The 251,919-nt window shown below is 49.2% G+C and overlaps 2 protein-coding genes across 3 annotated transcripts; one reads left to right on the top strand and one right to left on the bottom strand.

The window, feature by feature from the left end:
• Positions 1–14,823: 14,823 nt before the first annotated feature.
• On the top strand, positions 14,824–15,844 carry DNAJB8 (DnaJ heat shock protein family (Hsp40) member B8). The gene has a single exon (XM_084765912.1). It carries the CDS (start codon positions 15,062–15,064, stop codon positions 15,749–15,751), a length of 690 nt encoding a protein of 229 aa, XP_084622038.1. The 5' UTR covers positions 14,824–15,061; the 3' UTR covers positions 15,752–15,844.
• Positions 15,845–52,949: 37,105 nt separating this feature from the next.
• Positions 52,950–248,722, bottom strand: EEFSEC (eukaryotic elongation factor, selenocysteine-tRNA specific). 2 transcript variants are annotated; one of them, XM_084765619.1, is made up of 7 exons: positions 248,393–248,721; positions 168,035–168,242; positions 151,805–151,901; positions 148,643–148,807; positions 90,135–90,794; positions 77,299–77,455; positions 52,950–53,490 (listed from the first exon to the last, which is right to left on the bottom strand). In XM_084765619.1, the coding sequence occupies exons 1-7, from the start codon at positions 248,664–248,666 to the stop codon at positions 53,300–53,302; spliced, it is 1,752 nt and encodes a 583-aa protein (XP_084621745.1). In that variant the 5' UTR covers positions 248,667–248,721; the 3' UTR covers positions 52,950–53,299. The 2 variants fall into 2 exon arrangements, with proteins under 2 accessions (XP_084621745.1, XP_084621746.1); XM_084765620.1 differs by lacking the exon at positions 90,135–90,794 and having other exon boundaries at positions 248,393–248,722.
• Between the last annotated feature and the right edge of the window lie 3,197 nt (positions 248,723–251,919).

Below are 251,919 nucleotides of genomic sequence, written 5' to 3'. Positions count from 1 at the left end.
TGTAAATACATCCCTTTTTCTGCTAAACCCTTGACCCCCTCCCCTTCTAAGATAAATAAGAAAATATGAAAAAAAAAAAAACCAAACTGCATAAGCTTAACTCGCTGATAAGCGGTTTTATTTTTAAACTTGTTTTGGGTCCAGTCAATTGTACGTTGCCACAGAAGCCCAAACCCCACTATGAAAAAGAATAAAACCTGCAAACCAGGCCTGAGCCTCACAGTTCTTGATTGGTTCTTGGATCCCACGGCCCTAGCAGGAGACTGGGGACAAGGGGACCTTACGCTCTTGGTTGCTGGGGGACATGGGGCAGGCAGTGGCCCTGCGATCCTGGGCTTCTGTTCTGCTTGTGGCTGGTTGGACCCTTTAAGGTACAGCTGTACATAAAATGTGTCCCAAGCTTCCATTCTGTGTGCAGGTGGCGGTGGTGGTGCAGCAGCAGCCAGCAAGGGCCCCCTCCCCCGCCCCCCCTCCCCCCACACCCCACACCCTGCACCCCACACCCCGAACCCGGGCAGACAATTGTGCTGACTAGTCACCCAAGTGCAATATCGGGGTCCAATTGCTGCAGAGCACCCTAACCTGAAGTAACTTATTTTGTGCTAGTACCCGCATAAGAAAAAGAAATTGGCAGTATTTTCTGTTTTCATGTTTTTGGCTTGTTTTATTTTGGATTAGTGACCTAAGTTATTGTTAACTATGTACAACATTTAAATATTGTCTGTAAAAATTGTATGCTACCCTCCTATTCCTTTAAAGTGAATACTGTTAAAAATAATAAAATACTTTTTGTGAATGCTGCAGCCTTGTCCACTGGGTCCCTGGGATCCTTCGCATCCCTGGTGTGGTTTTGAGTCGTCAGGTGATCTTGTTTTTGCTGTCTCTGTCAGAGAAGTCCTCATTTGGGGCCCAGGCAGAGGTAGATGGGGATGGCAGGGACCTTGAACAGCCTGTTCCCTTCTGAGAGCCCAGCAAGGTCCCTGGGTGGGCTTTTTAGAGAACCAATATCTGACCTGGTCCCACTCAGGTCTCCTCAGGTGTGGTCAGCTCTGGTTTCTAGGACAGCAGATTGTCAAATCTGTTTATTGACAAACTTGGTCAGCCTATCACAGATTTCTGTCTCTGACCAGTGATCCAGGACAGCCACAGATACCAATATTTCTAACCAATACATCTGCCTTGGTGCCCTGAGAGAAACTGCTAACCAATCACCTAGTATGTATCTGGTCAGTGACGTGTCTGGTCACTGGCCTGTGCACAATGGGGCCACCAGTCATCCCTGGCAGTGATGTTGGCAATTGTCACTCATCACATGACTAGAATCTGTCTCTCATCAAGGTTTCCTATGACTAGCATGTGGTTCCCAGGAGCAGGCAGTCACTGGTGTCTTGGGCCACCAGGCCACCAATGGTATCATCAGTGATTTTTCTTTTGGAGTGGGGTGAGTTGTGGGGCTTCTATATTGCTTGGGCACTATGGCTCCTTCCACCTTACTGCCTGAGAAGCTGACATGTGGCCATTATGACTGGTCATTCAGTGTCTCTTTAACAATAATAACCTTGGTCATTTGCCTCCATCACTAACTACCCATGTGTCCACTTACCACACCCTCTCACTGTCGCATCTTCCCTGATGCTGTCTTGAACTCTGGTACCAATGCGCCTGAGGGCTCACTTCCAGTCACCATGATCCTGTTACCAGTATCAAAGTCTGATCCTAGCACCCCCCCCCATTCTCCCAAATCCCTTATGTCCCACACTCCTGACCCTGTGTCTCCTTAACTAGTCCCTGGGTAATATGCAGTAATTGGTGTATCAGGTTACTGAATTCTAGGGTCACTAGAGCTGTTGATGCCAAGATCCCATAAAGTTCTGATCACCAGTATCTTTTCCACCCTCATCTGTCAAGTACCCAAGAATCTCATGATCCTAGTAACCCCCATCCTGAGTCACCCACATCCCTGACCAGTGGCTGACAACAGGTCCGGTCAACCACAGTCTTGCCTGAGACCTCTGAGCTGACTCCTGGTCATCACAGTGTCCACACCTTCTTGGATGATGCCTTCTCTCATTGATTTAAGTCGCTGGTCATGTGTCCCAGATCAGTGGCTTCTCTCAGCCCTAATCATCTCTGGTCACTTGGGTCTCTTGATTGGGGTCCCCACTGACTACTGTTGATGTCAACCTTCTTGCTGCTCAACAGCACGAACATCCATCCGGACATGGAGGTTTTCTCCTGAGTCAGACTGCTTGGCCATCACACCCAGTGAAAAGCCAGACTTCTAGCAAGGACCTTGTCCAAAGTGCCACCGTCCATCAGGGTGTAGTGAGGCAGCATCTCCCGGGGCTTTGGCATGTTACTGCTACCCTGTTCTCACCCTCCCCTGCAGAATAGACATCTGAGCCAGACAGGAGCCAAGCTGAAGCTTAGTTGGGCTGCTGTGCCTCCCCCACAGGACCACCACACTGGCCTGGCCTCCTGCTACAGCCACAGTGAAGGCAGGAGCAGCATCCTGTCTTGTCCCTAGGTTTCAACAGGGTTGTGTGTTTGATAGGGGATGGATTCAGGAATGGGTTACGCATGTATGTGTGTGCGCACGTGTGTGTGTGTGTGTGTGTGTGTGTGTGTGTGCGCGCGCGCGCGCGCTGTTAGCAACCACCTTTTGCCACACACTGCAACAGGCCTTGGAAGCCTCATCTGTGAGAACAAACAGGAACCCTTTTACAGGAGGTAATAATGTTCCAGGCATGAGGTGTCATGATGTTTCTTGGCTCAGGGCAAACTCATCTGGCCCGAAGTTCAGAATGGCCTGTGTAGACCAGGGGCTCTCATGTGGGCCGTGACTCCTTTGGGAGTCCAATGCCAGATATTCTGCATAGATATCTACACTACGATTCATAACAGTAGCAACATTACAGCTATGAAGTAGCAACAAAAGTAATTTTATGGTTGGTGGGGGGTCACCGCCACATGAGGGACTGTATTGAAGGGTCGCAGCGCTGGGAAGGTTGAGAACCACTGCCCCAGAATCTGGAGTTTAAGCCTAAGAACCAGGAGTCACAGCCTTAGGCTCAAAAACTGTAGGGATCTAAAGCTCAAACACCGAGTCTAGAGCATCTGAGATGAGTTCAGAGCCTGAAAGCCTCAAATCCAGAACCACAGTCAGCCGGGGCGTGGTGGCACACACCTTTAATCCCAGCACTCAGGAGGCAGAGGCGGGTGGATCTTTGTGGGTTCGAGGCGAGCCTGGTCTATAAAGTGAGTTCAGGACAGCCAAGGCTACACAGAGAAACCCTGTCTTGAACCACGCCCCAAACAAAGGAAAAAACAAAAAACAAACAAACCCAGAACCACAGAGTCCCAGAGCCAGGTTTGTCAAATCCAGAGCTTTCTCTGAGCTCCTGAGCTCGTAACTTAGAATTTAGCGAGACCCCTCAAGTGAGGACTGCAGCCCAGATGTCAGAATCCAGACACCTCCCCCCCATAAGGCCCGGAGCCTGGGACCTGCAATGCAGAGCTCCCACGTCCAAGACCTATAGCTTTTCAGAGGACCCAAAGGCCAGGATCCAAGCCCAGAGCTCAGCATGAGCTTACAAGAGGCCATATTGCCCTGGCTTACTTCCTTTCTCCTGTTAGCCTGTAGTTTTGCAGCATCCGTGCCAGGCAGAGTCTCCGGTGCTGGGAGACAGGCCAGGAGGAAGCCAGCAGGTGAGTGGCTTCCCTCTGCACCCCCTCAAGAATGCCAGTGCATTCCTGGGATAAGTGTTCCTATAATGGACCTTGAATAGGTCCATTCTCCATGCATTCTTGCTGCTGAACTTCGGGGCTACCTGTGGGGAGGGATCACCGGGCCAATGTGAGAGATGCTGGTTGCATGAGGGGGTTAAGGACCACAACGTCACAGCTCCAGCTACCTGGGAGCCTCTGCTCATGGGGCTCCTGGTCCCAATGTGTATTCCCTCCTCCGTACAATGAGTAGCCCCTCACCCCACCCCCTACCACTTAGTCATTACCTGGTAAACAATTCGGATTTTGTGGGCAAGAGCACCCAGGCAGACTAGGAGGCACAAGCAGCTGCCTTGAGCAAGGTAACCACTGTCCTTATGATCCCACAGGGCCGGCTCCAGTGCAGCCAGGGTGGGGCAGGTCTTTGTTCTGTTTGTTGGCACCCAGGTTGGGCTGGCCAGCTCAGGCCCTCCCTCCCTTCCTCTTCTGGGATACTTCCAAGCCTGGCTTCTTACTCCTATTTTTTCATGGTAGAAGCCAAACCCCTTATGTGACCTTTAGGGACCAGCTTTTGTCCTTCTCAGCTCCCTCTTGCTTCCTGGTGACTTGTCACTGGAGGAGGGAAGGGAGTGAGTCTCCTGATCCATCCTAGGGCCTCAGAAGTGGACACGGCCCCAGGGAGAAAGTTGGGAGGAATGCTTGCCATTCTCCACAGGACAAGGCGAGCTCACCCGAGGCAGGGGAGATGACCCTACCATGGAGCCATTCCCAAGGTGGGTGGATCCCTCAATGAGTTTATGAGACAAAACAATTTGATTTCTTTAAAGACAAAAAAAAAAAAAATTCCAAACTTCATCTGGAGAAACAGGCAAGTCAACAAAATGACGCTTAAGGGAAAATGGAGTGCGTGCATGGGGAGAGGGTTGTATATGTGTATGTGAGTGAAATGCTGTTCAAGATTCCACTGCCAAGATCTCTCAAACCTCTGCTTTGGAGGTGTGGACCAGCAGATCCCTAGGGACCCAGGTGAGCCTCAGTACACACCACGATTTACAAGGAAGTGGTGATTCTTGCCAGCCAATGGTCAGCTTTGGGCTGAACAATGGCACCTGAAACACGCACTAGTTTTGGATGAGAAGGTTCACGTAAAAATACTCAGAGTCTGGCCCACTTCCACCCATGTCACTCTGAGTGAAGGACAGCTGCTCTCAGAATGCCCAGACCCATCTCCAGTAGGGTCACTAGGTCCTATGCCTACCTGGATCTTGGGGACATTTTTTGTTTCTTTTTTCGAGACAGATTTTCTCTGTGTGAAGTCTTCATTGTCCTGGACTCGCTTGTCGACCAGGCTGGCCTTGAACTCACAGAGCTCTGCCTGCCTCTGCTTCCTGAGTACTGGGATTAAAGGTGTGTGCCACCACCTCCCGGCGGGACATTCTTAACCACACATATCATATACTTGAGGTTTTCATTGTTTGTTGTTGTTTGTCTTAAGATTGGATCTTTGTCTTATGTTTCCAGTGCTGGGGGTGGAACTCAAGGCCTCACGAGTGTCAGGCAAGCTACACCCAAGCCCTAAAGATTTAATCTTGAGACCAATCATTACAGCCCACCCAGCTGGATGGCCCAGTTTGGTTCCTCCACAGGTAAACTGTCAGCAGGACACTGGCAACAAACAAAGGTTTTCTTCTACATCAGGGAGGGGGAAGCAAAATAATAAAAATGGCGTAGTGCTGTCAAAGGTAGTTGTTCCAAGATTAAGGACATTCCAAGGCTGTCTACATACCTTTGGGCCAAAGATTTTCAAGACAGCCTTGATAAACCTGAGAGCATTCACACTCAAAACAAAGACAGGGAAAAGCCCAAAGCAATACTCACTACAGCAGAAATTACTATTTTAAAGAAAAAAGTCAGGGGGGGCTGGAGCCATGATGCCTCAGAAGTAAAGAGCTTCTTTCTCAGCTCCATAGCACGGTGGCTCACAGCTGTCTGTAACTCCAGCTGTCGGAGTCTGATGCCCTCCTCAAGCCTCCTCAGGCACGGTAGATGTGTGAACATATATATGCAGGCGAACGCACATGGATAAAGGAAACGTTTTTTAAAAAGCAGGGGGCCCGGCGAGAGGAGACACCCCAAAGGAAAGGAGCAAGGGCCCACCCAAGCTGGCTTCTGCATGCCACACTCACAGCAGCACACGCTGTGGCTAAAAGGTGACAGCTCTGCAGGGAGCCATCAAAAATGTGAGATAAGCTGAGGCTATCCCAGTAGCTCTCAGAAGTAAGGCAGTAGTAACACATGCTACTGACTGGACGCGATGCCGAGATAAAGAAGCCAGCCACAGGACAGTGTGGCGACCCTGAGCCTGAGGGGCTCCAAAGAAACATGGTGGGCATCAAGAGCCGAGGGGAGGGCAGTGCTGGGTGGGGGCAAGCTTTGGTTGGGGGAAGATGAGAACCTTCTGAAGATTTACATTTTTTAAAGATGGGGTCTCATGTAGCCCAGGCTGGCCCTTGGAATTCCTGATCCTCCTGTCTCTGCGCACCACACCTGTTGGGAAGTTCTGGACCTGGCTGGTAGGGTCAGTTTTGAGGCACTGTAAATGAGTTTCACTACACTGAGCTGTAGTTGCCGTGACAACCCATGGGAAGAATCTTCCTTAAATGTTAAGCGGTAACATCTATGGGATGGGAATTTTCCTTCTATCTCCCAAATGTTCCGTAAGATAGCTAAATAACTTCAAGGATAGAAAGATTACTGCTGAAAACTAATTATTAATGTTTAAAAATGTTTGCAGAATGGGAAAAAAGATTGCAAAATATGTCAAGACAAGGAATACAAAATAATGGTACAGCCAGGTGTGGTGGCACACATAGTTAATCCCAGCACTAGGGAGGCAGAGGCAGGTGGATCTCTGTGAGTTTGAGGCCAGCCTGGTCTACAGAGTGAGTTTCAGACCAGACAGGGTTACATGGTCAGATTGGTCTCAAGAAACAACTAGAGTAAAGAATAAAATAACTCACTCACTTCAAAAAGAGAACATGAAGAAGGGTACGTGTAAGTCACCCCAGACAGACAAGCACAGCAGACAGTCTTTTGTTTTGTTTTGTGTTTTGAGACAGGGTTTCTCTGTGTAGCCCTGGCTGTCCCTGGACTTGCTTTGTAGACCAGTCTGGCCTCGAACTCAGAGGTCTACCTGCCTCTGCTTCCCTGAGTGCTGGGATTAAAGGCGTGCGCCACCACGCCCAGCTCAGGAAGCAGTCTTACACCTGTGGAAACTGAGTGAAGTGTCTGTGAGCCCACTGCCCCACCCCCACCCCAACCTTAGCAATGGCTCCTAAGGGGGCATCATGATGGCCATGTAGAAACAACCCCCCTGCAGCATGACTGTCCATCCCTGGAAGTGACCAGAGTCCCCAATGGTCCGTGGTCCTGCCGCAGCTTTGAAAGTCATTTAAATAACAGAGAACTGTGAGCCTTATCCCTGGCTGTCCAGGTTCATCTCTTCCAGAAGAATCTCCCTATAACTCTTGAAAATGTCCCCCATATTGAGGTACCTTAGCTGACTTCTTCTTTGGAGGCTCTCAGGGTCTCTCCGGTACCTTACAATGTCACTCAGGGTTGCACGGGTCTCGGGGAGTAGGGGGTCAGGGTTTGGGGGGGTGTACAGACAAGACTTGCCTCTTCCTTGCTGTATACCCTTGAACAAATGGTTTAGCCTCTCAGTAAAAGACAGAGCCTAACGCATCTGCTGTAAGGGCAACAGGAGGCAGGCACAGGGTCCTCTGAGAGGCTATGCAGCAAGGAGAGGTCCTTCTAATGCCCTTCTGGTGGCTCTGGGCAAGCATCTTATTCCAGGTTCTCTTCCCTCGGGACCAAATGCTGGGATGGTCCTCGGTATCCAGTAAAGCACGTCTGTATCTTTCCATTCCTGCCCTCACCACCGTTCACAAAGCTGGGGAAACTGAGGCCAATGGGAAAAGGGGGGAGGTAGCTCAATTCTTGGACAGAATGGGATGGCTGTGGTGGGGTTGTTCCCTGGAGAGGGTAGAGGCCCCAGCCAGCTGCTGACCCAGCCCATCTGTCCTTCCAGGCCCACACCCAGCACACACTGGGACTCCCCAGGGGACCCTGGGAAAAAGGCGGCTTCCCCCTCTCCCTACCTCCCCTCAGTGTGGGTGGGCGGTGCTACTCTGGGCTAAGCAATAGCTGCAGGCTGTGAGACAGGCTCTAACTCTGAAAGGATGCTGGTACAGCAACCCCCCCTCCAAGAAGGGAGGATCAGGGGCCTTATCCCCCCTACACACACACACACACACACACACACACACACACACACACACACACACACACACCTGTCCCAGCCCATTCACTTTTCAGGTATTCCTCTGAGTATCTGCTCTGCTCCGCTCCACTCTCACAGGTAAGATCACCACAGGGTTTTTGTTAACCTTCTAAAGAAATATTTCAGACATCCCAAAACATAGAAGATGATATAACCATTGCAGTCATTGGTACATTTCATGACACACTTACCAACTTGATTGTTTTTTGTTTTTCAAGACAGGGTTTCTCTGTGTAGCCTTGGCTGCCCTGAACTTGCTTTGATGAGCAGCCTGGCCTCGAACTCACAGCGATCCGCCTGCCTCTGCCTCCCGAGTGCTGGGATTAAAGGCGTGCGCCACCACGCCCAGCATGCTTACCAACTTGAAACTGTGCACATTTGTACTTCATGGTTTCTATTGCCAGGAGCCTGTGTAGCCAGCCGGGTCTCCAGCAGGCTTCTCTGCTCTCCCTAGATCTTAAGGCAATCCCTGGCTGGTGCTCACTGGAAGCTTGGGCTCTGCTGGGCAGGAATTCCTGCTGGGTCCCTTAGCCTCAGCCCTGCTCACTTCCCACAGCTGTGGGGCTTCGTGCAGCACAGACATCTGTGTCGCCACCTCAGTGGAGTCTTACGTAAGCAGTAGTGATCCCCAACAGTGACACCCACCCTCTGGTGCTTGGCAGTGGGAGCTGGGAGAATGGGGGCACCCTAGCTACCAGGGTTCCCTTTTCCGCAGACCCTTTAGGGGTGGGATGGGGTGGGGCGAGGGCGGGCGCAGCGCCTCCTCATTGATGCGTTTTAGGCTTCCTCAGTAAGACAGACTTTCATCTTTCTGCCTGTTTTCACATTTGACAGATGCGGTAGAGATCTCTGCTCAACTGCAGAGGATGGATCCCAAGAACCGTGGGTCCCAGAAACCGTGACTAATACCTGACCCTGGAGGTGATATGTCCTTCCTATGATAAAGTTCAGTTTATAAGCAAGGCTCGGTAAAAGATTAACAACAGTAATTATGGAACATAGCAACCGCACAATAAAATCGACATCACCATCCTCTCTTTAGCCATTCTTAAAAGGGATGCGCGTATCTGAACACAAGCAAGGCCCTGATGGCAGCTAAGTGACTGACAGGTGGGTAGCACACACACTGTGGCTACACTGGATGAAGGATACTTTATGTTCTGGGTAGAGTGGGAGTAGGGGGACACTGATTATAAAGCTACTCAGAATGCTGCATAGTTTGAAATCTATGATTTGTTAAAATATCAGGTAAGGGGGTAATTGTAGCATCATAAACGGAAAAAAAAACCTTTTTTTTTTTTTACCATCGCACAAGATATTTAGTCACATTAATATATAAGGTTCTGGTTCATTCATTTTTGTTGCAGTATAATAGTGCACAGTATAAAGTTAATGTGGTAAAATTGCTCATTTTCCTTAAGATGCTTAAATGAGCAAGCTGGAGAGATGGTGTAGTGGTTAGGAGCATTGATTGGAGCTGAGCGTGGTGATGCATGCCTGTAATCCCAGCACTGTGGAAGCCAGAGACCAGCAGATCTCTGTGAGTTCGAGGCCAGCCTCGTCTACAAAGACAGCCATGGCTACAGCTCTGATAGAAGACCCAGGTTTGGATTTCCAGCGCTGACATGTTAGTTCAAAACCATCTCTAACCCCAGCCCTAGGGAATCTGATGCCCTCTTCCAGCCTCTATGGTCACTATACTCATGGGGTGCACAGATATCCATGCAGGCAAAATATTCCATGCACATAAATAAAATCAATTTTTTAAAAAGGGCTTAAGTGATCTGTTCTATTTACTCCTGTACACAAAGCAACAAGGACTCCTGATGCCCCTACACTCATGTGAAACTTTCTCTGGGGTCAGAGCCTAGAGGGTTACTGAGTCAAGGGTCTTCATACACTTGAATCTGTAATTCAAAATATTCCCACTAGCAGTTCTGTGTCTTATTAACCAGCAGAGAATGGGGCCCCCGGTGCTTAGTTACAACAACACCGGTAATGTTTGTACATATTTGCTACTTGGGTCTCACATTCAGTATGACTGTTGCAGCGAGTCCTCCTAGAACCTACGACTGACACACCCTCCTCCTGCTCCCAGCCTTTCCAAGGCCTCCCATCTCAACACTCAAGCTTAGCCTGGCCCTGAGCCTTGCTCTAGGCCTCTGTGCCCCGTCGTGTCTTTGGGGACCTGCCCTCCCCCCTCTCCTGGAGCCACTTGTACATCCAGTCTTCGATTCACTGAGACACGAGCCAGTTCCAGGTCCCATGAGTAGTCAGACTATCCACAGTGAAGAAAGCACTGCCCGGGGCACAGAAAGGCAGTGCAGCACGGCGTTTAACAGCTGACCAGTTCTCAGCCTTGGCACTGCTAAACATCAGGGCTGAGTCACTGTGTGGAGGGCGGCGTGGCTACCTGGAGCAGGGATGCCTGCAGCAGCCCTTCCCAGTCACTGCCAGACACCTCTGGGAGAGGAGTTATTGTCTCCATTTTACAGGCAAAAACGAGGTGAAACGCGGTCACAGCAAAGTTAAGTGACTTCCCCAAGAACACACAGCTGTCAAGTGGCAGAGCTGGGATTTGAACCCAGGTCCTCTCACTTGGCAGTCTGTACCCTTACTCACTGTATAATCTTAGCCTTCAGTCTGTCTGCTCATTCTTTCATCTATCCATCCCCGTCCCCATCACTCACCTGTCACTGCCCATCCATCCATCCCTGTCACCCATCCAATCCATTCCTGTCACCCATCCATCCTGAAGGAAATGCAGTTGGCCACCTCAGGCTCTGAGAGAAGAGGGGGGCCCACAGCTGCCCATCTGGTGGGGTGGATGGGTGGGTGGGCTGCGCCCCCCCTGGGCACAGGCTGGAGGGAATTAGGCAAGTTCCTGCCAGGACCATCTAATTAGGAATTCTGGCGATAAGCAGATAGCATCGGGGGTGATTAGAATCCTTTTAAAAAGCCACTCCATTAATTAGAGAGACAGAGGGGCCTCTGGCTGCCTAATCAGCCTCCATCAGCTTGCCTGGGGAGGGCTTTCTGGGGCCGCTCCCTCGCTGTGTGACCTTGGGTGTGCCCTGCCCTCTCTGGGCCATGCTTCTCTACTGAGCTGGGCTCTGCTGAGAGCACCTCGTTATCTGAGGTCCTTTCTCTCCCCAGAGTCCTTTCTGAGACTACGGACTTGAGACATCAGATACTGACTCCCCAGAGAGGAGAAGGAAGAAGGGGTCTCCCCATCCCACTAGCGAACGAGGAGACATATTTACAGGATGGAAGCGACTAACAGTTGAGGAGTCAGGAGCACAGGGCCTGGCTAATGTTCGTGCTTGCTCCTCATGCTCTGCCCCTCAGATGCTGTGCTCCTCCGTCTTGGACCACCAAACACTTGAGGTTTTAGGACCTCATTGGATGTTAGTTTGAAACTTTTTGTAGAAGTCACCTCAGCATGCTGCCACCAAGTGGCTGTCCAGTCCTAAGTTGTGTCTCCATGGCCCACCTGTGGGGTCTCCATTGTCAAGGTTTCTTTGGCCCTGAGAGGCTAGGATCTGTCCTGGATGTGCCAAGGCCCTACGTAAGTGCGAGCATTCTCTGTCCTGTGCAATCGCTGGGCAGTGACGGAGTTTCCATGTTGTCTCACAAGGGCAGATAGACTGCATCTGGATGAGGAAGGCAAGGAAGCTGATCTAGATAGCAGAAGGTTCCTCCTGGGAGACAAACAGGACAGCACCAGAGATGCCAGCAAGACAAGAGAAGTGCCTGGTCAGGGCTGGGGGAGTGATAGGATTTCATCCTGAATGCCTTGAACTTAACACTACTGCCCTGATGACATCGTTATGGGGACCTCAGACTTCACTAATACCTACCTGTGTGTCAGCATCACCATAAACACCCTGTCACGCTTTCCTTCTCCTCAATTCCAGTTAGCATCAGTGATACCCTCTCATACTACCATGCACCTCTATTACAACCACTGTCTCTACCTCCTCAGTTGCCATAGATACCCTATGACATCATCCCCATGTCCGTCATTATCGCCACTGACTGTGTCACCATCATTGCTTTCCCCATGATCACTACCTTCACCATCAACACTACCTCTACTATTTTGACTGAGATTCACCACCACATCTTCTATAACCTTCATCATTACCATAATCACGGCCATCATTACTTTCTTCACCATTACCATCACTACCACCTTTGCCACCACCTCCATTATCTTGCCAATCATCACCATCACCAATACCACCAATGCCATTGACATCACCATCGCTGCCACTGCCATTGCATCACCATCACCACCACTGCCATTGCATCACCATCACCACCACTGCCATTGCATCACCATCACCACCACTGCCATTGCATCACCATCACCACCACTGCCATTGCATCACCGTCACCACCACTGCCATTGGCATCACCATCACCACCACTGCCATTGCATCACCGTCACCACCACTGCCATTGGCATCACCATCACCACCACTGCCATTGCATCACCATCACCACCACTGTCATCACCATCACCACCACTGCCATTGGCATCACCATCATCGCCACTGCCATTACATCACCGTCACCACCACTGCCATTGGCATCACCATCACCACCACTGTCATCACCATCACCACCACTGCCATTGGCATCACCATCACCACCACTGCCATTGCATCACCGTCACCACCACTGCCATTGGCATCACCATCACCACCACTGCCATTGGCATCACCATCACCACCACTGTCATCACCGTCACCACCACTGCCATTGGCATCACCGTCACCACCACTGCCATTGGCATCACCATCACCACCACTGCCATTGCATCACCGTCACCACCACTGCCATTGCATCACCATCACCACCACTGCCATTGGCATCACCATCACCACCACTGCCATTGGCATCACCATCACCACCACTGCCATTGCATCACCGTCACCACCACTGCCATTGGCATCACCATCACCACCACTGTCATCACCATCACCACCACTGCCATTGGCATCACCGCCACTGCCATTGCATCACTGTCACCGCCACTTCAGTCATCACCTTCCCCATCATTTTCACCCGTATGCTTATCACCATCATGACCTCCTCCATCAGCACCACCATCGCTGCCACCTTTACTACCACCTCCATCCCCACCATCCCCATTATCTCTATCACTACTACCCCCTCCTCCATCACCACCACCTCCTCCTCCATCCTCACAGCACCATCTCCAACATTACTTCCTCGTCACTGTCACCCACCACCCACTGCAGCTGCCTAGAGCTTGCTGTAGAGTTGCTTGCTCCTTCCCTCTACCTAGCAGTCTCATGACTCTTGAGCAGTTGCCTTAAGACTTGCATAACTGTCCAAAAGGAGGGTCTTTCCCATGCAGCAGACCCCAGCCTTCACTGACAGGTGGGCGAGGGCTGCCCGCTACATACCAACAGAGGATTGCAGTGTCCCCCCGAGCCTCACATGCCCGGTTCCTTTCTTCAGGAGTCTCACTGGTAAGGCCTGGGAGGCTGAGGCCCAGCAGCCCCTGCAGGGCAGGCAGATGAGGAAGTCACATATTGAGTATGTGACTGAGTGTGTCGCTGCACCTTAGCAAGCTGAACCACACGTGGCTTCCACTCCTTGCCAGCTTCATAGGAGTGTCACAATCACCATGACCATCCCCACAGCCTCTGACACCTCTAGCAGGACCACCACCACCTGCTGCTTCTCCTGTATTCCTTCACAAGCATGGCTATTATCATCCTTACCACAACAGAGGCGGAGGGGGGTGGTGGTGTGCAGCTGCCTTCACTTGAAGCCACCAGCCTGGTGTGGAGGATGGAGCCTATCCTGCTCCTAGTGGGATAAATGTGACTGATGGTGACAGTTACCTGAGGTGTTTCCAGAATCTGTTGTCCTTCCTGGCCTATGGGACCCAAGAGAACAGCTATAGCCCCTGCAAGGTGTCTGTAGCTGAGAGCCCAGGAGTACTGGGGAACGAAAGAACGAGAAGAAGGATAACAGAGCAGGGAGAAGTCAACATGGGTACTTCAGATGGGGCCCAACAGCACAGCATGAGCCAAGAACCACAGACCTTTTCAGGGCTGCTGTGACAGAGGGGCCAGTGGTTCTGCAGAGACCTCGTCCATTGGCGCCCTGCTGTGCGATGCTTCCCGTGGTGCAGGTGTTCCTCAGAGCTGTGTCCCTCAGGGTCTAGCCACCCGCCCTCTTCACACTGCCAACTCAGAGTACGTCTTCTCCTTGCTCCCACTACACCTCAATGGCCCCAGGGTCCAAGCTTCAGTCATTTAACAAATCTTTGCTGGTCTCACACCGTGGGCTGGCTCTGCCCTAGCTGCTGACAAACATGCCTACCTCCCTGATGTCTCCGAGAATCTAGAGGTAATAGGCAGAAAGGTAATAGACTTCTGGCCCTATCAACCCCAAGTTACGTGGAGCCTCCTCAGCCCATCACAGGAAGCTCTGCTTCTCTCGTTGACCACTGCCCTCTAACTTTGGTGTCACTGACCTGATCCCACAGCTAATCCTGCTTCTCCTCTTTGGCTCCTAGGGTGTCCAGCAAACAGCTTCTGTGTAGCCAAACTCACACTCCAGGCCTAGCACAACGATTGGCCTCACCCGCAGCCCTGTGACGTGCAGAGCTTGGCTGAGGGGGTGGGGGCATCTTGCTACCCAGTGCTTATGTCACAAAGGGCCCTGGCCCTAGCTTAGAAAGAGCCACTTGGGTCTGGCCCAAGAGCGGCACTGTCCCTACCCCCCACCCCCGACCCCCGACCCCTCTCAGTGGAGGTTCCATCTGTCCCTGAGAACTGGGAGGATGGAAAGCTAAGTTTTCGCCACCCAGAGTCAGCAGATTCCAGCAAGGCCCCCACCCCCTCCACCCCCACCCCCAAGGGAGGACCCCAGCCATTTGCCTCAACCCTCCTCAGCCCTCCTTAACCCCATCCAGTCCCCCCGCCTCCACCCCTCCCAACCCTTGCCATGGCCAACTACTATGAAGTGCTGGGTGTGCAATCAAACGCCTCCGCTGAGGACATCAAGAAGGCCTACCGAAAGCTGGCTTTGCGTTGGCACCCCGACAAGAACCCGGACAACAAGGAGGAGGCTGAGAAGAAGTTCAAGCAGGTTTCTGAAGCCTACGAGGTCTTGTCAGACCCTAAGAAGCGTTCTGTGTACGACCGGGCAGGCTGTGAAGGCTGGAGAGCTGGTGGCGGTGCCAGTGTCCCCCACAGCAGTCCCTTCGGTGCTGGCTATTCCTTCCGAAATCCTGAGGATATCTTTAGAGAGTTCTTTGGGGGACTGGATCCTTTCTCCTTCGATTTCTGGGACAACCCATTCAATGACCGTGGCCGGTCCCATGGTTTCCGTGGGGCCTTTTTTTCAGGCTTGGGGGAGTTCCCAGGATTCATGGAGGCTTTCTCATCCTTTGATACCCTGGGCCACGGTGGGGGCAGCCGTACCACCTGTTCATCCACGTCCTTCAGTAGCTCTGGTTCGGGCTCAGGGTTCAAGTCAGTGATGTCATCCACTGAGATGGTGAATGGCCGCAAGGTGACCACCAAGCGCATCATTGACAATGGCCAGGAACGTGTGGAGGTGGAAGAAGATGGAAAGCTCCGGTCAGTAAAGGTCAACGGCAAAGAGAAGCTCATGCGTGTGGACAGCAAGTGACAGCCACTCAGCTCAGCCCTGGGCCAGACACGACCATCACTGGGGGGGGGGGGCACAGTAGTCGCACGTTAGCCGTTAATAAACGTACCAAGTGAGTTCATACAGACTCCTTTCCCATCCTTCGTGGTGGAGCTGTGCCCCTGTAGACCCACTGTGGGGCCGCCACAACTCCACAGACTCAGGAGCTTTGTGGCCTCCATGCCCAGCACCAGCCATTTCCCACAGGAAGGAAGCCCAGGACCAGGTCTTTGGGTGGCCAGTAATCCCTGTCATCAGCACCATTCTGTCACCTTCATGTCCTGCCTTACCTGCTGGTCCCTCGTCCCTGCTCTAGGACCCCCACTGTCCTCACAGGCTTCCCTGCTCAATCCCCACTCTTCCTTACTCATTAACTGAGCAGCAGCCGTCTCAGACTCAGGTCCGCGTGTCTTTCTTTTCCTGCCCCTGTTTGCCAACCTTCCTGGCTCTGACCATGAAATCCTCTGGCTTCATCTCCACCACAGAGCCCTCCCCTTCCCCCGTGGCCTAATCTCAGCACCCTCCCTGGCCTCGGCACCCCATCCTAACCCTGGGGCTCTCCAACATGCTTCTCTGCAAATACTTCAGGACCCTTGCATGGGCAGCAGGCGCTGTCCCTGTCTCCACCACAATTATGCTCATGTTTGTTCCTGGGAACCATTGGATGGGGGGGTGGGGTGGGGTGGGGACAGCCGTGTCACAAGCTGAGAGATGGGCAGGGGGATTCAGGGCCAAGTCACCTGGAAAGACGACCTGAAGAATCAACAGCTCAAGAAACCATTCTGGGTGGTGGGGACAGCGTGTGACAGCGGCCTGGCGCGGGAGCAGGCTGCCCTGCTGGAAGAACAGGAAGAGAAAGACATGGCAAGTGGAGCTGAGCAACTTCATGGAACGCGCCCCTGACTCCACAGATGCAAGAGGAAAAATGAGGTAGAGGGAAGGGTTACATAACGGACAAGCAACTGAGCCAGAGTTCCATCTGAGGTGGGAGGTGGGAGGGACTTGCCTTTAAACAGTGTCCACGGTGGTTATTGCTGAAGCGAGGGCAAAGGCTGGTGTGTACCGGCCGGCGCTCGCTTCCAGCACCAATCATGGAGGTCTCCAGGGTTCCAGGTTCACGCTAGCTAGTGACAGAGCTGTAGCTCCCAGATTGGGGAACAGGCCCTGCTGGCCGACTGGATGAGGATCTGAGCCGACATTTGTAAACCCCAGGATCGGAAAGGGTCCAGCCCATGGAGTGGAGTGAAAGATGAAATACAAAGTCCCAGCGGGCAGTGGGCCGCGGGTAGCGGGCCATGGGCTTTAAGGCAGCCTAGTTAACTGAGAGGCCCTAGGGGGAACTTGTCCCCCCCCTTTCTCCACACAATACTAGGAGGAAGTCTACATGGGTAGGGGTGCAGGCCACTGTGAGGTGAGTCCAGGAACCTTCTTCCGGTTCCAGGAGCCAGGTATCACCCCAAGATTGCTGGGACCAGCCAAGTGCTGCAAGTGTGATGGCCAGAAAGTGTTGACCCTGAGGCCTGGCCAGGGCTCCAGCTCAGAGGTCCTGAGCCAGCCGGCAGCTGGAGGCAGTTAACCACGTTACTGGTTAGGGCAAAGGAGCTGGGGCACACAGAAGGCAGAGCCTAAGGTCCCAGCCCTGCTTAGGGGACTAACTTTATCAAAGTCCCAATGGCACTAACCACCTGACCTCTGCCCCTGTTGACCTGCTAATGTCCCCAATCACTGGCCAGCTACGGCTGCCTCAAGTGGGTCTGCTTAGGGCAGACAGCTGCTTGGCAAACCCAATTATAGCTTAGCATCCTCCAACAGCCTCACACTCCAGTGGGGTGTCCAGAGTATATCGGGCGCTTGCCAGACTCAGGGATTCCAGTGTCCTAAGAATCTGGGTGCCAGGGATCACTGGCTGGCCCCTTCCTGAGTCTCAACCCTGTGTCCTCTCTCTTCCCAGCACAGACACAGTATGGCATTCCCACCTGTCCCTCAGGGCTGCTTCAGGTCCTCAATCCCGAGTCCCAGCATCAGCATCTTTGCTTATTTTTGCAGATGGGAGACCTAAGGCCCTGCAGGCTGTGGGACTTGCTGGGAGATCACAAGGTAGAGGGATGCCCCAGGGAATGAAGATAGAATACTAAACGAGCTCAAGGCCCTTTGTTCTCCCCCTACTGCTGCTTGGTGACACACTGTCCTCTCTGCTGGGCCACACTTCCTGGCGGCCGTGGGCAGCATCCACTCTGCTTCTTCTGTGGGGATCCCATCTTAAGGTGGGAGTCTTCTCCCAGTTCACTAAGTTTCTCCTGAAGAGCCAGCTTCCTGTCACCTCCCAGGTGGTTTGAACAAGCCTCGCTGGACAGGGCATTCTGCTCAGGACAAATGTCTTCTAGAGTGGGGACTGGCTGCATATGCCCCCTCCTGTGTCTTACCTCTCTGAAAGGGGCTCACTTGGAGACTAGCCAAGCACAGACCATGGCCACCCTCTGCTTTGGTACACCAGGGTCTGGGGACAATGTGTAATTTTACCCTGCTGTCCCCTGTTGCTGCCAAGACAGCTACCTGGATGTCTATTCTTTCCTCGGACTCTGTTTATTCTCGCCCCATAGCCAGAGGAGTTTGTAAAAGCCTAAACGTAAAATTCAAAAGCACTGATCCCAGCGTGGTGGTGCACGCCTTTAATCCCTGCACTCGGGGAGACAGAGGCAGGCGGATGGCTGTGAGTTCGAGGCCAGCCTGGTCTACAAAGTGAGTCCAGGACAGCCAAGGCTACACAGAGAAACCCTGTCTCCAGAAACCAAACAGGATGGAGGAGGGGAAACAACCACCGACACCAACACCTACACCACACAGCCACAACAACAACCCAAGAGCATTGTGAGGTGCTGAGACTAGGAAGCCACCGCCCCGATGGCGGCCTGTGCGACCATGTGTCATCCACTCCATAACCTCTGGCTTCCCCCCTTTGCTCTGTTCCAGCCTCACAGGCCTCCTCTTTGCCTTTATTAGCACCAGCCCGGCCCTGCCTCAGGACATTTGCACAGGCTGGGCCCAGCCTCACAGCCTCTCTCCTCACCACATCCCCCACCTCAGTGCTCCATTCTGCTTCTGTAAAGCGTACCCTGTTTGCACTCTCAACCCTAATTCATCCATCCAGCGTTTTCAGTCTCCTGGGCCCTTTCAAGCTGGACAAGCTACTTTCTCTGCTCTCTACTTCCAGACTGCCATGTTCTGCAGAGGCCCTGATGGTCCAAAAAGGCCTAACCCTGCTGGGGAGAATACATAACACAGATTCGGTATTGCAGAGTTTGTTACACACAGGATACCATGGCCTAGGCAGTGAGGCCCGAGGTCTACAACCTCTGCTCTGGGCAGCTGGTCTCCCTGTGTCCCGAGGCCTGGTTAGGTAATCTTTCAGAGGCTTAAGGTCCATGTGGGCCAAAGGGCATCAGGCCTGCCTGTTGCTCCCAAGCTTCCCACTGACCTAAGCAATAAACATGGGCTATCAGCCTGTTTTATAGATGGAGAGACTGAGGGTACAGGGGCAAGAGACCTGGCCAAAGTCACCTGACCATACTATGAGCTGGTCTGCCCCCCCTGGTCCCCTCCCCTGAGCAGGCGGGGTGGGTGGGGCACAGGCAGCCTCCCCTCCCTCTGGCCCTTGATGTTATCACAGCTGATTTAATTTCAAAGACGGATTGAGCCATGGTGGGAGGGAGGACCACTATCGCAGGGCCATCTGCCCTGTTGTCATGGGGATGGGTTCCCTGGATTGTGCGGGACCCAGATAAGGGAGTAGTGGGCTGAGGGGGTGTGAGTGGTGAGGCTGCAGAGACTGAGTAGTGAGAGGGAGAAGAGACGGAGGGAGGCGTAGGGAGAGGGAGGGCCCTGTAGAACGGAGAACTGAGCAGGATTCAAGGGAAGCCAAAGGTTGCCAGGCAGGTGACTGGGGACCAGTATACTCGCTCACCCACATCTTACCCCACAGGCTGTCTGAAGCCAGTCTACCATGGGCCCAGAGATGCTCCTGCTGGTCCAGAGACTCCTCTCTGTCAACTGGGGCAGGGTGGTAGGTGGTGCCAGACACCCCCAGTCTAGCCTGCCTGCTGTGACAGGATGACATGCCCCTGGCAGCTCGGCTCAGCTGGGAGTCTAGCTGATACCCTCCAGAAGCTTCTAGCACACCATCAAAACATGTAAAGGCAAGAGAGACTGTATTTTGTCAATGGAGGGACGGTGCTGAATGCCAAACAGCCCTGTGCAAGAAAGAACCTCTCACTCTCACCATGCAGGACGGGGCGGTCAGACCTCTCCCAGAAAAGACCTAAGCAGACAGACCCAGCACTTGTGATGCCCGGCGGGTCACCTCTGAGGGCACTGCAAGGGAAAGTGTGAATAGGAGACTGAAACCTCAGGTGTGCTCTTGAACCAAAGGCCTAGAATAGTCTGCCTCAACATATGCTGGAGTGCGGGCCGTTCCATCTCTCCCCTCTGTTACATTAATTGTGGAAAAGTACATGCAACATAAAATTTGCCACTTCCACCGTTTTTTTCAAAGTGCAGGTCAGTGGCTTAAAACCTGTCTAGGGACCTGCTGATGCTCCCACCACCCAACTCCGAGGTATTTCCATCCCCCGCTCCCCACCCCCAAAACTGACACTGTCTCCATTAGACACCAGTCTGTCTCCTCCCTGGGCCCTGGCACCCATCGTCCCACGTCCTGTCTGAACCTGGGTGGAACCCTGCCCATTGTTCTGGTTACCAGGAGGACTGGCCTCGCCCTCCCTCTTCTCTCCAGTCATGGCCCATAGAGGATCATGAGTTTCAGTGGCCAGGGAAAACTGACCCCTCCCCAGGCTGAGCAGAGTTGGAACTGGTCCCCGTTAATGGTGGGGCGGTGTCACGGCCCCTCCCATGTTTGGTGGTTCCTGAGTTGAAGCCATGGTGAGGCTGGAATGTCCCCTGCTCATACTCCTGGCAACATCAAAGCACACAAAAGAGCATAAAGTAGAAAAGGGGCGGCGGCCGCCCCACTCTGTGCACCAGAGGCTGTGCTGGGGGCGCCTGGCTAAGTAACGGAAAGCTCGCGGACACCTGTGACTTTTCTTTTATAAACTTTTTCCCTTTTCGATTTCTAAAAAGTCTTTTGAGCTAGTGGCTTGCTATGTTGCCTGGCCCGGTCCTGAGCTTGCTCAGGTGATCCTTCTGCCTCAGCCAGCCTCCTGAGAAGCCAGGAAGAGAAGGGAGACCTGATCTGGAGGTGGCCAGATTCTCAGCTCCAGAGCATTTGGGAACCCAGGCTGTGAACCTTCAGGTTGCTTCTGCGACTCAGAGTGACAAGTGTGGTGCTTGCAGTGTCACAGACCTTTCCTGTCTGCCCTGTCGTCAGCCTGGCTCTCCTGAGCTGGCAGCCAGCACCCTTGAATCTCTGCGACAGTCCCTCTCGCCTCCCTCTCATAGAGCCCTGGGGATGGCACCGAGGGTTCACTCAGATCACTGGAAGCCATTTCCCTACCTTCATCCAATCTGCTCTTGAGAGTGTCCTGTGAGAAGGACCAGGGCAGGGATATCTGTGTGGGGTATCTTTCTCTCCTCACCGGACCACACAGATGAGCTGGTGGACCGACCAGTTTATCACCATCTTTTCCAATGGCTCCATGGCCAGGGGGCCCATTTTCCAGGTGACACAGAGAAGGAAGGCTGAATGCCTGACCTAGGGCAGGACCTGGGCAAGTACAGGTCTCCTGAGTGGATCTAAGGGTACCAGGGTGGGTCCTGTTGGGGTGCAGAGCACAGGAGAGGCCAGAAGGTGGTGGCTGGGAGCAGGGCTGGAGGGAGGTCCTATGTGGAGTGGGCCTGGCAGCATCGCTCAGGCAGGAGGGTGTCCTGGACCAGGCTGACACCAGCAGGCCGTATATCCCTTACTGCTAAAGACCACAGGCTTGCCTCTTCCCTCATGGTCCCTGTTCCTACATCTCTGTTTTCTCCCTCCCTGGCTCTGGGAACACTCCAATGATCACTCTTAAGACCCTTATCTCAGGATCTTGGTCATAGCAGTAAACCCGGCAAGGGTGTGTGTGTGTGTGTGTGTGTGTGTGTGTGTGTGTGTGTGTGTGTGTGTGTGTGTGTGTGTGTGTGTGTATGTTGTATGATAAGACAGTGAAGATCAGCCACCCTAGGGAAGTATCTGCTATATGTAGGTGCAGACTGTCCCTGGGGTCCTCCGTATGCCATAGATTCCACCACGGCATATTCACATCTTGAACTAGACCACGTAAGCTTAGAGTAGCCTAAGGCCACTGAGCAGCTCCCCTGACTGAGCTGCCTCCTGTGTTTCAGACTCTGGTTCCCCCTCGGCTTGTCCCTGGGACAGGTTCCACTCCACAAGTTCTGTAGCACGGGCTCCGGGCAGCGCTGGCCAAGGGCCACCTGCCCGCCGACCACACTGTGATGTCACACCCCAAAGAAGGAACCTGGCACCCGACAGGCCTCTCAAGCCCCCAGGCGCCGTGGTTACGCCTGCGGTCACCCAAGCAGCCGGTCAGGAAACCCCTGGAGTAGTTTGTAGGATCTGGGTTGGTGGCTAGTGTGCAGCCATGTTCTCTAGACACCAGAGCTGCCTGGGATCCTCTGCCAAGATCTGTGACCCGTTGCTTCCCGGCCAGACCGGCCAGAACCCCCACCCCTGGGTCATTTGGTTACCCATTTCTTCTCCTTTGGGACCGCCTACCCCAGTTCTTTGTTCTAAGCGTTCTCCACCTGCCTGGGCCCAGCCCACTCACCGAGGGCAGAGACCAAGTCCATCCTGACTCTGGCTCGCCTGGCCCAGCAGGAACCCAGAAGAGGCTTGGAGGGAAAGGGAGAAAGCTCTGCCTTGTGTCACTGGGAAGGTGTTCCTAGGTCCAGGATCCCTGTGGCCATGGGTGAGGGAGGGAATTGGCACCTCCTTGCCACAGCACTCTCCTCAGCATCTCCACAGCACTGTCCAGCCCTCTCCTCAACATCTCCACCATGGGGATCCTGGACACTCCCTGACCTCAACAGACTCTCTAGGAAAGGAAGGTCAAGCCGTTTCCTGCAAGAGACAGCACGTGTATTGCTTTAAATTGATATTTAATTAAAAAGTTAATTATTAATTAGATTTATCGGCCAATATGGTTGCTGGCTGGAAAGGGCTGGTTTATGGGCCACCCACTGCAGAGCCTTTGTGCCTGTGGCTTGTCCCAGGTGCCTGCTCACCCCACAGTTTGGCCACTGGTCTCACTGTCTATGGTCATTGTACACACTGATGTGAGATGCTTGGCTGCAGACTTCCCAGTGCCTGCAGGGCTCACCTGTCACCCAGCAGCCATCAACAGCTGTGCCTCAGCCCTCATTTTTTTTTTCTGATCATGCTGTGGGGACCATCTCTACACGTTCTGCGACTGTCATCAGCTTCTGCAAGTATTAGCTCCAACAGAGGTGTGTTGGGACCTGGCAAGAAGTCCACATGGAGGGTGGTGTATGCCTACTACGGTATCTTTGCAGGGTCACCTGGTGTATAGTCACGTCTTTTGATAAATTTAAGGCTGAGTGCTGGCTTCAAGGGCTCCCTGTCTGGCCCACCCATCAAAGTAGCCATTAGCCATTAGCCCATGACCTTGGCAGTCACTGATAACTGTGCCTAGCTCCATAGTCAGGGGCTCACAGAGGGAAGCAAATGATCCTTCCTATGTCATGATCTGGAACTTTCCTAGAAAGGATGTCCCCCAGCTGCTGTCAACTAGCCACTTTGAGGAACAATCCACAGGCAATGCAGGCTTGAGGGTCCATCTTTGCTTTTATTTAATCCCTGTGGGACTATGAGGCAGTCCCTGCTGTGTCCAGCATTGTTCAGTAGGAGGTTCTAGCCCCCTTTGGGGACATGGGCATGGCTGGCATCTGGCTATGTTTCAATTTGTTGTGCAGCTGTCTGGTACCCACGCTGCCCTCCTCTGGCACAGATGGGCACCTCCCACCCAGGAGTGCCCGTCCCTGGCACAACACAGGACCTACTCCTAGATCCTGTTGAGCGAGCATGTGACCTCTGACCTGCTCCTAATGGGATGTGGGATTTAGAGGAAGATTTGAACTCTCCACCACAGGGGAAAGGGAGGGCAGCTGGGGAACAGTGGGCTGGAGAGCTTCAAGCGCACTGAGGACAAGGGAGCTTCAGGTAAAAGGAGCATTCGTGAGAGAGGGGCATAGGCAGGGGAAAGAGTGATGGTGACAAACAGGGTGGAGGTCCAAGGGATGGAGTCTTGGGTCAAAGTGACACTCACTCTTGTGCTGCAGCTGTAGGGAGGCAACACACACACACACACACACACACACACACACACACACACGCGCACACACACACACACACACACACACGCACGCACATGCACACGCACACACAGGCACATACAAACACACACACAGTGCTTGGTCACAGGAAGATGAGGTACTTTTATAGTGACCCCCTTTTTTTCCTGCAAAGTTGGAGGTGTTGTCATCTGCAGAAGATGGAAAGCCCAGGTCTCAGGGGGAGTTTCCAAGTGTATGAGGAAGACAGAAGACCAGGCAGGCAAGGGGCATGGAGGGTTCTGGGCGATGGAGATGCAGACTGGTTAGTGCTGGGAAGTTCAGTGGAGGCTGACTTGCCCCAGGCATGGCTTCCCTCTGCAGGCCTCCATGGCTCTGGGGTCAGTGATGGCTATATTCATGTCCCTGTGTGGTCTCCACTCGTAGGGTCTTAGGCTGAGGTCTTCATCACCAGGGTATTTTGGAAATGGCAGAGCTTAGCTTTGGAGGCTGGTCCAGAAGGCATGGTGGCATTACCAAGGGACTCTGTGTCACATAGACTAGGAGAGGCCCCAAAGGGGAGGAGTCACTTTCACCAACAGCCCCAAGAAGAGAGCAGGGGATGCTGACATGGTCCAGTGGGCAAAGCTTCTGCCCCTAAGCCTGTCGATGTGAGTTTTATCCCTAGGACCCATGCAGTGGGAGGAAGGAACCAAGTTGTAGAAACAACTTGTCTTCTGGCTTCCACATGTATGTGATATGTGTGCATGTACACACACATCCATGCAGACAATAAATAAAATAATTTTTAGATGTATTTATTTTATGTTATGTGTATGCTTTGTCTACATGTATGAGTGTGCACCATGTGTGTGTGCAGTGCGTGTCACTGAGGAGACCAAATAGTCACCATGGTAGAGTTGCTGCATGCTGTCTCTCTCTTCCTCAGAAATAGAGTCCTAGGTTCTTCCACGGCACAAGGTGTCCCAAACAAGGTCACATTTGCTGTACTCCCTTGCAGCTAGGTGTAGCCAGAAACCAAGGTTAGCCAGAGAGACTGGGTTAGGACTGTGAGTCCGTGAAGGTGAGGGGGGTGCTCTGTCTGTCCTTGGCACTGGGGTCCAGGCAGCCATGGCCTCTCACTTGTGCTACACAAACACCTCCTCTTGGCTTTTTTCTATTTTCTCCTTTGTTTCTGACCTCCATGTAGCTAAGTGTGAGTCAGACTAGGGTCTTGCCCTGCTTAAAACTTTCCAATGGCTTTCCAACAAGCCAAGAAAAAGAAAAAAGCCCAAACTCCGTACCCTGCGTTTGTAGAGCTGGAAGACAGAACCCCAGGCACCTGGCTCCCATCTCTCACCTGGTCACAACTGTCCCCACGCAGAAAACCTCACGGAATCTCTAATAACGTCATCTGCTTGCCACAGGGCCCTTGTAATACTGTCCTTTCTACCAATAATGTTCTTCTGTTTGTTTTGTTTTTGAGATAGGGTTTCTCTACACGGCCCTGGCTGTCCTAGAGCTCACTATGTAGACCAGGCTGGCCTCAAAACTCATAGAGATCTGCCTGCCTCTACCTCATAAATGGTGGTATTAAAGGTGTGAGCCACCACGCCCAGCGTTAATAATGTTCTTATTTTGCCTTAATTTGCATGCCTTCATTGGGATGCAGCTAAAATATTCATTGGCCATGACCTCAGCAAGGTTAGTTTCTCTTTAGCCCTTCCTTCCCGGTGGCAACTTTGTTTACCACATGCTATACATGAAATACGTCTTCTTCCAGAGGGCCAAGGCCGCTTTGCGGATACGACCTCAGGACCAGGGGAGGGGTGTTTGTTCACTTCTGGTGTCCCAGATTAGTCGAGAAATCTATGTTTGGTCCATGATGGCTCGTCTCTAGATCTGAACTCCTGCCTCAGATGTCAAGACCCACAGCTTAGGAGACCCACGACTACCACTTAGACCCGGTCTTGCCATCTAAACCCTCCAAGAACTTGAGGTAACACTCCCCAGAGCAGTAAAACCCTTGTCAGACCCGTGTCAGCCCTCTGCTGGGAATTCCAACTGGTTTCATTGAAATCTTGTGTGACAATCTACTTAAAGTTGTTTTGTCCCACAGCTAATTGTGAACTGACAATAAACTTCCTATTTCTGCTCTGAGCTGTGTACCCTCTGCCTTTTGGAGGAGGGTGGGATGAACTGGGTTACAGACAGAAGGTAGTCTCTACTCACCACCTCAAAGGCATGGACTGAGGAGCTTCATGGGCCATTGAGAAACATGAGTCCTTGTGGGCAAGAGGGCCATATTGTCCGTGCCATCAGTGACATTATACCAGTTGGGCCAGGGAACATGGGCCTTCTGCAGGCTTTTAACACGTGTGTCATGTCTCAGGTGAACACTGTGAGGCCCTGAGGTCTAAGGCACACTGGGAATGCCTTGATGGAGGAAATGCCACGCCCCCCTCCATTCCACTTACCAGAAGGCAGAGGTCCTGGCCTTGGGGGCTGCCTAGGGTTGATACAGCAAATGTCCCCTGTGGGGGATGGGGTCAGCTGGCTTTGAGGTGGGTACCAGGCAAGTGGTGCCTTTGCAAGAAGCTCTGGCTGTGATCATACTGGAAAAGCCTGGCCGTGGGGCAGTACACACAGCCCACTGACACCACTGGCAGTCATGGGAGGAAGTGGCAGTGCCCATGTCCACAGCCCAAGGTTAGGCTGCTATTTCAGGAGCAACGCCTGAGCCTTAGGAACTTACAGAATGGGCTGCAGGTAGCCAGCAGGTCAAAGGGCACCGAGGCCATTCATCAAGTGATCAAAGGGATGCAGATCTGAACTTGAGTGGGTCTTAAGAGGTCCATGGGGGTGGGGGGGACAGCCTAGATCCCCAGGCAGCATGTGTATAGTGACCACTGTGACAGGACAGGACAGCTGTCGTTATGGGGCAGAAAGACAACTTCCAGAATCCACGGATCCCTCAGGCTTCCTGTTTAGTGACAGTGACAAGTTGGCACCTTGACTGGGACAGGTGGGGCAGCTGAGCTTGGTCCCCAGAAGCCCTGGGCTGACCACCCAGAGTGGCAACTTGCAGAACCAGAGAGAGTGGGGGATGTGAGGTATGGTTGCAGCTTAAAAGGGGGGCTGTGGCTCCTGCCATTTTTTGCCCTATCAGAAACCATCCAAGGCCAAGATTAGGCTCTGAAAACGTGGGCTGAGCCACACAGTCTGTGTGATGGAGTTGGGTGCGGAGGGCTGAGTTTTGGTGCTGCAACATCTGGGGCTGTGCTGGCCTGGGCCGGACATCCCCTCCTAGGTTGGGTAATTCCTAGGGAGTCCCAAATTACTCCCATGCACCAAATCCAGAGCCACACCCACCCTCTCCATTTCACTTCACTCACACACTCTCCATAGCCCTGTTTCCAAGTATCATTGCTTCAGGCCAGGAGAGACACCTAGGACAGCCGCAGCCCAGATTCCTAAAATTCCCTGGGCTTTCTTCAGATGGGTCCTTTTTTTTTTTTTTTTTTTTTTACTGTCCCCTCCCATAGAACCACAGTGAACACCCTTACCACACCAACCCCTCCGGTTGCCCATCTGGTTCCTTCCTGGCCTGGCATGGCACATGTGCCCCTCCTCTGAGAACCATGAGTAAACAACTGCCTTCCAGAGGCTGCTGTCCCCTGATCTCTCTCCTGTGCCCTGGCCTTATTAGCCTCACACTTTCTATTGCTGTACAGTAATTCACATGAAGGCCTGCATAGACATCTCTTGGCCCACACCAAGTGCTCTCCACCCTACTCCCACCACCAGCCACCGGCCATGGCGACCATGTGACTGGTGACAAGCTCTGCACGGAAGCCCACGGTTTTCTGGTGGCCTCCTACCCCACGCTCTACAGGCATATTGTGAAGACCTTTAAGATCTGTTTGTCACAATGCACGCTAAGGAGTCCAAGGAAAGCAGGGTGAAGCCTCTGCCTGCTGTGTCCCCTTCTAGTCCCTGTGTGGTTTGTGTCACCTCCTTCTGCCTGCTCTGCCCCTGCTGCTCAGTCCTTTCCCAGGGGTTCCTGCCCAGAGAAATTTCCAGCAAGTGAAGTCTCCAGTCCTGCTGCTTGTCCTGATAGATCAGTGACCAGAGAGAAGGCACAGCGGCCCCTGGCCCAGGGGGAAGTGATCAGTAAAGCAGTCCCGTCCTCCCGTCCTCCCGTCCTCCCGTCCTCCTGTCCTCCTGTCCTCCCGTCCTCCCGTCCTCCTGTCCTCCCGTCCTCCCACCTTGCGCTTATACCCCCATCAGGGACAGATCCAAAGTCAAGGGCCAAGGAGACACTGCAGCCCCTCAGAGGACAAGGAGGCAGATGGGGAGGGACAGGACCCCTGTGAGCATGTGGGAGAGCTCTGTCTGGATGCCAGAGATGGCAGCTACTAGCTGTCCACCTGGGTATCCATGCCGGCCACATTATTAGGGTGCTGAGTCAGGGCACTCATAAGAGAGACCCCGATCTCTTGAGCCTGGTAGGAGTGACTGGGGGTGGGGGGTGGAGGGGGAGCATATCCTATTGACGAGGGAGAGGCTACAGGCCCAAGAGTCTGGGGATACACAGCCAGCCAGGTGGCCTTCATGACTGTGTCAACAACCATGCTGCAGAGGCAGCCAAGGTGGTGCCTGATGGAATGTGGACTCTTCAACGACCTCAGCCTTTGCAGCCTCTCTCTGTCCGACTGTGCTCTGGAGCCTTGGGACCTCCACATGTTAGCACTCGGCTCAGACAGCCTTGAGCCTGCACGGTTCTCCCCTACAGGCAGGAAGAGGGGCTTGGAAGGGAAGCCCCCAAAGCTGATGACGGCAGTTTGAACAAGGTATGGGTCAACTCGGCCTCAGACAGGGACTAGCTCCAGTCTGCTCAGCATCTCTAGCCAGCCTGGTCAAGCTGCTAGGATTTATCTCCTTCACCCATCGAGGGCTACCTGGACAAACCAGTCCTACCAGAAACCAGATCTGGCTGAGGTGAGGCCCCTCCTGGGGTGAGAGACAGCCCCCACCCCTTCCCTACAGTGTGGAGCTGCCGGCCTAGGTGGAGAGCCTGGCTTGCCCCCTCGCCTATGCAGAGCAGGCTTGAGTCTAGGTGTGCCTGACACACAGGTCCAGCAGACAGAGCAGCGGTGCGCCATGCTCACCCTGAATCAGAGAGACAGCTTGGTGGCCACAGCCAGGGCTACAAGAGCAAAGGGCCAGGGAGGAGGTCTGCGCGGAATTCAGGAACCACCAGTAGTATTCCACTTGGGAGGCCTCATGTCGTCTCTAGTCAGCCCTGACAGGATTCATTTATTCTCGCTCCTTAAACATAGGAGAAAACTAAGTTCAGAAGGGTTGGGGTCAGTCGCCCAAGGCCACACAACTTGGAGTTAGCTGAGCTGGCGTAAGACTCCCATCTGGGCATCTTCTTACGCCTCCATGGTAAACGTGTTTGGCTAATGTTGTCTCTTTGCTCACTCCTGTATATTAAGGGTTTTTGTTTTTGTTTTTGATTTTTGGTTTTTCGAGACAGGGTTCCTCTGTGTAGCCTTGGCTGTCCTGGACTCGCATTGTAGACCAGGCTGGCTTCAAACTCACAGGGATCCACCTGCCTCTGCCTCCAGAGTGCTGTGCCACTGCTGCCCGGCTATTCAGTTTTTTTAAAAAAGGTCTATTTTATTATTTATGTGTCTGTGTAGAGGGGTTGGGGTACATGCAAGTGCATGCAGGTACCTGCAGAGGCCAGAAGAAGGCATCAAATTCCCTGGAGCTGGAGTAACAGGCAGTTGTGAGGAACAGGCGTCTTAGGACTTGAACTTGGGTCCTCTGAAAGAGCAGCAGATGTTCTTATAACTGCTCAATCATCTCTCTATCCCCGGCATGTTCCTTTTAAAGGCTAGTTATTAACTGAACCGACTGTGAAATACTGAACAAACTGGATGCTCCCTACCTGCGCCTGCTGGGACATTAAGGTTTTCCTTGTGGTGGGTAACAACCTAGCTGAGTTAACTTAGCATGCTGGGTCTGTTTGATGTTCTGTACTCCTGGCTCGAAGCTCTGTCATCCATTATCTGCTGGGGGGAAAGCAGTTTGCTCCATGAAAACAGGGCACAATGCCCAGGAGAGGAAGCACCCCAACAGGTGACATGACAGAACCACTCTCCCAACAGGATAGCTCAGACCTGATTGTCAGCCAGTCTCCACTGGATTGCCTGCTTTGGAGACTCCCTGCTCCTGGGGGATAGCAGGGAACAGCATAGCCCCAGTGAGAACCCCAGAACCGGACAGGATGAGGAGCCTTGGCATTTTGGCATAGGTGCTATGAACCTGAACACCCTGATCTCAGATACCCAGCAGCTGGAGACAGGCTGTGGAGGGCAGAACAGGAAGCAGTCCTCTCTACTGCCAGGACTCCCTGTAGGCTTCCCTGCCCTCAAAGCACCATGGGAAGACGCCAGCTAGACCGGGGAGAGATTAGATCCACTGGGAGAAGTCTGAGGTCTTAGTTGTGCCTGTGGGTCGGGGATCAGGACTGCTCTCCGTGTGCGCCTGCCGCCTCTGTGTGAAGCCTTGAACTGTGCACTTCGAGGCATGGTGCAGAGGTGCAGTGTGGCTGGTCACACCGGCAACAGGCGTGGAGCCCCTCAACCCCACTCCCCCCTGCAGCCTGAAGCCCCCACTCCCAGGTCAGCTGTGAGTGAAAGTCGCCCAAGTGAGCAGCCCCAAGGCAGCAGCCAGCGGGTCATCTGCATGACAAAGGCGCACAGTGGAAAGGCACGAGGGGCCTCGGTGAGCCCAGCCTAGCCAGCCGGGCAGCTGCCTGCTAAGCCTCCTCCCCGCAGCCCCGGAGATTTGGGGGGCGGGAGCGGCACGCGAGCCCAGCACTCAGCTGTGTTTGCTCCGGGGGCACCATGCGGAGCATGGGGCTGGGTGGTGGGACAATGGCCCGGATCTGACTGACCTGCAGGTGGTGAGGGGGAGGGAGAGGAGGCCCAGCACAGTGCAAAGCCCAAGCCCCCTCAGGCCACTGGGAACTTGGCCTGGAGACCCCAGCACCCCCTCCTCATGCTTGGCATTCAAAATGTTCAACAAAGGCCAAGGGCACCCACACCACAGTTGCTGGCTTCTCCGGGTGCCACCCTGCTGGAAATTTCTCATGTACCAATCACCACCTACCAGGTGGGTGGGCCCGAGGCCGTGTCCTCCAATTTCTCCAGTCTCTCTCACTTCCTGGATGCAGTTCCACAGGCCCAAGTTTGCCACCGTGTCCATTCCAACACCAGCCCCCCCATGTGCACCCAGGCCCTCTGTCCTCTAAGATAGCTGGACCCCCAGATCCCAGAACCCACTGCCTCTTCTCCAGCAGAGAGCCACTAGAGCCAGGGTTTTCAAGCTGGGGGTCATGGCCCCTTGGGGTTGTCAAATGACCCTTTCACAGGGGTCGCTTAAGACCATCAGAAAACACAGATACTTACATTATGATCCATAACAGTAGCAAAATTACAGTTATGAAGTAGCAACAAAAACAATCTTACAGTTGGGGGGAGTTATCAAACATGAGGAAGCGTATTAAAGGATGGCTGCATTAGGACGGCTGAGGACCCTTGGTCCACAGCCAGCACCAGGCATTCTCCTCTGATCGCATCTGACATTGGAGGATGGGGCCGGCATCCACAGGACCACCATCCTAGCCCGCTCTCACCTCCCTCGCCCCGGTCTGCATGCAGCTACACTGTCCCATTGTGACTCCTTAGCCCCAAGGCCCCACCTGTTTGCCTTCCCAGACTGGCTTCGCCGTGGCCCCTGGCTTGCTGAGTGTGGCTGCACACTCCCTCAGGCCCTTCTGGGCTTCTCTAAATGTCACCTCCTTGGTGAAGCCACCATCTTTATGTGACCTTCTCTTCCTTCCTAGCTGTTATCCTTGGCAGTGCTGGCTTCTGGGTGTTTCCACAATGGCGTCTGAGTAAGGCCTGTGGCATATTTCTCTCTCCCCCTGTTCTGTTACATGCACCAGAGCACACTAGTTTTCACTGGCTGTGACTGCCCAGTGGCTTGGTCTCTGGTGCACAGAGGTGTCTTGTTTATTTATTTATTTATTATTTTTATATTTTGGTTCTTCAAGACAGGGTTTCTCTGTGTAGCCTTGGCTGCCCTGGACTCACTTTGTAGACCAGGCTGGCCTCAAACTCACAGCGATCCACCTGCCTCTGTCTCCTGCATGCTGGGATTAAAGGCGTGTGGCATCACGCCCGACTTCAGAAGGTATCTTTATACTTGATATTTATTTACTTCCTATCACCCATCCCTGTGACATTAGCATAATTTTCTTCATTTGACAGCACTAAGGTGAAGAGAAAACAGGAAATTAGCCCCTGTGGCCCAGCACAGTGTGGCATGTGGGGTTTAAGTGTAGGCCCCTTCCCTCCTGTAATCTCAGCGCTCCAGAGGTGGAGGCAGGAGGATCAAAAATTGAAGGCCAGGAGCCTGAGGGTGGCTGTGCACTACACGGGACCCTTTCTCATAAAATATGCAAAACAAAAATATGGCTGCTTAGGACGTAGGACGTCGGGACTGAAAAGACAGCTCAGCGCCTTAGAAAGAGCGCGTGATGCTCCTTCGGAGGAGACCAGGTTTGGGTCTCAGGACTTGTGTCAGGTGCCTCACCACCATCTGTACCTCCAGCTCCAGGGCATCTGAAGCTTGTGGGCTGAGGAAACTGCACTCACGTGTATGTAACCCAGAAGCACGAGTGTGCACTTACACACACACACACACACACACACACACACACACACACACACACACAATTAAAAAGAAAAATACATCTAAAAAATAAAACAAAAACTAGGAAGTTTTGCACTAATCCAGGTTTCCAATTTTTCTTGCGTCTGGCCATACTTACTTTAACGTCTCTGAGCCACAGGCTGGGCCTGCCTCACTCCCACCTCCCACAGGCAGCTCCCTGACCAGCCCTGCAGGTCCCAGGCCACCCATCCTCCCTCCATGAACCTTCACCCAGCTCTTCCCCACCTGGGGTCTTTTTTTTTTTTTTGTCAGTGGGCAGTCCTTGGCTTTCCTTGCCTCTTCTTGTTACTCAGGGCTCAGCTTGGATGCAGACTCCTCAGGAGAAACCCCTTAACCGCAGAGCCACCGTTAACGGTGTGTTCAGAACCTACAGCATGGTGTGTTTGCTCCTGAACACACACTGCGTCTTGGCAGAGCCTGGTCCGGGAGGATGGGAGCCAGGTGCTTACCCCAGCAAGTCTGGGACAGCACCCGTGTACCTGCCAAGGTGTATACTCTTTGAGTGATGTAATCAGGGAGTGAAGACCTGAGCCAGATCCCAGCATGGCTTCGGGCCATCCCAGCCCCCACTCCCACCTGTGACAACCATTAGACCTTCCGTGAGCCCCTTTTCCCTCCAGGCTGTACCTTCCCGGCACAGGCCTGGGGGCCAAGTCCTTAGGGTTGGCCAAATCAAGTAAGGGCCCTGTGTGGGTCCAGATGTGGCTTCTGGAGCTCTTCCTCAGATCTGTCTGGCCAGCTGTGGAAACGGCCACCTCCTCTAGTTGCCTATGTTTAGTTCATTTATCCAATCAAGAAACGCTGAGGGTCCAAATATGTTAAGTAAACATGTTAAGCCTGTGGTCCATACTGGTGACCATGAAAGGGTCCCCCTCATACACACACATCAGGTACCAATGTGGGGTTCCATGAGGAGGCTGGCCAGCAGGAGACATGCACTAGGGGAATTAGATGACCTTCTGCTGGGGTTAGGGGGAGCATACAACATGCATAAGGACTGTACTGTTGCGAGTTGCTCTTTGAGGTAGAGTTTCTTTGCATAGCACTGGCTCCCTGGAATCAGGCTATAGACCAGGCTGGCCTCGAACTCACAAAGATTCACCTGCCTCTGCTTCCCAAGTGCTGAGACTAAAGGCGGGAGCACCACCACAACCCTGTGGTATGTTTCTTACTGTGTGGCCTTGATCTTTAATCTTCTCTAAGTCTTTTGTCCTCTCTGGTGGCATCGCCATCCCCCCAGACACGTAGACTCCCAGGGCTCACGCCTGGCCACCAGGTGCTGAGGACAAACCCTGAGCCTCTGTGTGGACTACCTGAGGGCAGCAGTGGGAAATTACGCAGGTCCCTCCGCTGTGGGAGGACTGTCACCTGCTTGTCTGGCTCAGGAATGTGTACTGTGGGCCCACCCGTGTGCATGGCGTGACTTGGGCACCCGTGTGACTGCATATGATCACATGAGTGTGGGTGTTTTGTGATCATGTTTGTGACCATGTATGCCCACACATGAGTACCTGTGAGTGCCCATGGCTGATGACAGGCTGCAACCATGTGTGTTCCTGTGTGTGATTGCCTGTGGCACTGAGGGACCATAGGTAGCTTCGTGCCTATCTGAGTGAGTGCTCAAGATTCAATTACCATGTGTGACTGTGTAAGTGCCTGTGGCTGAATGATCACATGTGGCTGTGTGTGTGTGTGCCTGTGGCTCTGAGTGACTACATGTGGCCATGTGTTTACCTGTGTCAATGCCTGTGGCTGATGACTCTGTGTGTCTCTGTCTGTGACTGTGTGAGTGTCATGTGGCTGTAAGCGTCTGGTCAAGGTGACTGGAGCCTGTCAGTGCCTCTGTTAGTGCTTGTCCATAGCTGAACGCTGTTGTGTGAGATGGAGACAGTGTGGTTGTGTGTGTGTGTGACACTTGGGGTATCGCCTAGCTGGTGCTCCCCAGGCAGGGTGGTGAGTGGAAGATGGCTGGCTGCCCCTTTAGCAACCCTAGGGGCGGGGAATGCTGGTTGTAGATGACTGCGGCTGGCCACTCTAACCCAGCAAAGAACTGTACAGTGAGGGGGAGGTAGGAGCAGTGCACCCCAGGGTAACAGCTGTCGGGACTTACCCCTAGTACCCCTAGGAGGCCTCTTCAGTCATCAGAGCCCTGGGAGCCTTTTTTTTTTTTGGCCCCCTGTTATGATACCATTTAATTCCTTTGCTACATGTCCCTCTTGCATGTCCCCTGCTGGCCAGCCTCCTCATCCAATCCCACATTGGTACCCACTGGAATGCCCATGTGGCAGCGGGAAAAACCCTCCTCTCATAGTCAACCATGTTTATGGAACATGGTTGGACCCCCTCAGTATTTGTTGACCGAATAAATGACCTAAACATGGGAAACCAGAGGAGGTGGCCGGTTCCACAGCTGGCCAAGCTAATGTGATGACTCGCCAGGAGAGGCAGGAGCTCCAAAGGACCTCTGAGGTCTTTCGAGCTACACCGAGCTGTGCCCTCCTTGTGAGGCTCTGTGATCAACTTCACATTCTAAACAGTCTCTTCTTTCTCCTAGGAGTCTACAGGCTGGGAGGGATCTGTCTTGCAGCCTCTCATTTGGACTTGCCAGATAAACTCTTGAGCTATTCCCTGAGGTCCCTGAAACAACCCCCCCCCCCACCGCCACCTCTAGAGGAGGTTGTGGTTCCCCCAGAGTGGACCAAGCAAAGGCCACTGCCTCTGGGCCAGGAGGATAATCCTGTTCCCAGGCACAGCAGAACCAGCTCAGGTGAGCCTGGGCCCTGGACAAGGCCAGAAAAAAGAGGAGCCTGGGAAATGGGGTCAGGTAGACAGAGATAGACAAATGGATGGAGAGAGTCGGAGAGGTGGAGGGGGGGGAAGGGAAGGAGAGGGAGAAGGAAGGAGAAGGAGGGAGGGAGGGAGGGAGGGAGAGAGAGAGAGAGAGAGAGAGAGAGAGAGAGAGAGAGAGAGAGAGAGAGAGAGAGAGAGGCAGAGGTTGAAACAGAGACAGACACAGAAAAAACAGGCTACAGAGACCCTCCAAAATGTGCCCACATATATCTCCCAGAGGCCCAATGGTGCCTCCTGACCTGGACTCTGAACACAGTGTTCTACCAAGCCAGGAGAGTTCCAGTGCATGCTCACGTGTGTGTGTGTGTGTGTGTGTGTGTGTGTGTGTGTGTGTGTGTGTGCATGTGTGTGTGTGTGGTGCACGTGTGTGTGTATGCGTGTGCTGTGATGTCTCTAAGAGGGTGCTGCCTAGAGCTCTCCAGTCTGTCTGTGTGCCTGGCTGTGGACACAGGCACTGGCTGCCACTAGCCTTCAGGGCTATGTTGTGGTTGCAGAATGTCCATGTCCATGCCCCATGTGTGATGCGCTGGGCATGGTGGCCCACTCGGTGGCACTCCAGGGCTGGGCCTGGGCCTCTGTAAAGACTTCATCTAAGTGTTTCTTTCAACCAGACTGTCCAGAGCCTCAGACCCTGGACCTGGAGCCAGGAGCCAGGCTGCCCAAGTAGAGAGAGGGTGGTGGTGGGGGTCTTTGTCCCTTTCTGAAGTGACAAGAGACACACAAAAGGGCTTTTAATTAAATCAAAGGAGGGGGAAATGGACCAGCCGGGCTGCTATTATGTTACCAAATGTGAAAATGAAAACTTATTTTAAAGCTCTGGTATTAATTTGAGATTATTCAGATAGTTAATTAAAAGTGCAGCATGTGTTAAATATTATTTCAACAGAGATTATCATCGGCCTCGTGTAAGGCGATCGCAGACCTGGGGAGGCCTACGCAAATGCTGGGCGCCGAGGGTGAGGCAGCCCCACGGGGTAGCTGGTGGCAGGCAGCACACGTTGGGGGACAAGGCTCTGTAGGTCACACACCTCAGGTCTTGCTCCTGCATGGCCCTATGGTTCCTGAGACAGTGGCCACAGACTTGCACCTTGCAGGCTAGCACACTTGCAGGGGTGCAAACAGGGGCCTGGGCAGGGGTGAGGTACGAACATGGGTATACGCAGGAGTGCATATAGGGATGTATATAGGGGCATGTGCAGAGACGACGTGAGCTGGGGGCTTAGTAGGGGTGTGTGCAAGGGCAAGGGACAGTAGGGTCGGCATGCTGTGACCCCCCACAGGCCAGGTGCACACAGAAGACATTTGCATCATGAGCGTTGTGTCAGGCTGCCTGTGAACGCAGGGTTCCTCCTCTGTTGGAGCTTTCTATGCACTCCTGACAGACCCCAGCTCCACTCCACACACCATGTTACCTGTATCCTTGCGCTGTTCACCTGGCCTGGGCTGATGCTGTGTGCTCCTGTGTGCTGTGGCAGCTCACGCCTGTGCTTCTGAACAGCTGGCCTTGGTGGGACGAGTCCATGGGGGGATGAAAGAGATCTCAGAGATAGATCCCTTGGGCCCAGGAAGGAGTCAGGGTGTAATTTTAAAATGCAAGGAGTTACATTTTAAACAAACAGAAAGTGGATTTTCATGTCCCTGAGTCCAGTATATTCAAAACAGTTGCAGCACCGGACAGATGAACACACACACACACACACACACACACACACACACACACACACACACACACACACTGACTCCTGCCTTTTTACTGACCTGACATGAGCCTATATTGGACCCTAGCATTTGTGATTTCACAAGGACCTGGCAGGTCCAGGACTGCTGGGAGGAGGTTAGTACCGTGACTCTCTCCTGGCTCCAGTCTCTGGGTCTTTCCTCAGAGATTTCACTGGGCCCCCAGCCCTGTGCTCAGCTCTTCTCCACTGCCCACTTAATAATCCGGAGGCTGGGCCATGCCTGCCCTCTGTTGGGGCCGAGTGGCAGGGCAGCGCAGGCACTCATTGCCCAGCAGCCAGCTGTCCCTGCTCCACAGAATCCAGAAGCTAGCTGTGACTTGTAGCCACCCGTTGTGCCCCATTTCACCAGCTCTTACCCAACAGAAGTCGGCTTTGCCAGGAGATGCTCAGAGATGGCCAGTGACCAGCACAGGGACACAAGGGGGACCACAAGGAGGGGACAAGGGAGGGAGCCCACAAGTCTGGTGCACTTCTCTGAGCCTTTTGGGGTCCAAACCCTGGTTCTGTTTTTCTTGTCCTCAGCAAATAACACTGAAGGTCAGAGTGCTCCTGCCCTGTCCGGGGCTGGTGTGAGAATTAGACAGCCTCAGGCCAGGTTCAGGGTGACAGAGCGATCTCTATAGTCATCTCCAAGAAGATTGGGGGGTGGGTGAGCATGGCGGAGTGGAGTGGTCAGCTCAGAGGTGCTGCTGTGCCTGGCTGTGTGCGACTATGTTGCAGGCAGGAGATGCAGGCCAGTGCTGGTGGAGATGCCCCTGTGCATTTTTGTACACTTGTGCCATTTTCTCAATAAGAATGATACAGACTTAATCACAAAACAGCCTTAGTGTGAGGCCATCCAACCATCCAACGGACATTCAAGCTGCCTCTCATTGTAGGTGCCTGAGGCCTCATCCCTGGAAGCCTCTTCTATGTGTGGCCCAGAACCAAATGGTGCTGTAATGAGTAGGGTGAGGTGGTATGTCCCGCCCCCTGCCCCCTCCCACCCCTCCCACCCCCACCCCGTAGCACAGATGAGGCTTAGACTGAGTTGAGATGGCCTGCTTCCATCTGCAGCCACTGCCAGCCTGAGCCCCCCAGCCTGGGTACCACAAATTCACCCCATCCCTGCCAGCTCTGGACAGTTCTAGAGAAAGAACTTCTGCCTTCTTTCAAGGTGTTCTCAAAGTGTATCAGAGCTGTAGTGTGAACCGGTTTTCTTTTTCCTTCCCTCCCTCCCTCCCTCCCTGCCTGCTTGCCCGCCTGTCTGTCTGTCTTTCATCGCTTTCCACTGATTTTATATATTTTATGAATCAGGGTCTCTCACTGAACCTGGAGCTCACTTATTCCACTAGAGTGGATGGTCAGCAAGTCCTAGGGACCCTCCCTCTCTCTCGGCCCTACCCAGCGTTTGGCATCACAGCCACACACTTTCTTGCCTGTTTATCTGGGCGCTAGGAATCAGAACACTGCTACTCATGATTTCACAGCGAACATTTTACTGACTGAGCCATTTCTCCACACCCCATTTTTGTGGTTAAATACTATTTCATTGTATAAATGGATTATATTTCATATAGCCCTCTGCCAGGGAGACCATACAGGAGTTGGTCTCCGGGAGCTGGCTGTGTACAACAGTGCTGTGATACCCACATGTGAGTTTGTATGTGGACGTATCTTCAGTTCTCTCGGGCATATACACAGGATTACAATTGTTAGGTTCTATATTAACTTATTACTATCAGTTTTAAATAAGGCCATTCTGTAGCCCAAGCTGTCTCCAGACTCACAGGACTCTGCCTGCCTCAGCCTCTCAGCCCAGGGATCATAGGTAGGCACCATGCCTCGCTCTTACTTATTTTCTCCAGTGCTGGGGAAAGAAGCCAGAGCCTTGTTATATCAGTGAACTACGCTGCAGCCCTGCTTTTTCTTTCCCAAAGCTTTATTGAGCCACCATCCTCATACCTTTAAGGCCAAAAAGATGGCTGAGAGGGCAAAGGTGCTTGCTGCTATGTCTGATGACTTGAGTGTGATCTCTGGGACCCACGTGTAAGGAGAAAATAAACACCTCTAAGTTGTCCTCTGACCTTTATATACTAATCCCATGGCATGTTGTTGAGTGTAGACTCTCTCTTTCTAAATATATATATATACACATATACATATATGCATATACACACATATGCACATACACATATATAATAAAAAAATTTCAGTGTCCAATCTCTGGGTCCTAGTGTGTTCACAGGGGTGAATACACACTGCCTCAGTAAACTCTAATACCTTTTTATCACCCTGAAAAGAAGGCCCACGCCTCCTCCCAGCACCCTGCTCCACTACCCCCAGCGAGCACTGTTTCCTTCTGCTTTCCCCTTGTTCTGGGCAGTTCACACACATGCTGTACTGTGTGGTATGTGAGGCTGTGATACTTTTAAGGTTCGCCTGTGCTGTGTGGGTTTGATTCCACTGTTGAGGTTTTCTGCCAGCTGGGCAGGCCACATTTGGCCATCCATCTGTCAGTTGGTAGACACCGGTCAATAAAGTAGGCTGCTTCCATGTGGGGGCAAGAACTCTTTGTCAAATACTTTCAGTGTTGCTCAACTGTGTTTCGCAGTACTAGGAGTGGAACAGTTATTGAGCGCCTGCTGTATGCCCCATTCACCCACATTTCTACCCAGTGGGGGCAGGATTCATTAGTAATTTCTGCGCCCAGAGACGGCAAGAAAATTGCTCCAGGCAGTCCTTATTGCATCCTTAGCCATGGTGGATGTAGAGGTGAGAGGTGGCCACTGAGTCTGGGTACTAGGGGCTGCTGGGTGCTGGGGAGACAGTAGCACAGTCCTCAGGAGGTCTGATGAGACTGAACACACAGGAAGGCCTTGGGTGATAGGACTCCATCTGGGACTCTCCCTGGGAGTGGCCAAGGGATATACAGAGGGGCATGTAGTGGAAGGTTTGGTGTCTTTAAAAAACTCAGTTATGTTATGTAAATATGTTTTTGTTTTAGTCCCAAGTGTGGGATGTGGGGCTGCTTTTAGTTTGTCCACAGCTGTTAACTATGATTGCCTCGTGCGGGTCTGGAGAGGTGTGAGATCTTTGCCAGCTGCAAATGGTTTAATTCTGCGGACTCTGAGAGGGTATAGATGCCAGAGCTCGGAGAAGAAAAGGAGTCAGAGGAGGAAGAAGGCTGCTGCTGGGTCCTTCCTGCTGCCGCCTTTGCTGATTAGCTGGGCTGCTGGATATCCTGACTACGAAGATTAGACTTGCCCCCAAGGAACTAAGTCTAATGAGGTCTACACCCCCCTCCCTTCTAACCTCCTTTCTCTCCTATCTAGTGTTGGGGGGCTGGAAGGGAGGCAGAGGTATAAGAAACCCCAGTAAAGTAGATGAAGCTGTGCTCCTATAGGGACAAGCTGGACGCAGCCCAGGCCAAGGCTCAGCAATCTCCAGTCTAATTAACAGTAAAAAAAGGAACCAAAGAGTGTGTGGGCCAGGCCCATCTCCATCCATAGTGGACAGGCCTTAAGGTTCATCTCCGGTCTGGAATGTGGCTGGTCATGCTTTCCCACATAAGCCTTTCTGTAGCTGACTCTCCACCTGAACACAGAAGGCCTGCAGCACTCCAGTCCACCTCAGACTAGAACCCTTCTGACTGTGGTGGAGGTCTTCAGGGAAACTGAGGCACCAGTTGCCCCTACAGCCTTCTGCATAGCTAGCCTGAGGGCTGGGACCTGGCTCCCTGCCCTCTGTAGCCTTGAAATTCTGGGGGGTGGGGTCAGGTTTAACTGAGATGCTGACCCAGTAGGGAAAGAGGCCCAGTGCAGCAGGGACATGGGGCCAGGTTGACTCTCAGGCACAGAGGCTGGATTAGAACTCAGCAGAGATGTCAGAGTCTGAGCTGGGCCTGTCCCTGTGCTGTGCTGACATTTCCCCCCTCATTTCTATGATAGATTTAGTACTCTTCTGGGGAAGAGCTGAAGGCAGGGCAGAAGGAAATACCACCCTTGGAGGTATGCAAGCAGAGGTCTTGGAGGCCATGGGCAGGATGGCCCCCCCCCCCCAGACTGGCCATGTGGGGTCATAAGAGGGAGTTTCAGGAGGATAGTTCTCTTCTGGACTCACAGTGTGATGGGGAGACAGGCCAGGCACAGAGGGGAGTGAGACCTGTTTCTACCACCTGGGCACTGGGTCACCCACCAGTCACCCTGCAAAGGTTAAGAGAGCCAAGCCCCTGGCTGGTTACCTCAGAAGTGTGTACAGTTGGGAACCCCTTGTACCCGTTCTTGAGCAAGATGGGTCTTGAGCAACATAAGGAGACAGGGTTGGGGTACAGACTCCTTCCAAGGCCCTGTGATGGAGTAGACACTCAGAGATGGAGGCCACGCTGAGCTGGGCTAAGGTGGTGGGAGGTGCTGGGCTGTGGTTGCCTCCTCCCCCAAAACCCCATCTTACCTCCCTTTCCAGGGCCCAGTTGGAAGGGCCGAGAGGAAGGTGAAGGAAACATGCAGAACTCTTCACTTGCTCTTGTTGCCCACTTCTTGCAGTGGAGCCTGACTCTGCTGTTGGGGGGGGGGCGCTGCTGATTCTGGTTACTCCCCAAGCCTAGTCTGCTTCCCCCAAGACCATTGGCTCAGGCCTCTTGCTCACAACCAAAGCCACCAGCTCAAACCCTCGGAGCTCTGAGCACATGGCATAGGTGGGCCTCTCCATGTGATCCTGGTACAGACAGATCTGGGAGCCTGCTCTGTGGCCCTGTCCATGAGGCCAGGTCTTGCCACCCTCCTGCAGGGCTGAGCTCCTCTCAGCAGGGGCTGTTCTCACATGTGCAGTGAGGAAGGAAATTGCAAATTAATCTTTATTTCCATCTTGGAAGAAAACCTTAATTCTCTGCATTGAAATGGTCCTCATCGAGGGAATCAATTACAGGCTTTAATTGCAGTCAGTCCAGGCAATCAGAGCGGCCTGGCCTCTCCCTGCCTTGTGGGCCTCTGACCTATCAGCTTCCTTTGTCTTTTGTTGTGTTTCTTTCACTCTTTCTCCTTTTTTCTCTCCCTTCCTCTCTCTGTGTCTCTGTCTTTCCCTTCCTCCACTGGACGCGAGGCTGCTTCCTTCCGAGGTGGGTCTGGGCACAGGAATGAGGGCCCAGGTCCAGAGCTGCAGCACAGTCAGGGGGCTGATGAAGGGCTCCAGCCAGTCATAGGAAGGAGCCAGGGCCTTACTCTACACACCAGGGTTCTCACACGTTAGACTGACCAGAATGTGTCCATCAAGAAATGGGAATTAGAGCCAGGCGTGGTGGCACACACCTTTAATCCTAGCACTTGGGAGGCAGAGGCAAGTGAATCACTGTGAGTTCAAGGCCAGCCTGGTCTACAAAGCGAGTCCAGGACAGCCAAGGCTACACAGAGAAACCCTGCCTTAAAAAAGAAAAAAGAAAGAAATGGGAAGTCGTGTGTCGACTCCACGATGACATACACCTCTGTGATGTGCAGACATCTCTGTCCCCTGAAAGGATATGTAGGTAACACTCCAGTGCAGTTTGAATTTTCCCCGCCCCCCCCTCCCTGCCATTTTAGCTTTTTTGAGTGGCAGGCCTGGCTGCCTTGCAGTGGAACATTTCTTACATGCCTTTCTTCAGGTCACTGTACCTCCTCACCAAGACATGGCATTATCAACCCTTTTTCCAACCAGTTAGACCAAAGGTTCAAAGACAGAGACTAGGAATGCAAGGGAGGTCGCAGAGGCCCAGAGATGGATAAGGACAGCCGTGGGTAAGGTGAGAGGTGACAGTGACGTCACTTGGACACAGTCTCTGGGCCTCATTCCTGGTCTTGGTGGTGACCCTGAAGCAGTAGCAACAGGCCCCACTGTTCAGGAGCTGGTGATGGCCAACCCAGAAAGGGGGTCAGTTTTTGTCTGTCCCTGGAGGCCTTTAGGCTTTGTTCAGGCCCAGGTGCACAGCCTTACACACATGTGTACATGTGTACAGCAGACACGAGCAATCATGTGCCTAGCTTTGTGGACATGGGGTGTTGTATTTGTCAACGGCCCCTCCTCTTGCAAGATACGACGTCAGTGAGAAAACTGCCAAGAGTGGCTGTGCCTCCCTGGCCACGTGTCCCTGGCAGGTGACTACACTCACGTTGCTCATTCAGCCTGTGGGCAAGGAAGCCAAGGGAGAGTGGAGGTCAGGCCGAGCCACTTCAGGCCTCTGGACCTCACTCTCTCGGTTGCTTTTTCCTTTCACCCACGGGCCCATTCTTCGCCTTCCTGTCAGCTATGGCCACCACTGTCTCTAGGTGGGCAGTCACTTGAAATCTTCTCTGTGTTGAACCAAGGGAATTTTCGCTGAGTGGGGCCAGCATGGAGGAACGGAGCTACCTGCAGATCGTATGGGCACATGGACCCCCTGATGTGTCCTAGGACTATTGAGGTGCTGTGTGAGAGGTGCATCGGCTGAACCTCCTATTGCCCTCAGAGAGCTCAGGATGCCCCGAAACTAGCAGCTAGATGGGGGCCTCTTTTCAAGGTAGGATGAGCCTGGTGGAGGGCAGGAGCCTGCAGGACGAAGTCAGGCATGGTGGCAGTAAGAGAGAACCGTTTTGAGGGGTCAGGGCTTGTATCACTGTGAGGCCCATTTGAGGTCTCTGAGAGAGGACAAGCATGAAGGCTTGGGAGCGGAGGCCCTTGCATCTTCCCACCCCTCTTTCACCCACTCACTTGTCTTCTACCATAGTGCCTGGCCCTCTGCAGCTTCCCGCAGCCCGAGCCCCTCCTTGCTTGCTTCTGGGGGTGTCCTCAGTAGCTCTCCCTAGATCCTCGTCCGATAACTTCTGAAGGGTCTATCCCAGGCACTTTGTGAGGGTCTTGGCCACTGAGATGGGAGTACAAAGTGCTAGGCAGAGTTGGCATGCTGAATAGAGCTGAAGTGCTGGGTAGAGCTAGGATTCTGGGCAAAGTTGGGGTGCTGGGTAGAGTTGAATGTTGGATAGAGTTGGAATATTGGGTAGAATTGGGGCGTTGGGTAGAGATGGGGTCTAAGGCAGTTAGATTGTTGGGCAGGACTGAGGCATTGGGTCAGGTTGGGTTCCTGGGCAGTTGGGAATAGCTGGCTCAGGTTAATGGTCTCTGGGGAGGGGCTAGTCTGGGTGGTGGGGAGGAGAGAATAAACTCAGCTGCGTTGGGCACTGGGCCTCAGTGTAGGTGGTATCTCTGCTGAGGCAGAGCTGGGAGCTGCTCTTCCCCCCACGGATCCGGAGCAAGCAGGAAGAAGTGGGTGTGGCACACTAGGGAAAGGGACACTGGGCAGCTGGGGCCGGGAGCGGTTCTTTGTGAGCACAGCAGCAAGGTGATGGGAGAGCCTAGCAAGGATCAGATATGGCTGTGGGAGTGTGCTGGCCTTGGCAGGTGAGTGGACTGCAGCCGTATCCTACAACCTTAAATGTGGGGCTAAGAAGCTTGAATTTGGCTGTTGGGGAGCAGAGAAGCAATGGAGCTGGAGTGGCACCAGGTGCCTATTGGAGGATGGGATGGGGGGCACTGGCCCCAATGGACTGGTGGGCTAGGTGGTCACAGAGATCACCAATAAGGGAGGAGGAGCTGTAGATGTGGCTGGTACTTTGAATATATAAAGTAGGGGTGCTGATCCCGCCTCAAGGTGCATCCTGCCCTTGGTGAAGGCTGGCCAAATGGTACCAGTCCTAATGGAAGCAGACTGTTTACAAGGAGGTATTCCTAGTAGGGACCCCCAAGACTCATCACCAGCCAGTTCAGTTGGTCCTTGGGTCTCAGGCACTACTGTGTGTGGCATCTGGCTAAGGCTGCTGTGGACTCTGTCCAGCAATGGGGCAGGTAGTAGAGAAAGGGACAGAGATCCCGCCCACCCCAATCCCACAGTTCATTCCACGGGAACACTGAGTGAGTGAGACAAACAGCCCGAACACAACCTCACAGTCTGACCATTAGGGAAAATGAAGCCAAGGTGCGTGAAAGGGTGAGGGACGCCTGTGGATGGCTAGGCTGCTCTTCAGAGGACCTAGGTTAGAGTCCCAGCGCCCACATGGTGGCTCACAACTTTTTGTAACTGTCTCAGGAGATCTGCTGCCCTCTTCTGTAGTCACCAGCTGTACATGTGGTACACAGACAAGCATGCAGACAAGACACCCATACACATAAATACAATTACACATATAATATTAAAACATATACTTTATGTTTTATAATACATAAGATATATAGACACACATATATGAACATATATATTTATTTTCTTTTAAGGGTGCAATGGAGCAAACAGGAACTATTAGACCAGCCCTGTATGTCCAGCTGAAGGTTGTGACTCTGTGGCAGGGTCTGGGACAGGAGGGGGACTGACTTAAGGCCTGCTCTGTGAAAGGCTAAGCAGGAGGCAGCATGGGTCATATGTGTCCCCAGGTGGGCACTCCAGCTCAGGGAGGCAGAGAGAGCAAGCATTGGGCCAGGTAGGATAGCTGAGGACCCATGGCAGGGATAAGAGCATTGGCCTAAGCTCTGATGGGTCATGGGTTTACATATGCCTCCTTTAGAACCTAGGACATGTCACTAGCCTGGTAAGATGTACACTGACCGCTGCACACACTGAGTCACATAAGAGACTGCTGGCTCCAACAGGCTCTTGTGGAGTGGGGGCCGTGGCCTTGCATTGCTGGCAGCTGGGTCTGGAGCTCAGGGCATGCTCCATTTGTATTTTCTGGGTAGATGTCACACTTCCTGCTGTGGACTGCTTCAGTGTCTGCTGCAGCTTCCTATTCGTATTCAGTAGATCTGAAGACCCAGCCAGCCAAAGATCCTGTCCCCATATTCCAGCAGGACAGTGACATGTGAGTCCTCTCTCACTGTGAGTGTGGGCTGTGAGAGGGAGTGACACCCTCATTTCATGTGAAGAGCACCAGTGAGAGTGACCTCCCCCTCCCCAGTGTAATGCAGGACAGTATATAAGGCAGGGCAGGGTCAGTGGGGACTGTCCCTCCTCAGGGTAAAGCAAGATGGTCTCAGTGAGAGGAACTGTCCCCCCTCCCCCCAGTGTGAAGCACAGTAGGTCCCAGTGAGAGGGACTGTTGCCTGGTGCTAAGTAGGATGTTCCCTATGTATACATAGGCAAGGTGACAAAGTACACGAAGATGTCACTCTATGGGAAAGATGTGGACTCTGGGCTCATTCTGAGTCCCCAGGCCACACAATCCCACAGGCCCTGTGAGGCTCACCTCTATTGTCTGAGTCTCAACTGTGCTCCTGGGTTGAAACTGAAATGGCGACCAGCAAGCACCTGGAACAGAGCCCGAACCAACCAAGTTATGCCACCAGCTTGAAGCCTCATACCTGGTGGCTGGGAAGCGGCTCCCAAGGGCCCTAACACCCACCTGCATCCTTGACCCTCACTAGACAGTGTGACCCTGGGCCTGTGACCTGGCTTTTTTTGGGGGGGCACTCAGCAAGGAGGGAGCCGAGGTGAGAACACCTTGCAGGATGTCAGGAGAGTTTGTGAGTGGGAGTATATGTCACGCCCACATCAGGCTTGTCACATGTAACAGAGGACCCTACTCCCACAGCAGCTCCAATTTCCCAGGGTCCTCTCTGTGCTGGCTACTTGTGCTTAACTGGAGGAGTGGACGGACATGGAAGAAGACTGCTTCTGCTACGGACCTTCCCTGCTGGCAGCACTGGGGCTATAGGGGGGATCCCTGGGGACCCATTTGGAAGTTGGTAACAAGCCTAGCAAGGTTTCCTTTCCTGGGTACACGCAGCAGCAGCCTGGACACCTGATGAGTGTGGATGGGCCCTGCCTGTAACCAGCAGCCTCAGCATGTCCACCCATGTGGGTGCCCCTGCCGGCCCTCCCATACCTTCCGGCCACCGGGAGATGCTTGTCTGCTTTATCAGTGGTCCCCATGACTCTGACAACTGTCTCTCTTATCGGTCGCCCACTGCCTGTCCATGCCACAGGCTCACTCTGTGGCCTCTGTGCTGTGCTGTCCTTTGGGCTACACAGAGCCTAGGATGTGGACTTTCTGCCTCCTACAGAGCCTAGCAAACCACAAATGATAGAGCCCACATCCCAGAGAGGAGACCCGGCCCATATCTGCCAGTGGGCTCTGACCTGGCTGAAGCTAGGCCTGGAGAAGGCCACACCCCCTCAGGGATGCTGGGAGAAGTGATGGGAAAGGCCAGCCAGCATAATGAGGCTTCTTTCCCTCTAGGCAAGTACCAAGAATTGGGAGATGCAACAATTACTGGCTATCGCCCAGCCATCTTCACTCACATCTGATTAGAGGCATTGCTCCATCTTTCTCTGCCTTTGCATAGCTCTGTCCGGCACCCACCCACCATCACCTGCCTCCAGTGGCGCCAGCCTGCACCTGTGAGGGAGCTGCCTGAGGCTGTCCTGCTGGTCTTTTCTGGCCCTGCTGTGTGTCTAGCCCAGGCCTCTCCCCAGCACCAAATCTGAAGGCCAGCTGGCCATTTTCTCAGGAATCCCACACGGAAGGCAATTTGCCTAGCTTGCTCCAATCAGGGCATTCACCTCTGCTGGGCCACCTACCCCTGCTGAGGCTGTCCCTTGATCCCCCCTAACCCCTCGCTTCTGTCCCAGCCCCAGCCCCGCTCATCTCAGCCCTTTCCTGGTAGTCCACAGGGAGGATGGTGACCTTCAATTCCTGATCTCTGCCTTCACCGCTAAGTGTTGGGATGACAGATGGTCACAACCTGGTTTATAGACTGTAGGGTTGTATGTATGGCGAGATACAGGGTGCAGGCAAGCTGTCACTGGCAGCCACGCTGATGGGTGGTGGCAATGGTGAGAATGGATCTCTGCATCTCTGCAGGAGGACAGACCAAGGTGCAGGGGCAGATGGGGTCACCACCTCAAGGGACACGTGGGGATGAGTCCCAACATGCAGCGGTGTTCTCTATTGGGGCTTGAGGCCAGTTGTGTCTTCCTGAATGGACTGGGGGTTGGGGTGGAGTGGCGGGGTGTACTGATGTCCTGAAGACTGAGTTTCTTTACAGGTCTGATGCATCATGGGTAGTGGTGGACATGCTGCTGCTGGTGACAATGGTGGTGGCGACAATGATGCTGAACGTAGTGATAGGGGTAACAGTGGTGAAATTAGTGCTGGAGGTTTACTTAATGATAGAGGTCAGGGCTGACAGGGTGGGGACAGTTTTGTGTGGGTAGTGGGCTTAAGGGTGGGGTAGTAGTAGAAATTTGGTCTCTGTAACCTGGTATGAGCTCAACTCGTGAGGCCTCTGAGAAACCTGGCTTTTCAGGGCCTTTCCCTAGGTCTCTTCTGCTTCTCTAGACCCCTAGCTGGGGGTCCCTCTGGCTCATGAAGTAGAGCCTGGGCACTGAGGCCGGCAGGGTCCAGCCTACAGGATGCGGAATGCAGAGGGAAGGGGCTGGGAGGAGAGCCAGGAGACCCTGTTGGCCTGGGTTATCCACTGTCCTGGGGCAAGAGCTGGAACTGTGGGCTCAGGGTATGGGCAGCGCGGAGCCCAGCCTTTGAGGGACAAGAGAGACAGAGAAGGAGATAGCTGTAAAGGGCAGAGGCCGGAAGCTGGAGAGCGAGCCACACGTAAGTCTCCTGGGGCCCAGAGCCCTGCTGTAAAAAAAGGTGCCGACCACCTGCATCCCTGCCTCCGTGAGACCCCGGGAGCCCTGTGGTTTGGAGGAGGGTGGGAGCTGATGAGAACCATACAAAGGAAGAAATCCTCACCCCACAGTGCTCTCTTGGAGCTGTGCAGGTCAGGGCCAAGCAGAACCTGGGCCCAGAGGTGGTCATGTGGGAGGTGTGCCCACGGAGTGTCCCTAGAAGGGTCACCAGGCTCTAGTAGTCGTTATCTGAGGCCCCAGCTGTGGCTGCAGGAAGTCACTGTTTGGCTGCTGGTCTCCCCTCTAGGCCTATGATAACGTTGGGGGATCACAGTGTATTGAGCAACACCTACGCCTGGGCTGCAGGACCTCTGACCTACAGGCCTACGAGCTGGGCCTGAGCATGCAAGCTGAGGTGGGAGAAAGGGTACAGGCCACAGTGTAAAGGGTTAGTCTGCTTTCTAAAGTCCAGTGAGTGCAGGGCAGGTAGGTCCGTGTCCTTGTGCTGGGCCAAGACAAAGTGACCTCAATCGGGGTCCAAAGATGCACCTTTGTGGCTCTATATGACTCTGTCCCTATATCCAAGTTCCAAACCTTCCAAATACACCCTTCCCCACTGCCATCCTGAACTGTCCCCCTCCCCCCAATCCATAAACTTTCCTATGCTGGAGCCAGCCCTCCCACAGGGACCCTTTTCCCGGGCCTCTGACTAGTAGCAGAAGGGTCCCCTGGAGTCCATCCCGCTGCTGCTCTTCAGGCTTCCCCGGGCCTCCACTTTACTCCGTGTCAGCCTCACCCCAGTACCTATGCCTCCCATTACTCCCAGCAACCGTGCCTGGGGCTGGCGGAGGTCAGCTAATCAGTGGAGGAACTACTATCAGTGGTGTGGTGATTACTCTATTTTAATGAGGGTTGCTCCTGTGGGGGCTCCTGGAGAGACGAGGTGTGGGGATCCCTTAATTTGCCTTCCTCTAGCAATCTCTCAGCTAGAGCCTGCACTTCTGGCCCTTCCAAGGCATGCCCCTCATCCTCTGGCCAACTCCTACTGTCTCTTCAAGATCTTGCCTTGTGGAGCCTCTGTGGTCTCTTGGCAGAAGGGTCATGGAGGACCGGTCAAGAAAGGGCAGAGCTAGGAGGAACTGGGAATCCATGTGCAGTGTTGAGGTCACCCAGCAATGCGGAGGCTGTCCAGGTTAGGAAGCCTGGGCTGGGATCACCATCGAGCAGGAGGGAATTCCACCTGGCTGAGGGCCCTGGGCTTTGGTACTTCTGGTAGCCTCCTATGGTTAGTCTTACCATTCACTTTCCCACTCTGTGCATTGTGCATACACCAGGCCCTCCCCTCCTTTATTCCATTTCTATGCAGATGCCACATGTGTCACAGACACACGAACCTTGAGTACATGGTGTCCAGACACTGGCCCTGTCCAGAGGCCCTGTCCACAGACGAACCCAGGTGCACATGTGCCTGGCTGGGGAGGACAGAGGCTGCCCCTTCTGCCCCAGGCCCCCAGGGCTTCCCATTAACCAGCCGTTATCTATCAAAAATATATTAACCCCGAGCCTGTTTCCATCAGAGTCTCGGTTCCAGGGACGGTTCCAGATAAGCCTTATCTCTGCACTGGTGCATTAGCCCCATGCTCCAGGGCCTGCCAATCATGCTGCCCCCACCCAGCCTGCAGTGCGTCACTGGTTGAGACTTCATGTTGTGTAGGCAGGCCAGTCAGGAGGCTAGAGGGTGCCTCTTTCCTAAAGACACACCCCAGGCACTATGGCAAGGGGTTTGGGACTATTTAGTGCCCTAACTTATGGCATGGAGATCCCAAGCAGGTTCCTGTGGGCTATGGTTGCAGTGCACCTGGCCCTCTGGAGCTGTATCTTCCCTAAAACACTGACGCATGGGATGGTGTGAGGGCTGGGGATCCTGCCTATAGTTGGTCCTGGTCAGCAGTGCACAGCGCTCCCCTCCCACCGCTGCCTTTGCTGGGTCATCCCTTCTGACTGCGTACCATGGCTTTAACTCACTGACAGATGTTTGGGTTTCCACTGGTGGCGTGCCTGAGAGAGGCCTGTGCGCTCAGCTGTGTTCTCAGGCCACACTGGGCAGGCCTGCCTCATACACATTCTCAGTCTTAGAGGTTTTCTGGGGGTCACATGCTGAGCAGCCCCTCCTAGGACTTAGCCCTGGGCTCCTTTGTGTGTCTCCACTTCCCTCAATCTGAGCTCACCTGCTGGGCTTTGAGGAAAACAGTCTTCAGGAGAGATGTTGGGGTATGGACATGGGGACTCCAACCCGCGCAGAGGTCCTAGAGAAAATGGCTGAACGGGAGCTGTGAGGGCGGGGTCAGCTGCAGTGCCCCTTGTGGGTTTGCAAGCCTCCATCCTTTACTGAGGACGCATCTGTCGGCTTGTTCCCAGGCTGTAAGGAGGTAACAGCAGCTCTATGCTCAGCAGAGTCCACTGTCCTCACATCTACCCTATGGAGCAGCGGCTTCTCTCATATAACGGGGACCCCAAGGTAAAGGCTGGGGGCTTGCCAAGGTCATAAGCTCCATCCAGGGCAGACAGAGCTAATATGCCCCAACTGCAGCGACCCTGAGAGGAGTAAGCTTCACGGCCCCTGGCCAGGGGAGGTTCCTGGTCCAGGCCCTGTGCTAAGCTGAATGGCTTCCTCACCTAGTCACCCCTGCTCACCTACTCATGCACACTTAGAGGCTACCAGTCCTGGGAGGCCTCAGCCAGGTTGGCTACCTGCCCTGAGGCCTTTGCCCAAGCTTGGGCCTCCCTGGCTCTAATTGGCTGCTCTCCCTGAGGCATCCCAACAGGTGAGAAGGGTGAAGTGGGGGATGGGGTAGCTCAGCTTTAGGCAGGGCAGTCTTCTGGGTTAGGTGGGGCTAAATGAGGGCACAGGGGGCTTAGGACCAAGCAGAAGGCAGCCAACCTGAGGTGCCTATGCGGGTGGCAGCAGTGGGGAGCAACTGCAGTGTTGGTGGCTACACTCACTACATTTGTTGTCCTCTGGGTAACACACAGGCCAGGGGACTGACAGGGTAGTGGCAAGGGTACCATGGAGTCCTACAGCTGGAGGAAGCTGGTCAGGCCTGGCAGCAAAGCCCACCCCATGCTTGTCTTCAGCTATAGGTTGCCCTGACTACCGCTGCCTGGGGCCTGGCCAAGGACAGTGATGGGCAGCTGTTGCCGTTCTGGCCTCTAGGAGGCATAGGGGCTTGGCAGGCTGGCTAATGATGTATTTGATTAGGGGCCATGACTTACAGGGATTCTGTGTTCTGTAGCCTGGCTCCTTTCCTCTGTCCTCAGCACTGGGGCTTAACAGACCCAAGTCATCTGATCACAACCTGCCCCTGTTAATATTTTTAATGCCATTTTTGAAAATTAAAGCATAATGCACTGATTACTGGGATAAAGGGAGGCCTTCACTTCTGTCTGGAGGCCAAACAGGGAAACACTGGGACATCTGCTCCCCTTACAGGTGTCTGGAAAAGCTCTGATTGCCCTCATTGGTCAGTCCCACCCTCTGGCCCCATCTGCAGCTCCATGCTAAGCCTCAGGGTGCTGGGCTGGAGGTGAGCATGGAAAAGGGCCAGGTGTTCCATCCCTGGTCTAGCACCCTTGGGAGTCCATGGTTCCCAAACTAGAGGTGAGGGCCTATTGACCTCTAGTGCCAGGGTGGAGCACCAGGGTGCTAGCCCCTGTCCAGAGACCCTCACTAAATCTAGTTGCTCAGACAACTTCCATTTAAGGCCCACGATACCCAGTCACTCGGCTGGACCCAGCAGCTCTGAGTCCTAAATCCAATGCCACACAATACCTTGTGATGTCTAGTACTACCCTAGGAGATAGGCAGACTGTGCATGGACTAGGTCACATATGGGATGTTTATTTCCAGCTGTAGGGTGCCAGCTACTTGGGGCGGGGCTGCGAGTGGCTGCAGACACTCTGACTGGGGAAGCCCACAAGACCCGGGTTGCTGGTTCTGCCAAGGCCCTTTCCTAGTGGGCCTGGATGCTGTCCTGGGTGGATGCAGGGATGGAGTGGCAGACCCTTCTGGCACTGTTCCTCACTTTCCCCAGGCTTTCTCAGTGGGGCTCAACAGCAGTGTGGATGGCAGTGGGATGGGGTTGACTGTCTGCAGGATTGGGGAGGTTGAGGCACATCTTGGGGCATCTGGCTCTGTGGTCTGGCTTGCAGCTGGGCAGGTTGATTCATTCAGGGAGTCTGTACCATTCGTTTCTGGGTGTCAAAGATGTAGCGCTTGAAAGACAGGCTAAGTGTCACGGGCTGCACGGGCTCTGGCCGCTCAGGGCCCTCCTCTTGCTTGGTGGTCTCCCCTCTGCCGGCTCGGCTCCGCTTCTTGAGTGTAGGTGTCAGGATCTTCTTGGACTCAGGGGTGAGGCCACCTGCAAGGGATAAAAGTGTCACTGCCTCATAGCAGGCAAAGCTGCATCCTTGTCTCCCAGATCCATGCCCTCCCAACCCAGCATCACCCTCTCTGTCCAATTAGGTAGGGCCACTCTGCCTCCTCCCCACACCCTGTTTACTATTAGACACTTTGGGGCATCACTCTGACCTTCTGGCTTCTCGTTTGGTCCCTAAGGTGCAAATACTCTCAGGGAATACTGTTCTACCCACCTGAAAGGTCACCTTAAGTTCCTGGCCACCAGGGAGACACCCTCTTCTGCCTTCTACTAGGAGTCTGAGCCTGTAGCAGTCTTTTGCAGGCTCTTGTGTCTTCTGCCTCTGGGTGGACTCAGAGGAGGAGAGCTTCAGCAGACCAGAGGTGATCAGGGAACAGCCGGGAGGTTTAGTCAGCTCTCCATGGCCAGAAGTCTTGTGGGGGTCTCACCCAGGCTCTCACAGTGTGGGAGACACTGTCTCTACCGCCTGTCTGCAGTTGGCTTCTCTATCCTCAAGAGCTCAATTTGGGGACCCCTTCTAGTCTCACAGCGGACAGTGCCCACGGTCCTTTAGTTGTGTCGCACCCTGACAGCATCTGGCAGCTGCAGACACTGCAGTGGTTAGGCTGAGTCCAGCATCTCACATGATTGTTTATTCTTGTGCTGAGATTTACAACCAACTGTCCTGGGTTTGCAGATGAGATGCTGGGCAGAGGCTCGGGCAATGTCTGCTGGTACCTGGGGAAATCTTCTGAGATGCTTAATTCTGAAGGGCAACATCCACCTGCATGTGAGCCTCTGACAATGACAGTTTGTTTTGGTTTTGGTTTTTCTTTCTTTTTCTTTTTTTTTAAAGATTTATTTATTTATTATTATGTGTACAGTGTTCTGCCTACATGTACACCTGCAGGCCAAAAGAGGGCATCAGATTATATTACAGGTGGTTGTAAACCACCATGTGGTTGCTGGGAATTGAACTCAGGACCTTTGGAAGAGTAGGCAGCACTCTTAACCACTGAGCCATCTCTCCAGCCCCTGGTTTTGGTTTTTCAAGACAGAGTTTCTCTGTAGCTCTGGCTGTCCTAGAACTCACCCTGTACACCAGATCTGCTGGCCTTGCCTCCCAAATGCTGGGATTAAAGGCGTGTGCTACCAATGACTGGGCTATGACAATGATCTTTCGTTTTGTTTTTGTTTTTGTTTTTTGAGACAGAGTCTCTCTGTGTAGCCTTGGCTGTCCTGGACTGGCTTTGTAGACCAGACTGGCCTCAAACTCACAGCGATCCACCTGCCTCTGCTTCCCGAGTGCTGGGATTAAAGGTGTGCACCACCATGCCCGGCCCTATGACAATGATCTTGAAGAGGGCTGCCACTTCTCTAAGCACTCTGCACTGGCTCCTACTCTCTGGATTTAAAAAGTGGCGGATCCCTGGAAAACTGCACTCAGATAGGAATGGCTTGTCTCATTGTATAAAGGGTCTGGGCTTACTCTGACAGGCAGAAGTGAGACTTCGAGCCATCTTAAAACCTGAATCCCCTGGGAAAGTCAGGGACTTGAAGCTGCAAACAGGTCCTTGGAGCCAGGTTGTCCACTATCCCCTGCCAGAGTGCACCTAGGAAAAGGTGCCTTCCTGCAGCTACCTACTCTTTGGGCCCACATCTGTGGCTCTGCCTCCTCTCAGATGGTGCCTAGGTCCTGAAGTGAGAGGAGCACCCTGGGCTGGTGCCAGGCCTGCAGGTATCTGAGTCCCTAAATCAGAGCTGGGCCTTCCTTCTGCTGGCAACAGACCCTGACAAATGGTAAGGGCCTGTCTCTCTCTGGTGCCAGGAGGTCTGATCACTGAGGAGGTGCAGGGCTCCAGAGCGTCTGCGCCATGCTGGGGAGACAGGTGTGGCCCAATCAGCAGTCCATCTCATCTGTGATGGCTCTGCTTACACACAGTGCACACTGCATCAACTCAGAGCAGCCTGGTATCGGCAACGCTGTGGCCATTCAACAGCTTAGTCACCTCTGCCATCATAGGGCTCTGGGAATACCTACAGGGTCTACAAAAAACCTGTGCCAACAGTCCTGGGGCAGTGTGGCAGATACCACACTGTTTCTTTAGTGGCCCCCTTTCCTTTGGCCAGGGGGCATATGCTGGGGAGTTGGAGCTATACCTACCACAGGCACCTGGCCCAGCTCAGGCTGCAAATGTCTCTCAACTGCCCGGGGCTTTCCTTTTAAAGATACTTGGCACTGCAGGTTCAGTAGACAGCTGGGAGCAGACACACAGTCCAAGCCTGGTCCCCTGGAGACTCTGGTTTGAGAAGGACTGACAGTCAACAGGTTTGGAAGCAGATAGCCCCAGATAGCAATGAGGAACTTAAGGAAATGACCCTGTGTCCCTGGGAGGGTGGTAGTAGCAGTTTTGATGTGCTCAATGCAGGGCTCTCTGAAAACAACCGCTGGACTCATGGCCAGATGACAAGGAACACCACGATGATTAATGGCAGGCTATGTAAGCAGAGGGAATCTGTGACATAGCCAAGTTCATGAAATGTGTGTTTGGTTCTTTAGGAGAAAGGTGCTAAGTGAGTCCGGGGAGTCAACAGGCAACCAGGGCACCTGCATCTATAGGCTATCAAGCAAGAGAAGTTCCCCACCCCACCACCCCTTTCTATTGGCTCTTCCTATGTGCCCGGGCAAACACAGTGATTCCCACCAAACACCAGCTGCCTGTCCTGTATTATCTTACACCTACCTCTGCACACGCCCGGCTTTGTCAGCCCCTCAGCTAGGATGATGCACTCCTTGGGGTTCTAAGAGCATCTATTTTACTACCTTCAAGTCACTGTTTAAATGTCACCTCTCAGGCCTGCTGACTACCTGGCCACTGTACCCACCCTTTCTGGTCCTTTCTTTCTCTAGTTCTATCCTATAGCTCCATTTCTTCTGCTAGACTCCATGTTTTGGTATCTGTTGTCTTTCTCTGACCAGTCTGACCACAATGAGGTTTCTGTCCGCATTCATGTGATCTGCACTGGGGACCCTGGCTCCCAGCTGTCAGTGCTGGTGGAACCCTACTGGGATTTGTGCAAATCCCTGGTCCAAGAACCTAGAGAGCAAGCATTTAGGAACAGCCTATGAGATAGTGCCTGTAAGTCAATGTCAACCAAGAAGTCTATTCCAGGTATGCACACCAGACAAGCATTTATCACGTGGGCCCAGATGTGCAGAGGTGCCTCCATGTGAGGTACCCAGCCCTCACTGATCAGGGCTGGAGGAACTGAGGGTGGGGTCAGAGCCTGTGATTAAGGTGCTCTGATTCCCGTCTGTTTGAGCACCAGAGAACCATACATCTAGTACCAGTCAGAGCTGATCTGAGACCAAAGGGAGATGAGACAATCTCCTTGCTGTAAGTGGGACTCAATGTGCACTTAAAATCAGACTTGTGCTAGGGTTGAGGAGCTAGAGGTGGCTTATTCAGTAATGAACTTGCAAGCCTGAGGACCTGAGTTCAGATCCCCAGCAGCCAGGTAAGAAGCTGGGTAAAGTGGTGTGCACCTATAGTCTTAGCACTCAGGAGGTGAAGACAGATCCCTGGAGCTTGCTGGCCAGCTGGTCTACCTGAATTTTGTGGACTCCAGGTTCACTGAGAAACTGTCACCAAAAAAATTAGTGACAGTAACAGAGGAAGACACCCCAAACTGACCTCTGGCCTCAATACAAAAGATGTATTCTAAACTTAGTTCAAAAAATGCAGCAGGCAGAACTTTCAGAAGAGCACTATCAGCTGAGAAAAGACCAGAAGGCTACGTGCCCAACTAGCAGGGTTCACGAGGGGTAACAAGTAGTGCCTTTCTCCTATTTTACCCCCAACGGCTCTGGGTAAGCCTGGGTTAGGCACAGTGTGCCCACTTCTGTCCCAGACAAGGGACAATGTGCAGCAGTGTACCCTAGCACACAGACAAGTAGGGGATGAAGGCCCAGGTGGAGCCCTACATCCTGGTGGGTCTCAGGGCAGCTGTGATCAGGAAGCAGGCTGGCCCTCTGAGGCCAGCGGCCTTGCCTCTACCACACTCTGGCTGTGCCTGCGAAGGGCAAGGCTGAGCACGGGCAGGACTCTTATGGGCACCAAGGCCCAAGTGTCTGACACAGCTGCTTAGGCTCAGGGACTGGCCCTCCCAGCTCCTCAGCACCCCCTTCCCTCCTGGCCATTCCTGCTATCTCCTGCTCTACTCCTTTGCCACCAGAGAGAATCCTCTAAGGCCTATATGATGTGGGAACCTGGTGACACTGGCAGGATGTGTCACCCAGGGCCTGTGCCTGCCTCCTCTGCCTCTCCACTCCCCGATGCTCCTATCCCATTCTGAGCGCCAGCCACAAGGAACCAAGCAAGGATCATTTCTGTGAGCTACGTTCCTTTCTACCTGCTAAACGCAGACTCTGCCACTGCTGCCTGGAGCAGACTTCCCCTGACTTCCCCAGACTGCATGGAGTTTCCCTCAAGATCCCTACTGAGCATTAATTTTCACTGTGGTTCTGTAGTTCCTGCCTCTCAGAGGCCAGTGAATGGTGCTGCTCTTTGTGCTGGGCACGGAGCCTTCTAGGTGTCCTGGGGAACATGAATGCCATGGCGGCATCCTCATGTGGTACTCAGCACTCAACACCATCATATTCACACCTCTACATGGACCTCACGCTACCCTCATGCACCATGCCCCCACTTACCCATACAGACATCAAACATCATCTACAGCCAGCAGTGCTCACCTATACTACACATACCTGTGTCTCATGGCCCACACACGCCTCACATGCATTCACCCATATAATAAACCACACTCATACCCGCCTGCACTCACTCTAATACATGCATCTACATGCCAACCCCTCTATGCCACACACACCTGCATGCATCCCACCCAGATGAAGAGGTCAGTGGTGAGGCCTGGGAAAAACATGTCTGACCTCAAGTGGTCCAGGGAGCAGTCTGGATCAGATACCAGGCTGGGCTGGTTGTCTTCTCCTGGCAAGGTGTGTTGGGGCTGAGGTAGCCCATAATGTCCTCTGTTCAGGAGACCCACTTTCCCTAAACATCAGGAATCCTGGAGCTTGCTCTACTCTCTTTTGAGCCAAGACCCCAGGATGTAGTGGGGGTGGCAGTGACCCTGTGTGACACCAGTGCTCATGGCTTCCCATGGGGACCTCTCCCAGGGCCTGGCTGGCCTTTCTCACTGCGCGCCAGCCCCATACAAAGGCACAATGGGCTGCAGGCTGCTGGGTCTTGGCTCCGCTGGGCAATCAGGGAAGAATGTGGGAAGCGAAGTTTTTCAAGCCCAGTGCGGGTGCCGCCCGGCAGTGGCCATCAAAGGCCAGCAAATTGCCTCCAATTGCTGGCGTCGCTTTCATGTCAGGGGCCAGACTAGAAGAGGGGCCTTCACGTTGGTGGGCAGCTGGCACCCCCCAGTGGGAACGGATCCCTTGTAAGCATCTTGGGGTCAGTATCCCCTCAGGGGCTCACTGAAGCCAGAAAAGCTATCGGGGGCTGTGAAAGCAGGGCAGACACAGAATGGGGGTAGGGGTTTTCCTGGGGCAGCATCCTGGTAAGGACTGCTGGGCTGGCAGCTGGAGAGCCAGAGTCCAACTTCAACAGGCTGCAGTTGTACAAGACGGGGGTGGGGGGGGCATGGGCAACAGAAGGTCTGAGTAGAAATGATCTGCTTCTGCAAAGGCTCCTGCTGCCGCCGGCAAAGGTAAAAGGCAGCTTGGGTGGAGTTGGGCTGGCTAAGGCTAGGGCTGGCATGACAGGAGTGGGTGAGTTGGCAAGGCAGAAGAGGCCTTAATGCAGGCCTGGCAGTCACATCTGATACATAGGAGGCTTTGGTTGCACCTGACGTGCAGGGGGTCCAGATAAGGTGAGCCAAGGTATATGTCCTCCAGCTGTGTGATAAAACTGGGGTCAGAACGTGGGACTCCCGTCTGCCACAGTTGGCCTGTCATCTGTTCCTCACCTGGCTAGGGACAGGCTGCAAGAGCCGGGGAGGAAAAGCCTTGGAACTTCTGTGAAGAGTGACGGGGCCCTTCTGCCATGTGTTGGCAGGTGTGGCCCCGTGCTCGCTGTCTTGCAGGCCTGTCCTCTTGAGCTGTGGGTACCAGCTCCCTGATTTCCCTCTTTCCTTCTCTGCAATGGTCATGTATGTAAACAAAGATGCAATTTGCTTTAAAGAGATAAGGTAATTAATTAAAAAAACAAAAAACAAAAACAAAAAACCCCCAGAACTGCCTTCTGCCATCCCAGTAACAAAAGGAGTTAGGGAAGGGGGTGGCAGACAGGCCCATGTAACCACAGAACCAAGTTCCTTCTGAGGCTCTTGAGCGCACTTGATGGCTCACATACGTCTTTGATTGGGAGGAAACGGAGGCAATGGGCCCTGCATGCCCATTTTGATGTCTTAATGTTGCCTAATTCCTTCTTTAATTTATATTAAGCTTCTTAGCAACAACAATGAATTCTTCAAAAACAAAAAAAGGCCCTTTGCAGAGATATTCCCGCACCAAGTTAACTGAAGTCACAATGCAGCCGAGCTTTGGAGATTGAGGTACTTTGGAGATTGGGGTGTGTGGGGAGGAAAAACAATGCAGTATGTAAAAGCTTTTTTTTTTAAAGACAAAACCAAAATCAGTCTGATCCAGGCAGGAAATGACTTGGTCTTGAGACTCAGATGGAGGCTTAGCCATTGGAGGGGGCAGCCTAGTGGAGAGGTACTCGCTATCCTCGGGTCTTACTCAGCTTGGAGGGGAAGCTGGCCATAGAAGATCTGCATGGCCATCCTGAGGCCATGGATCCTGTGATGTTGCCTCCCCATGAGGCAACTGCAGGCCCCGAATGGCAGGTGTCATTTCATGTACAGCATGGAACCCTGGACTTTCTGGCAATCCTACCTGAAACTTCTGTGCCCACTGAGGGTTAACACGTGCTCCTGGGAGGTCCCAGGCCCTCTTCAGGGCAGGCCCTGCTGATTAGGGCGCAGTACAGCCTCTGTGTGAACTTCCCAGCCACTGCTGCAAGCCTTTCTGCCTACTCACCTCCATGCTGTCCAATCTTCTTTCAGAACAAACCCTGACCACTCTCCCAGTTCAAGCTGGCTTTACATCGTCACATGAGCTCAGATGAGGTCTGGATTCGAGGTGCCCCAGTGGCCTGCCTCCTACAGACCCTCTGTCGTGCTTTAGCTGCCTCAGCTCCAGTCCCTGCAGAACTCCCTCAGTGGGGTATGGCAACTGCTCTGGTGTCTCCTGCCTAGACTTTCAGTAAGAGGTGTGTTGTACCCCAGTAGTCCTCTCCCTGGGGTCAAGGCACTGACTCTTCCTCAGAGACTCCAGGAAGGGCCTCCTTGGTCCTTTCAGCTTGTCTGGACCCAGAAGAAGGGTCCCCTGTTCTGTTCCTGGGGTGACTCACCTTTCCTAGGAGTCAGAGCTTCTTGCTAGCCTGATGGACTTCTAATAGGCCCCTCATGGCCACACAGCCCCTAAGCCCACCTATGCTGGTGACAATGAGTATGCCTTCTGCTTGCAGCCATGCAGGTGTGGGGGGCAGTACTGGAAAACTAGAGTTCTCCCAAGTCTGCTGGTCACATCCACCCAGACTCAGAATCTTGGATCTATTGGCTTCCTCCCCTCGTGCTCAATCGGGGTTGCCAGGTGAATGGGGTGAGAGGGTAGTGGGGATGGCATATGGGCAGAACTGAGGTTTTTGGGGAGTGTGGACAGTGACAAAGATGAGTGGGGTCAGCAGGTAGTGAGAATTGCAAGGGGAGAGAGCCAAGTCCCCCCTGCTGGGCAGGGTTGCAAGAAGTGAGCTGGCATCTGAGTGCCTTCTCTTCCTCCTGTTCAGTGGGACTGAAGGACGCCAGTCTGTTACATCTGCTACTGCCACTGCCAGCATCCACTCATGGCCCGTCACCTAGCCACAGCCACACAGGTATCCCACCAAGGAGTCACAACCCAGGCAGGTGAGGGCTCACAGCTCTGGTCACATCCAGGGCTATGCTTATGAAGTACCACGGCAGCCTGGTGCTCAAGGCAGGCCACACCTTTTACTGCTTGCTCTCCAGGAACTGTCATCAGGGAGGGTCAGGCTCCAAGACATCTCTTTAGAGACTTCTGGGGATTAGGTCTCTGTAGTCTGGGTCACCATGGAAAAATGTTGGTTGGATGGATCTGCTGGGTGTCCCCCGCAGGCAAAATGGTCTGGGAATTAGCTAAATACTATATGAGGGATCTTGAAGGAAGACCATCTCACATAAGGCCAGCCTGGCCACAGAAAGCTTTGCTGGTGCCCCACTATCAAGACATCTCTGGGCTAGTCAGAAAAAAGATGTTCACTGCATGGTAGCTATGTTCCACAGACAGTCAGACCTCAAAGGCAACCACCTCCAGACCATCATATGCCAGAAAACTGAGGGGCAGAACACTCAGTAGCCTGCCCAGGGCGTCCTCACTTAGGTTCATGTGTTCACCCACCCGGCATACTTCTTCCCACCTTCCCTCCTTTGTGCTCTGGGGCAATGATGGCTGTGCTGTGGTCTGCTCTAATGTCCAGGGACTGAGGACACTGTATTTTCCTGGTGGGTGGGAAAGACTGTGGCAGGGCAGCCCTGAAGCCAGAGGGGTTGGGGGCAGGTTCCTGTGGCTTCCCATGAAGTGGCGTCCCCCACCACTCAGAGGGCAGAATTTTAATGTCCCCACCCCTCCACATGTACACTCTTTAACATAGTTAATCTTCAATTAAAATACCTAGAGCAGAAACTAAGATAACTGGTTTAAAAGGTACAGCTATTGACAATAAAAGTCGTCTTCATATTGCTTTTTCTTAGAAAAAAACCCCACATATTAAAAACATCATTTTTATGACTTGGGGGAAAAAGCCATAGAGAATAATGAGAGTGGACAAAGGCTCAGGAACAGTCATTTTCCAGGGCCCATATGTGGCACCCTGATTACCGTATCAGCTCCGCTGCCAGAGCAGAGGGGGAAGCAAGCGCAGGTGACCGATATACCACTGTCCTCTGTGGCTGACAGACGAAGGGCAGGGGTGGCATGGCAGCACAGGTCCCTATCCATGTTCCTGAACCTGCAGGCTCTGACAGCGTATCCCTCAGTCACTTGCCTGCATCTCAGGGTGTCCAAGCGCACAGATGATGCTCTGCATCTGAGCTGATTTGCTATACTATGTGTAGCCCCTAGGGAAGATCTCAGGCCTGGCCTGTAGCTAAAAGCAGCATGCCACACTGAAACACTGGCACTCCAGCCTGCCTTCCTAATATATCGGCCAAGGCTAGGCCTCTTCATACTGAGACCACATGGGTCCTCGTGTCCAGAGCAGGGTCTGGAGGGCAGTAGCTCTCAATGACCATGCCTTGTTTCCCCCCTTCCCCAGGCCCCTTTGTTCCAACCCTCCCACCTTCATAGTAGCTATCTCTTGGATCACTATTGCCTGCTGCCTGCCTGGGCGGCAACACAGTGGCTGATGGTTTAAAGTGGCTCTTGTCTGCTGTGTGTGACGTTTTCCAAAATACTGACTTTGCTCTGACTCAGCCTGAGATTTGTCCCTGTGGCTCCGATGTGCGGTTCATTGTAGCTAGTGGAGTTACACATATGGGGACCCAAGCAGGCCTCTGATTTGGAATATCTTCCACAATGTGTCTCTTTGGAAGCTCAGAGGAGCTTAAGGGCCACAGATGGCTGAGCCCCTCGCTGGGGACCTGAGTTGTGGTGGTGTGCTCTGTGGCATCTTAAGTGCAAGGGTTCCAGTCTAGCACAGTACCAAAAGAACAGCCACTGTCAAGAGCTAGATTCTATCCTGGTCCTTCAAGGCTTGGCCAGTGCTATGAGAAGACACCTATCACTGAGGGGCCATGGTCTCTAGGATCAGCTGCCTGGTCTGTGAAATCAGGCCCTTCCGCTCATAGCTACAGAACTGCAGACAGACTGCGGTGCTAGCAAGGCCCTGGGAGAGCGGCAGGCAGTAGCTGTGCATCCAACAATAAACAATGCCTCCTCTTTCTGATCAGTACGCAGGAACCTTCCCTGCAGGTGTCAAGTGCTTAGGGCTGAAGACCTGAGGGGCCAGAGGAATCAGGGACAGGAGACAGCCTACTCTGCACAGAGGTAGGTCTGCTACTTCCTTCTCCAGCAACATCTCCTATCATTCAGTGTACAGAGAGTGAACCTGGGGCAGCCCTGGGCGTCCCCAGGCCTGGGTGTGCCAGGCCTTACCTCCGCTTTCCTCCAACGCCTTGTGGGGATCCAAGGATGGTGACTGGTGTACTGGGTAAGGTTAGGCAGAACATTGTGGCATGCACACTTGCCTACCATCACACAGTACGGAAGTGGGGTGAGAGGGTAGCTTTTGTCATGGGACGTGGTTTCCTCTGCTGATAAAATGTGCCACCTCTACTGTAGCCCCCGTTATAGTGGTCAGGCTTGAGGCCCCTCCCTTTCCTGGGACACATTGTTTAGGAGTAGAGCCACAGGCACAGGCTCCTCAGATAAGTGACCCCCAGTACTGCCTCCACCTCTGTACATGTTCTACAGATGCCACCTGGCCCAGAGTGACTCCTTTACTCAACAGTTCTCCAAATCCCAAAGAGCACTGTCTCCATCATAACCATGGGTTGACAGGACTATATCTGAGGATACTGCCCAGCACATGATTAGCCTACTCTTAATAGACATGAATTTGTGTCCTCATGGCCTGGGTCTACGGCAGAAACCTTATGTGTCCTGTGCTAGTACCCTGTGTCTCTGCTAGTACTGGCTACCTCTCTGCAGGTTCTGAAGAGTAACTTGGCCCCACCCTTCACTGCCTGCTCTTGCCAGAAGTGGGACACAGGCCCACTCTAGGCCACATTATGAAGACAGCAGGGGGTGGGTTCTGGGGATTAACGTGACACTTCTCCCACCCCATCAGTCTGGGCGCATCCATGAAATCACTGTGTCTAATGGAAACCAAACCCTCTCAGTTTTCCAGTAACTTGTGACCAGGACACCAGCCTGCCCAACAGTGTGGTATTAGAGACAGCTAGCACTGGTCCCCACGATCCTCCTCCAGTCCCTTCTGGAACTGAAGAGAAGGGTGCCAAGGCAGGCAGTGGCTAGCCTATGAGGGCTATGCCCAGATGACACACACTATCAGTGGTCCTGTCCCCCGCCCTTGCCATTGAGTAAACTGAGGAGAAACCAGAGCTTGTCTCAGCAAAGGCTGGCAAGGCCCTTAGTGGGGAGAGCTGCACCCAGCTTTTAACCCTCACTGTAGTTTTTACTCACTCCAAGGAGTTCTGCTTTTCTTTGAAAGGGGAAAGCAGACCCACAAGAACAGCCAGAACAAGGGCTATCTCTAAAGTAAACTCCTGCACACACTGTGGAGAAGTGTGAGCTGATGGGGTGAAGCCTTTGTTCCCAGAGAACCAAAGCATACAGGGAACCCTATGGCCTGCACTACTTTTCACAACGTCCATGGCCCCTACAGTCAGTTCCAGCACTGGGGGGGGGGGGTTAGGACAGCTCCTTGAAAGTCTGGTGCCCTGTACTTATTGTGCTGTGACATACTACAAGGCAGTCTGTATGGACAGTGGTGAGCTGAGCTTCTACAAGTTGGCCATGGGGTTACCTGTCCCTGAAGGCACTTGTGCCTGCCTCAGCTGACATCAGGGTTCCAACACAGTTGCCCACATATCCAAGGGAGATGTGGGTTTGGTGCCTGAGGGTCTGGAGGGAACACGCAATTGTGGCCAGTGAACCCTGCTTCTTGAGAAACACCTCTCCATGTGGAAATCTCCGACTCTGAATTATGATTGCAAGGCTGGCTGTCAGGGTGTAGCTCACTTGTTGCACCTTCCTTTCACTGGGGACAAGATATGAACCCCTCATCACCTGTCATACTCAAAGTTCAGCACGTCCCACTTTGCAGCAGCACTGTTTCTGCAATACACCTTGTGGCTCCCTCCATTCTTCAAGAAAGCCTTCTTCAGATCAATTCACTTCAGAGCGCCATGTGTTACTGTGAGTGGAAACCTGCCCTTTTGTCAAAGAGCACACCCAGTGATATACAGTGATATACTGTGATGTTGTGAGTCTGAGTGTTATGTGAGGTCTAGGAGGTCACAAGCAGGACAAGCATCCACTTAGGGATGTCGGTGTCTGCTCCTCCTCAGCACCAGTCCACTCAGGCCTATCTGGTACTGTGCTGCCTGCAGTGCCACAGGCTCAGCCTCCTCTGCCCTTGTGTAGCAGGAATCTGTGTGACCTCAAAGGCCATGGCTGGCTGTGGGAGGTCTGTTTTGTTTAAGCTGTCTGGGAGGTGGGAATGTGGCTCACAGTTTCCAAAGTGACCGTGTGTAAGAAATCAGAGTGGACCAGACTTGCTATGCTCATGCCTGTGGAGCTGTCCCACATCCCTGGATGCCATGCACTCTATAGCTGTAAGTAGATCTGGATATCACAGGCCAACTTTGGCCCGTGTGTACATGTGCTTTAGAAATAGTGAGCCTGTATTCCCAGGGCAACACCTGTTCCCTGCTTTCTATGGTGGCCCCCAGGAAAGCAACTTTCCTATGCTCCCTGCCTGCCTGGTGGCCAGCTCAGTTACCTACAGAGCTGCAGGTATTGTTATGGGGACAACTTCCCTTGAGATAACCGAGCGGTGGTTCCTCTGGAGTCTATAGGCATCCTGACTGCCAGTTACACCCTACGTGGCTATCTGAGGTCTTAGAGCAGGAGCAGGACTAGGCAGGGGCAGGGACAGCAGGACCATACCTTGTACCTCTTTTCTTTGTGGGCTGCGGGTTGGGAGGGTGCAAAATATCTGGGCAGGATACACTGCCCTTCCCATGCAGCAGGTGCCTTGGCCGGGCCTGTAACACTGACCCACAGGTGTCTCTTCTGTGATATGGGGCAATGCCTGCTCTGTGGTGGGCACAGGGAAAGATCAGTGAGGAAATCAGGGCACTTGGCATGGCAGGTGCTCAGGAAAGAGCAGATGAATGAGGAAGATGAAGCCGTGCTCCTTATCCCTGGACAAGAACCCTCTCCATTTTCAGTTGCATCCATGCTTTGTGTGTGCACATGCCAGGGGACAGGCTAGCATGAGAGCAGTGTTGTGTCACAAGACTGCTGTGAGGCCTAAAGGACTTGGCAATGATCAGGGCACTGTGATGGAGTCTAAGTCGCCATCTCTCTCTGTTCCCTTCCATCTTGGGTCACTCCATTCTCCTGAGTCTGAATGTCTAAAATCACCTCTGAACCCAAGCCAAATTCTTCGATAGTACACTGCCCCTCAGAGTTAGGCACTCACATAGCAGCCAGAGTGCAGGCTCCGTGCTTAGCACCAGTACCCAGCCTCTGGCAGGGGACCCTCACCGCAGCTTCATATGGGATGTTGGCCCCTACTTCGGTATACTTATCTGAGAAATGGGATAGGTAAAGCACTTACTGTACAAGGTTGTGATGAGGCTATGAGTCAACATGACAGTGTTTAGGTCAGTGTCACATAAAACAAAGTCTAAAGTATGTCAATTCATTATCCCACCAGAGCCACCAGATGCCACCCACTCCGTACTTGCCACCTGTGTCTGTTAGGTGCTGACAGGGGCCCAGATCTGGGGCCATGCACGGGGAAGACTGTCACATTTCGAAGTAGGACTGACTCATGCAAATAAGGAGGTAGAGCAGAAGGTTTCTGACAGCACAAGAGCCATCAGGGGAGAGGCAAAGAAGTGAGCGAGGAGCTCTCTGGGCTTGGTGGCCTGGGAGGACAGTCCTCACGACAGCAGATGGAGGGGGGAATGCTACAAGTAGCTTCACTGAGGACCAGGACACCTGGGTGTGCAGCAGTGGCTGTGTGAACCCCACTGGGAACCTCAGGGGAGCTTTGTGGGCCTCAAAGCAGACCCCTCTGCACTTCCTTTCGTGGCCATGCACTGGATCCCGTCTTGTTCTAGGACAAGGGTGTGGGAGGGAAGAGAGCTGGGTGAGGAGGGGCAAGGGCAAGAGTTGAACATGGGGATTTATGAGCTGCCTTTGGCGGCCTGGGGGAGGGGCTCCTTTTGCCAAAACAATATTTAATTTTTTTAAAGGCAGCTACAAAGCCAGGATTAAGCCTAGGCCCTAAAACGAGCTCATAAAATTGAAAAATATTTATCTGGAAGGGTGGCAAGTCCAATAAAAGTTTTATGAATGTCTCACAACTGCCCCGTCAGGAAGCTGGCCTCTCCCTCACCTCCTTCTTGTCAGAGGACGGCACACACAGGTGGACACACGAAGACGTGACTGAAGAAGCCGGGGCCTGGAGCCGTCTGCTCTGTGCTCCTCCTCCACCTGCGTCAGTGCCCGGCTTTAGGCAGGCAGGCTGCCTCAGCCTATTTGGCCAGGAGGCACGAGACTCTGAGGGCAGCCACAGACGGCTCTCTTGGAGTCTGAAAGGGCTACGGCAGGTAGAGACCACAGACTTTATTGTTCAGGGCACTAGGAGGAGGTTGGCTCCAGTTTTAAAGAGACCCACAGCCTAGAGCTTTCCTCGAAGCCACTGAAATAGTGGCTTCCCAAATGTGTTGTGCTCTCACCTCCCCATTTCCCACGACATCCCTCACTGCTTCTCCACTCTATCAGTTTCCCCACTGTGTCCCCCTCCTTCCTCTCTACAGCCTCTGCTTCCTACTGCTCTGATACCTTGGGTTTCATCTGGGGCCTCTGCACAGCTGCTCCTCTGAGGAGCCCCACCAGCTCCAGGGCTGGCCTCCCTGCCTCAGAAGATTTCGCGCCACCTGATCCTTCACCTCTAGAACCATCACTTCTCCCCTCCCGTGAGATGCAGCCAAAACACTTCTGCTTGTGTGTCCCTTCCCTAAGACACTGCCTGAGGGGTCATCAAAGGGTCGACTCTCACAAAGCCAAGGCTTTGTGATTCTCAGTCACTGCACTGACAAGAAGTCAAAGCTAGCAGGAAACCAGGTGGAGCACATAAGAGCCCGCTTTCTAACCAAATGCCCAGGCTTCCTGTCACCCCCACGGCACAAGCCCACCAGAAAACCCAAGCCTGCTCTGCTCAGGGAAGGCCAACCCATATGCTAGAGAAATCAGGAGAGCACAGCAGCTCTGAAAACCTCCGCCTGTATTGGTGGAACCGGTAAGAAGTGGCCAACCATGGAGCACAGTGCCCCATGGCAGGTGTGCACACTGGCTGATGTGCAGGCCTCTGTCGTCAGCAACACTGGGGACAGATCTGCTGCCAGCACCCACCCAGAGCTGCTCACAAGTGTCTCTGTGGAGTGGAGAAGAAGGGTGCCCCGGCAACCTCAGACAGGTGACATGTCTATAAACTGAGCCATTCAGAGTGTGAGGCACCCATGGTTAGACAGTGCAATGGCTGTAGGACAGAGACCCCTGAAACAGAAACAACCTGCACCCATGTCCATGAATTTGAAAATAACAAAGACAAAACCCAGAAAGTTCTAAATTCAGAATACTTTGAGTGCCTATGTGTTGCGCAGAAAGCCTCAGATTTTAGGGCATTTTTGACTCTGGATTAGGGATGCTCAGCTAGTGATGTCTCTAAATACTATAAAATCCAAAAAATGGTTGATTTAGCACTTTTGGTCTTAAGTATTTGGATAAGGGATGCTTAGCTTGTGCACTGACAGAGTCGTCAAACAGGAAAAGCATAAACCACACTGGGCACAAGACCAGCTGATGGGAGCACCTCCAGGGAGGGCTGAGCTTCAGCTTTATCTCTAATTCTTAAAAAACAAAACAAAACAAAACAACACAAACAAACAAGAAAGAAAACAAACCCCCTCCACACTAGGGTTTCCCTACGTAGCTCTGGCTGGCTTGGAACCCCTGGCTCTGTCCACTGAATGTTGGGATCACAGGCAGGGCCACTACATCTAGCTCCCTCTCCTAAGAGCAAGCAGGAGGCAGTGGGAGAGATCCAAACAAAGTTCCATCTCTGATTTGCTGGCAACAGAGCCATCTAACTCAGTGTTGTCTGGTATATGTTTCTCAGTTAAAAACAAGTTTAATTATTATTATATTATTTTAGAAAACCAAATAGCGATGAGAGCGAGGCAAGCCTACAGGAGACATAAAGTGACCAACTGCTTCTAGACTGTCCCTGCCCAGACAGGAGGTGGAGATGCTGGCCCAGCAGCGGGTACCTGGTACCTAGTGCATCTGTGTGCAGCCAGGCTGAGTGTTCCACTTATGTTCTAACTTAACAAGCACAGCCATCTCACTGTGCTCCCTACACCACACAAAGTGGCCTGAAGCTACCAATCAGTTGACCACCCCAGAGTTACCAAGCACCTGCCTCGTGCCAATCCTGAGGTGGGGCTGTGAAGGGGAGACAGTCCTTAGGAAGAAGTTATAGGAAATACAGCCACAGGAGGGCTAGGCAGTGTTCTGGGACGGGGAACTTTGAGGGGTTAATGGGTAGTGGGTTAACATCTTCCTGGGCTAGGGAGGGCTCCTGAGGGAAGTTCTAAAGCATGCCCTGTGACTTTCCTTGGTTTGTGCAAGTTCTACTAAACAGGCGCCCTGTATTCCGGGCCGCCAACTGCTGCCAGGAAAGAACTCTGAGACTGCCTCTTCCTGGGGCCCCAGAGCCATGATGGCCACCCTAAGAAGGCCCGGCATTGCCCATGGGGATGCTGGGACCTTGTGGGGAGGTTGACCAGCAGCTGGTTTCTGTCCACTGCACTGGTTTATGTTAATTGCAGATATTTTCATCGTATTGTGTTACTCCATCCATCTTTGTGAACGGGCCGTCTTGTAAAATTCTTTTAATTATGTTATTTTTTCTTGCCTATCTTCATCATCTACAATTATTTATAATATCATTGTCCTTGTTTCAAATGCTGGGAATAAACATTGTTGTAACAGTTCTTCGATGGGGTTCATATAATTTTTACAATTGCTTTGAAATGCCTCAATGGCCAAAGCTGGAGGAGGCTATTCATTTAGGGAGAGAAGACACCCCAAAGTGCTCCCTGCTCTGGATACCAGGTTGTCCTCGTCCAGGGCAGCCCTAGGCTGGGGTGGCAGCAGCTTATGGGAGTTGGGTCAGATTTCAGAGTTGTTGTCCCCACAGACGTCAGGGCAAGATCCAGAAAGGGCGCCGTCGGGGTAAGATGCCGGGGAAAGATGGATGGCTTGTTTTCATTTTTATAGGATTCTCTGAAACCTCAACTTTCACCCCTCACCCCTGTTCGGCTCGCTTCTCCCAGTGAGCTGTTTTCCTGCCTCCCTGTAGGAGTTGGCAGCTAGCTGTGGGGCAGAACCCAGTGGAATGAATAGCTGCTCAGCGGTTGCCTTGTCCTGGGTATCATGGCCGAGACCCAGCTGTCTCTCCCCAGGTTGTCTGGGGGCCTCTTGTAAGGATGTTTGGGGACACCCAGCACTTTGCATGAATTAGCATCTGGGTCTCACCCCCACATGGTCTTCTGTTCTCACCAGAAGCTTTCAGGTCTCCACAGGTAGTTAGCATGCCCCTCCACCATTAGCACCTCCATCCTGTGACACCAACTTCCTCTGCCAGGCACCCTCAGCGGAGGATAGCCCGCAGAAACAAGTTCTGGCCAGGGCAGGTCGGGTTTGATGTGCAGAAGCCCAGGAGGGTGTCTGGGGGCTCATGGGCTACCTAGACTAGGACAGGATGATCCTTTGCCCTGAGCCAAAGTATATGTGGAGTGATGGAGCTGCCACCACAGGCCCTGGCTCTGGGTTCAATGCAGAGGTGCAGGTCCTGTACAGGACCATAGGCCATATGGGCATCAGCACCCAAACCTGCAAGGGGTGAGGGGGATGTGCTTTTGCTCCGTGGTCTATGGTTTGAATTAGGAGAGACTAGCTTGCTTGTTCCAGGCTGGGAACTTCAGCCTCTGTCCGCCACCACCACTGCCGTGTGTGTGTGTGTGTGTGTGTGTGTGTGTGTGTGTGTGTGTGTGTGTGTGTGTGTGTGTGTGTGTGTAGGGGGTGGGATGGGGGTAAGATTGACTTTGGTACTCACCAAAGAAATGTAAACAAGCCTTGATTTGAGGGGATGGAGTACATAGGATAGGAAAGCTGAAATCCACTCCCTCTACCTGACTGACAGGAATATGAGATGAGGTGACCCAATGCCAGAAGCTTGCAGAAAACTTCTAAATATGTGGCGTTTTCTTTGTGAAAATTAGAACAATTTAACTTCTGGGAACCAATCCTAACAAAACACTGTTCATATTACAGCAAACTTAGGAAGATGCTCTAGCACTGTTGTTCCTATTCCAGGTGCAGGAAACACTGAGCCCCTATGGAGCCCTAGGGCTCCAGGTGCAGCCTCAGCTCAGGTGCCTAGCTACTGTTGCATTCCACCAAGGAGGGCCACCACGACAACTCACAGCACTCACTACCATGTCTAGAGTGGCGTAGGTACTCCATATGGGGTGTGGCTAGAACTGGAACCATGCAGACAAGCCTCTTTCGAAGTGAGACGATAAATGAAGAAAACTAAGCAAGGAGAATGCGAACAGAATGTCCTCCTACTGCTCTAAGCTGGCTCACAGCTGAGACAGAACGAGCTTTTAGGTTGCAGGTATAAAAATTGTTTTTGTTTTTGTTTTCTTTTCTATTTTCCCACTTGGAGATAGGCATAGGTCAAGCCCTGACCCCTGTGTGAGAAGTCCTGGCCCTGCTGAGGTGGGAAGAGGCCAGCCAGAAGCCTCTCACCAAGGCCTGAGGCCAATGAGCTCACTGGTGAGGGCCCTGGGTGCCAAGTAGTCAGTTTACCCCTGAGCTGTCACAGAAACTTCCCTGTTTCAAGATGGCCTCTGGAAAACTCTGCTGGGCCAGACGAAGGTATCAGGGCTTCCAAGAATGAGTGTATTACATTTCCCAGGGGGACCAGTATTGGGATTTGCAACAGGCGAAAGGATTGTCCTTCCAATCCCACCTGCGTAATCTGATGACGTGGCACTGACTTTGGGACAGAACAGTCTGTGCACATTGCAGGCCACATAGCCCAAAAACAACGAGGGGTCTTCTGCCCTTGCTCCTGACAGTGTACCTTCCTCATCACACCTGTGGTATGCGAAAAGTGCCAGGAGGAAGGCTGGTGAGAGGATCAAGTTGGCAAAGTGCTTGCTGCACACATGGTCTGAGGACCTGTGATCAATCCCCAGGACACATGTAAAGAAAATCCAGTGTGGTGGCACTGTGTGCTTGCAATTCCAACACTGGAAAGCTGGAATAGCTTGGGGCTTGCTGGCCTAGTGAGTTCTAGATGAGAGAGCCTGTCTTAACAAAACCAAAACCAAAACCAACAACCAAGCAACCCTAAAACCTTGAGATGAGGAGACTATGGGTAACTTCTCCAGCTTTTCAGGCTAACATAATCTGTGAGTCCTGTGAAATCTGGTTTAAGACACCTGGATCCTGGTTCCCTACAGATCTTACACAGAGAGATGAGGACTGAGTAGGTGGATCCTGAGAGGAGGGCCTGGGATTGGAGCAGCAACCTGTGCTGCAGGAAGTTGTTTCATGGATGGAAGAGCTCTTTGCCACAGTCACGCAATGGTCTATCCTCTGAACCCTAAGAGAACAGCATAGCCCTTCGTCCCAGACCTACTGGAGCTAGAGGACCTGACTCATTGTTGGACAGTGGTAGTCAAAGTCAGCTCGGAGTGGGTCCTCTTCAGATCACAAGTGCTCCCCAGGGGCCAGGTGTCAACCCAAATTTAGCTGGAGGATGACAGCAAGAATGTGGTGAATCCCGAGTCTACCCAGCCAGCACTGTGTCCTCACAGACCCCAGCCACTTGGTTCCCAGACAAAGCTTCAGATTCCTTTGCTGCAGTTCTCAGCACCAAGATGGGCTCTGCAGGCAGCCACACTGGGCCCAGCAAAGTGTCCCTCTCAGCCACGTAACTTGGTAAGGCATTTGAGCTGGACAGTTCACCTTGTCACACCTGTAGCTTCTGAGAATTGTGGGTAAAATGCTTACTCAACCTGCTGACTGTGTGACCATTTTACCTTTTGGCCTTCTCAGGCACCCCAACAGGAAGGAGCCCAAGAAACGATGAAGATGACATTTATAGGTGCAGTAGCTACTGCCAACACATCGTATATTGACTGTTTGGTATTGTCTTATAAACCCCACGTTGAGAATTCTGCTTTAGCAGGGAGGGTCCAAGACAGAAAGACAGGAACATTGTCTTATTGCCATATATAAAGTGAGTGACAGCCTCCCCAAGTGCCTGCCACAAGATGGAAAACTTGATCTCTGCAACACCTCTTGGGCAGAAACTGGTACCCAGCACCAGCAATGGCTGATACAGAGCATGTATTTTCCCTTCCCATGCAGACCTCTTCCACACTCCTGGCACATGACCTGGCAGAGGGTGACTCTAGCTAGCAATACCCGACTGAGTGCAGAGCTCTGCACAGGAAACCCATTTTTGAATGTGCCCTGGGATATCGGGTTGGGAGGCTGTGGCCAGCAATGTGCAGACTGGCAGGACAATAGCACCTAGGGAGAAGACACTGGGGGTACTGAGGGCATCCCCATTATAGAAGGATCCAGACCCCATGTCAAGATTGGTAATGTTTGGCAAAACCAGACACCAAGTACAAGTCCAAGCCTTCAGGAGTTCTTTTCACCATCTAAGGACAAGTCTCTGGGCTGGACAGAGGGTGAGCAGCAGGGAGAATCCTGGGGCCTCTACCAAGTCTGACTTCCTGTAAGACCTTGCTGGGGGACAGAAGTACCACTGCTTTAAAGCTGTTCCCAGACTAACATTTTGGACACACCAAAGTAAACAGCTACAACACATAAAGCACTCAGAACAATGTCCCACACAGCACAATGTTCAATGACTATTATGCTGTTATTAGTCAACGTCTCAAATGGTGTAGCACTGTGTCCAGTCTCTGTGACGCCTTAGCACTCTCTGTTCCTTCTATCCTGGACGATTTTCTTCCTTCCTCATCACCTCCCATTCTCCTCTGGAAGGGGAGGGTCATGTGATATCTCTCCCATGACTCCTTCCCCTAGGGCTTCTCTAAGAACCAGTTCTGAAGTCTTCTACACCAGACAGCTCCCGAGAAGGAGCTAAAACCAGCATTTGGGTTCGGGTGTCACCAAGACACAGGCCATAGCTGGAACACAGGAGGGGATGCATGCAGAAAGTTGAGGGAGCAGCAGTTCCCTGCTCCATGAGCACACGGAGGGCAGGTCATCACAAGTCGGGCTCTGTCTCATGCTGCTGGCCCAGGCTTTAGCTCTGACTTCCATCAGTATCACAGGTGCTCCTCTACACACACTCCTGTGGCTCTGATGATCTGTGATCCACTAGTGGCCATGGACCTGGCTCTTGGCCATAGGTGAGCCTGGGTCCCAGGCTCCGACTCTACCTGCTCAAGCATCCTTTTTTACCAGTACTCATCACAGGTACTGATGGCATGACAGGGTGCATCATCTGCTGTATGTACATTGGCTGGTGTGTGTTCTGGCAGTCTTGAGAAACCTTCCAAACCCCAGACTCAGTGAGGGGCCTTGCTGTGAGATGTCACACATACCATACACCTTCCCACCCAGCGTAACATGGTTAGTGGCATGCAGACATTGAGGATGTCTAACCATGGTCTGTCTTCACCCCTGTTGTAGGCTGACCAAGTGTATACACAGGGGGAGGGGGAGAAAGGGGGAGAGAAAAAGGGGAGGGAGGGAGGGAGGGAGAGAGAGAGAGAGAGAGAGAGAGAGAGAGAGAGAGAGAGAGAGAGAGAGAGAGAGCGCTAATGCCAGGCCTCTCAGCTTGAGACTGCTGCTGGAGATAGCTTTTAAAGAGACCAGTTACAATGAGATTGTTAATGTTAGTTCTAATAGCATATGACTTGTGTCTACAAACAATTAAGACAGATACACAGAGAGACGGCTATGTGAAGACACAAAGAAAAAGGACATTTGTAAACCAAGGAGAAACTAGCCTTGCCCACTCTGATCTTGGATTTCCAGCCTCCAGACTTCCAGAGCTGTGAACGGTTCAACCAGTGATGTCGTGGAACTCTTGTGGTGCCAGATGACAAGTTCACTACCCACTGTAAGCTCCATGACCACTGAGTCATCTCGGTTGTATTCACTTTGGTAGTCCTAGCGCCTGGCACAGGCTGACACGGTGGGGACACAAAAGCTCTGCAGAGCAGATGGAGAATGGCTGTGAATTCTTTGAGTGTAGATACCATGTTTTAGTAGAGATGTGTGCCCAGCTCGTATGCAGCTGGCTATACAAGACAGTGGTCTTTACCTCTGCTGTGGGTGTACCTGCTGCTTCCTAGCCTTAAACAGAGAGGCACAGAGAAACAGGTCTCTTGTGACATCTACCTTCTTTTTTTCCCCCCTGAGACGGTTTCTCTGTGAACCTTGGCTGTCCTGGACTCTCTTTGTAGACCAGGCTGGTCTCAAACGCATAGTGATCCACCTGCCTCTGCCTCCTGAGTGCTGGGATTAAAGGCGTGCGCCACCATGCCCGACTGACTGCTACCTTCTTTTGCAAGAGAGCAATGCTACAGGTGGTCCTCTGGGTCCCCTAGCTTTACCCAAGGAGTGACTAAGGAGCCTTACTTCCTGGATTGAGTCACTGATGACCTAGACAAGAAATTGCAAACCAAGGTGATGATGGCCTTGTTTACCTTATCCAAACCTCCCTTCATTTCTATTCTCATTTTCCAGCCCACGGTCCTGGAGCCACAGAGGACCATGAATCTGTGCGACATCAGAGATGGTTCCCTGTCAATATTTCAACTTTGCTCAGCTGAAAACTGCCATAATCCAAAGTGTGTAGGGGTAAAATATTGGGGATAATAGTGCATTACTACAAACAGGCCCCTCCTGTGCCATAAGGAACTATGCACAAGTCCTAGCTACAACCTGTGCACTACTTGTCCAGCCCCACAGAGTACCCCACCAGTGACTTCCTGCCCTTGCATACTCAGCACAACTCAGACATGCAGCCCTCACAACACCATCCCACCCAGACCTCTCACACTCAGCACCTCAAACACGCAGCACATCGCCACCTCACACGTCCGTCACTCCCACATTAGCACATCTCCACTCACACAGCTGTCACTCCCACAACAGCACACTCCCACCTCACGCGTCCATCACTCCCACAATAGCACATCCCCACCTCAGACTGCTGTACCTACCACACCCAGCTAATTTTCAACTCAAGCCCTCACACATCTTGAATATCCCAGCTCAAGCCTGTGTGCTTCTCTTGCACTGTGTCTAGATATTATGCTCACTCTGTTCTCTCCATGGCAACTTGCACACCCCTAGTACCAAGTATTGGTTTGATACACAGTCAGCCTCAATAAAATGCAGTTTGTATAGATGCATACATGACCCAAGGGATGACTACATGAAAGAAACACAGGATGCACTTCCAGAAGCAGCTGCACACCCTGACCCAGCCATACACATGGCTCTGAGCCTGATGGTCTCTGCAATTTGCTTGAACTGACTGGGCACTATGGTGCTGTGCCAGCCCTGGCAGGCTTGCCCTTCCCTTCCTCCTTCGAGCGCTCTGTAAGATCAATACTTACTTCACAAGGGAGCTGAGGTGTGTCCCAAATATTAAACAGTGGGATAAAATTCAACTCTGACCTCGCCCCTGTCCAGACCCCTTTCAGGACCCATGCCTGCTTCTTAGGCAGAGGCCAAGGCTAGCAGTGCTGTCCTGACTGCTCAGGCCCTTCATCTTTCCCACACTGCAGGGATGCAGCTGCACTCACCAGGGATGTGGATCTTGAACTTGCCACTCTGGCCGAAGGCGCTGTCGATGGTGCCCTGCTCCCCTGTGGACAGCTGCACCTTGAGCCCCACAAAGAGCTGGATGTTGGTCTCCTTTTTGAACAGGGAGCGTCCAATCACGCTGTAGTCATCCATTACCTGCCCCACACAGGAGAGGAGCCATTAGTAGTGCACGGTGAGAGCTGACTCTGGGGTGAACTGCTGTGGCCACCTCATACGTGATGACGTATAGAGAGGAGGGAGAAGGTCTGAACTATTGACTACAATCACCATACTCCCCTAACACAGGCACTAAGAAGGGTCAACACGCATGATCAACATGGCAGCTCATGGGCCCCATGCTAAAGCCACGAGACAAGTCTGCCAGGGTCAGAGAGCTTGAGGAGCAGAGGTGGCCTGAGTCATGCTCCCTGCATCAGCTGTCCTCTCACCTGCCTCTGCCCTCAGAAGCTTCTGTGACTCTGTGGAGTAGCAGTCCCGGCTCTAGTTCCCCACCTAGCAGAGTCCCTAAGGAGCAGCACTGACTTGCCATCCTGCCTTACCCACATGCCTTGCTTGAAGCTTTTCTCTGCTCACTGTGTTGTACTCACTCCCCTCTCTCAGCCAGCCATCTGCCCTCTACGATGCCCTGTCAGTCTAGTTCCAGGCAGGATTCCTTATTGTCCCTGGCCCCTTCCTTCAAGGCTCACATCCCTGTGGGGGACCTCAGCTGCCCCTCACCTCTTTGAGTACTCAAGCTGAGAAGAGGCACATGTGAGTGAAGTTGTTGGTTTGGGGCGGCCTGAATGGATTCTACTGTGAGCTGTTTTTTCCCACACATGTCCCTGAACCCAGCCTGGCTGTATCTATACCCACCCTGCCAGAGTCTTATCAATAAAAGCTTCGTCACAGTTGGGAGTGACATACCATCCTCTACCTGGCTGGTTCTTGTCCTCACCAACCCACTCTGCAGATGCTGCACTTAGCCACAAAGTCAGACCCTATCATAAGAAGTGCGCCTTGTGCTGGAGAGATGGCTCAGTGGATAAGAGACTGGTTGCTCTTCTAGAGGTCCTGAGTTCAATTCCCAGCAACCACATGGTGACTCACAACTATCCATAATGTGATCTGATGTCCTCTTCTGTTGTGCAGGTGTACATGTAGGAAGGATACTGTATACATAATAAACAAATAAATCTTAAAAAAAAAAAAAAGAATTGTCCTTCATTATGGAAATTGCTATGGAAAATGCACTCACAGACCTCTCAGCCATGCTTGCTGCTGATAGAAAAATGTCCTTTAGATATGCCTGTCCAGGTGGGAAATGACAGCACACAGCCTACCCACTATCAGTGTCTGGTAGCAGAGGCCTTGGAGTAATCCAAAGTCCCAGCCTGGGTGCAGAAAAAATGGTGCATGGCTCCCAGTGGCCACACTGTGACCACATAGAGGGAAAGGTATGAAGGACACAGGGTGCTGGGTGGACATGGACAGAACTGGGTACAGCAGGGACACATGGAATCAGGAGAAGCTGCTGCCGCAGGGGATGGGCATGGGGTACTGGAGAACTTTTCACTATAATTGTTCCTACGCTCTGACTTTCGAAATGAATAAATGTTCAAAATTTAAAATAAACAGGCAAGTATTTGCCTTTCACTCTCACCAGTCAAGCCTATTCAAGTACAGGACAGTTTCTTCCGGCCACTTCTAGTGGCTGTCCTCTTCCGAGGTGCACACCCTGGGCCATTGGGCTGTCTCCTGCTATGATGAAAAAACATCTCACTGCTATTAAAGATGCCTGGATCTGGCCAAGCACCCTAGATGAATTGTTTTGAAAAGTAGAAACTGTCTCATTTACCCTAAAAACCTTTTGGGAAAACATATCCTACTCTCCTTGATTCATAGCTGTAGATAAAAGGCACCACGTTTCTTCCCTCCTGGTGATTGATGAATTGGAGACAAACAATGATAAGAATTACAATCTCCACTTGTGCAGCCCCTGTAACTTGCAAGCCTCTTTCCCACTCAGCAACTCCTCCTTTCCCTCCGAGATGGCTCCGGCATGCTCCCCCTGGGCAGCCCTGCTCGTGGAGGGCGGGTCTGTCTAGCCGGCCCGAGGTAGCACTGCCAGCCTTCTGTTTACTGGCATCCAGAAGTTCCACTGATCAGATTTTATGAAAGCTGTGCCTTACTGCCTAGGCTAGACATCTCCAATTATAAGTGGCTTCATAGAAGTCCATTCCCACAACCATGGAAGGGTCACTGTGCAGAACTGGGCTCCCTGCTCAAGAGGGCAGGATCCACTACTGCTCACCTTTGCAGCCCAGCCCAGCATGACCTGCATATTTAGTTAACTGGCCTAATGGCACCAGCTTGAGCAGTCCATCCATGTCCCCATGACTGAAAGTGTTCAAGTCATGATCAGGCCTTGTTGCCATGGGCTATCATGTCTCCTCTGGGCCTCCCTACTCCTCTTCACCTTCATCCTACCTAAGGGAGAGTCCGATTTGAGGAGCAGCACACAGGGATCCATCCCAGGCTGCCAGGCCCTCCGCAAAGCCTATGTAAAACCTAAACCAGCAGTCAGCATAATGTAGCTCCCTTCCAAAATGAAGCAGTAGCTAGAGCGCTGCCCAGGATGCTGAGGCTCACTGGGGCCAAATACATCTGAGACTCAGACTCCCTTCAGCATCACTATGTCCAAGAAATAAGAAAGGTGGTCCTTGGACCAAGAGCTCATAGCTTACTTTGAAAGCATCTTTAAAAAGCAATACCAGTAGGGTACGGTGGCACATGCTTGTGATTCCAGCTCTCAGAAAGTTGAGGCATGAGGATAATAATGTGTTCAGAGAGAATCTGGGGTACTTAGAAAGCTCAAGGACAGCCCAGGCTATATACTACTAGTAAGACCCTGTCTTTGAACACAATGGAAGTTCATTACTGGAACCAAACCAGTAACATTCTATCCCTCCTTCCCATAAGGACCTGCACCATTCCCAAGTACCTAGAGTGCAGCATCAAGGCAGACACCTAGCTGATGTCTGTGGGTGTGCACGGCCAGCCAGAACAGGCCTAGATGGGATCTTGGGCCTCGGTAACCTGCAGCCTTCACTGAGTCCTTCCTGACTTTTACCTTGTCTGTTTGCCCTCAGATTACAACTTGACCTTATCCACACACTCACTTTTTAAATCAGAGAAGAGTCATTTCCCATGTGGGTCCCGCCCTCCACAGTAGTGCTCCCTACCTGTGCCACTCACATGGGGTCTTTCATTATTAACAGTCTCATTGCAGCACACCTGCCACACAATCACACACACACACTGCAATAAACACTTCTAAGTGTAGACAGGTACACACACCTGTGAGGCCTTTGCCTCCCCAGGTCCCGCGGACATGCCTCTCCCACCCTCTTCCTCTTCCCTACCCACCCAGGCTCCACTCTGCCCCGTTTCAGGTAGCCTCCCTACTCCCAGAACTGAGGTGGAACCTACATTCTAAGCTTGGCTACACTGTCTTAAACCGCAATAGCTTGTCTATTTAATCCTGAGGAGGATTAAGTCTCTCAAGGAAAAGGGTTCTTTTTTCTTTTGGTAAGCACGTGTTCAGAGATGACGGGGGAAGCACAGGCATCTATGCACGGAACTGAGGGGGAAAGAAGGGGTGGGAAGCTGGGTAGCTCTTCACTTCTTGGGGACATGTGGTAAGTCCAGGAGGACAGTACTTGTTTATGAGAGGACCCACTGCTAGCACTGGGCATGTCTCTTTTTTCACTTCTTCAGAAGACAGCAGGGCAGATTCCAGCCTAGACGCTGGCTACCCAATGCTGCAGCTTGGTGCCAGAGCTAGATTTCCAGTGAGCCTGCAGCCTGGGCTTCCTGGACAGAGCTGGGTGGCAGGCACGCTATCCTTCAGAAGAGTCCTTACTGCTCCATCTCTCACCTTTTAGTTATAAAATGTTGTAAGTCAAATGCCACAAAGATAGCAGAGCTTCCCTTTTGCCCTAAACCGGGTCCTTGCCAAAGGGCAGAGTAATTCTAGTAACATCAGGACAATGTCAAAAAGCTTCAGAGCTTTCATGTCGCAGAAGCCCCTGAAATTAGTTTGGTGCTACCTAAACAAGGCGGAGAGTGAAGGTCCAGGGCTCCACACTTGCTTCGTTCTCCTCTGGCCGGCCAGTGGTGGACAGTCAGTCCTGCAGAGCTGCTGGCATGTGTGAAGCCTTGTTCATGGACCTTCATTACCACACTATTTTTGTTTGTGTGTCTGTTTTTGAGGCAGGGCCTTTCTATGTAGCCTGGCTGTCCTGGAGCTCACTATGTAGACCAGGCTGCCTTCAAACTCAGAGACCCCAAGTGCCTCAGCCTTCTGAGTGTTGGGATTAAAGGCGAGCACCACCATGCCCAGCACCACACTACTGTTTTAAGTATCCAGTATCCAGGTTAAAGTACAGAGCCAGCAGACTTTTTGTAGCCTTCTCAGCAGAGGCTACAGGGCTCCATCTTGCTGGCTGGCTGTTCTGCTATGGCAAGAGCAGCAGCTAAAAGAATTTAAAATCCAAAGGAAGTGTCTCTGTCATTCCTACTTTCTTGTTTTATGGCTTGGCCAGAAGGTATACTAACACAAAGTAGTTTCACTGTGTCCTCCATTAACCTCTGTGCCTTCATTTCCAAGTATAGGTCAGGCTCAGGAAGGGTGGGGATGGAACAGCCCCCAGGTTCCTGTGCATTCCCTGGATCCTGGTGGCTCTGTCTTCTTAAAACTCCTACTATCACTTTACATACCTGGGCGAGTGGTCACTGCATTGTGTCAGACCTACACAGGAGACTGAGGGTGACCTAGAGTGGCATAATGAATGTGGCTACTCCTGGGGGCAGTGCTGGGGAGTAGAGGAGGCATCAATACCATTTTACCACAGGTTGTCAGGTACGTGCCCCTCCTGATACTCAGAGCCCGAGTGAGGGCTGTTCTGTCTACTCCTCACAGACCTAAGGGGTAGGGGAGATGTTACCATGGTGAATGAGTTCAGCACGGCTTTCTCTGGTGTCTGGATTCCCCTGGCTGACTCTGTAGTTCTTGGAGGCCTAGCCCAGGGGTGCTGAACAGCCTCAAGCCTGCTTGCCTTAGCTCAGGGAAAACCCTGTGAGTAGAGGAGACAGTTCCTATGGTCAGGGACTCTACCTCCCACAAGTGGTCTAGAGGAAGGAGGCAAGGAAAGAAGATGGAGCTGGCAGCATGGTAGTATCTGCAGCCCAGTGCCCTCACAGGCTACCCAGTTTAGCTGCCCATGGTGTGGCACCCTATCCACATATAGAACACATCAAAGAAGCCCAGTGGTCCAAATCACAGACTCTTGCTGTGAGAAGAGACTACAGAGGGCAGACACCAGCACACTGCAAGGAGAGCCCTGCCAGAGCAGTTGGAGGGCTTGCATTCTGAATCAATCACCAATGTCAAACTGAAGGCAATGCCTGTGGGGTTTGCTGGTGGCCCTGTTCCTGGGGACAATGCTGAACACAGGCCAGCGGTCACAATAGCTCAAGTGGGGACTTTCACTGCTTGCATGAGTAATTTGCTTCATCTACCCGCCTGTGGTTGCTGGAGGGACCAACCTCCCTTAGCAGTTACAGCTGTGCATCCAAGTCCAGCTCTTGCTGCCAGGCCAGGAGAGTCCCCATTGTCCCCAGCTTTTGAGAAGGGACTTGGCTGCTGGTGCACATAATTATGTCATTACATGTGTCTCTCTTCCAGGGCTTGGTTCCCAGGATGAGGCTTGGGAATTGCGCAAATTCTGAAGCTTCAACTAGTTCACCGTGCAGGAAGGGAAGTTACTGTGAGGAGAACTAAGCTAGGCTCCCCACTATAGAGAAGAGGGAGGGCCCTGTGCTCCCAGAAGGGAAATGGTTTTAGTCACCTGAGTTCTAACCCTGTCTCTTATAGCATCATGGCCTAAGGCAGGGACTTCTCCGAACCTCAGTACTTTCATGACATAGGTTGTTTGGATTAGGACACTGATACTGGCCAGAACACCAAGACCTGATGGCAGAATGACTATTAGAACAGACTCTGCATTAGTGAATGTCACACTGACGTGGGGGATGGAGGGACATGTGGTGATCTTCTAACATATCCAGAAACCTGCGATGCAGTGAGCAGGACTTCTGGACAGGACCCACACTCAATATTCACAGCCGGCAGGGTACCCCAGTTTCTACCTCTCCCTTCCACTCTGGACAGTATCCTGGGAGAGCAGCAGTCACAGGAGGAGGAAGCCCCTCTGCTATTGAGGTGTCACCTCTTCCAGTTCACCTGAAGTCACTGATACTGACAACCATAATGCTGTGCCCTTTGTGCATCACCAGAAAACCCTGTCCTCTTCCTCCTCCCCACCAGCTTGGCCTGGTAGAGAAGCAAGGCCCCAGGGCAACCTGTGGAATGGGGCTGTTTCTTGCCTCACTTGGTCCAGCCAATTTACCCTGCTGTGCCTCAGGCTCTGCTTCTGAAACACAAGACACAGCTCCCTGCTTCTCAAGGGATAAGACAAGGCTCCTGACACTGAAGTCTGTGAGCAACGAGCTATTTCACCACAAGCCCTGTGTAAACTTTGGGAAAATAAGTTAGCCTGCGATGGTCTCATACTCCAGAGGCTCAAAATCTGAGGCCTGGGGTGGGGCTGGGATGTGCCTCACAGCAGGCTACTGACTGGGATAGCTGCCCTACATCTCTGCTCACCACAGGCTCTCCTGCTCGTAAGGTTGCCTCCCTCAGGTCAGGCCTCCTTCCTCCCTGAGCATTCTTTACCTGTTCTGTATGTGCAGCCATCACCTGAGTCCCTCCTGGGTAAAGCATCTGCTGGGGCTAAAGAGGTCCTAAGTGATGGCTCCCTGCCAGCTGTCCTCCACAGAGAAAAGAGGAGGGGTATGTTATGGAGCACTGACTACGCCAGCCACTTGGCCCTTCTCACATGTAGTCTCAGCTCCCCACCACAGCACTCCTACATGAGTTGAGTCTGAGAAGTGACATGTCACAGCCAGCTCAGTCCTAGTTTCCAGAGCTGGCTTTTGACCATGTCCTGCTACCTCACCCTACATCTTCATCAGAACATGAATGCAGTCTTCAAAGCTGTTCATCAGTGAAGCTGGGCTCCAGCTATCAGACAAAGCCAGGAGAGAGGCTGGGTTACGGTCAGGTTAGAGCATGAGGGCCTTTGAAGTGGACCTTCTTAAGGTCTGCCTCCTGGGACCATCTGTTCAAAGGGTCCACAGCCTCTAATCTGTTGGCTGGGAGCCTGTGAGCAGGAACATGACAGAGTGAATGGCCAGGAAGCAGCTTCCTCCAGGGGTTAGGGTGCTACAGTTGCCCTGCACAGGACCCCCAGGCCTGGGCTGTCCCTGCTCAGAAAGAAGCAGGTGGTAGGCTCCCTGGGGCCCTGAGCAGGCTTAACAAACCATCAGCAGAGGAGCTAAGTAGAGCCAGGAGCCTGAGGCAGTGCTGGTCAGACTTCAAAGCTGGCCAGAGCTCCTGGTGGCGTCTGTATGTTTACACTTGGTTGGGTCCATGCCTTAGGCTCCTGAAGTCCAGCCTGAGGCCTTTCTGATTGGCGCCATGGGGCCAGACCTGCAGTAGCCAGTAAGCCTGGTTTGACCTTCCCCACTCCATAGAGGGGGCAGCTTCTTGCCACTACTCAGCCTGGGCCCAGGGATGTGTGCCATGAACAATGTGCATGTGAGCTATGGTCATGATGCACGAGGCTTAACAAGGGCCACCTTGTGGCTGGCAAAGCACCAGCACTTTCCATGTTTGTTTATCTACTTGCCACACCCTGGGGCCCACTTTAGCGCTGTGCACAGCACTGCCTGCTTCTATAAAGGTTCTAGATCTAAAGAGATTGTGTAGTAAGAGCTGGCAGTACCTTTCTCCCATGTACCATTATGTGTGTGGGCTGCCAGGTGTTGAGGACCACAGTGAGGTGGGCAGAGGTGGGTGCTGACTCTGTGACTGGCTGGGGGCTGGGTGGCCTCACTCCCCAGTGGCTCCAGCACTGCTCAGCCTTGTGTTACAGAAGCAGTTCCTAGACTGGGAACTCCCATGTCCTTCCATGTCTGACCAGTGGCTCTTTACTCAGCTGCTCACGACACAGCTCAAAGGCCCCACTCCTCTGTGCTTTCGCCATCTTAGGTGGAATTCTGTTCCTCCTTTTCTGCCTCTCAGTTTTGTCCTTGTTGGCTCACAGGGAGACCCATTTTTCTGGCCTCTGGCCTACAGCAGTTGTGTCTAAATCTGTATACACTAGTAGCTTGTTGAGGACAGGGTCCACTGGTTCTGCTCAGTTTTGACATGCCCTTAGCAACTCATACTTTCTTCCACATCTTTTTTTATTTATTTTTAATTTTATTCTATGTGCATTGGTCTGAAAGTGTCAGAATCCCTGGAACTGGAATTACAGACAGTTGTGAGCTGTCATGTGGGTGCTGGGAATTGAACCCAGGTCCTTTGGAAAAGCAGACAGTGCTCTTAACCACTGAGCCATCTCACCAGCCCCTTCTTCCACATCTTTACAAATTCACACTAGTATGTACCTAACACTTTTCTTAACATATGTCCTAAGGGAAGCTGGGGGTTCCATCTGTAAACCCACAGCCCCACCTCCCCGAATTCCTGTTGGGTTTGACTTTTAATGTGACTGGACCTAGTCTATAACTGTGCCTTTGTTACTGCATGCTACTCCTCTTGGTTTCACAGCTGTGGCTGCCCCACATCTGTTAAAGGTAACTGTCCACTCATGTGGTCTTTCTGCTTAGTCTTTCAACATCTTTTATTCTTTACTCTTGCTTCTTAGGCACAGCATGTCAGAAGAGCTTGTGTTTTAACCCAGTCTATTAGTCTGTCTTTATAGCTGGCATTTGTTTAGTAGAGTAAACACTTCTTAATTTTGTCCTCCATTTCACTGTCATCATTTATTCTTGTTTTTCTTATCTGTACTGGGTTATCAAGTTCCCTCCAGTGTTCCTTCAGTGAATAGGCACCTCTCCCAACTCTTCCATTCCATTCGCTCTCTGTGTTCAAACCTGACTCATGTTTTGGGGTTTCCTTTCCAACAGTGCACCCTTAAATGATCCCCACACTTCCCAGGTGCTGGTCTACTGTCAGATAGGCCCACCTGTGGAGCATCTCCAGGGAGCTTCCAGCCCTTCAGATTTCCCCTCCTTCTCTTCCTGAGGGACACTCCAGACACCTGTACCTCTGTAAGCCTCTACGCTATGGTCCAATTCCCGGGCTGTGGAACAAGCAGATCTGGTCAGCTTTAGCTATGCCCAGGATTCTCTCACAGGAAGATCCTGCCTCAGCAAGAGCTGTTTACCACTTAGATCAGGAACAGCAAACTGGCCAGAGGTTCAGGCTCTGCCTGGACTTGTTTTTAGATGGCTTCTGAGTTAAGAACAGCTGTCTGTCTAATAAGATGAAAAACTTTTTTGGGGGGAAAAGTTTTGAGACAGGATTTCACTGTGTAATAGTTCTGGCTGTCCTGGAACTCTTTGTAGACCAAAACTCATAGCAATCTTCCTGCCTCTACCTCCTGAGTGCTGAGATTAAAGGCATGTGCCGCCATGGCCAGTCTTGAAAAAAAAATTTAAAAGACTATTTCAAGCCAGGCGTAGTGGTGCATGCCTGTAATCCCAGTATTCGGGAGGCAGAGGCAGGCAGATTGCTGTGAGTTCAAGGCCAGCCTGGTCTACAGAGCAACTGCAGGACAGCCAAGGGTAACACAGAGAGACCCTGTCTCGAAAAAAACAAAAAACAAACAAAAAAGACTATTCCATGATACACGAAAACTAACTGAAAGTCAAATTTTAGTGTTCACTAATGAAAAGTTTTACCTGAATACAACAATATTTAGGTGCAGCCCGAAACTCTTTCTGGGACTTTTTACAGCAAGGAAGCAATAAAGACAGAGACTGAACAAGGCATTTAGAGACTTGCAACTACAGGAACACTGATGGCCAACAGCCCACCACACCTCCCACACTCACCTAGAGATTTGCTTTTTTTTTTTTTGAGACAGGGTTTCTCTATGTTAGCCTTGACTGTCCTGAACTTGCTTTATAGACCAGGCTGGCCTTGAACTCACAGCGATCCACCTGCCTCTGTCTCCAGAGGGCTGGGATTCCAGGTGTGAGCCACCATGCCCAGGTCAACCTTTCAGTTTCTATCTTGTACTCTTTGGAAGAAACTCGTGTACAATCTATGCTCGAATGGAGAATAACATTTCATCTAAATTTTGTAAACTTTTCTATGTGGTCCTGACTGGCCTGGAACTTGGTATGTAGAGCAGACTGGGCTAGAACTCACTGAGATCCTCCTGCTTCTGCCTTGCTAGTCATTTCTGTTAGCAGTGCAGACCTCTCATGTGAAAAAAAAGACAAGTGGGCTTCAAATGGCTCGCTGGGGAGGCTCCACGCAATATGGAACATCATTTCATTGAGCGCCATTGGCAAAGCCTTGTGCTTGGTATTATTTATATTAACGTAACATACCCTGACATAACATATTCCTAACTCACAGAAAAACAGTAATTAGAAAAATAAGAAAATTTAAAATAGTATGTTTCATCATTGTAGACACAAAATAATGGGAAATGAGAAATAAAATAATTAAAAATGGGGAAAGTTTCTGGGTGACTCATTTGTTAGCCAAGCAAGGAAAGCCATTTACCAAAGGTAAGTTAATTAAATTGTGTTTGATCGCACCCGCTGAAAAAAAGCATCCATAGAAAATGAGCTTATTTAAGATGGCTAGGGTTCAGGCTGGGCCCACAAAACCACTTACTCTGAGGAATGCCATGTGTTCAGGCATATCTACAGGTACCTGACCCGTGCAGCACAGCATGGCAGAGACTGTGTGCCCTGGAGTCAGCACCTCCTGGGTGCCGAGTGCTGCCTGAAGACCTCGGCTAACACTGTTTTGGACTGTGTTACTCTTTCAGCCTCAGCCTTTCCTGTGAGGATGATCTTAGGCCACCCTCTGTGTACTCGTGTACTCAGAGCTGGCATGAACGCAGGAACTTGGTAAAGCTGACTGTAAGAGATGACACCTTTATAGGAAGAAGAAAGAGAAGGTTAAAGGGTCCACACTCAGGTGGAAAGTGTCTACTCACACATGTCTGAAAGTGGGGCCTCTTTTCACTAGCAACTTAGGACATCTCAGGTGCCTGAGCCAACTGAGTGTTCATAGGACAGGGCCAGTGCACTGAGTCTGCCCAGCATTGTAGAGGCTGGTGTGAAGATCTGCCTAGGGTATTAGATTTAACCTTTGCAAGATGACCTGACCACCCAGAAATTTCTTTGGCAGAGGCACACTTAGGGATGTTTGTAGTCAGTCAGCACAGCTAAGGATGGGGGCTCAGGACTCTTTTTTTTTTTTTTTTTTTTTTTGCCTTGCAAAGACCACCTATGTGCACAAGCTCCACTCTTTTAAGCCAGCGTGTTTATCACTGCCCACTGCTGTGGACAAGAGACTCCAGCTTCTTCAGCTGCTCAGCATGGACTTCCTCTCTCCAGAGACCTTTCATGCCTTCATCCTTGGACTGGGCTATAGCAGTGGTCCCCGAATACTTTGGCTTCTAGCAGCTACAAAGGCCTATAGCTCTCTAGAATGCATATGGCTATTGTTGGATTGTCCAGCCTTCAATCTTGTAAGCCAATCCAGCAAATTCTCCTCACATATACTTTCTCCCTCCCTATCCTTCTGGGTTCAATTTCCTTAGAGAAATTGCCTAACATAGCTACCCCTCAGAACAACCTTGCTGGTCACTTGGGAACTGTGCTATTTCTGGCTTCACCTGATGAGAACCAGTTCTCAAATGTGAACGTACACGCTCCATGCCTGTGAGGTCCAGGCTGTACATTTAGATAAATGTCCCTACGCAGACCAAATAGCCATCGCGGATAGCTGGAAAAGCCTGTGGCTCTCAGGGCTGCCTATGTAGGGACCACCCTCTCTATGGGCTGATGTCCCCTGGACTAAGTATGAAAAAGTTGGTGGCATTGGGCTGCCTCAGACTAGTGGTAGGACCCAGAATAGTGTGTCTCCAGACCCCTTCTGCTATTCTCGGGAGGCCTGGGTCACTTTACTGTGCCTCCCTGCTCCTCACTAGTGCCTCCCAGTTCTCTAAGGAAGTGACAGGCCCGAGGGAGAACAATTAGACCTGGAGCCATACCAAGAAGACATTATTCTCCGATAGATGCTTTACTACAGAATAATTACACCCCATAATGCTGCTAATAAATCAAGCTAGATGACCGGTGACGCCCACTGTATCTATCACCCCATCTGCAGAAGCATCTCTGTTGTGCTGAGGTGGATGGAGCTCACCCAGGCCAAGGTCCTGAGCTGTGGCTCTGGACGGAACAGGAGAGGCAGGAAGACAGAAAGCTGTAGTGAATACTGTGGATTAGAAAGAGACAGTCCCGCGAGTGTGTGTGTGTATGCCCCAGGTGTGGACTCCACAGGGTCAGGCCTTGTACTAGCAGCTGCACAAGATGGGGAGGAGCTGCCTTCGTGCTGATCTGGTGGGGAGCCCAGCTACATCCTGGGACCACACACAGTGACCAAACTCTGTGGTATAGCCAGAGGGCCAGGCTGAAAAGACAGTGAGGCCTGGATTCCCATGCAACAAAAAGATGTGCCAGCACTTTAGGAGAGATACCACTTTATGCAGTTGCCTTGTACCCTGGCCTTAACTATCAAGCCTGAAACCTGAGGACATGCGACTCTGGTCGCAGCCCAGACTGTGGGCTACTACTGACCAGGGTGAGGAAGAGGCCCAAGGGCTGTGCTTACCCGCTCCACAAGGCCATGCTTGTGCTTCACCTTGTAAACCCGCAGTGCTGGCAGGAAGCTCTCTGTGTAGTTCTTGTCCTCCAGGCCTTGCAGCAAGACCCCGTGGAAGGCCAGCCGGCATGTGTTGCTGTGAATGTCAGCATCCAGCCTGGAGCCAATTACCAAGCAGAGTCGGGGGCAGGTGACTGGCTTCTCAAACTCTACCAGGGCCCACTGCTGCCGGGGGCAGGGACCCCCTGGGGTGTGGCCCGCTTTCCTGTCTGCCTCATCGCCATCTTCTGTGGCTGCGGGCATGGAGTCCTTGCACAAGTACTGCTCTTGGAAGAGGTATTCTCGGGAGAGGTCGAAGGAATCGAGGATGGGCTCTAGGTCAAAGTTGTCAGGAGCAGGGCTGAAAAACAGCATGCGGCCCATGACTGTCTCATGGCCCACTGTGATGTGGAACTTGGCCTTGGTCTGCAGGGGGCCCCGGAAGTAAGGGATCTTTTCCACAGAGATGAGGGCTGCATGAATGGTGTGCAGAGACTCCGGTGCACATACCAGCCCACGCTCCAATAGCTTGGGGTCAAACTGGGTGACGCAGATGCCCAGTCGGTCTCCTTGCGTGGCAGAGGTGACGGGTGTGTGGAACATCTGCATGGACTTCACTTTCTTCACCACCTGGTCAGAAGCAGAGAGCGAGCACGTGAAACTATAAGCCTTGAAGTTGGGGCTAGGGTGATTCTGCTCCTGAGCCCCGATACTCACCTAACCCCCGTCCTGGTGGAGGTCCAGGCAGATAGCACAAGGGAGGTTGGGGTTCAGTTAAATCTTTTGGGGGCAAAACCAAAACAAAACAAAACAACAACAACAAAACAAAAACAAACAAAAAAACAACCCAGCACCCTGAAGAGCCAAGGCCCAGGGTGCCAGGCTAGACCACTTTCCAAATCTCATCCCTGTTGCAGCAGAGGATCAGTGGTCACCGCAGGCCCCTCTGTCCTCTGCTTCACCTCAGCTCTACATCCTCCAGCTTCTTTTCATCAGCCATTCCAGCACGTTCTAGCCTCTCCAGGGCCTTGACTCCCAGCTCCTCAGCCTACCAGAGTGCCATGTGTTTTGAAGGCTGGGTTAGATGCCAGGAGATGGAGTCTGTGCCTGAGGGTAGGACTTGCCCCTGAGTGGCCTGCTCCTCTGCCTCTCCTCACTCGTAATGCCCCACTGCCAAGGCTGCAGGCTCTCTGCAAAGGGTCTTCCTCCAGCTAGACCACGTGCTCCCTGTACCTACTGTGCACCAGCCTCCGACCAGAGCTAGCCCTGTTTTAAAGACTCAATATCTAGAAACAGGAAAAATGATCTATACAGGACACATACCTATTTTTATTTCTTTATTTTTTGGTTTTTCGAGACAGGGTTTCTCTGTGTAGCCTCACTTGGCCTCGACCAAGTTGGCCTCGAACTCACAGTGATCCACCTGCCTCTGCCTCTCAAGTGCTGGGATTAAAGGTGGGCACCACTACGCTCGGCTATTAATGTTATTTTATATAACATAAACTAATATATAAAAATGTATGCCGATATTTACTGAAACACAATTCTATAATGTAGGTACATGAGACAGGAGAAACATGACATGGCCTGGGGCGGGGCAGGCTCTGCTTCTGCACGGGCAGGAGGAGGAGTGCTGCAGGGGCAGCCCCTGAGCTGAGGCCTAGGAAGATCCAGAGCAAGATAGCTCTAGGCAGAGGCACAGAGGACCAGGCCCAGAGATGGAGCCACTTGTGAGGCTAAGCAGTGAATAAAGAGTCAGGAGGGTGGTTCCAGGCCAGAGGTCAAGGCCTAGGCGCCATGTATGTCACATGGGACTGCCTGGAGTCACCCGAAGGGGCAATGTGATCTTATCTCAGTTTCTGAAAGGTAACACTGACTCCACACAGAGCAGACTTCTGTAGTCACAGTCTGCAAATCAGGAGCAGACACGGCAGAGCCCAAGATGTTGGGCATTCCTCCTATGATCCTCCAGTGAGGGCCATCAAATACTTGCTGCTGAACAAAGTAGAGTACACGGAACCCATCAGAAAACCCAGCGAGAGGAAGCAATGAGCCTGGAGTTTTACAATTCAGCCACAGGCATCCCTGTCACTGGGGCTGCAGGTGGGCGTCCACACTTTTTCTCCTGGACACAGGGCGAATGTTGTGCTGGTGGCACTCGGGCCCAGAGCCTTTCACCAGAGTATCAAACTCAAGTGTTTGTTTAAAGATCATTAACTCCCCACCCACAGGGTCAGAGGGCAGAGAAAGTGAGAAGCGGTGTCAAAAGCTCTAGCCAGATCAATCAAAGGGACATGCAAGCCTTCTCTGAGGTGGCCGGGGAGGCAGCGGCAATGGGGGGTGGGGTCCTGGAGACTATAAACTAGCAGAGCACCTACCCTACAGATCGCAGCAGAAAAGTGTGTCACAGCTTCACCTGGGCTTAGTCTTATGCCTTATGCCTTTCACCCCCCTTTCCCCAGCTCTCAGCAGCAGGAAGGGCCTTTAGTCAATGGAGGGTCCCTTTACATGGGTAGGCTGCCACAGTCCTCAGCCCCTCCTCAGCTAGCTGGTAAGGCCCCTGCAGCACTCCTCCTCCTGCCTGTGCAAAAGCAGAGCCTGCCCCACCGAGGCCTGTACCTGCTCTGCAGATGGCGGGGCCCCCAGTCTTCAGTGAAACTCTTCAGATAGCCCCACCAACACAGCCTTTGCACTCCATGTGCTCACCACCCCTTTCAGCTGTAAGCCACAGCTAGAAGGCTCTGGAATGAGTCCTCGCACACAGTGTTTCTTAATGTCCCTGCGCTCTGCCAGGGTTCCCCTTCTGCTTAGGTTTCCTCCTTTTGACAAGCTCTTGGTTTCTTGACCCTAGCACCCAGGGCACTCTGGGAAGGGTTTCTCTACATGCACCCGAAGCAAAGCTACACACTCTGATCCGTTCCTGCTTTACACGGCAACTGTAAGGTGGGCTTAACTCTCAAGGCAGTGAGCACCCACCTGTAAGCCGATCAACAACTGCCCCTCCAGAACTCCAGTGTCACCAGTCCTTGATTTTTATTGTGCACTTCCTATAAGCATACTGCATGCCTTGGTGCAGGGACCCACTATCCGGAGTTTGGTGTCCAGCATTCCCTCTCTTTCCCACACATGTATAACTGTGTACAGGCTTACAACTCACGCAATAGTAGTTGCTGATCACACTGCTGTGTGTGAGTAGCTGGGCTTTTTGAAGGAGTGCACGGTACATAGGTCACTGAGAAGCCCTTGTGGGGTGAGCACCTGCAGGTCAATGGCTGGGGACTGCCTGCCATAGCCTCACACTTTGCCTGAGCGGGGCTTCTGTTCACACTCTTCTGAAGTGCTTGCACAATGAGCTGCTCCTCTTAAAGGATCTGACCAGGTATCTATATGTAAGGTGGGTTCTCAAGGGCTCGGACCCCAGCGCAGGACTCCAGGGTCTCAGGAATGAGGATGCTGTCCTGCTAGTCCCTGACATACACCTCTACTGTCAGGGTGTGAGTCTCGCTGCTGGAGAGCTTTCTAGTCTGGCATTACCTGACTTCTTAGCATTTGCCTGTCAAATCTGGGGGTTTCCATTTCTGATTCAGAGCTATGGGCTATACTCTAGGTCCTACAGCCTAAGTGCCAGCACCGTGACAGCCCCACAGGCTCGCACGCACCCAGCCCACGTGAGGAGGCAGCCTGCCCTTTTGCAGCCACATCACAGCTGGTAAAGCATCTGGCTGGGATTCTAGACCCATCTAGGTTTGCCTGGAGCTTCTTCTTCCCAGGGATGGCTGGGGGCTCGCTGCCCCCACCCAGCGCCAGGCGGGCTTCCCTCACCGCATGCTCTTCTTTCAACAAGCTCATGTTCTCAGGACTGAAATAATAAAGAATGCCTTGCGAGGGCAGAAGAGCAGAGAGGCAAATAACTGAAGATCAAGATTCCAAGGGCTGAGACAGGAAATTGTGAAGCAGATAAAGATGGGGACAGGCGGCCTGCCACTACTTTGGCTCTTTCGGGCACATGGAGACAGTACCACCAGTCGTCAGTGAGTTTGCATTCCACCCAGGGAGGCTAAGAATAGAGGGCTGACCTAGACACTAGCTGAACAGAAACAGGCTTTCCTTCCATTCATTCATTTTCTAGTTTTGTGAGACTACCCACTCACTTGAGAACCACCAACCGTTCCTCACATAATACAGACTGACTGAGCTAGTGCATGTCTATCACCCAACATGTCTGCTACATATCTTCCACATGTGAGTCCAGGCCCAGGAACCTGGGCAAGAAACCAAGAGCGTTGGGTCTATTGGCTCTGCTACCTGGAAATGAGAATAACAGCTAAATATTCAACTAATGAATGTTAATTACCTAACTGTTGCCAGTGTGAAAGGGGAGGTGCAGTGAGAGAAAAGGAAGGAGGCCGCAGGAGAGCCAACCAGCATGCCTAGGAAGGGAACACAGAGCTGGGACCAGGAGGAAGAATCATGCACAGAGGACTCAGCAGTTGGGGCGGAGCAAACCTAAGGTCCCGGCAACCTGGTCCTTTGAGAAGCTGGAAGTGGGCAGACTGCTGGGGGTTGGGCTGGGGCATAATGCTGCAGACAAAGCTAAGCCACCTCTACCATGTAAGAGGGACAAACAGGTGATGAGACTGGGATGATGCCTTTGAGTTTATTTTCTGAGTCAGAGTTGTTATACAGCCCAGGCTGGCCTTGAACCCTAGGGCTTCTTGCCTTAGCCTTTTACGCACAAGGTTATAGGTGTGCTGATCATGCCTGGCTTGTGTATCTTTAAAGGAGTGCTTTGGCTACAGAGTGGGAAACAGATGGAGAAATGAAGCAGGACAAAGGGAAACTGGCCAAGGAGGATCTTCAGAGGTCGTTACACTTTTGGTGTTACTGTATTTTTGAGACGGGGTCTCATGCCCTGAACTCCTGACACTCTTGCTTCCATCTCCCAAGATTATAGGCATGTACCATCGTGTCTAGCTTCAGAACGCATGTTAGGATGAGGAAGTCGTGGGGACAAGAACAGGTTTCAGGTCTTCAGCAAAAGGCCTGTCTTGTGTTGGGTAGGGATGGAGGGTCTGAGGTCAGAAAAGGTCTCAGTAGCACACAGCCAATGGCTTAGAAGTAGACTCCTAGAGAGTGGCTAATGTTAGATGACCAAGTCCCATTCCATCCCACCCCACCCATCATCTCGAATGGCCTGGCTTCAACAAAACTTGAAAGCTCCTTAGACTTTATTGTCTCAAAATGGTAGCCCCATATTCCAGACCTCGGATGGAATGTATGCACTACTTTCCTGCTCACTGTGTTCGTAAAACTAAACCCCTGTCCCCAAGAACAACAGCCTTGCCTTCTAGATGGGCCCAGCAGAGCCTTGTCATGGTCCCCACTATGGCTGGCCCTGCTCTGGTTCTCTGGTGAGCAGTCAGAATGGCACAGAAGAAGTCACAGGCCTTGGATATTGCTGTGCTCTGGCCTCAGCTCTGCTGGGGAAGGAAGGCGCAGACTCAGGGAGGACGCGGAGGGAGGAGGAATACATCAGGCAGACAAACAGTTTTCTAAAACTCAAGTTTGTGCTTGCTAAGCACTTTGGTCCTTTCTGACTAACAAAGAGGTTTTACCATCATCTGGGTCACTTATTCTACATAAAAACCTACAAGGCAGGTCAATATTTTTACATTCAATTTTATGGATGAAGAAACAGAGGTTTGTGGTGTCTCCAAGGTCACAAGGAAAATAGACTGAGACTTGGGACAATAAACACCAAGGCTGCAAGGCAGGCCTGACACTCACAGTCTCATCTCTTAAGCAGCTGAGCAGAAACGGAAGCCCAGGGCACTGGAGCTGAGCACACACCACCATCCCTGCCAAGCTGCTGGGGTGCTGACCCACAGATGGCTACAAATTCTAAGTGACCAGCAGTATGATGTCCACATAGTGTAAGCAGACAAAGTGTGGTGATCCTATCCACCACAACTTGCTCAACCTCTTGCCAAGGCCTTCTTGCAGGTGAGGAAAGAGCTGGGAGACTTGCCCCAAAAGCCTCAGTAGTACTAGCAGCCACAGAGGCCTGCCTCCCGGCAATCTCTCAGTCTGGGCCACCTTGCTGCTGCCCTGGCAAAGGGTGCCAACACCCTCATGCAAACTAAGCCCTTGGGTGGGTTTCCCAACTGCACTGCCCCAGCACCCAGTTTGCACTGCAGATTCACTTTGCTACCTTCATGGAAGAGAGGACATGTACAGTCTGCTCCTGACACACTTTCTCCAGCCTCTCAAGTGTTTGCAAGCTAGTTTTCTGAAGGTTGTACCTGGTGCCACTATGTGGAACACTATTAGAGAGTCTTATGTAGCTCAGGCTGGCTTTGTGTATTCACTATGTGAGAACAATGACCTTGAATTTCTGATTTTCCTGCCTTACTTCCTAAGTACCAGGAGTACAAGTGTGACATCACATCTGGTTCACGTGGTGTCGAGGCTCAAACGCAGGGCCTCGTGAACACTAGGCAAGCACTCTACCAACTGAGCTGTACCTCTGTGATAGATACTCTTAGGTGTCAACCTGACTCCATCTGCAATTAACTACAATCCAAGTAGCTGGGTACATGCATGAGGGATTTTTCTTAATTAAATCATTGGAAGTAGAAAGACTCGCCTTTAATTCTGATCTTTTGAGGTGGGAAAATATTCCTTTAGTCTGGGCCACACCTTCTGGTGGCAGCCTATATAAAGGGCATGGAAGAAGGAAGCTTTGGCTCTTTGCCTGATTGCCCTTGCTGTTGCTGGCAACGTCATTCCTTCACTGGCACTAGAGCCTACTTCTTCAGGATTCCCAAATATACTGAATAGCAGCTGAGACATTCAGCTTTGTAGACTGAGCAACTACTAGATTCCTGGACCTTCCCATTGGTAGACAGTCATTGTTGGGCTACCTGGACCACAGCATGTAAGCCACAAACAAACAAACATACATATATACTTAATAGAAAATATACTTATTTAATTTATTCTATCAGTTCTGCCTCTCTGGAGAACCCTGACTAGTACACCCCTAGTTCTCTGCTGCACTCTTTTTAAGAGGGACAGTCTGCTGGTGTGCAGACAGAACTGCAGACGTGCTCATGCAACTCTCATGGCGGAGGATTGCAGCTTGCTAACTGTCACTACAGAGAGCAGGAAACTGAGGCCTGCCAAGGTTAGACACTAAACCCAGACCTAGGTGTAAGATGATGGCATACAGAGGGCTTCGAGAAAATGCAGCAGGGAGGGCCCTGGCAGCAGCACCTTGCCAGGTGAGTCCAACTTAGTGCTCCAGGCCTCCAGTGTTCTGCACAGTCCACAGGTGCTTGTGAAGCTGACAGGCTGAGCTGAACAGACTGTGACACGCAGTAGTTTCTGGAGTTGGGGTACCAGCTATGAAGACACTGCACTAACACTACCCAACTTTACTGTTAATGAGCCTGTTCCCTGGCTGAGGTCAGGACTGCAAGCTTTGCTGTGACTTAATAAAATGTAAATCGGGGCAGAAAAGAGACACACGGGCCTGACGCTAATGAGCTTACAACAGCAGGATCAGTTACTTCAATTCAAAGAGGTTCAGACTAGAGGGTAAAAATGAAATAAGCTTTTAAAGATCAGTCTAGGTTGGGCTCCATCAGACCTAACCAATTTTGTTTAATAAGGTTTCAATTTGGCTGCTCTTATTTCTCCCTCTTCTTCGAGCAAGGCTGTGTACAGATAAGACATTTTCCTCCCCCTAATGCATTTAATCGTATCACACACACACACAAAAGCAAACTTGGGGCTCTGTGTGAGGACAACACACATGAGCCTCTGGGGGCTGCCAGGGCCTCCCTGCTGGGCCAGGCTGTACTGGGGAGCAAAACGCAGGTCAGCTTGGAGCCCTCCATTCTAACCACATATTTTTAGAGAAATTAAAGCCATTCAAAACCATGGCGAATCAAGTGATGTGTTGTCACCGGTGTTCCTCTGCCACGAGCTGACTAAAATCCCAATTCTATCCTCCTCCTGACTGTCTTGCAGCTACTCCTCTCAGGAATTCACTGTGTCCTGTATACATTTCCGCCTGTGTGTGTCCCTGAGCAGTATACACACTTGTTTGTATAGGATGGCATGGCATGCCAGGTTAACCCCACTAGTGGAGAGTTAACCTTGATCAGGAGTAGAGAGTCTTTCCTCCTTCTTTGACATATTTCTGGCATCTATTTCTATCAGCGCGTGCATACACACACACACACACACACACACACACACACACACACACACACACACCATGTTTCTGTATATGCTATCTTGGTGTGTGTGGTATACATTTGAAGAGGTTTCTCTTCAGTTTCTCACTGAACTTGAAGCTCACTGATTCAGCAGCCTCAGGGAGCTGTACCCTCCCTCCAAGTGCTAGAGCTACAACCAGCTTTTATATGGGGGTCAGAACTCTGTTCTACAAGCTCTCTCTCTCTCTCTCTTTTTTTTTTTAGATTTATTTATTTATTATTACATATACAGTGCTCTGCCTGCACATACACCTGCAGGCCAGAAGAGGGCACCAGATCACATCATAGATGGTTATGAGCCACCATGTGGTTGCTGGGAATTGAAGATGGCTCAGCGGTTAAGAGCACCGACTGCTCTACAAGCTCTTTACACGCCCAGCCATCTCCCACCAAATCACTTATTCCCGCTATTAATGGTGTTCAGGAGGGTTACTAGCTTCTGCTGGCACTAAGCCTCAGCCTGCACACAGTTTCTCTAGCACCGTGGGCATGCTTCTGGTTTAATCAGGTCTCACAGACTGCTCTTGGCAGTGGCCAGCTATATTCCTACCAACAATGCAAGGAGGTCTCTTTCCTCCATACTCACTTGGGGCTGCAGGTCTGCTGTTCTTGCTAGCCTGACAGATAAGGTCATTGTTTGCTGCTGTCTTAATGGGTCATCCTATCACCAAGAACAAGCCCGTCCAGAAGGCTTCTCATTTCTCCTATTCCCAAGTGTCACAAATAAAAAGTGCTTAAAAGCAAACCAAAACAACCCACTATGAGAACAGAGTGTTACTCCTGAGCTGATTCAATCCATAAGGATGGGAAGGAAGGGGCAGGTGAGAAGTCTATGGATGGCATCCTCACGCTGCTTCATACATGGCCTCTGCAGCACAGGCCAGGGGCTTTGAGAGTTGTGGCTACTCCTCCCCCTGGCTTGGATTCTTTCTTCCAGGGTCTTCCACAGATCTAGAAGATGTGTTAGGTAGAGGGATCTAGTTTATGCAAGACTTCTATCCGACCTTAAATAAAAGGGAGGGAGCCAGGGATGCTTAGAGGATGGAGACGTTCCTGTCCCTTGTATTCTAAGATCAGAGGAACCAGTAGGTTTGTCTTCAGTCTGTCTGTGAGGCGACACCCTATCTCCAGCTTGCTCACTCAGGCTGGCTTCAGTTGCACTGGGTGCCAGGTCCTTGAACACTGGCTAATATTAGCTGGACCCACAAAAATTCCCCTTGTCTGCTTGGCTCTCTCCACCCTCCTCATCTCATATACAAATGTCCAACATACACCTCAGAAGACCCTTACGTCAGCTGAAACTTTTAGCCTGTCTATGTACTACTGCCTCCAGGGCCCTCCATGCTGGACACCAGCTCCTAAAATGAATACCTCTGCTTTGTTGGGCACTGATCCCTGACTCCTGGCATGGCATTGTTCAAGTCCATCCATGTCAACCTCACAAATTCACTCTGCCCATTAGCCCCCCAGTGGCTGTAATAAAGGGGAACCATAAAAGTGACAAGGGGCCTTCCAGGAAGCCTTCTTCCCCCTCCAAGCCACTTCTAGTATTTGTCATGCCATAAAACTTTAAACTGAATTACATCAACATTAGATTCTTCTGTCTTCCATGCAATTGTGCTTTAATTGTTTTTAGTGACTGCTGGGTTTGGAGTAAAGAATCCATACGAGGCAAGCTGAGGGGACCAGCTGTCCTCTTGGTGGCCAGAGGCCCTCTGCATAATGGAGCAGCAAGGGTGGCCACATCTGGATCCCTGAGCTTTGGCAATGAACAACATGTGGGTTTAAATCTTAGGTGGACAGGAAGGTTTCCCCAGTTCTGAGGCGACCCTACCTTCACCAAAGCCCAGCACTGAGCGCACTCACATGAGTCTTCCAGACCCCAGTTCCTCACTGCAGTACAGGCTACAAGTGGCACATCCAGGCATCAGGCACTCACATCATGCATGGTCACAACCTCAGCACCACGGTGCCTCCCAGCCCAGGTCCTGGCAGGGCTGAGCCCTCTTTCTAATCTATGCACCATCACCCCACAGCCTCCCTTAACAGAAAGGCTGCACTGCTTACCACGTTGGTGTTCATGCCTCCTGCTTTGACCTCAGTGTCTGTGGTACAAGGTGTGGAATACCAGTGGTTGGTCTCCCTGTGCAGATGGGAGCACTGGGCAGCACTGGCCTCACCTCTTCCCTGGCAGCTGTGCTCAGTAATTCACTAGGCTCAGCTGATGGAACCAATACTATACAGCTAGAGTGGAGTAGCATTTCCCAGCCCAGCCCACAGTCAGCATCCGTCTGTGGCCATAAGCAGCAAATCCAGGCAGGGGAATTCAGGCCCACTGCCTTGGTGGATCTCAGGTCAATAATGACAAGAAATGAAGCGAGAGCAGGGTGATGAAGACAGGGGAATGAATGGAAGGAGGAGCAACAGGGCCACGTGTTCCCTTCTCTGGTTAGCGGACACTGTTAGACCGCCTGAGACCAGTCAGACTCTGACTGCTATCCAAGGTGACTTGTAGGACTAGGACAGTTTCACAATCAGCCTCATGCTATTCTTTGAAGTGGGTAAAGAAAGTGTCGTTTGTCCATCAATCTCCCAATAATAGAAACACCACTTTACTGGCCAAGTGTTGGCCAGTGGAACAATGGATACCAGGCATGAACAAGGGCCGACAGCCTTACAACCCTGGAACAGCCTCTGCTTGGCAAAAATTTGAGTGTGAACCCTTTAGTTCTGAGGGATGTCTGAATGTGCTCCTGGGAACTGAACCCGGGCCTCCTCCACGTTCGGCAAGCACTCTACCACTGGGCCATACGCTCACTCCTTAGAGGTATGTCAAACAGTGATGACTCAAAACCAGGCCTCCTCACATGTTCTTTATTTCTATTTATTATAACTTTAGCCGTACAATAGAAGGGGACTCTAGGGAGACAGAGTCCCATCTGCCTTTCTCTGTGTGTCATCCTAAGGATACAGAAACAACACATAAGGGTCCTCAGAGTCACATTAACAGATTTTGGGGAAGTAAGGCCAGCATTTTTTTTTATGTGTGTGTGGCTGTTGGGGGACCACATATGGGTGTGATCAAGAGGGTCAGCACAGCTTCAGGACAAGCAAACTGGACAATGCATGAGACTATTAGGGGATATGCACAGCTGAGGTGTCCAAACTGCCAAGCTTATGTGGGCAGCAGGTAGTATGGGCACTGTGTGTGAGGAGGAGGAGTGCTCCTTAAGACCATCTGGCTACAAATCATGATGCACCCATGTATAAATCACACTGCATATCGTTACGGATAAAGCTAAGAGAAGGGTTTCCAAGGACAACTCAATAGGCTAGGGATGCCTTCAGATGGAGGGAACCACACAGGCCTGGGGCTCAGCAGATGACTAAAGGTTTTAATATTAGAAGACACTAAAAAAACTCTAGATGTAGCTGGGCATGGTGGCATACACTTTTAATCACAGTACTTGGGAGGCAGAGGCAGGTAGATCACTGTGAGTTCAAGGCCAGCCTGGTCTACAAAGCGAGTCCAGGACAGCCAAGATAACACAGAGAAACCCTGTCTCAAACCAACCAACCAACCAAAAAACCTAGCTGCTTAATTTAAAATTAGTGCTTTGAAAAGGCAGACTTTCAGTCAGCAAGGTTTACCGAATGGGCTCCAATCAACTCACTCAGTCATGACAGCCTACTTTCAACTACACCGGGAGAGGGGTAGAAGAAGAAAGCAATGGCGGTGGGTGGCAGAGTAGACAGGCATCTGGAGGAAGAACCATGCCAGACTCCCAACATGACTGAAATCACTGGGGACTAGAAGCTACCCTGCAGTCACCATGGCAGGAGGAAGGGCATATAATGAACACAGGAAGTCTGAGGCGTTACCTGCTATAGAAACAGCAGCTGTTCTTGCCAAAAGATGGAGGCCAAAGAAACAGTGCAGGTTATATATACCAGGGGAAAATGGAACCAAATGCAAGGGCAAGCAGGGTTCCATGAGTGGCTGGTTAGCTCTGGTCAGCAAAGCCAGCACAGAACACCTCAGCCAGGTCCAAGAACTGGGCACTCGACCCCGAAATGTGCAGGCTCAAATATATGTAGAGTGATGCTGCACCAATGTGTGTTGCAGCAAGGACATGCTCTTGATTTCAGTCACCAGGAGACAAAGTCCTGGCTCTCCTGACTCCATTAGGGATTGCATTGGCCCAGCCCCTCTGGAAAGTTCTTAGCATGTCTCCATTTGATGCCCAAGCATCTCTACCTCTTAGAAGTTTCCCAAAAGGAAAAAAAAAAAAAAAAAAAAAAAAAAGAAGTTTCCCAAAAGGCAAGGAGGATGGCTGCCTAAAGTTCACCTCACTGTTTATGATCACCAAGAGATGGAGACACCCAGAGACAACTAAACATGACAGCGATAAAATGTCACGTACATTAGGCAATTGTGTTAGCATGGAGAAATACTTGTTTCCCTGTAATAGTGGGCAGGCTGCTGAGGCATAAAATGTAGTTCAACAATCTCTTAATTACATGTGGAGGGTCTTTTCTGGTTTCCTTATACTTAATAACACTTTCTAAAGTAAGCATGTACAGCTTTGGTAACTGGAATAAAGGTTTTTTAAAATGCTAAGTTAAAAGAGAAACAAAGTCCATTACACCATGCTGCAGGAATGTGCTACCACTGGTGCCTGAGGAGACAGAAGCCCTTTAAGTCTTCCTCAGTCCAACACCCTGCAGGGAAGCCAGGCCCTGGTGTCACCCTCTAGTTTTCAAAGTGGCTAGAAAGGTAGATAGATGTCTTTGCCACCATTTGACAGAAGGAACCCAAAAGTCAATTATTATTCTAGAGCACTTGGTAAAAAGCAACTCACAGGGAGTCTAGCCCACTCGCACCTGGCTGCACAGACAGTGTTCACTGGACTATAGTGCTTCCGTGACAGAGGCACACAGGTTCCACTGCACATCTGGGACAAAATGGGTGCTGTTAGTGGGGCTCACAATGACAGTGTCCAGAACCAAGGAAAAAGGTGTCTCCTCCTTGCCCCCAGGACCTGCAGAGATCATGTTTGGGGTCTGCAATAGTAGCCTGGCTTAGACCTACCTTAGGTAGTCCATAGGAACTAGGAGGGATGCCCCATCCGGTCTGACGTTAGCAAATACTGACTCTTCTTTCCATCTGCCTCTTTCTAATTATAAAATGAAAGCACTGAGTCATCACCTAATAGGCAATGCCCAAGCAAGGACTGAGTTAGCAAAGGTTTCTGGGAAGGCCTTCCCAGTGGAGGAGGACAGGAAGCAGGCAATGCAAGAAACCCTTGGGGTGGAGGTCTGTGAGGTCAGCCTAGGAGACAGAATTGGTGGTGGTGCAGAGGCTGTGGTTCAGGGGAGAGCTGCCCAGGACCATTCTAGGGTAAGAGTAATAGACAGAGGCTTATGAAGGCACTGAGGAGTTAACGCTTCGTCACCTGGCTCTCCTCTCACCACTCCAGGCTGCCTCCAATGGTCTAGTCCACTCATGCTTAGAGAACAAGTGATCCTAGCACACAAGGACCCACAGGAGCATCATGCCAAAGGGAGCTCTGCCAGTGTCCACCATTACAAACAGTGCCCTCCACCCAGCCCTACTCCACTCGCCTGACCCTTGCTTCTGTCACAGTGGCTACTGCTACCCCAATTCTTGCCCTACCACTACATCATGTGCTGCTCTGGCAAGACTGCAGGACTTCATCTTCATAAAAACTCCACTTGGTGGCCTCACTACGCTCCAGAGTGTACAGATGACCAAACTGGGGTGCAGGAAGGCCAGGTGACTAACCCAAGGTCACTCAGCTCAGCAATGGTGGAATGGAGGTCCACTAGGCTGGCTCCAGTCCCCTAAGGATTCTGGCACTTAGAGAAGGTAGGATGGTGGCTTTCTCACTTGTATGTTCTAAAAGGCCCCTGAGAAAGACTGTTGTTCTAAGTCTTCTCTCTGCCTACACACCCAGAAGGTGGCTGGGGATGTTCTCTAGGCAGTAATGGTTTGGTGTAGAGGCACACATGATCGATAGCCAGGCCCTGGAGTCTGGCTTCCATAACCTGATGCTAGGTTACAATAACTACATGACATTGAACAAAAGAGTTTCCTTAAATGGAAAATGCAGCAATCCTAATAGGCAACTGTAAGATTGAGGTAATCCATGTGAAATAGTCAGTGTGGCATTCAAATACACATGTACACATGCACACAAGCTGGGAGTGATGGCTCAGTGGCTAAGAGCACTTCTGCTCTTGCAGAGTACCCAGGTTTGGTTCCTAATACCTACATGATATCTCATAACTTTTTTTAACTCCAATTCCAGGGAATCTGATGCCATCTTCTGGTCTTTAGGCACACATGTGGTACACATACATGCATGTAGATAAGCACTTATACACATATTTAAAACAAATTAAAAAATAAAAATATTACCAATCATATAGATTGTTCAATAAAGACTTCCCTAGTTGTGGTTTGCTGACCTCTGCATAGTACTTGCCCTCAGCACGGCCCTGAATATGGCATCCAGACCTAGCAGTGGGTAGACTTGCACTGCCTTGCCAGGCATTACTCAAACTGGGGGTTCTTTCAGATCAAGCAAGGATGGGTGAGAGCTGATTCTGGAGTTAGGGGTACCAGCATGGTAGGCAGCCACATCACCCCTGCAGTATGACTACCACTGTCTGTCTCTCCTATGACCTGGCACTGATGACCCAGGCCCAGAGAAGACAGGGATTCATAGGGAGCCTCTGGCTGGCTGCTGTATGATTGTTATTCCAAACTGTCTCCTAGGAGCAGAGGAGAGGCCAATCCACAGATGACTTTCAGAAGCTTAAGGGCATAAGCTCTGTGCAGTCTGTTTGGGGCAGACCGTGCAGCACACAGGCCAACGTGAGTCATGTTCTATCGCAAATAAAAATCGGCCCATGAATATACATAATCCCCAGGTAATTCTCCCAACCTCAGACCAGTAATGGAGCCACCCTCGCTCACTGAGGCATGAATATTTACCGCCCCTGGCTTTGCTGCTCTCTATCTGGGCTCAATTTTGCAAATTAAAATGAGGGCTGTGGATAGAGAGATTACAAGGGGGCCTCTGCAGGCTGCTGTGCCCGGCAAGGCAGCTGGGCAGGATGAGTTGGTTCCTAACTGCTAGCCTGGTGGCTTGCCTTGAGGGGTGGCAGCCATAGAAAAAGGCAAGACGGCCAGATGAGCCAGGGCTTCAGAAACAAGGATGGGCACATAAATGACAGTCAGCATGGACACATGACCCAGGTGAAAATGTATGAACAACTTTCAGACTTCCTTTTCTGATGACTGAGGACAGTTGCCAAGCAGCAAAAGGAGCAAGGACATTAAGCTCCAACAGATCTGATGCAGACAGTGTCTAGGCCTAAACATAAGGTGTTCCATTTCATCTCTTCAGACCTTGCTTGCTCATTCACACCACAGGACAAACATGGCCTTCTTCCCTTTGTTGGTATGATGTCCACAGGGAGTCTGCCCAGGACACATTCTCCTGGCCCACTGCATTGGCTGCTCACGTTATTCGGAAAGGGCTGGGGAATGAAGTAATATAAAAGCAATGCCTGAGTGGTGATGTTAGCATCACTGGTGACATGTAACACAGACCGCGGGAACCAATCTGTCTGAACACCCTAAACACTCAAGGCAAGGTCATGGCAGGGCTTGGCTCTTTCTCCTCTTCTTCATCTTCTTTTTAAATTTATTTTTATTGTGTATGCATTGGCATTTTTTGCCTGCATGTATGTGTGTGTGAGAGTGCCAGATCCCCTGGAACTTGAGGTACAGACATTTGAGAGCTGCATATGGGTGCCGGGACTTGAGCCTGTGACTGGTCCTCTGGAAGAGCAGCCAGTGCTCTTAACTGCTGAGCCATCTCTCCTAGGTGTAACACTCCTATCTGGATTCTGCAAGCAGAAGAGCCGAGCAGCAGCCTTCCTCTCATGTCCTGGGCACAAGGTAGGGGAAAAGAAAACAGAGCAGAGCAGAAGAGGCTGCCCTAAAATTGTGGCGGGGAGCAGCCGGCCTCCAGATCTGAATGCCCCTCTGCCTACTGTAGAACCCATTTTCCTAGAGACTAGAAGCCACAGATGGAAGAATCACTTTAGCTTTCAAGACTAAAAAGCATCTGGAATCAAGTCTGGGAAGTGTGCCTGACTAACCTTTTGAAGGGACAGTGCTTGCCACCACTGAACAGCCTATGTTCTTGGTTCTGCTGAGTCCCTTGCTAAGCATCTGACTCCCAGCAGTCCCACATTGGGAAAATAACACACAGACTTCATGTATGACCAGCATGAGGCTCACAGCTACATGGCTGCCAAGTGCTGGAGCCAGGCCAGTGCAGGTCTCCCTACTGCAGGTAGCCTCCAGTGCTCAGAGACTGTATGCCTCCAAACTGCCTGTGCTTATGGAGACCAGAAGGGCTTCACTCCACCCAGCCCTATTAGGGGCTTTGCAACACTAATATCTCCCAAATTATGGCCAGGAAGGGCCCAAGGATACAGAGAGTAGGAGTCTTGGCCAAGCAGGGTTGCAGTGCAGGGATAATGAGGAAAGCCAAAGGGGCAGTGAAACCTGGGTAAGAAGGGAGGGAAGGCCAGGCTGGTGGAAAAGGAAGCCTGCCTGCATGTGGTTTGTGTGCTGTAGCTGAATGGAACACCATCCCAAAGGCTATACAACAGGAGCTGGGCTATCCTCAACTCTAACTGATGGCTGAGATACCACCTGAGTGAGAAGTGATTAAGAGACAAAGTCAGAGTACCTACTAGGCTATGGAACAGCTCTAAGAAGAGAGCATCCTACAAGTGGGGCACCATTCCCTTCTCAGCCTGCCTCAGTATACAGAGCAGCAAACTCCAAGGGACCCTGAAGAGTGCTGCAGGGTAGAGAAAAATGTGGGGAACACAGCTAGAAGGGGGTTCTGTACCAGAGTAAGTAGGCACACCACTGCTCCCAGGCCCATAACAGAGAGCCAGAAGCCCCTGCTGTTGCCTCCAAGCTCTGTGCCAGCTCCTTAGGTCTTATGCTGCCTTGGGAGGCCTGGTACCAAAGGGTTACTGGTTGAGCTCAGAAACCCTAACCCCGCCTGACAAAACGGCTCCTATTTTTCTTTCTGCTTTCTTTAAGACCCCAGATGTGTTCTTGCACATCAAAAGAGAACAACTTATAAAGTTAAACTAAATCAAGGGCTTTTGTTCTGAGGCATCGTTGCTGAACTAATTATTCCTGTATGTTGTTTAATGAAATAGTGGTGCCATATATTAAACCAGCTAACAGGATGAGCACATGAGTTACAAGGAAGGTCGAGACTGGGATTATAAATTTAACTTTTTCTTAAGAAGAGATGAAACAAACCACTCAACTCCCTGCTGTCGTATGTCATGGGAGGGGAAAATGATGGCACCGCACGGCGCTGAGGGAGGCCTGTGCCCCAGTGAAAGGACGCTGGCGGACCAAGCAGCAGCTTGCCTGTTGGCTCTCACCCTTGGTCTTCTGCACCCAAGCTCCAGTAGGCTCCAGGCAGGCTCCTCAGCCCCCCGCATGCCATGGTCCTCAGCAGACTCACATGAGAGTTCTCTTGAGAGCCTAGATAGCTCCAAACGACACTATACACTAAAAGAAGCTGTGCAACAGAAATGCCAGGCACTCTCCATGTGGAGCAGAAGGGATGCAGCGGCAGAGCTGGCTCCTTGTCAGAAGCCAAGTCCTGCAGGGCCAGAGAGGCCAGAGTGCATGGGCACTGATACATGAAGGTTTGGTGTACAGAATGTACGTGTGCAGTGGGGCATGAGTAACACTTGTGCATCAAGCACGTCTACAAGGATACATAGCTACTTCTAACCCTTACTCCCCCTGGGTACACTCTCAGGAACTCTCAACTTAAGGTGCCTGTGCGTTAGTTTCTTACAGGAGCCATGGATTCCCACTATAACTGAAGAAAGCAACAGAGAAACAGCAGACTCTAAAATCAAGCCCACAAGCACCACTCCCCTGTGCCAGATGAGAAGTAAGATGCGACCAGAAAGACTTTCCCGGCAGTGCATAGAGAATCACAATAAAAATGCACTTCAGGTGTCAGCTGTACAACTAAATTTTATTTTGAGAATCTTAATGAAGAAAACATAAAATATACCATGTGACCAATAAAACGGCAACTGGAACAAGAGCTGTCAAAGACATGGGAACACAAAACAGTGGTGCTGAAATGTGTCAGAAATAGGATATTAACCCAGGGTGGCGCACACCTTTAATCCCAGCAGTCGGGAGGCAGAGGCAGGTAGATCTCTGTGAGTTCAAAGTTAGCGTGGCCCACAGATGTAGTTACAGGACAGCCAGAGCTACACAGAAAAACCCTGTCTCAATAAAATAAAATAAAAAGGATATAAAGTGAAAATTAAATGCAGTTAGCCCTCCTATGCAAACACCACATGACATTAACACAATGGTGAGCCCTGAATTTCTGGGTAATATTCTTCCTTACATGTCTCCGCATTTGTCCAGTAAGTAGGTGTGCACTGCTTTTTATAATCAGAAAGACTATCAACAACTAAGGAAAAACAGAGAGAGGGGGTTCAAGCTGACCCACAACTTCAGGTCCTTGGCTGTGGTAGGAGGAGGGCTAAGCTCAAGAGGCAGGCTGGCTCAGGGTCATCCTGCTAAGGGCTCTGGCGAATGTGGAGATTTCAAGACATGGAGTGTATCCACACACTGACACTGTACGAAGACCTCAGGCGAAGAGGACCCTGACAGTGATTAATTGGCTACAATACACAGTGCCAACAACAGCCTCCCTTCTTTTCTATCTCCCCCTTCCTCCCTCAGACCCAGCCCATCTGCTGTATGTACAAAACCCAGGCAGGCTGAGCATGGCTCGGCTCAGCTCACGCCCTTCTCCTGTTGAATACATTGTGTGGCCCTGAGCAAAGGCCTCATCTTCTGAGCCTCTGGTTCCTGAATCTGAGAGGATGAAGGCCTACACTGCTCACCAATATAGCCAATTTTTACTGTGGACATGAACTCAAGGAGCCCAGCACCTGGGGAGGGCTTGTCAGTCACTTCCTTCATAGAATGGTATCTGCTGGGTGTGGTAGCTGAGGCCAGTCCAGGCTACAAACTGAGATGCTGCCTCAGAAAGAACAGAGACACCAAATGCTTAGATGATGCACATGCTCTTGCCCCTATGTACCTGTATGCTCATTATTGTGTTTTCCCTCACAGCACAGGAGGCAGATGCTGGTGCTGTCAGCATTACCCTCAGAAGTCTCTTTCTGCACATCACACAGAAGTGGTACCATTGAGAAATACAACTTTACAACACATCTACTGCACATCACATGCCACCCTCTTTTGATATAAGTATGGGATCCTGATCCTGTGTGTGTGGAGTAAGTGTGTGTGTGTGTGTATGTGTGTGTGTGTGTGTGTATGTTAGGTAGTGGTGGTGGTGGTACTGAAGAGCAGGCAGTGTGCATGCTGCTGTCTCTATCTGACCTCAGCTACTGTCTTCCCAAGCTGAGCACCCATCTGGGTCTGCATAGCTCTCCAAACTCTATCAGAGCTGCAGCAGCTCTCCATCTGGGTGATCCCAACCTCAGAGAAGGTGACAATGCCCAGCATGGCAAACTGCTGGCTGTCACAGTGGCAATGAGGAAGGTGGGGAAGGTGTTAGTGTGTCACTTACATCTACTGGGTGATCCATAGTTGCAGAACTGTCAAGTCCATATGTAGCAGTGCTGAGCAGAAGAGCTCCCATCAGAGGGATAAAGAAGCGCTTTGCTTGACTAGGTGTGTTCTGTGCCTCTGACATGAGCTGAGGGGGGAGGTGCGGGGGGGGGGAGCACAGGCATTTGAGAGTATCTGGAAGCACATTTTCACTCCTACGTGGTGCTTAGGAGTGAGATATCTGTGTGCTGGTCAAATATAGGCTTGAGAGCTAAAAGTAGGGCTGCACTCTACAGACCCTGAAGTACAACACGGAGAATGACATTGGAGTACATTACCAGAGAAGAACCAGCAGTGGCTCCAGGGAAGGGCAGCAGCACCCAGTGCTCAGGAGTCTAGTCACCATGTAAACTTTGGGGTATTTTCCATCTCAAGGTATCATTTTGTTTTTTTAAACAAAAGTGAGGGGTTGAAGAGATGGCTCAGTGGTTAAGGGCGCGTCCCACTCTGCCAGAGGTCCTAAGTTCACTTGCCAGCACTGATGTCAAGTGGCTTACAACAACCTAAAACTACAGCTCTAGGAGATCTGATGTCCTTTGGCCTTTGAGGGCGCATGGGCGCGTGCGCGTGCACACAGACACACACACAGACACACAGACACACAGACACAGACACACACACACACACACACACACACACACACACACACACACACACACACGATATATGCTCACAAAGACATATACACATGCAAAAATAATAAAGATATATTTTTTAAAATGAAAACTAAAACATTTTTAAACAAAAGTGCAATATGTTCAGGAGAGAGCCTGGTACCTATGCCCCTTAATCTCACAATGCCTGGTCTTAACTAAAGATGGGGAGGCTAGCTTGCTGAAGCTTCACTAGCAGACACCAGCAACAACAGACCCCCAAAGACACATCGACCAGAGCTAACCTGACAGCAAGCCAGCTTAGGCGAGAGGCATCCTGTACCCTGTGTTCACAGTATGGTGGCAAACACCTACTGGCTACAAACACCTGAGGCTACGGTGTGGCATGGAAAGGAACAACCTGGAGCAGAGCTGAATTTGGGAGCACAGGTAACAAGAAACATAGTAGGACCCACTGCCAGGACAGTGACCTTGCATCTTCCCCATATCCAAACTTGGCTTCAACAGGGTGGTCACAGACTGCTGACCTCAGGGAGCGCTGCTGTCCCAAGAAGCAGTGACAGGTACAGCAGCTTCCCTTGCAGGAGGAGGGTCACCATGGTGTGGTGGGCTGATGAAGATGTAGCCTCTGATGAGGTACCAATAATAGAGAACATATTACCTAGATTCCAAACTGCCAGTACGCTCCAAAGTGGGCCGCCCCTGCCGCCCCCACCATGCTGGGATTTGGAAATAAGAAAGGACAGAGGCCTCCAGGGCTTCTAGCCTCAACTCAACTGTACAGTTGAGCTGTAACCCTCAGATTCCAATCAAAGGCTGTACAAACCTAAAACCAGTATTTCTCCAAACTGAGTCATCTTCCTGCAGAAGAACTTGGCAGAGAGGGTCAGGGTTTTCTACACTTAGTAGCTTATAGCACAAAAACTCTCTTCTGATATTCTTTTACAAAACAGAGAAGAGCGGAGACAGAGGCCCTGCCCAGCCTAGCCCACTGTTTCTCTGCCTGTCATCTGGCCAGATGAAGCCACACCTGCTGCAGCCTGCCTGTCATCCGCACCTCAACAAGCAGGTCAAGACATGAGGCCTGCAAGGATGGTGGCCACCCATCTCTCAACTGCTTCTCATTAGCTGGAACATTCTACTTTTCAACAACCAAGGGTGCCTCCGTCCTTCCTTGGAGAGTGAAGGTGGACCCTCTGCTGAGTGCTGGTATCTGACCGCTGCTGGGTGCTCATGTCAAACAAAGGCTCCCCTATCCTAGCATAAGCTGGTGACACACAGACAGCAGACCCTCTACTCTGAACTCTGTGTGTAGAAGTGGCCACAACTCCAGAAAAGAGATACTTGGATCAGCTATGGGTGACTGGGGGCAGCTGGGAGGACCTCTACTGTTCAAAAGCCATGGTTACCTACTGCTAATATGTGATGAGGGAGCTCTGACTTGTTCCTCTGAGAAAGAAAAGCCATCAGTACAACATCAGGGTGGGGCAGGGTCAGCACAGAAGATGGAGAAGCTCGGCTCTGGGTCTACCAGGCAGTGGGCTCTTCACTATGTCAAGTTCTGTCTCAATCCTGCTATGCGCCCTGGCATCTAGATGGCTGCAGCACTGGGAAGGCCACCTGTGGGTCCAGGGCAGAGAGGGGACCAGGCAGTCCAAATCCTGGAGTACATTGTGCCAAGTCTATACTGCTGTAAAAAGAGGGGACTTCACTGAAGAGGTCACTGGGCCACAATACGAAGCAGGGCCCATTGGCCTCAGAAGGAGGAGGACGTGAGAACTGGAAACATTTCTAATAGTGCTTTGAACGGCTGGAGACAGCAAGAGCAGACCACGGCAGGTCACAGCACTCCTGACGGCTTTTCTAAGCATGCGAATGTGCAGCTGAGCCTCTGCACCCTTTCTGTGAGGTCCTGGCAGTAGAAGAGTCCCAACCCAAGGTCACCAAAGGCAGAGCACTGTTAGAGGCTGGGAATGGAACCCAGAAACCAATTCCAGGGCCCGGGCCTTCCCATGTAAGGACAAACTGCTCATGGCTAGGTCTTCAGGTTGTGCCCTCATGGCCCAAAGACCACGCTGGGCTACACAACTTGTGTATGGAGAATCGTGAAATGAACTCACCACCTTTTCCTGAACATGCTCAGCCTCCAAACCTGGAGTCTGTCCATGTTTCACTAACTACCTGTCAAGCTCTCCCCTGCAGAAAAACAGCAGGTCCAGCATGGGGGCCAGTGAAAGAGAGGGGACAGGTGAATGTTCTGAAAGGAGCATCACTGTGTTCCCAAAGAACCATTTTTACAAACTGTAAGAAGATCATATTTCTGTAAAAATAACTAAGAAGCCACGCAATTAAAGGGACTGCATGGTTAGCCCTTCCCTAAGCACACTGCCACACTCTCAGGACGGCTTCACTCTGAGTCTGAACTTTGTTTATTTAAAACAGTTTATAGGCTTTTTTCCTGAGATGCAAACCACCTTCCGTTGACTTATTTTCACAGTTGGTTCACATTGCTATGTAGCAGCTTTCCTGAGACGCCATATTCTAAAGTCAAGTATTTTATCCAGAGGGACTTAGGAGGTGACAGTCCTGGAGGTGCAGAGCCCGGGAGATGGCACAGTCAAGAAGGTGGTAAGCCTAGGAAGTGGCAGAGCATAGCAAATAGCACAGTCTTGGAGACAGCAAGCCTAGGAGATGACAGAGACCCGGAGGTGGCAGAGCTTGGTAGGTGGCCCAGGACCTGAGCTCCAGGTTTCCACCTTGTGAACTGGCAGGTCAGTGGGTCAAATCTAACCATTTTTGAGTGAAAAGGAACAGAAGAAAAAGCAGAATGCAACCCAACACAAGTCAGGAGGCTGGGGTGCTGCTACTTTCTCATTCTGTGCGGGCTCTGCCCTGCATGCACATAGGAATGCTCAGGAATCAACTGCCAGGTGTGGGAGAGTACAGCCCCATCACTCACTATCCCAGAGGCTGGGAGCTGGGGTCTTCCTTGGCCAGGAACAGGTACTTCCCAGCTTAACAGACACAGCCCCTGCTTGTGGCAGGATGTAGGAAACTAGGAGAGCCGTGTCTTCCCCAGCTCTAATTAGAGACACAGAGGTGAGCGCTAACTTCCTAAGAACTGCAGAGCAGACAGTCCCCTCCTTCAGTTCTGATATGACTCCATTCAACTGCACAGGGTGTATGTGATTGGAAAACAACCAGTCCTCTGTTGTTTTCCATTTCCTTTTCAAATGTGTTGGGTGGATGCGTGGAGTAACCTGAAAAGGATGGCATGTGAGTAGAACCCCAGAATGCGGAGTTGGCATCTCAGGCAGTCAGGCTAGGCCAGGTAGGAGAGCCAGACAGGCGAGGCCCAGGGCAGCTGCTCTCTTGGGAAAAGCCCAAGAGGGAGAAGGCATTTCTCTGCTGGAAGCAAAGCTCTCTGCTGATCCTGATAGGTCTCACTCCTTGCAACTGACCGCGTGGGCTTTTCCACACTCTGTCGTGGGTCTCTTAAAACCTGAGCGCCGGACTCGAAACTTCACACCTGGAGATTCACAACAGCTTCTGGTTGAAACCAGCAGCTTTCCTCCAACCCGCACCTGCAATCTACAGCCCTTCACTGTAGTCATACACCTCTGTGCTCATTTCCTCTATGAATCTCAGTTTCCCTTTTGCTACAAGTGGGTTTGGAGGTTATCTGCATGGACCCAGACAGCTGATGGCTAAGGGCCCTCCTTCCTCTCCTCAGCATGTGTGTTGACCTCATCCTCTGGCAGCTCCTTGCCCTCAGTGCTGCTGCTGGTCTTTCTCTGTCACTTTGCTTGTGGTTCCCAACTCCAGCCAGGCCTCCCTCCCTTTCTTCTTGCCCTGTCCTCCAATTAACTGCCGAGTCCCACCAGGTGCTATTAGGACCACTTCTATTAGACTTGCCTCTCTCTTTATCTGTATGGCTACCACCTGGAATTCAGGGTCTCTGCAAGCCTTGGGCCAAGACAATCCCCCAGATAAGTGACAAGCTGCTACACAATCTCCCATGACCAGACTTGGCTTAGTCCTTAATGAATGCTTGTGAGAAAGTTACAGAATGAATAAACAAACGTCCCAGGTAAAGGCAGACTGCTCATGAGCTCCTGGGCACAAGCCTCCAGCTGATCATTTGCCAGAATGGCTCATCCACAACCACTGTTAGGCTAAGGCATCTTTTAAATATCCAGCTCAAGAGAGTAAAACAAAATCCACACCTCTCTGACTTTGCTAGCTCTCTACAGAGCATCCATTTTACAGCTGGGAAGACTGAAGCTCAGGCTCTGTGTGCCTGCAGACACTGAGAGGCAGGGCTGTAATTATCATGCCTTGTGCTCCAGGCTGCTGTGGCTGCCACAGGAATGATGAGGGTGGAGGCAGCAGGCCTGAATTCCCCACCTGGACTGCAACAGACTGGCTCCCTGTTAAGGGCCTTGGTTGAGGGGGCTCGTCATTAAATCCATCTGAATTCAAGTTCTTTAGCTGAAAATGTCTGAAAAATCATTGGAATCAGGACTCTAGGGAGGCTGGTCCTACTGACACCCAATGGCTTCAGTTTTCTGCAGAGAGGCTGAAATGAGTCCAGCTTTGGAAGATTGTGTGAGTGCTTGAGATCAGTTTGCAGATTGCCCAGCCCAGCTCGGCATGCAGGAGGCAGTCAAAAAAGATTGTTTTCTCCTGATAGAGCCCCCTCCTCTCTCATACACCTCAAGCCAGCCTGGCATACACAAAGCAAAGGTGGTCCTGGAAGCACTGAGGTCTGGTACTCTGAGTGAGCAAGGCACTGGGCCACTGGGCACCATAAAGGCTCGATAGACAGCCCTTCCCTGAAGCCAGCTCTAGGTCTGAACAGCAGATAACAGTTCATGAGCTCTACTTTCCCACTCTACTCCTATGCAGGCCCAGAGTGTGCCATGAACAGTTAGGGCATCAAGCTGCTTACCACATCTATCCCAGACAACAGCTCAATCTTCCACAGAGCCAGTGAGCTTGAGTACCACGTACTATGTATCATGTACTCCTAGAGTGGGAGTTACCCAGGATGCTCTGCCTCACTACTCTGGCCAGGTGTGGGCATGAGGGGAATACAGTGTAAGCACTCTTGTTATCCCTTCAACAAGGCAGGGCCAGCTGCTGTCAGTGGCAGCTCTGCTGTTAGGAGACCCAAGGCGATGTGCAAGGCTAGGCTTTCAGCCAAGGAGGCATGGCTGCACTTACACAGAGCAGGGACTCTTTTGACACTTATTAGACACTCTGTGGCTCAGACACAGCACGCTTCGGCCTAGCCTAGCTGCACATGCAGCTCAGTCATGTGTCAGGGCAGGTTTCCAGCCTGCTGTGTGGGTAACAGACAGAAGAATCTCTGTCTGTTATGAATGAAAACCCAGGGCAAGGCCCATCAGGCAGCCATGTAGCCTGTGGAAGCCAGGCCTGACTTTCTATGAGCTTCTTCCGCTGAGTCTCTCCTTCTCGTAGAAAACTTAATATATGACCACAGGGAAGAAGCCAAGAAAAGCCTTGGGCACTTCTCAGCCCCAGTGAGCCACGCCTTTTTTTTACCTGCAGCACAGTGTCTTGGCCCCAAGAGCAGGGGACTCTGGATTGGGTGTCATTTTTCTCCAAGTCTCTGGCTCCATCTACTGTCTCTGAATGTGACACAGAACTGAGGCTAAGAAACAACGTCCAAAGAGTATGCAAGAGCTGGCAGAAAGCTTGGCGGGCAGGAGCAGTAGAAGGCTGTATGTGGCCAGGCCACACTCCAGGCAGCAGAGCCGCGCCTGGTCGAGGAGGCTGGGAGGGTAGCAAGGTACTGGCCAGAAGACTGTTTGCTTGACCCTTGAGCCTACTGCAGTCTGGTTCCAATTAAGTGCAAAATAAGCCTAGTTACCAGGTTACCCTACATGCCATAGTTCACCTCAAAGCCAGAAATAGAGGGAGACCTGGAATCCACCCACAATGCTATGGCTGCTGCTAACAGAAACAACACATAAGGACTTGGGAATTAGGGAGGCCTGGGGTAAGTGTGAATCATAGCTTAGCAAATCACAGCATCAATTGTGCTACCTTGGGAAAGTCGCCTTTCTAAGTCTCAGTTTTGTCATCTATCAGAGACTAAGAATTAACTGAAAGGGCGATGTCAGGCAAATCAGGTGAGAAAACATGAAATGACGAGCTCAAGTCCTGCCTAAAACTACCCATCTCAAAGACAGGGGAAGAGCTGTGGGACTGTGAAATCCTTGTAAGGAAAGAAATCCTTATAGAACTAAGAGAAAGAGCCTAAAACCTGGAGATGAAAAGTTCCTCCTTAACCAGATCCGCAGGTAGAAGACTCAACACAGGACATCTGGGAAGCAACGATGTGTAGGATGTGCAGTGGAGAGCAACTAAGGTGGTGCTGATGGGGCTTGTTAGGAGTAGCATGTGAGATCCTCGCATGCACACCTGTAATCCCAGCACTCGGGAGGCAGAGGCAGGCGGATCTCTGTGAGTTTGAGGCCAGCCTGGTCTACAATGTGAGTCCAGGACAGCCAAGGATAAACAGAGAAACCCTGTCTTGAAAAACAGGGGGTCGGGGTGTGGAGGGGTGGGGGGTGGGGGTGGGGTGGAAGCAACAGGAAGCCCAGGGAGGCAGAGTGAAGGGGAGCTGTGGTGGCATATTCGGTCAGAACACAAATAATGGTAGGCTTGGCAATGTGTGCAAAAGGAAGCTGTTAAAGACAACAATGCACAAACACAATTTAGCATGAAAAATGCAAATAGATGCCAGGCATTCTTACATACTCCATTAACTGGAGCACTGGAGAAGGAGAGGTGGGCATACCTTTGTGATCTGAGGCCATCTTGGCTGCATAGTACAGGGAAACACATTGTTTACATATTGCAAACACACTGAAAAAGGCAACAGACAGTGGTAGTGCTTTAGTCCCTGCACCCAGGAGGCAGAGCTAAGCAGATCTCTGTGAGTTCAAGACCAGCCTGGTCTATATAGTGAGTTCCAGGACAATTTGATAAGAGAAAACCTGCCTCAAAGGGACCAAAATAAAATAGAAAAAGACAATTTTCTAGGAAAACATGTTACCAAACTGGTAGGAGCAGCCCAAATAAAGACTAGTAATATAGACAAAAAATATTAAGTTCTCAAAACACTATCCTTCCCACCAACACTAAATTCAGATGCTTCCAGAGATGAGCTCCCTTCCTCTTCTCAGGAATAGATATCTATTTAGACAGAACACAGAGGAAAGTGGGCAAGTTCTTCCTCTGAAGCTTTATTCATATGACACTATCACTTGACAGAAGTATTAACCATATATTTCAATTATGAATTCTAACTAAAAATCTTAAGTAAAATTATTCAAAATTACAATACAAATATTAAAAAGAATGACATGCAACTAAACAGCATATATTCTGGAATGCGTTACTAGAGAGCCCAGCACATTAGTAGGCCAAAAGATAATAAGCATAAATCATGCTAAATAGTACCATAAAGGCTCCTGACAAAATTCTACAGTCATTCTTGACTTTAGAAATAAGTGGATTGTTTCCTTATTTCAAGAAAAAAGTTAAGTGAGACAAGATACTAACATCTTTAATGACACAACATTAGTCTTACTAAACGTATAAACAATGAATTGCCCCATGTGCTCTGTAACCAGTAACATTGCATAATAGAAACAGTGGGAGCTAAGTATGTAAAAAAAAAAAAAAAAAAGAGTGGAGAGCACCAGGGCCTGCAAACAATACAATTACATACCAAAAGATGCTAGTGGGTCAGAAAAAAAAGAGTAATACAAACATCCCTGAAGGCTGTTGGTAGATTATAGAATTAATACTAAAACTTAACAGTTTTCTACACAAAAACAGAAATGAAAATAAAAAGATTATGTCTAGCACAAACTCAAGGAATATAGAGAAAAGGAAGAAAATGTGAAGTTGATGGGAAGACACAAAATGCTTTCTTTCACATAAAAGGCCAGATGTGAAAACAGGTATTTTTCCTTAGGAAAACTAAAGTTCATCTTAGAACTGTTCTATATTCAAAATAGTTATAACTATACCAAAATGATGTGGCAGTTTATCAGAAACATATACATGAAATAGCAACAGAGACACCAAGAGGGAAAACAAGGGAAGAGAGGCACCACCCCTTCCAGAAAACATGTCATCCAAACTAGAATAATTAAGAAGAGCAGAATGCTGGTACAGGAGGAAGTGAGCAGATCAACGCGTTCCAAGAGAGCACAAAGAGATCTGAATGCTTCCTAAGAAGTGTGACACTCAAGTGATGGGCGCAGGGAGGACCCGCAACACATGCTACCCGAACCTGACAGGAGTAAGCTTAAAATGCAACTTTCTCCTCATCAAAATAAAGGCAAAGACTATATGCAGAAGAACGGGGGAACTGGGTGGTTTCAGATGAAAGCAGAGGTGAGATTTTCACCTTAGAGGTCAGCTTGAGCAGGAGAGAGAGGAAAAGAATAAGCCAAGTCAAATGATTATCAAAAGAAGCTGGCAAAATGTTTTGGTGGATAAAGTATTTCCTGCTAAGCCTGATGATCTGAGTTATACTCCTGGCATCCACATGATGGAAAGAGAACTGACTACTGCAAATTGTCCTATGACCTCCACTTATACACACTTCATACACACACACACACACACACACACACACACACACTAAATAAATAAATAAATAAATAAATAAATAAATGTTAAAAAAACACTGAAAGAAAGAATAATACAACACATTTTGCAGGGCTAATATCTTCATTTTACAGAGTTTATGCAAATTAAAGAGACAAAAATAGCTCAGTACAAAAAAATGGACAAAGCCTATAAAGAGGTCATTTATAAATTCCATAACAAAATGTCCAGTAAATAGTATGTAAAAAGAGTCTTGTTTATAAGTTACAGAAATTCGAAGGGTAGCAAAAAAGATGGCCTCACTTCACCGGCCAAGTCAAGTAAGCCTTAAGACAACTAGTAACAACACTTCACCTGGGCTGAACTGGGGAAAGGAACTATCTTCACAGAGACTGTATGGAGGGTGTAGCTTGATGCTACTTTCTAGGAGAAAATTAGACAATATTTTTAAGAACTATGAATGTAAAGCCACAGACCATCTGACTTGCAGCCTTATCACTAAGGAGGCACACATGCTATCCTCACACAAGCCAACTAAGCTTAATAAACAGGCTGCATGTACAGCATCAACTGAAAAAAAATTAAAAAACATTCATGAATTATATATTTTATAGGGCTACATAAAACAGAGCAGTCATATAACCATGTGCTTATGGAACGTGAACAATAGTCAGACACAGTGTTGGCAACATCCTGAAGTAATGCAGAAAGTGAGCACTGTTCACATCTGTGCATGTTTGTGTAGAGAAATGTGCACATGTGAGTGCCGATGTCTGCAGAGTCCAGAAGGGGGTGTCAGATGCCCTGGAATTACAGGTGCTAACTATATGGAGTTATAGTAAGATACTATTATGTAGGTGCTGGGAACCAAACTCGGGGCCACTATAAAGCAGTACTTGCTCTTAACTACTAAGTTATCTCTCTAGCCCTCCTATCATTTTCACTGTTGTTTGTTTTGGTTCTGAGACAGGGTTTCATATTGTGGCCCAGGTTGGCCCCGGCATCACAGCAATCTTCCTGCCCCAGGCACCCAAGTCCTGGGATTATAGGTATGAGCTGCCATGCCTGGCTTGAGTATTGTTTTTAAAAGAACACACAGAGACCATGTTGCCTGCCAGAAGTCCAGATCAGTGCCTAGCCCAATTGTCATCAGAGAGGCTTCTGCAGGCAGCTAATGGGAGCAGATAGATGCAGAGACTAACAGCCAAACATTAGGTAGAGAGAGCCCAAACTGGAGATCTCCACCAGGTCCCTCCCCTCGGAGCCTGGGGAAAGAGGGAGAGGAGGGATTGTAGAGCCAGAGGGGTCAAGGAGACCAGAAGAACAAGACTCAAAAACTCAACTCAGCAGGGCTCATGGGGCTCACAGAGCAGCAGTCATGGGGCCTGCACAGGTCTGCACTTAGGGCCTCTGCACATACGTTATGGTTGTTAGCCTAGTATTTCTGTGGGACTACTGATTGGGGAGTGGGGGTGTCTCTGATCCTTTCATCTGCTCCTGGGACCCTTTTCCTTCTACACTGTTGCTTCATCCAGCCTTGCCATGAGGGTTTGTGCCTAGTTTTCCTGTATCTTGCTATGCCACATGTGCTCAGTGGACAGCCCTGGGAGGCCTGCTCTTTTCTGAAGGGAAATGGAGGAGGAATGGATCTGGGGAGAGGGGAAAAGGTGCTGGTGGTGAATGGACAACATAAACTGGGAAGGGGGGATGCTGGGAGGACTGGAGGGAAGGCAAGCAATAGTTGGGATGTATTGAAAACAAAGAAATGAATGAATGAACCAAAAGATCCCATTTCAAAAAGAGGAAATAGTGAAATTTCTCTTTCATTAGCACTCCAATAACAATGTCTACTTTTCAGGATGAATTCTAGTCAATTTCAAATTATCTCTAATAACCTAAATATGTTAAAGTACAATTAAAAATCATACCATTTCATTTCAAGTAAAAAACAAAACAAACAACAAAGCGCACACACACACACACACACACACACACACACACACACACACACACTTATATGAGTTCTGATATAAAATGCTTCAGAGAAAGCTGGTAAAACCTGCTATATCTACCAGCAATGGCTCTAAGGAACGAGTCTAGGGTGCAAGGGAAAGACTGCCTGGTCTTCATTTTGCCATTTTTGTGCTGTTTGAATTCTAACCATAATCATAATTCATCTCTATAAAAAGAAAGCCATGATTATCTGAGGAAATGAGATTTTTCAACCATTTCTCCTTTATTTTCTATATAAAAACTAATAAATGTTTGCTTATAATAAACTAAGCATGATTTTGTTAATACTCTAAGTTATTTGTGTGTGTGTGTGTGTGTGTGTGTGTGTGTGTGTGTGTGTGTGTGTGGCTCACTCTCTCTCTCCCTGCTGCCTGCCAATTCAGACATAGAGCTCTTGGTCACCTCTCCAGCCCCACGTCTGCCTGCATGCTGTCATGCTTCTCATCGATGCCAATGGACTAAACCTGGGAAGTGCAAGCCAGCCTCAATGAAATGTTTCCCTTAAGAGTTGCTGTCGTCATGGTGTCTCTTCACAGCAATAGAACCTGCTGCGACACCCAAATGGCTCTCTCTCTGACGCTTCCAATTCAGAGCCAGGCACAAAAGAATAGGCCTTGACAACCCACAGCTGTCTCCTCAGTACAGCCCAGGACCACAAGACACCCACAGTCTAGGTGGTACGGGGCTCTGCAGGGCTGGGCCAAGTACACTGACTGAGAACTGTTCAGGTACAGTTGAGGGGAAGCCAGCCCTACACAGACAATGAATCTAGAAAGTGAGGCTACACAGCCTCACAGCATCCTACAGAAACGCACTATTGTCCTGTTGCTTCAGCTTGGCCAAGTCCCTTATAAGAGGGGCACTGGCATGAAGACCACATGCACACCATGTGCTCCAGTGAGGCAACGGCACCACCTCTTGTCCTGTCAGGAAGTCACTTTTCTCATTTCTGAGCTGAGCGAAGGAACCAAGCACATACTTTTACATTTATCCCTATTCAATTTGAGTCATAATGAAACACAAAAACCCAAAGCCAACTTAAATATCCAAAAAGGAAAATAATTCATGGTTCATGTAAAACACACGGGAAAATACCAGAGCAGAGACCAATGAGAAATCTTACTTAAGAAGTGCTGGCTATCTATTTTTATACATACAAAGGAAAGATCTGGAGGAGTAAAGCTATAAATTACCAACTGTTCTGGGCAAGGTCCTAACAAGCTTTTCTGGTTTATAGCACATTAGGAGCATGTGTTGAATGCATACCTGTGTGCTTGTTGTCTGGAGCCACTACATTAGTGGTACCAACAAGGTAGTGAGGCACAATGATTGGTGGGGACCCTGCAGTCAGGTGGCGGTCACCAGATTCCTGGGAGATGGACAGGAATGAGTGTGTGTTTGTGCAGAGTGAAGGGTTGGAAGGTCCATGTGAAGGCTAGCCTCACCAAGAAAATACCTGCAGCTTGCTCTGCTGGGAAAAGGGTGGAGAATCCAGACCACAGAGGAAAGCAGGCCTATCAGGAACTCTGCAGCAGTGGACTGTGGGTAGACGCAACAGGAGAATTCAAAGATGTCAGGGCAAAGTTGGAATATGTCTTACACTGTTGGCCGCACAGAGGGTCAAGTCAGTTCAGGTTCCCCCTTTGGAGGCAGGCTATCTGATCCTGCTGAGTGTATTCTGAGGTTCCCACAGGGACTGCACTTCCCAGCTTTTGGGCATTTCCAAGGTTGGTCCATCTAGTGAGACGAACCAGCCCTCAACCAGAGGATGAAATCTTGCCTTTCTTATCCTTCCCCCACAGCAGCAGGCAGGCCAGCCTGCCTCCGGGTGCCAAGGCAAACATCATCTCTCGGACTCTCCTTTGGCTCCTCTGGACTGATGGCGTACGCTTGGGCCACGACAGTGGTGTGTGCTCCATTAGGTGTGAGGCTCGGCTGGGGCTGGGGAACACCAGAAAACTCTCTTTGCTTTCATCTTCTGCTTCCCATCAGATACTTCCTGTGAGCAGAAGGACAGATAGCTGGGGAAGGGTCAAGAGTGCCCTGGCTCTCACTTCCCAGCTGAGGCCCTCCCCTGGGAGGCAAAGGCAGGTCTGGGATGAGCTCAGGCTTCACATGCTGGGGTGCCTGTCCACACCTCTACTACCAGCTGCTGGCTCAGCCAGTTGCCTGGAACTAGCTAGTTAACAAGACTCCCACAGGAAGCAGGCATGGAACCATGTGATTTCTCTCAGGCTTGGGTTCTTGTCCATCTTCCCAGCCCAAACTCAGCCTCAAGGAAGATGAAAAAAAAAAAAAACCCACACAGAAAAGGAGCGGTGATGGTTGGAAGGCCATGTCATGCAGTTTGGAATGTTTATTTTGTAAACAAACCAATGGCAATAAATTATGCTGAACTTTTAATAAGATGCACATCATATTAGGCCTGTATTTTTGCCAAGAAAGAAAAAAAAGGTAAGGGGAAGTAGAGAGAGAAAAATGCCTTGAAGTAAAGATCACAAAAGGGGCTTCCTGTTATGAGATACGGGTGCATTTCCTTGACCAAAACCAGACTGATCAAAATGCCAAATCAAAAATCATGAAAACTATAAACAGGTGACATACTTGAACTTGCTTCCTTTCCTGCCCAGACCTCAGGCAGCAGCCAGGGGCCACCCCTGCTCTTGTGGTTGGCCGTCACCAGAGGCAGCACTGAGGGGACATGACATGCCTGTCAAGGCTGAGCAAAGAGGGATCTTGTAGTGCCTGGAACCTGCGGCTTCTTGCATCAGCCCCTTCTGTTTGCCTGAAATCTGGATTACCAGATAAACACATCTTGTGACTGAGCATGCTGTCCCAGAACTGGATGAACACCATTCATTCTGCAGGCAGCCGGCAAACTGTCCCATGCCAGCCACTAGAAGTCATAAGCAATCTTCATCCCCGGCACCACTGGACAGTCCTACCTGGTGGGCACAGCAGAGGCTGGGGGTAGGTGTGAAAAGGTGATTCCTCATCAAGACAGAAGTGACGCTGGTTCTCTGACCAGTAACAACAAATTAATAACATCTTTAAATATTAGGAAATTCGGTCACAGTTGAATACATCACCTATAAGCCCAAGAAGGAACCAAGACAAAGAATTTGAAAGGTTTAGCCAGGTGATTAAAAATAGGACATATCAGCTGGGTGTGGTTATGCACACCCTTGATCCCGGCACTCAGAAGACAGTGGCAGGCAGATCTCTGTGATCAGGCCAGCCTGGTCTACACAGAGTCCAGGACAGACAAGGATCTGTTATACAGAGAAACCCTTCCTCAGCACAGCTCTCTCCCCCAACAAAGGCATATCAATAGGAGGAAGTTAAACCAGAATTTATAGGAAAATTTGCAGTTCTAAATATATCTACCAGAAGAGCAGAAAGGCCGGTGATTAATGATATAGCTCTCACCTCAAGATACTGTATGAGAACAGCTGAACAACCCAAAGAAACCAAGGAGAAGGAAACAAGGATAAATCAATAGAATAGAAAGAAAACAAGCAGGAAAAAAAAATCAACAATCTTGATTGTTCAAAACATATCAATATTAGGAAAATTTAGATCATGACAGAGTCTGGAAAACATAAAGAATAAAAAAATATTTTTCTTATTTTTATACAAATAAGTAGATAAAACAAGTTTATACAAATATAATAATAAAACAATGGGGAAAGCTGATAAATATCCATACTTAAAAGCTAGAAATTTAGGCCTAAGCTTTCCTTGAAGGTTTCAGCTCTGGAACTTTTAGAATGGTGTCTAAATTCTGTATGACATTATGAAAAAAACAAATAAACAAAAGCCCAGCAAATTCCTAAGCCTTTCTTCACACAAAATAACAATTAACTTGGGATGACATATAACCTAAAACACAAAAAGCATAAGACATTAACTTAAAAAAGACAATTGAAGTTATCAAAATTAAAGATCTCAGATAAAAGGCAAGCTAAAGACTACAACCTGAGCTTTAGAGGGGATGTTCAATATGTGACCACAGCAGTACATGATCAAAATATGTATACCAGTTGTATATCTATAGTCAAACAGAAAATAACTAAAATATATTTTCAGTAATATCAAATAATTCTTAGAAATAAATCTAATAAATGATATTAAAAACTGTAGATCTTTACTGGAAAAAACCAACTATATCCCCAAATCAATAGAAGATATACCATGTTCATGGACTGGAATGCTCAGTAGTGAGACCAACTGCCTCTGGTGTGCCATAGACCCAGTGCCGATCGCAACACACTTAAAAAACTAAGTTAACATGGAAATTTGTATGGTGGCAGAGGGCCTGGAAGAGCCAAGATAATATGTGAGATGAACAAGGTTGAGACTACCTTATTTAAGAGTTACTCTAAAATGACAGTAATCAGCACAGCATGAGCTGGTCATTAAAACAGGCAGATCAACAGCTCTGAACAGAGTCCAGAAACACATTCACACTTAATAAGTATTTTACTTAACTTTTTCATTGTATTTATTTATGTTTGTATATGTGCATGTGAAGGTCAGAGAACAACTTGCAGAAGACAATTCTTTCCTTCTACAACTGTGGGATCCAGGGACTGAAATTAGGTCCTCAGGCTTGATAGCAAATCACCCTTACCTGCTGAGCCAACCTGGCAGCCCAGGTAATTTACTTTTAAAAACAAAAATGCCAAGGCATCAATGGGAAAAAGACAACTCTTTTCAATAAAAAATTATACAGACATATGAAAAAACAAATAAAAACAACAACAACAAAAATCCTACCCGTCAAGCCTGCCTTCACACCAAACAAAAATTAATTTGGGATGGCACACAAAAAGCACAATGCATTAGTTAAAAAAAAAAAGACAAATTGAAGTTATCACAATTAAAGATCTCAGATATCAAGAAAAAGGCAAACTTCAAAGTTGGAGTAATAATCTTTTTAACTATTATCTGACAAAGGACACGGGCCCCAAACACAAAAGAAGTCCTTCACATCAACACGAAAGAACATGATATAAAAATGCATAAAAGAATGGTATAGTCATTCACAAAAGGTCATTTACCAGCCAACACACAATGCACTAAACAGCAAGTAATATGAGTCCATTCTACCACACTGGTGGCTAGGGATACAGCTCCCTAGAGAGGAAAAGATAAAACTGTACCCACTCATGTGTGATCACAGGTCAGGAACTGGGAACTGGCCATATTCCACAGCCCCCTCAGACAGGATAGAATCCTCCAGAGAGGAAGACGACATGGTACTACAGAGAGGCAGGTGAACAGACATCCCAAAGGTGGTCAAAACGCAGGATGCACACACACAGGTTGTACTTGACTTACACCATGTGATGACTCCACATTTAAAACAGAATGCTCCCCTTTTCAAATGCAGGTTTCTAGCTCTGTCACCGGGGCAGTATAGGCTACAGGCCCTGCTCCAGCCCAGTGCACAGCTGACTGCCGTGTCCTAAGACCTTCCCAGAGAATCAGTGCGTGGCTCCTCTTCTAGGGCTCAAGTGTGCACTTGTTCCCAGGGGACTCCACCCTCTGCTGTGTCCCAGAGATGAGTGTCATCAAAGAAGACACTGATCCCATGCCCCCTGACCTGTTGGCCACTGCCAGAGAAAGGCATAACTAGTTGATTGTGACAGTACACTGGGACTCCGTCAAATTCCCGTTTGGCACCTCTGTTACTCTGAGAGAAACATGCCAGCTGTCATAGCCTTGACTTTTGTCTCTGCAACATCTGCCAAAACTACTTATTTCCTTAGAAATTCTTTTCTGGAAAAATTGTTTAAAAACCAACATTACTCAAACAACAAAAACAAACAAAAAAGACCTAAGACACAAAATAGAAGTCCAACCAAAACTGGAGACAACAGGCACACTGGTTCTGACATGAGGCAAAAGCGTGTCTGTGCCACTGCAGTGGTGTAAGGCAGAGGGAAATGGGCTGTACTCATTTTTGTGGCTGTGATAAAACACTGACTGGAACCAACTTGGGGAAGAAAAGGTTTATTTCATTTTGCAACTCTCGGTTAGAGTCCAGCACTGAGGATAGTCAGGACAGAAATACAAATCAGGAGCTTGAGGAAGAAACCACGGAGTAATGCTGCTTAGTGGCGTGTTCTCTCGCACTTACGCTCAGCTATCTTCCGTTCACAACCAGGGTCCACCTGCCCAGGAATGGCACTGCACACAGTGGGCCAGGCTCTCCGACATCAATCAGCCATCAGGAAAACAGGCCAAAGACATGCCCACAGGCTAATTTGATGGAAGCAATCCTCCACTGAGGCTCCCTCTTCCCAGATGACTTAGTTTGTGTTACGCTAAAAATTAAAACTAAGCAATATAAAGGCAGACCTGTCTTTACACAGAGACACCTTCCAAAGTCTTTGCTGGGGAACTCAAGGTAAAAAATGTATACATTACAGTGGCATTAATAGAGCAGGAATGGGGAACATAGAGACATACCTGACTGTGCACAGGCGTGTGTGTGTGTGTGTGTGTGTGTGTGTGTGTGTGTGTGTGTGTGTGTGTGTGTAATGGTGCTAGGATGGGAAACTCACTTTGCAATACATTTGGACTCTTCTCCTATCATGAGAATGTATTGTTTATTTTCCTCCCATCCCTTGCCATGGTAGGCATGGCTCTGCATAGCCCTTCCTGGAGACAGGGGCAGACTATGTATGCCTCCACTTCTGAGTTGCTTCACCAAGGTCCTTCCTGAGTGCAACTCCTTGGCATCCATACTTTAAGGTCATCTTTTACATACCAAGTTGACTCTGGGTGTTTACTCTTCTAAATGATTGAATGACAACACTCCTGCTCCCACAGCAGTGTGGCTCATGGTGTTGTGGGTGACATCATCAAACCACCTCTATCAACTTAATAGGGAGAGAGTTCTAAGGCAGCTACAGGTAAAGGGTGCAGTGACAGGAGCCAGGCTCCTTCTTTTGGAAGAAATTATCTCCAAAGAGGGAAGACCAGAGGGAGCCCCATGGGTTTTGATTAGAGCCTGGGAATCTTGCCCACTGCCATACATGCTATGTGGGAAAATATATCTTTATCTGTCATTATAGACAAGTATGTAAGGGTTTGCACCTGAGTGTATTTTCTCTCTGTTTTCTAAAAAGGCTGAGAAATAATGGTGACCTTGTATCAATGATAGTACCAGGGCCTACTTCTCGGTCTGTATGATCATTTTCCAGTAAAAAGAACCAGAGGCTTCTAGGAGAAACAACAGATTGCAGGGCTAGGACAGGAAATTACCAGATGAGCAGAGTACATGAAAGTCTGACAGTGTTCAAAATACAAACAGGGTGTGTCAATGGGGCACAGGGGCCAGACTGAGAGAGCACTCAGTGGCCAAGGATGCAATCTTTTGAGTAGCTATAACATTAAATAATAAGTCCAAATCTACAGTCCATACTGATCAAGATGCCTATCTAAATTACCAGATGGGGAGGAGAGGCACCTTCCATGGGAAAGATTCCAAATGATGCACAGTGAGATAGTCTTTCCTTAAGGAGGTGAGGCTTCCTCTTCCTACTGGACCAAGCTCTGCCCACGAAGAGGGTGGACCGTGGAGATGTACAGTGGACACTGGATTCAAACATTCACAACAGTCACAAAGGGAAGGATGAAAAAGCCTGGGGCATGTCCATCAAATAAAGAGAGGCCCAGGTTCTGGGTAACTAAGGACAGACTATGTTCCAGAGAGAAAGAGGAAGAACATTGGGAATCATGTAAAGAGACAAGGTAGCAGAAGAGGCTGGACAGGACCTGCTGGGGATGGGAGCTGAGGTCACACTTCAAGGTAAGAAAGCAGCCCTGATTTGCCAGAGTGAAGGTCCCTTGCAGCTCAAATCCAGTGGGGACCTCAGAGTGACACTGACTGCTCTTCTGTGGCAGGCCACTGGTAGAGAAGAAATAATTTGATTATTCTCCCTATCTTGGGGGTGCTGTGGCCAAGTACCACCTTGAAAGGAGGCCCAAGCTACTCTGAGACCTGAAAACAAGGACCAACTGCAACTTAGGGAGACTGTGGGCACATGCCATGGTATCTCTGTAGGAGATGGCGTGAAAGAAAGCCAGAGGTGGAGAGCTGGGATAGAGATGTTTAGGTAGAAGGGGATCACACTGTGGTCTGTGGCCCTGCCCTCTCTCTGTGGCAAACTAAAGTCCCTGAGGATTCCTGTGGAGGCCCTGAGCCCGTGGTCAGTGGAATGCTCAGCTCAGGAGCCCAGCCTCTGCACACATGGTCTACTGGATGCTTGAATTGAGAGCTCTGGGCCCAGAGTGAGCAGAAGTCTGACTGCTGCAGCTGCCTCCCTCCTCGAGGGTGGCTCACTGCTGGGCAGGTCTGAAAGTGCTAGATGCTTTCCTCAGCTCCCCATCCAGTGTCTTAGCTGTTTGTTTCTCTCACTCTCCAGTGCACTCAGAGACTCTCGTGGACTTGAATGTCTGTCAGTCAGGAATGCACCAGTGGAGGAGTCTCAGGATGATATGGCTCCTGCCTGGATCACAGGCTCTGAAGCTAGTTAGGCCAACAGTGGCTCCTAGAAGCTCAAAAGTAATGCAGTGGTGGAGGATTGCTAACCAGCCCAGAATGGAGGAAGGGCAAGAGACAACAGCCACAACTACCACCGCCTCCATCCAGCAGATTCCAACTGTAGAGACCAGAAAAAAGCTTTCAATATGTTGTTATTTTAAAAACCATTTTCATTTTTACTGTATTATTGATTGTTTTCACTTTTATATTTTTAGAGACCTTTTATGTTTTAGTTTTAAAAATCAGTCCTCCTACATTTCTAATTTCATGAGGATATTTTTCCTTAGTGCGTAATTAGGTTTAATCTCTCATTCTTTTCTAATTCTTCATTCTTTTCCTTCTGTTTTTTTTTACCTTGTCTTTTCTTTCCTTTTTTCCTTTCACTGACCATTCTATTTTATTCATTTATATCAATTTTATTGTAACTGATTTTAACTTCGGTTCACAATGTTGTTGCTATATCTTTTCTTTGGCCATTGGTATGTTAGTTGGCTTAAGTGACTTTAGCTGTATTTCTATATTTGGGTTGTCTTAGTGGGTTGCAGTTTATTTTCTCCTCCCCAGTGTTAGTACTAAGGCCTCAAGAGAAGACTGAGCACTAAGAAGATCCTCAAATGAAACAAGAAATAGCCCCAAGTCCAGTAGATATGCCTACCACAACACAGACAGCATGATGACAAGCAGCAAAGGAAACACAACTCCAAAGTCTACAACTCCTCAAAAACCACACTCAAAGACAGCAAAATGGCTGAGATGCCAGACAAAGAATTAAAAATTTTGGTTTTTAAAATGACCAGTGCCTCACTGACTGCTCTTCTAGAGGTCATGAGTTCAATTCCCAGCAACCACATGGTAGCTCATAATCATCTATGATGTAATCTGGTGTCCTCTTCTGGCAAGTAGGTGTACATGCAGGCACAGCATTGTATACATAATAATAAATAAATCTAAAATAAAATAAAATGACCAGTGCCTCAAATAGGATTCAAATAGACAGACAAATGAAGTAAAGAAGTCAATTCAAGACCTGGACAAAAAAAATCAATAAGAAAGGTCTGGAGAGATGGCTCAGCAGTTAAGACTGCTTACTGCTCTTGCAGAGGACCTGTGTTGGGTTCCCAGCACCCACATGGCAGCTCACAGCCATCTATAACTCCAATTCCAGTGGATCTAACACTCTCTTTGGCATCCTTGGGCTCTTGCACACGTGTACTGCTGAGGCATGTGCACGCAAGCATGCACAAATAAAAAATACCCTCTAAAAACAAATTTTAAAAGAAAGATGAATACAACAACTTGGACGAGAAAGTCAGAAAGAATCTGAAACAAAAGTAGAAATCAATAAATACAATAAATACAAAGTCAATGGAAAGCATCAACAACAGAGTAAACCAGGTGGAATAAAAAACATCAGCAACTGAAGATAAGGTTGAGGAGTTACCACTCTGACAGCAATACAGAGAAAAAGCATCCCAGCCACATCATCCAAGACCACTGGGACCCAGTGAAAAGTCTAAACCAAGGCTACAGACTGAAAACAGAGAACGTGATTTCAATGAAATTATAGCAGGAAACCTCTGCATCTAGGGAAAGAAATGGACACAAGGCATTCAAAACTGAACATGGCCAGAAAAGAGCCCCACACATCACACTACAGGTACAATGCCATGACAACAGAAAGAACATTAAAGCCTCAGGAGAGATGCTTGAAAAGCAAGTGACAACAAAAATGGTGCCAGGTACCACAACAGCTAAAAATTTGAAGAAATAAATGAATGGTAATTAACAGGCATATGGAACCCACACAGCAGGAAGACATGATGAACTAAGACTGCATAGCAGCACAGATGAGCTGGGAAACACGTTGGTGATAGAGAGAACAGGCTCAGAATAAGACAGAAATGTTACCACTAACAAGTAACTTTAAAATGCACAAAACAATGCCATATGCTTATGACTACAGACCTGTGGAAGAAGTATCTCTATCAAATCTCAGACAGAAAAGCATCTAACTCATAGAGCAAACTTGGGAGTTTACGGGTACTATCAAGGTCTTTTCCTAAGTACAGTTAAAAACCTCTATGAACTGTAGGACAGCTCTACACAGCCTTGGGGACAGCTGGAAAAGGGTGGGCAGTGGATGAGTGCCAAGTGTCTTGAGGCCGATGGGTGCTGGCTCCAGGGCTGGCGAGAAGCAGACTGCTGAGGGAGTGTGCTGGGGAAGCTGGGATTGAGCACAGTGGCAGGGTATCGAGGGGAAATAGGTTAAACCTCAGGAAAGGTTGCAGATTGGGAAGGAGAGAGCTATCAGGTCACTGTCCCATCCTACTGTCCCACAGTGAAAAGATGCAGGCAGTAAGAAAGCAGGGCAGAGACTGGCTCTGGCTTTCCTTTAGGCCACAGTCCTTTACAGTCCCATCCCCCACCTCCCCACAGATGTTCAAGAAGGAAGGTCTTCTCTTCCAAACCCTCTCATTGTCAGGAGTCCTGTGTCCCAGTGGGTGGCTTGGTAGCAGAAAACTGTGCCTAGCACACTAAATGCCCTAAATTTGGTTCTCAGTGCCACACACACAAAAGGGGTAAGAGGGCAAATCTTGCTCATTAAGTGCCACAAAAGCCAGTGGCATCCTAGCTACTGAGGATGGCATCACTTTCAGTCTCAACTGAGCTACCAGCAACCCTCACCTGGACTGCGCACACCCACAGTGGGGCTCCAATCAGCTACTCACACGGCCAGGGACCCTGACTCTACTTTTTTCTTATGGCAGTCCCTCAGTCTTGCCCTTGTTTCTGCTCACTAAGCCAGAGTCCACAGAGACCCTCTGTGCTCACTGTACCTGGCGGCCTGCACAAGAACCTTTTCCCCCAGGACAGCCCGCCAAGCCAGTTGGCATGGAGTCACTTAGTAAATTTCCATATTCCACATCCTGTAGTTAACACCTGACTCATCAAAGTGAGCTGAGTCATCTAAACAGACTCACATGCAGAACTCTAGGAAAAACTGTGATGCGCAAAGAAACAAGAAAAAAAGCACATTTTAGAAAAAGTCCAAGATCAGATGAAGCATCATTAGTTTTGTTAGTTTTGTTAGCTTTGTGACAGTTTACGGAGGAGGACAGATGTCCAGGATGTTTTGTTACAGAACTGTGCAGCATGCTGTGTGTAGTATGGCTGCTGTGGAGCTATTAGGGAAAAGCTGGCCCGTGGCACTTGCTTCAGTACGTTACGGTCAGCTGTAGATACTCTTCAGTAGGGCTAAAGGCTTACTTTGAAAAATCTGAAGAAAATGCTACAATGCCTCTTCCTCCTACTTAAGGGGAAAGCTGAAGTGTCCCTTGAATTGCCCACTGTGGTGCCTTTGTTGGTCTGAGACTGCATATGGATGATATGGAAGGGAAGGAGTGACAACAGCATCACACGTGTCATCAGGCTCTGCCAAACTGCTGGCCAGAGGATCAGGCCCCAGCCCTGGAGCTCAGCAGTTAGTGTTAGACACCAGGAAGCACTGCCAGGCAGGAGGTGCTGGAGGGTGCCCAGAGCAGACAAGCCACACCAGACCACACTGGCAACAGCCGCCTGTACTGGAGGCAGGACACGGAGGGAGGAGAGAGACATCTCTGTTAAGCAGTTGGACTCAGAGCAGAAATGCCTTGATTTTTCAGTTAGAGAAACAAATGAACTCTTTGACCTTGGTTCCTAGCATAGGTAACCAAACATGAGTTAACAGACCTCTGCTCTGCCCTCCTTTAGTGAGACCCAGAGCTAAACTGGTGCACTTGGTTCCCTGCAAGTCTGGCCGGGAATTGGAAAGAGGACAAGTCTAGCCACCTAGTTCCTCTGCCACCTGCATGCCTCCAGGTGCCACAGGGCCTCAGGGGACAGCAGGATACACATGAGTGTGTTCCACGTTGGGCTGCTCTGAGCAGTGCGTACGAAGCCAGGTCCACGGTGTGTGTACTGGGGGGAGATGTTTGGAAGAAACCCACTACAAGTCATCCAGCAGAAAGCACCCAGTTGTGTTCCAAAGGGCTGCCGCCTCAAGAAGGAGGCCTCGCCACAAGGCCTGGCAGCCCCATTCTTTTGCCTCTGACCTACATTTGGTCAACCCTGGTCCAACACAGAGTTCACACAGCAGCCTAAGAAGGAGGAAGCCCAGTCACAAGTGAAGGAAGCCTAGGTCTATGGCAGTGAGGGCCGCTATTCAGGCACAGCAGAGACACCTAACCCCTAAACCCCACCAGCCTATCCTAAGATGCTCTCTCCCTACCTCCCGCTTACCATCAGCCCACACTAGCACCTCGGGGTAAGCTACAAGTCTCCAATGGAGAAATGTCCTGGAGCCCATTCTCAAGTCGCTTACATTCAAGGGCTCTGGCTGACTCCCACATATCCTGCGTGTGTGTATGTGCGCGTGCCCTGGCAAGCAGCTCCAGTGCGTGTCAACATGTGGGTCTGCTTTCAATTGTGCTGGAACAATCCTACCTGATAAACAAAAACAGATCCAAAATAACCTTTGGCAAGAAGCATGTTTTTAAAAGAAGGAGAAGGTCCGAGTGAACTGGCAGGAGCAGTGCTTAGGCAAACAAGCATGGTAGAGCCAAGCACCAGCGGCACATCAAACGCTTCCCAGGGCTCCCTACAGATCTTGGCCATGGCCATGGGAGGGAGGCCTGAGCAACCCCATCCTGGCCTTCTCAGACTGGCCACCTGCTTCCCACCACTGGCTCCTAACACTTCATGTGGGCCACAAGGTCAGGTATTGAGTTGGAGCCTGAAGGCTCAAGCTCTGCTCACAGCAAGAGGGAGCAGAGGCTCTTCCAAAAATCCCTTCTTCTAGACATTTCTAGTAAGGTCTTGAGTTCTCAGGCATGTTCAATGGTCTGGGTGTCTCCTGACAGAAAGAGGTTTGGCTGGGAGCCACCAAGACTCAGTGGAACTCAGCACCTTATCACACACCCCTCAGGGCCAGAAGGTCCAAGTTGCTAAGCCATGACCCATGACCCATGACCCATGACCCATCCAGAGCACAATGCCCAGCACAAGCCACAGATACCTGACTGCCCACCTCAGAGCATAATAGCCTGTCCTTGGAACACAGCTTCAGTAAACTGAGTGAGAGATCCAAAGCAAGGGTTCTACAGCACTGACCAGGAGGAGGACTTTGGACTGCCAAGTCCTTCAGGAAGACAGAATTGAACTATTTCAAGCACTGCTCTTCAACATAGGCTTCCACAGCAAAGTTCTCCAGGAACTTCATGTGCCAAGCTAAATCCCTTTCTTTCTGGGGTTTGAGAATTTCCATGAGGCAGGTCTCTGCACACTCACATCTTCATCCGCTGTGACCCCCTGCCCCTCCCCTACATACAGTTCTGGGAATATGCTGCTTGAATTGCTGGATGGAAGTAGGAAGGAAGACCAAGGATGGCTGTGAGGGCTCGCAGGGCACAGAGCTAAGAGCTGCCAAGAATTGCTAGGGCAGCATTCTGCCCAGGAAGCACCTAGCAGCTGGAGAGATCCAGTGTGACAGTGTGACAATGTAACAGTCACTACAGGAGCGACAGAGGCTAAGTGGAAGGCACATGCACACTGAAGCAAAATCTACATGTAAAATATGGGATTTGACTTTTTACGGCCTTGATTTCTCCTTGCCTATTAAGGGGACAGGAAGTGCCTGGTTTTGGTGTCTGAGGAAGAGCAAGCAGGCTTTTGGTAAACAAGAGTGTATCACTGTCACAGCAGAGGCCAGGAGGACTAAAGTGCTGCATCTACAGAGCACTGGTACAGAAGGTGGTAGCCCCTGAAAAAAGGACAGAGCCATCTCTGTATGCACAGGAGGCCACAGGCCATAGGGCGTACACCAAAAAACAGGCCATGTGTGTTTCTCTGAGAAGGGCGCACTGGGAAAGAAGCACAGGCTGGGAGGTGCAAGGAAAAACAGCTGGAAGGGAGTGAGGAGCCATGCTCATCAACAGAGCAGGCTGCCACTTGTAGAGTAGCCCAGCACAGTGGGGCCCAGAGACTGGGCTACCTCATGGTAAGCCTCAGCTGTGCGCAGCGCCAAGTGGGTCAGGCTAGCCTGTAGACAGCACACCAAGGCACTAGGTGGTCATGGCTCCACCAGAACAGGGGGAGGCCTCACCAGAGACCTCCCCAGCAGAGAATGGTTTTCCAGGGCCTGGCTGGGTGAGGGCACAAAAGGGAGGTAATGGAGACATGGGAGAGTAGAACAAAAGTTCCTCTTTTTCTGCCTCTTTATGTTTTTTCTTTCATAAAAGCCCCACGAGAACCAGATGAATGCTGGCTCGTTGTAAAGAGTTAAAAACACCAATTACACAGACTAAAACATGAAAGCTCTTTGAGCTCCCTAAATTCCACTGTCTCTCACTCCCCCGAGATAGCCACTGCTCGCGCACTGTGCTGTCTCCTTCCAGATCTTTTCTGACGTATTTGTAGAAACTTGAGTGCACATGTAAATGGAGCCAAGTCCTATGGTGCTCTGAAACCTGCCTCTGCACCTGGCTGTGCACTTACCCCAGCTATTCAGACTCTTGACTGCAGGCCTTCGGCAAGTCTGACAAGTCTGTCTTCATCTGTCATGTGACTCCAGCGGTGGACTTTGCGCACAGGTTGACTATTGCTTTGAAGACACTGGTACGTGGTCTGTATAGGTTTTGCCTCCACAGTTAGGACCACAGAGACTGATATGGGCTATGTTTGCAGTTTGGGGGAGTGGCAGGTGTGTGTCGTAGGGGAGGAAGCAGGGCAGTATAGGCAGACAATGGTGAACACTGGGCAAATCTGGCTTCCCTTCCTGCAGTGCAGCTAAGAGTCCACACTATTTGTCCCTGCAATACTCTAGGAACAGCCCATGAAGAGGTGGCCAGCGTTTCCCAGGAGGGTAGGTGGTGGGAAAGTACCTGCTGTAGACCTCTGGCTATCTACCATGGTTTTTCCCAAGCCCAGCTAAGCAGACACCCAGAATGCTGGAAGGACTTTGGGCCATCACACGTGGGAGGAGTAGTGCTGCTGGCACCCAGTGGATAGGAGCCACGGGGGCTGCTGAAACTTCTACCTCCTAGGGTTGAGGACAGATGGCTACATGCTAAAGTTTTGGCTCAGCACCTGAAGGGTTAAGCAGTCTTGCTGCCCAGGCTGCTTGCCTGCCTGCCTGCCTGCCTGCCTGCAAGGACTGCATTAAGCCGGCCAGGAGATGGGCCTTGTTGCCTGCCCGCCAGCCTTATGGTTTGCATTAGCAGTGCTCTGCTTGGCAACGTTCCCTCTGGCAGCCTGCCTTCCCTCCCTGCCCCTCCATTCTCCGCCCCAGCTCAAAAGAAAATACCAGGATCCACATATAAAACCAGCACACTCCCCTCCTGTCTCTTACCCTAGTCTTGAATCAAACAAGCTTTTAAACTCCTGACCTTCCGCCCAGGCACCCCGGTTTGTTTCACAGCGGCAGCAGCAGAGGAGGAGGCAGGAGGCTGGGAAGCAGGGGGCTGCCCTCTCTGTTACCTGACCCTAGCAGGCGAGGGTTGCTTCTCTCAGGGGTCCCCAGAAGCACCCCTCACCTTTCAGAACGGGGATAGCTCCTGAGGCAAGAACAAGAAGTGGCCGGGAGCCTGAGATAGCAGAAGCAGCCCTAGTGGGTTCACTATGGCTATGGTTTTTTAAATGTTCCTGATCATCTCATGCTAGAAACCTGAGTGCAAGACTTGGATCCACGGACAGATACAAAGCTATCCCAAACTTCGAGCTGCAAACTCATCTGTTAGCTGCATTCTAGAGCCCACTAAGAGGGCATGGGTGGGGGGATGTCCTCAATCACCTCTATTTGTGGAAACCTAAGTCACAGCCCTGGCTATAAGCTTCACTTACTTCAGACCTTCAGGGATTATTATTAGCATGGGTACTGCTACCCAGCAGTAACCTGGGCTAGAGGTCATCTATAGCATGTCTCTCCCTCACCATTGCTAAGCTCTGACCTCCACTACGCCCTGGTAAGCCCACCTCCTCAATACTTTTAAGGACCCCTGCACTGCTATCCCATGGCCCACAACACCTTGAGCTCCTCTCAGCATGAGGCCCTGGCATTAGCCTGGAGGTCTGCAAGCCTGGCCTCAGCAGCTCAGCCTCCCCTCACAAGTCTTTGCTCTCAGACTTCAAGTGCCTGCTTCACCTCGTAGACATCTGTATATGCAGGTGAGAGGGTGACATCAGTGGTACCAATGCAGCACAGGCCAGGTTGGTCCTCAGCACCTATCCACATTTGACGTCTTCACAAATGCTGTCCTGAACAGCCAACCCAGGAAGAGGCTGTGCTATAGCTATGTGCTGACAGTTCAGGGATCCACAAGGTAGGCCCAGACTCTTGAATGACCCTTGTCCAGAGTCAGCTCATTTAAATATTCTGAAAAGGACCAAAATCCCCAAACTCTGAATGGACAGAATTTAGCTTTGAAAAGAATATGTTACAATGGAGTATCTGACCAAAACTTCAAACGAAAGCAGGCAAGTGTGGCTACTTTAATAAGGCATCTCACTTGTCTGCTCCGTGTGATTATTATAAGTTGAAGCCTGTGAACAATTATAGCAGTGTTTACAGTGCTTTTATTGTCATTTTATTTTTATTTTTAAAGAAAGAATGTAAGTATTTAGTTTAAGTGGTGCATTGATTTTACAAATACTCAGAATACACTCAACTTTCCTTTCAGGAGAAAAAACAAAAACACAGGTCCCAGCTGAGCCTCAGAGTGAAACCAGGGAGGGAAGGGCTGAGCCCGGTCTGTGCTGGTTCCCATAGGATCACAAAGTGATTGGGTCCCTTGAATCATGTAAGACTTCTAGCCTATTCTCTCTACTGCCCACTGCTACCTCAGTAAGTCACTCAGTGCCCTGCACTGAAGAAGTTAACTTCAGACATCAGCTGTGACTTGGCCTGGCTCCTGCACACAGCAGGTGCTCACAATGTGCTGAATGCACACTGTAGGCACTGAATAAAGTCATTCTTTCCTCTCACTGTGCACTACAGCCCTGCAAAGCAAACATAGTTACTGACTTCCTCTCTGCAGACAGGGACTAAGGTTAAGCCATTGGCTGCACTGGCCCCATGCAGGCTCAGGTACCAGGTCAGAGTCGCTCTGGAGCAGAGCTCCCCTAAACTACCTGATGAGACTCTCCTTAGAGCCACGGCTCCTGCGCTCCCTAACGCTGTGACACCTTTGATACAGTTCTTCATGTTGTGGTGACCCCAACCATAAAGTTACTTCTATTGCTACTTCATACCTGTACTTGTACTACTGCTATGAACTGTAATGTAAACATGTTTTCAGATGGTCTTTGACACTGCCCCCATGGGGTTGCAACCCATAGGTTGAGACTCTCTGCCTTAGATGCTCTCACTACTCAACACATCCATTCCTTGACTCTTGCTGACTAGAATTTAGGCAACTGTGATGTGACCCTGAGTTTTTACAAGCGCAGAGCCCTTTACAAGCACATGCAAAAAGTGTGGGCTTAGGGCCTGCTGGGCCTCAAATTTCAATACCAGGAAAGGACAGAAATGACACCCCTGTTGTGGGATTTGCTCTACATAGGGTAGGAGGCCTTCCTGAAGGGCAGGTGGGTCTCATGCTGTGGTCACATGTGACAAAGGGAAACTAGGGGAAAGAAGCAGAGGTGCTCAAAAGCCTGGAGACCACATGGAGCCTCCAGATCAGCTCTCTAAAGCCTACTTCCTGACTCGGCTCCCCTGCAGCCTCCTCCACTGGCCTTCCAGATTGTTCTGCCCTGTCTCTGCTCTTTGGTAGGCATAACCTACCAGGCAGCCCAGCTCTCGAGCTGTTGCTGAGAGAGCCTCGTGTGTGAATCAGCTCCCTTAGGCACCATTCACCTGTGCGCCTGACCAACCACTCCTGATGCTGGGAGGGTACGTGCCCTCCTCCTGGCTCAGCAACAGTGCACACATCTGAGGGGCAAGACTAGGTGCTTCCTACATGAAAGGCTAAGGGACACTCCATCCACTGCAGGTGCCCCATAGCCCACCTCCAGCATGATACATGGCAATGACATCTGGGGAGGGCAGCACTGTCTTCACAGAGGCAACCAGAGGAGTTACTTGGATCATACCAAGCCACATTGCTCACTGCAGCCAGAGCTGCTTCCAATACAGGAAGGTGGCCAGCACAGAGCAGATGCTGCTAGGTGCCACCCACCACTCATGCCTGTACTGGGTGCAGTCCAGCCTAGATGGCTGCTGGCCAACTCAGCATAACTGCACCAAGGCTACTTCCACCTGGTCCCAAACCCTGGCTGCCATTCACTTCCCAACAGAGAACCCATTTTAGGTGCCAAACTGTAGTCCTGCCAGCTCACATTTTCCCTGGTGACACGTCATATGCCATAGCTGAAGGAGAGCATTGTGGCCCCAAGGCTATGGTGCAAAGGTTGTGGTGAGGCCTTATCCACCAGCTCAGAATCCATCATGACCTAGCTTGAGTCAGAGCTTTCCTGGCCACCTTCCCTATCATGAGAAGGAAACAATAGTGAAAAGGACAAGTGCCTTCAGGCCCATCTTGATGCTGTCCTCATCAGGAAGGTAGCCTAGGCTGCAGAGCAATGACTGACCTATGGTCCAACAATGAGATGCATACTTTAGACCTAGACTGTGTTTCGGCAGGGCCCGATGCCCAATTATACTAACACAGCTCTCCATAAATGTCACTTCTGATCAAATCACTATCCTGACCTAGAAACAAAACCTGACTTAGTCCCACTCAAAGCCGGTACAAGACAGGGGACCTTGCCTTGTAGTAGGACACAGAGATGCAACAGTCACTTGCGAGTCTGTGAGGCTGCCCAGGCTGGTCCTCTACCAACAGACAGCTCCCATAAGAGATAGCCACTTGAAGTGACCAGACTGTCCTGCCACCTATCTGCTTAATAGGCACCCACTGGGTGAAGCTCTGCCACCAGCAGGGGAGGGCAGGAGCTGGAGCATCCTGTGGTGTTAACAATGGCAGCACCAACCTAACCTAGGTACCACGGAGGTGCATGTATGGAACCTGCTGACCCACTGCTGTGGTTTCTGTCAACTTGATACAAACCTACACTTGAGAAGAGAGACTCTCAGTTGAGGAATCACCTCCCTCAGACTGGTCTGAAGGCATGTTTGTGGGACATTTTCTTGATTGTTGATTGATGTGGGAGACCTATCCCACTGTTGATGGTGTCACCTCTGTACAGATGAGACTACATTGTATTTTAAAAGTTAGCTGTACAAGCCAGGGGAAGAAAGCCAGGAAGCCGTGTTTCTCCAAGGTTTCTGCTTCAAGCGCCTGCTCTGGCTTCCCTTAATGATGGGTAGTAACTTATAAGCCAAATAAACCCTCTCTCCCTCAAGTTGGTTTTGATCAGTGTTTTATCACAACAATAGAAAAGTAAAAGTAAACTAGAACAGCCATGCAATCCTCACACTCTTGTCTGAGGATGACGACATGTTCTCCCCATTGTACGGCAGACAAGGTGACGTGACCTGCCAGTGTAGGAAGTGCAGGACAGGCAGCATAGCTCTGCAAGCTCTGACCCTCTTATACACTGCCCCTCAGCGAAAGGGTGGTGGGTGGAAAGTGTGAACTCAGACTACAGGAGGGCAGCGGATGGCTAGACCTGCACATGTCTCCAAGTCCACCTAGGCAGAGAGCCATCAGGTATGGTAGTATCTGCTTTGGCAGTTTGGTTTTATCTGTGGTCTCAGACCTAGAAGTCCATAGATATTTAGAGGACTAGCAACAAGCCTGGGACCCAATGGGGCTGTCAAGTCTACACGGCTGGACATAACCATAGCTTGTTCTCTCTCTGCAGCCTGTCTCTCTCTATTACTGTCCTGGTAATACTGCCCTCCCTGCATTCCCCCTTACGCAGGTTCCCTTTCCCCTCTCTTCTCATCACCTTTCCTGCCACTCAACTAAACATCACTTTCAAACACGAGTGCTTCCTTCTACAAACTAACTTCATCTCCATTGTTTGGGATTAGAGATGTGTTCCACCACACCTGGACCTAAGTTTTTCTTTACCTGAAACTTGCTCTACACCAGGCTGGCCTTGCACTCAGATCTGCTTGCCTCTATTTCCTGGATTAAAGGCATGTTTTTATCCCAGCCGGATCACACAGACCTAGAAGGTCTTTGGATGTAATCTCTTGCCAGACAGCCATGTTCTGAATTAAAATTCCTTAATTTTAAGCCTTCAGGATTTCCATAGGAACAAAAAGTGCAAAATGCTGAATGTGACTTCAGATGACAGCAGAGAACCTTCCTCACTGCCACCTGCCTCCTGAGATTAATCTCCTGCCCTTACCTGTCACTGTCCATCCTCAGCCTAGCCCTGCTGAGACCACAGGATATTACAACTTCACCACAAACGTGATTCACATTCTTAAGACAGAAGGCAAGTGACAGGCCAAGGGCTCATGAACCAGTGTGTGTCCTGGATTGTTTGGTACATAAAGCTCAGACCAATACCTTAACTGCAATTCTCTAAGGACCAAACAAAAGGATTATGGGGTAGGGAGACAAGACTTGGGGTTTTATGTGAAGATGATGGCAGACACAGAAATAATAGCAATGACAGAACAGCTGGCCTTTCCTACAAACCCCTCTGCAGGCACAGTGTGCAGATCCTGTCATAGTGGACTAACCAAGGAGGAAACAATGGCTCTACGGTGTGATGTAACTGTCCCATGGAGCAGAGGAAAGACTCAAATACAGTCCATGTGTCCAGAGCCTGACCTACAGGTAGGCAGCCACCTCCCATCCTTCTGGCCAACAGCCACGCCTGTACTTTCTACTGACAGATCCCTGCTCCCTCGGAGGACTCCCCCAAAGCCATGCGGCTTACACTCCTGACAGCTGTAGAGAGGCTCCGCTTCTGTCACTCTGTGTGCTTCTGGCTGAGGAGCAGATGTCCTTGCCTGGAAGGCTTGAGATGTGGCCCCCAAAGCCCAGTCCTGAGATAGGTGGTTCCCAGAAGCCTGCAGGGCTCAGTCTCTCCTCCTAGGCCCCTCTTTCTGCCTCTGTCCTCTTCCTTGTGTCTCTCCACAGCTGGCACTTGTGATACTTATGACCGTCTGTGTCCAATTCCCTCCCTCCTCTTTCCAGTGTCTGAGGAAGGAGAACAGCTGCCTTGCCCAGCTTAGCTTCAAGCCCCAGGACTCCATTTCAACTTTCTCTCTCACTGACACAGAAGGGGAACCCTGGTCCGTCAGAGTGACCCTCTGGGATAGAGTAGCATTAGGGATTAACCATAGGAGCATGACATCTCAGGTTTGAGGGGAAAGTTGGAAGATGGATACATGACAGAGAGCAGGCCTTACACCACAGAGCTGCAGAGGGTCTCCCATATCATGAGACTGACCCAGTTTCTACCTCACTTGAGGCTACTGCACTGAGAGCAGCAGGTGATCGTGAGAGGCTCTGGGTATGACACCAAGGCTGAAGTGGCAGTCTCAGGGAAGCTTACAATCAGCCATGCTGTACTGCAGGCTTTACCCTGAGGGCCATGGGTCTAGACAGTGGTCAGAGACAGCTGGCTGAGTAAAGTCTTTCTGTCAATGCTGGGTGGAGTGAAAAAGTGGAGCAGGAGGCAGGGTGAGGTAAAGGAGTGGAGACAGTGGCCTCAGTGGGTCTGAGGAGCCTAACCCTGGGCATAGTCAGGGCTGTGTGACCACCACAAAAGGGCTGATCTGTTCAAAGGGCAGCCCCACAGGTCCTCCCTGACTGTTCCAGTTTCTACCACTGCCTTTCTCCTGCTCTGCTGCTCCACCAGCACCAGCGAGGGTCTCCAAGCTCATGTATCTGGCAGCCACAGGCACATGAGGACCTGGAGAACAGACTCCACCAACCTTCACTGACAAGGCCAACCCATGAAAGCATCAAATTCACAGGAATGAAGCCTGCCTTCTAGCATGGCTCTTCATAAGCAGAAAGCAGTTAGCAATGAAGCCAGGATATAACTTCTAGATGAAAATCAGAGAAGAAAAAAAGAGCTGCTTCCTGGACCAGGGCCAGGGGAAGGCAACACATGATGACAGCTGCTCCTCCCAGGGTACATCTCTACCTTTGCTTACTGATGAAGCATCAGGACACTGCCTCAAAGAGAAGACACAGCCCAGGAGACATTAACAGAGCCTCCAAGGAAACCCACTGTCCAATTCCAATCAAATGCCAACTGAAAACCAACTCAATTGTTTGCTCTAGGGACTTTTTCTCCTCTTAGCCATATATTTTATAGAACCCTCCCTAGGTCTAGTCCTGAGGGCAGATAGACAGACAGCTAGGAGGTCAGCATCAATGGAGACAAAGGCTCAGAGACAAATGCTGCCATAGCATGCCGAGTACCAGGTGGAGTGCTCACAGGCCCGTGTCAGGGGAGTAGCTCTCTAAGAAGAAAAGACCTGCAGAGTTTTGAGATTTCAAAGAACCTCAGGGTAAACCAGGAAAGGTAGATGGAAGCAGGTTTGGTGGTACAAGCCTTTAATCTCAGAGCTTAAGAGGCAGAGGTAGGCAGATTTCTGAGTCCAAGAATAATAGCATGGTATACATAGTGAGTTCCAGGTCATAAGGCTACATAGTGAACCCGTCCCCCAATTTTTTTTAATTTAAAAAAGTAATAGTAGAAGGAAGTAGAAGTCTGTGGAGGTGAGGAAAATGGTTCTTCCCAGATGTTATAATCTTGACCACCTTGTGACCACTTTCCAAGAGCCAAGGCAAAGTTAGAAGCAGCAATACCCTCTGGTATTGAAGGTTTTCCTGTTCCTCTCTGGGGCTACACAAGTCTGAACATGACATCCTGAAGGAATATGCTATCAGATTCTGACTCTCTACACGTTTCATAAACTGAATAAGTGTGTCTAAGTGTGCCACTAATGTGTCTCGCCATTACTCCAGCATTGGCTGGTCTCAGCTGGCCACAGCTGTCTTCAAAGCACCTCTCTTTTCTGTAAGTCCTTCAGCAGACCAGTATCTTTACAGCCAGGCCACACCATGTTTACCTCTCTGAACCCACAACAAGAGTTCAACATGTGACACCAAAAAAACAAAGATGTCAACTCAGACACTGCCACTCCTGGTGCAGAAGCCTTGCCAAGCACTGCCCCACTCCTCCCACATCCCCTACCCCTTAGCCCAGAGTAACTTGCCTGGGCCCAAAGAACTGGAAAATGCCAGTGTGGGTTTTCTGAAGACCTAGCATGCTCTTTACCACATCTGTGGCTTTGACAGTTTCTGGTATTACAACCTAGTAGCCAATCACTACCAGGACTATGACTCACCTACAATCCCCAGATCAAATCTCACCAGAGGGATACCCCAACCTGTCTTGACCAAGATAGCCACAAATCTGTGACTCTCACTGTTTGCTATTTAAACCTCCCTGGGATCTAAATGAAATTCCCCCATCCCTCATCATTTACTCCGTGTTTCCCAACATTTCCTCACTCAGCTAATCAGCCCCAGCTGGGAATGGACATGGCCGCAGAAACAGGCCAAGGTATGGCCGGGGGAATGCACTGTTTATTTGGAATGGCTGTGTCCTGCCTCCAAGGGAGTTCACGCGGTCAGACGTGTCTGCATCTATTAGTGAAATCTGATAAGGATGGCACTGTGCTTTGGAAGAAGGTCACTGTTTATGATGCCTTCATGCTTGACAGGCACTGGCCACCAATCATAGCCAGTGGAGGGGTGATAGGTCAAGAGACTGGGACTCAGGCTCTGAGGTGAGCTTCTGTATGCACTTGCAGCCTATGAGGGCCTCTATGGAGAATCCCAGCATGCCCACTAAGTTTCTGGGCATGCGTCAGATCTTACCTAAGGATAGGACATCACCAGCCCCATCCCAGACCCACTTGGCTCTGTGCTCAGAGTTGTTGTAGATAAATACAGACACACACACACACACACACACACACACACACACACACACACACATTTTTAAAGGATAGCATGCATCTGTAGGCAAGAAAAACTATCATTTTCTGAGTGTAGTATCCCAGCCCAAGAGCTTTCTTTTCCTTCCCGTTTTGTCAGTTCTGTGCTCCTTCCTGTCCAGGGATGCTCCTAGTACAACAGTCTCTGACATGTAGCGTATGGCATGTGCACTACAGGGACCTGTGCCGTTAGACAAGAGGGGTTCCACACATCCTTCCTCAACAAGTCTACCTCCATCCCAGCTCCTGAGATGCCTGACTGGGTCCACCAGACACACCCTAATGCTTCAACAAAAGGATATCCCCACAGGGTTGTGCTTTCCCAATAGTCATGTCCCAATCTCAGCAGCCTTGGCAGTCTAGACAGTCTGAGAAACTATGGAAGAACCGTACCATAACAGGTCTTCCTTGACTTGTTCTTTTCTCCTCATACCCCACTTTAAGCTGAAAAGAGAAGGCTGAATCTTCCATACCATGCTTGAAAATCTTGGCTGACTATCCAAATACATTACTTACAAGTTGCGCTTTTTCTGGGAATACAGGCATACCACAGCAAGAGAGGAGCGCCAAACAGTTGCCCACATGCCTGAGGCTATAGGTTAGGATGTGATGGGCAAGTTCCGCCTTTATAAGGGTAAAAAGGGTGTCCAGGGATCTCAGAGCATGCCTTCACTCAAGTGTCTGTCTGCCTACACAGGATAAGGATGTTGGCCTTATCTTCCCTCCAAGCCCTTGCTCTCAGCCCAGCAGCTACTGACCCTGCTATCAAAAGCTTCCTCTACTTCCTCAAATGCCCCATGGATCCCCAGATCAAAGCCCACCACCGAGAGCCCCCCGTCACACCTCTTTCCTATCTCAGCTCCTCTCTTAAGCTGCCAATGTGTCTGCTCAGGGTAGAAGGAGATAGTCAAGCTGGCCCCATAGGTCTGCCTTGCTGCACACAGGGGCTGTTCAGAAATTCAGCATCCATTTACTTTCTGTTCCAACAAAGAGTTAGCACATAGTCACAACTCTAGTTTTGTTTTTGTTAAATATGCTTTAGTTTATTTTCATAACTTTATGCTTTATTTTGCACAATCTGTACTTTTAACCCCTTGCTTTGACTCATGTGATCTTCAGAGGAAGAGAAGGGAATTTTATCTGCAATTATCCTCAGGGAAGGACAGGGCCTTGCTGCCCTGTTCTGAATGCACCATCCATGGAGTCCTCTGATTTATAAGAACTCAGGCTTCTTCTTCTTCTTTCTTTCCCCCTTCCCCCTTTCTCCTTTTCCCCCTTCCTCCTTGGGTCTCTCTCTCTCTCTCTGCTTAGGGAATTCTTCCCTCTGCCATCGACCCTCCATGTAGGATACAATACTATTCATCCCTGACCCCCCCAAAATGCTTCTTCCCTGTGCTCAACCACACTGTTCTAAACTTGAGGTGGCACAAGGTACAGGAATAGGATCGCCCTTTCTTGCTCAGGACAGGGGCTAAATTTTGGCCTGCCTTCTCAGTAACACGCTCACTTCGTGTGTCGGCGTGGCTGAAGCATGGTGCCTAGACACTGGCTGACTGCCCTGCAAGGTCCTATGCTAGCCAAGTATTCTATCAGTGAGGTCTAGTCAGGTTCCCTTCCCCACCTTTTCTTCCAGACACGGGATCATATTAAGTTCTCTGGTCTTGGCTTCTTCTTTTCTTTTCTTTTTATTTTAGCTGGAGTTACAGACCATTGTGAGCTGCCATGTGGGTGCTGGGAATTGAACCCCGGTCCTCTGGAAGAACTGCCAGTGCTCTTAACCTCTAAGCCATCTCTCCAGGCCCTGCCCTTGGCTCCTTTAGTAGCTGGATTATACGAGGGTGCCACTAGGCCCAAGTAAGTAACACCTTCTTAATAAAGCCACTAGCAAGATCATCTAGGCCATGGTACCTGGAGGAGATGGGAAGACCCTAAGCTTCCTCTCTCAAAGGGGTATCAAAGGGCTTGCAGGGCACCTTCTGCAGGCACTGAGAATACAGCGTGATCTGTACTTCTAGCAGGGCGAACGACTGTACACCAAAGCTATGTGTGATTTAAGATTCTCTCAGCTAAAGACAAGGTGCCCAGAGCTCTACAGCCAGGTTTGGTGGCTTGCACATATGCATATGCATGCACACACACATACTTCACATGTGATCTCAGCACGGAGGAGGCCAAGGAAGGAGAATCACAAATTCAAGGCTAGCCTGGGGTACCTACAAAGTATATAGAGAGAGTTCCACACATACTTGTTGCCGACATCCAGAAAGCCTGAACTCTCACCATGCACCCTAGTTTCTTGGTCATGTGCTCTCAAGCTCACCTTGCCCCTGAAGACTCAGGTTCTCTTAGGCAGCTCTTCTGTGGGCCGCCACTAGCCCGCACTATGTAGTCACTGTTGGGAGACTAGAGAGAACGGTAGTTCTAGAATCTAAGAAGGAACAGTACAAAGGCAAAGGGTTGAAAGCAGATAGTGGGCTACTTCACCCCTCAGGGAGAAGAGAAGACTTGGGAAAGGTCCAGTAGACTCTGCTGCCATGAAGACCAAGGGCCTGTCCTCTCTCCTGCTGTTACCGGGGGTCAGGGTGGAGGGCAGACAAGGGAGAGTCAGGGCAGGACTGACCTTGAGAGCAGGGATCTCCACACTGTCCCCAAGGCTGATAGTGCCTGAGAGGATGGTCCCAGTCATCACAGTGCCCTGACCCTTGATGGAGAAGCAGTGGTCCACAGACATAAGGAACGGTCCTGAGGGGTCTCTCGTTGGGATGGATATCTGGGACATCAGGAGCTGGAAAAGAAATGTTGCTATAAACACCTATAGGTGTAGGGGCTATGTCACTAGCATCCTCTAGGGCCAGCTGGCAAGCTGGCCCAGATCAGAGGACCAATGCTACAACTTAACACAGTGAGAAGAAACAGGGACTTGGAGAGACCTCCATACTGCAGTGGAAGCAGCTACTACGAGACGTCTGATCTATGGTCCTCATGCACAGTCCCTGCCTGAGCTGCAAGCTCCAAGATTCTTCATCTGGTTTCCAGGTGCCATACAGACCTTGTCTGCCATACCACACTCCAGTGCTAAGCACTCGTAGCAGGAAGACCTCTGCAGAGGTCTCTCCTGTATGGCTGAGTCTCCTCACCTATAACTGTAGTCCACCCCTACTATTTTTTTATTATTATTTCTTTTTTTTCACCCCTACTGTTAACATCTGTCTGTCTATCTCCACTCTACAAGATTATAGAGGACTTCAGAGATCTCCAGTAGCTGACACATGCTCGGGGGAAAGGCATAGAATGAAGAACAAATGGAGGAAACACTTGAGGTGAGAGAGTAGGAGGCCATCTTCCAGGGGCAGCAGCTTACGCCTGGGGTTCAAAGCCAAGGGTTGCACATGTGGAGCCTTTCTGCCCTCTACCATGCAGGCACCAACAAATGGAAACCAAAGTTGGCTCCTCCCTGAGGCTCCCACGGACTGGGTGTCCACTTTTCCTTCATGGCTGACTTTCCATATGCAAAAGTGACAACTGGCCAGCAGTCCTCAGGTCACTTATGAGTGCAAGATGCTGTCAGGGCTAGTCACTGTTTTCAAAAAAAAGCACAGAGGCCACACTGCTCTTTGTATTTTCTACTTTCTAAGAAAGAGCAGTAATAATGTGTAAGTATTCAGGTCAGAAGTAAATGTGCTCAAAGCATTGTCTTGTGATAACAATTCCTTTGCAATAATAATGGAGAGACTCTAAACAGACTTGGTCTGAGATTCACACAGAGGCTCACTCCTTAGAGGAACATACAAACATCTTTCATAGTCACATTTTTCTAGATTTTGCTTGAATTGTCCCAGGGTCCCAGATTTGTGTTCTCTGGAACTGATGAAGTAACGAGAGCCTCTCCCAGAAACACAAGCATGGTTCATACATGGCAGTCACATGTGAATTTAGCTCTGGGGTGGGGGAGGGCATATGGGTGCAGGTGATCCCAACAAACTCTGGCCACAGTTTGCGACTAAGATAAGCAGGTTCCTGCTGAGATAAGCAGGTAAGTGATTTCTGTTCTTTCTTCTGTTCCTACTCACATACAGTACGAAGTCCAGGCATTGTGTTACTGGAGGATAGAAAGTTCCAGGCCAGCTTGAGCTACTTAATGAGCTCCTGACCCACCAGAAAGGGGCAGCAGTAGCAGAACTGTCCATACCAGTGGGGGTGGGTGGGGTGATAGCGGGGAGACTGAGCCCTGCGGAAGAGGCCTCTCAAGAGGAAGTATCTTCTCCAGGAGAAGTTGACATTCCACATGTGCCTGTCATGGGTGCTTGATGTGTGGGAAGAGGGCACGTAGCAAATGAAGCCATGTGACATCTGGGGCCAGGTGAGAAATCTTGAGATCAGGTATCTCAGGAGGGATGTGCCCATACACTTGCCATGAAGTGACTGTGGCAGGTCATTTCACTTGTAGCTTTGAAAATGTTACAGATCCAGTATATAAAGAATGTTGGGGTTGGGGATTTAGCTTAGTGGTAGAGCACTTGCCTAGCAAGCGCAAGGCCCTGGGTTCAGTCCTCAGCTCTGGAAAAAAAAAAAAGAGAGAGAGAGAGAGACAAGAATGTTAAGTGTGGAGCTGGTGAGACCAATCAAGTCACTGCTATGGTAAACACATCACCCCTAGTAACTCACAGTGCCTCTGTGATGCTGCGATTACCTTCCCTGCACTGCAACTCTGTTCCCTACATGAAATGGGTTGTCTGACACAAGCAATTCTTCTCTTGTTTCAGACAGAGTCTCACTAAGCATGGTGACCTCAAACTATCCATCTCCCAGCCTTAGCTGCTAAGGATGTATACAACCATGCCTATGAACCACTTGAGCCAAGTCATAGAGCAGTAGTGGACCAACCCTAGCACACAGTCCAGCACAGAGCTCCTGTACCCAGGCTAGTGACTGAGCTCAGTGACATAAATGTATTTCCTCCTCACTGCCTTCTTCCTCCACATACCTGTCCTTACTACCTTGAACACACCCCTGTCTGCTGGCTGCCCTGGATGTTGCTGTCCTCTGCCAGGCAAGGGGAAGGACAAGGACAGTGGTCAAATCAGTGTTCACCAGGACCACCAGGGTGATGCCTGGATGGAAGTCCCATCTCTGGCAAGCTGGTGAGCACTATCACTGTGCTCTGTGTTTCTGCTATGCTCTCAGCACTCTCTGCTCAGAGAGAAGGAAAGGACGCTGGCCGCCTGGATGCCTGGGCTCCCTGTTTCTGTGCTCTGCCACCGAGCATGGAGGAACAGCCTGAGCCTCAAGCCCATAGTTCTGTAGAATGAAATGTCTATTCCTGCAGTGGAGGCTGGCAGCATGGAGGCTGTGTGCTCCAGCTGCTAGGCTCCAGGTGGAGGCAGACTGGAGGCCCCAGCAGTCTGAAGGGCAGGAATGTACCTCATGATTAGATATGCTGTACAAGACTCAGTACCACTGAGGGTGAGGAGAGAGGGGGAGAATGTCAGGCTTGGAGGACTGGTAACCTTGGTCGGCACTTCTTTGTCTGAATAGAAATGGGTGAAAGAAGAGAGGGAGCAGGATACATGGTGGGTGGGAAGAACTCAGCAGTCCCAGTGCCCAGGAGCCATATGGACATCGGTTTTGGAGTTCCTAAGGCAAGCGAGGCAGGCGAGGCAGGAGGCCCTTGGAGACCTCTTGCTAGGATTGCCTCTCCCTCCATCTCAGGCAGAGGGGAACATGGAGTGATACCCGAGCAGGGCTGGGGCAGAGGGCAGACTGGGTTTCAAGCTGACAGTACCTCAATGAGTTCTGAGATGCCCTGTGGAGCTTCTGTTTCAGGGGCCTCTGGTCCCCCAGGCTTGGCTGCCACGGGAATAATCGGCGCACCCCGGAATCTGAAATGGAACAACAAGGATCGTGACAGTCACAGAGGCTGTCAGCACAACCCGGCACAGACCTACAGAGCCACTGGCACATCACTGAGCACGCCATGTGCCTCTTCTTCACCCTTCAGGTGAGCGTGGGAAGGCGGCAACACTGCTCTGGATTGACAGGTGAAACAGGCCCTACAGAGAAAGGCTGTACCTATGGACATCAGAATCTAAGGGGTTCACCTAGGAGTTCAACCCCTCTTGAGCCTCTCCAGGAAGCAGGCTGAACTTAGAATACAAGAGGCTCTTAAACAGATCCCACAATCTGGCTCTCTGAAATTCAGGACTACTGGGGACCCCTAAAGCTGCATCTAGAAAGCCCTTCCTCTCTGAGGAGAATTTCTTACTGAAGCTGTTTTAATGAAAACAAAACTAGTAGTAGCATTGTTGGGGAAGGAGGAAAGAGAAGTTCATAATCCCCTCACTATGCTGTATTCTCTTCTGAACACAGCTTTTACATGCTTTACATCTGGCTTAGTTATGTTCTACTGCTGTAATAAGACACCCTGACAACTTATAGGAGAAAGAGTTTAATTTGAGCTTACAGTTTCAGAGGGTTAGAGTCCACGATGACAGAGCAAAGGCATGAGAGCAGGAACATCTGAGGGCTCACAGCTTGACGCATAAGCATGGAGCAGAGAGAGAAGGAGACTGGGAAGGATATGAGTCTTTTGAAAGCTCAGAGCCTGTCCCAGTGACACACTTCCTCCAGCAAGGCCACACTTGCTAATCCTTCCAAAAGAGTTCCACCACTGGAGAACAAGTACTCAAACAAATGAGCCTGTGACGGCCATTCTCATTCAAATCACCACAGACGCCATTTCCATGTTTTCAATATTTTACATAAAAATTTCATATGCTGCTGTGTGGGTGCCACCTCACACCCTGTTGTCTTATTTGCCTCCATAACGTGAAGAATTTTACACTGAACAATGACAACATCAAGAGAAATGATGGTTTAAGCATGAATGCTTTTGTCTACACCCTGGCTCACCACCATGGCTCTGTCATGCTGTGGAGGAGGACATGAAGACTGGAGAAGTAGATTGCCTCACTCTGTGACACTAGCTGTGACCCACAGAGCCAGCTTCAAACCCAGACCTTCGAGTGTGGAACTTGCTTTCTATCCCTCCTTTACAGATGCCCTCCTGGTTTCCTCTTCATCACTGTTGGTGGCATAGTAGTATGGAATCCAGAATTTACATGTTTGCCATAGAAGCTCCTCATTTATAAGTGTTCACTGCGAAAGGCATACTGGCAAAGGACAGCCGTTGGCTTTGGAGGAACGCATAGGCTATGAACCTCAGGCTGACTACACCTTGAAAGATCAACAGCCATGGTGAGCAAGTACATGTGAAAGGTCTCTTCATGGATGCAACAAGAGCATGAACAGAAACGTCCAACTTTCTCAGAATTCTTGAACAAGAGAACAAGAGAAGTGAAAAACGGCTGGGACTCTGAGAACAAGTTAAAAATAGATATTTCTAGCCTGTTTATTCCATCTACCAACTCTGTAGTGCCCTTGAAAACCACAACCATACTGAAAATCAGCATCTGCTGGACCCTGGAGTGGGCAGAATGGGTTTGAGTTCTATCACAGCACTTGGCCCAGAGAAAGATCACAATTTTCCTATCTGGTAGTCTCTTAGAAGACCCCATTAGAAAGGTGGTGTGCATCTGGCCTGTTTGGGGACTTTTAAATAGGAGAGAAAGAGTCCTAGAGACCCTGAAGACAAAGAGGCAGAGATGGGCTATGACACTTCCACAGTTGATTGAAGGGACTCTGACCTGCTGAGATCAATTTCATGGGCTGCCACCCTTCTGACAACCAGGTGCCCACTTCCCAGAGACTGCCATGACAATAAAGGTTCAGAACAAAGCAGAACCATGCAAGAATAAATCCCTAACATAGTGGGATGCATCTGACATCTGGCAGTGATGGACTGGATGCCTTGAGATGGAGACTGGGGCTTCATGGCTGTCTAAGAAGACACTGGCATGCAGCTGAAAGCAAGCTCAAGGCATCAGTAACAAATGTAAGAGGCCAAAGGAGGGTTCCCCACTCTCTACTCCCACTCCCCTTACAACCCTGTGGGAGGAGAGGAGATGGATCTAATTGAAAACATGCTCAAGATTTAGGAGGCTTTTTCTTTCCCCTTGCAGGTCTGTCAGCTCCCTCATGACATCCCAATTGTCACCAACTTTGCATGTACACACATTCAGCTCAGCCAATCAGGCCCTAGCTGGAACTATATATATATCCGAGCCAATAAGTTCTGGAGAAAGAGACTCATCAGATTATCAGAGGAGGAAGAGAACGAGACTTCAGAGCCCAGTTGCTGGCTCTGGCCAGTAGGCCAGCTCCCAGATGCTCTGTGTTCTTTGGAGAGAGAAGACTGCCTTGAAGCCTTGCCAGAGACAGATGCTGTTGAGCCTCACTGCACGAAGGCTTCTGTTCCAGGCAGGGAGACTCATTCCTGACTCAGCCTGCCAGACTCTGTGGTCCAGCTGCAGACATCTGCTCCTACAGCTGTCTAAGACTCCAACCTCTAAGATTCGCTATTCTACAGCCCAGTGACTCCAGTCTTTCAGATATGCCAGAGACCAGAGACATATCCCTGCTGCTGCTGCGGCTCCTGCTGTCAGTGATCTGCTTTCTACACACCTGCTCTGAAGGAGCTTCTCTTGATTGGCATCTGAAACCCTCAGCGAGTTCTGGCACTGTACCCCTACTGATTTCTTCAGGCTGCACCGCAAAGCCTGCTGGGGGCACAGAGCTATGATACCCACAGCCTCTTGGTGGCCATCCTGCTGCTGCTGAGGGCCCTGAAGTTTCTATTTCTTATGTAAATTTTTACTTTTCTGTTTTAGGTGTTACCCCTGTGTAGAAAATGAAGTTCTCCCAATTTCCCTTTGCTGTCTGCCCACTCCATTCTTACAATGAGGGTAGATAGAAACCCAGGATAGGAAATTGACCAGCTCATTTTCTCATTGCAAAAGCCCTTTCCCTGAGGGCATCTATTAAAAATAAAGGGAAGCAGTCAATAGCACAATGAAGTGAAAAGTAATAGTTCAGACAAACAATAAAATTATTAAAAATCGTAGCAGAAAAAAATTAAGGAATCAGATGATCATGCTTGGAAAACCTCTGACATCCTGAGAATTGAGGTCCCCTCAGGCACAGCGCTTGCATGCTCTGGAGAGACCCTAGAAGAACTTGGACCTTCATCTCTGACTTGGAGATTCTGTGCAAACAGAAAGGTAAAGCTAGGGTGTAGTTGTTAACTGCTTGCTGGAACACTGACAGCTGGCCCAACATGGATATTAAAAGCCCCTAGTCAAGGAGTATCCTATATGCAGGCAGCAAGGGAAACCTCTATCTATCATTAGTGATCACTAAGCTAACTGAGTGGAGACCTCAGGATCCTCATGAAAAAGAATATAGACTTTACACAATCTGCTCAGAAAAGTCATCAACTATAACAATGCATAGTGAAGGTGTATGTGACTTCCAAAAACTACTCCATTGTATCATACTAAATGTCTAGGTTTCATAAAAAATTAATTATATAACCAGGCATGGTGGTGCCAGTCTTTAATCCCAGCACTCAGAAGGCAGAAGCAGGAGGAGCTCTGTGAGTTTGAGACCAGCCTGGTCTAGAGAGTGATTTCCAGGGTAGCCAGGGCTACACAAAGAAACTCTGTCTCAAAAAATGAAAACAAAACAAATTTATTATATAAGAACATAATTCAGGGTTTTTTTGGGGTCATGTGTGTTTTTTGCTATGACATAATAACTGAGCCAAATAGCTTAGCTATTTACTCTGTTTTGGGGTTTCAGAGTCTATTACATAGGGGAGGGGCATGGTGGCGCAGAAGCACTCGCCTCATGACAGCCAGGAACACACAGAGAGAATGCCCATGCTTTCTTCTCCTTTTATTCCATCAAGGCCCCTCACCTACAGTTTGGTGCTGCCAACATTCAGGGGGTCTCACCCCTTAGTTCATCCTCTCTAAAAACACCATCACAGACATACCCAGAATGTTCTATGTTAGCCTCCTACACACTCATCAATCCATCAAGCTGACAACTAACATTACCCAGCACAACTGCAAAGAAGCAAGAGTCCACAGGTAAGAGAAAGGATTAATAGAAAGTAGCCCTAGGAAGCCCTCGCAGACTTTATATCAGTTTTTTTTTCCAGTGTGCTCAAATAAAAAAACCAAGTCTAAACAACTACAGGGTAAGATGACAATCTTCCACCAAATGAGAAAGAGAAAACGAAACAGTTGGTGCAGATCTCTGTAGGTCTGAGGCCAGCCGAGTCTATAGAGGGAGGGAGCTTCCGGATGGCTAGGGCTACATAGAGGACCATGTCTCAACACACACAGACCCACAGAGATGGACACAAACACAGATACAAGACAGGCACACACCCTAGTAGACATACTGTGGCAATTTCTTTCAAATCAAAACAGTTATTCTTCTGTGAAGCTTATTAAGACTTGGGAAGTTCTAAAATTAGATAGATTCCTTAAGATTTAGGAAGGAAACAATGGGAAGTGTCAGAAAGTCCCTGAAGTCAAATGCACAGGGCCCTTCCTTCCCTTAAGTAAGCTTTAAGCTTGCTGAGGAGAGCGGTCCCAAGCTGTGGAGCTGCCTGCAAGTCACATAGAATGCCCCAAGCTCCTAGCTGTCACCAAGTGTCACTCATGGGGGCACAGGCATTCAGTGATACAGCCTCCTTAAAGTTGTCTGTGCTCTTGTAGTTATGTAGGCCTAATAAATCCAGCAACTTACTAAGGTGAACTTTGGTGGTATCCTTAACTTTGGTCTGTTATCAATTCCCTGTCTGGGGTGAGTAGGTGTTTGTTTACATCACCCTAAAAGTCAACGCAAAAGTTAGAAAATAAGGGGAAAAAATTCTAGAGTTGAGAAGTACAAGAACTGAAATGAAACTCTACCTGAGGAGGTCAGCAGTGCATCTGAGCATGCAGAGGAAGGAGTCCATAGCCAAGATAGTTCTACCTGAGGAAAAGGAAGGCAGAACGCTGCAGAGGCACAGCTGCACCCCAGGCAGAGCAGCTGAAGTACAATGGTAGTTTGTAAAGCAAGGAGAATGAAATGGGAGCATCATGGATGGCAAAATAATGGTCTATACCTTCCCAAATCTGATGAAAAATATTAACCTGCACATTTAAGAAGCTGAACAAACTCCAGCCATTAACTCAAAATCTACAAGTAGACAAGTGACAGCCATGGTTAGTGATGAGGGCATTCCTACAGTTTGGAAGGGAATGATCTCACATGTGTGTAAGAGCAACAGTGGGTGGACCTAGTCTCAGATATGGATGTCATATTTAAAGTGTACAAAATATAAGTGAAAAAAGTTTATTAATACAAATCTTATATCCAACCGAAAAAATGTTTTCAAAAGTTAAGAACACAAAAGTACCACATGTCCAAGCAGTTCCACTACACATACCCACAAGAACTGAAAGCAGGACACAAACACATGTCCACGTGTGTATTGGTTACTTTTCAGTACAAACACCATGATGACAGCAACTTATAAAAGAAAGCGTTTAAATAGGCTTATGGTTTCAAAGGGTTAGAGTCCATGAAGGCGGCACCAACAGCTGAGAGCTCACATCTGGATCCTTCAATTGGGGGAGGGGATGCGGGGGAGGGGGGAAGGGAGAACTAGGGATGGTGTCCTCATTCCACAGAAATGCAAGAAACATGTAGCCTCTAGCTGTCTACAGAGCACTCTGCTCAGCAGAACCTGGGCCCAGGTTCTGAAGAGGAGACTGGAAAATACCAGCTCATGAACACGCTTGTTGGGCAAGATATACAAAAATTTCCACTCTGTCTTTTTTTTGTGTCTAGCAGTGGTTTTACATTTAAGAAAGAATATGAGTTCTTTTAAAGAAAAACAAAAATAAAAACAGGCCAGTTATGCTAAGGGGCAGACAGTTTGGGAAAGCTTATGTAGAGAATGTGGGGCAGCTGGCCTGTACAGGTCTCCCTGAGAAAGGAGGAAGAAAGAAGCAGGCTAGGACTCAGGGTTCTGTACTTGGCCAAGGCTATATGAGTGTCACTGGGCCCCACTGTTCCAACTGGCTTTGAAGGACAAGTGATGACAATTAGCAGAAGAACTGGTGACCTTACAAGGACAACCATGAAATCGGGAGCACACGGCTCTGAAGTGAGGTTTCTGAGACCACAACACTGAGCTCTAAGTGTTTTCTAGCTTCTGAATTTCCTTCTCATGACTGCATATTGTCCATTTACCCTCGTACCTCAGTTTCCTCATTAGGATACAGTAGAATCTCTGATACAATTACTTAAGGGCTGATTGAGGTACTGCAATGAAGACATCTAACCAGACACTGTGTGCATGATGCATGTTCTGCATTATCTAGGAAATAAATGCAAGATTCTGGATGTGGGAATAATCCTGGTGGTTGCCTCTATGTCTGAGGGTCATTAAGAACTTATGTCTGTAATTTGGTTTTGTTTTTGGTTTTTCAAGACAGGGTTTCTCTATGTAGCCCTGGCTGTCCTGGACTCACTGTGTAGACCAGGCTGGCCTCGAACTTACAGAGATTCACCTGCCGCTGCCTCCTGAGTAGTAGGATTACAGGCGTGCATCACCACACCTAGCTTGTTGTTGTTGTTGTTTTCTAATAAAATTGTGATGGTGTATATTTATTTTACATAGTGTTCTAGTTTCCTTTCTGTTGCTGTGATAAAATACTCTAACCAAAAGCAACTTGGAAGAAAAAAGGTTTATCTGGCTTACACTTCCAGACCACAGCCTCTCACTGATGGACATCAGGGCAGGAACTCGAAGCAGACACCATTTAGAAATGCTACTTGCTGGCGCACTTCTGGTCCCAGGCTCATGCTTAGCTGGCTTTCTTACAGAGTTGAGGGCCATCTAGCCAGGGATAGTGCCACCTAGTGTGGGCGCGGGCCCTCCTACAATAATCAAAAGGAAGGCTGAGAGAATGCTCCAGCAAATAAGAGTAAGCACTGCTCTTACAGAGGACCAAGAGTTCAGTTCCTAACACCTACATCAGGAAGCTCATAGATGCTGGCAACTTTAATTCCAGGGAAATCTAATGTCTTTTATTCACAAGCACAATCCTACATCATTTAAAAAGAAGACAATTCGCCACAGGGATGCTCACCTACCAACTTAATCTAGACAATTCCTCAACTCGGGCTTCTCCTCTCAGATGACTCTAGGTTGTGTCAAGTTGACAAGAAAGGCTAAGACACACAGTGCTAGGTCTCCTAAGCCATGTGCATTCATGCACGCCATGTAATCGGGCATATTTACCAGCCACTCTTCTTTTTCTGTTATTGCTACTCTTTCTCCCAGATGGTTTCATTTCTATTTTCATGTCTCATATATCTATATATGGTTTTATGTATCTAAATGATATCTAGGATGCACATATGAGAGAAAATACGTGCCATATATCTTTGGATCTGACTAAATTTGATGATCTCTGGTTGCATCCATTTCCCTGCAAATGATATAATTTCATTATGGCCGAACAGAACTCAACTGAGTATATATAGGCCACACCTGCTTTATCTACTCCTCTGTTGTCAGCTACTTGGCTGATTGCATAATGCAGGCAACTGTAAATAGTGCTGCATGAACATGGGTGTGCAAGTGTCCCTGTGGTAATTTGAAAATGAAAGAAAAAGGCCAGAATACTGGATACTATAATTATGCCTACCACGTAACTAATTTTTTAAATTCTAACTTAAAACTTTATTAATGATTCCTATAAAATAGTTACTTGCTATTTTAACTATATATATAGTTTGTATCTTTAAAATTATTTATCTATCTTAATATATGATAACATGAGACTATTCTCATGATACAACCAGAAATCCAAAATAAAAGGATTAACCAAGTTCCCAACAATCACCACATAAGGGTTATATTGGATTGAGGACCGAACACACTACAGGAACAGGCTTTGTTACTCCTCTTAATCTGGCCACACAACATAGATTAGCTGCTTTACCCAGAGCTGGCTTTGAATCACTTCCCTTCACTCACTAGCCGTGTGACCTAGAACAAGCTACCGAAGCCAGTCCAGCTTTAAGAGTTTCTTCTGTCCAAGTGGTGGGGAGGGGTGACATCCACATTGTGGGCTATGACAGAGGTGGGAATGGAAAGCCCCTAACAGCACAGTTCTCGGTACTAGGTACACCAGGAAGACCTGTCCTCTCCCCTATACCCTACCCACACATCCAAGGAACCCAAGACAATGGGACTGACCATTTGTGGAAAACTGAAATTACTCACAAAGCAGGAAACATGCATGTTGCAAAATCAGATCTTGAAGAGGAGATGCCCCAAATTCCAAGTACAGATGGGCTTACATAGCCAAGATACCCTAAAGGCCAGACAGATGCCAGCAAAGAGGAGGAAGAGAAGGTGGAGTGCTATGAATGTGGCCACTCTTCTGTCACTTAGACACTGATTCTATTAAGTGATCATGAATACAAGTATTTTCAGTGAAAATATTATGCTTTGTGTATGAACGTATCATTTTAAAAATTATTTTCTGCTCTAAGGGAATTTTTAAAATTAACTAATGGCAGCTCAGTCTCTAGGGACAAAAAACTTCTACTACTGAAGCTACAAAAATAAACACAAGAAAAACAAAACAAAGCTATTAGTGTCTAGCTGGATACTGTTACCTGCTGAAGGCACGACGCCTGGTTAAACTTGGGGTGCTGTAAAGACACGGCAGGGCTAAGCTGAGACACTTCCCTGAAACATGGTTAGAGACAACTCAGGTTAACTTTCTCCAACAACTTTACCAGTTGTGCCACATCCCGGACTCAGTTTGCCTACAGTGCAGTGTGAGTCACTCATTAAAAGTCACATGTCTTTTCCTTCCTCAAGACCCTTGGCCATTGCCATTACCCCACTCTCTGGTAGGGGCCCAAGAAGAGGTCACTGAAGGGAAGAGCCCTGGAAAGAGCTCAGCACCAGCAGATCGCACTGCCCATCATAAGGAGCCTTTTAGAGTCCCTTTGGCCATGTCTGTCCCTCACCCAACCTTCACCTGCTGACCTCTTCTCAGGACCTCTGCAGGCCTTCCTTCAGCGCCAGATTTTGCTTCTCTTTACAGAAAACTCTTCTGGCTTAAATAACCTTCTACCCAGCCATTTCCAAAGAGCCCTGTTTCTGCTATTCACGTGGCTCATGCCTGGTTCTTACAACTGTCTCCTTCCTTCTTAAGTGGGGGTCTGCTGAAGCCCCATTTGTGTCAAGTTCTACGAATGACACATAACTAAATCCAAGGATCCTGGAGCCAAGGGCAACCAAGAGGCTAGAACCCTTGCCAAGGTTTCTACCTCTGTGTGACACTAAACAGAAATGGATGCTTTCTTCTGACTCCTATTTCTTGTCACATCACCAAAGCCTAGTCCTACATCTGTCCTTTATACCCTCAAGTGGTCCCCCACCTCCTCTGGCTCTCTCTCCTACAGGCCTCTCTCTAACTAACAAATAAAGGAAAGGGAGGTAGTGTAAACACCCCAGCCCTGCTCTGTATCCAGTACTAGGCACATGCTCACCAAAGAATCCCAAGGCAGGCCAGGCATGGTGGCGCACGCCTTTAGTCCCAGCACAGGAGAGGCAGAGGCAGGCAGATCTCTGTGAGTTCAAGGCCAGCCTGTTCTACAAAGAGAGTTCAGGACAGCCAGAGATACAAAGAGAAACCCTGTCTCGAAAAAACAGGGGGGGGGGAGAGAGAGAGAGAGAGACAGAGAGAGAGAGAGAGAGACAGAGAAGAGAAGAGAAGAGAAGAGAAGAGAAGAGAAGAGAAGAGAAGAGAAGAGAAGCAAGAATATCCCAAGGCCCAGGAGCAGGGCTCGAGTCTTGAGATCAGAGAAGCCAGGGACTGCCCAGGGCTGGCAGAAGCCTAGTATACCATCAGGCCTTTAGAATCCAGAGTCCAGCATCCTTTACACAGGAAACAGGATGGAAGGAAACTCTGTTCCAGGTGACAGAGCTCTGGAACTGGAACCCAGCACACCTACTCTGGCTCTGCTTCCAGGCTCAAATCTAGGGACTGGTGTTACAGGTGTGTGTGTGTGTGTGTGTGTGTGTGTGTGTGTGTGTGCGTGCGCGCGCGCGCACATACCATAAAGTGTCTAGACACTCAGTGGTTTTTATACAGACCTTCTGGGCAATAAACACTACTAGGTGCCTAATCATTTTCACCTGGCTAAGACAGTTGTGCTGCTTTTAGGCTTCTGCACATGAGCCAGCCTGGCTCGTGGCCACAAAGAGAAGGATTGTTCGGGAATCCCTAGGCTGCTGTGAGGTTGCAGAACAAGGGCTCTAACCTGATGGCAGCCCTCAGCCCTGTCATGTAGTCATGGCTGACACCCACGAGCATTCAAGAGCATCTGCTAACCCACTTCCGTCTCCTCCAGCCTACCCACAGATATCATAGTGTTCACCGGCCCAGACACACTGACTGTGGGTCCAGACTGACCTTCACCAGCACAGAAACAGTCCCAAACAACAACAACAACAACGACACACATACACACACCATATATATGAATTTATAAACAATGTACAAGAAATCTAAGAAAAAAGAATGGAAGTCAAGTTTGGTATAACAGACTTGAAAATGGCCATCAAGTCTTGTTTTCTTAGCAGTCAAGCAAGTTGCAAAACTGACCTCTGGGGTAACTGTATGATCTAGCTAACTTAATGATCTGTGTTGGGGAATCCCTGGCACAGTGCCAAGATTCCCCATTACAGTTTTCCCTGCTAAGGACCTGCTATGTGCAGGCTGCCAAGTGCTTCCCATAGAAAGGCTATGAGGCTGAACTCACCAGCTCCCAATTCACAAAGAAACAGCACCTCAGGGAGGAAGTATTTCCCAAGAGCATGTGGCAATTAGCCAAAGCACCAGCATGCTGCAGGCCCAGAGAGTCCAAAGAGGCATAAATGAATCCCTGGAGACTGCTATTAAGTCCAGTTCTAGGAAGGGTTTCAAGATCAGGGGAGCCTGGGGAATGCAAGCCTCTAAGTGGCTATAACAGAAAGAGAGAAATACTAAGTATTTTAAAAGAACGAACCAGAGTCTGGAAGAAAGATGCATCGAGGGTGCTGTCAGATGATAACACTTAGTAGAAAAATAAACAGAAAAGCCCAGAACACTGAACAGTGTCAATGTGGTGATAACAACCACCTCAAATTATGTCCATGTGGAAAAGACTGACAGGGATCCTCCGAGGAAGCATTTTAATTTGCTGCACTGGGGAGATTGCGAGTACATTTTTATCTTCTATTCTGATTTCTGTTAACATTGATAAATGTTTATGCAAGAGTAATTTTAAATGCTTTCAGAGATAAAGAAATCACAAAGAAAAACAATCAAAGAGTCTGACTACATGAAAATTAGAAACTTGAGATGTCAAAACAAAAGAAACTAAAATGGAAAGAAACAACTGCTGCAGCCTTGTTCCTAGCAAGTGTAATGGGTAAGGGGTTAGCAGCAGCACCCTCACTAATATCAGCACTCCTGAAAACCAAAGAAAGGTCAAAACTCCAAGAGCAAAGGGACAAACGCACATGCTCAAGTCACATAAAAGTCCAACTGCTTAATTCATTAGGAAAGTGTTGTCTCACCAGTAGTCACCTGCATACCAAAGCAAGAGTGAGTTACATCTCCATCCTAAACTTTCAAACATATCTTACACTCACAGTCCAACTTGGCTGCAGACGCCCATGTACAATGGTAGACCCTTTTGTTCATGGCCTTTGCTTCCATGCTCTCACAGCTGAGACACTACCATGAAGGAGTAACTGTAGATGCAAGGTTTAATGTTGTGCAGCGGTGCTCAGTTCAGCTCCTCTATGTACAGAAAAGGGAAACTAAGCCCAGTAGACAGGGTGGGAACAGCGTGGTAGCTCCTTGAGAAGCTGCTATGTAAAACATTAATAAACACAGAAACTGAAATTTAAAATATGCCATGATTACAATCATATTTTAAAGGAGTTGAATTCACATAGCATTGACACATAGAAAGTAGCTGTTTCCATATTTTAGAGATTAGCAAACCCAAAGTAAAACTAAAAGTGATGCATTTGCAAAAACCTCTACAGAATTAAGCAGGGATAAATCCAGCTACAGGAATGACCTGAACAATGAGAGCTATGAAACACTAAAGAAAGAAATGAAAGATCTGCACAAGTGGTTCTCAGCCTTCATAATACTGCAACCCTTTAATACAGCTCCTCATGTTGTGGTGACCCTCCAACCATAAAACTATTTTATAACTATGATATGCAGGATACCTGATATGCAACCCTGATATCAAAGTTACCTTCAGGGAGGCTGGAGAGACAGCTCAGAGGTTAAGAGCACTGACTGCTCTTCCAGCGGTCCTGAGTTCAATTCCAAGCAACTGCATGGTGGCTCACAACCATCTATAATGTGATCTGATGCCTTCCTCTGGCCAGCAGGTGTACATGCAAATTAAACATTGTATACACAATAAACAAATCTTTAAAAAGAAAGAAAGTTGCCTTCAGATTCCTATCAGAACCCTAGCAGCCTTTTCAGAGACAGGGAAAAGCAGATCATCAAATTCATACAGAATTGCAGAGTTCTAACCAGCCAAAACAATTTCAAAAAGGGCCTGAGCTATCAGAACTCTGCTTCCTGACTCTGAAACTGACGGCAAAGCTAGCTGTCAACATGTTGAGGAACTCCCATATGCACAGGGATACAGATCAACGGGCTAGAGCTGTAGTAATCTGAATGCGAGTGTCCCCACAGGCTCAGATATTTTTGATAGTTGGTCCCTACTTGGTGGGGCAGTTTGGTGCAGCCTTGCTGGAGGAAGCAGATCACTGGGGTGGACTCTGAGAATAAATGCCTTATGCTATTTCCAATTTATATTCTCTGGCTGCTTCCTGCTTGTGCAACTTTCGGCTTCTGTCACCATGCCCCCTACCATGGTGGAGTCTTCTTATCCCTCTGGGACAGTAAGCAGAAACAAACCCTTCCTTCTGTAAGCTACCTTGGTCCTGGCGTTTTATTACAGCAACAGAAAAGTGACTAGCACAACAGAAAGCCAAGAACTAAGTCTAGATGGCAGGCTAATTTTTTTTAGCAAGATAAAGGAAAGAATATTCTTTCAATAAATGGTGCTGGGAAAAAAGGGAAAGCTACACGTAAAAGAAGGAAGCTGAATTCTTACCACACACCATTGCAAAAGATAGCCAAAAGGACTAACAACCCAGACATAAGCTAGAAAACTGCATCTAGGAAAAAAACAAACAACAACAACAACAACAACAAAACCAAACACTAGGGAGCACATTCATGACACAGGATTTGACAGCAGTCTCACAGCTTTAACTCCATAACCACAGGCAATAGCAGCAACAAAAGGCAAATGAGATTTCACCAGGATTCCAAACTTCTGTATATTAAAGAAAGTAAAAAGCCTACAAGATGGAAGAAAATACTTTCAAATCATATCTCAGATAAGAGATTAATGCACAGACCTACAATTCAACAACGGAAAAAACAACTCATCTTAAAGCTTGGCAAAGAATATGATCATCTATTTCTCAATGAAAATATAAAGGTGACTAAACAACACACTCTCCTCGAGCTACAATGAAATGCAAACTCTAACTGCAGTAAGGTGGCCCCTAACAGCAAAGAAGAAGAAACAGAAACAGCCAGATGTGGTGGTTTGAACCTGTAATCTCAGCACTTGAGTGAATGGCAAGCGGTTTGCTGTAGTTGCAGGTCGGCCTGGGGTACACAGGGAGACCCCATCTCAAGGAAAACAGCAAGTGTTGAGAGGCCGTCATGGACAGCTGCTGGAATGTGAATGCGGCAGCTGCTATGGAGGGAGCTCGGTGGTGCCTCAGAAAGGACAGATAGGGACTACTGTACAAGCCAGTCCCTACTCCTAGATACCTGGGTCCAAAGCTCCAGAGAGACTGAAGCCAGAGTTCATAGCATTCATTGTTCCAACAGCTGAGAGTAGCCAGCCACAGGCCCATCAGTGTGTGTGTGTGGGGGGGGGGGGGTTGATAATCACATGACACAAACCTCGTCTGGTTCAGCTGTAACATACAGATCTTAAGCGCTCTATGAAACCCATCCATGCCTCCAGGCCAGGCATAGCAGAGACAGAGAGCAGAGAAGAAACTGCATTGGGAGAACAGCATGAGGAGACCAGGAGAGTTACTGCCTGGGACTAGCTGAAAGGCCTGGTGGACATACACTTGCTAAATGCATCTGATGACACTGAATTATTCACTTACAAATGGTTAAATGATAGTTTTGTACATTTTACCACAATTTAAAAACCAAAACAACAACAAGAAAACAAAAGAACCTGGAAGAGAGAAAGTGCCACACCCCTGTGCTCCCAGCACTGTGGAGGCTACGGCAGGAGGATTTAGAGCCTGCGTTCAGCCTGGGCTACACAGATACTCCATCTCTTCAGAACACGGTGTGTGGGAACAGTGCTATACATCTTAAGAGATAGGAAAGCACAAGCCCAACTGTCAGCAGCTGCTATTTTAAGAAAAACAAGAAACTTTAGATAGTCCTTCCCTTCAACTACCTTTCTGTATTTTCAAAGTCTTCTATCAAAAGTAAAAGTTCAAGTAGAGAAAAACAAGTTTTGTCCTAAGCATTGTGCAGGTTTTGACCATGCTGGGGTCCACTGTTCCACATTTTCCTTCCTGCAATCGACATCTTCTCACATCTAGTTAACAAGGACAGCAAAGGGAGGGAAATGACACTGCAAATGACGCAGAAGAGTTCTCAAAAACTCAGCCTGGGCTTGGCACCCCAGGACTCCACCCATAAGCAACAACCCTGCCCTCTGCTGCCTGGCCTCTGGGTATGGGGGGAGAGGAAGGGCTCAGACATCCCTCTGGTGTCAATTTCCACTGGTAATATGGTAAAGTTCATAATTTGACCTCCAGCCAAAACACTACAAACAGGAAGGAAGGTTTAAAAGCAAGCGAGACTCTCCCATCCCTGTGATTGGCCAGAGCTGCAAGTATTTCACAAGTGCCCTCGGACTCCTGAAGGCCCCAACCATGAAGCAAGTGAACTGATGTTGTTAGGGTTTATGCAAGTCTCCAAAAAATGTGCTCTCCCCTTTCTGACAAGTAAATAAAATGGCAGGGAGATCAAATAACTCACTAAAAAGAAGATATAATTTTTTATCTTCCTTTTTACAGTCTCATATCCACTTCCGTTAGGAATAACGAAGCCTGAATTCTTATGCAACACTTATCTAAATGTGTCGATTTTATCAGATTGATGAATTTTGCTAACAAAAGGCAGTGCAAGGAAATCTTTTATGACATATATGGCCCATTCACAGGGCTGAAGCTTTAATTTAACCAACTTGAGCATTCTGAGAGAGAGCTGCAGGTGTTGGATTGGAAAAAAATCATAAATGGGAAGGCATATCAATCTTTATGACAGGGAAACAAAAACACTCTCTACTTGCTTGCCCTCCACAGGCTGGAGAAGGAGAGGCGCGGGGAGAGGATATTGTCTCAGCAGCATAGCAGAGAGGAGGCACCGCTGTCTCCCAGTGACAGCCCCTCAGAACTGACCAAAAGAGATAGCCAGAGAAGGAAAGAGAGCCATGGAACAATAAGGCACGCCAGCCCTGTGTGCTCAACAAGGTCATTAACTCATTTTCTTGGCCACATCCGAATCAGTAAGTTCTGTGTCCCCCAAGCAACCAGGTGGCTTATAGTCCCATGGTCTCAGGAGTGACCATGGGTAAGCAGGATGCAGACTGCTCACCAGAGACCAGCCTCCACCTGTGCTTCTCCCACAAGTGGGGCACCCCATTTCTTATTATGTTCCAGTGCTTTCTGCAATCTTAACAGCGTGTTAGGTTTGAGTCAGCTCAGTACAGCAGCAGTTGTGTGACTAGGCAGAGTCCCCTCACCAGGACGTGAGGCTGACCTGCCTGCCCAGACTGTTAAATGAGAAGCCACCTTGCACATAAACTTCATTAGCAAACCTACTTGGTGTTCTCAAGAGTCTTCTGCATTTTCTTGGTCATTTTGTCAATCGCTGCCTGCCTCTTCCCTTCTGCTAACAGGTCTATTTTGTTCAGCACCACAACCAGCTTCTGGCAGGCGATCTGGCCAATCACAAGGCACTCTGCGGACTGTGTCTGCATTCCCTTGGTCACATCAATCACGAGCATCATCAGATCAATGATCTGGGCACCTGAGGCAATAAAAGGTAAGGTTAGGAGAAGATTGGGTTAGTGCGCCTCCCAGGAAGTCAGCATCCCAGTCCCAGCAAAGCACGGCAATAGTGGGCAGACTGGGAGGAATGGTTGATACTTCCTGGCCAGTCCAAGTGAGTATACAGACTGGTATACCCTCATCAAGCCAAAAGAGCACCAGGAGAGGTGAGGAAGCTGTGGGTCTTCTCAGGGCCCCATGGCTGCCAACAGCAGGGGTGAGACTAGGTACAGAATACCTGGCTCCAGAGCCCCCACCTCTCCACTGCACCACTGCCCTCATTTTCATTTCACTCAACAAGGGCAGATGTTGAACAGGAAAGGCTCGAATACCTAGCTACCTGCCCTTACTAAGAAAGACCACAAGGCTAAAAATATGTGTGGAGGGGTAGGAGGTTCAGAACACTTCTCCCCACAATACTGGGTTGCCCACAATTGCCTCAAAGCCTGATGCTCACCATCTACTAACTTGGTTTTATGCTATTGATGGCGCTTCTGCTCTTCCTAGAAGGTTGGAGCACACAGAACTGTTGTACGCACAGCTGGCTGTGTATACATGTACAGCATGCCTAAGCTGGACAATAGCAGGTGCTTGTACGATAGAGTAGTCAGTGAAGGGCAAGTGCCAGCTACTGTGTTAGAAGCACAGGTGTTAAGAAGCTGAGTAGCCATGCCCTTTATAAGAGGACTTGGAGATATTTTAATAATTTAGAAGGAAAAAAAAAGGTGTAAGTTAGGGAAGCAGGAAAACAGACACACTGCTCTCTGAAATGAATGGTAATTACATCTTCAGTTTATAATACCTCCTCATAAGGACTTTTCAGGACCACACTATCTATGATCACTAGCAAGTCTGAAGAAGCTTGCTCTGAAAGTGAGCCTGGGGCTGAGAGATGGCTCAGAGGTTAAGAGCACTGTCTGCTCTTCCAGGGGTCCTGAGTTCAATTCCCAGCACCCACATGGTGGCTCACAGCCATTTAGAATGAGATCTGGTGCCCTCTTCTGGCAGGCAGGCAGGCACACATGCAGGCAGAAAATTGTATACATAATAAATAAATAAATAAATAAATAAATAAATAAATAGTTTTTAAAAGAAAAAAGAAAGTAACCCTGATGACCCCACATACTGCTAGGGAGGCCAGGAAAAGGCCTCTGCCCTTGGTTGCCACACCAACAATGTGTGCTAAGGTAGCATGCTTAATCCTCATTACCCTGTTTCAGACGCAGAAAGGCTCAACACATGGCAGTACATGTTCTAGGTCACACAGCCACCTGGCACCAAAGGGAACTGCTAAAGTGCTTGGCTTGCAGCTCTCAGAGGCCTCCTAGTCAGTGTTAGCTAAAGCCCTGGCCCCAAGGAGCAGCAGTGTGCTGAATGTAGGAGGGCTGACATGGCCCAGATGCCCTCCCCTTTGTCAGCTTCTTCTTCTATCTTGCCTGGTCAGGCAGGGATACAATGCAGCTAGAACAGGTGCACACAGCAGCAGCAACAGTGGCATGTCCTTGTTTAAACGCTTGGTTGGTAGTGCCCCAGATCCCACCCATAGCTGTGAGGGGGCACTGCTTCTCCCATGTCTATGAACAGAATATATTTCCATGAGCCAACAGAATTCCACAGAATGGAGGCGACAGGCCCCCTATGCAACGGATACCAACTTGCCTCTGGTAACCATCCCATTTCCATTCTAGCCAGCTGTTATCTAGGGACGCTGCCTCAGACTGGCCTTCTACAACCCATCGTCTAGTACAGCAGTTCTGTGTGCTCCAACCTCCTAGAAAGAGCAGAAGCTCCATCAACAGGCGTAGGACCAAAAGAACTTGCTAAACCACCTAACTGATTCATGCTGGAGACCTTTAGACTGGAATGAAAACATCTTGGAGCTAGGAGCCAAAATGTATATAATTGGGGCTGGAGAGAGAGAGATTGCCCAGCAGTTAAGAATGCTGGCTGCTCTTTCTGAGGACAAGTTTGATTCCCAGCAACCAAATGGTGGCTCACAACTGTCTATGACTTAGCTCCATGGGATCCGATGGCCTCTTCTGGCTTCAATGGCACTATACTCATAATGTAGGCAAAACAGCAATATTCGTAAAAGAAAATGTAGACTTTTTGCCCCAGCCAGGCTCATAAATACATAGGACACACTTCCAGCACATCTACTGTTACTTAAGTTGGATGGCATGTAAGAGTCATCAGTAGGAAGCAAGCTTAAAATAGATAGTTATGACATGACATAGAACAGTGCATGGCCACGGAAAAGAGTAAAGGGCCCTTTTACTCCTTTAGAACAGCCTGCCGTGGGGAAAAGAGCACAGGGCAGAGCAAGGTGTGTCGTACCCGTGTATAAGACTGGGCATGTTCCTGCATGTGCACTGCAGAGGAGCGAGCATTTGCCTATACACACATGGAATATCTGAGGGAATGTAAAAACAAAACAGAACAATGAGTGGTAAGAATGAACCCCCTGCCACCCACCCACCCACCCACCCACACCCACCTACACCCACCCACATCCACACACAGTACTCCTTTCCATTTCAAATGGGAGTGAAAGGAATTCATTAAAATCTAGTAATATTTTAAGCACTTAAATCAAAGAATTAAACACACAGACCTGGGAGTGTTACTTTCCTATTAAAAGATTCATTGCCCTCCAAACACACAAACTCATAAATGCGGTCTTTTTTCTTTTTAACCAGTGGTAGTTTTACCGTGGCCTGCTGCCACAGGCTACACAAACCTTGCCCCTTGTCTCCCATGAGATAAGTCTGAGCCCATCCCACCAATATGAAGCACCTAGCCATCTACAAATGTTCCCACACGTAGTAAGCCTTGTTCCAGGGGTTGGCTCTGCAGCCACTAGAGGAGCTAAGGTCTGTAGACAAACCATGAAGAGGACATAGGTCATGGCCTGGGCACCTGTCGCACAGACTCAGAGCAGAACACTCGTGCAGGGCTAATTCCAACTGTCCAGGTTCTCTCAGAATGTCAGCCCCACCAAGGACTTCATAGAGGAAGAACACAGGACTCTGGAGGCACAGGATGAGTGTCTGTGTTATACAGTGACTGTATCAGAGCACAGATCTGAACACCTATGCCTGAGCTCTTGCTCACTATGCTGCACAGCCTGTCTATCCCCGTGGGAACGTGAAAGGCCCAACAAATTCCTGTCCTTAGCTCCCACCCAGGCTCCATTTGAGAGTTTGATGTTCACCTGTACTTGCCTGGCCTTTGTTATACTCTGCCCAGTACACCCACCCCAGCCTGACTGACCATGGTCCTGGTCCACCTCACCCCAGCCTGCGTTCTCCCCTGACGCTTGGTCTTTCATTCTTTATGTAAAGCACAAGACCCAGCTTGGGCATAGTTTAATAAGCCTCTGTTGGGGTGACCTCAGCAATGTTAGCTTCCCCATCTCCTCCACTCTGTTGACCAAGAATCTGTTCTTTTTCTCAAAATCCAATTTCCTATTATTATATTCAGCTATCCAAAGAGCCTCACTTGCCTGGCTGCAGGCCCTCCCTCATGCTGGAATCTTGGGATGACCAAAACTGACCATCATACCCAGGTGCTCGGTGCAGCCAGGACCCAAGCACCAGGAGCCAGCAAGGCTTCATCTGCAGTCTTATCTGGCAGCCACAAGCGGCCTTTGTTACAGCAAGCACATAGCTCTCTTCCAGGAGATCCTCTGCAGCATGGCCAGCACCGAGAACTTCTAAGGATAGCAGAGGTCAAGGCCACTTGACTGTCGAACTGTGAACAAGGGCACTGCTGGAAACCGGGGTCAGCTCCAAGCAAATGCCCACTGTCCAGCAGCCGCTCCTAGTTCCTCCTGTTTCTTCACCAGACATTTGATCAGCAGCAGGAAGTGATACAACTGGCCTGTCTTGCCTTTTCAAACTCCCTAGTATGTTCATGGAATGAATCAGACAGTGTCCTTCCCAATTCCCATGAACCCAGGGTAAAAAATCAGCCTGAGACTAGAGGGACAGAGTGAGTGAGTGGGTGGAAAATAAGACAAAAACCCAAGGCTTACAAGGGGCCCTCTATACTTAGCCGTCTATCAGGGCTTTTCATCAGCCATCCCGACCACAGAACCCTTGAAAGGTTTGCAGAGCTATTATGACAGGGTTAAAGTTTCTCCCTACTTTAAAAAATTACAATCTTCAATTCTGTAGATTACATATCTTAATCATTTCAAAAATAAAAATAACGAAAAACTTACAAAGGTCAGCATTTAACAAAGTCTAAGTTATCTGTAAGATGTCATTTTCTTTCTGGGATTGAAGGAAAAAACTGTTCAGAAAACAAGTTTTGGCCTGAAAAATGACATAAAAAACTTTAAATATATTTTAGCACCTGTAAAATCATATTCTTTTTTAAAAAATAAAAAGAACAGGCATTCTAAGAAGGAAAATTAATATTAAATTTAAAATAATAAAAAATTTTGTTTTCAGCTGTTGACTTTTTAGGTACCCAGTTATGGTGTAAATATACTGTTGTCATCTGTGATGCTATGGTGATAACTTATCCTATTTTTAAAAAAGATTTTATTTTTATTATTTTAAACTATGAGTAGATGTGTGCATGTGTGTATGTGTGTGTGTGTGTGTGTGTGTGTGTGTGTGTGTGTGTGTGTGTGTACATGTGCACAGTGAGTGCAGGCGACTTGCAGAGGCCACACGCATCTGACTCTGGTTATGGGCTGCCTGATGTGGGTGCTGGGAACCAGTGTCAAGCTCTCTTCTCTACAGGAAAGAAATGATGACAGCATTTAGATTAGTATGGTACCTGGCCATAGCAACCCTCCAGGATGTCTGCAGCCATTACTGTTTCTATTTTTACAGCTGTTACCTATGTTATTATGGAGGTCTATGCTCCTCTTGGTTTAGCTGCAGTCCAACCTGAGATAAACATGAACTAAGATAATAAAAGAAGGTTGACAATCTTGTCCACTAACATCTCTTCATCAGAATACCTCACTTCATGCCAGCAAGATCTCAGTCCAGAACCAAAACACCTTCGTGTCCATGGGCAGTGCACGCACATAGGGTCCTGCCTCTGTAGATGCTCAGAATAGAGGCAGGGTCTGGAAGGCACGCCTAGATGAGGCTCCTGGCAGGCGGAGGGGTGTCCCATCCTCACTGTACTATATTGATTATACTGTCTCTCTATTTTATGGTAAATAAGATTATGGCTCTGACAGTCCGGCATGCTGTGGTGGTGCATGCCTGTAATACCAGCACTCAGGGAGGCAGAGGCAGGCAGATCTTTGTCAGTTTGGGGCCAGCCTTGTCTATAAAGCGAGTCCAAGACAGCCAAGGCTACACAGAGAAACCCTGCCTGGAGAAAAATGAAAAGATTATGGCTCTGGCAAATTAGATAGCTTCCCACAAACCACCTTGCCAACAGGTAGAAGCCAACATTAGTAATATGTCAACACAGGTCACAACTGTCTCCACACTGATTCATATTCTCATTCTCTGTCTCTCTCTCTCTGTGTGTGTGTGTGTGTGTGTGTGTGTGTGTGTGTGTGTGTGTGTACATTTGTGTGTGAAGATATCATATTGTGGCCATTTGGCTTTGCTAAGGAGAATCTAATGGGCTGTGTAATGGCTGTGCATTTCTGTTTTTCTCTCTCTCAATAGCTTTCCTGACCCAGGACAAGCCTGGATGGTACTAGACTACTGTGACTCCCTGGTGTTCCTGTGTCGCTCACATATACCCACAGGCCTGTGCTCCCTACATCAAGCAGCATGGGAGGAATGCTACCACCACTTCCTAGCAGTACATGAAGTGTCCCCTCACCAGTCATCTGGCGTTAGTGACAGCCTGAGGCACTGTATATTCCACTGGGATGGGAATCCTTATTGTGCCAACTAGCCTGCAAAAGTGGGATCTCATAAATACTTGGGCCAAATGCTAAGTGAAGAACCTTGTGGAAGAGGCTGAACATCTGCCCACATCACCAAGAACTCTAGGTGTAAGCAGCAACAAGGCCTTTTGCTGTAGAGGTAGAAGACGAAGTGGACCAAGTGCTCCAGAAGGACAAGTGCAGGTGTCCATGTCCAGAGTACCAGGTAGGGGTGGAGCCAGCCCAGGCCCAGAGGGGTCTGTGGGCTGCCCAGTCACCCAGAAGCCCAGAAGCAGCAGCCACTATTAGAAGAAAACAGATGGAACAAAGCCTGGGCTTGGAACACGAGTCATTTACCTGCACAGTGTTGTGAGGTGTGAATGCATGGCCAACACCAACCACTCAACAAGTCCACATAAAATCTGTACAAATTAACAGATATGCTAAGATTGGGCTTGCATCCAACATAGCCAAGGAGAAGATCCCTGAGAAGAGAGATGAAGTCTCAATTACACCCTATTCTTAACCATTCCAGTCAACGCTTGCCCTGGATTTACACCAGTGTTGGTGCCTATCATGTTTGAACTTGTAACTTCGCAGTTAGCCCTGATCTTCATTTCAGCCCTGTGTGGTAGATAGATAGAGGCTCTTCCACTTTCCTAAAGACAAACCTGAAGACCAGCTTGCACAATCAACACCCAAAGAAACACTAGAGCCAAGTGTTGTCTGACTTCACTTTTTTTTTCCTTTTCCTATTGCCAGCTGCCTGTTGGCTGGAGTCCCACATTCCTGAGTCCTCTGGGAACCTGGAGGCATCCCGAAGAGCAGGTGAGCAAGGCCCTGCAGGTGGCCAAGGAAGGAGAGCAGACTCAAGTGAAGGCAATCTGCCAATGTCTCCTGGGACACACGTGCCATCTGAGACCATTGCATTCATCACCACCTCAGGACACTGAAGAAAAACAATGCCAGCCATGTCTGCAGAGGAGGGACAGGAGGAACAACAAAGGGAGGCCATGTAAGAGATCAAGGGAAATTTTCAACAGGATGGACAAGAAAGCGGAAAATAGAGGAGCTGGACTCTGGCCAAGAACAAAAAATGCCAAAACACTAGAAAGGCTGACGATTGGCTGAAAGCTTCAGAGCTGAGGGCATGCACAGAATGCCTACTTTTGTAGGCTGAAAGCCATGGGTGAAAAACTGTCCTTCTCCAAGCTCCTGCTCTATAAATCAAGATAACTTCACAACTGGACCTACGGAAAATAGACAGCATCTTGGCAAAAATAAAATTGAATCTTCATTTTACACTTTATACCATGATTCCAAATTAATCAAAGTTTCAAGCATAAAGGTAGGCAAGATGACTCAATGGATAACGGCACTGGCCACCAAGACAATTCCCAGGACGAAGGAAAGAATCAACTTCTGCAAGGTGTTCTCTGACCACATGCATCATAATGTGTGTGTGTGTATCTGTGAGGTGGGGGGGGGGGCGGGGGGGAGAGGAATATAAAAATATAAATGTGTAGTTTCCTCATCCCTAAACGGGGTGAGTCAGTGCCAGGTACTGTTAATCTGTTAGGTTCTGGTCTAGGGTGAGAGCTTGGCACACGTGCATAGCCAAAGCAACAGGATTCCGACCCATTATGATCAGTGATGTAAAGTAAAAAGCAAACACATAATACAGCCAGTTCCAGGTGGGCAAAGAAGACACAGGAGAGGCAGGCTCAGAACTACGCTGGGACAAGTGGCTTGGGGACACAGCAGAACAGTATAAGGAACTTGCTCACTGCCCATTTGAGCAAAGACATAAGAGAGGAAGCTGGTGGGTTTGAGGAGAAGAAGGTGAGGTGAGATTGAGCAGGAGAGCAATTAAACACCAGAGAGCCCACACGTTAAAAACAAAACGAAACATACCCACCAGGGGGAAAAAACAATAAAACCACATTCAAGTCCTGTGCTTCACCTTTTGGATTAATGATGTGATACTGAGCATGGTAAAAGAACCTAAGCTAGAATTAACAGTGTCTGGCACTGAGTCACCCCATTTAGGGATGAGGAAACTGCACTACTGACCAAAATCTGAAGGGCAGGGAGAGTTCCAGGCAAAGATATACACATGTCTACTCAGCCTCAATAACAACCCAAAGTAAGATTCCAAAGTTCCCCTAGGGAACCAATGAGTTTATTGACTTTACTTAGAGAGCAGAGGGGAAGAGTTTACTGGCTGAAGTGTGGGTGACCCCAAAATAGCTGCACTGAAAAGTTGTCACCCAGTGTTGATGACAGCTTCCCTTTCACCACATAGGTGGAGCCCCTTCAGTTAATCTCTCCCAGCCTATAGACTAGCAACTGACTCCAAGACCTCAACACATATCCTAGGGAGAGAACTGTATTCAAACAGCTGGGGAAACCAGCTGGAATCTCAGGTGAGGGTCCAACTAACCCTTCTCACCTCTTCTTTCATGAGTCAATAAGCCCTGACGGATGCTTGCAGTAGACACAGCTGGTCTTCAATTTACAACACAGACATTTCTATACTTTATTTTGAGCCATATGCATGTGGTCCTGACTTTAAAAACAGAAACAAAAACTTTTAGAGTAACATTGTATCAATGTAAGGCCAGTATTAGCCTGGCATGGTAGCCTATCCTTTGACCCCAGCACTCAAGGAGGCAGAGGCAGGCATGGTGCTGTGATTTCGAGGCCAGCCTGGTCTACAAAGCAAGGACAGCCAAGGCTGCATAGAGATACCTTGTCTAGAAAAAAAGAAAACATAAAAAACAAAAACAAAAAAAGGTCAGGATTAGTTATCCTAAATAAAGGGTTTTTTGTGGGGTGGTGTTTTTTTAAGGGGGGAAGCAGGGTTAGGGATTTTAAAAAGAGTCTTTGTTTAGGCTGGCCTAGAACTTACTCTGTAGGTGAGGCTGGCCTGGAACTCCTAACCCTCCCACCTCTTCCCCCTAAATGTTAGGGTTTTTTTCCCCTTCAAGATAAGGTTTCTCTGTGTAGCCTTGGCTGTCCAGACTTTGTAGATCAGGCTGGCCTCAAACTCACAGAGATCCACCTGCCTCTGCCTCCCTGAGTGCTAGGATTACAGGCGTGTACTACCGTGCCCACTAATGTTAGTTTTTTAAAAAACAATCCTCCTGCCTTGGCCTCACAGGGGCTGTAAAAGTATGCCACACAGTATGCCACTAAGCCCAGGCAACAGGGTTTTCCCCTTCTCAAAAGGAAGCACAATTAAAATAAAACGTATTAAAATCTAACCAGGCACAGTTGCTGCCAAGGAGCTCAGCACTGAGAGAAGCAGTAAAGAGGCCCCAGCACCAGCCACAGATCTCCCCGAGAAAATGAAAGGATTTCAAGAGTGATGCACCAGAAGAGCCCATCTGTGAAGAGCCACCCTGGCACAGTATGAGAGGCACCATCCGTAAGGGAATGGCTCTGATGCTACATGAAGGGACAAGGATGGAGCATACTGTCAGCTATGAAGATACGCTTCTAAAGTCAGGGCCCTCTGCAAGGCCAGTGGACATCTCAGACTGACCTCAGTGGCCATGAAGAAGCTTCCTAGTCTAAGTCTTGGAGCAACAGAACCACACAAAGGCAGGAGGAAAAGGTCAAAGTTCACTGCAGGGTGACAAGGTGTGATAGCTATGGCTAGTTTTGCATCAACTTGTCACAAACTACAGTCATCTGAAAGAAGGGCACCTCATTTGAGAAAATGTCTCCGTAAGATCTAGCTGTAGGCAAACAAGCCTGTAGTGCATTTTCTGAATTAGTGATCAATGGTGGATGGCCCAGCCCTTGTGGGTGGTGTCCCCCTGGGCTAGTCGCCCTGGGCTCTGTAAGAAAGCAGGCTGAGCAAGCCATGGGGAGCAAGCCAGTAAGAAGCACTTCTCTATCAGCTCCTGCCTCCAGGTCTCTGCTCCGCTGAGTTCCTGCCTTGGCTTCCCTCAGTGGCCTGTGACTCAGGATATATAGGCCAAATATTTCTCACTCTCACCCCCATTTGCTTTAGATCTTGGTGTTTTATCATGGCAATAGACACAACGGTTCTTTTTACTATTCTTGTAACCTTTTAACAAATACAAATTATTTCAAAGTGAAAGTTTAAAAATGGCAAATAAAAGAGATGACCATAGTCAAAGAGTCAGGGACAGGAGGAGAAAGAACATTTACTGAGTGCATAAGAGAAACATCCAGGGCAGGTCATTCCCACCTCACACAGCTCAGGAAGAAGAACCTGCTACACACACACCTCACAGGTAACAAAGCCATGGCTTGGCAAGATCTGAAATGTCATGCCCAGGCACATAGCTAGCGGATGAGACAGGAACCCAAAGTGTGTCGGGGCAGTGCCTGGGCTAGACCCTGGAGTCTGTGAATAAGAGAGCAGAGGGACTGGAAATCTCAGAGTCTCCAAGTCAGAGGCTATGGTCAGTTGATCCCCAGTGGACTGAAAACTGCGAGAGACAGATCCTTTCCAGAAGCATGAAGGCCTCAGTCCCATCTGAAGGAAAGTGCCTCTGCCAGAACACGGTGAATGTGTGGACCACCAAAGGCAGCATTAAAAAGGGTTTTCAGGGTGTGGTGGCTCACTCCTTTATCCCAGAGGCAGGCAGATCTCTGTGAGTTCAAGGCCAGCCTGGTCTTCAAATCAAGTCCAGGACAGCCAGGGCTATACAGAGAAACCCTGTCTAGAAAAAAAAGGGAGGCAGGGGGTTGCATTCACACATAGTATTCTGCTTGAGCAATCAGGCATCAACTAAACTAGGGTGGCCCCACCTATGCACTCTTTGTGATTTCTCAGGGATATCCCCTCTTCTGCTATTTGCATATTGGTGTGTTTTAAATGAGTTTTTTGTTTTGTTTTGTTTTGTTTTAATAAGGCCTCACTTTGTATGTGGCCTAGGCTGGCTTTGAACTCCTGGACTACAGAAAGCCTCCTGTTTTAGCTTCCAGAGCAGCAAGGATCATGTCACAGTGGCCAGCTTGAGAGTTTTTTTTAATGTTTTAAAAATTCCATGTAGGTTAAAAAGAACTCTAATATAACAGAAGCATAACAGCATATAATTTGAAAATAACTAATAAAACAAGATTTAAAACAACAGGAAACACTGTTAAAAGCTAACTAGATGGTATCAACAGGGTCAGATTGAGAGACCTAACTAAGGGGCTAGATGGGAACAGCTTATGACCTTTAGCCCCCAGAAGCCAGCAGACTGTCAGTACTAGCCTCACCTTGGACCACCTCCTCCCACTAGGACTTGGGAGGCTCTAAAAATGGCATAAGCTGCTCTTTCTGGAGAGTAGGGGCACAGTCAGGGTCTGCACACAGAGGAGAGGCTCCCTGGACGAAAGCGGTGACGCCATGGACCTTCCGGATGCAGGAGGGTTCACAGGGCCTGGCTCCTGACCCAGCAGGGGAGCCTGGCTGCTTGCTTCCTGAAGCTACTGTGTCACAGTCTATCTGGAGTAATCTTTTCAGCTGACTTTGTACAACAGTGCAGCCCCTGTTCAAGAGCAGCAAGAAGGAGCAGAAAATGGAATTTGAAATGTAGAAATAAAATAATTGTGGGCCACGAGCTATAATTTGATTTCATGCTTTACAAGGAAATGAAAGAAGGCTTCCTTAAAAGTACGGGTTCTGCTCCCCCCCACCCCTCCCCCATTTTAGCCATTTTAGGATTTCCTCTAGCACCGAAGAGAAAATAGGATTGTGGAAAATGTTCAGTTCTCAAGTGTCACCAGCACTCAGGGCACGCTCAATGTTAATGTGAACTTCCCATTCTGGGTAAGAGGAAATTCTTCAATTAATAAACCGGGTGTGCGGAGGCCAGTCTTTAAGGTTTAATCAATTTCATCTGTACTTAGGATAAAAAGACTGACTATTCTACTTTTCCCCCCTAGTTTTCCTTCTTTTAAAAAAATAATAAAATGAATGTTTTATTTTAGATTCTTTGAGGTTCATATCTCCTGTTTCAGGAAATATTGTCTATTTCATGCAGCGAGTATAAAAACTCCCCCACCACACTTTTTACTTCTGCTAAGAATCTGTATTCAAAAATAACTAAGTTATCCTCTGCCTTCATATACTATAACAGCTTGGGAGATGATATGAGTTATACAGACTTTTGGCAGACACCTTGAGGGGCTGGGAGAGGAAGGGAACACAGATGAATCACCAAATATGGATGCAGAACTTCAGGACAACCAGTGAGAGGGGATGTGGGAATGCAGCTATGAAGGGTGCCCATACCCTTCACACTGCAGCAAACTTCACACGGTGATGTCTGGGGTCTAAACGCAGACCCAGTGCACTGTGGCTCTGGGTTAGAGTGGGCGCAGAGTAGCATGCAGTATCAAGATGAAGCCTGGGCACGTTCCTGGCACTAATAATAGACAGGCTTACTGACCAACCAGGACCCAGTATGTATTACAGTGACAAGGAATTTCTGGATGTTTTGATCCCTCACCGCAGGCCACTCTGTCTACCTGGGGTCACGAGCAGGAGCTGGGGGAAGGCCACACAGTGGAGGGTGAAAATCCCACCCAACATGTGGGCTCCTGTCTGAAGCCTGCAATGCTGCCCAGCTGGTGATCCTTCACAAGATGCCTTGCTCTCCGGCAGGCATCCATCCGACCAGCACAGCAAAGCCACTCGTAATCGGTTTGTGATGCACCCAGTACAGCATGTGGCTCAGGAGAGCAGCTCATCCCTCGGAACAGAAGGCCCAGAGCTACTGTTACCAAGACACCTGGAAAAATACCCCTCTCTATTTGCTAGTTTGTTTGTTTTGGAGATAAGGTCACACTATGTTACCCAGACTTGTTGGAAACTCCAAGGTTCCAGCAATCCTCTTGCCTCAGCCTCCTGAGTTGTTGGAACTTAAGAGGTATATACCATTGTACCTGATTTATTTTTTGAGTCAGTATTTTTCAAAAAACTTTGTTAATTCTGGGGTCCTGCCCATGCGATTACCATTATGAAAATAAGCAAGCGGAGCTCATGGTCTCTAACCAACTACTAGCTATAGAGGCCTCAGCTTGGCAGGACGCAGTGTCAGGCATGCCTCAGTAACGTGGGCTTAGAGAAGTCAGGGACTGCTCAGCAGACAGAAAGTGCTCAGTCGGTGTGGAGGAGGTTGGCAGGAGGCAGTGCAACCCACAGCTTCAACACAGGGCACTGGGCCTAACCTAGCTCTGTCAGAGATCTGGTCCATGGGGCCATTCCTCTGAACAGAGACCTCTGAACACCTTCACATTTTAAGGCACACCTCAGCTGTGTGGGTCACTGTGGTAGACAGAGGAGGGTGTGGAACAAGCTTTGCAGGAACACACTGGACTCCAGTTCCCCAACTACACCAAATCAACACGGCCAAAAAGCGCCTCAGCTTCTCCCACCTGTTGGGCACTATAAAGCTCACAAGTAAGTTTGCAACCCTCACCTAGGGTCTGAACACACAATCACATCCTGGGACAGGAGAGCCTGTTTTCGCTGATAAGTGCCCTACATTTTTGGAATGGAGGACAGAAGGCACGGTGATCCAAAACATAAACACCTCTGGGGCTCTGGGCACTCTATGTAGGTGATGGAGCAAAGAGCAAGACCAAGTATGAGACTTCAGGGAGTGGAAACTCCTGCGCCCCGCTGGGGGGACAGGCTCCCCAGCTCCAGCCCACCATAGACAGGCAGGAATGCAGGCCTGGAGCTGCCAGTTCTTCCCACTTTTTAAGAGAAGCCAAAAATCTGGACTATTACATGAATTTGCCAAATTTTAAACTTTGACAACCAATTCAAAAAATGTTTAAACTCTATGGCCCAAAGCAAACATGTCTACGGGCCAAGACTGGCCTGCAGTTCGCTAGTGTGGGCTCTTTAGGAGAGTGCTCTCTAGAGAAGAATATTGGAAGAAGCAGAACAGACACAGTTTCTTTGGCCCTTACCTACCTGTGTCAGAAAGCACCTGGGTGTCTGGGCACCAGCACACAAGCCCATGGTAACCCGCTTGCCCCAAAAGGCCCTTCAGTGCTTGAAGAGGCAAGGATGGAAGCTGCCAAGAAGGGTCAACTGAGCCTAACAGGCCAGTGGCCACAAACTTGATCACCTTGACCTGCAAATGGGCTACCAGAGTGGAGCACTTTGCTCCCACGCTCTGGCATCTCCAGTGCTAATGAAGAGGTGGTGTTGGGCCGCAGGCTCCCTGCTCGACCCCAGCATGCCCTTGGCCGGCCCCTCTCACGTCACCTCTCATTTCTCTGGCCTAGAGGAGGTACCTCCCTCAAGCCCATCATGCCGCAGCACAGCTCTGCTATCCTGCTCACTTCTCTGCAGTGCCTCTACTAAGGCAGGCTCTTGGGCTGTCTTTCCTCTTGCACCACCAGCACACAGTAGGCGCTCAACACATACTCAAGGAATGAATGAAAAGCACTCTAGGACCAGAGAGGTCCAGCACTTTGAAGTTAGTCACATGTTGCTCGATGCAGGGACAACTTTTAAGAGAAATGTTGTTGGACAATTCCATCACAAGAATGTCACAACTTTTCACAGCCCTAGATATGTAGCCTCCATATTCAGGTTGTGCCATCACTGACAGACTGTTATGTAGCATGAGACTGTACAAAGCACGTCCCCCTTCCCCATAGCAATGACCAAAACCTTCTTCCTCCTCAGTGGCGGTGCCCTAACATGTGCACGGCCTGCCTTCAATCCCCAACACTGCATACAAAACAAGGTGTATGAAGTACAGAAGCAGAAAGGAGAGAGAACGGCTGCGCCATCGCAGTGACAGGTCAATGCAGGATCATCCCAGCGGCGATCAGATTCCAGGGCTTGTCTACTTGGAAAACACTCAGTGAGGCTGAATGGAGAGGATGGGTCCTCATCTATCCGTGAGCAGGTAAAGAAGGCTCAGCTTAGGGCAGCAGAGACTGCTCTAGGCCTCACTATGGCACCCCACCTAGTGTAGAAGCCAGGCCCAGCCTCCCAAGGCTCCTGATTAAAAAAAAAATAGCTGTCACTGTGGCTTCAGACACAAACATACCCTGGAAGATATGTGCCACCAGGCCACAGCAAGCCCTCCGTGTTTGTGAAGGAACCATGGCGGGCAGTCTTCATAAGCCTACATGGAAAGGCAAGAGCCAGGACTCAGGTCTGAGCTCTACCAGAGAGGAACACATCCTGAGGGCACAGGCTCATAGGCCCAGTGAAAGAGAGCTTGAAAAACTGCCTGGAAAGCAGCAGACAAAAAGATGGGGGCTGAGGGGTGGGGGGGAGAAGAAAGGACAGGATCAACCATAAAAAGTAAGTAAAATCAGCAGAATTCCTTCATGAAAAGGGTGGAATTAGCATACGGCCTCAGCTGCCAAGTGAGGCCATTGAAGCAAGCAATGTAAATGAGTTCAAGATACAATTAGACGTTTTTCTGGACGGAGACTGGGGACTGAAGAGGCACCGCAGGCCGCATTTCAGAAGGGGCAGCAGGAACACATCTCACTGTGAAGGGCTGCATAGCCCACAATGTCCTGTGGGCCCAACAGTTAGCAACTTGAGGGATGAAATCGATGAGAGACCAGCCAGGACACAGAGGCCCCTGGAAGAAGTGGTGGGCAGGCCGGCCAGTAAGAGAAACATTCCCATCTTGAGGCTCTCCTTCCCTACTGCTAATCTCCAAGGCGCCCCACCCTAGTGCCTGCAAACTAGCTACCTCAGTTCCACTTGGCACCAGGTACTGAAATGAGAATCCGGTTCTCTCCCATGTGGACAACCTGTTCAGGTGTTCCAAGGATAGAATTCAAGGATGCAGGAGCCCAACACTGTTTCTGTCCCCAAGAAGCCCAGCCTGTAGGCACACGTGCACATGCATACACACAGAGGAATCGGAATCCAGAAGGATAAAGTTGGAAGATCTGCTAAGCAAGCACCAAAGTTACTGGAGGAGCTGGAAAGCCCAGGAGGGGCTGCTCTAGGCTAAAGACACAGCAGGAGGCCACGGAAGCCAGGCTGCCAGCACCACACAGAGGGTGCTGAGCATGCACTTCCCCAAGAGCTTTGCTAAAAGGGGACGGAATGACCAGAGGCGCCAACCGCTGGCCCATGGACCAGATATGACTCAACAGCAACGATTCAGGACAGCTGTTCCCAATCTTCCTGAGAGCGAAGCACATGTGGCCCACCCAAGGAACAGAAAATGCCGGTCCTTGTGAGGGACACAATTTATTAGACCCTCTCTAGCCAATTGGTTCTGATGTCCTTCTTATGTGACTCACTGTATGGTCTGTCTGGTTTCATCAGGCTCTGGGCCCCTGACCTCTTCCTAAAACCCTCATTTCCTCCAAGGTGAAGGAATGTCTCAGTACATCCCTGGCAGCAAGATTCCCACAGCCATGAGCTCCCCTCTCAGGCTGAGCAGAGTTCCATTTTCTTGCAGAGCCCAAGAGCTAAGCACCCAGCCAGTTTCCTGCATCTAAGAGTCCCATCTCTCCCTCTGAAGCTAGAAACACCCATAATACCATAAGATGATAAGGAGCGCTCTCCACTTGTGCCAAGCACCTTCATCTGCAAGGCAACAGCATCTAGAACACATGAGGGGCAATGACAGGAACACAGTCAGCACTTGGAATCCTGCACTTTGCTCCAAAGCCTGCTGATGTTAAGATCTCGTATCCCTTGGCTCAGTAGCCCTACTCTGCACACCTGTCACTGAACCAGGTAGAGGAAAAAAAGGAAAGGTAGGCCTGGGACTTGGAGTTCAGGAAAGATGAAGGGTGGGTGGTAACTCCTCCCTAGAGAAGAGAAGAATAGCTAAGTTCACACTTAGAAGTATCCCTTGCCATGCACTGGGCTAGGAATGCTCAGAGCCCACATTTCCACTTCAACTGTAAGGAAGCACTGTAATTCTATCTCCCCAAAGCAAATTTAACCAGAGAAGCCCATTTGTGAGCTTCAAACACACAGCCAGAGCATGGCAGAGCTAAGAGACCAAAGCCATGATCCCCATAACCCTTTCCTCTTTTCTAGTCATGCACTCTCACTTTAGGAGGCCTTACCCTACTCTGGCCCCATCCCAAAAGTGATTCCTTAAAATCAAACACAAAGGATGGGGAGAGGCTCTTAGAGGGAGATGCATGCTCAGCATATGCAAGACCCTGGGTTCCATCCCCAGTAGGAAGGAAGGGAGGGAGGGAGGGAGGAATGGATGGATGGATGGAGGGAGGGAGGGAGAGAGGGAGGGAGGGAGGGAGGGAGAAAGAAAGAGCAAGCAGACTAAAAATCTAAGAACCTACACTGAACATCCAGCTCCGGTTTCGAGGAAGGGTGGCCCCGCACTTGGGAGAAGCTTCTGGCTGAGGTTAGAGGCTTCATGCACTAGACAAGTGGACCCAGTGAGCTCAGCATAGTGCACAGACCACATACCTCAGGGAGAGCCAGGGGTTCAAACACTGTGGGCTGATCTAAGGAAGCCTGTCACCTTTCTGAGCCTTAGGCACCTCATCTATACCAAATACCAGAAAATATATATGTATGCTTATTTCCCTCTGTGGAACAAAATTTAAAGACTAGTTTTTGAAAGGAAGTGGGGGTGGTTCTGAATATTAATGAGGTGTTAAATTCAAGGAATTGCTTTGGCAAATTTTTATCTATTTAAAGACATATAAGCAAAGGTAAATTGACTTGTGGTTTCATAAAAGTGTTGTTTTTTGAGTCAGGGTTTCTCTGCCTAGCCCTGCCTGTCCTGGAACTCACTATGTAGACCATGCTGGTCTCAAACTCAGAGATCTGTCTGCCTCTGCCTCCCGAATGTTGGGATAAAAAGCCATGTGCTACCATGCCTGGCTCATAAATGTTAAGGTACCACAGGAAGAAGGAAAGGAGAGGGGGAGGAAGGACAGATGGATATGTGTCAGGAGTGGTGGCCTGTGCCTGTGGTCCCAGCTACGTAAGAGGCTGAGGAAGGAGAGTCGCTTGGGTGCAGCAGTCTCCCCCAGTCAGGGTAACATCCATGCTGCCTTCCCTGCCTCCCTACACTAAGGCCTGCTCTTCCCATTTCTGCTTTCATCGCACCTGCACCTTACTATGTCCCTCTCTCTAGTGCTCCACCCTACCCCTGCCAAGGCCCCTGGTTACTTCCCTGGTTTCTAGGATTCCAATATAGTCACATCTAGAGATCCAGAGTTCAGGTCCACAAATAAGAAGGAACATGAAGTATTTATCTTTCTGGGTCTGAGTTACCTTACTCATATTTTCTATTTCCTTCCACTTACTAGCAAATTTCATGGTTTTATTTTTCTTTGCATCCAACAGAATTCTACTATGTATAGCACCATATCCTCAGCAGCCATGCATCAGCTGAAGGAGATTTAGGTTATCTCTTCTTCCTAGCTACTGGGAACAGTGGCGATGAACACGGCTGAGCCAGGATGTACAGAGTAGGACGTGAGTCCTCGGGCATATGTTAAGGAGCGGTATACCTGGGTCATATGGCAGAAGCATACTTCTAGCTTTTTGAGACTTCTCCACACTGATTCCCATACTGGCTGCGGATGAGGATCCCTTCCCCCACAGCTTCACCAGCATTTGTACAGAGGCTGGAGGAACACAGGATGCTTGGTGTTCTAGGAAAGCCTAGGAAAACATTTTGTTTACTTAAAAATACATATATGAGGGTGTGTGTGTGTGTGTGTGTGTGTGTGTGTGTGTGTGTGTGTGTGTGTGTTGTTTAAATGAAGGTATGCCACTTGGGTGATAATGATTTCCTCAAAGGGCCACCAACTCTTTAACTGGCAAAACCTCCTTGCTGCTCATGGGCGTCCAAGAGACTGCTAAAACAATGTAGGTTATCGCCATTGCCTTTGGCTGCTGACCAGAGAATGAAGGTAAGACAGACCCTACTGCTGAAGAAACCATGTGCTTAGGACGCTGGACTTGGAAGAACAGAGCTAGAGCTGACCTGGAGGGCTCCTCCCTGCAGACTCGCTCTCCGAGTACCTGAAGGTGCTCCTCAAGCTGCCGAGGCTGTAAGTAAGGAAACTAATAGTCCTGCCCAGCTGTAAAGCCTATGAGCCACAACAATGATCAGCCCAGGACGACAGCTCCAAGAGTGCAACAGTGGCACTTTATATTGTAGGTAATCAACAGCCATCTAACTGAACTTAAGGCCTTCTCAAAAGGAGAGAACTCAGGCCTAGTACTGTAAACATGGCCAACTTCCCATGGCTGGTGAGGTCACAGCACCCTAGAGGAAGACCTACTACTGTCACTTTCCTAAAACAGTATAATTCCTAACCGCACTCTAAATAGTGATCCTTCTATCTGCAGACAAGCATAGCTCTCACAAGAAGCTTCTTTTCGCAGGAGACCGAGATCATTACAGAAATCTACAACTGGTCAAAGTGCAGAAAAACAACCGACTATAACTAATTCAGGGACCATGGAGGAAGAGTGTAAGAGCCAGAGGACTAGGACACCTAAGAGATAATGTCTTCTATATATGACAAAAAAGCTGAACCCATGAAATCTCAACATTAAGACCAGCAAAATGACATCAGTTGATATGTCAACATTGATGAAGGAACCCTCACAAGGCTTCACCCCCAGAAGCTGCTCAGAGAAGGAGAATCAGCCCTCTCCAGGAATAAGCTCCCTAACAGGTTATCCAACCACAACTGATATAGGCAACACTAAATGGACTCAGCACATGTGTGGATATATAACAACAATAACTACAAAGAAAAGGTTATGAGTTTGAAAGGAAGTGGGAGCAACACTGGAGGTGTTGGAGGGGAGAGAGGGAAGCGTGGAAGTGATGTAAATACAGCTCTTGTGTAGGAAATTCTTTTTAAAAATTAAACATTTAAATAAGAAGATAAATAAAAATTTAAGAGTACCAATTTCCCAGGGGTCTTGGAAACAGCCATAGAAAAACTTGAGAGGATACCAGATCGCTAATTATGAAATTCTGTTTCATAGGACACCAAGACTCAGAGAGGTTAAAGTCACAACTTCTCCGTTGATAAAAGTAGAACATTTGTGCAAACTTAATAGCACAGCTGGAGATAGTATCATAGCTATAATTGTGCACTGTGGTTCAATTGGGGCATTCAGCACCTGGAGCTGGAGTCAAAGGTCACGAGTAAATGCACAGTGTCCAATATGTGCCCTTTCACTTCAGATATCAACCACAAGTCTGAGAGTCCCTGGGCCACTCACACTCTGACCAAGTACTCCAAAGTCAGGTGGCTTCTTCTACCTCCTTGGGTCAGGGAACTACTCACCTACAGCATTATAATTAGGATTATAGTTTTACTACCAGGCAAATGAGGAAACACATGGAAGGAGGCCTGTGTGGGTCGGATGCTTTCTGTAGCTCCTGGGCTACTTCCCCAAGGGGCTTGAATATGTTACTTTCTAAGCATATCAGCACTTTCTATCAGCATCTACCAACCAGGAAATTATCTAAGCCTCAGTTTCCAGAACTTCTTGTGGAGGTCTCATTACTGAGGTAACTGGATTACTAGCCATGAGACTGAATTCACCTTCTAGTTTCCCCTGCTTAGTGGTCATGAAATCAGGATGCTATCATTGGCCCAAAGCCCAACACTCCAGTCATATGATTGGTCTTCCCAGAATTAACCCAACTTTGGGCCCATGCCCAACATGAACAGACACACTCAGCACCTGGGATACCCCAAGGGCTTCAGGAACCCAGGGCTCAGGCCAGACAAATTCCTTACTATATAATAATAAGGCAAACATGTTCAGATATTCTTGTCCCCATTCCATCCATAAAATATGCCTATACCCATCAAAAATATTTTTCTAATAATATGCTCTAAAGAATAATCTGCAATGAACCAGGTGTGGTAGCGCATGCCTTCAGACCCAGAACTTGAGTGGCAGAGGCAGGTAGATCCCCGAGCATGAGGCTAACGTGGTCAACAGAGAAAGTTCCAGGACAGCCAGGGATACACAGAGAAACCTTGTCTCAAAAAACAAAACAAAACAAACAACAACAACAAAAAGAATAATCTGAAACTCTGCAGGCTGCTGTCAGAATGGGAGGAACTACACACACACATATAAATGCGCACACACACGTGCATACACTAGGGTGAACACAGTAACTCAAGACCATAAAACAGCATGGACCAGCAAGGAATGTTTAATTATAATATGGAACAAGGCTCGTGGTTCAAAAATTGTTGTAAATCAAGATCTAAAATTTTATATTCAGAATAATTACAACTAGATAAAACCAGGTCAGAATACTGTGTGCTAGATTCACAGATTATCATTTCTTCCTTCTGCTGGCCTCTCTATCCGAGAAACACATTCAATGCATATGAATAACTATCATGGTCAGAGGAAAAAACTACTAAACAGAGGAGCAGGAATAAAGGCCAGCCCGATGCCAGGGAGCCCTGTGAGGTAATCAGCTGAGTGGTGTGGTGATGGCTCTAGTTTCGATATTCAGATCGATGTCTTTTCAGTTCTTTTTCATCTGCTCATCTGTTTTCACAATGTCCTGCTGTGTTTCCAAGGTCTTCACCTCCATCTCTAACATTTCAGTTGCAGGTCTGACTTCTCCCACCTGTGTCTGTGTGTCTCATCTCATGGGAGTGGCTTTATTCTGTGCCTTGCAATTCTGTTGGCAAATCCACCCTGAACAAAGCTGACCTCCACAGGCTATGGAGATAGAGGCACTCCTGGGGGTCTGGGCTGTGGTGACAGGCACTAAGGGCATCCCCAGGAGCTCTGTGGCCATTGATAAATGGCTCTGTGACTGCAGTCTGACCCTCTGGGCACGCCTGGAGGCCTGTGGTGCTTTCCTCATTAGCACCTGGCTGCATGAGGTGCCTCCCTTAGCACGGCCTCACTTTATACAACAAGCCAATATGCCTGGGACTTCCCAGGGCCACCATGGTCCACCATGCTTAACAAGAATCTGAAGAATGCTTAACAAGAATACACCTAGGAAGGACACACACCATCATGTCACTCCTATCCCTCCAAACACTGATGGAAACTCAACCCACTGGGAGAGCTAGAAGTACCTAACTGGAAGCCAAAAAGACTGCAATCTGTTCTACCACCAACCACTGTGACGTGCACAGCACCATCAGCTGGCTGTAACAGATGTCCCAAGATGTCACCAGTATCTTCCAGTTTCCTAGTACACAGCAAAGGGACACTGTATTGCTTTGTCTAGTAACATTAGGTAGGTGGCCGGAACCTCAGAACAGGCCCTAGGAGAGCATTAAAAACCTCTGCAGCACGGCTGGGGAGATGACCCCGTGTGTACAATGCTTGCTGCACAACATGAGGATTTGTGTTCAGGTCCAGCGGCCATGTAAAAGCCATACCCACAGTACACACAGTACACACAGTACACACAGTACACAGCTCTGGGGGCCTGGCTCTATGTCATAGTTAAACACTCCTTGCTGCTTTATGGTTTTGAGTTACTGTGTCCACCTGTGTGTGCGCGTGTGGATATGTACACCTCCCGTTCTGACAGTAGCCTGCAGAGTATTTTCATCACAGATTATTCTTTTGTTGTTGTTGGGTTTTGTTTTATTTTGTTTTTCTAGACAGGGTTAATCCTAGGTCTCTGTTAATCCTAGGTAGATCCCAGGAGCTCACTGACCAAAAAGGCAAGCCTAACCAAAAGAGTAAGCTCTAAATTAAGGAGGATACCCTGACATCAACCTTTGCTGCCCACAAAAGCCCACACAAGTGAGCAAACATTCACCAAAACACACACACATACACATACACGCCCCACCCCTGCAAGGACAGCAAAAGAACTGTGCAAGTAAAGAAATAGTTGAGTCTGAGGCTGGAGAGATGGCTCAGCAGTTTAAGAGCACTGGGTGCTCTTCCAGAAGACCTAGGTTCATGGCGACTCACAACCATCTATAATGGGATCTGATGTCCTCTTTTGTCATGCAGGCATACATGCATGAACATAAACAAATCTAAAGAGAGAAAGGGAGGGAGGGAGGGAGGGAGGGAGGGACAGACAGAGAGAGACAGACAGAGACTGAGACAGACTGAGGTACAGTTTGGTAAACCACACCCTGCTGAAAGAAGGCATGTTACCGCTACCGTAGGCCTCCTGCATCACTCAGAGCCCCTTCATCTGGCATTTCATGTTCTCTACAGCTGTTGAAACATTAGCATTGGTAACAGCTCTGACCTTACAGTCAAGTAAGCATCTAACAGAAGATTCTGTATGCAGAAACTACTATTCCTGCACATCTTCCTGTGGAGATGGCTTGCATCAATTCAGTTAGCTCCTGACATCCCCTGAAAGGAATAGAGGTATCATCGCTTATGAGAGGCCTCTGGATCAAGGATGTCTGAGGTCAAGCCCAAGGTCTAGCACTTGTAAAGCTTCTGACTCTGTTAAGAGACTACCTCTCTGTCCTGTGGCTGCCTTAGCTGCAAGAGAGGACACATGGTACATACCCCAAGTAGCTTGGTCAGAACATCCCTACATTAATATGCATACTGCAGTATCCTGACGATAAGTGCACAGGAGCCCTGCAGTGCAGCTCACTGCTGGAGCGTGTACCTAGAATATGCCAAGACCTGGGCTCCACCCCCAACAGTGCAATCAGAAAAGCAAGCTTGCCACTGTTCTTCCCATCACTCATTCTTTCCACTGCCCGTGCTCCTTGCCAGAAGCGCCACATTCCTCAGGCACAACTGTAGGTAAGAGTAGGTTTTCACAAAGGACTCCAGACAGCAGAACAGTGCCAGGTTCCAGGGATACTTTAACTCGCTAAACAGTAATTTTATCCCCCGAGTATCTACTATGTGTCAGATACTATTATAAAGAAATACAGCTGTCCTTATTAAGTTTACAAATGACAAATATTTCTGCCTAGCCTTTTTCCTATATAAAGCCATGGAGAAAGCAAAACAGCATTATGGGACAGACAGGTGTTGTGGGATGATGTGCTGAAGAGTCTGGCAGGAGGCTTCCTGGGAAGGAGGAAAGGAAGAGTGGTCTACGGTAAGGCCACTATAGACAAGAAGTTTCAGAGAGGACATTAGTCAAAGAAGGAAGTGCTACCATGAGAAGGCAGTGTTCAAACAGCAACAGAGAGGCAAGGCTTAGTCTCACGGAGCCTGCTTGGCAGCAGCATGAGTTATATTGCTCCTAAGGAGGCCAATAGGAAGAGGAATGACATGACCTGTATGTTTGCTGATGTTTAATCTGTCACATGAGTAATGGGGTTACTGAAGGAAAGAGGGTGGCAGGGAGGCTATGTGGGAGGTGGCTACCACTGTCCCAGGGAAAGGAAGTAGGCTGGACCAGGAATCACAGGGAAGATAGCACTGCAGTGCTCTAGAGCGTATGTCTCCAATGAACCTATCTTCCGTGTAGGCTAGCACAGGTGACAAGGAGAAACTTGTTCTATATCTTCCTTGGCATCTCTTTCCACAGCTATGTACTTCCTGACAAAGGCAGTGGCCCTCATGCACAGAGCACACAGTTACTGGCCAGGGACACACGATGACTAGTAGTGGTTTAAGGAAAGAAATAGAAAGGGAAAAAGTCTTAGCCTTCCTTACTAGGGAGTCTACCAATAATGCTTAAACCTGGAGACACATTAAAGCACGCAACACAATTACCTACAAGGCCTCGATAGCCACTCTGAAGTGGAAGAGGCTCTGTAAGCACTTGCTCCAGGCAGTTGGACCTTCCCCTGCTCATGCTATGAACTAGTGCAGCATAGCACCTGACACAATGAAAGGAGGAGGGGATAGGCGAGGCTCCAGCACAAAGGCCACCTTCAGGCCACACACCAGCCTTGGAAGCATGCACAGAGAACACAGCCCACGCCAAGATGACCTGGAGGTCCAAGAGGCTGCCTACAGCAGCCATCCACTCAAAGGTACGGCCACCATTCTGGAACTAGAACACCAGTGCATCTGTTTATTTTAAACAACTGAAACAAAAATTGTTTTAAGTTACAGCTGGTGTCTGGGCCACTCCATCAGGCAGGCACTTAAGATACAGAGCTGATTATTTTTCTGGCAACAAGGAAGAAAGAAAAGCTGGAAGCATGGTGTCCTGTTGCCAGCTGTTTTGGAGCAGTCCTTATAATCTATGCTTCAAGGCCAGACCCAGCAGAGCAGTCTGCCCACTTCTTCCTGCTCCCCATTCCCATCCCCCAGGCACTTTGCTTATGCCAATCACAAAGTGAAGCCCTGTGAAGAGTTTCCTAAGGCTCTCACCAAACACTGGTAGGACACCCGAAAGTAACCCTGTGTCCTTACTACAGCTGAACAGGCCCCTGTCTGTTCCCTGGATGTGAACTGTAGCTTCAGCTCTCTTTCTTGATCTGCGGAGTGAACAGAGCAGCCCAAGGATGCCCTTGATCCTTGTGTGCAGAACAAGAATGCTGACAGGTCCCTGACAGTGGGCATAGTGGGTTAATATTTCCACAGTCAGGCACAGGCCTTGAAACACCAGGAGTGCTCACTTAGTGAGATGACAGCCACTTGACCAAGTCTTAGCATTCACATCAACCTATCCCCAAGATGCTGAGGTTCCCCGCCCAGGCCTCCTCCCAAGACCACAATCATGCTAAAATAGAGAAGACTATGCTGAGGCAACACACTGTATAGCTGGGAGGTAGGATGAAGGAATTGGTGCTGCCACAGTTTCCTAGTCTCAATTCAGACCAGCCAGGCAGTCCATAGGGCAGGTGGGCAGATTGAAGGTCCAGGTCTAGGGGACTGAGGGCTAGTCTGGATGATCAGGGAGTTAATGTAAAGCCTGATGCAGCCACCTGGCAAACTATAGCTCCTTTCTGCTTAAAGAGAAAGGAAGCAAGATACCATCTTTGCTGCACACTAGGGTAAAAGCCAGACCCTGCTTCTAGTCCAACCCCTCCCTTCTTTGGGATGAGGCCCATACAGTACCCAGATTGCAGGTGGTCAACCCTGAGCAAGCTTCAACTAACACTGCCCAGCAACATGCCTGCAGGTTTGCTGTCAATTCACAACCAGGTTCCTCTAACAAAAGACCCATCTGTGGAGCAGGACACCTGAGGTACTGCAGGAGTACTCTAGACCTGTGGTCTGTAAACAGGCTAACAAGGTGTCCCTGAGACCCTGGGTTCTTAAGAACACTCACCAGGAGACAGATTCAGGGAGCTGGTAGAGGGTGAGGGTCAGTTGTCAGAGACTTGGGCTGAGGCAGGTGGCAGACCTGTAGGGACAGCATTGTGAGCTTGGTGTGAATAGCCACCCACTCCAGCATGGGCTAAGCCCAACTCTGCATCTCTCTAACAAATCTGTTTCCCAGAGTTACCCTCAACTCACTTCTGCTTTTCCAGAGTCTACACTAGGCTGGAGTCTGCTGGATGCTGGTGACCATGAAGCCACCCAGTAGGAGCTGAGCTGGTGTCTGGCCAAGCTTTGATGTTCCACTACTCTACAACTCGGCCAGGGCCTCCGGCTTGTTTATTTTTTTTCTGTCTAACTTCTGTGATGTTCCAACTAAACATGACAGTCTTATCAACAATCTCCAGGGAAAGGAAACAGCAGAATACTTGGTTTGCCATGAAGACTGGCAGGTCTGAGAGGCCACTTGATCGGGGAGAAAAGCTCCTATTTCTGAGAAGTTTGGAACTTTAACCAGAACTGGCCACTATTGTTCTGAAGACTCCATGCCCCACTGGAGATCACCTCTTCCCCTTCTCAGGCCCTAACACTGACATGGCCTGTCTCCAGAGGGGCCCCAAGCAGGTGCCAGTCACCTTCTCTGTTACTTCTTTGGGATCTCCCTGAAAAGTTCTCTGTTGAGGAGGCAAAACTGGCCAGAGAGTAGAACTGGGAGAACTCTAGTCCCAGTATGAGGAGTGTAACCTTGGAGGTGGGGCAGTGACCAGTATCCTTTCCGGTCGTGGATTCGGCTGTGCTTAAGATTAGTTCTCAAGAACTCCCTAGGTTTGGGAGCAAACACTCTTGCTACGTAGCCCAGTCTGACTCCAAATTGACCTTGCTCCCAAGGGCTAGAATTAAGGAATATGCTACCACAAATGGCTCAAACTTCCTGGTTTTAAAATGTAGTTTAGGGTGGTTCTTTTTTTTTTTTTTTTAAGATTTGTTTATTATTACGTATCCAGTGCTCTGCCTGCTTGTACCCCTGCAGGCCAGAAGAGGGCATCAGATCACATTATAGATGATTATGAGCCATCATGTGGGTGCTGGAAATTGAATTCAGGACCTTTGGAAGAACAGTCAGTGCTCTTAACCTCTGAGCCATCTCTCCAGCCCCTAGGGTGGTCTTTTAGTTCTTTATAACCTAAGATTTTTACTAAAACCCCATGCTTTGACAATACAACTGAAGCACCATTACTTCCTCCTTAGATAGTATCTCCACATTCCTGACCCCAACACTGTATCAGACACAGTCTGCTCACAGTCTGATCAAGGCCAGGAGTTGGTCAATGCTGGTATCACTGTCATAATCATCATCATTTTATACCAAGTCACATAGACACTGGAAAGCACACCAAGATTCCAAACCCAGGTACTTGGAATCTGAAACCCAAGGATGGCCATGTCACCTCCATGAGCTCAGTCTCCTCCCAAATGCAGGCAAAGCAAAAAGGAGTGAATACCTTCTCCTGACATCTGAGTCCCAGCAATGGCCACAGCCTTGAAAGAAGACCTACAGCCATGAACCCCTTAGGAAGGGTCAAAACACAACTAAGCTTCAACTATGCCATTCATGTGCCAGCCACACGCAGGAGGCATCAAAGGGAAAGGAGTGCATTTCTGGGCAAGGTGTGGTATGAAATAAACTAGCATTGCTGTGGCCATAATGATGTGATAGTTCATCCAATTCAGCTGGTCACCAGCTACCTCCTCCACTCCCTTGTATCCACCTTCAACCATGGCTTACTATGTTTGGTGGCTTTGCTACCACAGTCTCCTCCCCAGCTGCATAGGCATTTCCTCACATCTGCATGCTAGGAAATACACAGATCACAACCATCAGCTGCTATGCACCATCTTTGTCAAAAGAATCTTAATTATGACTGTTGGGTGACACACAGAAAGATAATTTCCGATTTCCCTTTGGATATAAAGAGATTCAGGTAACTCTGTAATTCCACATCACATCATGAATATTCCAGGGCTAACTGATGGCCTCTGGGCCTGGACCAAGTCATTTTCTATTTAATAAGGATTTTAACCGGTGGCTGCAAATATATCTACTGAATGAATTTCTGCCTTGCTGATTTGAGACAAAATTTTTAATTTAGTCATCTCATTTTATGTAACTGAGAAATAGAATTTTTGATCTCATATTTTCCAACCAACTTACAGTGTATTAGCGATGTGTCACTAAATAATTTTTCTTAGGTCAAAATTTTTCTTATCCAATTATAGTATATTATTAAAGACACATTCTAGAAATGAAACCTTAGCAAGGACTTGAAGAAAAGTCCCATAGAATGCCACTTTCAAACGTCAGTCATCCTGCACCAAATCACAAGTTGTCTGAAAGACAATGCATATAGGATACCCTGTGCTGTACTGCCACCCACTCTGAGCTGTTGTGTGCACATCTGTTTGCTACACGGAGAGAGAGGGAGAGGGAGGGAGAGGGAGAGGGAGAGGGAGAGGGAGAGGCAGAGGGAGAGGGAGAGAGAGAGAGAGAGAGAGAGAGAGAGAGAGAGAGAGAGAGAGAGAGACTTCTTAATGATAGGAACATGTACTGAAAATGTACTGTTGTAATGTCACTGTGTGTATTCTTACACTAAGAGGGTGATGATCTGATAACATCTTAGGGGGTCATCATCAGATGTACAGTCTATTAATGCAACAACACATTTTTTTTTTAAAGTCTTAGTAGGGCTTGCTCAGCAGCTAAGAGCACTTGCTCTTGCTCAGGGCCTGGTTTCAGTTCCAAGTGCTGACATGGCTCACAACAGGCTGTAACTCCAGTTCCATGGGATCTAATGCCCTCTTCTGGCCTCTGTGGGCACTGCACACATGTGGTACAGAGAAACAGAATCTAAAACCAATTTTTATGTCTGTGTATATAGGTGGCCTCAAAGCCATTTAAAAGTAGTTTGCAGAACGTGACACTCATGCCCTCAACTACCTAATGTCTCAGAATCTGGACAGATACTATGACATTACCTAGACACCTCTGGATTCAAATTCCTCATTAGTCCTTATGTCTCAGAACGGTCTTGATTTTTTTTTTTTCACAGTAGATCTCTCTAGACTCCTCTAATCTAGAATGCTGCCTGCCCTTTGGAGGAGGAGAGGAGCCTCATTCCTGATTCTGGCACTCTTGAATGGTCTCACCTCCTTTATTATTGATGATGTTTATCTTTAAGTTGACCAACTTTTTTGGTTTTTTGAGACAGGGTTTCTCTGTAGCCGTGGCTATCCTGGACTTGCTTTTTAGACTAGGTTAGCCTTGAACTCTCAGAGATCCCTGCCTGCCTCTGCCTCCCAGAGTGCTGGGATTAAAAATGTATGCCACCACAGCAGGCTGACAAGCTTTTTATACTTAAAAAATTGAAGTTGTAAAAAGTAAAGCAGCCAAGAGGCAAAGGCAAATGGATCTCTGTGAGTTTGAGGCCCGCCTGGTCTACAGAGTGAATTTAGGACAGCAAGGGAGAGAAACCCTATCTCAAAAAACAAACAACAATAACGTAACACTGCCATATATGATAACCACACCTTTAATCCCAGTAGGCAGATCTCCATGAGTTCAAGGCCAGCAAAGGCTACATAGTGTTCATGAAAATTATATGATTTTGTACTAGTTTAGTTTTTCTACTACACATTAAAATAGGTCTGACACTGCCCTCACATCATACAGCTTTTGAGAAGAGACTTCAGACCATGCTGAGCCTGCTGCTTGACCCTCCATTGTAGACACTCACACCTTAAGGGCTGCCACCCAGGAGCTCTTGCTTGTGACGTCTGTCAAACCTAGAATGCCCTTACACAGGTGTCTACCTGAGGGAAGTGTCACCACTCTGCATACAAACAACAAAGCTGGGCCTCTTGGCCGTCATGCCACCTGCCAAGTTCTCCAGATCAGCTGGTTGCAGTAGCACTTTCCCCTCACTGCACTCATGCCAGGAACATACCACACACTCCTGTCCCAGAAAAAGGTCTCTCTACCCACAGTCAGCACATTGCCAGACCTACATTAGGTGAAAAACCAATGACTCAGAGAAGAAGAGATATCCCCAGACAACATGGTCCATTCCACACGCAGGAGCTGCCACACTGTAGGCCTAGACTCCAGCATGTTCTTCTTCCCACTGGCTAAGCCAAGCAGTAGGGACAAACAGTCAGCGTGCTGCAGGTCAGTGGCAGTGTGTCAGAGTTCCTCTCCCCGCAGGAGGCCATGGGGAGTACAGTGCTCTGATGGAGGGGCAGCCCAGCCCCCACTGCATCAGCCTGAGCACTACACTGCACCTCAGTCCTGTTTTCCTTTATCATGGTGACTGTGGCTCAGTGCCCAAGCCCACAGAAAACTCTGAACTGACTTCACCATCTCAGAATAGAAGCCACACCTCCCATCTTGCCACTAGTCCTAGTGCAAGCCATCACTAACAGTACGAGACAAAAGACTAATGCCACAAATGTCACGCTGTCCTGGTATCAAGAGAGCATTTACTCTCTGAGTAGGACTGTTCTGCCTACTCCAAACTTCCTGCCACCCTTGTACCCTCACTCCATGGACACTGTACCCAGGAGAGGGGGTGGGGCAGGGCAGGGCTGTAGGTAGAACAGGTAAATCTTTGCAGGCACTTCACCCTAACAAGAACATTCATAAGACTGGTGGGATGCATGGAAGTGGTCTCCGTCCAGCATGTGAGAAGCAGATGGAACAATAAACAAAGGGAACTCAGGGTACAAGGGCAGTGACAGGAATACTTATGATGAGAATCAGTCTCCACATAGGATCTCAGTCCCCTAGACTCAAGGAAATCCAAAGCCATCTTCCACAGCACTTTCAAAATAGAAATATAGAGTGTATCATTTTGAGAGACATAGAAACAAAGGTAAATTGACTTGGGATCTCATAAATTTGAAGGTTTTTTGTTTTGGTTTTGAGTCAGGGTCTTTTATATAGCCAGGCCTACCGTGGAAGTCACTACATAGACCAGCCTGGCCTCAAACTCACAAGTTCTGTCTGCTTCTGCCTCCTGAATGTTGGGATAAAATCCACCATGCCTGGTTCATAAATGTTTTAAGATACTATAAGAAGAAGGAAGGGAGGGAGGGAGGGAGGGAGGGAGGGAGGGAGTAAAGAAGGGAGAATGGATGAGTAAGACTGTTATCCATAAACATCCTGTTAATAGCCTCCTGTACCTTCTGAGCTATGAAAAGGACAACCCATGACATCCACGGTTTAAGCATATTCTACACCCTGCACTAGCCAGAGTATGACATCCCTGCATCAGCCACCCTGCAAACTAGATACTAATAGCGCCCTAATATTTATCCTACTTTGCAAATGACCAAGGCCACACCACTGCCCAGGCTCACATCAGCAGCAACAAAACTATGAGACAGCACACCCTGACCTCTCCACTATTTCTCTCAGCCATTTGATACTTTTAAAGTTAGTCTGGCAGATAGGCAGGGTCCATTTGCTTTTATTGCTCCAGACAAAAATAAAATGAAAGAATGCCAGTCAGGGTAGCTGGCCTGATGCCTGAACGTGGGACCCCGCAGCAGCAAGCGCTCCCTCATTCTACATACAGCAAATTGACAGGCAGCAGCCAGTGCTTCTTCCTCTCCAGGTGAAGAAAAAAAGATGTTACTAGGAAACCAGAAGGAACCTCAAACCCCACGCTGCTGGCTTCTGGCATCTGCTCTGTACCACAGGTACATGAATTTCATTCATTCATGAATTTCATTGTCCACACAGGAACTAAGGCTCTCACAGGGAAAGGGTAGGGCCAAAGTTGAGCCTAGGTTGGCCTAGCATGACACTCAGTTGTCTTTTCTATCAAAGTGTGCTGCCCTAGATGTCTCCATGTAGACTGTGCGCAGAAGCCTCAGTACCAGAATGTATCCCCAACTGCCCCAGGCTACCTTTATGTGAACTGTCCTCCCCTCCTCACTGGAGCCACTATGCACTACCAGGAGCTGCCAAACCATCACCCCCTTCATTGATGATCCCAAAATTTTATCATTCTTCCTGCTGCTAAACAGTCTGTCTTCCCTCACTATGTCACTGCCCTGCAGCACAGGCCTCTGTATTCCTCTCCTGCCTTTTCCAGTCTTGCCACCCCACGACCCACAGATCTGTACAGCATAGAAGGCTCCTAGTCACAACTATCATAAGATCACTACTGCCTAAAACAAAGTCTTCCAGGTAGGGGACATTTATGGCCATACAATGATCTAGCATTATAGTGTGAGAAAATCATTAGCTTTTTAGTCTCTTTCAGCTTTTCTGATCAAACAATGAGCAAGTCACAACTGGGAGCATAATTTGCTTAACTCTGAAAACTGCTCTAAGTTCTCTTTGCAACAAAACCAAAGCATGGAGCAAGCTCACAGCCAACTGTTTGCTTTCAGGGCACTCCATACACAGACATGGGCTTCTATATGCAAAAGACACTGGTTTTCTACTTGCTTAGAGACAACATTTCTTTACCATGACCTAAACTTTTAAATTGGATTATAAAAATCTATTAACTCAGAACATATGTGGCTCCAAGCTGAGAACAAGGATAATACAGGTGGTTCTAAAGGGACTACAATGGAGAAAGACTGTCTTGACCACCCAAACGCAGCTCTCTAATGCTGGCCATAGCAAGCCCCCCCGCCAAGTTTCTGCATGGCCTTTCTGCACTGTCTGCTCAGACATTCACACTCAGGATCCTGAGTCGCCCTCCGTGTCTCTGCCAACGTCCTACCTAAACTAGGTCTCCAGGATAAGTTTGGGAGAGGAGAGACTCTTAACGCCACTTTCCACCCAATATGCTTCCCAAACACCAGTCACCTACTCTCCCAGCCACAGACTCACAGCACGCCAGAGGAAAGACTGGTCTACCTGGTGACAATCACTTTAAGAACATCTTCTCAGGGGACTCTCAGGGGTGATTCAGACAGCACTCTGACTTGGCACCAACTGTTCATGGCATGTGTGACTCCCCCAGACTGTTCACAATACAGATTATTGACAGAAGCCTACCTCCCCTCATACTCTGGGCCCCTGGTGTCCTGTACAGATGATGGACAGATGGAAGGGAGTGGGGTTCAGAGGCAACCATACAAACAATGAAACTGGCACCAGTAGCCCAAGAGTGCTGAGGAAATGGAGCAGTTAGAGGTCCAACTATGCCCAAGGCCACAGAGGAGGCTCTGGGAGGAGCCCTAAGGCCATGTGCTGTGTGGGCTACTCTACTGCAAGTAACTCCCTTACCCAGAGCCAGCCCCAATCCAACTACCTGTAGCTTCCCTTGTCATAGCAGTTCAGGCTCCTGGGGCAAAAAGTCCTGACTGAGGACGAGAAAGCTGTCATCTGCTAAAAACAAAACAACAACAACCCAAAAGAGACAGACAGGAAGGCATACAGGCGGGCAATCTTGCTCCCAGCTTGGCACTAGTTAGCGCTAACCTTTAGGAGTAAGCCCAAAGGAACTGGCAGCTAAACAGCTATGGAAATCTCCCCAGTACCGTTCAGAAGTACTGGGAGCAGGGATGATGAAGGTGTGTCTGTGAGAAAAGTCCCAATATGCTGAGCTCACCCTAGCAAGTCGGCAAACAGTCCCAACCCCATCAGGAATGCATTACCACTTGGATGCTACAAACAAGGTGGCATTCCTTCACACTCTGGCCCCTGGCTTCCATCCAACCAACAGAAAGGGTTAAATGATAAAAGTCAGGGAGAAGGAAGGCAGAATTACAGTTGATGTATTAAAATGGAGCAATGAGCCCTGACACCCACCAGACAATGTGTTCTTTTCTTGTTTTTATGTTTAGAGATGGTAGGGTTTTTTACACTAGAGCTTAAAAGAGCCTCTTCAGGTATGCGGCTGGTAGGCATAGGCTATCTAGTGCAGGGAGCCAAGCCAGTCTGCAGAGGGCTCCAACATTTACCTACCACTGTCCCCAGGATCCCCAGATCCTCCCTCCTCATGAGAGGCAGTGATCAGCAATGGCGATGTGGGGTCTTCCTAATCTGAGGCACACTAGACCATCTACCTCACTAATCAGGGTGAAGAGGGGAAATAACGTGTTGAGCAACTTTGGTGGATAGATAATGTGACTGCAATGCCTAGCCTAACTCTCAAGGCAAATTATATCATCCCATTTGCAGAGACCCACAGCCACTAAACGAGACTCCCTACTGGACATGATAGCCCCATTTTCCAAACAAATGTGCTCTGTGTCCATATGACTGTGGGTGATAAATTGGCCCCCAGCCAGTTTAATCCCATAGACCATCATCCTTTGCTCTAAAGCTTTAAGTATATTTGCTGATAAAGACAAAGGTAAGTTTTCAGGGTTAATGGCTAATCAAAAGCCTCCAAGGAAGCCTACCATGACATGCACCTTCTGTCTCCTTCTGGAGAACATGGGACAGACATCACCAGGAGGTTCAAAGATTCTGCTCAGTCCCCTCCCTGCAAGGACCAAAGTACCCCACATAGTGTGGTCCCAAACCATCTCAGCTTGTACTCTTTACACACTGCATTCACCCCTACATCTTTACTAATGATCCTGAACCCACCATTACACTGTATTGTCAAGTTCTCCCAGGGATAGTATTTCAACTTGAAAAGGAAGGCAGAGGCAGGGTCTAAAAACGTTGGTACATTGAGGCATCCCCCTCCCTACACTGCAGGGTCAGTGACTGGCCATAAAAAGAATGGTCTACAAAGGCATGTAGCCATAATGCACCAGTGAACTCCTTAGGAAGGCTGGGCCCCCAGAGTTAGGCCTGGGCCACCCTCTTTTCCAGGCCAGATCTGTGGGATGAGTTAGCTGGATAAATTAGGGCAAAAATTACAAAGACTAAGCTCTAGAAAGGCAAGTTTTCGTAGAAATGGAAGCATATGCTTAGCCTTCTCAGGCATTAGTGGGTGTGGGAGAAGCTGAAGACAACTTAATGGTCTAATAAAATGTTTACAGGGCAAAGGATCCTTGCAGACAAGTACTGCCTGGGACCAGCGGTCCATCTGCTGAGGCCTGAGGCCCTCTCTTTAGGCCGATTTCACTGCAATAGAATTATCTGTGCTTTAGAAAGCCCCTCTACGCTGGTGGCTTGGGAGTCCCTCGTTAGGTCCCTCTTTGCTCTAGCAGTCCAGTCCACCATTGCTCTGTGCTTTCCTCCCCTAGCTTGTCTGGCGGCACCAGAAAGGGGGCTTCCCTTTACTGAACCTTCCAGAAGGTAGTCCCTTGCCTTGAGCTCAGCAAAGAATCTGTCTGGCCTAGAGGAGAGGCCTATCAATTTTTAGGTAAACAAATGAGTGAGAAAACAAACAGCTAAGCATGAGACAAGTCAGTGACAGAAGGGTCTCTATCCCATTTTGATTAATCTCAGCTTCCACAGCTTAAGCATCCACTTTAGTTCAAACTGTACAGAATCTGTAGAAGTAGCAAGCAGAGTCCAACCTGTCTGACTGCCAACAACTTCGTACTCATGAAGCTGACAAAAGTACCTGACAGGAGCCCGGCAGCAGTGGTGGATGCCTTTAGCCCCAGCACTTGGGAGGCAGAGGCAGGCGGATCTCTGTGAGTTCGAGGCCGGCTTGGTCTACAAAGTAAGTCTAGGACAGCTAAGGCTACACAGAGAAACCCTGTCTCGAAACCCCCTCCCCCCCAAAAAAGTACCTGACAGGGATGTGTGACAAGCTTATGCTCCTTTCTTCTCATTAATGCCTAGATAAATAAATCTCTTATAATTAAGTTTAACATTCCCAATCAGACAAACATGGCTGGATGAGTTTCCGATTAGATTTGGGAGGGTCCTACTTAAGTTCTCTCTGCTCACTGGCTGTACCCACAATACATGGGAAAGCATGGGTACCTCAGGATGCAACCAGCACAGACCCTGGGGAACCCTGTTGTGTAGATGACTGAATGTGGGTGGGGTGGTGGTGGCAACAAATAGTACAGCTGCTCACAGCAGATGTGAATTCTCAGGAGGACTTTAGGAAGCTCCCTGAATACAATCAATAGGAACTGTAACAGACAGACTGGAAATTCTACCCAGCCTCATAAAAAAAGAGGGCAGGGGACATCTGTGCTCAGGACAAGCAAAAGCAGGCAAGGAACCTCTTTTAAAAATAAAAAACAAGTGTTGTCTCACTAATAGATGCCAGCTCAGAACAATGGCAGCCGATACTTATTGAGTGGACTATGCACTAGGCCTTATTTCATGCAGTTTACATATTAATGTATTAATTCTCACAATGACTTTTATAAATACAATTTTATCATCCCTATCTTGCAGAAAGGAGCACTGACTGAAGTGCCAAGTGGCTAAGCTACTAGCCCAAGATTACAGTGATGGAGCAAGTGATGGAGTCAGCTTTCCTAGCAAAGAAGTAAAATACCAGAGTCCCTGTAAATTGAGGACTCTATGTTCCTTCCTTGTAAGAGTTAGCCAGCATGCAAAGGACTTGTTCTTTGGGAATATTTAATAACTTTATAAAGTAAATGAGAAAACAGGATTTACTCACATGTTGCTTTAGAGACCCCTAGCTCTAACAGAATTCCCACTAGGAGTTCTGGTACCGCTGACATCCAATAAGCCTACTTCATGCTCAGATGACTGACATATTCTGAAAGCTGGTTTTTGCAGCTAATGGAGCACCAAGCTTGATAGTCCATAGGCCAAGCACAACAGTGACTCAATTATCAAGTCAATAAATGAGGTGCATCAAGTAGTGATCACACAAGGAGCTTCTGTTACCATTTTATACTTAAAGCATAAGCACACACTCCTAACTTCAGGTAGCTTCACATTGTATGGGAGCAGAAGTCAGGGATTGCCTGGGAAAAGCCCACCTGCCCTGAAGGTCAGCAGAGCCAAGCCTGTCTGGTGATGGAGGGGCAATGTAGCTCACACTGGAAAATGAAAATCCAAATGAACATGTTAGAACTGGGCTAAAACTAGAACAAAACATGAGTGGCTGGAACTGTAACTCTGTTTGTAGAGGAGCTGCCTAATATGCATAAAGCCCTATAATCCCAGCACTTGAGATGTGAAGACAAAAGGACCAGGAGCTCTAGGTCATCCTTAGCTACGAACTGAGATCAAGGCCATCTGAGGCTCAAGACCCTGTCTCAAACAAAACAACACAACACCAACAACAAAAAGCTATGATGTTGAAGCAATGCTTAAACAGAAAAATTATAACCAAAATGTTATGTTTAACATTCAAAACATCCCATTTGTATTTCATCATAATTAATAGAACAAGAAAATCTATATGATCATTGCAGTAGATGCAATTTTACAAAAACACCAATTTCCACAACTACTCATGGTAAGAACGTTCAACACAATAAAGTACATATTTAAAACAGCCATGGCAGGACAGGAGGGTGACCTAGTTGCCCCCATTGGTTGTCAGACCTGATGTAGCTGACCTGGCTGCCTAGGTGAGCATGCCCTTCCCCCATCACCACTATGTGTCCTTCCCAAAGCTATGTGCTTAGTAGAAGAGGCTGTCTTTCCCTCATAGAAGAGGGATGTTCTTTGGTCAAGGCTCTATGAGTAGCAGCATTCCCTTGCTAGACCCTCCAAACAAGCCCTCAAAACCCCACAGCAAACAACACACTTAGCACAACTATTAAATGCTTCATCCCCATAATGAGACCAAGAAAGGATGACCCCTCTTCTTGCCATATCAGGCAAGAAAAACACCAAAGATTCAGACTCTTCTTTGGCTTGAGTTTGTTTTTAGGTTTTGTTTGTCTTGGGAAAACAAACAACAACAACAACAAAAACCAGTCTTGTATGTACCCAAGGCTGGCACAGAAATCATCTTGCAACCAAGCTGGCCCCACTACATGCAGGAAAACCCTGCCTCTGCCCACGAGAACTTTGCTAAAACTCTTGGGGCAAATATACAGTGAGTTCTTTTAACTTCTGCCCATTAGGACATTTTAAGAATAAATCAGTTGTGGGGGAGCACTACAGAACCAAAAGCAAGAAGAGATATCCAGAGTCCCAGAGGTGCAGTGTGTTGTCCTTCCCAAATCAAATAAGATGACAATGCCCACCAGGCCTCCTTCCTGCCCATGCCTGTCAGGTGCATCTGCCCTTCCCAGTCCCCAGACTGAGTTCTGTCCTATGCTGGGCCAGGCAGTCATCTTTATACATGCCAGGAGAGACCATAAATGCACCAGTTGGTCCTGCTCTCCCAGACACTGCCCCAGCTCCTGTGCTAGCTCCTGGGCTCTGGGCTTTCATCCCTCCCAAAGTATAAGACGTATCTACCATATTGTAGAGATTTGCTTATCTTTATTTTATGTGCATTAACATTTTGCCTGTGTGTATATATGCACCATATTCTAGATGACATACAGATTTTATTGTATGCATGTACAGGGAGGAAATGGCACTAGAACTTTCAATCCATGACTTCAAGGGGAGATGGTTAAGTAAAAGAAATGCAGAGTTAAAAAGAATAAAATAGAAGGGCTACAATGTAGGCTGTGAATAACACACACCTATGATCTTTAGCAGGCAACAAGGAGCCAACAGTAAACTGCCTCAACCCAAGGCTGAAAGAAACTGTATGGTTCACAGCTTTTCTACTCAACCCCACAGACAGTTATCAAGTGACCACTGATGTTCTGAAAAGAAGACACACTGTTGGCACAACCCAGTCGAGGTGGGATAAAGACCAAGGGATGCAGGTTTGTCCTCCAGCAGTGTGTGGCTGTTTATCCCTCCATAAGCCCATAATATCAGACCATCTTCCCACAGCATCAACCCACATTCTTTTCCTATCCACTTAGGCTGGACTGAAAACAGACCACAGGGGGGATTTTTTCATAGGTCAGATGCAAAGTCTCCTGGATGCCTCTGCAGGTTAAGGCCACAGATGTGGAGGTCTGGAAGAAGTAGGACACTGCAAGTTTAGAATGGATAAAAGCCGACTAAACTCCAAGTTTACAAACCTAAGGGGTGTATGATGGTTTGTCAGGGCACAGAGAGTCAAAATATAAATGGAGAGAAGGCTTTTATTTTCCCAGATGACAACGCACTCAAATTATTTATCATCTTCTTCTTCATCATCATCACCATCATCATCATTGGTTTTTCGAGACAGGGTTTCTCTGTGTAACCTTGGCTGCCCTGAAACTCATTCTGTAGACCAGGCTGGCCTTGAACTCAGAGAGCTTTCCCCTTATACCTCCTCTTTACTACTGAGAGACGGGGAGCCCTTCTCCCCTACCAACTGACCCCAGCCTACTAAGGAACTCAGAGATCTAACCACCTCTGCCTTCTGAGTGCTGGTATTAAAGGCGTGTACCACTACCACCCAGCTTAAAATACAATTTTTATAAAACAACCAATCAATACTACATTTTGGGGAGCAGCTTGGCAACATCAATGACAACACAACTGTCCAGCTAGTTCTACTTCTAAGAAAGAAATACAAAAGTGCAGAAAGATGTGTTCATCTAGAAAGACATCTCAAACCCCTGCAGCTAACACTGGGTTAAATGGTGCATAGACACAAGGCTGTGTCCTACAGCCATGAGGCTAAGGAGAATCTGAACTCTGAAGGAATGAAGGAAGCTCAGAACTAAGGGGAAGGAAAACAAAGTGCAGAGCCAGTGACACACAGCCCACTGTGAAGTTTACAGCATCACGTGCACACAGGAAGCAAAGTCACTGAGTGGAGGAGTCCACACTGCCCTCCTGCTCCCTGCCTATAGAAGGCAAGGCAACACTCACTTTCTCTGAAGCATTGATAGAATGCCTGCGTGTGGGGACTTGGTGGCCTGAAAAAAGCTTAAAAGCAAGATCTATTCAACTGTAAAAATGATACATTGGAGACCGGGCAGACAGTGAGTGGTTATGAGTGCGGACCGCTCTTCAGGAGGGCGGGAGCTCAATTGCCAGCAGCCAAGGCAGGCAGCACACAGCAGCCTGCAGCTCCAGCTTCACGAGAACTAACACCCTCTTCTCCCTTCTGAAGACTCGCACATGCACATGTGCACAGACGTTCACACAAACACATGCACATAACTCATTTTTTTAAATGTATACATTGGGGGGGTTGAAGGAAAATGTGCTCCATGTTCATGTCAAAGACTTGCTTGGCCTGAAAAGTGAGGTCCTTGGCAGAAAGGAGCCCACACTTTGAAGAAAGAGTTCAGGTTGACAAAAGTGTTCCCAAAGGCAGGAGTGCCCTAGTGTCTCTGCAAGAGTGGAGACATTGTCTCTATCTCCATAGATCTACATCATGGCTCTGTCAATTGATCTTCAGCTGTTTAGTGATACTGGACAAGATGTCACTATAGGGCACAAGTACATCACCACCAGATTGCCTGGTGTAAGCTGGAAGACAATTTTTGGGCTTGGAACATTCTGGGTGTCTTAGGAATCTTGAGAGTACTATGGAAGATCTTTTCTTGGGATTTTGCATTTATTCAAATACACACATACTTAATTCGATCACATCAACTATTTCCCAAGAGAAAATGCTAACAGACCACAAGTTAGCAGGCTTTATAAAGACTAAGCAATGTGAAGGCAGAAGTATTCTCACTAAGCATGGGGACAGAATGAAGTGAGGTCCTCTGCCCCACGGCCATTCAAACCACATAGCTTTTGCAAAGACCTAAGGCTGCTGGAGGCTGCCTCTCCTCTCTGCCTGCCCTCCCATCCACGGCCACCCTTGCCTACTCTGAAGTAACACTGTTGAGGCTCCATCTTTCTGTCGCTGCCAAGAGAAGGCCCGACATACTCAAGACTCCAGGACCCACACATCCCACAGCTCAGTTCCGAACTGCACAAACAAAAGGCTGGGGGAGGGAAAAAAAAGAGAGGGAATAAAAGCTCAAAGATTAAAGTCTCAGGCAGACAGCCGGCTCCGCTTTTTAATAACTGAAAACAGAGTTGGGTCTGAATGTGCCCATTGTCTGGCAGAGGGGCAGTCCTCGCAGGCAGGACTGGCTGGCGACAGGACCACCTCCCCCCAGAAACAAGATTTACATGGGGAGGCAGGACAGACCTCAATTCTGGTGACAATGATGTAAGACACAACAGCCAGGTGAAGAGCCATACTGCTACCTAGAGCCAGGCTCCAGAGCTTGGAGAGACACCACACTCACAAGTACCTCAGAGAGAGGTACCCATCCTCTCTCCCACCAGTGTCCTGGGGACTGCAGACTGTTATGAGCTTCCAAAGAAGCAACTCGGCACTGTGGGGCCACAGCATAAAGGTGCACAGGCCCTTTGGCCCTGAGCCTCACTTCTAGGAATGCAGTCCCAGGAAATCATGCAGCTCAGGCTAGCCCGCGCACGATGAGGATATTCCACCCTGCACTATTTACAGCAGCAAGAAATTGGAACAAGCAAAATGTTCAGCATTAGAGGGAACAGTTATGTTTATTTACTCTTAATCTGCCTTACTGCAAAAGGATGTAAAGCAGCTTACAAAAATACACAGAACAAGGAAAGCAAGGGAGGGAAGCGCGGCTACAGAAGGGGCAGCATTCCTTCAGCAGGAGAGCCAGGCTGGGCCTCAAATTCCAACCCGTGAGCATGGGTGTTCTCGTGAGGACCTCGTACTTAACCTGTTTCTACCCCTACCACTGACAGCAGTGCTCCCTTCCAACAGAGACTTGTCATTTGTGCCCATTAACAGAGGCCACCCAGGGCCGGGAATGACAAACACAATTTTTGAACAAAATTTCTCCAAGTCAATTCCTTCCATACCATCACATGCTTAAACAACTGTCTATTCATCTGGTAGACTGCCTACAGGCATGAAAAACTGATGTTTGCTGAAGTGCTGAATGGTGTGGGAAAATGCTTAGGGTACAGTGCTAAGGTTAAAAAGCGGCAGAAGAAAATTACCTAAATATACAATTTCAACCATGAAAACCAGTCCATTATTATTTTCTTATAGTTTTGCCTATTATCAAAAAGTAAGTAGAGAAAAATAACCTTATATTTCAAGAACACATGAAGGCAACTGTGGTCTTGTATCACAGCACACATTCTACCCACACGCACACAATCACTCTGAAGTAAGAACTCTACCTACAGAGCTATGTGCATGTGAAACCGGTGCAGAGGGAAACCCTGTGCTTATGTCCATTATTTGGTTGCAACAAATGAACAGTTTCATTTAGCTAGGCACTGTGGGGTTTTTACTTTTGTTTCTTGAGACAGTCTTACTATATAGCCCTAGCTGTCCTGGAATTTGCTCTGTAATTCAGGCTGGCCTTGAACTCACAGAGGTCTTTGCACCACCATGCCCAGCAGGGTACCTTGTCTTTTCAGTTATTTGAGATGGCCCGTGTCAGAAAATTAGTACTATAGATCACCTTTTTCGTTCCTTCCTTTTCTCTTTAGAGACTGACTCACACAAACTGCAGCCACAGACTCCTCTCCAGCTCCTCCTACCCACAAGGCCAGGGCCCCACAGACCGGCAGCAAGGGCAACCTCCTGCTGTTCTGAACAGTGCTTCCTCTGAGACCCAGACACTTCCTTAAAAGCTGACTTGCACTCTGCTGGAAGAAGGTCGAGCTCTTCCTTGTGTCTCAAGAGTCCTCTATCCATTCTTCTCCTGAGGGGCACTTACACTACGGAATACTACTCAGCTATTAAAAACAAGGAATTTCTAAAATGTGTGGACAAATGGATTGAACTAGAAATGATGATAATGAGTGAGCTAACCCAGAAGCAGAGAGAGTCAAATGGTATATACTCACTTATAACTGGACACTAGCCCAAGGGGCAGGTCCCATGAAAGTCCTCACCTACCAGGAAAGTGGGATAGAGGTGAGGACATCCTATTGGGACTCTAGGTGAGAAAAATATAGGAGATAGGGAAATAGATGGATCCAGAGGGTCCTAGAAACCTACAAGAAGAACACTATGATGGGTGAATCTGGGCCCAGGGGTTCTGCTCCATCTAAGATCTAAGGCACCAACCAAGGACAATATGTGCAGTCATCATCAAACCCCTACCCAGATCTAGCCAAAGCACAGAACATTCTCCACAGTTAAGTGGAGACTGGGGACTGACTTTCACACAAACTCTGGTGCCCCAGATTTGGCCATGTCCCTTGATAAGGAGGCCCGATGGCACTCGGAGGAAGGATAGCAGAGTACCAAGAAGATACTTGATACCCTAGCATCATATTCAGGGGGAAGAGGTCCCCCTCAGTCACAGTCATAGGGAAGGGGAATGGGGTGAAAGCAGGAGGTAGGGAGGAATGGGAGGATGCATGGGATAGGATAGCAAATGAGATGTAATATGAATGATTTTATTTTTCAATTAAAAAATGTGTTTAAATAAAAAATAAAAAATAAAAAAAGACTCCTCTATCCACTATCCTTGACATGGGCTTTACCATCCTGACTCCATGCCCAGGCCCAACATATCTTTCAGGATGCTCTAAGGCTTAGCCATTGAGAACGGACTGTGGTATGGGGGTCCTTAGGCAGGAAGTAAGGAGCAAGAGACATTTTCATAGCCCCAGAGACAGGCAGCAGCATAGCCAGGGTCCACCTGTGTCTGGGGAGGAAAGCAGCACCAGGCAGACTCTGTTTCTCTCTGCTGTCACCAGTTAGAACATTCAGTCCTAACACAGAGACTTCAGTTTCCATTAGGAGACAAAAATAGGTATCTAAGACCCACTTCATGACTTTTCTAAGTATGTGCCCTGGTAATCATCCACACCAGCAACTCAGCTGTAGTTGAAGTGTCAGAAAAGTATTTTCAATGTGTTAACATTTAAACTAATAAATTAAAATAGGTTTCCTTTATAGTTCCTAAACTCCAAAAGTGTGGTCCCTAAGCTTGGAAAGGAGTCTAGTTTAAGAATCTGGAGAGAGAGCGCAGAGGTTAAGAGCATTTGTTGCTAGCACCCACACAGCGGCTCCCAGTCAGCTGTAACTCCAGTTGCAGGCTATCTGATGACCTCTTCTAACCTCCCAGTACACCAGGCACGCACATGAGGTGCACACATACTTAAACATGGATGGCAAAACACTCATATACATAAAATAATAAAATAAATCTGTAAAAGGATTCAAAGTGCCAGCAGGCACAAAAATGGCGTTAAGTGTGCATTACACAACTACCACTGGGAACCACACAGTGGGGCCAAAGTACTGCAAGGAGCACCAGCTGGCCGCGGCCTGATACTTGGCTGCATCGACTCAGAGGTCTCCTCAGAGTTGTGGGCAGACTTTTGCATGAGGGGAAAAAGAGACAAGCAAAGAGTGTTCACTGCAGACAAGGGGGTGGGGGATCCTCAGATGGGTGGGCACATCACTGGAAATGGGATAACCAGGGAGAAAAAACTCTCTAAAAAGGAGACTAGATGTCATCCACCTGCATCCCCAGGCCTGAAAGAGGCCTGTAGACATCTTCATCTGTCTAGCTGCCAGTTCCCGTGCTTGCACTTTGTTTGTTACTGGGAAGAGCTGGAGGTTTTTTCACTCTGCCTTTTGTTGAGGTGATGCTTCATGTTTCAGAGTCTGGTGCAAGCAGCACTGTAAGCACTTGCACATACTATATGCCTCTGACAGAGTTGACGGAAGATGCAAAGAAGCCTGGTTCATTTCAGTTTTCTAGAACATGTGTGACAAAAATCACATGATCATAGGTATGGGTGGAAAGTCCCCACAAGTCCCCATGTGGCTTGGCCACATGGAAGGACGCTTTCTAACAACCTGCCACTGAAATCACCACTTGTCTCCTACCCAGACACTGCTTGTCTCTGCCAGGAAAAGGAATGATGACTGCCACAGACACAAGGTCCTCACCTGGATGGAGCTCCGCCACCTCCCGTAGGAAGGACTAGGAAGCCCAGGGAGGCTCAGAGGCTCTGCCTTGTCAGTGACACACACCATGCAGATTCTCTGGCCTTGTCACTGTGACACACTCCATGCAGATGCGCTGCATTTTGTGAACTAGAAAGATTCCCCAGCTAAGGAGCAGCAGAAGAGGAACAAAGCACACACGCTTCCCAGCATGCGGGCTGAGGCAGCTCTGTGGTGGCCTCACTTTCCATGTTGGTTATGGTGAATGTTTCCTCTTCCCTCTAGTCCCCTGGCTAGAACAGCTTCAGGCTGGAAAGAAGCTCAGAGGTTGAGAGCACTGGCTGCTCTTCCAAAGGTCCTGAGTTCAATTCCCAGCGACCACATGGTGGCTCACAACCATCTAGAATGAGATCTGGTGCCCTCTTCTGGTGGACAGGCACACATGCAGGCAGAACACTATGCATAATAAATAAAAAAATCTTTAAAAAAGAAAGCAGAACACTGTATACATAATAAATAAATAAGTAAATAAATAAATCTTTTTTAAAAAGATGTGCTGCTTCCTTCCCCACCCTCCCACTCCAGAGGAAAAGCCACATATCTTCACTGGCACCCAGAGAAGCTTTGCTTGGAGCAGGGAGGACCAAGGAAGTAAATGAGCCACTTCCAAATCCTAGCCTGCCCATGACCCCCCTACAGGTCACTTCTATGGCTGTGGCTCCTTACAAGAGAGCTATGGTACCACCCTATGGTACCACAGTGAGGTTCCTATAAGACAGTATTTGTAAGTTATGTCAATATGGTGGCTGGTACTAAGCAAAGTAGTTAATATATTTTAATGATATTTTTAAAATATTATTTCTACACAAATAACCAGGTAAACAATCACACAAAGACTGAAAAAAATCACACATGGGCAAAAGAGCAAATGTACAGGAGAGACCTACAGACACCAAGCTACAGCACAATGCAGGCCTCCTTTGGCAGGGCATTTGGTCAGTGCTGGCTCACCAACATGGAGCAGTTGCTACCAAAGCTGCCTGAGAGGTCCAGACAGGGGCTGCACAAAAGGAGGTTCAGGCCTCAAGCCCACAGCTTCTCGGAAGCTGGCCTGCATAGTTCTATCTTCCCAAGGGTGCACCAAGCAAGAGAGTTTGCATCTAGAAGGGGTGTCTGCCCTCAGGCTTTGACAGGACTGCTCCCATGTGTATAAGTATGTCAGAGGAGCAGCTTGGGGCCAACAGACTCAGGGAAGCAGGACTCAACAGCTGACAGTCTGCATGGCCTCCCTGGGGACTGCACAGTTGATAAGGTAGCCCTTTTAGCCTTCCCTACAGCCATCTGTCCTAAGGTTAGGGCCAATTTTGAGCCTAAAATCTAAAACCTGAGGTTTTTTGTTTTTGCTTATGATGTTGAACAGCTCCCAAAGACAGCAAGAGGCTGGAAAGTATTATCAGGGCCCAATGCATCTATCACTGCCACATTTGCATTTTCCCAAGGAGAATAGCATTCCCAGGGAAGCAGATCGCTTGCTTCTTATGTGCACTCTCCCCAAAGACTCCACAACTCTTCTAGTAAGTGCTGGGGAATGGGTACATCACTCCATCCAAGAAATGAGTTAGCAGATTAGGGACGAAGACCGGGGCAAGCAGAATACACATCACAGGCACACTGGTTCAAGAGCACAGGAGTTGGGAGACCAGAGGGCACCCTGAGCATACCAGGCTGTGCTCCAATGTCAGAGCAGGAATGGGCTGGAGAGACAGCCACTGATGTTGGGAAGTGTCCCAGAATGCCCCAGGCATGCTCTTCCTGCACTGCAGGAGCTCAGATGCAGCAACTACAGGCTTGCAGCACATAGCTACCATGGGTTAAGAGTACCCACAGGAGACTGACAGTCTCTCACACAGACATCTGATTTACACATTCATTACCCAGGAGTGCGGAGGCAGACCACCTTTCAGAGTAAAGTTGCCCAAGTCACATGGAGAGCTGTGTCGAGAACAGCAGGCTTCAGCCAGGCTAATTAGAGACTGTCATTCCATCGGCAGCTTTGCTGTTTCTACTGTGTCAGAAAGCTACCCACACCTCTACACCCAGTGTTTTATTTGAAAGAAGTAACTTTGAGGCTAGTGAGATGGCTTAATAGGTAGAGGTGATTGCTGCTCCGGCCTGGTAACCATGGTCTATCCCCATATGCTCTGACCCCATATCATTTATATATATGTATACATACACACACTAATAATTTTTTTTAACTTAAAGAAGAAAAAAAAAGAGCTAGCTCTGCCTTAATTTTACTTGCCTTTTAAAGGGCAAGTTGAGTTGTATCCAGCAACCCTACGCTTAGGTAAACATCCATGGGGACTGAGAGGCCCTGACCCTGGTAGACCCATGGTTCCCGGCAACATACCTGCTTCACTTTTATCCAGACCACTACCTGCACAGGAAGTCACATGACTCCTTCGGGACTGTGGATAGAGTAGTCAGGCTCGCAGGTAGAGAGCAAGCTGGTGGCAGCCAGGGGCTGGAAGCACTGGAAGCCGTGTGGTGGAAGAAGGTTCAGATTGGAATGAAGGGTTTGAAAACAGAGTGGTGAGGGCTGCACAACAACATGAGTATTTAACACTACTGAACACTTAGAAGTCTTCAAAGTAGTGCTGGCGGCGACTTCCAGCCTTTATATTGTACTACAATAATACCTCACACATTTTAAAAACCAGCTCCAAAAAGGGAAGCCTTCTATGGCTGCAATTAGGAGAGTAAGGCCCCGGTCAGAAGCGGCCATAAGAAACATACGCATGAGCACTGCGGGCCTCTGGGTCTTACCCCATGCCAAGGAAACAAAACTAGGTTCACAGAGCCTACGCTGAGAGGCTGAAGAAGAGCTCGTGAGGGAGGATCCCTGGCTACTCCATACCTTGACATGCCCCACCCCCAGGTCACAGCCCTGCTTGAGCTTGCTAAGCCTCATCACCTGCCCAGCTCACCCAGGCCCACACACAGTAGTCTATTATAGAACTCCAGGAGAGAGACCAGAGGGACACCAGCTAAGTGGCTACAAAAGTACTATGCAATCTAAAGCACACAGACCCTTGTGTCAGAAGAACCAGAAGCCCTTGGAAGGGACAGGGCCGGAACACTTCAGATGAGGAAGCCCTGGTGGGGGTGGGGGGGGAGGGTGCTGGCAACATACCTTGCTTGTACAGTCAAAATGCACAAGAGTTTGGAAATAGTCAATTAGATGTGATCCTGTGGAACACTAACACCAAAGGTCTGGAGTGGGGCGCATTAGCTATGCATTCCAAATTCCTGATTCCAGGCCATCCGCGAGGCAGAGACTTTCCCATCTACTACAAAGGGTCAACAGTACCATGGCCGCCAACTTTCGCCTGGGGGCAATGTGGCAGCTTGCCAGGAATCTAAAAGCTGCACCTGATTGGCATAAAACGAAGTCAAATGGAGTCCCTTTCATCTTCCTCAAGGAAGAGGGGCCCTGAGGCCGCCCTGCCTGCCACCCGCCTGCGCACCCACCAGGCCTCCTGGAGGCAGCAACAGAGAGCTCTCGGCCCTCTCCCTGCACCCATACCTCACACCCTCACCCAGCACCACCAGCCTGCTTCCTAACTTGCATTTCCGCCTTCCTGCTCCTCCTCCTCCCATCCACAGGGCACAAGTGCTAGCCTCGAAAACATCCTCCAGGGATTCTAGCTGCTCTTCTGCGGCCATGATCACATATCCTGACCAAAAGCAGAGGGAAGGGCTTATTTGATACAACTCTATGTTACAGTCTGTCAGTGAGGGGCACTCAAGGCAGGAGTTCAAGCAGCCAGTCACATCACATCCACAGTGAGGAGAAGAGAGAGAAGAGGCCAAATGAATCCTGCTTGCTTGCTAGGTTGTTGCTCGTGTTCAGCTAGCTCTCCTGCTCACTTACACAGGCCAGGACCACCCCGCCCAGGGAATGGTGCTGCCCTGAGTGGGTTGGGTCTTCCAGCATCAATCAATAGTCAAGACACTAGGCCACAGACAGGCCTCAGGCTAACCTAGCTAGACAATTCCTCAGCTGCAGTCTCTTGCCAGGTGACTCTGGGTTTCAGAAGTTGACACTTAGAACTAAACCAGCACGCCTGCTCCTCTCCCTTTCACCTCACTCAGAAAACCACAGATCTTCCCTTCCCTGCCACAAACCCTTCACCAACAACCACTTCCTCCAGGAAATGCCCTACGTGTCCTGGCCTGAGCTTCACCAGCTGTGTGTCAATCCCATAATCTTGTTGCACCTTCTGAACCCACTGAACTCACAGGTGTCCAAGAACTGTGTCATCTGTCTCCAGGCAGACTCCAACTTACCTGTCAGGACCTAATACAAATGGTACCTCCTCCGCGAGGCCTTCCCCGCTCCCACTGCACTCAGTGGTTTTATGGTTCATGCCCTTCACACACTAGGCCTTTCACCAGGTTTGCTTCCCATGCTGTCTCTTCCCCACCAACTCCAAGGACACAAGTCCTAGAGGATGAGGTGGCTCAGTGCCCAAGAACACTCATATTTGTGAGAAATAAGAGGTGGCATTGATCCTCACCTCATGGGCCTGTTCACTGATGAAGAGTTTGTGTTTTCCTTCTCATGAACTACATCAACAACGAGGGCTTAAGAAAGATCCCAAGGCCCTTAGAAGCCAGCAGACACTTGGGGTGCACAGCCATCCTCTCTTTCATACTGCTGCTGCCATGCAAATTTCCAGAACGCCTGATTTCCTTGTCTCCTCTTCCTAAGTTCCTAGGTCAGGGAGAGCATCTTAATTAGCTCACTTTGGCTCAGGTGGCAACTCCTGGACTAAATATGGATGAGGACCTTGGCAACTTGGTCCAACTCTCCCATCAGAACATCACATTCAAGCTTTGGATTCTAAAGTAACGGCACAATCATTCTGAAACTTAGTGAGCATGAAGACATCAGAGAACCTGCCTCCATGCTCCGACAGATAGAACCTCAACAGTCAAGTTTCCTGGAAGACACCCTAGAGACAAGAGGGGAGACATGGAGGAGCAGAGGCTAGTCATGTCAGAGGATGCCTCCCCATGGCTACACAGCAATCTGCCATTAACCTGCTCCCTAAAACCCTGAGAAGGCAGAGTTTTGTGGGGGAGGTGGGTGTATGTATGTGGGGAAGCCAAAGGACAGCCTGCGGTGTCTTTCCTCCTCGGTGCTAGCCACCGAGGTTTTTTTAGATAGTCTCTAGCTGGCTTAGAGCTTACCCATTAGCTAGGATGGCTGACCTGAGAGCCTCTGCCCCAGGGCTGGGATCACAAGCACTCAGCACCAGGCCAGTTTTCTTTCTTCCTTTTTTCCTTCCTTCGTTCCCTTCGTTCTTCCCTCCCTCCCTTTCTTTCAACATGGATTCAGAAGACCAAACTTGGGTCTTCCTGCTTTCTGTGAAGTCTCTTCAGCTTCAGAATTCACAGTATTTTTAAAAAGTAATTGAGGACGGTTGGCAAGATGGCTTGCCACTTCTGAAAAACTTGAGTTCATAATCTTCAGGACCCACATGGTAGAAAGAGAGAACAGATTCCTGCAAGCTGTCCTCTGACTTATGCGCACATTCACAAATAAATAAATCTTTTCCCCTACCCTGACCCCACAGGGCAATTCACAGCTAGGCATGGTGACACAAGCCATAATTCCTGCACCTGAAACAGGAGGATCAGAAGTTCAAGGACATCTTGGTCACATAAAATCCCGCTTCAAAAGCAAACAGAAGTGGGGAGTGGGGTGGGAGTTGGCACACATGTTTAATCCCAGCACTTGGGAGGTAGAGACTGACTAAGGAGTCTCAAATTCTGTGTCACCCCCTCCTCCCCAAAAAAATCAAACAGAAAGTAATTCAGTAAAGGGTGGCACACAACTTAATCTCAGCACTTTGGAGGCAGAAGCAGGCAGATCTCTGAGTTTGAGGCCAGCCTGATCTACAGAGTGAGCTCCAGGATAGCCAAGGCTACACAGAGAAACCCTATCACAAAAACAAAAAGAGAATGACTCACACTGAGGGACAACAGGTGTTCAGCAAAGGGGCCAACAAATGTACTGGGACAAAAGTTCATGTGCAACAAGTAGGAGGCCTCAGCCTCAAAGCACACAAAACTAACTCAAGTGAACCAAAGCCTTACATGGAAGAACTCAAAGGAAACTGGGCATTGGGGTGGGGTGATGGTGACACCCTAATCCCAGCACTCTGCAAACAGGCAGATCTCTGTAAAATTAAGGTTAGCTAGCCTGATTTGGGGGGTGAGGGGAGGGTGGAGGGGGAAAGAGAGGGGGGGAGGGAGAGGGAGAGGGAGGGAGGAAGGGGGCCATGCTATAAAACTCCTAATATATTTTCATAAAACTCCTAGGAAATTTTTGTGACCCTGGACCATGCACTGGTTTCTAAAATATGATAGCAAAAGCAAAAGAAACAAAAATGAACAGAACTTGTTCAAAACCAAAACTTCTGGCTTCAGAATCAGAAAATGATGGGCTGAAGAAATAGTTTAACAGTTATGAGCACCTGCTGCTTTTTTAGAGAACCTGGGTTCAATTCCCAGCACCCACATTGGGCAGCTCACAGATCTGTAACCCTAGTGCCAGGGAATCCAATACCCTCTTCTGGCCTCTGTGGATACCTGCCCTCATGTGTACATACCCACCCCCACACATATACACATAATTTAAATTTTTTTGAATTAATCTTTTAAAAAAGAAATATTACTCAACCATTAAAAAAACCAACAAGATCCTGGGGCTACAGAGATGACTCAGCAGTTAAGAGCACTGGCTGCTCTTCCAGAGGTCCTGAGTTCAATTCCCAGCAACCACATGGTGGCTCACAGCCATCTACAATGAGATCTGGTGTCTTCTTCTGACCTGCAAGTGTATATTGTATACATAATAATAAATAAACCTTTAAAAAAAAAAAAACCGAGCTCCTGTATTCTGGGCTAGCCTATTGTGTTTACAGGGCACTGCTAGGGAAGTGTGTCTGGCATAGGAAGGCAGATGCCACTGGACACTACAGCAGTGATCATAGAAGAAGGGAGGAAATAGGGTTCTGAGAAGCTAGGGAGAGGGCTGAGGGTGGAGAGACAGTGGCTAACAGCTACAGTAGGAGCGGGTTCCAACTTTCTACAGCAACTGTGGTTGACAAGAGCCAAGAACTTAAAACACCAGCAGAGAGGACCTTTAATGTTCCCAGTGCAAATGAGGAGAAGTTTGAGGCAATGGACATGCCAATCATGTGGATACCATCAACACATGTTACACTCATGCTGGAGCAGCAGGCTGCACCCCATAATATATACAACACTAGATGTCTGTTTTTTTTTTTAAGTACTCAATTGTTTTGTTTTGTTTTTTTAATGTAAGAAGACAACTCACATGCCGGGCGTGGTGGCGCACGCCTTTAATCCCAGCACTCGGGAGGCAGAGGCAGGTGGATCGCTGTGAGTTCGAGGCCAGCCTGGTCTACAAAGTGAGTCCAGGATGGCCAAGGCTACATAGAGAAACCCTGTCTCGAAAAACCAAAAAAAAAAAAAAAAAAAAAAAAAAAAGAAGACAACTCACAGAACAGAAGGAAGAAGGAAATAGTTCCAAGTCCCATATCTCATAAGGAACTATCTGGAATATATTAGAAACTCTTACAATTTCAAAAAAAAGAAAAAGAAAGAAAGAAAGAAAGAAGGAAGGAAAGAAAAAAGAAAATTCAATTTGAAAACAGGCAAAGAGCTTGGATAAGCAAATAAGATAATATTAATGGCCATACAAAAAGATGTTCTCTGTCCTCAGCCATCAGGGAAAATGCAAATCAAAACCACAATAAAGTAGACATTAGGATGGGTAGAGCACACAGATGAAGAAGATGAAGGAACTGGCAGTGTATACTGCTGAGATGAATGGTGACTGATACAGCAACCATGGAAAATGGTGTGTAGTTCCTCATAAAGTAAACAGTTACCATAAGACCCACCAGTCCCATCCAGGACAACTTAAAACAGTTAAACACACACACAAAAAAAACTTGTATCTGACTGTTCATAGCACTATTCATTTTTAAAGCTGAATAATATTACTTTTTACTGATATACCATACCTTAAAAACCACATTCATCAGTTGATACACACTTGGATTATGTTCACTTGACTATTATAAATAATGCTGTCCCTCATTTTAAACAGGATCAGAAGGCTACATCATCACTAGCAACATTCCAAAGATCAAGCAATAACATGGAAAACATATGATGTAATTAAAGAAAAAACCAAAACTACAGAGCTGGTTATAAATAAATTTCCTGAGAGGTACTTAGGCTTTTAATAAGGAAAAAGTCTGTCAGTCACAGTCATAGGGGAGGGGAGTAGGGGGAAAATGGGAAGGAGGGAGGAATGGGAGGATACAAGGGATGGGATAACAATTGAGATGTAATATGAATAGATTAATATATAATTAATATGAATAAATTAATAAAATATAATATATATATATGTTCTGACACATGCTACAATGTGGATAAACTTCTAAGTAAAACAACCCAGTCACATAGGGAAAATACTGCTGATTTCACCCATGTGAGGTTCCTGTATAGTCAGATCCATCCTAGGCTGGAGCGTAGGAGTGAGGAAGCACTAAGTACAGGCTGGAAAAATGGACAAGTCTGGGCAATGGGTGGCAATGGGTGGCAGCGATGGCCACATGATACTATGAATACAAGTAATACCAATGAGCATGTAAAAATTATTAAAAAGAAGACAGCAAGACGGCTCAGTGGGCAAGAGTGCTTGCTTATAAGCCTGCAGACCTGAGCTCCATTCCCAGAACTCCATAGAATTGTCCTCTGACCTCACAAGTACTCCACAACACATGTGAGCATACATGCACACACATGCATGTGTATACACACAATGTTCACCAGCATGCATGTGTACACACACACATGTGCACACACACAGTAACATTTTAATTTTAAATGGTTAAAAAATTGTTTGTTATGTATATTATATCACACTTTTTAACTATGAAGGACACATTAGAAGCAGAAGGTGTGAACACTAGCAGCTCTGCTGTGATGTCTCTACGTGATGCTCGGCACCTCTGAGAACACTAAGAGAAGGCCAGAGGGGCTGGAGAGATGGCTCAGTGAGTAAGAGCACTGGCTTCTCTTGCACAGGACCCAGGTTTAGTTCCCAGCTTCTATATGATGACATATATCCATCCTTAACTCCAGTTCCAGAGAATCTAATGCCCTCTTCTGGCTTTTACAGGCACAAGGCATACACATGATGCACATACATACATGAGGACTAAATATTCACACACATAAAATGAAATAATCTTTAAACAACAAAACATACCTCTTGAGAAAAAAAGTGGGGCTGGAGAAATGGCTCAGTGGTTAAGAGCACGCTCTGCTCTTCCAGGGGTCCTCAGCTCAAGTTCAACTCACAGCAACCACCATGGTGGCTTATAACCATCTATAATGAGATCTGGTGCCCTCTTTTGGTATGCAGACATACATGCAGGCAGAACACTGTATATGTAATTAATAAATAAATATTAAAAAAGAAAGAAAGAAAAGGGGAGGAATTGGAAGTTAACCTGCTCCCATGGCAGGTTCCAATTGCCTCTCAGCATGTAGACACATCTTAGCCCCAGAAGGCACCTCCATTGACCTCACTTAAGGTAATGCTCCACATGATTACTTCTCACACAAGGGGTAGAAAGTGACTTTATACCAGGTTGTCCTATGAACATGTGAAAAATTCAAATCTCTCTCTCTCTAGTAGTCCATGGATAAGTCAGATAATAATTTTTTTTAAAAAATCCAGTAACTGCACACAGATGGTTTACTGTGTGTCATGTGAGGGGCTAGAGTGACACAGACAGTTCTCTGCCCAGAGCAGCAGAGATAGGGGACTCTCCTCTCGATAATGTTTGATTTTCTCCTCTCCTTCCCTCCTTATGGTGCTGGGAATGGAAAGGTCCTACAACTGAGCCCAACCACAGGTCAGGTTTCTATTCAACAGAAGAAGCAACACCCCAGCCTTTCTAGTGAAGAAAAGATCTCTATAAGAATATAGGACAAAAAATAAAATAAAGTAAGAAAGAGAAAAAAGAAAGAGAGAGAGAGGGAGAGAGGGAGGGAGGAAGGAAGGAAGGAAGGAAGGAAGGAAGGAAGGCAGGCAGGCAGGCAGATAGGTAGGTAGGTAGGTAGGTAGGTAGGTAGGTAGGTCAGTCAAAGATTCAGACTTGTGGGGTGGAGAGTCTGTTGGCATGCACCACCAGGTCTAACATGAGCACAGTCTCTTCTAGAGCTGACAGCCTGCACCTCACAGGTAGGGAGACTCTGAATGTGAGTCTCATTTCTCAGATTTAAAATCACATGCCAGTTAGAAGGCAAGAACTGTGTCTGACCCCACAGAGGTTCCACGGGCCAAATGAGAAGAATGGGTCAGCAGTGAAAACTAGCAGGTATGGTCCCCTGCCTCTTCCAGTCCCAACAGACAGAACTGAGCACCCTGCCCATTCAGGCTCGGCCTAAAGCTCAGGAAGGTTGTATATCTGCCCAAGATGGCTCAGCTCATATACACGGCTACATAACTACAGATAATTTATGTAAGTGGAATTCATGCCCAGGTCAGTGGGATTCCAACAAAGAACAAGATTACAGGGCCCTAAGGAGAGGGAATGCTGCAGCCAGGCACATGGCATGTTCCTGCAGTTCCTGCACTCAGGAGGCTGGGACAAGAGGACTGCTTGAGCCCAGGAATTCAAAGTGAGTCTGGACAACTCAGCAAGAAATTGTTTTCCCTGCTCCTTCTCTCTGGCCATGTTTCCGACCAGTGGCCGGCCTCCCTCAGCAGCTGTCTAGAAGCTGTCAGAGTCTCTGCTGGCAGCAGGATGGTAGGAGCCCTTTGGCTTCTCTAAGAAGAAAGGTCAACAGTGTCTACACACGGGCTCTACATGCAGAGGAGGACCCTGGGTTTTGCACAAAACAATGCAAAAGAAATAACCAGCACTGCTAAGAGTAGCAAGTGATCCTTCACGGGTCATCTACAGACAAGACAATGCCATCACAGAGACGCAAGATGCTGTTGCTGCCCGCTGACCTGCACCACCTCAGTCACCAGAATCAGAAACATACCTGGCAAGAGAAAATTAGAAACCTAGGACTCCAAGACAGGAGCAGAGAACTTTATCTTTATAGCCTTCTGTTGGTATACTTGCACTGTCTATCATCTATGTACATTACCTAACCAAAAACCTAACAGTTAAAAACAAACAAACAAAGCCTCGGATGGTCTCTTTTCCACTACTGAGTTTGGGGTACTTACTATCCACAGCTCCTTTTCTCTTTTCATTCAAGACAGAACACATTTGTCCTCCTAGAGTCTGTGTGACATTAACAGACAACGAGCCATGGCTTCAGTGGCCAGCTGCTGTCCACAGTGCAATGTGGGCACCTTCCCTCAGGAAAGAAAGTCCTGAAGCACAAGTCGGCCCTGCGCTGCTTGCACTCTCTTCACTATTCCTTGTGCACCTCTGAATTTGAAAACCCAGACTAAGAGTGCAGAGGCCTCTTCCTGCCCCCGCCCCAGCTGTGGAGCAGCAGTGAGTGGCTCTCCAACAAGAAAGACCCTTCAAAACTCCTTATCGTAGTCTGTGCTGGCTGCTGCCAAGTTTTACTTCCATTTTATATCAAGGCTTCTTGTTTTGGTTTGGTTCTCTCCTAAGTCAGGATGGAAGCTGGAGGTCTCCCTTGAGAACTAAGGACCATGCTGGAAACACAAAAAGAGCTCAGAATGCCCACTGCTTGCCAGGAGCATGTGATCTGCTCAGAAGAATGTCAGCATAGGCTGTGGGTCGAGATGGGAGGACAGAAAACAAACAGACAAACTCAGAAAGCTCTCCACATACAGAAAAGGGTTCGGGAATGGGAACAATGAAAGCTATTCTCCCAAGTATTTTATCCTTCATCTGCAGCAGAAGGACTGTGGCATTAGATGGAAAAGGCACAGCCCCACAGGAAACCCTAGAGACCCTTTTCGAGGGAGCCAGACACACACCCACTCACGCCCAAGCTAAGTCCCTGTGTCACCTTCCAAAAGCCAAGGTCATTCGGCCATGCATCCCAGGGCCATATCTTGAGCTCTATGCTTCTTACCAGAGTACTGCCACCCAAAAGCCCCCAAATTCCTGAATTCAAGCCAATGATCCAAGCTAAGCCTCCAAAAGGGAAAGGTGTCCACCTATTTCCTCCTGTGTGCTTTGCTGGTTAAAATCTGGCCTCTGTTGTGGTTACCCTCAAACATACAGAACAAAGAGCTACACCACTCCAGAAACTCTAATCTGTTCATTGTTCATTTTTAAGTCGCATCTGATTTTTGGAGACCAGGGTTCCTATCTGCTGGAGCCCAGCAACATTTTCCAGGCTGCAATAGTGTGGGATCTGGGGTCTTGCACTCAGCTAAGGCAGAAGAAGAGTCTCCATAGTGCTGTGCATATGAACAGTCTTACTTTCCCAGTCTAAAGGCAAGAAACAGCATGAAGCAGGCCCTCTGCCCACACTGCAGCACAGCCACCATGTACAACGAAAAAACTATAATACGGCATGCCTCAAGTATTACCAGGTGGGTAAAGCAGGTGGGAGAGCTCTGGCTGTGTATGTAGAGGGGGCAGAGATGACCTTACAGGGCACACAGAGCTCAGCCCCATATTCAAGTCCTTTTAAATTTGTCATTTTATAAGTGTATTGCATTTACTTATTTATTGTGTATGTATACGTGCTTGCACACATGCCATCCAAAGCATACAAGTGGGGGTTGGAAGACAACATGAGGGAGCCAGGTCTCTCCTGCCCCCATGTGGATCCTAGGGATTGAACTCAGGCTCAGTGGCAGACACCTTTACCTGCTGAGCCATCGCTTTGCCTCCAGTTTGTCTTCTTAAGGCTCAGTCTCACCATAGCTGCTGATCTGCTACTTCCGTGAGTACTTCTCAACAATAAAATTTCCACCCAAACAATGTGAGCAAAGAGGGAGAAACACAAATAATACGCATCAGGTCTTCGCTGTGCTAAGCACTATGCGAGTATCGCATAGGAGGTGTCTCCCCTCCCACCTACTTTCTGGACTAAAAGCTGGCACCCTGAGGCGGCTACCTTTAAATATGAATCTCAAACAATAGGCTTTTAATCTACCTGCAAAAAAAAAAGTGTAAATCTTGAGAAAGATTCTCTCTGCCCTGATAAGACCTACCACCTTGCTGACTCAAGTGTGCTTGCATATTAATTGCTTTAGATGCCACCCCCACCCCTGCTGAACTGGCTAAACTGAGGGCCAAATTCGATAACCCAGCAGCCTCAATGCCTCACCAAGATAACTTTGCATGTTTAATTTAAAAGTACTGATCGCTTTTAAATAAAATGCTAACGCAAGCCTGCCTTCTGCCTGAGCCATAGCCCTCCGACACAAGGTGCCACTTAGAAGGCTGGGACTGAGCAAGCTCCCACAAGGAGGAAAACAGCTCGCCATCTCTCTTCCAAATGACATCTGTTCCCCCAAATCAAACTTTTCAAACATGGCCCTTTAGGTTAATTTCCCTGATACAGAGGCAGTGAGATCTAGCCGTAGATACTCAAATATTATCTACTCCAATTGTATCTTATTAGCAAGAAACACACAGCCCTCTAGCCAGTGTGAATGCCTGTGCTATTCCAGTGCAACTGACCCAAGGCATTTTTTCCTTTCCCTTTTGTGACCGTGTTCCATGTTTGACCCCTCAAATTTATTTTAAGTAGTTTTGCAAACAGCTTCCTCTCTCCCTTCCTCCCGATGCAGGCAGCAGCTCACGTTTCTGCACACAGAACATGTTTTGTCCACCTTGAGAGGAGACGCCGCTTCAATGCAATTTGCATACGACACAGGCCCGGCTCATTCCGGAAACTAAAACAGTGTCGGGCCAACTTTAATTTCAAAATAACAGTTGGAAATTAAAGCTGTGATCCCCAGCCTAGCTAGCACGGAGAAACAGGCACCTTACTTGCCTGCGTTCCAGCGAGAATGCCTACAAAGATATGCAAAGTCCCAGCTCACTTCCCTGCTCAGCTGTACACCACGCCAATCACCACAGCCAAACACGATCGACTCTTTTCAAACCAATATCCAAAGCGCGCAACAACGGAGCCACCAGGACAAAACAACATGCGCGGTAACAACGGGGACTGCACTAACACTGTCATCACAGGCAGAGAGACGCCCGTGTCTGCCGTAGAACAGCAAGGCTTGACAGCACAGGAAGACAAAGTCCCTCTGAACTCTGTCAGAGCTGTACAAACCCAGCGAGCATTTCTGAACCGCTGACCCACACATGCCACTTTGTCCTTGCATTTCATCTTCTACCCATTCTCTGGCTCCATAAAGAAGCTTCACTTAGAAACTTCACTGTACACTAAGTTTGGAGCTGAGCACACAGCCGGAGCCTTGGCTGCCTTCTAGGAATCGCAGCTGGTGCGGCTGGGGAGGCGAGGGAGGCGAGCATGCAGTTCTCAGCACCAGGGTCCAGGCTGCTTATCCCAACAACTTCCAGTTTCACTTTGTGTGCTGTAAATTTTCTCAGGACAAGCAGCATTTCACCATAAGGAAATAAGATGGCTTGACTATTTTAAATCTCCCCAAAAGAGACAATGCTTTGAGGTGATTAAAAAGCCATGCCTCTGAAATAATAAAATCTTCCCAAGAAAGACCCAGCCCATGAGTCTGCACTTCATGACTGACTCGGAGCAGCTTCACTGGCTGCCTTGCATCTTCCTCAGTTTCTCCCGTGTGCTTGTGTGCAGGCTAACCCACACACAGTCTGTGCTGCCGGTCATTCTCAGCTGAGCTCTCTCTCTCAAATTCAAACCTGTGCCTACCTCTCTCCTGCCTCCTCTTCTTCCTCGTTATTCTGCAAAATCATTCTTCCCATTTTCATATATGTGTGTGTTGCACATGCACCTATGTATATGTGTGTATATATAGGACAAATATATATACTTCTAAGACAAACTTGACCCAAAACATTGTCTTTCTAATTGTAAAGAATGCAGGCTGACTTTAAGCTGGGTTTAAGCAAGCGGCAAGATGCAAGAGGAAGGCGCGTGGGAGGTTCTCCAGAATCTGATGAACTGATAGGGAGTTCCTGCCATCCCTAAAACGTTCCTTACCATCCTCATTTCCAAAACTCTTCACAGACATGCAAATGTGGGCAACTGAAAGTCATCAAGGCCTTAAAAACCCCCATAAAGGTTGAATGCTTTGTGATTGCTAAAAACCTTTAAAATTCATCTTTTATATTTGGTGCATCTGGATGTGAGTATGTCCCCCAAATCAACAGCAACCTGGAGGAGTGGCTATTCTCTAATTGAACCAGTCTCTTAGAAAAATATCCCAAAGTTTTATGAAACCCTCACCCTCACTTAGACTTACAAACATTAGCCTAGTTTAAGCTCTTACATATTAAGCTATTAAGGTCTTCTAAAAACCTGGTTTTAAAATAGCAAATCGGGAGAAAAATAGATTTCTGAAATTTGTCCATATACATTCATTTATAAGTCTGTCTACAAGATTGACCCATGGTTCAGTGCACTCATTTAAACTACAGGGGAAAAAACCTCTAGGGTTTTGGAGAAATGCTTCCACACTTAGAGCTGGCGATGGGCAGTCCCAGGAGGCTGGAAAGCCTTATCATAGTAATGAAAAGAGCAGCAGGGGCTGCAATTATGTTTACTACCCACATAGTGTATACCAAGATAGATGTCTTCTCAACCTCAGAATTGTTCTTTCTTGATTTTGAAGACCAGGAAGTTGAGGCCCAAAGGTTTTAGTAATCAACTTCAGATCACACAACTAGCAAACACTGAAGCCAGGACTCAAATTCGGTTTCCCAGGCTCTCGGCCTCAAGCCTGCCAACTACACCGCTCGCCTTTATGCTGTTCTGTCTGTGCTTGGAATCTCTTCCTTCATATCACATGTAATTTTTTAGGAAAAGGTTATGCTCCTTGCATCACACATTCTAAGCCTATAGGCTTCCATACAACATAAGCCAAGGATCCCTGCAGATTGGCTTCTCCAAAGACCAAGCACGCAGCTTTTTCACACACCAACAGCCCATGCGTCTCTTCTGAGCAGCTAAGGTGAGACTGAGCCTTAAAAAGACACTGAAGAGGTCTGAGCCTTAAAAAGACACTGAAGAGGCTCAGCAGGTAAAGGCGCCTGCTACCAGGGCTTTCCTTTTCTAAACTCCAGCCACATTGGTGACTTCAAATGTGTTAATTTGGTCTCAAGCGGAGACAACATATGGCATCAAACACTGCTGATCTAGCATGTCTTCCCACCAAAAGAAGGGCAGGGAGATTTTCTCAAAGATTTGCTTTTATCAGTACATTCTGATAAGGATTGCAAAAATACATTATATCCATTATAAATTTACTGAGTTAGACAAACACTGTGTACAGCTTCACTCATGGAATTCTACACACACACACACACACACACACACACACACACACACACACACACACACACTTATTCTCCCATTTTAAAGATAAGAGAACTGAGGCTGAGAGACTAGCCTCTGTTAACTAAGCACAGTAAGGTGTCCCAAGCCTTAGTCAGAGCAGGTGAGGGAAGGACACAGACTTAGGCCAGTGCCAAGGCTGAACTATGTGTCCTGTCAGGAGCGCCCAACTGACACAGTCTCCCTCCCTTTTTTTTTGAGGGAAGAAAGACCTGGCAAGCTTTCCTCTGCACAAGGCATTCCTCCAAATGGGACCATGTCTTTTCCTTCGGGCTTTCCAGAGACTGCATGTGTTGGGCTGGCAGAGCTCATATACCTGGGACTCATTAAATGGCAAGCAACTTTGAATTTGATCAATTCTTCCAGAGAGCCTCCACCTGGCCCAGAACCCCAGGCTTGCTTTACACAGGGGTACAGCCCATCCACACCCAGCATCCCCCAAGGCTCATCGACTCTGATATCACCACATAACCATCCACTGCCCTGGCTACCACAGGACCTATAAGAGCATACTCCAAAAGCAACAAGTAGCACTCTATACAGGGCAGTGCAGGGCAAGCACCTGGCATGGCCCTTGAAAGCCACCGTGTGTGCTGGAGCAGAGACCCAAGACCACACAAAACAAAACAGCATCAGGCTATCCCAGAACATGACAGTGAGCTCCCCTGGGACTAGCTTAGACAAAATGAAGGCCTCTAGGGCCAGTAGGAAAAGAGGGAGGAGAGGGGGTCAGCAGGGGAGATGCAGGAGCCTGGGAGAGAAAGAAGAGGAAGGGAGGATAAAAAATAAGAGAAAGAAGAAAAGAAAAGAGGAAAAAGAAAGAAGAACAGATGCCAATGAAGACACAAGACAGGAAAGACCAGCTTTGTCCTTCATCCTGCTCAACAGTCAGGGAAAGCAGGGAATGTATTTTCCATTCTTCTTCACTTAAAAAAATGTCTTTTCCCTCTCTGAAGCACTGCTCTTATGTAATTCCAGTGCTCTTTCCTGATGCCAGCGGTGCTGAGGGACAGGGTGCTTGACTGGTCAAAGGACCCTAAAGGGAGCCACATCCTGGTGCTAAACCCTTTAGGGCCTCAGGTCCCAAGAACAGGTACAGTGTCCATTTACTGGCGGCATACAAGTAGCTACTGCTAACTCTCTCACACACCTAGGGTATGTCCTCCAATCTGATAAAGAAAGCAAGATTAAGAAAAGGTTATTTTTGTGGTCACAGGATGGCTTGTCCAACATTTACATCTAAGGTCTTCAGACTTCAGGGCAGGCTGACTGCACACATGCCTTTTTTTGTTTGCTTGTTTTTTGAGACAAGATTTCTCTTGTGTAGCCTTGACCATCCTGGACTCACTTTGTAGACCAGGCTGGCCTCAAATTCACAGTGATCTGCCTGCCTCTGGCACACACACCTCTTAGCTCCCTGGAAAGAGCTAGAAGAAGACCTATCTTCCCTGCGTTCCCAACAGGTTGCAGTGCTTTAGGCACAACATGCAAAGCTTATAGAGTGGGACATACACAAGAAAGCTGACTGACTTCAAGATCCAACAGAAAACTAAAAACTACCTCAAAATCACCACCTATAGCCAGGTGCAGTGGCGCACGCCTGTAATCCCAGCACTCTGGGAGCCAGAGGCAGGTGGATCTCTCTGTTCAAGGCCAGCCTGGTCTATAAAGTGAGTCCAGGACAGCCAAGTCTACACAGAGAATCCCTGTCTCAAAACAAAACAAAACAAAACAAAACAAAAATCACTCTATTTGCTGACCAAGACACAAGAGGGGAGCACAGCAATGCTGGAGGAGGGGACTCTTCAGAACAACTCCATCTACAACCCAGACAGGACAGCACCCAGAACATTCTCTCACAGATACACTCTATCTTTGTCATCACGTCTCTCTGGTGTGCGCATATATTGCCTGTTGCAGGATCACACTTGTTTAGCTCCATTATGGCCTCACAGTGACAAAAAAAAAAAAATCATAGTGTTCAAGACCCTACCTGGAAATTACTGCACAGAACATTGGTTCCATGATTAATTACCAGTCCTACTATGGGTGTGAAAGGACAGAACCATCCTGAGCTACACAAAAACAACTTCTTACCCCTTACAAATGAGGCTCCTCTGGAAACCGAGGGCTCTCAAATTTTTCAAAAATTCTGTTCCTGGAAAAATGTTTGGTGAGCCTCTTTTGCAAGCCTGATGCAGCAAAATCTTTCTTTCAGACCCACGTAGAAGTCAGGTAGGTCAAAGGAAAACCAGTGGGGCGGCCATCAACTGACACTCAACTCAGTGCTGTCAAATTCACATTTAAATTAGAAGTCATGGATCAATAAAAGACCACAGGAGATGTCATACCTACCCCACCGTTTACATGGCACCTATCTTCCAGACACACTCCCTTTGGAAGATACATGATTACAAAAGGCTAGAAGACATCTGATTTCATACAGGGCTCGGCCTGGAACTGCCCATCTCTTTGATGGCTATCAGAGGGACTGACGTGGTGGACAGCCCTTTGCATGTGGGTCTCACTGTGCTTTGCTGCAATGTTCCTTGGGCCAGCAGATGTGCTCAAGGCATCAGGTAAATGAGAACTGTGGAAAGAGCTGGCTTGTCTCCAGTCAAGAACCGTGTTCTTGTCTCTATCCTCCTGTCCAACAACAGCCCCACCACGCCCGACACTCGCACCGGTCAGGGCCTCTGCTCTGTGCATGAGTGTTACAGACACGCTCTTGATGTAAGACAATCACCTTCATCTGGGGTGCACAGGCAGCTCAGACAGGCCAGGTGGTTCCCGTGGAGATGCCAAGACAAGCTATGGCCATTCCTATGCCTGGTCTTCCTTTGTTTGCTCAAGCTGCTCTGTCACCTGTAGCATGTCTTCAGGGAGTGGTGTCTGGCCACACTGCTGTTCTTTAGTTAAACCAATATCCTAGAAACACCTGAGATCAGGAGGTAACTGGGAGGCGGGGGCTCTGTAGCAGCTGAGATCTGGTGCAGGAAGGAGCTACATCCAGTGTGTGTCCTTCTGGCCTGAAATTTTCTGCAGAAGACTACCATAGAAGAACTGAAAATGGGCAAATCTTTATTTAAAAAAAGGAGGGGGCATGGTCAATCTCAGGGAACAGCAGGATGCAGGGAAGCCACCTTGCAGGGAAAAAAAAGAATATAAGAATAAAGGGTGGATGGCTGACAGCTACACCTTCCAAGGCTTTAAAAGCTAAGGCAGATAATCTTTACATTGATGTGAAAGGGGAAGAAAATACATTTGACCCCTTGCTCCAAACAAAAATCTGCCCATCTGGTTTTTAATTAGAACGTCCTTGTTTTGCTTCTGCGACACTGTGTAACCTCTGCCACTGTCGTACAAGACTTGCAAACCATATTTTCATTGATTAAAAAAATTAAAAACAAACATTGGAAGAAACAATATTTTTTCTTTTTTAGGGAAAAGAAGACTAACATGCAGCAAAGTCTGAAGGGGTCGTGTATTTGAAGGCATATATGAGAGTTCATCACGACTGGCTTACAGTTTATTTTGTCTTGAACACATCTGAGGTCAGTCTAACTATGCTGACCTGTGAACCTACACGTGATCACCCGTCTGAGACTGCAAGTGAACACTGCCCTCTTGTGCACCAAACGGCTCCAATCAGCACAGGGTAGAGCTACCCACTCCCAGTGCATGGCTTGCAGAGTAGAGCTGGGGCTCCAGCCTGGTGACTTGTCAGGAAGAGGATAACACCCATCTGTTGCCAGAGTGTTTGCTGCGCATCCCAGATTGCCTTCTGAGGCAGATTTTGAGATAAGAAGAAGAGGAAAGACTCAGCTGGAGAAACCGGACTGAATGTAATGGACTCTTAGGGCTACTAGAAAACATTCACTCCTCAAAAAGCTGTTGGTTGTCATGGGAACTTATATTATGCACTTCAAAAAACTTTTAGAAATGATTGATGAACTTACAATAATAAGTAAGTGGCACTTTTATCTAAGAAATCTGCACAGGGGAAAAAACCCCACTTGGTTCCAGAGGAGAAAAGGAGAACAAGAACCCCCTCAGGTCTTCATTGCTCTGGTGACTCCCCGCAAGCACAGACACAATCATTTCCTGGAGACAGAAGACCAAGCTGGCATCTCAAGAGAGCGCCAAGGATGTCAGTTACTATTCCCTTGTTTTGAGAAAAGGGAGCTAAGGCAGTGGCAGGGAGTTTGCCAGGCCCTAGGTCCAATTGTCCAATCCTGCAACAAAAACAACACACAGAACTTAAGGAAAGGTAGAAGACATGGCGTGAGTCTAAGGCCAGCAACACCTGCTCAGCAGCAAACTGAGGGGAGGGGCTGGGCTTCTCTGAGTCAGCCTAACAGCAAATCATCAGAACGCCAGCACGCACTCTTCCAGCTCATGGGCACAGCTGGGAGAGCAAACCAGGGCCGCCACAGGTCTCCTGAAAAGGCATCATCTGTCCCATCCTGATCCCGTGTATCACCTTCCATCCAGGACACCCCGCAGAAGGGTTAAGGGGAACATCGAGGAGTACGCTCACGAAGACAAACAAAGAAAAGAGTGTGGCCAGGTTCCAGCCACATCCTATCTGCTCACCAGCTCTGCGACATCTCAGCTGTCCACTCAGGAATGCTTTCTCCTGTGACTGCTCTGAGTCTGGCTCAGGCTCCTGTGATTGGAGCCTGAGGTACCAGTGTGCCAGTATCTACTGGTCACACTACAGAACAGAAAAACTGCCTAACTTCTGCCATGCCAAGATCGCCTGACAACACTATCTCCAACTTAGCCCGTTGCTCTACAAGAAAGAGCTGTAGAGAGTGTTCACCTAGTACACACAAGGCCCTAGAGTCGATTCTCCAAAACTGCAACAAAAACAACAAAGAACTTAAGGAAAAGGTAGGAAACACCACCATGAATCTGAGGCCTGGTAAGGGAAAAAGACAAGACTGAGGACACACAAAAGCCCACAGAAAAATCCTGGGATGGTCACACACCTCTAGAGGGCTAAGGTGAGCATCTCTCTGTGTCCAGGAATCACAAGGTACCATTGCTTATTCCTCCAGCAAAACCAGGACTAACAGAGTCCAAGTGTGTATATGTGTCCAAAGATGCCCAAGACTGCCTGACACCTGCTCTCCCCCTCCCTAGAGCTGCCCCTCTGGCATGTAGCACCTAGCCCCAATTCACCAGTGGCAGGCCCCAATCTTCTCCAGAATTTGCTTTCAATCCCACTGCCTCGGGAAGGTCTCAAGGAAATACCCCAAAGCCAATAGTTCTGTACTGTCCCCAGTACTGACCACAGTGTACAATTCTTCATGGTTTTGTATACTTTTTAATACCTGCCTCCCACCTGTCTAGAAAGCTAGTGCAACTTCTGCCTGGCTAACATGCAGGTCTCTCAGGGACTGCTGAAAGGACTTGATTAATATGATGATGGACCTCTCTTTATGTGTCATCAAGCTTACAGAATAAAGTCACTTGCCCCTACTTATAGGATATTAAGAAGCCAAAGGAAAGAAATAAAGCCAAAAGGCCAGGCAAGGGGTTTCAGTAGCCCCCCCCACCCAAGCCTGCTTCGAAGTGTATGACATACAACAAGCAAGGTCCTGTCCCAATCATCAGACATTCATGAAACCAGCACCAAAGCCCACAAAGATCTATGCTGGTACCATCACAGTCACAGTGAGAGAAACCAAACAAGGAGTGAAGGGTGAAGGCTAGCTGGTGGAGGGGAAAGAAAGGCAGGCTGGAACAAGCCTTAGGAAGTCTCAAACAGCGACAGGGCCTGGAAGCACCAGAATTCTTCCCCAGATGTGAGGGGTCTTTTTGCTGACCCCAGGAAATGTATTAGTATACAGTCTTTTATAGTGGTCGGTGGAACCCCATATTTACCTCTGACTTCCCAAGTCCCTAAGAACTTGGCACTCCAGGATTTTATATTCAGCAGGCTTGCCTATCAGAGCCAATCACCTCTTTGGCCACACTGTCAGACAGGACGTGGCAGAGCTGAGGTTGCCCACTGTGTAGCTGGAGGCCTCTCTCTCCTTCACCAGCACCAGCCATGGGCTTGCATTATGCTCATTTCCCCATCCCTGAGCTCTGGGGCAAGTTTAAGAGTTCCCCTCCTGCCTCAGAATCAGGTCTGAATTAATACCCTTCCTCAAAAGAACGCCAGTAGCAAAGTGAAAACAGACGCACTAGACAATGCCCTTTGAAAACCTCAGCAGGGACAGCGGGTGACAATGCAGCCAGTGGCTCCGAAAGAAACCTTAAGGTTAAAGGTTCATGAAGGCAGAAGAATTACCAAAGTACAAGTTTGTTCAAATTTCCTCCTGCAGATTTAAACAACCAGGGTCAAGCTGAGGATTGCCGGCAAAACCCTGAGAGATGACGCAGCCCTTTTGAACTGCATAGAGAAAGGAAAATACACAGCCTGGGAGGGATCTATACTGTAGCTTTTAAAAATGTTCTTGAAAGGGTCAGCCCTGTTAACTCAAAATCAGCCTGCTGAAGGATGTTTGAATACTGCTACTCAAAAGAAAGAAAAAAAAAAAAACAGGGGCTGCTGGGCCCTCACTGTGTGAGGCGAGCCACACCGAGGTCGCTGTGTTCTCGGCATTAGTGTGCTGACCCTCCGTGGGCCGTGAAATTAACCATCAGCATGGCAGAAATCTGCTATGAGTTAAACTACTTTGCTACGCAAAGTGGCCTGAAAATGAAAAGTGAGGATTGAATTTCCATTGAAAGATTAACTTGTCTAACCTCAGGCAGGCTTCCTCCACTGTTGAACTCTGGTCAGTCCCCTAAAGCACCACAGGAATAAGGCTGCTTGGTGCAGGCAGTAGGAAATGACCTCGTCTTCGTCCATGCATCTATCCACCATTCAGTCAGTAACTCCCGAGTGCCTACATACACGGGCCAGTTATTCGAACTGACCCAGGTCCCATCCTGTCCTCTTAGAGACCAAGTTAAATGACAACAGGCCTCAAAGGGTTCACCCAGTAAATCCAAAATGAGTGAGATGGAAGAAATAAATCCCTAAGAGTATGCACAGGGTGCAGCAAGCCGTCAATGAAGTTACCAGTCCAGCCTGGGAGGGAGATAAGGAAGCTCCCCAGCAAAGACTTGTCATCAGAAGGCGCAGCCTGAGAAAGCATGTTCTGTCTGTGCAGAGGTACCCACATAGTGCCATGCAGTCCCAGAGGGAGAGAACACAACTCTATCAGGAAGGGCCCCACCAGTCATAAGGAACCTGGGCTTTCTGCCATCAGAGAGCAACTGAAGCCGTAAGCAGGGAGGTACGGAATGTATCTAGGAAGAGCTCCTGGCTGCAGACCGGAAGATGTGTAGAGGGAGACTGAGCTCAACCACTCTGGAGCTAGGTGAAGCCAGTCCTGACTCGGCAGTTGGAACTGCTGGAGGTACAAGGCCAGCGAGGGACTACTGTGAGGATGAAGAGGAGGAAAGACAGGGCCACTTCACAGGCCATGCTCTGAACAGGCACTAGGTAGGCAAGCGGGGTGAGGGGGAGCTTGGCAGGTGTGCAGACCAAGTAACCTCAGTCTGTCCAGTGCTGCACTGAGGTAAAATGTGTATTTCTATGCCTCAGCAACCCCCTAGCCTTGGATGCAAACACTCAAATGACTACCCCAAGACTCACAGCCACACTCTGGGCTACACAATCAGAACATTACTATCTGAGCTTATTACTTGCTTTCTGTTTCATTAACTTCATGCTCTGCTCCTGCCCTGTCTGTCTGTGGATGCTGGGTCCTCTAGCTGAAATGTCCCCTATCTTCTTCGCTAGTAAGCTCTCAACATACCCAATGGGATGTTCTGCTGGAAATGTGGCTGTGCTTCACAACAGGTGGTCAGATTCTGCAGTGAAGGGGCACTGGCAACAGGGAGTGCCTAGCTGGTGGCCAGTGCCTGCCAATGTGTGCTTTCTAGTCTCTAGGTATCAGGCAGAAGTGTTAAGAAACAGCCTTCTTTCTTAGGTCAGTCTTCCTCCTCTAGAGCTAGGCTCTGCAGACCGTCCTGAGCTTGCCCTAAGCCATCATTTTAGAATAGGAAATACCCAAGTGCACCCATACTGGAGCTCTGGTGACCATGTCAAAAGGGCCGAGGAAAAGGACTCACCTGGAAGTGACCACAGAGGAGTGACTGTCTTCAAGTGTCACAATACAGTGCTGATGAGCAGTTTTAGCTCTAATATCAAGGTTAGATGGACAAGGGCAGCAGCCATTGACCTCCCCTGGGCTTTAAAAACACAGCAAAAGGCTAGGTCAGGTAGGTCCTTCAACCAAGCAGAGCAACATTAGTGCACTTCCAGCACTGATTTTAAAAGCAAAAAAGTCAAGTTTATCTTTAGGTAGCACCTGTGTATGCCGCCAAATAAATATCCTCGGGAAGTAGGTTAGAGACAAAGGAAATCATTTTAGTCTTCCTGAAGGCCTCAAGACAAGAGAGCATCATCACAATACGGTGACAGCAAAAGAGGGAAAGTCAACGTCTCTCAACTGCAAAGTTGTTTTTTCTCCTGCCAAGAAGAGCATCCACATTTGCTAAGTCCTCCCTCCTACCCAGTGAGGCCACTTCAAAGCAGCAGGGCCTAACTGCACAGCACAAGGAAATGAAAGACCCAATTAACAAGAAGCAAAGCTCCAATAGTACAGAAAAGAATGTGAACAGTGCAGGGGAGGGTGGTGACAGAACCTGTGCTTGGGACCAACCATCTGACTTGCTATGGATATACACTGCTCTCCAGAAACTATGGCTGTCTCCTGATATGGCAGCCCCTAGCACCAAACCGCACAGGGGACAGCATCCACCCTCATCTATAGTTGGGATGCAGAACTAGCCATTTCTCAGTCCATCCAGTATACATTGTCAGCTACACTGAGGTAAAATTTGTCAAATTTGTGGGCATGGCCTGAGCATGACTGCAGTGCTGGGCAAAGGCAAGGCAAGGAAGCAGGTTGGGGAGATTTTGGGGAGGCACTCATCACCTGAGCCCCACAGCAAGCTACCTACCACTGACACAGGCTTTGGGAATACAGTAAGTGTCAGGGGTCTTGAATAGTGTCTAAAAGGTAGTATATGTCCTCGAAATCACCCTCTCCTAAGAGGCGGAAGTCTCTCGGCCTTGCTTGGCACTCCATACCAGCACCCCAGAGCTCTATGTTCGTCCTGCAGCCACCTGCCTGCTTGCTCTTTGAGAAGTGTCACTTGTCCTGGACCCCTTTTCAGACTCCACAGGAGCTGTGGAAACCACTATAAGGACCCTGGTTAAAACACACTCCCTCAGCCGGGCACGGTAGCACATGCCTGTAATCCCAGCACTCAGGGAGACAGAGGTAGGTGGATCTCTGAGTTCGAGGCCAACCTGGTCTACAAAGCAAGTCCAGGACAGTCAAGGCTACACAGAGAAACCCTATCTCGAAAAACAAAACAAAACAAACACAAACAAACGAACACTCCCTCACACAAGGTACACCCAGCTCCTGAGCTCTCTCCCCAGAGCCTCTAACCACTGGGCCTCTTACTTGCTTCCTCTTTCATGAATGCCATGTTCTGGTCCTGCCTTGTCTGTCGGCATGCTGGGGCCTCTAGCTGAAATAGTCCCCTTCTTCTTCACCAGTTAAGCTCTCCACCAGCCTACACAGTTCACACAGCACAAGAGAGCCCCTCCTCCCAGAAGCCTCCCTGGCCTAGTACCTCCCCACCTCACACTTGCCCACCAGATCCACCTGCTCTTACACCCCTGAACTTTGCTGAGGCTACTCCCTGTGGCCATTCTGTCTGGAAATCTCCAGGTCATCTGTTCAGGCCTGGCCCTGTGTCTCCACTGAGGGGGCGAAGGGGACAGTGTCCTTCCTGCTTGTGCCACAACACACTCACACATCACGTCACACAAGCGCTCCTGATCAAGACTCTCACAACCCTGTACTTTACCTGCCCAGCCCTTCCCTCCTGCCTCCTCTGGCTGCAAGTCCTTGAAGACACACATGGCTTGTATCTGGCTTCCCATCCAAAACAACACTGCACAGTAGGTGCATGGAGAACCTAAGAGAGTGGATGAAAACAACAAGCCAGTTGGGCAGAGTGGCACACAGCTTTAATCCTGGCACTTGGGGGGCAGAGGGAGGCAGATCTCTGATTTTGGAGCTAGTCCGGTCTTTACAGTAAGTTCCAGGACAGCCAGAGCTACATAGTGAGAACCTGTCCATCTGTCTCCACCAGACAGGATCTCCGTGTAGCCCTGGCTGTTATGGACTTGCTCTGTAGAGCCAGCTGGCCTCTAACTCACAGAGATCCACCTGCCTCTGCCTCCCCGAGTGCTGGGATTACAGGTGTGTGCCACCACACTTGGCTGAGAATCTGTTTTGAAAACAAACAAAACCCAAAACCCATCAAGACATCACCATCTGAACCTCTCTTACCAGAAGTTCCTAGGACAGGGTTCTCTACAGGCAAAGCATAGGACAGAAAGTAGCAACCTGGAAGGCTTCCTGAGGTAGCAAGTATTGTATCATTTTATCGCAATTAGAAACATTTTACTTTTTGAAGAGATGAAATATAGTTACATGCTACAGTATGGATTAACTCTTAAAAAGCATGCTCTAAACTGGGAATGTCATAATGCTATCCCCTGAGAGGCAGGAGCAGGAGCTCTACTGCAAGTTCAAGGCCAGTGTGGGCTACCCAGTGCGACCCTTTCTCAAAACAACTACAAAGCACAAGCCAGGCACCAAACAATTCCATTTCTGTCAGAGTCTAAAATCTACAAAGCTGTGAAGGATGCTGGCAGCTGCCCAGGTTTGCAGGGCCGACTGTGAGCAAGCACAGCGCCTCTTTGTAGAGGACAGCCACACAACTCCATAAACACATGGGAAAACACTACACATGCCGAACTGCACACTGTCTGAACTAAACTGATCTTAAAAACTATTGTGTACTTTGAGGCAGGCCAGGTAGCTACAGAAGACATAGGCATCGGCCCTACCCCATGCTGCTTCAGCCAGACAGCACAGTATGGTCCTTCCAACAGCAGAGGGCAATGCATTACTCAATGCAGACTGTTTCCCAGCCCCATAACCAGGCTGCCTCAGAAATGCCACCCTCCCTTGGACTGGGGCTATAAGGTAGATGAAGGCGAGAGCTCTGGACAGTATCACCTTCTCACACTACCAAAGCCCTAATTGGGAAGGGAAGAGAGAATCAGAAAGGCTCCCTCCCAGCCTGGCTGAAGTTCCACTGAACAAAGAATGACCAAGGAGGGCCAGGTCCTGGGTTTCCTCTATAGGTTATCTTTTGAGCTGCCTGCCCAAATCTTATCCCAGCCTGAATGAAGTGGTTCTGAAGGAAAACCCAGAGACACGCGGATGCAGACAGGAGACATTCAGCGAAAAGCTTAAAAGCAATTAATTTTAAGTGATCACAGCTTTACCAAAGCTGTGGCTACAATTTCCTTCTGACTTTGATTATAACCTTCCAGCGAAATATTTGCCTCAAGAAGGCAAAGTCTTTGCATTATTTTCTATTCCTAGCATGACTACAAAAATATTCTTTGATTTAACATTTGATATGTTTTGTTCTCAAGGGCAAGCCCCATGAGAAGAAAAATGTACCCCAACGGAATGAAATATGACTACCTGCTTCCATTTTTCTTTCCTGTTGGTTCCTGCTCAAATATTCTGCATTAATTTAGACTCAAGACTGTGTCTGATGTTGTGCCGCTCCCACACTGTCACCCCAACCACAGCAAAGTCACCCGCTGTCCAGCTCCAGGAGAAAATGGTGCAGAGGAGCTCAACTTGAGTCTCCAGGAGACAGCTAAAGGCACTGCAGCTTGGAAGGAGATCAAGTGGGGTCAGAGAGTGATAAGGCGCCAGGCACAGCAGAAGCATTGGATGTCTATAGCAGCACACTGCAGCGAGGCAGGCTTCCTACTGACCAGTGAGCCTTTGAAGCAAGGGAAAGCAAGCAATGCCTGTCGGCCCAGAATCACCCGGTAGTAGAGGACACTGCAGAAGCTATACCAGACAGCAGAATCTTCCAGTTGGGCAAGTGTGTGTGTGTGTGTGTGTGTGTGTGTGTGTGTGTGTGTGTGTGTGTGTGCGCGCGCGCGCAAAAGCAAGGCCTAGCAAACAGCTAATGGCAAAGCCTCTAAGTGCCACCAGGTCTCCCCCTCCAGGGGACATGGTCAAATATGAGGCACCAGAGTTCGTGTGAAAGTCATACCCCACTCTCCACTCAACTGTGGAGAATGTTCTGTCCTTTGGCTAGATCTGGGTAGAAGTTTAAAGTTTACCGCCTGTATTGTCCTTGGCTGGTGCCTTAGTTTGAGCAGGACCCCTGGACCCAAATCTGCCTATCATAATGTTCTACTTGTAGGTTTCTAGGACCCTCTGGATCCTTCTACTTTGCTATTCTCCCATGTTTCTCTCATCTAGAGTCCCAGTAGGATGTCCTTCCCTCTGTCCCAATACGCTATGAGCATATACAGGAGGAGGAAGTCCCCCTCAGGAACAGTCATAGGGGAGGGGAATAAGGGGAAAATGGAAGGGAGGGAGGAATGGGAGGATACAAGGGATGGGATAACCATTGAGATGTAACAAGAATAAATTAATAAAAAATTCTTTTTAAAAGCCTCTAAGTTGAAGGAAGTACTTCCCCTTCTAGCACATAAGCTTTAACAACAAACGTTTTTATACAGATTCTCACAGCAAAACCAAGAGCAAAGAAAACAACAACGATTTTTCATCTTTTTTTTTTTTCATTAGAATCACATCCCTGAGCTGCTCTTTAGTCCCAGCACTTGGGAGGCAGTGGCAGGCGGATCTCTGTGAGTTCAAGGCCAGCCTGGTCTACAAACTAAGTCCAGGACAGACAGGGCTACACAGAGAAACTTTGCCTCGGAAAAACCAACCAAACAATCACACCCCTGTGTCCCCTGGCTGCCAAGGCCCGTGTCCAAGGCCTTGCCTCTGTTTATCCAAGCCCCATTCTGGCCCTAGGTGTGCGTACTGAAGGTCAGTGTGGCTTGCATAGGGTGACAGGAGAAATTTGGTTGATGGCATACATTCTTTTGCATGCATGAACCCTGTTCCACTCAAGAGTCCAAAGAAAGGGTCTCAGACAGAGGACAGAGGGACTTAAAGGGACAGGGCTGGAAAAGCAGATCAGAGGGCCACAGGCTTTTACCCCTTGGGCACCAACAGCACAGAAAGTCAGAAAAGCAAAGAAGACACAGAGAAAGACGTCTCAGAGCTAAGAAACAAGCCAGCACCTCAGGCTCCAAGTGCACTGATGGGGTCAGACATACAGACTCCCGTGCAGTCCTATGAGGGAGTGGCCCAGAGAAGGGCCCGGCCTGCAGAACTCGCCTCCCACAGTGGGTATGAGATGGGAGGGCTGGGAGACAAGTCGGTAGTGGCAGAAAAGCTGTTCATTAACAACCAGAACAAAAGACTCAGAGACAAAACACTGTTAATCCTCGCAGCCACCAGAAGACTATAAATTGCCAAGCCAAGTTACCAGCATTTTTTCTTTCCTACTGGAGTTAGATTAAAGATGAGTCCTAAGCCCCTCACCCCAACCCAAGTCTTCAAAACATACATTGTTTAATCTTTTTGAAGTTCCAACTCTGAAAGATTTATACTGGAAAACGGATTTGAGAAAAATATCGCCCTGAAGCACTACCAAGGGGGGGTGCAGTGGACAGCACACTTTTCATTTCCACTGAGAAAGCCAGACAGGGCTGTGGAGGCACACCGCCTGGGTTCAAGCCTGGGTAGCAGTAACTGTGTCCCTGCTCTCTCTGAGAGACAGTACTGTTTTAGTTTTTTCATCTATAAAATGTGAATTTCACCTTTACTCCCAGGGCAGCTGTGAGGGTTAAGAAAACAATAACAAAGGCTGGGAGTGGTCGCGCACACCTTTAATCCCAACACTCGGGAGGCAGAGGGCAGGCAGATCATTGTGAGTTCGAGGCCCGCCTGGTCTACAAAGTGAGTCCAGGACAGCCAAGGCTACACAGAGAAACCCTGTCTTGGAAAAAGAAAGAAAGAAAGAAAGAAAGAAAGAAAGAAAGAAAGAAAGAAAGAGAGAAAAGAAAACAGAAAACTAACAATGTGTCAGCCAGAAGGAAAGCACCAAGTAACTGTCACATGCACACATTACCTCTGACCCAGAGCACCAGCTGGCACTTCATCTGAGCCACAGGAAGATGAAATCCCGTTTTCATGGAGGTGGGAGCCTTGTTTCAGAGAGTTTACCTTGGAGAACAATGGATCAGAGAGCTGGCTTTACCTTAAGAGACCATCCTTTGGAGCCACCATCACAGACTGTTACTGTGATTGCCTCCTCCAGGGAGCACAGTCCAGTGGTTCCCAACCTTCCTGATGCCATGACCCCTTAATACAGTGTCTCGTATTGTGGTGACCCCCACTCCATCATTTTCTTTGATACTTCATAACTGTAATTTTACTGTTATGAATTATAATATAAATATGTGTATGTTCCGATGGCCTTAGGTGGCCCGTGTTAAAGAGTCATTTGACCTAGAAGGAGGTTGTGACCCACTGGCTGGCAAAATCGTCCAAGGATCGCAGGAGCAGGAGAGGACGAGAAGACACACCTCTGCTCATGAGTCCCTGACTGCAGCTTCTGCCCACAGCTCAACCGGCCACACACCTACACAGCAGCAGCCTTCCAACACGCTCTAGGCCCTTAGAGAAATCATCTCAAGGGCCACGCTCTAGGCTCCAACTCTGTTCAGACCTTCCACTGTCACAAACACACTTGTCACATCCCATGTCGTGACCCATACTACCAGTAGTTACCTCTGGCCCTAAACTGACAAAGCAGCCTCACTGGTGGTTCCTTGCTCTAGGAAAGCACTTCTTTGCAATGTGCCCACAGTCTGTGCCTCAACAAAGGGTGGGGAATGTTCTTTTACACAGAGACCCCACTATGTTGCCCAGGCTGCACTCAAACTCCTGGGCCCAGGCGCTCCTCAGCCCACTGAGTAGCTAGACAAGCGCAGCCCATGTTTTCATGAGTTACTCCAGCTTCTGCTCTCTGTGCGGAGACCCCTCAGGGTATGGCAGCATCCCTTCAGCCAGCTCTCTTGTCATCTGGCCAAGGGGAGTGCTGACACCAGGACACACTTATTACAGGTCTACTCACTCTGTCTGCTCACTCACAACCAGCTAGGTCAGTAGTAGAACACAGCTCTCCCTCCCTCAGAACTCACTAAGAAACTGCCAGATGCCTGGTGTCAGCCCAGGTACCAAACATCACTGGTGAGTCAGATCCTACTTTGCCCTTACAGAGTCCCAGTTCTAGCAAAGGACAGCTAACACAACACACAAGGGGCATCAGGAAATGGGAAAGGGGGAGGGGGGAGGGCTGGAGGCACACCACAGAGAAGTGAGTCAGGGAGGCCTCACTAACAAAGTGACATTTGAACTCAGACAAGCAACAAAGAGTCTGACATACCAGGAAGCAACAGCAGGGCAAAGACCTTGGAGAAAGCAACTGTTGACCCGTCTAAGGAATAGAAAAGTCGCCGGTGTGACTAAAGGTCAGAAACAGAAAAGGAGCTGCTGAGGAGGCCCTGAGGAAGGCTGAGCCTGAATAAGGAGGCTGAACTAATGCAAACAGTAGAATACTGAAGAGACAGGCACGGTGGTACACACCTTTAATCCCAGCACGTGGGAGGCAGCCAGGAGGATCTCTGAGTTCTAGGCTAGCCTGGTCTACTTGGCAAGTTCCAGAACAGTCAGGGCTAGAGAGACCCTGCCTCAAAACCCAAACCAAACCAAACCAAACCAAACCAAAAAAAAAAAGGATTGGCAATCTAGAAGCATGGGCTGATGTGACCTGATGAACCCCGAAAATGAGGACAGTGGATGACTCCACCCACTTTTCAGGCAGCAGTGTCCAAAATGGCAGGATTCCAAAGACACTGCCAGGATTCGACCTGTAGCCATTCAGGAAAGCAAGGACATAATGACAAACGGACTGAGGACAGCTAAGAGGTGGCTCCCGGGAGCAGCCCTGCGCACTTTACCTGCCAGACTTGTTTGCTCATCTGAAAAACAAAGTGGCTTCTACTCCACAGCCACAAGGTCCCAGCCACAGGCCTGGGCCAGAGCAGGCACTCAAACAGAAGCATGCTTCCCTTCAAAAGGAAAGGGTCCATCCTCCTGGTCCCCAAGAAGGAAGTTAGGATCGGGCCCCCTTAAGGAAGAATGGCCTCATCACCCCAGTAAAGCCAGGCCACATTTTAACACCAGGAAGGAGTGAGTTTTCTCAAGATGTGAAGCAAGAAGAGCAGTCTTCAAGAGCACACATCACCTTGTCTGGTTGAACAGTCTCAACCAAAACACCGAGTGTTTGGGCCACGGCCATCCGATCATATGTACTGGGCGAACACGTCTGTCACACGAGGAGGGTCTATGTAAATGTACATACTGGAAGGGATGTGCAGGGGTTCAGGAAACTGCGGTGGCATGGAAAGGCCCCAGCTTGGGAGGCAGGCAGGCCTTGGCAATCCAGCTGACTGGCTGCATTCCTAAATCCAAACTTCTTAGTGGCTACATAACAAACAGGCTTCTTGTAAAGTTTGTCCAAGAAGTGGAAATATTTGAGAAGAGCCATGCCAGAAAGTAACTTATCCACTACTGATGGAAGATCCCTAGCTAGGTTCGAAGGGCACACAGCTAGTAAGTAAAACAGCTTCAAACCCAGCCCTGCACACCTCCACAAGAATGTAGCCCTTCTGCCTGGGCCTGTATTTCAGAGGTTTATCCCCATACAGTTATCAAAGGCTCAAAATATGGTTAAGTTTAAAAATGCACTGAGTACACGGAAACCCTGGATCTGCCAGTCTAGCAGCCAATACTGGGTACACAGCGATTTGCGCTCTGGACCTCAGGGCTTAGTAGGAACTCCAGCTTGCTGCTTTGCTCAGTGTCCTGAGAACCAACCATGCAATGAACCAGGAAAAGTCAAGATTCTAACTGAACTTGTACCATCTGCACACACCATCATAAAGACAAAAGAGCCTCCTATACACTAGGCAGGTAGGCCACCACTGAGGCACGTGCCAACCCCACTTTCTAGCTTTCACCCTGTATGTTCCACCTCCAATTTACACTAGCTTAGAGTGCATTTCCTAAAACGTACTTGAATATGACCAGCCAGAGTTTAGCTGGAGTTCTCAGTTTCATTTGTTTATTTTCTGTGTGGTCCTTGATAGTCTTTATTGAGTGACTCTTGGATTGAATAGAGATTGTGCAAGGGAGTGACCTGGCAGGGAAGCCTCCATTTCCTTTTCAGTGCAACAGGGAAATAGTCTCAGACTCCCTGCAGCATGGAGAATGGGAGGCCCCAAAGATCAAAGCACTTAGGTAATTGCCACAGCTGGTGCTTGGAATGCCCAGGGACTACTGAACCGCCTGCCCCACACATAGGCAGGCAGATGCTTACAGGTTTACAGAGTGCTGCTGGAAAAGAAGCCCATGGTAAGGGGACAGGCAGGAAATGGGTCACTGGGGCTAAAGCAGGTTGACGCAGCCATGCATCCTTTTGTGTTAGGTGCTTATAGATCAGGTTATGGGTCCTGTCCCTAGACCTAAGTGTAGTTCTTTGGGTCTGCAAAAGGAATTTTAAAAGACCTAAGAATAGTTTCATGCAGACAAACAGGAGGGGTCCAGAGTTGAGCACAGAAGGGTAGTTACAAGACTTTCTGTTTTATTTACAATGTCCTATTCCTAAGTGGCCTGTATTTGAAGACTAATTAGGTGGTACAGGGTCTAGGAGTAGATTTTAGCAGTGCCCATCATGACTGAAAACACACGCCCTCTGCCTTAGCCAGGTCACACCCAACTTATTTTATTACACCTACTGCTGCATGGATAGCCAGCTCTGGAAAAATCACAAACGTCCATCAAGAAAACGTTGGTGTAAGTGTACAAAGGAACTCTGCGTGAGCCTTAAAAAATGAGTAATGGCACTTGCCTGTCTGCCTGTAATCCCAACACTCGGAGAGGCAGAGGCTAGCGGATCTGAGTCCGAGGCCAGCATGGTCTACAAAGCAAGTCCAGGACAGCCAAGACTACACAGAGAAAGTCTGTCTCAAGACAACAACAACAACAACAAAATGAGTAATGGAACTTTATGTGTAAATACAGTGCAGTCTCATGACAATGTTGATTTGTGTATAAAAAGAGGAAATGAGACCTTGAGAGAGGCACTAGGCTCGGCCCCCACCCCAACCTACTCCAAATATTACAACGGGAGAAAGAGAAAAATGAGATCTTTCATCTCTGCATATTGTCTGCGTTTCTGTGTACTCTTCCTGAAAACCATCCACACACAGGAAACTGGGAACAGTGTTTGGGACAGAAAACCAGGAGACCACAAGACAGGGAAGTGGTGACTGTTTTGAAACTTTGGCGTACACCCTTTTTTCAGGGTTCGTTTCCTTGGATCGTTTTTTCCTAGGATAGCATCTCGCTGCACGGCAGTGAAGGGGCGAACGGCGTCCACATCTGCGGGCTGTGAGTTCGAGCCCCCAAGCCTTCAGGGCTGGCGGCCAGGCCTAGGCTGTCAGGCCCGCCACTGTCCCGCGGGCTCGGACCCCGAGCCCGGCTCCCGCCCCGGCCCGCGCTCACCGCCAATGATGGTCCGGATGAGGGAGGCGTGCCCGGGGCAGTCGACCAGCGTGACCTGCAGCAGTGTGTCGCTAGTCCCGGGTTCAGCCCCCGGCAGCGGCACGACGAAACAGGAGAAGCCCAGGTCAAGCGTTATGCCGCGCTCGCGGCTCTGGGGCTGCTTGTCGAAGGCGGCGGTGGAGGCCGTAGTGCTCAGCGCGCGGGCCAGCGCTGTCTTGCCACTGTCGATGTGACCCAGCACGCCCACATTCACATTCACCCGCCGGCCCGCCATGCCGCCGCCTCCTCTCACGCCGTCGCCTGTGCGCCGGCCGGCGGTCCGCCCGCTAAGCCGCACCCCACGCAACCCGCGCCGAGCGCGCCGGTTCCGGTACGGAAGCTTCCGCCCTCGGGCGCCCACAGCGCTAGAGCGGAGCGAAGAGGACATCGGGTGCTCCCGGAGTGGACCCGAGCAGACTGCCTCCCTGGGGTTGCTGTCACCTGGCTCCCCGACGAAGTCTTGCCAGCCTGATATTGAAGATCTCTCCCTCCATGCATTCATTCTTCCATGCGTCCATCCATTCTTCCTTCCATCCTCTCACCCATCCATCCTTTCTTCCTTCCATCATTCCACCAACCCATCCGTCCACCTGTCCATCCCTCCTTCCCTCCCTCCATACACATTCGCCCATCCGTCCATTCATTTCTGCCAGCCTTTATTCAGTACAGACTGTATACAGTTCACTTGGATATGGTGACCGACATCATTTGTTGTGGAAACAGAGGAGTGAGGCAAAACCCAAGGCTGGTGGCCAAGCCAGCCTATTTGGAAAGGCTAGAGATGGGAACGCAGGCAGGAAGCCTAGTAAAGCTCAAGCACTGTCATTAGAAGTTCTGAGTGGGAGCCGGGCTGTGGTGGCGCAGGCGGGAGGCAGAGGCAAGCGAATCTTTGTGAGTTCGAGGCCAGCCTGGTCTACAAAGTGAATCCAGGACAGCCAAGGCTACACAGAGAAATCCTGTCTTGAAAAAAGAAAAAGAAGAAGTTCTGAGTGGAAACCTGGAAGCCCTGTGAAAAGATGGGAGTGGGCCTCATTGACTCAGGAAAACAAAAACCAAAAAAACCTCAGCCTGGAGCCTAGGCTGCCATGAAGGGCTGCGTGGCTTAACTGTATGTGAAATGTGTGGTGAGTGTTCTACCAGCCTCTGCCGCTCCCTTTGGCCTTTGAAAGGTGCCTAGGACCACGAAAGAGGTCACACACCTAAGTGGTTGCTCTGGCAGAGAGTAAAAGCCCAGGAAAAGAAGGTACCTGGTGCCTGACAGGGGAGAGATGCGCACTAAAGAGCTGAGCAGAGCTACTCCCATGTGAAGTGGGAGCGTGCTTGGTTTCAGCCCCTGACACAGCGGATGCTGGCCCTGCATACCCATCCTTCCGTTTTCTTAGGGCAGGAGGGGTTGGGTTTGAATTGGTTTGCACGGGCCTGTGTGTTGACTGCTTGGGGCCCAGCTGGTGGGCTGTTCTGTGAGATGCAGCTAAGCTGAAGGAAGCAGGTTCCTGAGAGGGTGCCTCTGACGCCTGATCTAGTGTTTCCGAGTCCCTTCCCCATTCTCTGCTTCCTGTCCTCCATGAAGAGAGTTCAGTCAGACTGCCACTTGGCTCCTGTCACCATGATGATGTGCCACCATGCTACCATAGGCTCAGGGTACCAAGCCCAAGTGACAGTGTTGTGAAACCTCTGAAACCACGAACTAAGACTAAAACCTCCTTCTTGGTTTGACTAGGTATCTCAACATAACGCTGAAGTCTGTCTTAAAGCCCGACTTCGGAGGACTAACAAAATACTTCAGCTTTTGTCGCTAAACTTTTCTGCTGAGGGGAGAAGTGAACGGCATCCACCCCTCTTCCTAAGATTCCAAGGACAACCCGAAGGGCCATACTCCAACGGTTCATCCTCGGGATGAGTTTATTTGGCTTACTTATAAATATGGGTGAAGGCTTAGGACTGGTGGTGACCAGGACGGCAGCTGCACTGGAGAGTCTTCTTGTTCCATGCCTATGCGTTCCTCACAGCCTCATAGATGAAGTCTCCTCCCCCTAACCTACACCAGCCTATTATATATAATATATATTATATGTGTGTGTTACGTACACACACACACACACACACACACACACACACACACACACACGCACTAGTCCCTTGCTGAGGTCCCAAGACCATGTGCAATTCGGCCTGGATTGGATTCACATGGCTTAGAGGAGTGGCCAGACACTCAGGTGAGGGGCCAGTGACCAAGCTGAGGCCACCTCCTAGAAGGGAAGGTCATCAGTCCACAGGCCTGATTGTGACAAACGCTGGAAAGTAGACACAGCTGCTCTCATGAAGAGGATGGCAGTTTTGCTCAGATGGTGGCCAAGCTTACGGTTCACTGTCTCCTACCTGGCAGCTAGTGACGAACCAGGCATGTGTGTTTGCAGGAAGTGGCCCCAGCAGCACCCTAGATGAGGACCCTATACTGGAGTCCCTGCTGCAGACTGCACTACGTTCTCCACAGGTTTGCGTGCTGAAGCCTTGAACACACCCTCTACCCCAGTGCACATGATAGCATCTGAGAGGGGGCAGGCATTATGACTAGAGGGCTCTTCAGAGTCGGGTACTATTATATGAATTAGTGCCCTTAGGAAAATGACCCCCAAAATGTGTGACTCCATTTTCCCATCTTCCAAATAGGAAATAATAAGACACTAACTAGCCTCTGTTTATTTGAAACCCAGTAATAAAGCAGTGGGCATCTTTAGCGGGGAACTTAGCAGACAGGTAATAAGAATTTTGGGGGACATTCCAAGCAACAAATGGGACCCTAGCCGGGCATGGTGGCGCACGCCTTTAATCCCAGCACTTGGGAGGCAGAGGCAGGCGGATCACTGTGAGTTCGAAGCCAGCCTGGTCTACAAAGGGAGTCCAGGACCAAGGCTACACAGAGAAACCCTGTCTCAAAAAAACAAAACAAAACAAAACAAAACAAATGGGACCCTGCTCCAGTGAGTGTCACTGCTCACCTCTGCCCTACATAAATAAAATCCCAGAAAACAGTAGAAATCAAGCCTCTCGGGTCTACAGATCGAAAATACAACAAAACTTGAAACTTTCTGAGCTCTAACATGATGCTGCAGGTAGAAAACTCCACACCTGACTTCATGTGACAGGCAAGAGTCAAAACATGAGAACACTGAAGCTTGCATGTAAAATAACCGCCAGGCTCCATGTACAAGGGTTGCATGAAACAATTTCTAGTGTTCAGACGTGGGTCCCACCTCCAAGAGATCACATTATGTGTAGGCAAGCATTCTAAAGCATAGGGGAGAAAACCTGACACCTGCCAGGCTTCCTGGTCCAGGCAGCTCAGCCAAAGGGAGCGGGGCCTGACAGCATAAGCTTGAAACCCCAGCACCCAAGAGGCAGAAGCAAGTGGGAAGTCTAAGGTCAACTTGAGCTACCTAGCCCATCCTTGTCTCACTAAACTAGGGATTTCATCAGGGGCAGAGTTT

Source organism: Acomys minous, assembly GCF_964271855.1.
Source record: "Acomys minous genome assembly, chromosome: 17".
In the NCBI taxonomy this organism is placed as follows: Eukaryota; Metazoa; Chordata; class Mammalia; order Rodentia; family Muridae; genus Acomys; species Acomys minous.
The sequence above is the reverse complement of the archived record's forward strand: the minus strand, read 5'-3'. Positions and strand labels throughout refer to the sequence as shown.

Bases quoted from the DNA above. Each gene is read 5' to 3' on its own strand.
- EEFSEC (XM_084765619.1), bottom strand. From the start codon at position 248,666: ATGGCGGGCCGGCGGGTGAATGTGAATGTGGGCGTGCTGGGTCACATC. The intron at 90,795-148,642 runs GTCAGTCCTGCC...GCTTCTGACCAG, and splicing joins TGGAGATCCCTGCTCTCAAG to GTGGTGAAGAAAGTGAAGTC. The intron at 53,491-77,298 runs GTGAGTGCAGCT...TATCCCTTGCAG, and splicing joins GTTCAAGATCCACATCCCTG to GTGGCCTCACCCCTGAGTCC.
- DNAJB8 (XM_084765912.1), top strand. From the start codon at position 15,062: ATGGCCAACTACTATGAAGTGCTGGGTGTGCAATCAAACGCCTCCGCT.